The sequence below is a fragment of the Balearica regulorum genome, chromosome 4 (assembly GCF_011004875.1).
Source record: "Balearica regulorum gibbericeps isolate bBalReg1 chromosome 4, bBalReg1.pri, whole genome shotgun sequence".
Lineage (NCBI taxonomy): Eukaryota > Metazoa > Chordata > Aves > Gruiformes > Gruidae > Balearica > Balearica regulorum.
Window position 1 is genome coordinate 10,423,633 of NC_046187.1, and position 288,358 is coordinate 10,711,990.

At 38.0% G+C, this 288,358-nt stretch overlaps 1 long non-coding RNA gene across 2 annotated transcripts; it reads left to right on the top strand.

The window, feature by feature from the left end:
* Positions 1–55,466: 55,466 nt before the first annotated feature.
* LOC142601660 (uncharacterized) lies at positions 55,467–231,165 on the top strand. Of its 2 annotated transcripts, none has more exons than XR_012835200.1 (7): positions 55,467–55,796; positions 66,263–66,329; positions 205,027–205,269; positions 205,857–205,980; positions 219,472–219,592; positions 227,115–227,194; positions 230,270–231,165. It is a non-coding gene; the product is annotated as an uncharacterized LOC142601660 (long non-coding RNA). The 2 variants fall into 2 exon arrangements; XR_012835201.1 differs by having other exon boundaries at positions 205,027–205,148.
* The last annotated feature ends 57,193 nt before the right edge of the window (positions 231,166–288,358 follow it).

A 288,358-nucleotide genomic window follows, 5' to 3' on the forward strand; every position in this document is an offset into this window, starting at 1 on the left:
AACCGTACATTGCCCAGAGAAAGCTGCATTTTTAAAATCTTGGCTAAAGTGAGTAATTGTATCCGTACACTTCATTCAGAAGTTGGTGCCACCGTTAGAGCCCTTACATGGGAAGTGGCGTGCCCACGGTCTGCCCCCATCCACAGCCCTGGCTGGTTTCCTTCGCACCGCTGTGATGATGCGCAGGGCACGTGAGGTGCGGGTCACTGCATGCTGGCCCTTTTGGAGATCAGCAAAGGTCCTTCAATCACCCTTTTTCTCTTGGGACACACCATCTAATGCAGGTCTCTCAGATACTAACTAGGCAGCCAGGAGCACTTGAAACTATATTCTGTTGTGGGACTATTAGCAATGAAGATGGAGCTTTTTACTGGTATTAAATTTTAATTTTTTTTTTTTACATTTTAATTGCTGCTAACCATTATTTTAAAATAGAAGATAGCAGCTAAAGTTTTAAATCAACAACAGAAACTCAAATAGTTACTGCAGTTCATTATTAGCTTGGAAGAAAACAGAGCAGCGATTATTTCCCTAATTGTCCTTAAAGTCATTATTACATATGCAAGTACAATTTGGTACTCTCCAGAGTCTTTCCCTCATTACACTGTGTGATTCACTAAATTACACGATTGTGATTAGTGCGGCAATCGGTGTCCAAGTGGTATCAGGCAACTACTGGGCTCCTTTTGCGGAGGTCAATTTAATTACATTGTGCATGACAGAAACCAGGCCAACTGAGTATTGCCTTTGCCACCAGCAATTGACACCTGAGTGTTAATGAGCTGGTAATTAAGAGTTGGCACAGACAGGCACATTTTAGTGTTTGGGACCGGGATTACCATATGCTTCAATGCCTCTATGCTAAAAGCCTGAAGTTAGCCATTTTCTAAAATATACAGGATTTTAAAATAAAGGCAAATTATGGCATTCGCAAATAACAAGCAAGAAAACACTTTTAATCAGAACCGAATGCTGCCCCTCATGAACTTCTGAGAAATCCTCTCTTTCTACTTGTGATCTTTTTGCCAGCATTTCATTTTTTGTCATACATGTTTACCAATACATGCTCACACTGGAATTGCCTATAATCAAAGAGATGTTTTAAAGTTTGTTTAAAAGTAAACAATTGTCATTATTAATTTCACTACTGTAGTTTGGCCTAGAACATTTAATCAGAGCTGAACCTGTATTGAAAGATCTTTCTTACAATTTAGAAATCAATGCAATGTCTTTCTCAAGGAAAAGAAAAAACAAAGTTGGTAAACATTAGCAGACATGCATTTTATTAATAAGAGGCTATAAATACAGAAATGTTAGTTATAGAATTCCTGGGTTTTTTTACTATTTCCCTAATTTATTTCAGTATCTTTGAGGGTCCAGACTATCGTCATATTGTCAGTGTCTTTATGCTCCTTTGAAAACAGCCTCTACCTAGTGTCTAAACTGATGAAGAAGAAAGAAGCCAATGAAGGAGACTGAGCTTAAGGAGAACTGAAAAGTGACTGGCACGAAGGGGAGCGTGATGATGTGTCGAGGGGAGGCAGTGAAGGAGACTGGAAAATTAGAGAGAAGAAAAAGCTATATGGTAGGGAAACCACCTCTGAAACATAACCCCAGAAACGTAATTCCCAGAAAACATAATCCCAGGAAATTTAGAAAGAGGGAGAAGGAGAGTCTGTGTGGTTGAAAACCACCTTTGAAACGTAATCCCAGAAAATCAGTATTACCAACACTCATTATTACATTGCAAATATTCCAATTTTAATTTATCATAATGTTCCTCAAGTCCTGTGACTGCATGCCTCTCAATTTTAAATTTAAAAAAATATGTATTTCCACTGTTGGAGACATCATAAGCCAAGTGCGTAAAGCAAGCAAGGTAGATTAAAAACACTCCAGTGATTTTTTAGCATTTTTATGAGCTTCATGAGGTTCACTCTGCATATTCAATGTAAGGAATATTACTAATGAACTGATTTCTGTGATTGCAGCGTGTATAGCTTTTGTGGCTATAATTCCTGCCTCTCAGTTTGGTTGTATAATAGGGTGATACGATACCGTCAAACCCAAACAATGCTATGCAGTTCATTACCCAGGTGAAATTTTGGGGTTTTGTGCAGACCGCTTGATGGATGTACCTATTTAAAAGTCATCTTCCACATCTCCTTCACGAGGTCCAAAGCAAGCAGTGCTGCTGCAGACCCCTCTTTCCTCAACAGCCCGCAACAGCTGCCAGCAGGAAAGGTGCTAGAGCTCCGGGAGGCTCCTTGGGAGCTCACTTCAACAAACCCATCATGCAGGGTGCCTTCAGGTCAACACAGCACCCGCCGCGCACCCAGATTTGAAGCTGTGGGTGCCCCATAGCAGCTACTTTATTTTTTTTTTTTATATATATGCAGGCTGACTCGGTGCAGTGGCTTTGACAATTTTCTGGTGGCTTTACAAATCCACAGACTGTTCCCATCAGATGAAAAATGTATTAACTTTACTGAATCTTAGTTATGGGATTTACTCCTAATTTCCTTCTTTTGAGGAGTTTGCTTTTTTCCACTGAACCCTCCATAGGACATACAGCCTTTTATATGCAGATTGCTATAATTATGCTTTGAAATAGCTTTGAATTCCCAGCGGCTTAAAGGAGAACATGAAAGGGCAAATGTTACGCTGAGCTGAAGGATATGAAAGTGGCACGTACATCCGTCTAAAATGAGATATAGGGACGAACAGCTCTTTACACAGCGACGTCAGTTCTTGACAGGTTATTGAAGGATCTTTGCAGCCACAGAGGCTGTCCTGGGCAGCACAGAAATGCTGCCTAGGGATAGCTTATCAGCTTACATTTTTCTTTTTTAATAGCAAAAGGTGAGTAGGTGCTAAGCGAGGTGGAAGAAGCAGACCCACAGGAAAGCTGCAACCCTCCTCACCGCAGGCTGGCCCCAGGCCCCAGGCAGGCCCCGGGTGGTCCTCTGTGGTCATGGTATTATATTATTTTATATAACACAAAAATATTGTATTTTTAATACCCCTATGGCCCAGCAGGGAGGCTGGGGCTGGGGAAGCCCCTTACCACCCTCACTGTGGCTGGAGACGCCTGGGGCTGAGGGGCTGAGGGCCCAGGGCCTCTCCTGTGGGAAGGAGAGGTGGGAAGCTATGCCGCTGCCCACCTTCTGGCTTTATTTACTTATTTATTACTTAGGTTTTTTATTTACTACTAGTAACAGACAAGAGGTGCTTAAAGCCAGCCCACAGCATGCCAGGGCCAAGCAGGCATCAGTGGGGCTCTGCCTTTCCCTCACAGAGGAGCCCACCACTCCCCAACATGGCAGGCACTGGGGCGGCACTGCAGACGGAATGGGGAAGGTTTATGCCCTGTTCCTCCCACTCAATGCGAGTTTGGCAGCATAAAAACATCATGTTGGGAAAGTAGTTACCTGCACCATTATTGAAAAGCCATGCAAAATCTTCCTGTGAATGGAAATATGCCAGGTCCCTTTATATGTGAAGTGTTTCACCCTGTGTACATTTTAATGCAGCCTGCTAGATTATGTGCATTATGTCCATTTCTGTTTAAAATGTATTGTCTACAGAATTGTTAAGGTGGTTTGTTTTGGTTTGGGGTTTTTTTTTCCATTTTTTGCACAGAAAGGATTTGCATTCTGGCCCTCTAAAACTCTGACACACTTTTTAAGATTGTTGAGTCGCACAAAAGTGGGAAGTTTTCGGTTTGAGGCTTTTTAAAAAACTCCTTTTAAGTGACTCTTTTTCGATTAGCACCTAAAAGCTTTAGGCCAGGTCCTGGTTTTGCTCTGGGGGTGTGCAGGGTGATGGGCCCCAGCCGGGCAGAGGAGGGTTAATGGCGGGCGGGGACGGCCCTGGCCGCACAGCTGGGGGCACCGGCGGGGCGGCTCCCGTGTGGGCAGGTATTTTAGGGGGGGGGGGGGGGGGGGGGGGGGGGGGGCAAAGGCCTGACAGGGAGCTGCAGCTGGGACCAGGTGAGTCTAACAGAGCCGGGCATGGGGGAGAACGTGTCCTGGAGCAGTGCCTTGCTGGCTGCCACTGGGCTGAGCTGCCAGGCTCTGTCGCTGGAAACTTGAGCTCTTCTGTGAGGTGGTGATGTTCAAAGACAATAAGAATAGTTTGGACTATAGCAATAGGAAACCTGGGTTAATAGGTATTGTCTGGGCTAGAGCAAGCAGCTGCAGCTGGATGGGCTTTGCCTGCTGAGAAGGCAGTGTCAAGTGTGGGGAGCTCCTGTGACTGTGAGTGCTATGTTCAAAGACCTCTGGTCACACCCTGGCCTTAGATAAGGGTTAAAAAATAAAAGCAAACAGAGCATAAACCCTCCAATGAGCTACTATAATCAAGGGGCTGGTGTAGACTTGACTGGAGCTGCAGAGAAGGGTGTTCTTGAGTGTTACTCCAGATGCATTTCCCTTCAAGGCTGTATCAGGTGTTGGACCTCAGCACTGGGGGTTTGGGGGTTTTTTTGGTTGATAGAAGCCAACTTCTGTGCTCTTCTTGTTGGTATTACACTAAAAATAGAAGTGTAATAAATAATTAAATAGAACTAAGTAGAAAATAACTACTGGAGGTAATACTTTCTGAATCTTGAAATTATTTATGTATATTGATGAAAGCCTTTTTCTTTGAGAGTGAAACAATAGGAGGTTTGCTTTGACTAAGCACAGGTTGAAATCTAAGAACTTAAGAAACTTGCTCTGTCATGGTCAAGTGGTGGTGGTTGTGTACAAGCTTTAGAAATATTCCTCTGTTCTTTTTAATTCCACCTCCATGGAAAGCATCTGCCTTGATCTTGCCAGTTTGAAGACTTTAATGGATAGGCATGTTGAAAACCTTCATTTTTTGTTCAGTACTTGAAAATGGACTATCTGTGTTCAGAGGTTATAAAGGAACAAAGAGAAAACTGAATGTGTGCTAGGATTTGATTGTGTTATAGCTAGATGCATTTAACTGGTGCTATTACTGAATTGTCTGTTTGGTACAGCTTGGAGATGGAACAGGAAATTGTGGTAGTTCTGGATGTTTGAGAAGGGTTTAAATTCTTTATGGATATTAAGAATGTTACTCTTGGATGGATGTGCTATTTAGAGCAGCTCCCCAAATGGTTTTGATTGCACACCCCTAACAGTAAAAAAAGCACACCTGATATGTGAGTATGTATTTATAAATTATATACATGTACTACTGTACTAATATATTATGGGCATTATAAAACATACACAAAAATAGAAATTAAAAATGGATGAGATAAAGATGAAATAAATCCTTTTTAAAAAATACTCTTAGTAAGGGTATAGACCCCTTTTTGTCCTGCATGCTCCCTGGGGTGCATGCACCCCACTTTGGGGACCACTGACTTAGAGCATCCTTATAATTGGTTGAGTAAAGAAACCAGCTCTCAATGTGGTAGAAACAAGTGATGATGTAATTTGAAATAAGTGCTTTTATGACTGTAGAGTTCATTGTCCTATCTCCAACACCCTCTTTTCCTTCCTCCACTTTTCCTGTATTCAAATTCTTCATGAGGTTGTCAGCTTCATGAGGTCAAATATCCTAATTCAAATTTACTGGCAGTGAGAACTGAATTTGGCTCAGCTGTGGAAATACTTAATGAACTTAGTTATAGCCTTTGCTGATACTCTCTGCTATGATCGTTATCTTGTGACTGCTTCCAGAGTTCAAGTTTTGTGAAAGGCAAAGGAAGTTTTAATGAAGTTCTTAGATTGCAGCAATAGTTGAAAACTTGGTTATTTAAAGGTTTTTGAAGGGATCTTGGGATCAAGACCTATTAATTTCTGGGAAACCGGACACAAGTTTGTATATTGAAGTTCAGGCATATGTTCTGCTTTCATTTTTATGTGCTAGTTTTTTTCCTCTGGTGAAAGCTGTTCCTGCAATGAAAAAAGTGACAAGAACACCAGTATGAACAATACATTTTCTTCTCTGTAACCTACAAATTTCTGGCAGTGGGAAGCGAGAGGGAACTTAATGAGAAATCTGATTTATCTAGTAAGATCTCATATCTTAGAATTATTTGGTGTAAGAGTTTGTCTTTTGCTTTTTGTGAGGGAAATTATTTTAAAAAGTTTTCCTTTGCCTACCACTTCAGATAATTGCATGAAAATCCTCATGGAAATGAGAAAGCAGTAGGATGTATGTTTTCATTCTGAAAGTGAATCCTTGCTCCCAACAGGTGTGTAGTAACTTCACTCACCCTATCAAATGAAAGATGATGCATTTGTCAATGTTTGTTTAGTAATAGTAATTAAGGTTTATTTTTTCTCGGTAAGGGGATGTGTTCAGCAGCTCATTGGTCCTATAACCTCTCAGAGAACTGATCCCCTGTTCAGTGTGTACTTTAAAGGGCTAAAGTCAAAAGGGGAGATACCATATGTCCACTCCTTAATGCAGTGCAATCCTTGAGCTAGCTCAGATGTCTCCAGCATGAAATCCTGCCCTCAGTAAGGAGTTTTCCCCTCTGCCACTTTAGATGCAATCCTGTGCTGTAGCCACTGTTGTACTTCTGAGACCTGAGCTGGTGTCTCTACAGGGCAGTACACTATGCTGATTTTTTTTTTACCAACCTATTTGCTGAGGTTTCTGAACTGAAATGTACAAATTGGTCTCTAGATACAATATGGCTCCTGAAAGTTTCTGTTTAGCTGAATAATGATTGCAGAATCTTTAAGTGGTATATAGAGCATGATGTTAAAAAAACTGCATTTGGAGAAACGAGTGCACTGAATGCAAGAGTTAACTGACAGGGAATGCTGGCTGAAAACAGGATGCCCATGTCTATGTGAATCTTATTTTTTACTCTCACGTTATAACTTTTATTCATTACATAGGAAATCTGGAAAGCAAGGCAATTATCATGCAAACTGGCATTGAGTTCAGATATTGTAAATTGTAAGAGGCAAAATATTCAAAGAATAGGTTGAGTGCTCAGTGTTTGGAGTAGCACGTTCAGGGTGTTATGACAAATGTTTTGCTGATCAGGCAAGCTGAACAGTGTATATTGTGGCTGGATGGGGAAGAGAAACTGCATATGCCATCCTGGCTGCTGCTGTGCTCTTGGACATATTTTACTTTCACTGGAAAGGGGAAGAGGGAAAAATTGCTCCTTTCCCAGTGCACTAAGACTGGGGAAGGCTCTGGTGAACAGTGAAATGGTCAGCTAGTGAGATCAGCAGCAAGAGGCGATCCTGCTTTTAGCAGAGAGTTGCTGGCCAAGCCAGACTTCTAAGAGGGTTGTCTGATGTCTGCTCAACTTGAGAAAGTGCTGAAAGCTGTTGGGCTAGCAGTCAGGACTGGGAGGGACACCTCCCCTTGTTTCAGAGATGTGAGCAGAGGGAGGGAGATGTTCTCCCTACCTCAGCAGTTTATTTAACCTGATTACCCCCTGGATTTAAGATTTTTTTTTTCTGCTTATGTGCTGTATTGCAAAAGGATGACTTGGTGCATGCTAGTAAAGCACTGTTTGAGTCTGTAAGCTTGCTCTCTTTGAAGAAGAGATGTAAAAAGATTAGGTAGCCATCCCTCCAAATCTTGAGCTCAAGTCTCGGTATCGTTCTGGATTTTGTTTCAACCTGGACTCTTTCCTTTAAAGTGAAGAAGAAACTTGAATGGAGGAGAAGAGGGGTGGGAGATTGCATCTTTGTTATTCAAAGAAGTAACTTTGAAATTTAAGTTGCAGATGCTTGGCAATTTCTTCTTGTTATATGGGGGGTTATGTCTTCTGGTGCATAATCTTTTTCTTTAGTTAAGAAAAAGACTACTTTGGAAAAGAGAAATCTGTAGGCAATTTAATTCATAGAGGGTAAGGTTTCTGAACTTGTCTGATCAAAATAACCTCACTTAATTTGAAAGAAATTGCATTTTATACTGCTGTTTTTAAAGTACCTGGTTATTGTCATTGCATACAATAAAACTGCTGCTTAAAAATCTTTTTCTGTGAAAACTCCTTTAATCATGCTAGGGAGAAAGTAATTTTCCCTAGTGTTATCTTCTTGCTTAATATATGTCTATCTTCCCCACTAGATTTGTGAGCTCAGATGTATATAAACAAACATGACATTGGAAGGTTCAAGAAGTGATTTAATGATTACAGCTCTTATCCACCCTTCTAATTGTTGAGACTACTTTATATTAGACTTATTTTGGGGATGCTACACTGATGGTTGTGTGGGCTAGTATGTTGCATTTCACTATCCAGTGGTTTGTTTCTTTTTGAAAATCTATGCTTAAGAACTGACTGTGTAGAAAAGAAGGTAGATGTTGAAACTAAAGCTCTTCATTGCTTGCTGTTTTATAAGAAAATACAAACAGGTGGGCTGGTAAGTACCACTTGCAGGCTGATGTCTGTAAGTGTGAACACCAGCGGGCTCAGTCGCGTGGTTTGCAGGTGATTCATTTTATAATATGTCACCAAGCAATCATCAGGCTGTGATTAGCCTTGAATGTTCCTGAGGCTTAAGATGCTGACCTGTAGCTTATGCTATGCTGTTCATCCCTTGAGCCTCTTTCTGTTTCTTGCAGATGCTGTAAGATAAATAAGAACAGATTGGATTTTAAGGACTGAAGTGACACCCTGGTAATTTTGCTATCAGGCTAATGTTTGTAGGCAGAAGAAATAGATAGGCAAACTTGCAAACTATGCCCTATCCATTCTGACCCTTTCTTATTCTTTAACAACAATTAGATTAGGTGGAAGAGTGGCTGGAAAGCTGCCTGGCAGAAAAGGACCTGGGAGTGTTGGTCAATAGGTGGCTAAGTGTGAGCCAGCAGTGTGCCCAGGTGGCCAAGGCAGCCAACCGCATCCTGGCTAGTATCAGAAATAGTGTGGCCAGCATGACTAGGGAAGTGATTGTCCCCCTGTACTTGACACTGATGAGGCTGCACCTTGAGTACTGTGTTCAGTTTTGGGCCCCTCACTACAGGAAGGACATTGAGGTGCTGGACTGTGTCCAGAGAAGGGCAATGAAGCTGGTGAAAGGTCTAGAGCACAAGTCTGAGGCGTAGCTGAGGGAACTGGGGTTGTTTAGCCTGGAGAAAAGGAGGCTGAGGGGAGACCTTATTGCTGTCTACAACTACCTCAAAGGAGGTTGTAGTGAGGTGGGTGTTGGTCTCTCTTCCCAGGTAACAAGTGACAGGACAAGAGCAAACAGCCTCAAGTTGCACCAGGGGAGGCTTAGATTGGATATTAGGAAAAATTCCTTCGCTGAAAGGGTTATCAATCATTGGATCAGGCTGCCCAGGGAAGTGGTTGAGTCACTATCCCTGGAGGTACTTAAAAGATGTGTAGGTGTGGTGCTTACAGACATGGTTTAGTGGTGGTCTTGGCACTGTTAGGCTAACAGTTGGTTGGACTTGATAATCTTAAAGGTATTTTCCAACCAAAATGATTCTATGATTCTATAATAAGCTTATATCTAAATCTGAGGTCTTGACCCTCTCCTCTTAAATCATTCTCTTATCCTCTTTTGCTTTTGGCAAAACATCCTCCCTTTCACTTTGACTCATAAGACTAGATTATCTTTGACATGAGCTGTGTTTCTGTAGTGAGAGGCAATAGTCAGAAGGCAGCTCCATGCATCCACTGATCCACAAACCAACATTCCTCTTGAAATGCAACTGTGTAGGTTAAGAAGGTATCCTCTGCAGGTGCTCAGAAGCATATGAAGTTGTGAAATGCCCACAACTTGCTTAATTTCACCCTATTGTAGATTGGGAAGCATCAGTTTTGTTGATTTCAGTGTCTCAGGAGATAAACTATGGTATTTAGTGATTCAGATCCTGAGCTAAAACCATGTGAAAGAATGTACGTCCATTTGTGTGCAGGAGTTACATACTTTATGATGTCTCACTCATAACTGTTCCCTGAAGAAACCAGAATAAAATGCTTCCTAATAAGTTAGGAGACATGCTAAGATTTGTACAGCTCTCAGAACAGTAGAGAGGACAGGCATGCAGGTGCTGTTAGGACTGGTCTTCATCACATTGAACCTTGATTCTCTTGGGAAGCAGAGCCATTACGTGCTTCACATCCAGGAAAGATGGCCTTACATGAGTCTGTTTTGTCAGTCTCCAAGATAAGCAGCCCTGTCTGCTACTCTGGTTGCTGGGGATTAAATTATCCCCTGCCCTTTTCTTGAGTCTCTCGCATGTCTGTCTGTGGTAGTATTACCCTCAAGAGATGTCACTCCTTTGAAAGCCTGTCTTCTCTCAGGGTTTCAAACTAGTGCATGGTTGGATGATGATTGCTATTTGGCTCTTCCTCTGAAGAGCTAGGTTTGAATTGATGAGCAAATTGACTTGTCATGCCCAAATTTGGGCATGACAGTGAAGAATTACTTCTGAGCTTTGCAATAAATATGATAATTATAACAATTCTACAGGTAAGAGAGCTGGAAGAAATTTGTTAGTATAGACAGGGAAGTACACTCCATTTCCTCCTGTATTGCTATAGGTGAAGCAGACAAGTAGTACCTGCCTGTGGATCGCTTGTGTTCCTTGTTTAATCCCAGGAGGAAGGAGCACTGGAGAGGCCCATCTAGCACCAGCACATTTTCTGAGTGACCTGATACATAGTTTCTGTTCAGGTTAATGGTGGTAGTTTGAAGAGTTTGAAAGAGCTTTCTTTTCTGTGCTAGATAATCTTTCAAAACTCTCAGTTTTCAAAGATAAAATTTATAAAATAACTTGAAAAGTGAAGTTCTTCACAGTGAATATTCCACACTGACTTTGAGATCTGCAGAAAACATGAAAGCTAACCAGATGAGTGCTAGATAAAGTCTTTTTCATGGGTTTTGTTAGGTACCTGATGAAAAATGAGAAGATAACACTTGTCTGTTTGATCAGCTGGATTTTGATTAATGAAGAGTGGAAGGAATTAAACCTTCAGAATACTGTTGTCCTTGAGGAAAAAAGTGATAAATTTCCTTCCCTGCAATGTTGAACCTAAACGGTAACTAGCAGTGCTTGCAAAATAGTAAAAAGGGGAAAGAGAATTGAGAGACAAGAATAACCTGTATAATTCAATAAGATAATGTGAACTTTCAGAATGTGTTTGCACATATAGCAATACAGGTTTTGTTAAAAAAGAAAACAACCTTATAGTTGTGTGTATATATATAATGTCTTATAGTCATTCACAGTTTGTTCTTAACTCTCTAGACATCTGAAGAACCTGATCCTGCATACTATTACTTTGTATATTAAATTTGGAGTTTAGTGTTTCATTTCTGATATAGGTTTGGATTATATTATTGTTTTACAATAAGCTTTAGCAGAATATGATTTGAGCTGCATCACTTCTGAGGAGCAAAAGAGATGATTAGTGTATCTTAAAAGTATGAAAGACTCATACGGGGCAAAGAAGGCACTAATGTGCTCAGAACTTGTGTGTGTGTGTATATGTATGTGACATTACAGAGGGAGAACAGTTAAGAATTTATTTACATAACTCTAAAACACCTCCTATCCCAGAAAATGTGCTGGATTGAAAGTAGTTGTGAGTTATTTAATGTGACAGAACAAAAAAATCTAGCTGCTGCTGAAAACAGAAGGTGAAAACACAGAATGGACGGGTGATATTTAATGAACAGTAGCTGTGTATTATTGAACATCAGAGAAGGATCTATATAGCCAGATTAAAGACAGATGACCTTTTTAGAGTTTAGTTAACCTTTCGGTCACTTTTGAGAGTTATCACTTATGAAGATAAAGGTCAAGCTGAAGCTTGGTCTTCATATATTATCTTTTTCCTGCGATGAAAGGTGTGTCTCTCTGTTCTGCTTTCTTAAGGAGCTATAGGAGTTGTTCAGTTTAACAAGACTAGTGTGTAGAACACTTATGTTTTTCTTATCCTCGTCAAAGTGATTTTGAAGGGGGAATCATTTAGTATGAAATGGATGGTTCTTGATCTTTAATCTTTTTCAGTATCTTCCTGTTAGTGTAAATATAATTGTGAAAGATGTCAGTGCTTTATATAAACTAATGCATTACTTTTGAAATCAATATAATTACACAAACTTGCTCTGAGTAGCCTTTGTTTTTAAAAATAGCTGTCAGTGGGAAGACAGACAGACTATTGTACCCAAGAACTCCATAATAAAAAACAGCAATTGTATCAGTTATGGATTAATAGGTGTACAAACTCCTGATGAGCTAACTGTGAACATGACACACTGTTTTATAGCCATGCCAAAGGTGGCCATGGCTAGTCCTTTACTAGGAAACCTGTCCAGCAGCTGCTAATTCTGACAAGTTATTACTTTTTTGTGTAGTGTTGCGTTTTTTGAGTTTGGGTTTAATTACATCCTTTAGTTCAGTATTTAGGTAAAATTAGAAGCCTACTTCAGACAGCTGTTTGAGTAGTTTCAGCATTGAGGTTGCTGTTACAGATCGGCAGAATATTTTCTAAATTTTGCAAGGCTTCTTTCTTCTACCTGTCTTTAGCGGATGTAGTCAGGATCAAAATAAAATGAAATTTTGCACCACACAGGAAACACATGCATATATAACTAGGTACAAAGTATTTGTCTTGGTGGTTTTAGTGGCAATTTAATAGTTCCCTGCCAGAGCGAATTTCATATGCAGGGAAGAGGGGCTGCAGGCGAGAGATATAAAAGCTGCTATGCTTTCCCTTCTACCTCTCATGAGAGCAGCAGGTAGGGAAACAGGACTGATTGTTAGAAGACTGTCAATGGTTTTGAGCATACAGACTTCGTAGAAAATAAATAACTGTTCTGTAAGCGTAAATAATGAAGTATTTGCTAATGACTAGTTTTCATTTTTTTTTTGAAGTTTAACTTAACATTTGCAGTGATCAAATAAGTCTTATGCTACAATTAATTTTATTGAATGCTTTAGGAAAGATTTGAGTTGAATAGGAAAATAACTCCTCCACCATTCTTCTTGGAACATTACACAGACTGGTGTTCTTTGTTACACAAGAACTAGCCAAGTGTTTCCAGGCCAGTTTGAAATTTAAAAAAAACCCCTAAAACCAGACAAAATAAACCAAACATCAAACCACAAGTAACATGAATAAAACTGATGGTTTCACAGGCTGTGTGCATGTTGACTCCTTACGGAACTGGAGGCACAATGCATATTGCTGATACTGAGTTGTAGATCAAGAATGTGGAAAGGGCTGAGGGCTACTTGCTCCTTCCTTCAATCAGCCTTTAACAAGGCTGACTAAGAGAAGGACCTGATTGTCTTTCTGTTGTATCTAATCAGTGGCTATACCAGGTCTAACCAAGGATCTTTCTGCCCTGCTGCCTCAGAACTTGTGGCACTCACCAGGGAGAGTGCGAGGAGGTGCAAAGTGTGCGTTGCATGGGCTTTACCCTGCTACGCCTGACCGGCATCTAGAGGTTATGTCTGGGCAGTCACATTGTAATGGTCACACTAATTCTCTGCAGATTTGTCAAATCTCAGATTTTCTGTTCTTTGGCAGAGACTTCCAAAATTCTGATGAAAATTTGCATGAAAAGCAGAATTACTTTTAACTTCATTTTAAACCTCCTCACTGATGACTCTACTGGAGGCTACCTAGTTCTTCCCCCCCCGGCCTGCTGTAGGAGAGTGTCATTGCCTCTTCACTACTTTATACAATGCATAATTTTGTAGAGTACTGCTTGCTCTCTCCTAGTTTTCTTTTCAGATGGCAAACTAATCTACTTAATCCCTTTCTAAAGAAGATTTTCCTATACCTTTGATTATCCTCAGAACATTCTGCATATTTTCTAGTTTTTTGACCTGTTTTTTGAAATGGGATTAATAGAACTGGATGCAATGTGAAATCATAAATGTGTGTGTGGTCTTTTGGAGGGATATCGTGATGCTCTCTGGTTTACTGTTCCTCTCCTAATAATCTCAAACCTTTTATTTGTCTGCTTCTAAGTAGTGAGTTAGTTCTAGTATCTTTCCTGAGTGTTAACTCTCCCACCTTAAGTGTTTGTGTGGGGCAGAGATCAATTTTTTTTCTCCTTGTGCATCTTTGCATTCATCTTTGTCTTCACTCATTTGCTGAAGTTGCTCTCCAACCTGTCATAGTAATCCTCAGCTCTTAAACTGTAAACTCTAGACCCTACTTTCCTTTCTCTTCATGTATCATCTTTTTCTCTGCCCAGTCTTGATCACTTGAGTGCGGTGAACAGTAAAGAACCATGTATCTGTATATATTTCAAGGACTGTCTTAGTAACTGCTTTGAAAGGACAGTTTACTTTTTTCATTAATTAATAAGTGATCAAAGGATAGGAAACAAATGGTAGGATCTTCTCTTAGCTAGTTACAGTTCAGTATCTTTAGGAGCCTTTAATGAGGATTTGTGACAAAAGCTTCTAGGAAACACAAGTATACTTTGACAAGATTATCCATGTGTTCCCTGACCTCTTTGAAGGGCTTCAGCTCAAACTGAGAAGCGATTTCTTACCCTAAACAAATCACTCCTGTTTCTCTGGCTTGTGCTCACATCTGCTAATTTTCCCTTTTTTATGGGTTTTGCTTTTTGCTTTGCACACAAGTGATGGATTAAAATTTACTGTTCTCTTGAAACCATTTTTAAAGATTGTTACGTGACACAGACACAACTCCTGTCCCATATCTGCTCATGCAGATGACAAGTTATGGGATGTGGTTATTCAGCATCTCTGTATTCAGATTCCCTTAGGACCATTTGGATGAACAGTTGAGTGACTGTCCCAGTCATTTGTGTTTTATGTCCATTTCATGAATTTGTTCCAAGATGTTTTCTACTGATGACTGGGTCAGATATTCTGGATTCAGCCATTAAATAATAGCATTGACAATTTAGTGAAAATGTGAGTGAATGGCTCTGAGGACTGCTGCAATAGCCTGGCTGCTGTCTGTTGTGGGTTAACATAATCTCTTCCTGTGTGCAGCTTGAAGCACAGAGCAATTTTAGTAAAGCTTTGGCTAGACTTAAATGAGGACCTGCACTTCCAGCAAATGAATGAGGTCTCATACACAGGACAGGGTTTCTCCTTCTGGCTGAAATGTCTTGTCTGGCTGGACTGTCTCTGGCTGCATTGACCCTGTGGTGTGAACCACCAGGGGTGGATGTATAGTGTGAGTTGGGAGGAGCTGAGGACTTCATGTGCACACTTGAAGCATATCAATGTACCTTTTTGTCATCTTTTTTACTTTGGATTTATTTTAATCTGATTCTGTGGTTTGAGTATCTGTTTGACTGGAGTACAAGGGGTGCTGTGATTTAGGTTCATTGAAAAGGAACCCAGTGTCCACCCCACTGTGCAAAATGAAGCATAGTATATGTCTATGTTTGAAAGCTGCTTAAAGTGCACTTTCAATCTGCTAATCCCTAAATGTTGAAGCACCTGGTGTTCTCAAGGATACTGTTGTAAAATCTGCATCAGTTCTTGGCAAGGTAGAATAGATTATGAAGGAGCTTTGAGGAAGAGTTCTATAGCTGTATTTCCTCTTGAATCTGTTGCTCTGGTGTGTGAAAGGATGGCTCCACACTCTCTGCTTTCCCATGTCATGGACAGGTTTGCTGTGTAAGGTCACCTGGGCACCCAAAGCGGGGTGAGGATTTGTCTCAAAGCTGTAACTGAAGTTGTGCTACAGACCTTACCTAAAGGCCATTAAAAACTGTGGCCCACAGTAAGAGAACTTGTCTGTTACAAGGTTGCTATTAACATGGGATGATCACAGTCTTAATCTTGCAACTGTGTAGGCTGAAACTAAAGCTAGTTTTTCTCAAGTAAGAGGTGCCATACTGGACCTTTATATGTTTTTCTTTACGAATTGTGTTAAGTGATGTATCCTTTTGATTCTACATACTTGGTGCTACTATTTTGGAATATAGTCTGTGTGAAGCCTTTGTTAAGAAGCTTTGGTAATGGAAGTCTTGGAGACTCCTTTTACTTGAAGATTAAAAAAAAAAAAGGAACAATTCAACTGACTTTATCAGTTCTTTGTTATTAGGCTTTTTTGCTTGGTTAGAAAAGCAATAAGGTTATGAGCTTCTCATCTAATAATGAAAAGGTCTGGAATGATTTACATCAACTGTTCTTCAAAATTAGGAAAGGGGAGATGCATCTAAATTGAGGACTGTAATGCCAGGCTTCACATTGATGGAAATAAACTTTCATAAGTCTTTAATTGCTACAAAGCAGGATTTATAATGGAAACATGAATAGACGTTTGAATATATAGCATGGTTTTGAGGTGTCACTCATACATATTGTATTATTTTTAAGTGTTACTTGTTTAAATATGGCTCCTCTTACAGTTTTAGCCCAATTCTTACTTTTAGAGGTCTCTATGCTTTCTTAATTCTTTCTGTGTTATCTGTATTTGATGGCATAGTAAAAATAAAACATCGCTAAATACCTATGTCTAGTCCACAAAATTGGCTTGACCTCTTTGTAACTGTCAAGTCTAGCACAAAAAAGGTATTTAGTGTTTTTAAGTTGATGGTGACTTTTTCTGGAATGGCAAGCAAAATGAATGGGGTGCATTCTAAAATGTTGAAGTAAAGATTACATAAAATAAAAGGAACAAAAAAAAACAAACCCCAAAGGAATGCATGCTGATCTTTGCATATTAAAACCCTGCATAAGTCAATATGTGAAAAGTTTCTATAGAATAAAATATTCCATACTTCTTGGCTTTTAGAGCTCTGTACAGCACTTTAAATAGCAGAACTGCAAACACAGAAACCTTTTTTATTTTAAGATTTTTTTTTTTAAAAGCCTTCTAATATCTGATGGTCAAAAAGGCCTCTTGGCACAACTGGGATGCTGCTGTAAGGAGTGGTTGAGTTTGTTGTGTTCTGAAAGCACTTCAACCTCAGGACAGGTTGTGGAGGTGCAATGTACTCACAGATCCTCAACAAGATACTTGAATGTGAATACCTACTAATAGGGTCATATGTTATGTCAGGTAAGGAAGTTATTTGGGAAAACAGGAATTTCAATGGTAAAGGATTGACATGGTACTTGTAATTGTATGCAATGTTTTCCACCACGACCCCTCCCAGAGTACCTCAAAATGAGATTTAAGTGCCTCATCAAAAAGGAGCTTTCTCTAGTTACATTTTTGTACCACTAGCTTAACTCATAGTCAAAGATTCAAAAAGAGCTTGCTTTAGTAGAAATCTGACAGTGCTGGTCTTACAGATTTCTTTTACTAACATTGGCTTGAATTAGGAGTGTATTTAAATAAAACATCTGCATCTTAATGAACGTTGAACAGATTTATGCCCTTTATCTATCCTTTGACCTTAATCCTTATAACTCATCTGTGTGTTCAATTCAGATTAAATCACTTATTCTGTCTTTCCCTTTTCTTTGGAGTTTGAGTGAGATAGGGTAAATAATATATGATACAATTTTTCCTGTGTAGACAGTTCCTCCCCTCCTCCCCTAACTTCCCCAATCATCATTATCAGTTTAACACTTCATTAATAAAAGACACTCTAGTCTTTCTAAAAGAAAAGATATGATGGAGAATAATTGAAAAGTAGGGTAATTGAAATGGTTCCTATTACATCTGGCGGAAATTACATTAATTATGTTGGCCTTTGCAGGAGCAAGAAATGGTTGTTTTCATGAAACTTAGTTTGAGTAAAATTATTTTTGAATAAAGGCCATCAAATCTATTACTAAGTTTAACTCTTGAATTGTCACTAATTGTAAAATAGCAGGTGGAATTTAAGTTGAAGCGACTTGTAACAAAGAAGCATCGTTGTTTATTATACTGCTCGGAAAATAAGATTCCCTAAATGTTTTGATAGTTGCAAGGATAAGCTTGACTCAAACATTGTTGTGCACACTGAGAGATACATGAAATACTGCAGAAGAAATCATCAGCTGCCTTGTGACAGCCGTTGTTTTATTAAGGTGTTAGCTGGCTCCTGAATCAAGTCCCCCATGAAGTACTTCACTCAATGCTATTATATCTTACAGTGTTTGCTTATTGTCAGATACTATCTGTGAAAGATGTAAGCAATTTGCATGAGCAAAACTTAATTTACAATTCTCCCTTGCGTAGGGGCTCAGTAAGAGACACTTTGTGCTTCAAATTCTGACTGCTGTTGCTACCTGAAGATGCTGTAGGCCTAAAACCTGCCAAGTCCTGATGTGCACAGCTGTGATGACTAGAAAAAGCTCCATAGAAGAGCAAGTGCATAAATAACTTTGTCAGCCCCTGTTGCTGGATCTGTATGTCTGTGAGGATCTGTCTACAGGAATCTGATTCTGACACTTGAAGCTTGCTTTGCACTTCAAGTGAGGGTGTCAAATGGGAAAGGCAGCCAATGTACTTAACAGTATGATACTACATCTCAGTGGGTGGGTACCTCTTCGTGAGCTAGCAGAAGTGATTTAGAAATGGTAAGAGTGATTTGATGGTTAATTCTAAAAGCATTAATCAAAACCAGTTTTAGTTCTAAAGTTGAAGCCAGCCATTCAGACTCTTTAAAACTTTTAAAATTTTACCAAAAAAAGACCAAACCTAACAACAAACCTGAAGAGGGGGATGTTGACATGGGGGACTGTAATTTCTACATCTTGAGTTTTGTCAATGGCTGCATGGTTTTTATCCTTGAACAAGAGCAATTACCAGTAACTTAATATCATACTTCTAATGCCTTCAAATACTCCCTTAGTTCATAGAAAAAAAGAATGCAGATGCAGCGTAATCTGAACAAGACAGACATGTAGCATGCTTTTGCAGAAATTCAATGAAAGTCTGAGTTGGAAGGAGTAAACCCAAGGTCAGATACATTCCCTCATAAGTTCTACTTTACATATCGCTTATCCACAACCAGTAGCAATGTTTCTGAAAGGTTAACTCTAGTTTTGGAATGGGCAGTCTGTGAAGAAGCTGGAAATGTTGTTTGCTAAGATCTTGTTAGCTTTTTCTGCATCTAACACCTTATAACAGGAATAGCCTGTATGGTATTTTTCTATCTGGCATAGCTGGTTCTTGCCCATGATTTCATGAGCTGGCAGAAACAATTTGTAGTAGAAATTCAAAGGGTCTCCCTCCAGTTCATTGAAACTGGTAACTCAGTGGTAGGGCAGTCAAATTTCCGGAGAAGAATTTGAATTGAGGGTAGTAGGCTTTTCCCCTTCTTACTCCCCCTTGCTCATCTCACTTGTCACTTATAAAAGCTATTTCCACATTGGTTAACCAGCACTAGTAAGTTCTTTTATTAGTTTTCTAAATCTAATTGTTCCTTTGTTCATCTGAATGAAGTGCCTGAGGAGACTCAAGGCATTTAATGTCTATGGTAAGGGTAAAGTGTAATGCAACACGAATGTGATCAGAGCAGAGATAGTATATCACCACAGCATGATACTGCACCCAAATTCATCGGGCCCGTGTGCTAGTATGGCTGGGTTGTATCCATGCCTAGTGGTTAAGTCTACCAGATCATGCAGACTTGGCTCTGTTGTAGATAAAACCTAGGAGGGCTTGGATGGCCTGTTTCCCAGGCAGATTCCTGTGGCAAATGTAAGACCCAGGTATTTTGAATCCTTGGGGAAAAGAAGCTGTATGCAGCTGAATTAGTTTGGCTGCATAATACAGTTGGCTGAAACAAGAGACTGTTTGCACTTCAGGTTCCTCCAGGGATGAGCAGGATAGCATATTGATATCATAAATTTCCATACATTTTTTAGTCACTCAAGTCCTGTTGCGGTTTGCCACGATGTGGGAAGGGTAGAGAAAATATCCCTTATTTAAGCTGAGAAGGGAAATGCTTTTACCAGATTGAGCAGTGTCCTTACCAAAGCCTTTTCTGTGTCTCCTTTACAGTTGGCTTTTGGAGTCCAGCTGCACTCGGGTCTCTGGACATGTGGCTTGTTTTTTTCCATGCACAACCCTATTCTTGGTTTTGTTTATTTTAAATTAAAACAAAATCAAACTTAACTATTAAAATCCCCCAGTAATCACAATACTCTTTCTCCTTGTGGCTGCAATAATTACTTCTGACTATGGTTGCTGACTGGTAAGCCTTGGAGAATCCTGCTGGAGTGGTTACCATTTGCCTACCCGCTTGATTCCTTTTGTTGATCTGCTCTCCAGGGTATAATGAAGAGGTGCAAAGTATGGAGCCTTGTCTGAAATTATCAATTAAGCTGGTTTCATGAGAGGAAGCTGGAGTCTGGAGTATTTCGGTTGTTCCCTTCTCCGATAGGCAACAGAGGAGTGTGTGGCAATTCAGGTTTGGCAACTGTAAACTGCTAGAGTAAGAGTTACCAGAGCTTGTTGGTAAGCACTCCGTTATGTTACGGGATGGCTGCTGAACGCTTCATCACATGAAGTGTTTATTTGCCTGAATAAACTAATTACTTGGGTGATAATCAGCAAACTCGTAAGTGGCTGTGTGAACTTCTGTAAGAGGGAGTATTTGAATGAGGTTTGGAACTGGGCACAAAGCACTCCTGCGTGGCAAGAACTCAAAATCTTGGGGGTTTTAAGTGATTGTACACTGCTGCATGTAAAAGTGTGCTTATTTGACCTAATATTGACTTCTGTACGTTGAGATGGCCATAAGTGTGGTGAAGGTGTTAAAATTGTCCTCTGTTTAAAAGTTGTCTTAGGATTTTTTGAAACTTTGAGTTAATTTTCCACATCAAACACTTTTGCAGAATCCAAAACAAAAACCATATTAAGCAAGTGAAAAGCTCAATTAGTGTGTGGGTTTTTTCATGCTCACCGTAGCATGATTAGAGATGTGATCAGAAGCATGCAGCAGTCGGAGCAGGACAAGTGTGTGGGCAAAGCTTTTATCTCACCTGTCTTCTCAGTGTATTACCTATGAAGATGATTTGTTCTCCCCTTCTGTTTATGTAGTCAGAGAGGAAAAAGGAGATGGTTGTGGGTGGGGTTTTGTTTATGAATAAATACAGGAGTTACATTTCTACCAAGATGTCTAAAATGACTTAATTTCTGGATTATTTGGAGCGAGCCTGTTCAGGCTTCCATAGTGCTCTTCAGCTTCCAGTCAATGCTGCACCAACCACTTTTATAAATGGCCTCAATAAAAAGAGGAGACTAAAAAAGGAAACTTATATTGATTATAGAGAAAAGAAATAAACCTTACATTTTCAAATATTTGCATGTATATATGACACTACTCATGAAATTAGTCCTCTAAAGTTCAGGGGAATTGCTAGACAAATAGTTGCATAAAAGATCTTGTCTTGCGAATTCATGAGTGGCCTGATACTGGAATTGAGTGTAGTGCTAAGCGCACCTAAGGAACTGTGCGCATAGAAGATAGAAAACATTTATAGCCTTAGAAATAAGCTAGCAATTAATAACAATTAATAAATATGAGTACTTGATAAAATAAAGGTTTGAGGTAATAGCGCTCTTTTCTTCTTGCTTTCCCCAAAAGTTTGTCTCCCATGGGACTTGTTTTGTCGTCGTGGGAATATTTGTTGTGGATATCCAGAAGGTGGGCAGGTAGAGGTGAAGGGCCTTGAGGTTCTGAATTTAAACTCTCATTTTTTTGGTACAGCAGCAGCTCATGCGCTGTATTTTGCTCTTGAAAAGCTCAGTTAGTGGGATATAGCAGTGCCCTCCTGACTGCATCAGTAGTTACAAGGCTCTGTGTTTGTTTTTGTAGCAGTTGTTACAATCTTGGAACATATTATCCATTAGCAAAGGAATTTGTCTGAAAAAATAAATAGCTGAGGCAGGGTTCTTAGGGGTCATGAAAGGCTTAAATACCTCTAAACTCTTGTCTCATCCTAACCTGTATCTGAGTGTGAAGGAGCACTGGATACAATCAGATTTTGGGGACCTGATAACACAATTTCTCTCCCCTCTGCCCTCCTTACATGCAGGTGGAAAGGACAAACTCTGATTGCTAACAACTTATTTTGAAACTAGCTTTATTTTGTGACTCTCCAAATATTGATGGGAGTAAAACATGTAAGAAACAAATGCAAAGGATTCACTCTGCACTGTGGAGGTGGTCCATGTTTGATCTCTAATATACTATATTATAGTGCTATACAGAGTGCTAAAAGATGGAGCAGTGACTCTGGGCTCTCGGGTCTTACAGAAAGTTTGGGTGGTATAAAAGAGCACTCCTTCATAGATGGGATTTTCTAAATATTTATTTTAAAGTACTTTTGTAGTTCAACAGCATAACTCAAGCTCTTTCAAGTCAAGGAATTTCTTGTGCATTAACAATACTCTGGCTATTTTTTATATTCTCTAAGACTATAGATGGAAAGGAACAGGCCATCGGATCATTTATGAAATAAGTATTTTTAAATTTAGGTTACCTTGTTGTATGACACTTTCTTGTCTAACTCTTAGACTGAAGTTATATCTCCTGATGATGGAAGGGATGGTTAGGTAGAATAAATACTTGCTGAAAGGTAGACTGTTTCTGGCAGTATTTTCTTCAGCCTTGCTAAGCATGTTCCAGAGTCCTAATCTTGCCTGTCTGAGACTGCTTTACCATCTGAAAGACAAAAACATAATGTTGATTAAACCTAAACCTGTATGCAATTTGGTATTAGGTGTTTGGTTATGCTGGAAATACTTTTGTACATAGATCTGCATGGCAAATCTTACGTGCTTTATTCTTCGATTACTGCTATACCAAGGTAAGCGCTTGCACTGATTATATTTGCAGTTGGGATTTTAATAATATTTAATGGTATCAATTAAGATTTCAGTGACAACTGTTTTGGGAGCATAACAATGGAAAATATCTCTGTACAGAACAGGACTGCAGTGTTTAGTGCTATATGGCAGTGAAAGTCATGTCATGCTTTGGGTTATTTTTGGTGTGTGTTTGTTTTCCTTTGTAGTAAGAGACCTAGGCTAAGGCATGTTGCAGCCAAAGAGCTAGCTTGTGATATGCCTTTCACCTCGCTGAGAGGCATGCCATGTACCATGAATTGCTGCAGCCTGAACTGCAAAATGCTGCCATTGTGTCAGGGGCAGCGTATAGAACAATACTGTGTATAATTTGTGAGTCTGGAAGAGACTGTGAAAGAGGGGAGATGGGAACAGGTTGTGGTCAGATGTCCAGTGTATTTATGAGCTAGACTTCAGAGGGTTTTTAGTTACTCTGAGTTATTCACACAAGAGCAGCAAAGCAGCTGTGCGTGTTGGATCACAGAAAGGGCTCCGAGAACAGGAGAAACGATTAATCCTTGTGGCTACTAAATGCTTTCACAAAGAAGATGGGACTCAGTGTAAATGTCAAGAGTCAGATCTAGAGAGGGGACATAGGTGTTGTGACAAGGTATATTGCAAAGCTTGTGTTTAAATAACTGAGATCCTGAATATCTCATAGTGCTGGTGGAGGGGCCCGGTGACGGGTTTTTAACCCAGCCAGTGGGTCACGATGCCACTTAGTCCTCTAGATTGCAAGGCAGTAAGTGAAGCTATAGGGAAGTAATTCTTCCATGCAAATAAAATCTTTAAGGGGAAGAATTGCATTTTTAAATAACTTTTTGTATATTATAAAATACAGCTGTAGCAGCCTGTAGTCATGGCTGCAGCAGTTCCTTCTTGGTTACTGATTTGTTAAGGCACATAGAGGAGCTGTGGGGAAAACTGGGCTCAGCTCTCTTCACCTGAGGCTAGTCAAATGGCCATCTCTCTGGAGAATTTTGTCTGTGACTACTGAGGCTTGTGCTCTGGAGCTGTTGTGCTCCAAATGAAATCTCGATTCATCTGGGACAGGGGAGGCAAGAAGGGTTTGGGGGCTCTCCTGGAGTGTTATTGGACACATCTTATAGCACTTTTCAGTGTGAGACCATTCTGACTGTAGATGGGAGATTTGACTGTTAAACTAGACAGTCTTTCTTTATTCTGCAGAACAATATTTAGAAAGGGAAGAAGTTTTAAGAGGGATGTTTGAGACAAATTTGGTATTTTCTCCTCTATATATGGTTTGGCTAATAGTTAGGTATGTGTGCACGTAGAAGTCTTTTACTATCAGTAGCAGTCACTGTTCTGTTAATTATATTAACAAATCTTTTTAATTAAAACTGCTTTCCACTTGGTGTGACAAAAAAAAACCTCTTATGATGTTGCAGGGTTTCTATGGACTTGTCTGTGTGCTTTTTTTTGTGGACACATCACAGGCAGCACACAATACCACTGGAAAGACATGATCTTGGACAGATGTGCCATTAAGAGAATTACCTCAAGAGGTGCTTGGCAAAGGCTTTGTGATACGGCCCATTGTCCAAAAGGGTGCACAAATGTGCCTCAATGGGCAAACATATATTTACTACAACTTTGTCTCTCTTGACATAGCTGTCCCAGCTATAATGGGTAACAGAGTGCCTCTGAGACTCTTAGTGATGTTCCTTCGGTTTTTAGTCACATGAGGATTTTTCTCCTGTTTTGAGGGACTTTAAAGGGCTTGTGATGTGTGGGAGTTACCTTGTTTTTCTATTTCTTTTCAGAAAATGTAATTTTAAATTGGACAGCTGAAGTCAAAGGAACTTGAAGTTGCTCCCTTAATTTAACAATAACTTTATTCAGTAATTCTTCTAACTAGCATGCTTGGTTTAGAGCCTAGCAAAGCTTGGCCATATTTGCTGTTTTGAGGTATAGAGCAATGTAGAAATAACCAAACTAGCTTTTAAACATGCTGTACTTAAAATGGTTTAGTAGTAGAAAAAGCTCTGTGCAGGCTGTGATCATGTTTTAGAGGTTTAAAAGAAAAACTGGTCTACTTCTACTGCCTTCTTGTAGAAATATGATGATTGTTAATTTGGAAAGTCTTAACAACATAAAAATATGCTTTTATTATTTTTATCTTGGATTCAAGGCAGAATTACACTCTACATGTATGCTTTTAGTACAAATCCAATTGAGTGTTTACCAAGGTTAAAGCCTAACTCTGTAAAGAAGGATATTGACACCCAAGTGCAGATTTGCCTTTGGTGCAGGATGAGAGGGAGGGAGGAATGAATAATCACCAAAGAGAAGCTGACAGAGGTTCAGCTGTTGCTGTCAGGTATGGGCAGTGACTGGTATTTTTGGTCCTGTTGGTTTTAAAAGGGCAGCATATGAGGAGGGAGGCAAAGAAGCTTTCTGTTAATCTAGAAGATACATCATGTGAAAAAAAATCATAAATGATAACTTAAGGTGAAATGCAAATTTGCAATGTAGATTTTTAGAAATATTTTTCATGACCTAGTACAGAAAAATCATTGCTTTAACATATTTTAATATAATTGTTTATCTGGAAAAGGTTTTTAATGCTCTTAAAGGATAATTTACCTGTCAATTTTGCTATACTTTGGTGTGCTAATTAGTGGCTGTAAGGAAAATATTGAAGTGCAGAAGCAGCAGGGGCATTAGAAAGAGGTATGTAAGCTCCAGAAGTGTAGGAATATGTTGTTTCTGAAAAAATGGTAATACTTCAGAAGTAGCATATTTTACTCTTTTTGCTTCAGCTTCTTAGAGAACTGAATGCAATCAATCCCAAGGATCTCTCTATAAATCTCTAGCTAATATAACTGTGTCAAAGTGCAATTCCTCAGTGTTGGTAGTTGATCAAGGTGGTTCTACTTGAGAAAGTTGCCTTAGTTCAGTGAAAGTTGGGAATTTTACAGTGCTGTTTGTTTTTTTTAAATAAATGAGTGCTATAAATTCCTGTGTTTGCATGCTTCATGTAAGATTGTCTTGAATGCTTTAATAGTGTTTTAGTGTTGAAGTTGAATAAGACCTTTATCTGTCAGTCAAAAAGGTCCGGAGTGAGGCATCTGATGTGTTGGTTTGTTCTTCTAAGAGACTGAAGAGTAACAAAGCTCAGATGAGCTTGTATTACAGTGATGGTTCAGGTACTTGGAAGACTGTCACCTTGAAGTGATGTCACAGTCTGTCCCCCTGCCTTTGGCAGAGATTATTTTGTAGGAAGAGCTAGGAAATGTGGGATTTTTTTAAATTTCTCTTCCTTCTTTGGTGTCAGTCAACTGGATGCCTGAACTTAATAGAGAAGACTGCTAAAAACATCTTTTTTTGAGGCTTGGAAGCTCCTTCTTCTTTCAAGCATCCTGATTTTTGTTGTTGTTCAGAGCATGTCAACACCTGCAAGAGATCTGAGAGGACTTCAGAAGAGAACTTGGATTTGGTTTTGCTTGTCCTGGTTGCCCACCAATGTTGGATGCTTGTGTTCTCTTCTTGCTTATAAGCTTGGCTATATAGATAGCATACTGCTGACCTGATCTGAAAGCCCCTGCTCTTTTCATTCTTTGAAATAGAGGGAAGAGTAATTATTTTCCTTAATATCGGATTATCTTTCATATGCAAACTTATACTTTGGCTTGCTTTGCTGTTTAAAAACTCACTTTTATTTCACATGCATGTTCTTGTTAAAGGACTGTTGGGGGGAAAAACCAAAACTAGCCCTTGGAAGAGACTTGAGCCTCCAGTGACTTGGAGAATCCTGCTTCCTCTTGGTTAGCTTTTCTGCTTATGTGTGAATCTCTTGTAATACGTTTTCTTTCTGCAGTATGGTTTAGCTTCAACAAAAGGAGTATAAAATGTTTAAGCTAGCATATAGCTTAATGTTAGGGATCTACCCTCAAAGAGGGAACTCTCGCAGGAACGGGGTCTCAGTGTGGGCCTACAACCCAAGGGCTGTGCCAAACAAAGCTCGCAAGGCCTAGCTGTACTGGTGGAACATGCTGCTGGTTTGGTGTTCCTTGCCATGTTCCTGAGTGTATGCAAGTACACATGGAGGGGTGAAGTACTTGGGGATCTCTGGCTGTGTCTGCTGGACAGCAATGTCTCCAGCCTAGCACTTGCTAATAGTAGAAATGTTGCTGACTACTACTTTCTGAGACTTAGTCTTAGTTTTATTACCTATCTTTAACAGACATGATGTGAGCCAAGTGATGCCAAAATGTGCTTTTTGAACCTATCCTTCTATTGCATCTTTATAGTATAGCTGCAAATTTTCCTTGTAACGATGAAGTTTATCTTACATGTTATGATAGCTTCCTTGGAATCTTTTAATCATCTCTTCTACTTGGCATTTGGTGATCATTCCTGAAAATCTCCTACTAGACTTCAAGTATCTTGGCCTGAGTGTATTTTTCTTCATCTCCTTTTTCTGGGCAATCAGTGATCCAAAGTCAAGCTCTACTTTCTTTAAACTTGGACTTCATAAAGCAGCTGTCCCACTCCTTCATTTCCTTTTGTCCCCCCAATTCTTCTCCAACTAGCTATTATCCAGGAGTTCAACACTGTTGTCATATGACTTACCCCACCAACAGTGCCAATTATGTATTGTTTCAAACTGACAAATACAATGCCTCTTCGCTTGTCACTCATCATCTGGACAGAGTGTGGAATGCTTTTAGGAAAAATGTATTTTCTTACTGAATTTAAACTTAATCAAAACTTAACAATTATACTCATCCTTTACTTTTATACCCAGTGCTCAACTGTTTGCTTTTATCTTTTTTCCTGATCTATTTCTTTCGTGGGGGGAAGAGTATTCTCAAAGAAACTCTTTTCCCGTTTGAAATAAAAGTGAAATCAAAGCAAGGATTTCCAAATTCTTGTGTCATCTGTGAAGGTTTGTGTGATGTCAGCATATATCAACACCAGATACTTGCCAGCTTACTCCAGCAACTACACTTTCATTTTTCTTATTCCAGCAGACTGAATGCTGTTCTGCTGCCTTTCATCTTTTGCTGAATATCTTTTAGTCTTCTAATTGAATTGCAGGTAACAGCTGTTTCTCTGAAGAAGCTCCGGGATAATATCTGGGTTTGTCTCACAAGGATGCCCCCAGGTATGCCTTCTGCATCTCTTCATTTTCTTCTATAGATACACCATTTCCTAAATATTTAAATGGTTGATACAATGATTAAAATATAATTCTGGATGTCTTTATATGCCTCTTCATTTATATATTTGTATTTCACTTAATTATAAATAGTTTATCAGTTTCCATTTCCTACATCTTACCTCTTTACAACATCTGTAGACAAGAAAAGGAACAATGTTAAATTCACTGATTTTTCCAAAGCTTTTTATTTTCTTGGATGCTACTTGATGTTGAAATGTTCCTTGGCAGTATTCATATTTTCCTTTTCAAGTCTGTATTTCATGCGCCAAAAACCCCCACCCAAACCCCCACTATTTCACAAGAAAACAAAATCTACTGCTTCCACAGCAGAAATGGATGATGAGTAAATCATCTCCAAAGATAAAGCTGAAGGATCCATGGTACGTACTCAGCCTTACATCTGCTCTCTGTGTTTGTCTGCTCAGCAACCTTGCTTTGCAAATGGCTTTGAGGAAGTGAAGTACTTTGTATGCTCTGAGAGGAAAAGATTAGCAAGTGAAAATCAAAATCCTGGCTCTGAACAGAGACCTAACATCGCATGCTTAATGCTTTGGAGATGAACACATCCAACTTCTTCACCTGGGCTTTCAAGAGACTAAAATCCCTGCCATGCGTTTGAGATGGAAACTAACTGACCCTGCTAAGACACTCTTACCTCTAAACACAGCATCCTTACTTCTGCCTTCTGCTGTTATCAGAAGATGATTCTCTTTTCTGTTCTGTTGTAATTTTTGCAAGCCTGGTGTATTTTTTTTGTTCTTCATCACCAAATGTTGTATGAATAAAAAATTTGAGTAGTTTTCTTAGCAGTACTCAAAGTTGGAAAGAACTTCTACTGTTGCTGCTGAAATTCAGCTAATGCATGGTAGTGAAAATAATGTACATTGTGTATGGTCTGCATGCAGGATGTTCCTTCATTACCTATTGCCTGGTGCTGGCAAGTATCTAATAATTTATCTTCCTTATGTTCTGACCCTTGGGACCTCTCTTTTCTCTCTGCAGAACAACCAATGTTTAGACAGTGTAGCTGAAATGCATCCTGTCGTCGGCATTAAGACATCACTGGTACTTGTCGGTGGAACAATTATACAGCACCACAGAGAAATGTGACAGATAATCAGACTATCAAGGTTATAATCTGTTCCTTGTATTCATGGTTACGAGTCAGAGTGGCAGAGGTGAACATCAGGGCTAATGCATAGGGCACCTGCAGTTACAAACACACAAAGATATTGAAAACACTTCAACATCATTTAGTAAATAGAAAGTGCTGCTATTCCATCATGTTCGTATCTAATTGTTTTAGCCTTTGGCATGAATAGCCATGTTGCTGAATCCGTGGTAGCAGGGCTGGATTCAAGCTGACGGAGACTGTTCTAGGGGAAACCTTACACAAAAATATGTGTGCTTTTAAAATTTAAGATAAGTGAGTATATGCAAAGAGAACTTCTACCAAAATATGTAAAATATTTAGCAGAGCAGCTCTGAGAAGCAATACAATTCTGGTTTACTACAGATGTTTAAAGACATAGGCATATCCTTCCTTTAAAATATTTACCTATTGGAAGTATTTTGAGAAATATGTGTGTGTGAGGACAAGAAACTGTTTTCTGTTCGTAGGTTGGCTTTTTAATTTAATTTAGTGCTGAGTTGAGTTTTCAAAACCATGATTCTTTAGAGCTCCTCCTAAGACTTGTATGGCTGATACTCAGTTTTCATTTAAAAAGTCATTTCTTTAAACATGTTCTAGTTCTTACAAACAATTCAATTTCACTTCTAACAAAATTTCATGGTAGTTCTCATTGCTTGCTATGAATCAAATATAAAGTTTACCTTTCATGTACAGTAAAGAATTTTTTCAATGGGTAGGCATATCCTGTAGCTGTCCTAAGTGACAATGTATATTTGAAGTAAATTAAGAAAGCATAGTTAGGTTCCCTGGGAATGGTATTCCTAAAGCCCTAATACATTATTTCTATTAAAAAGCAGGGGGGGAAAAAACCTCTTGCTCTTTTCCTGCAATTACTATCAGCTTTGGGGTCTTCTGAGTTTATGCAGAACACTAAATGTGGTTGCACTGAAATTTGCTTTCTCATATTTCATAAGGAGCATGATCAGAAACACTATTCCTCAGTAGGACAGAAAAGGTATCCCGTTGCTTCATTGTACAAATTGGAGGACAGGCCAATGTGCAGCCCATAAGGGGAAGTTAGAAGTGTGCTAACTTTCAGAAGTGTGTAAAGTTTGATTTTTTTATTTTTTTTTTGGTTGAGGTCCAATGGTAAGTGCACTAAGAGACACAGTTCTTGATTGTTTGGGGTTTTTATGCCCATGCAGTCAAATCGTAGAGAAAACCTTAGTGTAAGAAAACAGTGATTCTTTTAATATCAAATTTACTTGGAAAAAAGCAAATATTCTACTGCCACCATGCTCTTTTGGTTTTAATACATTCAGCTAATTGCATGGATTTAATGATAAAAATGCAAGGTCGATTCTGTGCCTGCCATTTGTGGGTGCTGTTTTCAACTTTTTGCTCTAAATCTAATAGTTGTAAGCTAAGTGCAGGCATCCTCATTAGCAACACCACCAGCAGTTCCGTACAAAATGTGATTATCGTGTACCCGTGAAGAAAACGAGGAGTGTCGGGTGTCACCACGCTGAGTGAGAGGTATTACAGGATCTGAACGATTTGTTTGTTCTTGCATTAGGGTGACTGCACACCCACCTAAAGCGGTGATAGTATGAATCTCCATCTGTGCCATTAGATGAAGTGGCATTATTTTAACATTCTGGCATTAGTTAACTTCATACGTTGCCCAATCAATGCATCGATGTCCAAGTATCTCTGATACTTGAGTGTGCTTGTTCTTTGTGAAGACCATCTGCATGAATATTTCAGTCTGTGTAGACAAATGCCAAAAGTGCTAGAGCGTTCTAGTTAGTCATACAAGACTCTTGAAGAGACTTAAAATTGCTGTATATAAACGGATGTCACTTTATGCTGCGTCAGCAGGCTTGACAAGGCTTGCTGACTGGTAATGCTTTCTGGAAGTTGTAAAGAGTGAAGATCTTTGTGTGCCAAACATTTGCAAAAGGATCATATAGACCCAGTCTGACTGCTTGTTTTTTAAATTGGGTACAGCTTGAATTCCTGACAGGCTGGGGTGGAAGAGAAGAGCTGGTGCATATTGCTAACGTGTTTTGCCATGTTCTAGATGCTGTGTTCAGATAGTGGTTTTCAGAGAATGGGGGAAAAAAAACTTGAGCAATGTCAGTCTTTTTCTGTACTGTACTAATAGTATCAGCAACATTTGAATGATACTTTATTGGGCTGTTTTACTTGCAGGAGTGTCAGTTTCTCCAGACTTTTCATTTCCATTGCAGTGATCTCCCATATTTCTTAAGGAAAGGACAGTGTAATTGCAGGGTCTGAAATGGGCTAGTTTAAATATAGTAGGCACGTATCAATGTTGTCACTCAGCTGGGCTCAGCATGTACCACAATACCCTTTCAAGTAAGGGCTGGTATTGCTCAGTGTTTACAACACTGAACTGTTCTTTGATGGATTATAATTCTTGTCTTTGACTCACTTCATCTAACTGTTGCTAATGACGTCTTGAAACAGGGGCAGGACAGACTGGCTGGTGTCTGTCCTTTCTAGTCTTTTCTATGCTTGTAGAATTGGAGGGAACACACAATGGTTCCAGGATGAAGAAGGAATCCAGCAGTGTGTCGTGTAAGCTCTTTTTTAGAGACTGGGCTCAGATTTCTCTGAAGCTTCAGTAATGTTTGCTTGCATTGAAGTACCCAGTTCTGCCCCTCTCAGCTTTGGAGGTCCTCCCGCTGCTATTTAAGTGCTTGATCTAGCTTGGCTGGAGACTGACCAATCTGAAGGAGCAGGTCTTTACATGTGCACAAGGAATCTTCATAAGCTGTTGCTGCTTTTTTCTTGCTGTCCTTTTGGCCATGGGTTGAATGTTCATTTCTAATCTGTCCCCATGGAGAAGGCTGACAGTTGCTATTTGTATTTAATAAAGCTCATCCAAATTTATCCTGCTGTAGGAATCTGAGAAGATTTGAAAAGTAACTGTGGTCCCCTCATCCTAAATAATAGAATTCACTTTATTTGATTAAGTGGAAGGACAATGAGAGTAAACATATGGTTATGTAAAACTGAGTTTTTATACACTATAAATGGGGGGGGGGAATCACTTCTAAAGTACTTAAGCTACCATAGTAAGATAAGTAGAAGGAGAAAAAGAAATCAATCTGCTAGATTAGATAATGATGGAGTCTAGCTGTTGGACTTCTGTCAGTCTTAATGTCATAGCAGGTGTTTTGGAAACGTAATATTGTTCAACATCTTTTTGTTCAACAGGACACATACTGTGAAGTGAGAACAAACGTGTTGCTGATAATTATCAGTCCCCGCTGGGGAAGGGGAACAGAGGAGGGGAACGGATCAAATCTATGTTGAAAGGACCTGGGGCATTCCCTGCACGGTGATGTTTTATTTAGGTTAGTAGATAATAGAAGAAGAGTTTTTTCAGTATTGACAAGTACAAAATAATACAGTGCTAGATCCTCAGGGAAAATATTTGGTCTCACAATAAGTAATTCTGTAGGAGAATTGCTGAATTTCCTGAAGCAAAGATTAGCAAGAGGTGCAGCATTTGGTTAGCCTGAAGGGTAGTGCTGTGGAGAGAGGCTGTTTTGTACCCATCCTGGTGGCTGTTCCTGATCCTTATCTCCTGGCAGTTAGTTCTGCTCCTTCTTAAAATTAAAACCTAATTTAGCCTGACATGAGTCACTGAACAGTCCATTAAAAAAAAAAATCTGTTTTGCTAAGCATTTCTTTGTATGGAGTGCCAAATAGAGGGTCAGTTTCAGTAATGTGCTGTCTGTGTGAGACTTGGATAACTCTGACTTTTATGGGGATTTTGGAGTGCTCTGCACCACAGCTGAGCAGATCCAATGATACTGACCTTTTCAGTCCATATTTAGACTTATGTATGTATGTCCAGCATAGAAATAGTTTTGGATAATTAGAATATTAGGAACCTCATTAAAGTCTGGAAGGGACTCTTTCCCATGAAGTCCTGCCCATAAACCTGCTTTCCCACATGTTGACACAAGCATGGTAAATGCTAGTGGGTCTGTACCCTGGGTCAACAGATGTGACAATGTGCAATTTAGAATCCAGAGTTTGTAATACCATCTTGCAATTCTTGCTAACACATCAAATGCCTATAGAATGAGCCCAAAACTGACCCAAAATAACAGATTTTGTTGCTGCTCTTGGCTTTCATTTCAAATTTCTTTCCTATCCACCATCTAAATCTAGAGCGCTAGTGAGAAGTTAAGGATAAAACAATGCTTAAAAGTAACTTAGAATAGCTTTTAGAAGATCACTTGTTACGGGCGATTGGGCTGAGAGGCTGGGAGAGCAGAACTGCACCACTTGGTGATTGTATAATGTGACAAATATTTACTGAGTGAGAGAGGTCCTGTGAATGGACAGTGGCTTCTCTCCAGTCCATTCAGGCTGATAGTGGCCTTGATGACTGTATAGCTCCCAGGCTAATTTTTCTGACTATGGAAGGCCAATTATTGGTTATTCTGGGGTTTCTATTCTCTTCTGGATACCCATCCCAAGTGTGTTACAGAAATGTAAAGTTTGCAGTAGTTACTAACAAAGTTGTCTGTTCCTCCTTTGTTTTTCCAGCTCATAATGGGTTAAGCTAGTCACTTGGAGCCACGCAGATATGGTCAAGATCTCATTTATTTGAGTAGTGCTTTTGGCTGGCCCTTAGCCTGTGACAAACCTGTACCACTACAAGGTGTACATTTAAATAATGATAGCATTATGTTATTAGCAGCATACATAGAAAATAGAATTAAATATTTAGACAAATATTTAACCTTAATCTTGGCCTGTTATTAATGGCACTATTAATTTGGTTGAGACATGAATGTCTGTCAAACTTCATTTGCTAGTTTTAAATTATACCCGCTTTGTCCCTGTTTCTCAAAGGAAAAAGAAAAAGAGGAGTCGTGTTGGTGTGCAGATAACTGGTGAATAGTTATCTTGATATAAACAGAGTTTGTTTTGGGATATTTTCTTGCTGTCATCAGGATCTCAATCAGTCTGTGCTACAAGCTAGCACTTTTGCTTGAGAAATATGTTCTGAAAAGCAAACAAAATACTCTTCTGTATTAAAGTGTTAGTCAGCATATAGCTCTGAAAAAGGTTGCCATAAAGAGTCATATTGGTTGAGTTTAATAGTTCATGCATTGTAAACGCTGAAATTGGATATGTCACTGAAAGCTGCTCGTGGGCAGTTTTAGCTTGCATGACCGGCATTTACTCAGCAGATCACTATAGGTCCTGCTGATCTTCCCCTGGCAGCTCTTAAGTGACATTTTTATAATGGATACATCTTTTTATTTTTGTTACTATTCCTCCCCCCCACTGTGTATTAGGCATTAACACGCTTTCCTTGGAAACTGGAGCATGCATTTCATCTCCTACTGCCTATTTCCTTCTTCAGCAAATTTATTTTAGTGCCACTGCAAGGGAATGCTATCTTGTGCTGCTCAGCGGTGTAATATTCCAATGGGTAATACGCTTCAAGTTGCCATATTGTGCATTGGCAAAAACAGTAAAGGATATAATGGATCTTATGTTTTTGAGAGAGAATTCTGCCTCGGAGGCACTCAATATTGTGTAGCTGCCCTGGTCTGTCAAGGGAAGCTTAGCAGCAAAATGTAATCTTAAAACTCAGATGCCACCAGAGGAGGCAGCAGCTTTCTGATTTTTCAAACTGGCATAATCTGGGGTGCAGCTCGGGCAGACTGTGCCCAGCAGCTCTTCCTTTGCTTGCTGCTAACACACACTGTTCAGTTCAGCCTCATCCGTGCAGCTGGGAGGAGGTCTCTAGTGATGAAGGCATGAAAAGTGTGTCTGGTGTGATGTAACCCCAGCCAGCAACTAAGCATCACGCAGGTGCTTGCTCACTCCCCCCTTGGTGGAGTGGGGGGAGAATTGGAAGGGTAAAAGTGAGAAAACTTGTGGGTTGAGGTAAGGACAGTTTAACAGGTAAAGCAAAAGCTGCACATGGAAACAAAGCAAAACAGAGAATTCATTCCCCACTTCCCATGGGCAGGCAGGTGTTCAGCCATCCCCAGGAAAGCAGGGTTCCTAATGGTCACTTGGGAAGACAAAGACCATCACTTTCAACATTGCCGCCTTCCTCCTTCTTCCCCCAGCTTCACATGCTGAGCATGACACCATATGGTGTGGAATATCCCTTTGGTCAGTCTGGGGTCAGCTGTCCCGGCTATGTGTCCCCTCCCAACTCCTTGTGCACCCCCAGCCTACTCGCTGGTGGGTGGTATGAGAAGCAGAAGAGGCCTTGGCTCTGTGTAAGCACTGCTCAGCAGTAACGAAAACATCCCTGTGTCATCAACACTGTTTTCAGCACAAATCCAAACCACAGCCCCATACTAGCTACTATGAAGAAAATAAACTCTGTCCCAGCCAAAATGGTACAGTGTGGGATGTCTGTGTCATCATATGGACTTTTCAAGTGTACCCTTACATTTCACATTTGCTTTCAAATCATCCATTACCTCAGTCATACTTAAAAGATAATTTGTGAAACAGTTTGGCTTGAAAGAGGTTTTTTAATCTACCATGAGGTAAGAATGGACTGATATTAGAAAAGTGGCACCACAACTAATTTCTAGGGCGAAGAAGAGAAAACAGTGTGAGGAAGCTTTTTGCTATGGGATTACTCAACGGTGCTAGCACTTAACTGTTCTGAGCAGTGAAAGCCATTATAGGCTTTAGATATTATCAGCTCACTCTTGGCCTTTAATGCTGGTAGCCCTGCTATGATATCCAGTATAGTAGTCAAAAAGCTGGAGTAGAGCCTTAGTTTTCCTCCTGTATGAGTAACTATGGACATCATAAGTTTGCTTTACTATTATTTCTCAGTATGTACTGTAGTCTATCCAATTCAGTTATTAGTGTCAGCAAAATGTTATTTGAGAGAGCTTTCTGAGAGCAGCCAGCAATTTGAGGTCAAAACCCAAGAAGAATGCCCACTGATGAGCTGGTGTCGGATTTGGACCAGAGTTCTGAAGCTGGTCATCGTAGACGGATCACAGCTTGGATTTTTGGGCCTTAGCTTCTTAGGAAACTGTCTAGAGTGTTGGGGGCTGGAGGGGACTGCTGCTGTGGTTAAGATATTGTTCTGTTGCTTCAGGCTCATATGGAAGAAGGAACAGTTTGAGAGGTTTGTTTCCTGTGCAGCATTGTAAACAAGACACCAATACATACATGCCTATGTAAGCTAAAATGTAAGTATTTTTGCTGTGGCTGGAATTGGTGGTGGTGAAGATGTGACAAAGGAATCATTCTTTCCCTTTGACATCCTGAAAAAAGCCAAAACATTGCATATGCAAAAAGCCAGGCTTCTTGGTTTTCTTCCATAAACTTTAAATGGTTCTACCAGGTAACATGAGTAAAAGTCAGAATTTAGTTCATAATTGCATTTGTACAAGCATTACTCTTTAATTTTGTGTTCAGAAAGCCTTTATAACTTAATACATAGCAGACTTGATCTTTATGCTGTCAGATGTGTTTATGCTTGTGCTTAACCAATGTCCACTATACTGTGAAGTATTCATCACTAACAGAGATCTTCTCTTAACTTTTCTTTTTTAGGATAAGTAATTGTACTGCCTGAAACACTGCTCTTCCCAGTCAGATCAGTATCCTGTCTCTAAAATGGGGCTAAATTTTGACATTGGTTATGTAATTGCAGATTATGGTGCCTGTATGGACTTCTGGTTTGACAATTGACATAGCTCTCAAGTGTCAGAATTTTAGTTCAACCATGTCACTTATGATATGAAAGATGACACAGGATGCTGAGCTCTGAGCTAGCAACACAGCAGGGCTTTCAATAAGCTATTGGCATGGATCTTCAGTGGTGTTGTACTCGTCGTTTCTCTGCCAGCAGTAGGAGATTGATCTCAGTTTTAATAGTGAAATGCATATTACATATGGAATATCTTACTCAGAAATATTGCTTTTGATCATTGGATCCTTCTATTTAGATTCTTTCTAGGCACTGTTTGGACACATTGAACTTGGAAGGATGACATGATTAATGTATTACTGCTACTTTTATGGTGGAGATGTCACGTAGCTCTGTTTTCAAAAGCCAGATCTTTGCTACTGGCTAAATATTCAAAGATGTTGCAGCAGTCCATAAAGCCACAAAACAAATTATGTTAAAGAATGTTTCTAACTAACATGCAGAAAAAGATCCAGTAACTTGGACTGTTTAAATAAATCATTAGAAGAAGGAAAATGTGATGCTGGAAACTTCTTTAACCTTCTCACATTTTAAGTGGAAGTATGGTCCTACAAAGCTTCTTGATTTGGAAACAAATTTACAAAAGTAATTGGCATATATGTGCATATAAATAGCAATAAATACATTTAAACAGCTATCTTCCAGCCTATATTTAGCAGTGGAGCAAGTGCAGCATACTCTTCCTCTATCCTTTATTTCCTTTGAAATAGTGCTTTGCATGAAAAGTTCCTCTCCGTAGCTTGTTCTGTTAACTTCCTCCCATCTGTATCTCCCTTTAGCCCTAGGCTGTTGAAAATGAGACAGTTTTTGAATGACTAATGCTTATGTGATGACTTTTTTATATGATTAAAGAAAGTGTGGGATGATATTTTGGTACCCTTCTTTTTTTTTCCCCTCCATTAATGATGATATATAGACTGTAAGAGTTTCAAAGGAAGAAAGAAGGAATAATACAATTCCTGTTTGACGCTGTTCAGTGGTAGGAATCAATTCCTGTTTTGTCTCTCTGTGTTTGGGCCCAAGCTTTCTCTTAAGATAACTGATACCTGCCTTAATATGGATTCAGTCTGAGGAATAATGTTACCTGTCCTGCTAAATTAAAAGTATCCTGTAACTTGAGCATGGAGCAAATGCAGTTAACATAAAAAAAATCTTAAATTTTTAAGAGCTTAATATCCCTTAATTTAGTATCAGATTATGATTAATAGCAGTGGTATTTTGCTGCTGAACTCAAATCTACTATTAATACTGTATGCACACTTTACAGAAGCTACCTTTCAGTAATATAGGCTGTAAAGATCTCTGACAGGATTTGTGGGTGTCATGTAACATAAAGAAATGAACAGTTTTTTCAAAACTACCTATAGCTCATATTATGTTTGTCCTTTCAGCTAGTGAAGCAACTAATGATATGAAAGTTAGTTGTTTAATGGAACAGTCTTTCAAGGGTTTTTAATTATTCAAAGGATAATAAAGGAAAGCGTCAGAAAACGTAATGTTAAACAATGGATCAACTTCATACCACTGAAACCCTATGGAGCTATTTTGAAGTTAATGAACTTACTCCATTGGTTCACCCTTATCTGCCTAAAAGAAAAGTAAACACAAAAAACCCATGAACTTCCCTCAAAGAAATTCTTCTATTGGCTCTAATGGAGCTATTGGCATGAATAAAGCTAATTGTGTGAATTAAAGAATTAGCAGTTTGTCCTCTCAATTTGTGTGCTGTCCAATTAAATGCTGGGGAAGGGGTAGGCACACAGACAGCCAAAGCTTTAGACTAGTGAATTAAAGTATTTTGAAGTAGTTGGAAGCATTAGGGGTTTTTAACTTAAAAAAAAAAAAAGACCAAAAAAACCCCAAAACAAAGTCAGAAGCTTGCTCTGTTCCAGTTAGAGAACATCTAAGATGTTCTGTGACCAGGAAAGGAATCCTACTTTTTTTTTTTGTTTAATGAAAGTCCTTATTTGTATTTGCTAGATGCAAGGGAGTACGGAATGTAATTTAAGGTATTGATCAAGGCTTAATAAACTAAATCCTAAATGGGGGAAGCAAGCAAAGACTTCAAAATCCTTTAGCTATTGTGATGAAATTCTAGTATTTGTTTCCCCCTTGTCTGAACTTCTGTGTTTGAGTTAAAGAAATAAGAGAGCCCTGCGTTTTGATACTGTGCTGGTTGACAAAGCCATCAGGCAAAGTAGAATAGATGGAGTGCAGTGCGATCTTCACCTTCACTTCAGCAAACCAAAGCAAAACAGGTAAATTTATTATTATGCTGGTGACATATCTTGGTGATTGGTCTGAAATAGCTTGTGGTAACAGCTGAAGAGTGTGTATGTGTAGGTACATATAGCTGTTCATCAAGAAAGATCCGGAAGTGCCCGCAGGCAGCCTGCGCAGTAGTGCGATCTGTTGCCAGCCGCTGACTCCAGCCCTGCGTGGTCGCGGGAGGACGGCGGTTGCTCTGTATCATGGGCGCTTTGCCCAGTGGTCTTTTACAGGAGAGCTGTGACTAAAGCAGCAGTGGCACAAAGTTTGTAACCTGAATTAGAATTTATTGGTGCGCTGAGAGAGACTTGAACTTAATTTAGGGACTGAGAGGCAATGGTAGACAGTCATTAAATTTTTAATGAGCAAAAATGATCAGGCACATCACTCTGTTTGTCAGATTTGTGTCTAGACTTTTTTAATATCTGCTTCTTTCCCATTCTTTGTTTAAGATTTGTAGGCATACAAAGACCTTTAGAATTATGGCTCTGCTGTGAACTTACTGTCTTACAGCTGTGCCAGGTAACTGGTAAGATCAGGGAACACATAGTGAGATACAACAACTTCAGCCTTTTAAGGAAACTAATTTACAGTGATCTTTAAAAACAAACAGTTTTGTGTGAAATGAGTAGGTCTTGGTTCAGTTGCTGGTAAAGAAATGTAAGCATTACATATCACATAATATAATTGGGGTTCTTCCACATAACACAGAAACCATGAACTAGGATATTTAACAGAATAATAAGTGGGATTAGTTTTATTCATTCTCTAAAGACATTTTGTTCACAGTAGGTAGAGTACACTGTCAGGGTATCATGAAAAAGCTTCAGTGATATGTCAGCAAAGTTCAGATGTGATCTGCTATATGTATTGGACTTCTTCCACTAGAAAAGTCTTAGAGCAATGTCTCCTTCAGCTATATATTTCTCTTGAGAGCTATGGAATACATTTGATGATTGCTGAGAGTAACTGAAGTTTTTAACTTTCTCTAACATCTTGTGGTGGAATAATTCAGTGCAAATCCCGAGGGGGAGAGAAATTCTTGCAAAACAAAGTAACAAATGGTGTTAGTTACAGAGGGACTGAAGGATAGTAATAGAAAATAACTTCAATACATGGATAAGACAGTGAGTTTCTCTTGCCATGCTTATCACCTTCAGATACAATCTCACAGAAGAAAGTTTTTTGATACACTGCGATTAAAAAAAAAAACCAAACACCAAACCCAAAATAGCCTAGGTTTTGATTTTATGCTGTTTTGAAAGAATGTGGGGGTATGGTCCTGTGCACTCGTACATGAACTGTTTGCTTAGAAATAGCACAATAGTATAATAAATGTCCTTTATTTGTGATAGCTTTGTATTGTACAAATACAGGCTTATTCCTCAGTTGGTTTTAAGTCATTTATTTGTCTTGTGTTATCTGACAATTGATGCAGTTGAAATGTATACTGTTGGACCTTTTTGCAGCATGTCAAGCAAGCTATTAAAATGCACTTCAGTTTATAAATATCTTTAATTATGTTTCTGATTTCTTATTTTTGTGAAATACAATAGGCCAGGACTTTCTTTTTTAAAATATAAGACCATGTAGTATTATTTGGAAATGAAAGTTGTGACTGAAACAGTATTCTCAATGTCTTTCAATCTATACTGCATAGCCTTTTTTTATAACTCCCAACTTTCATCTGGTGTGTAAGTACTGAGCCCATTCTGGGCTTCTCAACACATTTCCCACTGGTCCTCCACTGCACCTGCTGTGCTGCCATCAGCCATTAATGTTCAGATGAAGCCAACAGCCTGTTAGGATATGCCTGAGACATTCAGTAGCGCAGATGGTGTGTTCTGTCTGCCTCTACCTGTAACATCTGGCAGCAGTCAGATGTGAGAAAGCCCAAATGAGGAGGAGGGAGAGATTTTTTGAGTTGAACAAATAATTTTCTTGGACAAATTACTGCAGATTACTTGATATCATAAAGAAAAATACATGTGAACTGGAGGCAGAATGAGTTTGCTTGATTGAATTAATTGAATGAATGCATATATTGTGTGGACTTATGGAACTTTTCAAAAATTGAATTGGAAGTTGGTTTAGAGCTTAACAGATCGATGCTGTAGTATCTAGGGAGTTTTCTCCTTAACTCATCCTCAAGAATCTATCAAACTAAATTTCAGGCAGATGGCTGTGAACTTGCTTTTGTACATTGTTATGAATCTTGCCACTGGTCTTGATGCAATTTTAAATACAGTTTCTAATTGTATTTGGAATTGTGCAAATAAGATTAGAATGGCATTTTTTCCTTCTAAATGACCTTGCTTTTGTTATGAAGAGCCTAACAAAAGGATGATTGACTTTGTCATGTGATTGCAAAGCCAAGAATAGTCGAACTTTTTTCCTTCTGAATCAAATGCTGTCCTGGCTATGTTCTCTCCCAATTTCTTTCTTGTTCCCAGCATGCTTGCTGGAGGGGGGAAGAACAGGCAAAAAAGAGAAAGCCTCAGTACTGTGCAAGCACTGTTCAACAATAGCCATAAGACTTGTGTTATCACCACTGTTTTAGCCACAAACCCTAAACACAGCACCGTATGGACTGCTGTGAAGAATACTACCTGTTTCAGCTAGATCCAGTATAGATAGGAAAATCTATCCACAGTAATTATAAATAAACAAATCTTGTATAGATTTAACAAGGAGTTTTTTCCTCTTATATGGATAAAATCTGCTAGAAAGTGCTGAATTGTGGAGGAGAGATGAATAAGATTACAGTGCAGTCGAGACGATAAAGCTGTAAAAAAAAAAAAAAAAAGGTATTTTATAAAGCACAAGAGAATTTAATAGCTTTGAAGATGAATCATGTCAGTCAATCTTAAGACTTGCTGGCATCCCAAAGGAGGAGCAGCAGAATAATATGGCTTCTCACCTACAAGTATTTCTGACAGTGCTAATGAGTGTGGAACAAAAAGTGAGAAGGACGCTGATTTCTGCTATGAAAACCAGCTCCTGGGCAAAGACCTCATCTTGTCACTCGCAAAGGCCCTTTTCTTTCAGAATAAATAATACACACTTTTAAAATCTCAGTTTTGTCAGGATCTGTGCAGAAGGATCTTGACAACACTAACATGGAATGTAGCAAGCATTAATCACCTGTAAGCTTTGAAGATCTGTTAGTAGAAAGGCATATTTTGCGTTAGCATTTGTATTATCGAGTTAGGACAAAAACTGCTTCAAATGCCAATGTCCCTCTTTTCATGTTTGCAGTTAAGCTGCTAAAAAGACTGTTTCTGAGGATGAAAAGTCAACAGGTAATTCTTCACCCCTGTGGTATGAGAGGTATAGTTTTAATTCAAGCTTCAGTAATAAAAACGCATCAGCATTCTGTGCCTTTTGCATCCTCAAAATAGCTGTCTTCATTATCTTTTGAGTTGTGATTTACTGCCTTTTACATGTCCTGTTTGCTTTAGAGTAAGAACCAGACTACTTTAGAAACAATGTCAGGCTATAACCTATAGCAAAACATGCAGATAACTTGAGTTTTGAACTGCTGACCTGTTTACAGGCCTCATTTCTCCTCCTTTCTCTCATTGACAAGCTCTAAAAATGCCTGTTATAACCTTACAGCTGCTAAAAAGGGAAAATGAAAGTATGTAAAGTAGGATACCAGAACCTCTTTCCATCTGTATAGCTGAGTAGGTTCAACGATTGACAGTTAAGTAGATGCTAGTGCTATTAAAATTAAACCTGATGTTCCTCAGCAGAGTCAAGTGTTTGCTATTCCTCTGAGTGGAAAAGTTTGACAGACATTGATGGGGGGTGGAAAACAACAACTGGTGGAAAGAGTAAGACACTGAGCATGTTCTAGGAAAGGAGAAACCAAGAAAAACAAAGAAATGCTCATGGTGGCAACTTTCATTTTTTTGTTTTGCTTCTATTTCAAACTTGCTAAGCTTTGAGCAGTGCAGTAACCACGAAGTGATCCCTTCTGTGTCACAAATCCTTCCCCTGTGTCTTCAGCATTCTCATAGTAAAGGGGATGGGAGTTAGGAAGAAAGAGCACTCACCCAGATGTGCTGATTGAGTTCAAGTGCCTGCTCATGCTATTTATTGCTTACTGTCATAAAGGCAAGTCATAGCAAAAGGAATGAAGTTTTGTGATGTATGCTTAGCAGAAGACAGCCTGTAAATAGTTTGTAGCAGAGTAGCTGGGTTAGGTGTATTTTGTGCTGCTGGGGTGTGACTTTCCAGACATAATTTCAGTAGTCACAGCCAACTAACTAGCCACGTTGGACTGTAGTCTGATAATGCTTTACCAGTTTGTAAGTTTGAGGCGCGCTGCTTCAGAATGGCAGCTATAGGCCCTTCAAAGATTAGTCTTGTAGAAATGCCTATCATGTAAAATGTGCATACCTGCCACATGCAGCCACAATGATTAAGTAAAAATCTCCAGGCTGGTTACAGTTGTCTTCTATATTAGATTTAAAAACAAAGATTTCCTCATTTAGTTCACTTTTTCTCCCCATGAACTGCAGTGACTTTTTTAAATGAGAAACAGCAATATAATTTGGTTGTGTGGGAAAATACAATATCTGCCAAATGATTGATCACTTTTGGCCTCTGAATCCTCTGGCAAGTATTTTGCAGTACATCTAGGAGTATTTTTGAAGATATAAATAGATCATCACAATCTGTGGCAATTAGTAGATAAGAAGAAATAACAACCAGCTCGATACACTGGATATGTAGTAAAGCTGGCTTTTAAACCCAAAGGGAACACAAGATTTCCCTTTGCAGCACATGATCCAGCCCCACCATGATTGAACGCAGGCAGCAGTGAAGCTGATTTGGGGGCTACAGTTTAATAATGCAGCATAAGATATCATCTTTGCCATGGTTGTTATGTAAAGTAATGCCTTGCCTCTGAAGGGAAAGCATAGCTTCTTGTTTGTGGTGTTATGAAATTGATGTCAATATGGTGCTTTTAAAAAAAGCATACTGTTTCTCATAGAGTACTGATTATTGTTTTATGTTTGATCTTGTTTGGTTTACAATGCCACCTGCCAAAGTAAAGGGCTAGGGACGCTTATTTACATACTCTCCTTTAAGGTCTGTTCTCCCAGAAAACTGGTCCTAATGAGAGAGGTTTGGGGGTTATGTGTACCAGACCCATGCCAGCCTTTCTTCAGGTCTAGAGTAGAAACAGTGACTTCAACCTCCTGTTTCTGTAGATGAACTTGATTGCCTTTCCTTAGCAGGCTCTTTCAGTCTTAGACCCAAAGAAGGGCTTCTGTGCTTGAAGGCCTTTTTATTGAGCTGCATTAGCTGCTTCTGCTCTGCTCAGTTTTCTCTAAACCTTGGCTTGCTTAGACAATCATGACTCAGTAATAACAGCATATGCCTGTCTCTTGATTAAAAGGCTTGATTGTACAATAGCTTTTTTCTGTACTGTTTAAGCTTGGAAAGGTATATTTCTATGTATATCATGTTCATATAGTAAAAGAGAAGTCAGTTTTATATATATGGCTCATATGCATACATAGGAGAAAAGTATTTTTTGTAAGGAAGCTTTCATATAGATGCCTGTATGGCTGAAGGAGGTTTTTGTATGACGTGGTAATGTTGCCAATTTCATCTGTTATAATAACGTGCCCTTTGACAAGTTTGCAAAAAGCAACCTCATAAGCTATGAACTGATGACTTAATCACGTGGTACCCAGTTGCAGCATCTTATGGGCAAGTATCCGGGTGAAAAATAGCCCCCATTTAAGGAGTTTCTGGTAGAATATAGTGAAATGCAAGATTGTATGAGGCAGAGGATTTATCTGTGGCCATAGAGTCATAGCACACTGCAAATTCAAGGATGGTGTCTGTGCTTCTGCCTAGAGGCTTTGTGAGTGGAAGGGATGGGGCGTGCATGTGTCCTGTGTCCTTTCTAACCATTCCTGTTTCCTTGAGGCATCGTGAGTTTCAGTGCATAGCTGACGAAGGATTCGCATCACCTCTGGCACTGGGGAATCGTTGTGCTGTTTGCTAGGTGACTATCACTGACTTGTTCTTTTATTTAGAGTAGCTTTGTGCAATTTTTAGAAGAGTCTTATTTCCTAAATGTGGTAGTGCTCTGAAGTGGTGTAAGCCAGTACCTCACTTTACCCCAAATTCATCATTCTAATGTGATCATGCAGTGAGAAGAAGATGCAGCAGAATTCCATCTTTGAGCTTACTGCTTTTTCCCCCCCAGTAATGAAATTTGTAATTAGCATGTTCAAGATGCTAAAGAGAATGCAAGCATGTTAACAACTCTCCAAATGTCAAAATGATTTTGCAGTTGTCACTGGTTGTTCACATTAGGGAAGTAAAGATGCTTTTTACTACTCAGTAAGTTTCTTACTGTCACAAAGTAGAGCAGAGAAATATTGATGAAGGACATCATTCAAATCTGCACACCAGCAGGGGTTTATGCTAAAGGCCATAGCTGTCTACAGCTGTTAAAAGCATAGACTCATGACAATTGGTGCAAATACTGCTTGCTCCCAACAAGATGCTCTACAAAAAGTATCTTAAGTTACGCATTAGAAGATAATAAAATAAGCTTTGACTGAAACCTCTTAATAGTGTTACTCGTCCTCTGAAAGAGGACCTAGAAAATAGCATAAATTATTTTACACAAGAGTATAAATCCTGATTATATTACTGGACTTTTCTTAAAGAAAATCAAGTATTCAGGATGGACTTAAGGTAGTTCATAGGCTTGATTAAAGTCTTATTAACCTCTAAAAAAATCTCTTGATCCAGAGAAATATAATTAGGAAAAACCCAAGTCTAAAGAGTTTGCTTCATAGAGGTGAACTGCATTGCAAATATGTTGTTACGCAATAGTTAAAATATTTTAAAATGTTAGAGATCTGTCATTTAGAAATGAAAGAGACCTGGTATTTCCTTAGGATACAACTTTCTGATTATTAGATTATTCTTAGGCATTAGCCAGGAGCAAACTTATGTGTTTAATATAATTGTAGCAACATAAATGCTGATAAAAGACTGAGGTAATCAGTGTACACAGAGTTACGGATTCATGTATTAAGATTGTGATTTCTTTGCAAATCTGGAAAATGAATATATACAGTAGATAAAAACAAAAAGTAGATAAATACAGCAGATATGTTTTTTGCATACTGGCAATCAAAATAATTTCTTTTAGCAGTCATTAACCTTTTCTTGAATTCTGAGGTAACTCTCTATCCTGCTGTAATTTTTAGTGTGATATCTGAATTTTTATTCATAGGAGCCTAACAAAGTATTTTAGTGTTAATTCAGCCTGTCTAATCTCTCTGCAAAAGGCAGTTAACATGTAACTTACCTTTAAATACCAAAAAATGTTTAATTAAGGAGTTACTACCCAAATGGTACCAAAAATCTTACTAGCTCAGGAGAAAATGCTGAAGGGAAAGGTGGACTAGTCAACCGTCTTCTATCAGCTGGTATCTAATTTAGTGCCATTAATTTTGGTGCACACTGTGCACTTCTGAGGACCATCAACATGGAGCAAAAAATGAATAGAGCATCTGCTGTTGATCTGTTTGTGTGTCTGATGTTGACACATAATACACAGTCATTTCTCGACCATGGTTGGATCTTCGAAAAACATCCTTTAAATGAAGGAAGTGAAGCTTTCTGCTATCCTAGGACAAAGGTTATCCCCCCTTCTTTTTGGCTAAAGTATTTTCTAGTGAATACAAGGTTGTATTTCTAGTAATGTAAGCTGGATAATTATAAAGTCTGCTATAGCAATAGCTTCACTGACTGTAAAAACATTGGCTAATGGTGACGGGAACAGCCTGAATGGAGAGAGAAATAGGTGGATCCATTCCTGCTGTTCTAGCTACAACTGTTGAGTCTTGTCCCTAGGCTGGCAGGGCGGTGACCTTCTGCACTGCTGAGACAACCAGCTGGACATACTTTGTCTTCTGTATAAACAGTGAAGCCACCTAAATCATCTCTAGCAAAATATTACCTGAAGTCCAGTAATGCATAAATTCATCAATTAACTCCATAGTGGATAATCTCTAATACTCTGAATTTCTGTACAGCTGCTGAATGTGTGGGGGTTGATCAGAGTAATGTGTTTGACTAAATCATGGTATATGCCTTGGTTACAGAATCTGAGGATGGATAACTCTTTAGTAGCTTTCTGTCTGTTGTAATAATTAATCATCTTGCTACTCAAAAACTGGTACCTTTTAAAAACCAAAGGCTTTAATTTCTTCAAGTTACATCTTGTTTACTGAAGTGTTGTTATGACAAAGTGCATCTATTAAACTTGCAAGTTCTCCTACTATTTTAAGTGGTCCTCGTTCTGAAGGACAAGACTAATTTTCTATTATTGACCTTTTAATCAATTCCATACAATATTCTTAAACATAAATAATTATGACAGTGCTTATAAGTAGATCAAGGAAGGATTTTGTGTAAGAGATTTTATCCATTTCAGTGGAGGCTAGAAAATAACCCTCAATTTTTCTACATTGATTTTTAACTGGCTTCTTGAGCCTTATTCGGGGGATGAATCAATGGGACAACAGTGGCCTGACTTGCAGCTGGAAGTTCATAGCTGCTGCTTGATATACCCCAATACTTGGGCAGCATGAGATTGATCTGAGGACTAGCCCTCTATTATCCATTTGCTTGAAGCCAATTTTAATTTGCTTGTCAAAGGTTTGACTGGGCATGTCACAGCTAGCGGTATGAAGGTAGAAACTGCTGTAAGCAGAACTAGATGAGTACTATATTCTTTTCATTAAAAGAAGCTGAAATAAACTCCTTTAGAAATAAAGGTAAACCAACAACCCTTAAACCAACCAAACCAACCATCAAAACAGTCAAGGTCTGCTACCCTGACAATAGGCAAAGAGAGCTCCTGGATGCCATTTGTTGGAAGGTGCTTCAAAGCCTTGTTATGCTAATTCTCAAATTGTTGTATACTGCTTTTGTGTAATCACATCTTATTACTCATTTATCTCCTGAAATGCTGCATGTGGGATGTGCACGCTTGTCATTTAATCCCTGATAGCTGGACACCTTATCCTTTGGTGAGCAACGAGATTTTCCCTTGGAAATGACCTTTAATTCAAAGCAGATTAGATTAAAATACAAATGAAATTGTCTGCAGCATCCAAAATAGGTAATGTGGGTACTAATGTTTTTAGACTTTAGCGAAGAAATAAGGGAAGCATTTGTACATAGAAGTAAAATTAGAAAGATTGCTCTCCCTGTACCTGTGTTCCTCTGAGCTGCTTCCCTGACCCTCTCCTCCGAGGCCTGAAGTGCATCTCCCGGAGACAGCTCCTGTCTGTAAAACCTCCTGGGCTGCTCCAGGAACTCACCTGAAGTCCTCCCTGGGTTCAGTTTAAACTCTATCTTCCTCAGAGGCTTACTGATCTTATGAGAGATACTTGAAACCCCTGATAAACAAAGAACTAGCATACTTCTTTGGAGATGCATGTACTGTTACACCAGAGCAGAGGCTATGAACAGGAGTGATCAGTGAAGCATGCCTCTTGGCCTCTCCAACCCCGCTTACTACTTCAATGAATGTCTGTATCCATATTTACATTGATAAATGCACAGGAATGAGGCACACAGTTACATGACACTAACAAAATGGGATTGTTATGAGCTCTTGGCTGAGACCAGATGTAGTTATGGTCAGTAATCTTGAGGATACAAGGCTTGGAAGGAGGAGTGTTGATCTCCAAGGGACAACATACCTTTCCCCAATAACGTTCAATAGGAAGGCAGTTTTGCCTAAGTCCTCATTCAAAAATAAGTGAAAGATGTTTGACACTGAGTAGCAATGCTGCAGTGTTATAACTTTAAAAGGTCATAGAATCAAGTCATGCACTGTACTATAACCTTGCTTGTAATTTAATCAGTGAGGCTTTGATAAGGCTTTTTTTCCAGTAGGTTAAGAAAATCTCCTAACAAGACTACATAGAAAAATTGCTAATATCAACAAAGCTGTTCTTTTCTATATGTCAAAGATAAATTTCCAGTACTTTCTGGCAAGGACATGAAAGCAAACAATTATCTATATGAACCATGTGTTTTGGAATACAGGTGCTATACTAGAAACACTTGAAAAAATACAGTTTTTTCTCATAACTGTTTCTGTTCTAGCAATTTTTAGTAAGCTTGTGAGAAATATCCTTGATCCTCCAGTCCTTAAACAATGCACTTTTCTATCTTAGGTAGAAGTATATGTTGGAAATAGAGATGAGAGAGAATTTGGAGGAACAAGGCAAGCTGGGGATTAGCAAAGTAGCAACACTTGCTTTGCATTCTATTTTTACTATACATTTCCTTTAACATAAAGATGTCTGCAAATATGTTAACTGTTCAAAAATTATTTTAAGATGGAGATGTACATCATATGAACTACTTGCAAATAAACTTGAGCTCAATTTATTCTTTAGTATGTTAATTCAGTCCTAATCACTGAAATCCACATGGCTGAGCTCAAAAGGAGATCATGCACCCCTGCTCCTTCCCTAAATTTTAATTTCTTCTTAGTTTGGTTCAAAAATCGAACTGCTTAGAAATACCCTACTTGACCTTTAAAACTACAGTGTCAGGGGAATCATGATAATTAGATGAAGCCATACAATTATTTGTCTAAAATGTCTGTATAAACATTGGAAGCCACATATGAGCAGTTTGAGAATGCTGTATCTTCACAGGCATGGGCTGCTGTTGTAAGCTGCATCTTCATTCATGAATTAATAGTGCTGCTACTGAAGATGTTTGACCATCATGCCTGTTTAGTGGAAGCTGATTCTACTTTTACTGATGAAGTCTGAAAATAATTAGCTTTTCTTGGTTGGCTGTGTCCCATATTCCTTCTGCATAGTTCAAGCTTGGGAATAAGCTTCTGCCCAGTAACATATTTGTTCCCAGTACATGTGGTTGGTTCCTCTTTCCCTCCTCCTAAGGTCCACCACTTTGATGCCATAGTTTTCCTTAATGATACACCATTTCTCAAATAGGGACAACGTTCATCATTTGCTGAACAATGTCTTCTATAAAGATAAATACATTGCATGTTTTATACGGGAGAGCTACACCTACAGAACAATTTCAAGTAGCAGCTGGGCTGCATTGTGTTTGGCACGTAATAGCTACAGTACAGCCCTCTGAAATGCCAGTGTAAAATAGCAGCTAACCAACAGTCTACGTTAATGCTTTGGAGCTGGCAGAAGAGTATCAGTGTAGGTTGGCGTGCCTGCTGGGAAAACATATAGTAACTTCTGTAAAGAGCAAAGAACAGTTTAGTTTTTTCTTTCTGTCAGTATAGAAGTAAACCAATAGAGAAAAATTAGTGTGCCTAATCCATTATTGCCATGGAAGCCATTTGCTAAGAGGTTTAGAATTTTCTACACACTTGCTAAATTTTAAATGTGTAACTAGAGGGACCTAGGAGCATGACAGGAACTAAAGAAAATACAGACGATTAAAACAAACGAAAAAGGCCCAACAAAAACACAAAACTTAAAAAACTAAAAGCAGAATAATTAATGATTTGGATAAAATATGCATCTCAGTGCTCAGCACAGTAGCTCAGTTTAAATACATCAACAGTTTTGTGCATCTCTTCAGAGTCAATGTAACATGTGTTCCAGGAAGGACTGTTGTCTCCTCCAATCTTAACCTAATGACTTTTGCTTCTTTGAAGGGCTTACCACAGAAGATATAATATATTGCTGGGTAGCAGTGATAATATTGATTTTGCTTTAAATTTTAACTTTGGTAAATTTTACTATGTGGAATAATTTAAATGAGTAACAAACCAACAAAATATATTGTCTTAAATGGTCAGAGTTGACCAGTAAATTTATGCTTTAGTGTTTGGAGAGCTGCTTCAAATCACTTCCAAGGAAAGAATTCTTCCTTGGCTTGATTCATTTTAAATTGTCTCAAATTATTTTAAAAAATAGGATCTCTCCAAATCACTAGTCAGCATCAAAAATTTATATCTTCTGGCTACAAAGCTTCCTAATGAGGGACTAGGGAGCAGTCAGTACTTAGGGGGTTATTGACAAAGCCTTAAAGTACAGAAAATCCTAACAGGGATGTGTATGGTTCTTCTGGCCTATCAATAGGCAGCTGGATATCTTCTTTTACTCTAAATTTTTCTTTGCATGGACGGAAGAACCCTGGACCCTCGTAATATAAATTTGTGTAGGGAAGGTTGTGGAACAGTGATAAATACTTGTCCTAGAGAGACCTTGGCCTTCAAACACAAATGTGGGTGTGAAGGGTAGAAATGAGCCAAGAACAGTTTCTGTAACCTTTTGATAATTCACTAGCTACCCTTCCTCATTAAACCATTTCCTAAATGTGTGTAGATGGACTTAGTTTTATTTCTGAGTTGAAACAAGAATGAAAGACAGAAGAAAAAAGTCAAATGCAACTAAATTACACATCCAGGAGATCACATTTAAAAACTGGGGTGTAGTGAGCTATGTTCACCCAAATTATACTGCCCAATGAAAGACTTGCTAATTAACTGGTTTCATTATTGAAGACCTAGATCCTTTGGAGCAGGCTCAAAAGTCTGTTCTCTGGTAGTAATGAAGAATGGGTAGGGATACGGAAGAATGGTTTATACTTGACCATGTATGCTATGAGAGATGTTGTCACTTTTGTGTTCTCTTGATAACAGAAAAAAACCCCAACAATTCAAGTCTAGGAATGTCATGCACTAGATTAGATCTAGGAAAGAGTGGAAATCTTTTCTTCTGTGTTAATAAAGTTGAATTAAGGAAATTGGTATACAGTTTCATCATTTCCTGTGAATTTCTGAGCATACCTTCATGCTAGTTAAGCTCTTAAAAACACTATATTTAAGTCTTCCTGAGTTTGAATATTTTATAAAGGAGGGAAGTTGAAATAGGGAAAGCCAAGCTGTGAGTTCAACTAGACATGATGTAAAGATTGTTGCAAAAATAGAGTAAAATGAGAAGGAAATTGTGTGGTTCAAAAATAATTTCTCTATCCTCAGTCTACTCAGTTTTAGTTTCATTGCTACACTATCTGTTGCAGAACACAACTATTGGTGTGTTACTTCTGTTAGAAAGGATTTTCCTATCAGTAGAAACAGACCACTGTGGTGAAGGAGAGTCAAGGGACAGCTATTTTCCTGCTGTTCCTCTGGAGATCTTTCCTCCTGCCCCCAGAGGGAGTGGCAGCTGTTTGGAAACTAAACCTCCACAGAAGGTAAAAAAAAAAAAAGTCCAGTTACAGCAGTAATTTTGAGATAGTAGAAGTCATTAGCTTTTTTAAATCAAGATACTTAGAAAGAAAATGTTGTCTGCCTGCCTTAGGTAGGTTGCCTTTCACACTTATGGCCTCTTTTTATTACAAGCAATAGTTGGCTTATCAAACAGATCCCCCTGAAATACGAACTGTTTGGGGTAGGATTTTGATTGCCTGAGGAAGAAGCTTGCTAAATTGATTTTTGGGCTAATGTGAAGTTTGCTTGAGCCTGCTTGCCCTTTCTGGTTGAATAGGTGGGGGGGAGCATGCACCACCTCTCCTACAGTGGGGTTAATCTGTCACTTTTGTGTAAATTAATTATCAATTATGTACAGAAAGCAAATTAAGCAAAGCAAAAAAAAAAACCCAACCAAACCCCAAAAATGTTACAGCTTAAGAATGATTTAGACTGCAGCATAAGTAATCTTTGACTCATTGCATGACAAATATGATACCGAGACTGCTAAACTGTACAAAGAGTTTTGCCAAGACCGTTTTTAACATTAGCAAGACAGATTGGGGGGGCAGTATGAAATCAGTTAGGGATGCACGGCTAAGATTTGGTTTTGTAGGCTATGTGAGCAGCGTACTGAAGAAAGTCAGAAGTTCAAGACTTGCATGTGGCAATTAACTAAATCTTCCTTATTTGAATTGCATAAACTGAGGCTTTAGGGTTTTCTCCAAACAAAACTTGGACAGAGTAGTTTTTCATAGCTCTTTCATTATGCTACTCAAAGGCTGTATTTTGAAGTCCTTAACAGGAAGTGTTTTACCTGAGTACACAGTTCTGTGTTCAGTAGAATGTGAAAACTGGTCCTTACAAAACCAAAGCTCTCTTCCCATGCTCATTTATTTAGACTTACTAAAATTTGACTAAAAGGTTCTGTATTTGGCAATTAGCTGAAAATGTTCCAATTACAAAAGACATATTTTTATGGATATGAGCATTTTTCTTATGTATGAGTCAAGGGAAAAATGTGTTAGATGCTGTAAGTGTTGAACAAATTGGGTTTTAAATATTTAGAAATAAAACATAAATAGATAAAATTGAGAGCAAAATATGCTTATGATTGGGTTCACGTTAATGCATTGTCAAATAGCAAAATGTACTGGATCAGGTGTAGCCATACATGTGTATATGTATACATACACATACCTACTTTAGTGTATATTTCTAAAACTCATGCTATATATATGAAACCCAGAAAGTCCTCTTGTATTGGGTTTGCATGGCAAGGTTTTGGTAGCAGGGGGGCTACACAAGTGGCTTCTGTGAGAAACTGCTAGAAGCTTCCCCCATGTCTGACAGAGCCAATGCCAGCCGGCTCCAAGATGGACCTGCCACAGGGCGATGCTGAGCCCATCAGCAATGGTGGAGCACCTCTGGGATAATGTATTTAGGAAGGGGAAGGGGAAAAAAACCAAGCACAACTGCAGCCGGAGAGAGGAGTGAGAAGATGAGAGGAACAACTCTGCTGACATCAAGATCAGTGAAGAGGGAGCGGTGCTCTAGACACTGGAGCAGAGATTCCCCTGCAGCCCATGGTGAGGAACTTGGTGAGGCCCTGCAGCCCATGGAGGATGATGGTGGAGCAGGTATCTACCTGCAGCCTGTGGATATCTGAAAAGCAGGTAGATGTCTGAAGGAGGCTGTGACCCTGTGGGAAGTGTGTGCTAGAGCAGGCTTCTGGCAGGACCTGTGGAGAGAGGAGCCCATGCTGGAGCAGGTTTGCTGGCAGGACTTGCGACCCCATGGGAGACCCACGCTGGAGCAGTCTGGTCCTGAAAGGCTGCAGCCTGTGGAAGGGACCAATGCTGGAGCAGTTCATGAAGAAAGACTCACACTGGAGATGTTTGTGCAGGGCTGTCTCCCATGGGAGGGACCCTATGCTGGAGCAGGGGAAGAGTGTGAGGAGTCTGTCCCCTGAGGAGGAAGGAGCAGCAGAGACAATGTGTGATGAACTGACTGCAACCCCCATTCCCCATCCTCCTGTGCTGGAGTAGGTAGAAATCAGGAGTGAAGTTAAGCCCAGGAAGAAGGGAGGAGTGGGGGGAAGGTCTTTAAGATTTGGGTTTATTTCTCATTATCCTTCTCTGATTTGATTGGTAATAAATTAATTTCCCCAAGTCAAGTCTGTTTTGCCTATGACAGTAATTGGTGAGTGCTCTCTCCCTGTCCTTATCTTGACCCAGGAGCCTTTTGTTACATCTTCTCTCCCCTGTCCAGCTGAGGAGGGGAGTGATAGAGCAGCTTTGGTGGGCACCTGGCCTCCAGCCAGGGCCAACCCACCACACCTCTGAAGTTTTAAAATATTCTGTAAGTGGCAGACTTTCCCCTTATGGAAAAGCCCATTTGTTTCTAAGTGTAACTTCACAGTAATAGAGAGGTCAGCACAGTCTGTCAACTCTGTATTGTAATTTATGAAGATGGTGAGTTGTTAAGCTGCACTCAGAAAAAGTTACTGTCTGTTGCTCTTACGTAAGGCTAGAAGGGTGCCACCACCAGCAGAACCAGGGTTGTGAAGATGCAGCACTACATCTGCTGCTCCTCTGGCCTGAGCATGCTGCCTGAAGGACACAGAAGCTGTAAAAAAACTACTTGCCACCTCCTCCACAGGGTGCTGACTAGGACTTGAGAAGCCAGCTCATCAAGTGCAGGATGCACGGAAGGAGCACAGAAGTAGGATATGAAATCAGTTTGTAACTGCTTCATTGGGAGCCTTCAATGATACCAGTATCAAGTTCAGCTGAGGTAGTCTGAAGCAGCTCCAGCAAAACCATGTCCTTTGCTATATTACCTCTTTAAAGGAATGCTAGATTCTGGTTCCAACTTCCTTTTTTCTCAGAAAGAATATGCTGGTTTGCAGATCAGATTCTTCATTAGATCATTAGGGTAATGTTCAATTCTTTTAGATTAAAGGCACTAAGTTAAATATTTGAATTAGAGAATTTAGGTGACAAATTAGAAATACTTGTCCCTAAGAGTTATATTGTGATGTTAACTCTGAATACAGCAGGCTTAATACTATCTTCTCCTAAGCATAGTTCCAGGGAAAAATGATTCATACTTACTGTTGAATCATAATTCCTCTTCCTCCCTCCTCCCTCTAGTCTTAAAGGGCAAGATAAAGCTGTAGCACTTGCAAAATGGGTCTTCACAGGAAAACTTCTTGCTTTTTTCTCTTCTAAAATATCATAAATGTTCCACTGAAAACACTTTTCATATTCATACTTGGTTACACAAACATTTTTCTATGTAACTCATTAAAGTGTTTTCAGGTGTGGACACATCTTGTTCTCATTCTGCCTGTTTAGATGGGCTGCTGACCTGTACCACCACGGTTCTCCTGTTGCTCTCCTGCATTGATCGGCTGCCAAGAAAGGCCAAAGCACTGCACAGTTCTTGCCCTGTCAGGCTGTGTGCAAACACTGAGACTTTCTGCTCTTTTTATTCACCTAGGTGAGTCTTTACATGCACTGTATGTCCTGCTTGAGCACTCTCTTTGATTCCCACACCTGTTTCTTATCAACTATCCATGGTTTTCTATTTTCTCTATGATTTGTATCTAGAATGAATCACTGAATATGCAAGGTGTGTTTAGCACCAGCTAAATCAGTCATATTCTGTATAATACTTCTAGATTGCTGATGTTTCTCTTGTATGTGTAAAAATAACACAAAGACTTTAGAAATGTGACTCTTCTCTCTTCCCTCTCAATTTGTTGGTGCCTGTTAGAAAACATGGTGTTTCGGGGTTGGATTTTTTATTCTACTTATAAAAAAAAAAAAGAGGAAGGAAGAAAGAAATGAAAAATATTTTCACCAGAATATGTTGACCTTAAGCTGTTCTGAATGAAGGTTTTTATGCAGTGATTTGTTCTCACTCCTGGGGTGTGCAGGCCTCTACATTTAGTAAATTTAAGCAGATAGTGTTCAAAATCAGGACAAATCTGACTTGTTAACCCTGTAGTTCCTCTCCGAAGAGCTCTGTGCTCTTCAGGGAAATCGGCACTACTGCTGTGTCCTGTGTTGGGGCCTTCCAACCACTGCTTTTAAACGGTCCTCTTCTTTCCAGGGGTGTTGAAAGACTTTGTGCTACAAGTTCATCTCTGTGCCTGTTCAAAGGGTAAGGCTGATGCATTTTAGAAATTCATGGACTTGAAGAGCTTGGTCCCTGAGCATCTTCTGAATGAACATGGCACTGCATATGCTACCTTAAGCATGTATATTTACTCAACTTTTGTCATTCTGAGAATTTATAAAATGCTTAGGATTTCCTATGCTTTATAAATAAAATGCGTGATTCTACATACGTAAGCTGTGCTGGGTATGTCAGTAGCGTGCTTTCGGGAGTACAGTGTGGTTTCTGCTTCTGAAATTCAAATTTCTCCAGGCAAAGGGATGGAGCATGGAGACGGGAAAGAATACCGGCATTAGAAACCCTTCAAAAAAGACTAGATTTGCCTCCTGTGCTTGGAACTGTGTGTAAAGCAAACGTATATCAATTTTCTAAGTGCTTCTTTATTTCCAGCTCTGATTCGACTCTGTAGAAACTTGGATATGTATAAGGATTGGGACAATCAACATCTTACTACAGCTAACATACAGTTTTTATCAGTAGTAATCTCAGCTCAAAGACTGACCTCTGCTTTGTGGGTTTCATTCATTTACTCTTGAGATTAATGCTCCTATTGTGATTTATTACTCAGAAAAGCAGTTGCTTTTTACACATTTTGTTACTAAGTGTATGCTTCCTGCCTTTTATGCCCAGGGTTCACGTTTCAGAAGGATACAGTATGGTAGAAAGGTTTCAAACCAAGTGTTTAATATATTTGTGATGTTTGTAATAGAAGACTGAAACTTGGTGGTTGGAAGTTGTGCAGAAGGCATCTACGTTCCCGTAGAGGATTACATAATCCATCGAATCGGCTGCTGAGCACGGGCCTGACGTAGCCTGCTCTGCACCCCTCGCACATGCAGAACAACAGCTTTTCCTTCAGGCTTCGTGCAAGGTGACAGAACGGCAGTCCATCAACTTTTAATATTAGTTATCTATATGACAATGCTCAAGTCATTTAATTTTTTTCCCTGGCCGTGCTATTTCAATGTGAATCTCTTCAGGCTAGCTGAAGTAGCTGCAAAGTGTCTGGAGCGGAAAAGCAGTGTCCCACCTCTTCCTCAGGCAGACGTGCGCATCTGTGCACACCTCCCTGCAAGCTGCGGGCGCTCCGTTAAGGACAGCTAGGTGCTTGCCTTCTGGGACAGACTTGTGTCCAGATTTTGAGATAAAATGGGGGTAGAGGGGAAAACGCTTCTGCCTGCTTGTCTGCAAAAATGAGAAGTGCTACAACTGTTTTATTGGGGTGGGTAAATTGGTTTTGTTGTGGTCCTCTGATTAGCATAATTGTGTAACCACCCAAAAGCATTCCTGTTAACCTTAAAAAGTTTGCTTAAATGCTTGGACGAGAACATCTCTAAGTGCACTGCCAAGTGGCTCCTCTTGGACAGAAATCCTTTGCAATCTTAGGCTAACTTTCAGGTTGTGGCAACTGATTCTGTGGACTTACTCACATGAATTACTTATCCTTAATCTCAGAAATGTGTATTCTGATGTATTATTTCTAACAGAAGGCAAAAGATAGGAAACAGGAGTGATATACTTGTCATGCGAAGTGTTTAAAAAAAGCAAGGAGACAAGAGCTTTTTATTTTTTTTGCATTTATTTCACTCCACAGGTTCGCATTAGCGGTGACTTGGGAAAGTAGTTCAAGAAACATGTTTGCGCAATGAAGACTGTTACCATAGCTGTTCTGGGGGGGGGACACTGAGCTATTGCTGACTTGTTAAGCAGCTTTTACTCTTCAAAAGACAAAGCTGTGTGGAGCCTTTGAGAGCAGAATCCTAATGAGGTTGCTACGCTTGCGCTTTTTTCCCCCCTCCTGTCAATCCCAAACCTTTGGAACATGTTGTGATCTACTGAGAGAGCGATTTAAAATGTGAAAGATGGATGAGGCAAAGGCAGGATTCTGGGTGCTCTCCCCAGCTTCCTCTGGCTCTGTTGCACTAATGGGTCAAGCAGAGGCATTGCCCGACCTTCAGCTCCTGTCCGTTTCCACCCACTCCATCTCGGAAAAGGTGTCTAGCTGGTGCCGTATGTGTGAGGGATGCTGCCGATTTGTGGATATAAAGAAATTATGGTACTGGTATGACACTGGCAATAGGAATTAATCTGCCCAATGCATCAAATTAGTCTAGAAAACATCGAATATGTACATTTATTGGAGAAATGAGAAATCTCATATTTTTGGCAATATTTCTTAACCATTCTGGTCATAGAGTTGCTATGATTTTCAGTTGCAAACTGTAATTGCAGGTTTTTATATACACCTCAAGGTAGTTGAGGTTCTGTAAAGGCCCTAATTTTTTGTACATCTACTAGTGTCATTGGGATCTATAGTGGCTGCACAACTGGGAAGCGTTGGTAGTACAGGAAAGGATAGGAAGTAAGACACTTAAAGATGATCTTTTGTAGGGATGCAGAGAAAGAAATTCTTTTTCCTGTGTGTAGTTTCTTCACTCTGAAAGACATGAGAAAAATACTAGGCTGCCCTGGAATATGTATGGACTGTGGCATGACTTGCCGGATGGAAGCTGTGGTAGAACTGGAAATCTAGCTGCCCATCAGCAAGTGTCACCATAACTCACACTGCTTAGCCGCATTGGCCTGCGTGTGGACTAGGGTAGATAACATTAATTTTTGTTGAAGGAAGAATCAGGTAGCTAGTGCCACAAGTGGCACTTTCCCTCCTGCTGTGTGAAGGAAATAGATTAAATCTTCCTGTAGGTTCAAAAATGATAGTTTTTCAAAATAGATTAAGAGATCATGCAGTCTTCAAATATAAGCAGGTGAAGTTTGGGATGGAGTAAACCATACAAGAGCTAATATCTGGAAAGACTCGAGGAAACGGTAACACTAGCTTTGAATATGAGTAATTGATCATGTTAGTGATGGAATTTCAGCAATAGGTGTCAATAGCTCACAAGCAAATGGAAGTGTCAGTTCTCAATGAAGCCTTAGGTGAGTAACCTTAACAATTATTTCATTGCTCTTTGGTTACAATAACTAAGAAAGCTTTAGTTTTATTTTGAAGATCATCTAGTAAAGTATCACAGCTACATGCCAGCCAATATACAGAAACTGTACAGAGGAAACCAGACTGAACTGCTACCTTAAGAGCATTACGTAGACATTTCTTAGGTTTCTAGCTAGAGCCTCACATAACCCTACCTTTTATTTAAAAAAAAAAAATCAATTTAAGAGGATTCCACTATATATCTGAAAAGTAGCCTGTATTGCAGAATTTAATAGGATTATACTATTGATTCCATCTTTACAATGCTAGCTAGTATTTGGTACTTGTGAACTGTGGACTATTATGTGACTGAACACAAGGGAAGAGGGATTAGTTTGTAAAAGAATAAGCAGCTTTCCCTTAAACTGCCCTGAACCAAACACATATACCTGTTTCGGTCTCTGTTAGTAAATGCCAACTAACAAAACACCAGTGGCAGCACCTTCTAAAACTGGGTATCTTCTTATAATCACTTGCTCAGTCTCCAAGTAGAAGGTAATCAAACCTCATGTAAGCTGGTATCTGTTGCTGTAATGCAGCTGGTTTACAGATTCTCCAGAAATTTCCACCTGTATGTCTAACCAAACAAAAGTTACTAAAAAGTTGTCTGGAAACCCATGTCGTGTACTGAGACTAATGGTTCTCCTCACAATAGAAGGTACTTTCTGCTATTTTTTAACTTAATGGAGTAAATGCCTAATTGAAATATCCCTCCATAAAGATGTATTTTTTGGGAAGGTAACTCTTCCAGAGAAGAGTTTTATGTACTAAGTCACATCCTTACATATCAGCCCTACTTGTTTATTATCACTGTACCAGTGACTGTAGTAACTCTTTCACGTTTGCAAGATGAGTTAGCCTCTGAACTCTGGTACCCTTCACGATGACAAGTATTTTTATAGAATGGAATTCATAAGATTTTGAGAAAATAAACTTTTTTGAAATTAGTTTTATATGGGCAAGCCATCTTCTTTTTCTCTAGTTCTTCTTCCTCCCTTTCCCTACTGAAATTTCTTTATCTCTGTCTTTTAGTAGTCGGAGTCTACCAAGCTGTTGCTTCCCCTTAGTTTTAGATGGCTCTGCTTCCAGAAAGCAGATGGCCAGCTGTGAAAACATTAGTACAGCAGAGCTATATAGAACTTGTTAAGGTTGAACATCAGCAAAATGCTGAGATCCCATAAAAAGAGATTATATGTCTCTAGGATAAACTTTAAATTTGCAGTCTGCCTTGACTCAACAGGTGATGCTAAAATGTATTATAAGGGTAATGGGTGATTAATTGCTATAATGTCTTTACCTCCCCTTATTGGAGTAGGTGGCAACAAGTTACTTTTTCTGTGGAACAGTTCTCTATTTGCTGCTTCTGGTTTTGTTAGTAAGTAGGTGAGGATGTGGAGAGAGCAAGAGAGACCACCTTTACATTTCTGGACTGTAGATGCTGGTGGGTTTCAAACCTCCAAGAAATGAAGAAGCACACAAAGAAAAAGTTGTGTAAGAACATCAAGAGTACAATGAAATATGTGAAGAGCAAACACCTGTCCCACTAGCTTTGTTGGAATGGTTTTCCCCTCCCAGCTGGTGTATGCTGTTGTCAGTAGTTAACTACTGTATCACATGGAGCACTGTTTGCTAGTAACTTGGATCAGTTTGAATCTAAACCAACTTAACACCGCTAGAGGTTTTTAGACTTGAGGCATAAGGGTTGTGATCTTTTGTTTAGTCTGGCTTTTCGGTTGATGTCAATATCAGTTTCTCTCTTTATCTCTTTGGATCTATCAAGTCCTCATTCAGAACAGAATGTGGTAATATGAGGTGTAAGAAAAAACAATCCAGTGACCTTTGCTGTAGTTGGTAGGGATTAAAGCATTTGGGATGTGAACGCTTCTGTAAATTGCACTAGAAGAATCATTTCTTTGAGATGAAACGAACGTAGATGAGAAACTCTAATCTTTTATGCCACTACTTTGAAAATTTGGCTCTTCCCTGCGTAACCTTAGCTGTGGATGGCTTGTTGGTCCCATTTATTGAATACGTGCCTTAGAAGAATACTAGAAAACGCCATCATGTTTGCACAGTAACAGGGACAGCGCTTCTACTATTGTTATATTTTTTTGAAGTCTATTTGCCCAATGATACACGTGCAATTAATGTTGATGATTGCTCCTAAAGCTAATATGAATTGTAAGCATAAAGCCTCCCATTTCTTTTGAGCGAGAAGGACGTAGTGACAGGCAATGGCATTCAGTCGATGTTCTCTATCTCATCAGTCATGGGAGAGGGTGGGGGGGGACATTGCATCACTGCTAACTATAAAATATTTCTGGAAACAATATGCCTGAGTGCATGGGCTCAGGGAGGACACTGAAAAACCATCATGAAGTGTATCCTGTCCTTTATATGTTTCTGGTAATGCAAGTTGAATTTATTAGCAGTTTGTTGCTACAGTAAAAAGCATTTCCAAGATTTATGGCTGAAACAATAGCTGTAGTTGTTCAATCCTGTCGTATTTATTGAAGGTTTTGTTGAGCTCATGGCATCTGTTGATTAATTGCCATCTAAGGCATATTTTGTAACAAGGACTGTGTCAGAGTTTTGTGTCACTGTATTTCATAAAGTTCTACTGGGTCTTTGGGGAGAGGGAGTCCAAAAACATTAACTTAATGGGTGTGTGGGCAAGTGGTAAAAGTAATAACTAATTGACTGCCAATCAGGATTTATACATTTAGAGAGCACCTCCTCAAATAATGATGGGTTTTACATTTTACTTTAACACAGAGTAGCCATGATCTTATTGCTGGGATGAGTTTCTAGAGTGTGCATCGTAACAGCCCAGAACTTTCTCAACCATTTAAAAAGAAGATGGAGGAGTGTACTGTAGTCTGTAGTATTTTTCTCTCCTTAACAGTAGAGTGAAAACGTAAAAATATGTGCAAATCATGGCAATAGAATAACATTGCTTTAGCTCACGAGAATTATTTTAGTAATTGAAGACACGCACATGCAAAATTGAGGATCTTAATGTTTAGATGAACTCCATAGAAGTGTATCAGAGGATTAAGGCTAACTTTGTTCAAGTGTATCAAGTGTGATCTATTGATAAGACTATTTTTTTAAGAGGCTGCCAACTCCTCTTTTATGGCTTTGGAAAAATAATTTAACCGAGAATCTAAAGATTAAGCTGGGTCCTTTCTTTGTGCAAGTTTTCTCCATAAATACCTTTTGTGAGGCCACAACAGTCTGACAGTACATCAGTTTTATTGTTATTGCTTTTGCACAAGTGTCATTGATTTGGTATTAGCAGGGAATAAAAAAAAGTAGACAGTTGATGCAATTTTGCCACTAAATATTTGTATAACATATTATAGGAATATATTTGCTGTATGGCTAATTCCACAACTCTTACTATTTCAGACACTGGAATTCTATCTTTTTGTCAAAAAATATCAAATTCAAGTTGGTTTTTTGGAGTGCATACATTTCAAAGTGCTAACCTTCTGACTTTTATGATTTTCTGTGGAGCGAACATGACCCATAGTGATTTGTATCTTATTAGTCCATTTGAATTGTGTGCTTAGCTTCAAGCGCCTTTCCTTCAGTATTTCTGATGGTATTTGCCTTTATATTCTCTTGATCTGAAAATGTGAATACTAATCAGTTATCACTTCAGTATAATATTTCAAAGCTTAAAATACATTGTTGACTAATTCCCTGGTATTTCAGACAGTGAATTTCCTCTGTCATTGTGATAAAAGAAATGTGATAGAAGAAATTAAGCCCAAAACTTTAGAAAGGAGGCTAGAATACTTGGGTCTAGTACTGTGTATTTCACAGTACTTGTTCCATGAGTTAAAGCATGTACAATACTGAACGCTTCAAATGGCAAAGCGGGACCTATCTTTCCTTACACATTTGTGGCATTGAGGCTTTGGTCATGCATGAAATATTTGTACTTATCTATACATATTTGTACTAAACTGACACCAGAAGAATGAAACCTAAGGTGGTACTAATTTGAATATATATTTAAAGATGGTATTCCCTTTCCAGAATCTAAAAGTTAGTATTGGAGGTTAAGTGTTTTCTTCATCCTTGTCTGTTCCTGGAGGATTAGATAGACTTTTCAGTAGGTATTTCTATTAATAGTAATAACTCACCCAACTGAACCCTGGGGAAAAAAGCCCAACACTTCTGGAGGGTGTCTGTTCCTTCAGTGCTGTACCTCTCCTCTCCTATCTGTGGTTTTGGTTGTTTGGGGTTTTTTTTATCTGATCTAATGGTCGAAGAGAAGTTGCACAAAATGAGAATACAAAATTGATATTTAGAGGGGATAGAGAATGAAAAGGCCCAAAACTGGGAAATTGCAGCTGCTCTTGAGCCCGGTATTGGGTGCAGGGAGGCTGCAGGGCAGCTCTGTGAGGAGCAGCTGGGGCTGCCCTGGGCTGGGCACAGCCGGTTCCAGCCGGTTCTGACAGGCCTGCCCAGGGCACAGCCCCTCAGGGGGAAGAGGCGGGAAACTTGGGGGTGACCTTGAGCCTGGGAAGAAGGCGGGTGAGATGGAAAGTTTTGGCTTCGTTTCTCACTGTCCTACTCTGTTCTTAATTGGGAATAGATTAATCTTCCCTAAGTCGAGCCTGTTTTGCCTGTGATGGCAACTGGTGAGTAATGTCCTTGTCCTTATCTATACCGTCGAGTTTTTTTCATCTTATTTTCTCCCCTCGTCCTGCTGAGAAGGAGAGTGAGAGAGCAGCTGGGTGGGCGGCTGGTGGACAGCCAAGACCAACCTGCCACAGGCCCATCTAGAACCTGATTTTTTTTTTTAAAAAAGCAAAAACCCTCCACAATTTAAAAAAAAAAAAAAAAAAAAAAAAAAAAAACAAAAAAAAAAAAAAAAACAAAAAACCAACCAAACAAAAAAAACCCCACAAAAAACCTACTGCTGAAAAAGCAAAGAAATGCTACAAGAATGATGGCAATCATTTGGCATTTCCTTTTCAGAGGGAAATGAAAATGGTGGCGTTTAGAAATGTCACATAAATGCCTCCAGCGTTTTAAATAAGGCTTTAAAATATTACCTTTTTAAAAATCAGAATTTTTCACTAGTTTCTTCTTTAAAAAAAACCAACACAACAATTATTACAAATAAAATATTTGAGTACTAATTTTTATTGCACTGCCTGCATTAGCAGTGTAATAATTTCTTTTGAAGAATGCCATTATATCAGGTAAATATTTAGTCCCTATGCTTATACAAATCCAAAGTGGCTTTATCTGAAATCAGTTGGACAGGTGAAGTCAGTAAATTGTTGATGCAACTGATAAACGTTGTGTAATTATTTAGGCATCTTATTACAAATCTATCTCTAAATAAAGCAAAGCAAAGGACACTCAGTTATGTAGATGTTACAAATTGTCCATATCCTTTTGGGGCTTAGCATGAGAGTCACTAACTTCCATTTTGGGCGTTGATACCCAAATGCAGGAGGTTTTGTATCCTTCCAGCTGCTGTAAGGACAGAGAGAGGACATGAGTAATGCTGTAACCATAGTTTCCTGGTCCTCTTTCTTTCCCCTGTCTGCACTTGAGCCATTTGCAGTCCTCCTCCCCAGGTTGCATTTCCAATCTTGGGTCCTAGGAAAGCCGTAAGCACATGGCTGCTCCCAAATAACAAGTGGTGGGTGGTTGGGAGGCAGTGTCCATGCAGGAGCAGGATCTCTGCTGTGGCATGCCTGTTGATGGAGGCCTGTCTCGTGCTGGTACCTGCATAGACTTTGCCAGTTAGGCATCCCTGTATTTGAACTGTGTGAAGGCTTCTGTTTGTGAGTGCTTGTCCATTCTGCAGATGAGTAAAATCATGGAAGAACAATTTAGGAAAGCAGCCAAGTAACCAGAGCCCTGCTGATGCTGGTATACCCTGCTCTTTGCTTAAAATAAATGGAAGTCCTAGGAACTGTTTTTTCAGGATAAAGATGTATTTAAGTTTTCAACTTAAAAGGAAGAGATAGAACAGAAAAGAGATTTCTAGTGCAGAGTAATGGAAAGCAAGAGAGGGCTCTTTCTCCCTGTGGAAAGGTGCAGACTGCCAGTGGTGGTACAGACAGCATAAGGAGGAACGTGTAGGAGATGTGAATGTTGTCCCATGTCTGTGGGACCAGTTGTTTTAATCTAGTGGTTCAGTTTTTTAACTTGTGCCTCTCTCTATCTTCTCTGCTTTTCTATGTTTAAAGGGTCAGCTGAGTAGTTCCATTTTTGTGTTGCTTTTGAAAATGGAGGGGACAAAAATGGTCTATTATTTTTGTGACAGTCTAAAATTGCTTATCTCCATAATTTCTTCCAGTCCTTTATTCATAACTGAAGCATTTTCAGGAGGCAGTTACAAGTTGTAGCCACATGAGTTAGATCTGGTTATGCTTTGCTGGTTTGGAGGATTGTGTTCAGTGTACCTTTTGTGTGCTTGTTCTTTATCGCTCTGCCATTCATGAGTGAATATTCATGGATCATTTCCTTTCAAATATTTAGTAGGTTGTCTGTTTTCATATGTTAAGTCTTCATATGAAATAAGCAAGATAATTTTGAGAAAACATTTTAATTAGAGCCTTAGAAGCTATAAATATTTCACTATTTAATAGAGTACTGCTGCAAGATGTAAATGATTAAATGGAACATATTTTAGATATTTTGAATTGTATAACTTAAAATTATGCATGCTTTCACACTTCCTTGATATATCGCAACCCATACTTTTGTTTCTCAGTGACTTAAAGTATTCTTCTGTTCTTTGTTTTTTTCTCTCCAGTATGATATCGTAGAAAATGATCCTTCTTTGAATGCTGAGTAAAAGCATTAGCCTTTTGGCAACAGAGGTAGGTAACCTGTTTTACTTTTTTTCATCTTCAGCTTATGAACTACTGATTTACAGGATGATGCAATCTCTTTAATTGTAGTAGAAGATCATAAAGAAATAATAAGTAATAAAGAAGCTGATAATGTGAAGCATCAGGGTCAGGTAATATGGTTTAGGAGTATTGTGAATACAAGTCAAGTCTCATTGTACTTTCCCTTACTGAAAAGTTCAAGAGTGATTTTTGCTTAAAATTCTGAATGCTTTCTATTTGAATATATAATGGAAATTGGAAATGAAAGGTAAAAAAAAAATCTCGTTAATGCAGAACAGTTAAAAATCTATGTTTTCCGTCAGTGACGTAAAAAGACTTGTGTTGCAAGAACAATACTATTTTCAGAGTTTATTTACATCTGCATTCAATTTCTGGTGCTTTCCTTTCTGAACCACAAAGCTCAAGATGCATTACTGCGCTGTGAGAATTTCGTCAAAATTGAACGCAGCTTATATCTTTGCATTTTGGCAGTCTGGGAAGGAGGGGGTCACACATTTACAATAAGTACAAAGCTCTTTGTTCTTTTTAGTCGCTGAGAACGGGACAGACTGCATGAATGTTTTTGATAGGTTGGGTTTTTTATGAAAATCTTATGTGAAACCCAACTGTAGTCCCTGCCTTGAAGCAATCAGCAATGAGGGAACACAGATTTCCACTTAAAAATGAGAAGATGAAATAAGTGACAATAGAAATAAAGGTAGAAGAGAAAAAAGTTGATTATGCAAAGCAGATGAATACAAAAGTAAGAGAAATTTGTGACTTGAGATCCTGAGCATTGCTTATGATCTCCTTATGTTCTTGGGAATTTGATTTTTACTTTCTATACTACTGAAACAGGAGATCCATTGATATTAATTGATCAGTGCTTTTCTGTGGCACTCTTTCTGTTTTGCAGTGGTTTTATTTTTTTCTTTTTAAACATGATGGACCACTTGCTTGCAAAAACTCAAACCAAACCCTGTTGTTATGCTCCCTGCTGGAGGTTCTAAAATAACCTGAGACTATTTCCTCTTGGAATACAAATGTATATGTTGCAGTTATGTTTTGATAATACAGCTCTACAGCTGATGTTCAGATGTTGTTTGCTGCTCTTGCTGTCATCTTACATGCAAGATGACAAAGGGGAAAAATTAAATGATACGGATCTTTAATATCACATGTGTTTTCTCAAGTGGTATTTTGACATTAACTTCTATAATTACTAGTGGATATTAATTAAGAAATGGCTTTACCACTAGGAATTGTGAAATAGGTAATTCTGTCCACTGTTTATAACACTAGCTGATGAGAACCAACTAAAAATAAGAGTTTTCTTTTGAAAAGCAAAACAGCCTTTTGCTTAACTCATGTAGTTAATATCCATTAAATAGTGTAGTAGTGTGAGGTTTTAAAATATTGTGAATGTACAAGAAAATGGCATATATTCCTTGCTTAAATTGTACCTCAATAGATGTTGGCAGTTGAACAGCAAAGAATAGACTTTTCTGTCCTAATCCAATACATTTGAGTCTGGGGGAAAAAAATGGTAGATTGAGTATTATAAAGAACAGCTGCTAAATATCTGCACTTCATCTCTGGGCAGCTCAGTGTTTTGAGGGAGAGGCAGACTGAATTACACACAGAAGTATAAGGTAATCGTAGGGATATTACAAAGAGATATTATAAGACAGATGGCAGCACTTACCTGCACCTGCCTTGGACAGATGAGCAGCCTTTCTTTTGAATGTTTCTCTTTCTTTAGAGAAAGATGCATGGAAGTTCAATTATGATTGACTTTAATGCTAGGTGTTATGAGACAGAAATTTTAGTAATTCCAGTGAGGTCATCAGAACTGTGTGCTTGCATCAGTTGAATATGATTTAATTATTTAAACTTCAGAAACCCTTGCTAATCTCTTTCATAGGTTTTTAATTGCCCAACATATCGTAGTACTTGCACAAATTATTACAGTGCTATTGTCCTATGCTATTTGGATATGAATACTGGCATAGGTTTATACTGAGTTGGAAGAATTATCAATTCATATTTCATAACCTTAACTCTGTAAGATGAATGGTCTCCAGCAGGAGGAGGAAGAGCATAGAACAGATGAGAACATCTTTGCCGTAACAGTAGGATAGGTAAAAATAAATAGGATAAGCAGGCAAATGTAGGGCTGAAATCATAATGAGTCATAATTATACAAGTGAAAAAATGCCCTGCAATAGATATAAGATGATGGATATTAAAAAAAAACAGTTTCGGCTAAAAATAACATCTGTAAAAATTTTGTGATGTCATAGCAAGAGTTATGTGGTAGTAACTTTGTTTTGTGACGGCACTACTTCAGCTGACAAGTGTCCCTGCTCCAAATAGTGGTCCCATTAGCTTCACTTGAATTCATGGTGTTTCCTGTGAATTCAAGGGGAATACTTGTTGCAATATGAACTTCAGAAATCTAGTTGAGTATTAGATGTGTCAGCTAGAGCTGACAAGACTGAGAGCTTGCAGGTCCTCAGGTATTTTTACTTTAAACATGCTTATTACTGTCCCACAGAGTGGGACTTGAACCTCAAATGAAACCCATCTAACCTATTTTCAATTTAAGAAAAATAAAACCAGTCAGATTTTCTTCTTAATGATAGTTCCTGTCATTTCATATTATTCATGTGAACATTTTAAAATGTAGCCTTTTGTCCCTTGATTAGAAACTTCGGTCCTTTGCTTGTGGGAATAAAATATATCCAAATGACAACAAGGGGCTTGATCTGCCACGCTAGTGATGTTGAACATACTTCTCTGAAGTCAGTATCTGGATCACTGGAAGCTGTAGAAACTCAATTGCAGTCAACCTTACTGGTGTAGTTTTTGTCTTGAAACCAGATGGTGAAGAATTCTGTGCTGAATTTGAAAGAAAGAGAATACGAGTTTAGTGAAGCCATTTCCTTTCTTAACCAGGTACATGTGATTTCCTTTTAAGCTGTCTAACATCATTAGAAGAGACCATGCTGGATTTGGATTTCAGCTGATGTGAGGTCAGTCATAAGCCTCTATTAAATGATGAGATGGCAAAGCATCCTAGTAAACTAGTGGGACTGACTACCAGATTGAGGAATAGTGAAGTGAGGTGATAAAAGGAGCTTTGAGAGAATGTGTGGCTGTGGCAAACAGGCAAAGCTAGTGTTTTGCCTCACTGTTTGCTCCGGAGGAGTTTAGGAACGTGCTAAAGCAGGGTTTTGCCTCCTCCAGGGAGAAGCCCTTGGAACAGTCTCAAAATACAGTACCAATAGTAGGAGTTGGAGACTAAAACAAGAAAATGAACTGTAGCAAATCTAAGGTTAGCATAGTATTACCTAAGAGTCCTTGGGAAATTAAGAAATGAAGTGGCTGACCGAATGGTTGTGTAGCATGACCTTGCACTAAATCAGCCTTGATATCAAGGGAATAAAAGGTGGTAACTGCAAATGCTACTTTTTGTTCTGATCCTACCACAGGGTAAGGTTCCTGTTGAAATCTCACAGAACATATGCTGGAAACTGGGCTGGCAACCTTGGTAAATAATCTGGGGGAAAAAGGGACAAATAATAACCTGACAGTTAAGTACACAGCTGTTCAGTCAGCTTTCTGACTTTCTGAAGAATGCTCATATGATGTGACTGAAAGGCGTGCAGAACTACAGTGTTCATAAATGCAAAGTAATGCACTTAAGGACAAGATAAAACAGCTGCATCGACATATATGCAATGTTGGGCTCTAATTTAGTTCTCAGCACTTAGGAAAGACAGCTTGGATTTATATTAAAGAGCCCAAGTAGACCCAGAGTGGGAAAGACCAGAGGTGTGGAAGAGGAGAGAATTTTAAAAGAAAGAAGAAAGTGACTTCACATGAGAAAAAAAAATTATAGGAGAGGTGAAATGTGATGGAGATTTACAAAATCATGGGAGTATAGAAAAGGTGAATAGGGAGTGATTGCTCACTGTTTCTGACAATGCCAGTTCCAAGAGGTACCCAATGCCATTATTCAAGCAGCAGCTCTAAAGTAGAAACTAATATCCCTTTTCTCCCTTTGAGGGAAGTTAGTCATTTAAACTTATGGCTTCTAGGGGTAGGGAGGCTAAGAGACTAAGAAAAATTTAGAGAATCCAGTGTCCATTAGTGGCTATAAGACATCTTCCCTAAAAAAGTGATTGTCAGATGCTTGTGTGGTATTGCAGGGAAGGATCTTTCTCCTGATGTGTACTGTGTGTCACACTACTTATGCTCTTTCCTTGAACACCTGTGAATAGTTGCTTGCTGGAGGTCAGGTAACACGGTAAGCAGACCTTTGCTCTGATGTATAAGGGTTTCTCCATTCATATATTTTAACTCTATTTTAAAATTTTGACATCCTGAAAAACAAATGCAACAGAGCAATTTCTTAATCAGGGAGCTTTCAGAGTTACAACTGACAGGAAACTGTTGCTCGAGTCCACTATTTGAAAGAAAGTAAGGCCTGGTCTTCCGCAGTAGGCTTGGATCTGATCTTTTTGGCACTCTGCTGCTATCTTGCTCTGCAAGTGCCTGAATTTCCTTGATAACTGCATATGCAGTGGAACCTCTGGGACAAAATGGAGCAGAAGCTGAAATTAAAGCGCTGTGAATTGCCTGGCAAAGGTAGGGACCTTGTTTACTGAGTTTGAATGCTTGGACCTGGTAGCACTGAGCATCTCCAGTCCAGATGAAATTGATTTACAGTGAGCCTGAACCGTGCTGGTTATGACAGAGAAGCTCACTGGGATCAGCGTGTAAGCACATCAGCTTTCAAAAGGTACTGCAGTGTTAGGTGTAGGTATCAGCTGAACAAAAGCTTCTGGAACCATGAGTGTGCTCTGACATCTAAATGGTGGTTCAGTGCCCAATGTCATTTGTGGCTTTATCCCTGTCTGCTAAATAAAAATCTTTCCCTAATTCTTTAGCTTTAACCCTGTCTCAGGATATATTGAAAGAATAGTCTCTCAAGGCTATTACTACCTTTTTTTTTACTCAATGACAATTCAGAATACATGAACAATAATCAATTTGAATGTATCCAAGCCTTACATTTATTTTCATTTACACTTACATTGTTTATCTTGTCTGTAGGTGGCTTTCTTGGCTGGTTATAATATTTTCTCCACCTTCTACCCCCCAAACCTCTTCTGATACATTCCGTAAATGCTTAACATTGAAGCAATCCCATAGCTCTCAGAATTGTAGTATGCAGATACTAGGCAGGCATAAGGCATACATAGGGCTAGGCTATATAGAGATCTATTTTCTGCATTGATGCATTTTCAAGACATTGAAAAGCTAAGTTAAGCTTAGCTCAAGCTAAGTTTTAACCTTTTTGTCCCACAAATCAAATTCTCTGTGCCAGTGAGCTACTTTGCAAATAAAACTGGAGATTTCTAAGTGTGAGCCTGCCTCCATGAACAGGGGTTTGAAAGGAGACTTGTGATATTTGTTTTGACTTGGATCATGGAAGAAGTTTAAGAGCTGGCAAAGCTGATAGCTGGAAAAGTTTTTAAAAATTACCTCTGCTACCTCTGTCTTCAGTAGAATTGCTTGTCAGTGAACTTCAGAATAAGAAACTCTTAAACATGCAGTGTTCTCTGCTTGTCAGAGACCTGTTTGCATCTGTTAATATATGTCTGCTGCCATTCTGTATGAGAAATGGCTTTTCTGTAGTCTTCCACGGAGCTCTTCCTGAACATCTGTAACAATCCTATGAATACATCTGACTGTATTGGGGTAGTCAAAGATAACTTTTAGAATAAAACTAGAATAGTTAGAATAACTTTAAAATGAAATGATGTTTCTCAATAGAAAACTGTAGTGGCACCAGAGATAACAAGACTACTAATATAACCTGGATTTACATTGGAATAAAAGAAAATCCACTTTTTGCTTCTAAAATTTGTTAACTCTGACTGTAAACACAGGAGTTCTTAACCGTTTTATTACTTTTTGTAGACTATTCTCTCTCTGTATACAATTCTCGTGTGTTTAGATATTGCTTATTGATTTTTTTAAAAAAACAAGTTTATATTAATAGCCTTGATTCAAGTAAATTAAACTTTTTTACCCAATTTATGTAATATTCTCCTGAACCTTGTGGTTTACTGTTGTAACATTTACAAAGTCTATTTTTCTGACCTTATATGCTAACTCAGCCTTTTGTCTAGAGGCCTATAGAATAAATGTTAAGCACAGGTTTATGCTAATATGCACATTAGTTTGCAAGCTAAATGTTAAGACAATACTTCAAAAGGAAAAAGTAGAATCAAAGGAAATATCATGATGGAAAAACTGAACAAACATATACAGTGTAATACATCAGGGTTTTTTGTTTTGCCTAATTGTACTAAAGACATGTAACCTTTAATATATTAGACTCTACTATTCTCTGGCTTCAGTGAGAATGTTACTTTGTAGCATTCTTTTGTTTATCAGTCTGATAATCATAATAAGATGACTACATTTCTTTATATTTCAGAACTAGATAACTAAAGAATATTTTTTAATGGATGGAATGTATATAGGGAAAAAAATCCTGAAGTAATTAAGCATATTATCCACTGATGAAAAGAAAGCAAAATAGTTAAAATACATGTTTTTTTCTAAATAAGACTTATTTTTGTATGATGATGTTTTTGAAACATGTATTTCAAATGTACTCTGTAAAGTGCAAACGAAATTTTGTCCTTGATACCCATTTTATTTTTTTCAGATGCAAATGATTTTTTAAAATGGTTATTGAGTAGAACTTTTGGACAAACACATTTTATTCATACTAGAAATCTTTACATGAAAATAATGTAAAGACCATCCTCAAGATAAGCAGTCTCATTAATTCTATAATATGTAATATTACCTCTCATATATCAGAAAAAATGGATTTAGATATTTTATTTCACTGTATTCACTAATTATGTTGTTTACTATTCTTTTTTTATTCAGTTGAAGAAGTAACTTAGACCATTTTGAAGTAAACTATACACTAACTACTATTTAAGATTTCTTTTTTAATATTTTATGCTTCCTTCTATCTATAAAAGCAGCAAAGCTGCTGTGTAGGTGTGCAGCGCAACCCAACAGATCAACAAGTACAAAGATGATATAAAATTATTTTCCTTTGTCCTCCAATAGCTCCTTCCTTAAGAAAGCACTATGGAGACCTACAAATCAAGCTGTAGAAGGTTTTGATTCCTTATATAGAAGGTTTTGAGTTGTTAGTACTGCAGTAGTATATAAACCTTAAACTCTCTTATGAAGAATTTTGGGGGTTTTTTTCTTGTCTGAAGAATTTTTAGAAGGCAGGAGTCAATCAGAGAAATAGCTGGTGGCCCTTGAAGTTCCGTGTCACTGGGTTTTTTCTTGGAGCTTCCTGCTGTGTGCCATATGGAAGTCATGCTCACCCGTTGCCTCTGAAGTTAGGTACTTGTTAACACCTGGCCCTGCTTAATATACCCTCACGTAGCAAAAGGACGAAGTTTGTGCACCCCTTTGCTATGGCCAGTGAAAAACCAGTTTCTCACTTGTCACACAATGGTCTACAGCTATGCTACATAGCTGAAAGCATCAACACAGTAACAAAAACGGGATGTTTGTGTTCCCCGATGTCATTCTGGTCATTAAGAGCAGATGCCAGTGTGTGCATTTGTCCCCATGTCAATCTCTTCATCCTTATCTTGTGCTTTACCGTGGCTGGTGAAAGGTTCCCAGGGTTCATCAGAGTCTGGAATACACCTAGCATCCCTGACTCCAGAGAGATCTACCCAGAAGTATTTCATATGCATTATATGAAGCGTCTGCCAAATGGTACATCCCAATGTATACTGCTTTCAAATTTTGCCATTATGTATTGGCCTGTCTCATGAGGTATGCAGTAGCTCTCAGGGAAGTGAAGAAATACATCCTACTGTGTCCTTGGTAGAAGCAATGTCGTGTCCTTGGTAGAAGCAATGTCGTGTCCTTCTGTGGTCCATATCCTGATGTGCCTAATTAGTGGAGCGATACTAGAAAATACTATGAAATCCTGTTGCCTTTCCTCATGTTGCTTCTCATTTTCACACACAGGTGTGTTATAGAAATATTTATGCCCATGAAAAAGGCAAGAAAAAGGAAGACTATTATATCTGACCAAATTCAATCCATGATGAGGATTGTTCTGCTTTAAAATACTTCTCTCATTTGAGGTTGACCTTTGGTTATAATCTAGAGTAGTTTGTCCATATGTTATGATAATCCTGTTTTCTTTCAAGAGCTTCTTACTAGTATATTGCTTTCATGGAAGGTATTCAGGCCTTTAATTCAGAGTATACATTTGTTTTCTTTAAAGACATAAGAAAAAAATAGTTATGTTTATTAGTATGTGCTAAATCCTTGACTTATTTTAGGCCTCAACCTACAAAATGAATCATAGCAGATGTTGCTTTTTTATGTGCAGTGGGAGTCAGACTGAATGACTAGAAGAGGTAGGATTAAATACAGATTGTATGCACCTTTCCTCCTACCCCTCAAGCTATTGTTTGTATGGTCATAGGCCTATAAATTTGTAATGGGATACTGTCTAAAGCTATAGTATTTAATAGAATATGATAGCATTACAAGCTAAGAAGAAATAAAAAAAAATAGAAGATTTAATCACATGTTGCTGAAAGATATAACTGAAAACGCAATGGATATGTTTCTATTCTGCATTTTAAAACAGCCTGTTTATACTATGAGGAATCTTCAAATTAACTGAAATGAGAATATTCATTGGAAACATGTTGAGAAATGTCAGTATGTTCAGTAATTTATGAACTTCATCTACTTCTAGAATTCTAATTTTTTCTGCAGAAAGCATTTATTATACAAAAACTGCTAAGTATACTTTATATAATAAATATATACACTTACTCTGACTTTTTCCTCTTCAGTCTCCTATGTGTGTTGAATGATGATCATAATGCAGCTAATGTAAACTATGTATTTTTAAACAAACACAAAAAAATTTCAGGTTTCATAATTAGAACTGCTTAGGCAGTGAATTTAAGCAAAAATCTGTAAGCATGTACTTACTTTTTAAGATTTTATTTAGCTGAGGATTATTATTAGCTGAAACTTTGCTCTGCATTGCATTCTCAAAGCCTGTCATTCCCTGCATATGAAGTTAGTTGTTAAAATAAAATTCTAAGGTGTTCAGACAGACCAAAGTGTCCATGAGAAAAGTATTTGATCTGTGAGGCTAAATTATTTTCCTTCTTTAATTTTCTACCAAGTAGCTTTGAGGTAGTGAGATGATGACCTCTATCACTTGTATATGCTCTGTATATAGGGATTGTACCCTGTATAAGAGCAGAGGTAAATACAAGGAAAAGTTGTCTTTTATCAGTGCAGAAGTGAGCATCTACTGTTTCATACAAGCAACTGACATGTTTCATGCAGTATATGAAGCAAGTAATACGCTACAAACCCAAGCCTTTCTACTCCATAGTATGCACTGATTGAAAGTAAAATAGTTAATGAGAGGTTTAATTGCAATAACTAGTTCTCAATCTCAAACACTTTAAATAGAAGCAGTATTTTGCTACTTAATGTTTATCTATCTTTAAAGCTTCTTCACTGCTATGTGACTGGACACCTTGCTGATTCACACAAGGTTCTTGTTTTACTTTTTTCATTTTAATCCTCTGATTCTTGGGTACAGTCAGCTATTATCCCAGATTGTTTTGACTCACATCCAATCTGTGGAAGTCCTTTTTACTCAAAAGAATAAAGCAGGTTTAAGAAAGGAGTTGCACATCTAGGAATACGTAAAACAAGTGGAGATTCACTTCTGTACTGAGAGAACTTCCTGAAAGTAAGAAGGGGAACTGAACCCCCTGTGTGTCAATGCTATGTATCATTTAGCTGATATTAATAAGCTGGGAGCAGAACTAATTCCGGGATAAAAAGGAAAGGTAAAAACATGAAATGAATACTTGCCTGGGACTTCATATTCTTCTGCATGGTAAACTAAATTGCATGTGAATGATAATTCTAAAATAAGAAGGAAATGCTTTTTTTATAATGCTAAAATGAGATTTAGGTTTTGGTATATTTCTATTTTTCAATTACACTTATAACTTTCATATAATTCAATTGTACTAAATTTATTAAATTTTAGCAATAATTTTTTTATTGGCTAAACTCTTCAATTATTAATGATAAGGTGGCTTAGGATTATTCAGTGTTGCATGTTATTTTTAGAAGCCATTTTCATTCCGCTGATTAATATGTTTTGTCATCACGAGACTAGATCATGTCTTATCTTGAAACCACGTCATTAGGAAGCATTTTAATGAGATCATGCTTGGTTTCTTTAAAGGCTATTTATACAACAGTTTGCTTCAAGCTTCTGTTTTCTTCCTACTAGAACACACAACCTCTGTTCTGCGTTACGTATGTATTGATAGACTTTTCCCATCTGCTCCTCTTACACAGCTTCCTTATTCCTTTCCTGCTAGGCATATTTAGAAACTGCAAGCATTATAGTCTTATCCCAGGCTGTGCTGGCTGGTGATGTTTTCCTTTGCTTAACCTTGAGCTGCCCAGGTTTGGTTTTGTTTATTTTTCTCTTCTGTCTTTGATTCCACCAAGAGCTTCAGAAGTTGCAGTCCTTGTTCCCTCATGCTAGCAGAAGGGCAGGCATTCCTGTTTCATAAAATGAGGATGTACGTATGAGGATTTTCTTTTTTTTTTTTTTTTGGGGGGGTGGTGTTTCTCCTGTGCTAATCTCTGTATTGAAACCTGGGGAGAGGAAGGGTAGTTACAGATCCCCCTAATGATTTTTTCTCTTGGGGAAAAAAAAACCACATGAAGATATTGGTTGCCAATGTACCTTGATGTTCCTAAGCAAAAATTAGTGGAGGGTAAATCACATCTCCCGCACTAGCCTATATTAGGAATGTTTCTCAGTCAATGATATAGCTAACTATTTTCTTAAGTAATTTTGAAGTTTATAAAACAGAGGTGACTGGAAAGATAGCCTATCATATTTCATAGGGTAATTAGAAAGTCTATTTGCAAAGGGCATTGTGGAGGGAGATAGCTGTAAAGGTGTCCAACATTAGGCTTTTCCCACTGTTTCTGGGTCCTAAATGTGTGTCTCATGACTGAAGTTGGCAATAATAAAAATATTTAGGTGGAATCCCAGTGAAATTAGAAAGAGGAAGGTCTTAGACTTGACCAAATCAGTGAAATGTTTATAGTTGTCTGTTGGCAATATTACTGAATAAATCTCTGTAGGAAAAAATAAATTTTCTTCATCCTTTTCTATATGTTTGGGGTTTGTTGTTTTGGTTTTTTAAATCACTGACTTTATGGCTTAATCCTGAAGGAACTCTATACATTGTCACGCAATAACTGGTGAAATAAATACACATTAAAAACACTTGGTATAATGCTATGAACTGCAGTATTTCTGGGTTTCCATAGGAGTTTTTTTTCCCAGGGTGTATAATCCATAGTTGTTGTAGCCTACCTCCACATTCTCTATAGTTCTTATAACATAAAATTGCAGTAGCTTTATATTCTGTAGTGTATTTAATTCCATCTGGAACAACTAAAAAAATGACTTAAAGAATTTTCTTTCAGAGAGTGAGTTGGCAATTTGAAATTTTATGTCTGTGTAGAGCTTCTAAAGGTTTCTTTGAGCTTGGTTTTGAGTGTTAACATCAAATAAGAAGTCCTGTGGTTTAGCAGTTGTAATAGAGATCTACAATAAAATTAAGCTGAATTTAGGAAAAGTATTGAGTTTTCAGTTGTGCACCTGTAGAACATACTTTTTCTACTTTATATAGTATGTTTATATATACAGTAATCCTGTAATAATCCTGTGTAAGAGTCACTCATTTTCTTGATTTGCGTGGGAATGCTGAGGATTTTGTGCTATGAGGCTTCCTAAACCTGGTTGTTAAAAGACGGCTTAATAAACAAAATGTTATTTCAGAACTGTCTTGACATGCATAGTATTGTAACTTCTGGGGTTTTTTTAGAAATCTCTAAATATTGCAATTTTTTCTGCTAGAAAATGTCTATTGTTTCCCCAGCTGTTTATGATTTCTTTATCTGAAAGATGCAACTTTTCCAAAGCAGTTTCAATTAGCAAATATTATTTTAAAAATCTTATTGATTCTGAAATGACATTTTTCCTAAATGCATTAGTAAACTAGAGAAGACTTATAGTTACATTTTTACACTTGTGGCAAATACTGGGATGTTGCAATCTGAAAAAGGGTTACAAAACTATTCTCCTTGAGCCAAATGCAATTATATTTATTTGTAAAAATTAAATCTATTGAATATTTAAAAGCAGAGAGAAAATGGAGACTAAAGAACAGCAAGGCACGTTTTTAAAGGATTTTGGTGGTTGATTCCAATTACAACTTACCAATAAAATCATACTTTGTATTGTAAATATATGTAAATGAAACAGGATTATTTGCATAATTACAAATGATATATCCTCTTTTTTGTGAACTGTTTTGGCTCCCTGAAAATAACCTTTAAGTGTATTTCTGCAAAAACAGACATGTTAAAGCAAAACTGTCTTTTTGGATCCATAAATTGTTTTCCTAAGTTCTGCCAGGCATATTAGAAAAAGAACAAATTTTATTCACAAACAGATCATTAGGAAGGGTTGGCTTGTCTTCTAGATTTAAGGAACGCCCTTTCTTACATGCTGCATGAGAATGACTTCTGTTATAAGAAACTCTTCTGTGGTGGATCTGGTGAGTGAAAAGAACAAGTAACTTTTTGTTGAAATACTCTGAGAAGGACAGAAATAAACTGCATTACTGCAACACTGGGTTGTTGCTTCTCAGGTAAAAATTGCTGTGTTAGTGTTTATCCTCTAAAATAACATAGTTTTCTTCTATCTAAAAGACTAGGGAAAATACCTCTGATAGAAGTGCCTGTATTTTACATCTTATTGAAGGAAGTTATTGTTCCAGTAATAGGCAACTGAAGAGTATCTCTGAATCAAAGGAGTTCCACAAGGAGCTTTGAGAGAAAATGTAGAAAATCATGATGTCTGTGATTGAGCACAATTTTTGTGAAATGTAGTAAGAAGATAAGCTTTCTTCCTTGAGAATGTTTCAGTACAAAAAAGAAATGACAGATTTCCTAGAAACCACTAAGAAAAACTCCCAATGCTTATGTGCAGATTACTTGTGTCCCCTGTTACTGCATTTTGTAAGTATAGAGAAACAAGTGAAGTCTTGGGGGTAGGGAGATGAAAGAAGCAAAATATATCCAGATTCTGTCACCTTTGTTGGTTTTGAGTACCATGGGAGTCATGGCAGTAGACCTAAGTGTTCTGGTTAATGAAATGCATACAATGGGGTGTTAAAAGGATAATGCTTTTTTTAAAAAAAGTGATTCTCTAGTGCCTTTCACTTTAAGAACAGTAACTCCAAGGAAGGAAAATAAACTTGTCAAAATGTTCAAGCTAGGGGTGACAGGGGAAGAAGGTTTTGGGTGTGCTCTTCAGGTGAATGTGCTGGCAGCAGGTAAGTTAGTAGCAAGAGTGAGCTACCTGGTATGGCACCTGAATCCTCTACCACCCTTTGAATCTCCTCTTTCATATTTGAGAGAAATCCTTTGGTTTGAATGGAAAAATAATGGAGTATGGAATTTTGTTAAAATGTTCATAGTGTGTTTATTTGGTCTATAGGAGTGTAATAGTATTTGCTAATATTTTCATGTTAAATATCCTACTGCTCATCTTTTTCTTGGGGGTTGTGCATATTGAAGTTAGTTTTCTTTTGTTGCTGCTTTTGTCACATGCAATGGATCAATTGGTAAATATTTTTTCCATTTGATCTGAAATTGTTTGTCCAGTCAAATTTGAGGATACTGAGGATATTGCTGGCTTAGCAGTGGTTTTGGTTGGTTCATTACAGTAATGATAGTTCAGGCTATATTTTGCTTGGAAAAAAAATTTGCAAATAATTAGTAGTAAGCATATCTTCAATTCCAGAAAAAGCATAATATTTTCCAGTAATAGCACTGGCAGATAAAGGAATTCTTATGTGTATAGGATATTAGCTTAGGTGGAAGCTTGTTACTTTCACAGATGGTTACAATATTGCTGAAATTTTTCTGATAATTATTCATGCATAAATTTGTTAAGCATATGTCAGGTAGGATAGTGGGGTTTTTAGTATTTGTGTATTTGTCCTCCATTGTTAAGGACAACAGAGGATATATGGTTATGACAGGGAGGCATTTTGCAGTGGAAAAATTCAATTTGCTTGGTATATCTTTGCTTGGTATATATATTATGTGATTTATAACAAATTACATGACACATATAGCTACTGGCTTGACTGCTGTTTAAAAAAATTACAGCTCATTAATCAATATTCATTTTTCATATAAAAGCATTATTATTTTTAGGCATCTAAAGGCCATGAATACCCAAGAGTCAACACATATTATTAAAACTGAGTATCACACTCATTCATTTGTTTCAGTTTAAAGGCTGACAAAAAATTTCCGCTGGAATAACTGGATCAGAATTCAGTGTGCCTGTTTGCAACAACAGAGCACCCTAATAATAAAGTGCAAGGCTATGTAATAGAAACGAATGAAGTGTAAAATAAAATAATAGAAGAACATGACAAGCTAAATGCTTTCTGCAATGCAGTATTCTTGGAAGTGAGTACATCATAAAAAAAGTTACCTTCATGTTTGCTAATTTCACGTAGATGTTTCTGATTTATCTACCTGTTTGAATTGTTGGTTCTTTTTCTGGTTTAGCAGATCTCTGGATCTAAAATTCAGGGTTTAGCAGCCATAGTAGCTGCCATGGAATAGATCTTACCTCAAATACGCAGTAGTTCAGGACTAAATATTTTGTGCTCTATCTTTTAATGTATTTGCTGTATAATCTGCAGTGTATTTACAAAGTTTCAACAGAGGCATAAAATCATGCTGACATTGCAACTTGCCTGCTTATTTGAGGTACTCCAGAAGTGCAGCACATCTGCGCTGTGCCATATTCAGGGAGGAGCTTAAGTCTGCAGAGGTGAGATGGCAAAAACACAATAGGCTCAGAAATAATGAAGGAAATGCTATTTAAGTTGGAAAATATTGAGAACCCCAGCTTTACTAGTTTTGAGGCCACTCTTCTCTCTTTATACCCAGTTAAATTCTGGTTAGCCTCCACAATTAGTCTACAGTTAAGGAAATGAGATAATCTTAATAAGCAAAGAGAACACACGCCTTGAAGCTCTTCCCACCTCGTTTGTGCTGCTCCTTCCAGGGAAGGCAGTCAGCAGCGGCCCTGGGACTGCCACTTCCAGTTGAAAACGTTGTGCTTCCAAACGTTTGCAGTCTCAGAACAGCGCAGAGCAGAGCACACCTGACATTCACAGGGTCACGTTTACCTTTCTTGGCAGCACTGCACATCTGCCTATTATAGACAAATTAGAGAACTGCCAAAGCAGTAGACTTGCAATCTGGAAGGTGTAGGGGGCCACAGGGAGATTTCAGTTTTCCCATGCTTCATGTTAAGATCCTCTGTGAATGAACAATGGTTCAGATCAATTCTGATGAAAACTAAATTTGTTTGCCATCCACAGCAATTTTCTCATCCCTCTCCCCTGTCTCTGCCCTCTCTGAAATGATGGGCTGTTGGTTATGCAGCACTGTGTCTGGGCTTGAGATGGTGGGGATTCCTTTCCTAATAGCCACAGGTGGTCATCTTATAAGCCTGAGATTTGATTACCCATATCATTGGCTTAGCTTGCATAGCTGCAAATGCTATTAAAGGTAATAAAATTATCCAACCCTTACATCACTGCTGTGGGCAAAGGATATTGTTCTCAGCAATCACCATTTATGTCTAACCATTTAACACTGGTGAAGCTATGCTAATGGCTTTCTATGACATTTTCAAAAGGACAGCCATTAGATCAAATGAGCAGATATCTACCTAGCAAAATGTAACATTCAAATATTTATGAAGAAATAGAATTACCAAGTTTGTCATCAGTGACATTGGTAAACAAGGCTGTTCAGGGCTTAGGTGCAGAAACAAATCTCTTGCTTGCTTTTTTGCCAACCTAACAATTCACTGCTGTGGACTGAAACTTGAGCTGATGTCATGATTGGGTGTGAAGGGTGATATAGTTTATAAGGCTTCAAATCGGAAGAAAACAGAAATGAAATTACAAATAGGTAGATAAGATAGGCAAGAAAGTTAGGTGTTTCACTGCTTGATTATGAGCAGGATGAGGGAAGAATGGGGCTTTACAATCTGTTTTATGGACCGGTCATATCAGCCCTGGGATATGTGATAATTCTGCTAGTGGTGCACATCACCTCAGGGAAAAGGTACAGCAATGATCCTATCATCTTACTGCCTGGAGTCATGTATTACCTGTTCTTGGCTTTCGCTTGCTCCCTTTAAATAAAAAATTTCTACAATTTTTTTCAATTTCAAAAGGCAATGGCTTGGACATTATGTCCTTTGAAGTGATACTTCTCTTCTTCCTCCCTAACTAAACAAGGTAAACACAATCTGTTAATTCATAATACTTATGTGATGCAGAGTGTTCATTCTGTGTAGTCCATCCTCTCTGCAAAACCTAACATCTAGTGTATACTTGTCAAATACTAAATAATTCTTGTATATTATAGAATAATGTTTTAGATTACAAACAAAGGTTTGTGACTGTATATTAGTACAGATAATTGAAATATTTAAGAGTAAATAAGTGGCATAAATAGCAATCTTTGTCTTTACATGATAATCTAATTTTACCTGTATTAGGCAGTCATGGTTTGATTTGGAGTTTCATCCTGCAAACTTTTATTCATTTGACTTCAAAACCAACGAAAACCTTTCAGTCGTTATTTAATCCTTAACACTAAATGTCTTCCTAGGGTCAGCCTGTAGAAAACAGAGTTAAAGCTAGGAGTGAAAGTTTTCAGAGACTTTTTAAGTGTTGGCGAAGTGAGTGAGGAAAATAATTATTGCCATATCCATTTGTAACTCTTAAAATACTTAGAACATGTAAATATAAAGACAGATGTTAACACCATGACTTCTAAGTATATATGATAATGTAATTGGAAGGTCAAAGGGAAGACCTTGTCTTGTAAATACTGACAGGAATAATCTTTGCTCATCATTTATTCTTTTCAGGTGAGCAGGACTGCGCATTGCATTAAGTGTTGCTCATGGGAATAAGCAGTGTAGGATCAGACCTTCGGTGCTGTGGAATGAGTGGTAACTCTATAATGTCACTCTGATAATTTTTTTTTTAATCTGTTTTTCCTGAAGATCTGGTTAGTTCCCAAAACAACTGGCGTGGAAATCAGTCCAATTCCAAAAGACAAGGCAAATCTGCTTCAATTACAAGGTACTGTAGCATTAGTCTTGGTTGTAGTATCAAGTTGAACAGTGCACACTGAAAACCAACTGATTTGTGATCCATGGGAAATTATTCTACCCCACCAGCTGTTTTAATGTGGAACATTACTGGCAATAAAATATAAATCTACTGTCTACAAGGCTGCTCAATTTTATATCTATTTTTCTAACAACTTGAGTCTTCCTGTTGAGGATTTCATTCATTTCTAATGTTCAAATCTTGGCATTTTAATTTGAGCCTTCTATATACCCAAATGGCTAAAAGCATGCTATCTCCTACTGTTTTCAGTCTACAAATCTGACTTGTTCAGTAACTTTGGTCATGTTTGAAGGCAACAAGAGTAGGGATAGTGCGAAGGGGGATTTTTTTTTCTTCTCCTGAAATCCTGGGATTAAGGAAAAAGCAGAATTACTTGTTCAGTGTCCAAACGATAGTTTCATTTGTTAAAACCTAATGAAAGGTATCAAAATTCATATGTTGCTCCAGTTGTATAATGCAAAAATAATTTGAAGATTTTGCAGGCTTTATCCTGAGGTAAGCTATGAATCTGGATTTTACTTTCGCTTGTATGGATACAATATCACAGAAACTCAGTCTAAATCTGCAGTTGTAAAATGTCTGCAAATGGTCAGATTTATATTTTAGGTTTGCAACAATTAACTCTGAGGTTCTTAGGAAAAGCAATAATCAAACCCTCTCTCTGCAGCCTGGTCCCACAATATTTGTCTTGGCTGAGTTAAAATATTTGAGGGATAATTATGCACATCACCTTCAAATGTGTAAAGGTCTGGCTTCACAGTTGTGCATGTGTTATTTCATAATTTGGTTAACATTTTGTGGATAAATCTTTTAGGTTTTAATTACTGTGCTGAAGTTATATCTACATTCACAGGGTAACACCAGATTTCACAACTTTTATCAAGATATATTTAGACAGTGGAGACACAACATCTGAAACGATGCTATCTGACTACTCATATATACAAACAAATCTTCAGAGACAACTGGAGTTTTTCATATACATGCACACATACTAAATTTGTCCAATAATGTTTTATAGTTTGTTTTTGCTTCTTTCTGGATGACTGCAGCCACAGTAGAGCAACTCCATTCATTGGTCTGTGATACAGCACTGATGACTAATACTGTGGTCTTTGTCTGCTGCGTACTGCATACAGCAATGTGAGATACAGCAATGTGAGATACAGCCATGGGCATTTGAGTTCTGTGTGCGAAGATTACTGAATGTACATAGCTGATAATTCAGATACAAAAATACTTTTTCTACTTTTTCAGCCAATTTGGGCCTGTTCCCCACAATACCAGTTATTTCTTCATCTTAATTTAATTTAAAACACAATAGGAAAAGATTAGAGGAAATATATCACTGGCTAAGTGAAGTTACTGTAATATGCATATATATAAAAACCCCATATATTTAAGGATGGGGAGAAGCTTATTCCAGTGCTGGCTTGTGCTGATTTCCTCTGAGTTCTCATGATGATGGATTTCAACCCCTTGAGTTCATTTGCCATAACGTTGGGAAGGTGCAATGACATCATCACTCTTTAGATGGGAGAACAGAAGAACTTACAATATACTTCAAAACTGTGGGAAATGAAAATGTCTGTTTGGGATGGCTTGTTTGGCATCACTTACTCATAACTTTGTCCATGACCAGTATTATGGCTATCAAAACTTCTAATGATGAAATATCTCTCTCTTCCTGCAAACAAAATATGATGAGTGTTTTAGTTTCAAATGGTGCAAACAGCCATCTGACTGAATTAAACATTTTCATTATAGTGATAGTCAACATTTCAGCATGTTTAATAATGCTTTTTATTTCACTGATGAAATAAAAATAAAAAAAATTCATCATAGCTGATGAATTAAAGCTATGGCATTCTTTCAGCATCAGTCTTGTGCATGGAATTAGAGAGAACATAATAATTAGATGCAGCTCCTTGTGCTAAATCTGTGTCTATATCACATGCTGGCATCATCTGAGATTTAAAAGGTCACTAACTTTGGTATGTGTTTCTATTACGTATGAACAGCACCATGTTTTGTTGCATCAGTACAAGAGATAGGGTTGGGGTGTATAACTATACTAAGCTTGAAAAGTATGATCAGTGCCAATTCCTTCATCAACAGCATTTAGCTCCTTGTTTATGTGTCTTGTCTTAATTCTGCTGAAAGAATAGCTTGCCTTGGTGCCCTTCTCACTGATGAAGTGCACTGCAAGTGTAACAAGTAGTTTTCTATGGGAGGTAACAGCAGCAAAAACCTGTGTGGGGACAAAGGGAACTTGCCTATTTTTTTTGGAAGTTCTTGTGTTCATTTCCCAAATCTCTGAAAGTTATCTGTGGTTAACTATTTTTTTCCCCTAAAGTTTTTTTTGAACGTATTGATTTGAGGCATCAAAAAAACCTCCTTTTTACTACTGGTGAGATTTCATTTCCAGGCTGGTACTCACTGGGCCACCAGAGGACCTACTCGGAACAGGGAGGCTTTGAGTGCTGGAGCTGCTGGGAGTCTTAGATCAAGTGGTAACATTGGAGGGAAAAATTATTAAAAATATTGGACAGAAGTGGTGTTCAAGAGGTTCAGGAATCACTGTACATGTTCCAGCAGATCTAGGAAAAACATGGTCAGGGATCAGCCTGGCTATAGTTGAAACACCAGAAAAGCAAGAAAGGATGACTTTTTTCTTTTATTCTAGTGTAACTCATATTAGGATCTGTCTGAAATAACCTGGACAACATTCCAATATCATGTGATACTTGAAAAGTGTTTAATGAAATTAAAGATAGCGTAGATTTCTTAAAATGTTGCTCTTGGTTTCTTCTGAAGTCCTCCAAGTATGACTACTCTGCCAGAAATGAGAATTCAGTATACAGCATTCTCTATTCAACTGATGTGTTCAATAAGCATCTTTTTTTAAAAAGGCTCCATACTTCTAAGCTTTTAATGATTATTGAATCATTAGTTTAATGTATCCCAAGGGCCTTGTTGTAGAAAATTACAGATAAAATACCCACTTCCTACAACTTTAATGGTTTAGTAAGTAGTACCTTCCTTGCAAAAACTTCTGTAGATTTGTCCTAACTGCACTTTTTATGAATTGTTTCATTGTCAGTATTAATGATATCCTCATCTAAAAGATGTCATGTAGGGGAAAGTAAAGACTATTTAGTCAATTTGTGGCATTTCACTTGAATTCAGTATTTTTCTAGAGGGATGCTTAATTTCTTCTTTGCTCTATGTTTAAATATTACCTTTTCAAACACAACTTTCCTTAACTCTTAAAGTAAATCTTGGCTATCTACAGTCTTGCTACTTGTTTTAAAGAGTGGTTATTTGCAGCTTTCCTAGATCTAAGTAATGTGAAGTATCAGACAGGTCTGATGATCAGTTAACTACATTGGCACTTGAGGGGATAATAATTTACTACAAGTTATCAGTCTTGAATGAGGTCCTTCATATTTAAAAGTTATTTCAGGTTCTTTGTGAATGTAGGCAAGCACTTCTGCATCAAACCACATATGCTTTCAAAGTTTGCATTTGCATAGAAAAGGGAACAGCATTGAGGGAGTTTGAGCTTTGCACCAAAGAAATAACCATAGCTACATTGACAAAATGTTAAAAAGTGTCTGGTAACCTGGAAAATGCTTAAATCTTAAATACTTAAATGTGATGTGCAAATTATCTGAGTTTTTTCTATCTGGTACAGTGGTTTGCACTTTAACAGTACCCTATATACAGTCTCATAGATTCATACACTTTTATCATTACATTAAAAAGGGTTGTGAAGTTGAGTACTTGGTGTTTAAAAAGTGCTGCAATTAAGGTGTGCCACTAGAAGATACCAATTTTACATAGGTAAAGGCCTGCCACTGTATATAATTAGAAAGCAATGTTTATGGGATCTTCCAATGACCAACAAAGAAACCAGAATATCAAATATCACTCAGCAGGGTAGGGTAGGTATCAATCTGTTTGGAAAAGTAAAAAAGCATTGGTAAAATAAAAGCATTATAGTCTGGCATACTGTTCTCAATGGTCACCCTAAAGGACAACTCTGTACTAAAAAGTAGGTGTGATTTGTGCCTGTCTGCCTCTTCCAGTAATACTAGAAGGTTCTGTCTCGTGGGCAATTCTTTAATTTGAAATCAGGATATAAGGAAAGAAAAAAAAAGATGCAAGTGAAAAAATGGACTGCACTAAGTCCTGATAACCTCCAGTCATTCTTTTCCAGCCATTCCTGGCTTTCCTTTGGGAGCAAAAACTTGCACATAAAAGGTCAGGCTCTTTATCTGTTGAGATCAATGGCAGGCTGTCCACGTATTTCAGTAAACAGTGAATCATATCTCAGATTTCCACAGCTGAGAATGGCATAAAAATATAGCAACTCCTGTGGCTATCTCTACCAGACTGAGAAACAGGCAACACCTTGGTAAAAGCATCACTCTGTGGCAAAGAAAAAAAAAAAAAAACAGGAAGAAAGCAGACCAGAAAAGAGGATGAGGTTTCTTGGGGAATAGTTACTATTTATCTTAGAACAGAAATTAAGAAATCTGGAGTTAATTCTGGTTGGTCGATAACAGGAAATAACAGCTTTGACATGAACAGTGCAGTCTGTGCTCTACATATGAACATGTTTCTTACAAGTCAGCTTGCTCATTAGGCTGTTGCTGCTAATGAAACACAGGAGTGCTTTGTTACAGGAATATGCCACAATTTCTATTTTTTCCAGTTGCAGAAGAGAGGATAGTATTTCACACTGGGTCTTAATCCTGGATCTGGTATGATGTGAAAGACTGCAGGGAGGCACAGAACAGTTCTGAGGTTGCAAAACATCTACCCTGATTTCAGGTGAAAGGGTATGTGTACATGCACAGGCTTCCACCAGACACTGACATTTATATTCCTCAATATCGAGATTTATTTTTCACTCACATAAATATTGGCCTACAGCTTAGCCACAGTCAACATTTGTCTCTCAAATCAAGAATTTTTTAACGGCCAAAAAAGAAACTGATATTGCATCTTAAAACATTAGTCAGGACGGCAATCAAAATAGTATGGCACTGGTACTTGCCAAACTGTAAGTTCCAATTAAAGTGCCTCCGATACAGGACTACATATATGCCAAGTAACCAAGTTGTAATTTTGTTCTTATGTTGGCATATTTAATTTTTTGTCTCTAATGAATCTGTGGATATTGTGGGAAGGATCCTTTGTTTACAGGGGAGGTATGCAATGTGGTCTCAAAGATTTTTGTTTTGGTTTTGTTGTTCCCTTAGCCTAAAAAAGAATTCAGAATGAAAATCACAGTTCCTTTTCATAAATGCAAAAACATAACAATTACATACCCAATTATTTAGTAAAGATTAGGCTTTAAAAAAAATCTTTTGTCTTATAGTTTGTCAAAGAAGCTGTAAGATGAAATATGATCAAGAGCATTCATAATTTGAAACCTACTGAATGTTGAATGCTTTGATTTATAATTGATGCTTCAGATACATTATAAGTGTGAAAACTTCAGATAACTATGGTAGTTTACACACAGACATAAAGGACTGTGCACTAAAAGCTCTATTTTAATGGACCTGATCCTGTCAAAATATCAGCATGCAAGAAATATTACTTCTAAATCTTGTTCTATTTCACCCTACTGATGAAATACACTGAGGATAACACAGCTTCTTGAAAAAGTCATTTTTTTTCTAAAGAAGGCTTGTTGTGTTTCATAATTAAACAATCAATGCCATGCCTTAGGGATCTGTGATAAAGTAGATCCCATTTTGTCATTCAATATACCCCTGCAAACTTACTGAGGGTAATTGTTCCATGGGTGTATGACAGAAAAATTTGGGGGTGAGTATAGTAAGAGTTCCGGTGTTTGTGCTGGCATTTCACTTTCTTCACTTATATTTAGGGAGTTAAAGCTGAACTATGCCCATTGTTAAATGGAAGCTGAACAATTCTTTCGAGAGGTAGCTTAATAAATGAGAACAAAGGTTACAAAGAGAGAATTGAATCCTTGACAAAGTGGGAGATGGGACCACTGGTGCACCTATCGAGGGTCAGCTGGGAAGTGAAGCCTCCCAGTAGCAAGGTATCGAAAAGATCTAAGGAGCTGCACATAAAAAATGCTGCAGATTTATCAGCACAAAGTATGTTTTGGAGAGGGAACTGCAGGCATAACTAAGGCAGTTCAAGAGGGCAGGCTGGTACTCGTTGCTGAAAACTCCAAATTCAGTGCTGAGTACTAATTAGTATAGGCATGGCTTGGCATTCTGCAGTCTGTGTTTTTGAAGATTTCCTCAAAACTTATATTCAAAGGATGGAAAAGCTTCAATAAAAAAAAAAGCTTTTGATTTCTAGTTTAGTTAAAAACTCAGCCTTTTACAATGTTACTGAAAATGAAGAGCAGATTTCTAATAAAGGAGCTAATTATTATTAAAATTCTGGTGTCAGCAGAACACTTCATCCTCACAGACAGAAATGAAATAGTAGTTCACAGATATTTATTCTAAGTTTCCAATAAGTACTTGGCAAAAATTCAATAATGTTCATTAAATACATAAATGGAAATATTAAAAATAAAGATTTTTCCCTTGTGATTTATTATATAGTGTTTTTGAAAAGCAAAGTTGAAGGAAGAAGTCGTTATCTGGCAAAAAAGGTACTACAGAAATGTTAATTAAATTGTATAGTCGTAAGGAAGCCAGCGAACAAGAAAAAAGCTTCCCTGCTTAGAATTGGAAGCCATATTTATTCTGGCTGGATGCTTAAAGACATGAAAAGATTATCTTTAAATAAAGCATACAGAGCAATGTAGTTAGATACTTTTCTTTTTGGATTATACCAAATGAGCAAAAAGAATCTTTAGAAAACCCAATTAGGAGGTCTGTCCTAATTAAGAAGTTGGAAGCAAGCACAGATTACATTAAGGAGCAATTACACAAAAGGCGAGGTTGGGCACAAGGAGCGGTTGTCGCTCCGGACTGATAGGAGGGAATGTCGACAAGAAACTCCCTGTGCTCTGCTTGAGTTGCTTTCCCCCAGTGCAGAAGCTTATTCTGTAAGGAATCAAGGTGGGGCTGTGGCTGTGGGCGTTGCGGCCAGCCCTCCCGTCTGCCTGCCAGCCTCGTGTTGGAGGGGTGTAGTTCCTGAGTTACCAGATGGTCATTGGGGAACATGTTCCTCAGTGCTTTGAACATGTGAGGTTTCTGCACTCTGCCCATCTATGGCTGGGCTTGAGGCCAGCATTCTTTGTTATTCATGCTTGAAAAATTGTTTACCTGGTTTATTTTGTTCTACATAACCCTAGATTTTGAGGGTTGTGTTTCTTCTGTGAGTCTGACACCTTGAGTATTAATATGCATTTGTTTGAACATTTTCTGTCTGCTAGAAAAAGACCAAAAAGAACCTCAACAAAAAAAGCCAAAATTTTTATTGTTTTTAGCTAATTATTAAATTATGTACCTCTCAAAAGTGTATTCTCATCAGTGTAATGAATCTACTCTATTTCTCAATACAATTGCAACAGCCTCCAGCTCCAAATTCCTTAATTCAGTGCAGCTTCTAAGTTGCACTGAGCTCTGCTTTAGAGGAAAAAAACAAAACAAAACCCCTCTTTATTTTGTACTTCAAAATGATTATTTACTTTTAAACTGTTATATTAAAAGGGCTCCTCAGAAGGGTTTTCATCTGCTTCTGGACACCTGGTTAACATTAAGAACAGTTTACCAAAGTGTTTTGCGTAGGAATACAGAACTTACTGTGAGAATTTAGTCAAATATTTTACCACCCTTGTGTGGATAGTTCAGCTGCACAGATTAATGTTCCTCAGCAGGATTATGGTCGTTCTCTCTAAGAAGGTGTGCAGCTTTCTTTTTTACATCACAAGATTTTGTAGCCTTTTTAATAATAAAAATTTCTCTTCTCTGGAGGTGCTGCTTCAGATAGAGCTTTCAGATCAGCACCATTTATGGGCAGTGATTCCTAGTGCTGTGGTTTTAATAAAAACAGTATCAGAGGATTGTGTTCTGAAGTATATTTTGTAAAGTAAAATTGTATTGGTGTATTCTGCACAGACTCTTGTTTTCTAAAACTTGACATTTGTAAAAGTTATTTGAATAGTTTCAATGAGCTTACTGATCCATTCACAAGGACTTCTTGTCTCCTCTAATGTGAGGGATATGTGTGGCAAATCTAATATGAAATAACTTTCAACCTTAGGAAAGTAGTGCAGGGTTGTTTTTTTTTCCTGGGATGAACTGAGGGACTGTGTAATGTTGTTCTTGCTCATTTTTGAACACCTGTTAGAAAAAAAATAAAGGGGTTAAATTGTGCTTTTTTTTGTTTTTGCAAAATAAGGTAGACAACTTTAGCTTTTAATACACAGAATTGATCCTGATTTTGGCCATTATATTCCCAAAACTGGGGAAAGCTGGAAACTGGCACCAGAGTATGCAACAGCATACTTCTCTCTATGGTAGTGATACCTTGTAAAAGGAAGTTTTGGGCGATATTTTGTTTAGCATAACAAATTTGATTATTTTTTTTAAATCAGAAAAATCTCAGCTCTTTGAACAACTTAAGAGTTGTTTTAATTTGGGTGGTGGGGAATATCCAGTTAACTAGCATGTGCATTTCATGTAATTGCTAGAGATTTTCTCCTTTCTTCCCATCACACAGAGGAATGTTTTGTACAAATAACAATAAATAATATTTTCTAATGAACGATGGGGAGGAGGGGAGAGAGAGAGAGAAGTGTCTGTTTTGTAGGCATTCTGAATGTATTCTAAAGTTGGCTGGTTGGGATTGAACTGTACTTCTGCTGTGAAAACTGACAGAAGGTTGTAGGTACTGAACTCAATTGCCTGCAAGTTAACAGACCTAGATGCATCCAATGCGGTGACCCAAAGTTGGCGCTTAGCATTTTTTTTATAAATACAAACCAAAATAGAGTTGGTGTGTCTCTAACCAACCAATATTGTGTAAATATTCATAAAATGAAATAAGAGTATAAAGATATTTTTAAAAGCTATAAAAGCCTTCAGAAATTTTCTATGATATTTCAAACTCTACTTTGGTTTTTGTTTCTGTAGATAAAGAGACTAAAATTGTATGTACTATTAACTATCACTATATAATTAAAAACATAAAAACCAGACTTTCTGTGTGGATGGCCAAAATCAAAATATATACAGTCAAGGTAAATTTTAAATAAGGTGAGCTCACCTTTTGTTATTTTAATTTTCTAGTCTAGTTTGATCATATCGCTGTACTACTAAAACTATTCTTGCTACCTTAAAAGGGCATCATTCTGCAAAACTTGCTCAAGGCTTGATTGTTTCTGATTATTTATGATTTCCTCAAATATTCACCATTTTTAAGAGACACTGCTAATGTTTGTTCCTTTACTTCCCAGGGAGTTGAAGGTATTTTCAAAAATTGTCTAGATAAAACCTAAATGTCAGCTTCTCCAAAGCAGTTAAGTACAAAGTTCAGTTGGAGTTAAGTGACATATAGAAGACAGAAACACCTTTGGAGATATGGGCTTAAGTGCCTTTTAATATCTCAAGGAAAGAGACAAAGGCCTTACATTATTTGTGTTTCATAAACACAGATGTTCTTTCAGCATGGTGATTACAAGTCTATTTAGCCTGTCAGAATTTTGCAGTTGTAGCACAAAATTACAATATATCTCTTCTGCAAATAATCATGGTCAAAAACCCCCTGAATCATGTGCGCCATACTTCAGGTGATCTCCATTGTGAAACAGTGTTCTTTGTTCGAATGGAGGTGTGCTTAGGGGTGGAAGGAACTTTTTTCCCCTTCCTACCCTGCTGTGTTAGCTAGCTGCAATGTAGCAGATCTTCTGCAGAAGCGTGCTGTAACCACAGTGGGGAAGGCTTGGTTCACTGGCAAGTTATTTGCCTTGTCCCTTCCCCTGGCTACTTTTTGGGGACCTTGTACAATCTGGCTCTGCCCATGACCCACAGATCCTTTATTTGCAATGAAATAATGGAACTCTTCTGGCCTGAGTCACCCCTCGGTTGTCACAGTGTCTAACAGAGCAGGGTCTCGATCCGGAGTAGGACATTAAACGTTCTCTCCTGAAGAAAGATGCCAAGGTCTAAGATGACATGGCACAATCCTGAACTATTTCTGCTTAGAGGGGCCTTACAGTTGCAGCACAACAAAGAAGAAATAGCGCTTAGCACAGTTGTAGGCTGTCCTGCAGATTCCGGTGTTAAAGTATTTGGCTTTGACGCCATTTTTCTAAATGGGTGAAGTGACAGCAAACATCTTCAAAGTGGTTTGCTTTAACTTCACTCTTTTCTGCCAAGTTTTAGGTGGGTGCCAGGAGGGGATATAGCAATCTACCTCTTGGGATTAATATATTATATCACATCTGTCTGCCTAATGCAGAGGAATCTCTGGTAATGTCAAGTGCCTGACACTTCAAAGGAAGCTAGAAATCACCAGCAGAGATATTTATAGAGCCCTTCTATAGGGAACTGTCTTAATGTCTCCAGATCAGTAGCTGCCTTGGATCTGAAGCAGGACAAATTATTCTGTGTTTATTTTCCGTTCCAGTGCCTCATTCTTCTTCTTTTGATTGTTGGTCACATAAAACACACAGGAAGGCACTACTTGTAGCTAAGTTGACTCAAACAGTGTCACATGTCAGTCACTGTAGAAAAAAATCCAAGTGTAGGAGAACAAGACAGACAAGCAGGGAAGAGCAAAGCAGGTACCCTGCAGGGCAGGAGTGAGATGCCTCTGCCTAGCCTCAGTACAGCGGGCCTTGAACTTCAGTTGTGTAACTGAACCCTGCCTGGGTGTCCAGGTCCAACGCAGGCAGCAGGGAGCTCTCGGTGTGCTGCTTTTCCAGCTGTCTCCAGGCAGGCACAGAGTCCTGCGCGGCCTGGAGCTCTGCCAGCCGAGGTTAAGGGAAGAGGGGTGGGAAGAAACACATTTAAAGGTTACAATTCTCTGCTCCGTGCTGGGGAAATGTTTTGGGAGCAGGAGGTGTTCGTAGGGGCCTTGTGGGTGCTGTGTTGTCAGACTACCTCAGAGGACAGGGAGAGTGTGTAGAGTTCATGATGGAGAAAAGACAAGGGATTATTTACAGGATTTCAGTTACTTGTGCTGCTCACGGCATGGCTGTGCTGTGTAGGGTGAAGAAGTGCAGGTTAGCTCCAAGGTCCAAAGGGCTAGAGCACTGTAGATAAAGTGCTGTGATACTGGTGTCTTATATAGATTTTCTACAGGAGTTTAGTGAAATACTTAGGTCAAATAGTGTTTCAGGGAGTTCTCAGCATGGCTGTGAAACCGGTACAGCTGGCTCTGTACCAGCTTCTCTGTTGTGTAGGAGTTCCCTCAGCAAGACCAGGCTGGAGGTCTCCTTTCCAGGACTGGTTTCTCTCCTTAGTTTTATGGCTTGCTCTGGACTTCATGTAAGACAACAGGTAAGCAAGCTGGGAGTCTGGTTAGTTTGGGATCAAGCCCAACGTCAAGCACCAAACTAACATAACAGGGCAAAAGTGCCCTTAAAACTGTGGGTGAGTTTTACACAGATGGAGGGTGCCTAGTGTTTCCCTCTCACAGTGGTGCAGCACAATCTCTACACAGCTGCAAGTCTGTAATTTGGAACAGTGCCAGTCCTGCCACATCACAGTCTAAGGGAATTAAAGTCCATGTGCATCCCTCTATCCAGATGTTCTTTCGCTTTACTTACACTGAAAATGTAGAAGGTGCAATATAAAATATGTATCTCTGCTGATGTAGATTTAGCACAATATCAAAATTTCTTCTACGATTTGAATGCTTGGTGGACGCTTTGAAATTATTTTTGGAAAAAGAATATGATGGTGAGACTGCCATATCTTGAAAAACTGAGGATAATTCTGGATTTGCATTTGTATCAATTCAGAATAACGTCAGGTTCTACCACAGTTTTGCAATGTAGTGCAGTTGTATTCAGTCTTTGAGGATCTGCATGTGCCTATGTTATTGCTACAGATCTTCCTGTGTATTTTGTTCTGGACTGGCTGCAGAAGCTGGTACTGTGATAGCAGTAGTTGATACTACCTGGTAACTAAAATACCTTGCGCTGCATGACTTTTTTCACTGGATCATGTTACTTTCACAGTCTACAATTTGCCCTTAGCCTAAAGGTTGTTTCTCATCCACCTTTGACTTCCAGAGGAGTTGTTTTTATCTTGGATTTTGTCTTACCCAAGTAAAATAAAAGGCCATCTTAAGGTGTTTTTTTCTCTTCCATATGTAGATATAGTCTTTTTTTTCCTAACAAAAAGAAAACTTTTAATTTTGTATTAAGTTTCCCAAAATTGCGCTATCCAATATTAGTCTGTTTATCTGGCTTAGCTAATGCAGAAATGTTTATTTTTTTCTTACATAAGACAAAATACAAAGAGTTACAACTTAAGTGAGTTTAGAACAAAACCAGTCTCTTCCTACTGATGAATTCACAACTTGGTTCTTGGGCTATAGTTCATGCGAAGAAGCAGCTTTGGTTTTTTGTACACATATGCCAGTGCACAGTAACATGTGGACGGAATCTCTGCCTGTAAGAGAGGTGAGGACTACTGAATCCTTAGTAGTTAAGCATCTTGCATCATACTGCCTTCTCTAAGAAGAAAGGCCTGTAAACTTTATTCTTTGCCTGCTGAAGTTGTAGCTTTCAGGTTTCAATTATTTCAATTCTGTAAGCTTACATTATCATAATGATGGAATTCATTAATTTGTCTTCAAATGGATTTGTGTAGCCTCCCAGTTGTCTCATCTCAGGCTCTGTACCATTTTTTATGGCTGAAATGAAAACATAAGTTTGGCTTGAGGATAACCCTTATTTTAGGAGTATCATCATTAATCTGTTTGTACTTTTTAGCTTTGGTTGCCTAAATGCTGCAATTAGGCATCCTTGCTAGAGAAGTAGTATTTCTGTTTAAAAACAAAACTCCAAAATGAAATTGATCTTCTTGTGACCCACTTTGTCACTTCAAAATAAATTTCTTGGGCTTCATCAATACAGATTTTTCCAGATGAATTAGTTGCTGTCGTCTTTGTGTTCTGGAAAGAACCTGGGTTTCCAATTTGGTGGCTGAAGGCAGAGCACAGATGACTGATTGTGTGGTGGTGGTGTGCAGATCTTACAGGCCATCATTTCTAGCAGACTCGGACACTACTGTCTTGCCATACTAAATTGTGGGTTATCTACAGTTAATGTGGCGAATTGGGAAAAGTAGGGTTGAAATCTGCTTCCCTTGAAGAAAAATTCTATAGAGTGTTCAGGTGCCAAAAATACAATTAGGTACATTGTTTAATGTTTCTACACTGGAAACTTTCTTCAAACTAAACCATAATGTTGCATTTTAATTTTCTTTAATGCCTTTCCTATCTCTGGTTAATGTATAAGTAGTTTATTGAGACAAAGGTTGTCCTCTGAGATGACTAGACAAAACACTGATATTTCTAAAGACACCTTTCAAGCCAAAATGTTGATTTTTCTCTTCTCTTGTGTGACTGTCTTCTCCATTTGAAGATTAATGATCTCACTTCAGATGAAGATCAAGGATATGTTTTGGTTAAATCACTTTAACACTCATGAAGAAATTACCACTTTAGGGTAATCCTGAATACATGAATACAAATAAGGCAGGTCTAAGCAACAATTTTAAATCCAGCATGGTTTTTTTTTTCAGCTGAACAAAGCAAGAACATACATAGTTGCTTGCGGTGGTGGTACACTGCAATGGTTTAGTAATCAGGCTTTCCTAAAGGAAGTACTAATGTTCATATTTTCCTGAACCAGAGTCAACAACTATGTAAGCATTAGTGTCTATATGCAGGTCTGTTACAAAATAGACTGATTTTTCCTGTCTGATCTGTCTTCTGCTAAATTACTGTTTGTAAGGTCAGCATACAAAAATCCTCATGCATGATACATTCATTTAATATGTCTTTATTGGTAATATTGCCCTACATTTCTTAATTCTTTTGGGTATCAGAAAATATCCTGAAAAAAATTCTTCTCTCCTTGTGTCTAAAAGAAACAAATTCCAAGGTTCTCTTGTTTAACAACTGTGCAACCTCTTGCATCAAGATTAAACACTTTGTTTTGTCCCCAGGCAGTTGTGTATTTATTACTCTTGAGGCAGTGGTATTTGAAATAAATAGAATTGAAAGATCCTGAGAAATGGTTTCTGAAACACATATATTGAGTTATTCTCTCCTATGTGAGCAGAAAATGCTTCTCCCTGCACCCTTGCAAAGGAAAATAGCTGATATAAAAATATCGCATGATGGGGTGGCGAATAGAAAAGAATCTTTATCCTTAGTCACTGCGGCTTTTTGCTGCTTATTCTCCTGAAAATAATTAAGTTATCTTTATGGAATGTATTACTAGTCACTAAAGATAACATAAGTAAGGGCATAATAAAGGACAAAAGGAAAAGGTTCTTTCCTTTTCTGCCTCTAAAGGTATGCTGTGAAAACAAAATAATCCATGGCTTGCAAATAGTCTTAAAAACTTCGCAAAATTCAGATATATTTTTGGCTGGTGACAGGCCTTATTCTTCCTCCCTGTTCAAAAAAAAAAAAAGACGTTCACCAAGAGAAAAAGTTCTTTTGTGTTATAAGGGAAACACTTTCCATGTAGCTTTTGTGTGTCTGTGTACACGCATATTCATAAAATATGGATTAGCAGCACTAGGTATTCAGCTAAGTAAATATTCATAAAATAAAGGTGGAATTGATATGCATTTCCCAATAGAGAGTAATAAGCATATTTTGATTTCTTAGTAAGAAATCAAACTAAGGGGAGAGAAGGCACTTTCTTTTGTCTGGGCATTTTTTATTCCTTATTCTCGTTGTGTTGATCCTGCTGGCAAAGATTTTCTTTACTGACATTTTGAATATACAGTATTGCTAATGTTAAATGGGCAAGAATCAGGAGTTTTGCTTAAAACATGAAATAAAAAAGAATTTCAAATGCAGGTTTTTTCTTTGCATTCTCACTTGTGTCTTTGGGGTGCATTAAACTTGCATGCTTAAGCTTGTCTTTATGACTGTGTGAGGTAGATATGCTTTTTTTTTTTTGTAAAAATAAAATCTGAAATTCTCAGAAGTGTAGGAGCTGGGGCCTTGTTAGCAATACTTGCTAACAAGTATAGAAGACTCAATAAATAAATGAAGGGTGACCCAAAATGTTTATTTATTGTTGCCTTTGCAACAGTGAAACTTCTAATTAATTTTGCATAGTTATTGTCACTCACTGTATAATGACTTTTTTGCCACCTCTTACAGATGGTTTGCTATTAACCTCTAATTTATGCTGGATTTTAGGAAATAAGATATATATTGCAGAGTCCTGAACTGTATATTTGTAGGTATGCCTGACAGCTTCCTTTGCAGTACACTTGATCATTTAGAGTAATAAAATGGAATTGTTTTTGAATAAAGTGAAAATTAAGTGGATGTTCTAAAGCTTTAGCTGAGAGATCTCAAGAATGGCTCTATTTCAGGCAGCTGGTTGAATCAGGGAAAAATTACATGTTGGTATCCAAACAGGCAAAGATTTAATAAAAATCAAGTCCTTGAAGTAAAACAGAACAGAAATAGTTTTTTTGCTGTTGGTTTTTTTAATGTCTAATTAAAGAGTTGGCTTAGGCTTCTGGGTTTGTGTTTAAATCCCAAAATTGAAGGATAGGTATTCCTCATTAATATTTGATATAATCATTTGGAATGTATCTTTGTCTTTACCTGCATTACTCTTGATATTTCTTCTTTCTGTCGGAGCTGTATTTGTTAAACACTCTTTCACCCCCTCCTTGTGTTTTACCCCTTCGCTTGGGTCAGTTGTATCTGGCAGCCCTCTTTCTGAGCTGAGGGGAAGATGGGCTTAATTATGCATGTATGGAGCAGACAGCTCACATCCTCGTCCCTCTTCTGTTTTGATGTTTCAGTCTTTGAACATAAACAGTTCCTTCCAAGAGCAGCCATATTTTGGATAGTCAGGAAATACAAGGTCTTTGTTCTACTTGTTTTATAGATTTTACCTGGTTTATTAATGCATGGAATACGTGCATTCAGTAATGTAATTTCATTGTGTTCATTGCCAATAAGGAAAATAAGATAAAACTAACTTTGGCAACCAGCACGGAGCTGGGGTGAGCTAGTAAGTAAATGTTATGTGGTTTAAAAGAGATTTCATTATTTCAGAGCTGTTAGAGGAGAGAAAGAAATGACCATTGTCATGTAGTTTGAGAAACTGTGTCCAAGTTACATCATCCTACAACTATCAGTTGGATGCCAGTGATCATTTCCACTGAATAAATTAAAACTATCATAAAGTACGGCAGCAGTCTCCATTAACACAGCTTGTTGATACCTGCTTGTTGAAGTCTATTATTTAAAATCATTTCTTTGGCTTTGTTGATGTTTACACAGGCCAGCATCATTAATGTTGACTTAGGGTTATCTCTATGTTCCATAACTAGAATACAGAACATTTCTATTGATTTCTTAGCCACACTCTTCTACTTTACTATTGCTAAATGAATTTTGATTCATAAAAGAAAAACCCTGGGAGTCAAATGTCAGCTATTATCCAATATATTGCTCTCCCCTGCAATGAAAATAGTCTGCATCTCAGCTGGAAAATATAATGTATATAAGACTTCTCTGAAAGAATTTCAATAAAATATTGATGTGAAGTACTCTTTTTGTTTTGCACGATAAGATGCTTTCGAGATATGGATGAGGGCACAAAACAAAGCCTGGAGTCATCCTGTATCATGATTTATATTTTGAGAGCTTTTTCACTGAGCATTAATAGACACAAAATTTGGGATTTTTTTCTTTGCGTTTAATAAGAAAATAGTCTGTGGTATTGTCTCAAGTGACCTGTCTTAGTTGATTTTGTGCTGGGAGTTGTACACACTGCTTTGAGTATCACATTGGTTATTTCCATCACATTCAGGTGCCCTGCTTTTTAAATAATATGTTTCTACAGAATGCATTTCATTTTTTTTCTCCTAAGTGTGTGGATAGTAATATGTGTAATGAGAATGTTTTGTTTAAAGGCAAGTTGTAAGCGGGATGAAATTCAGCTTAGAGCTACAGTAGTGGCTGTGGTGTGGCTGGGTATCAGGGCTGTGCCACGTGCTCACCCGGGACGGTGAAGTCATCGTTTCCCTGGGTGATACAGGAACTTCTTCCCATCCAGTCTCTGCAGAGCTGAGACAATGGATTGAGAGGAGACAGTGGACCAACTTGAAACAAGGTGATCGATTGTACTCCCAGTCCCCAGGTGAAGGAGGGCTCCGGGTGGGAGTTCCCGATTGTCCTGCTGATTCTCCTGGCAGCTCCTGCTGTGCCTGGACCAGTGGACAGACTCTCCCTGTGTGCTGAGTGGGGAACTGGGCTGCTCCAGCAAGTTCTCCAGGCGGTTCCTCCTGCAGAATCAACCAAATTATACATAAATGAAACACCTGTAAATAGTCAGTAGAAACAATTCCTGCAGATGCAGAAATGGCTATGTAGAACAGTCTCTGCATAGTTAAGGTAGGATATGTTTTGTATGTTGTTTAAGACAACCAGTGGTGATGGATGATGCCTGTTGAGGAGTGGTTGCACAGGATCAGCAGCCAGCTGGATTATAAGAGATGCAGAGAACAGCAGTTTGGGGAATCTAACCCGATTCAGCTGTAAGTGCTGCTGCGAGGACGCTTGAAATGGAGATTCCTCCTGCCCTCTGCATTCTGTTCAAGAGATCTGATTCCCCAAGTGAGCATTTGCCCTGTGCAGTGTTGCGTATTGTCTGGGTTTTTTAAACAAATGCCATGTCTGTGAGTGTGCAACTTTTTGAAATATGAGAATGAAAGAGAAATCAGGTGACCATACTTCATTCTTTTAATTCTTTTGCAGAAAGCAAAGGCAAAATGTGTGCTTTTATGGAGCAAATGAAAAAGTGGAGATCACTAGCATTACAGTGACTATCAAATGAATATATAATAACAGAACATTGGGAAACAATTAGAAAAAGTGCCTAGACATTATTAATTCATGTGCTGTTCATTGTACCAACATTGATCATGTAAAATAAGTGTGGTGTTAGCTACATTTTAATCATTCAGTGTTGGAGAAGGACTAATTATTTTCAAATAGAGATGGGAAGGATCCAGTTTTATAAAAAAAATCATGCAATATCCAATTTAATCCACAGTATTTTCATAGGAAAATGTGTGACTGCCGATATTGGTAGGACAGTGGAGAAAATCACAGCAATTGTCCATGTTTAAACTCTTACAGAGAAACTAGACATTGTTGCCCTCACAAGAGCTTGTGTCAGCAATGGGGTGGGTGTGCTGCATGGCACGGCCTTGTTCCTCACCCATCCACGTTAGGTCCCTTCCAGCCAAACTACTTGGGTCTGTTCTTTACATCAGCAAGAGTATGGGGGAATGAGAGCAACAGGCGGTCTTCCCAAAGGACTTAAAGTCAGTGAGGGATGTGGCTGCCGTGGATATAAAGGGAGGAGGACTGGCTGTGTCCATCTCCCTGCTGCCCTTATCCTCCACTGCAGAAAGTTTGTAGGGGCTTCTAGCCACCTTTGAAGAAAGAAGTTACATATTTCTCCTTGGAAAGTCATATCTGATCTTGTATAGCCATATGTCTGAGAGGAAACCTCAAAGTTTGGTGACTCCTTCATAGGAAAGGTTCCCTTGCTCGGGCTGAGTCTGTACGCAGAGGTTCAGATAAGGAGCTCACGGGGTGTAGAGCCTGGTGGAGCAGTCGTGAATTAGAGACGCAGATACTGACATACTTCACAGTCAAACTGCCCAACCCCAAGCTCATTTGGATCTTTTGTAAGCAATAGCTGCTTTCTGTTGTTCTCCCTTCTTCCCTTCTCTGGGCAAAGAACCTCCTCAATCCCTCCAAATGGAGAGGTGGATCTCTAGGGGCTTCTCTGCTACCCAGGTTGCAGTTCTATGGGCTTTTGTTCTTGAACTGGGACCCTCACAGGTGGTGACTTGGCAGATGTGCTTTGAAAATAGCGTGCGTGTGTCTCCTAGTTGTGTATTTTGCCATAACTTGTGGTTTAGGAGACCATAGATCAGTCGTAATGATACAGTCAAAACACAGAAAGGCAGCTGAAAGATGAGAATTGGTAAAGTAAATGTGGGATGATTTCAGTGGTAATTTCACTTTAAATGAATAGTGTTTGGGAAAAGCTAAGACCATGGCTCCAGATGAGTGTAAACAAGGGCCACTGTAGCTTTTTTGGCTTTGTACTTCACTGGTTACTTTGTTGCATGTTAGAGGAAGGTAAAGCTGGAATTGTAAACTATAGTAACATACACTTACTCAGAACTGTATCAGGTTTACTTTGGTGTATTTCCTTTTCTGTAACCTCTGAGTTTGGTTTATTTATGTTATTTCAGGACAAGTGTAACCCGTATTTTCTGTGGGTGGGTTGGTTGGTTTCAATTCACAGAAGCAGCAACATGTTCTTGCTTCAGTAGTAGACTCCAAATGGATGCTTTTATTCTATTATGTTCCTTAGTTTTATATAGTATTGATGAAATTGAAAATCAGTGACCTGACAAAAACAAAATAATACAGCATGAAAATTGCTACCATGATTTCATACTGTGTTAATGCAAGGATGTCATTCCTGCTTCAGAATAATAACAGTGTTTTGCTTCTGAACTTATGACATCTTTCTCTCCTGCTCTCCTTCCCCCCCTCCCCTGTCCCCCCCCCCCATTTCATTTTTAAAGGAGGGCTGATGCTACAGTGAATTTCTCTTTAATCATACCTCTTGACAGTTTGTTAGAGAATAGCCACAATTAACAGTTAATTTTTTGAAGTAGCCAGTGGAATCTCTGTATTCCATAAGCATGTGAAGAAATGCAGGGTGCATAGCATACATAGTGAACTGCGGTAGTTTATCCAGAAAGAATCAGGTGTAACAGTCACCATAATGTGGTTAAATGCAGAATATGGGAATTTTTAAAATTATTTTTCCTCAGAGGAGAACCACGGCCCAGGTTGCCCAGCAGCACCGTCTGAATTCCCACAGAGCACTGGTGGTCCTGGAATATGCAGAAGTGATATTTGCTCTCCATTCTCAAATAAACAGTTGTTCCTAGTGAAGAGCCCAGTAGCTTAAACCAATTCCTGTTATCTTGCAGAAAAGATTCGAGGAAGGAAGCTAAATTCTGTTTAAGGTTCTCCTTGAACTTGCAATGGTGTAATCAAATTTTACATTCAGGCAGCTTAACTGATTTGAGATCTCCGTATCAAACTTTCCTAGCTTGCTAATGATGGTAGAACCTACCAAATTTTCTGTAAAAATTTTAATTTTTCTATCAAAAGAAGGAAGGTAACTGGCAGATCTCGCTACGTAGGAAGAATGTCCTCCAGATAACACATACTTGTTCAGGCTCTGCCATCGTAAAGACTTAACTGTTCAGATAGGGAGGGAGAAAAATGCAAAGTCCGTTTGTCACTAAAGACCAGCATTAGCGACAACTCCACTTGATTTTGGCTGTCTCTCTACTCCTTCATGGCTTGCAGGAGAGGATGAGCCTGGCTATTGTGTGTGTACAGAATGAAATAGCCATCTCTACCACCCCTCATGGACAAGATGGAAAGGGATAGGGAAGAAACCAAACACTACACCCTCTCCTTACGCTCCACCTAACTGGCTTGTCTCAAGAATACTCTGTACAGGTCAAATTTTAAAAAAGTAATAGATAGTTTCTTGCATTTAAGGCAGTGAGCTGAAAGGCTGCTGATACAAAAGTCTCTCTGTGTATATATTTGCTTTATCGTTAAAACATTCACCCACACTACCTGAGACCTGAACTGATTCAGAATCTCTTCTCACGTACAAGGAGTTTCCTTAACCTCATATGTCTTGGTTATTTTAGAAAGAAAATAATTTATGATTCAGTGGGCCAGAGAGAAAATACATGTGAGCTTGAGGTTTAATGGTTTGTATTCACCCGAGGGCTCCAGTTTCCATGCTAAGGACAACTTCAGCTCTAATATCAGCTTTTGGCACAGGGATTTGAAATTCCCTTTCCAGCTAGGAATACACTGCGGAATTCTCCAGTTTAGCGTTGTCCTCTATAATTTCATAGCCTCCATGGGGAGAATGGGGAATGCCCTGATGGTTATGGTAACCTACCTGTTAATAGACAGGAATATGGGGTTGAATTCTCCTAGCATAGGAAATAATTCAAGCAGCGTGGAAGAGTTGTTTGTTAATTGTTTCGTGGGGGTGAATAAGAGGTACCTCATGCTGTGACTGTAATTCAAAAAAAAAATGGATAACCTCTTTTTTTATTTTGAAAGAGGTAACATTGGTCATCTCTTGGTTAAGACAGAGTTTTTTGTGAATTCACACTTATGTGCTGGATGTTTCTTACTAGTAAATTCTAACAATTTTTTTTCTGAACAAGCCAGGTCTGCTCCCCAGCTTGGTTGTCATGCTGACATATCATCATCTTAGAATGATTTTGAAAATTTTCAATCTCTATCTGATAATACAAGGACAAATATAAAACAGATGATTAAAGGGAAAAAGTCTTCCAAAAGAAAATTTCTATTTACTGAATTAATTTTGTTTTGTAACCAGGTGTTAGAAATCCATCCTAACTCCTGCTGCCTTTTAGGGTGTGGGAAGCCATCTGTGTTTTGTGTTGCTGATAATGTGCTGTCTACTTCAGTTTAGGGTTTGTTTCTTAAACTGTTCTTGCCTGTTGCTACTTTTTTCCTGGTTGTTTGTGGTTTTAGCATCTTTTATTTGTTTTCATCCCCTGCTGTTTTTGCTTCATTGCAGCTATCTATGGGTTTTTGCTATGAACTTCCCATCTGATGGGTTTCCTGCTGATTTTTACTCAATTGCTAGAGCTCTAGCATCAGCCACACTGAGCACTGGAGCACTGTCCATGGGCTCCGCACTGTCAGTGGGAGGCCAGGTGCTCCGGCCATTCCACTCCTATGCCTGACCCGGTCCATTGGCTGCAGTGTTGAAGGGATCCTCCAACACTGGCTGGTATTGCAGACAAAAGGAGTTTCTTGTAGGACTTTATTTGAGTTTTATCATCTCTTTATTTTTTTGTCTGTTCTTTCATTTTTACATAGGTATGCCATAGACTATTCTCTGTGGTTTAGTTATTTGGATTTTGCTGTTAGGGCAACATAAGAGATTACTGTAATGAAGATGTCCTAACCTAAGTATAGGAATGTCATGCAAGGACCTTGGTTGCTTTGGTTTTTTCCCTAAATGTGATTGAGGTGGGGTTTTTTTGTAAACAACAGTATTTTTTCACTGTAGATAGAATAAGTTTTCTATGAATATGCTCTATTCGTAATTACTTTTATGAAAAATAGATTTTTATTACCGATAGAAGCATGAGGCGAAAAAAGAAGCACGAGTTTAACATTCTTTATTATAGAATTTAAATTTACCATAAAATTAAATGCTGCAATTGAATTATATAAATTGATTTATATCCTTTGTGGAGGCATCTATTCAGCCTTGCATCTTCTTGAAATTTTTCAAAATATTTTTTAGTATAAGGATATGTGCAGGATGAGGGTTTACAAAGGGATGGAGATAAAAGTCAAAAGATGGAGTTTATGTAATAGACTTGCCAATATAGTTAATCAATATAGTTGTGGTTTAGGGATACGTAGGGAACAAGAACTGCCCACATACTGTATGAAGATAAAGTAATAGTATCCAACTGAACAGTGTAAACAGAGTATGAAGAAGGGGATGCAACAAAAAAGAATACAGTGATTGCAGGTATAGTACCAATACACTGGGACTTTGTTTTCTGTACTTTCTTTTTTCTTCTTTTTATCAAGGGTTTATGGTGTTTTGAGTTCTTAAAATATTTTCATGGGATTTCTACGGGAGGATTTTTTAGTTGTCAAGAGGCAAGGAGGCCATAAAGGGAGAGGGCACAGTGAGCAGAGGAAGAGGGAGAACTGGAAGATGGTGCAGGAAGAACACGATGGGTGGGAGTGAGAGTGGGGTGCAGGGGTCAGGTGGTTTGTTAAACAGAAAAATGGTCTGAGGGAAAACCTTAGAAAGCAGGATGGGCACAGAACCAGTGCTGGGTTTCAGTCTGTGTTTCCTCTTCCTGGGGAGAGTTTCTTTGTTTGCAGAGACTAGAGTATCTCAAATATTTTTATTATCTAAATGCACAGGACAAATGGTTTTGGGGTAGCGGGAGGGGAATATCCTGCAGGTCCTATTCTTTGCAAGAAAGTGTTGAGTCAGGGAGGTAAAGAATGGTCTAGATGGTTCCTGCCTTCTTCCTTTTCTGCCAGGGAACTTGTGAGGAGAAATGAGCCAAGACTATTAGCTTTTAAAACTCCTTCTATATCTATGCAGTGAATCTAAAATAGAAAGTCGTGTGCATACCTCCCCAGTTTCTGAGAAATCAAACCTATGCCTAGGTGCAGATTTCAGACTCTGTGGTTGTATCATGTTTGGCTTTCTTGCTGGGGATTCCTGATAATTTATAATTCTTCTATTCTAGGGATGCAAAAAGATTAACTTCTCTAATGCCAGATTACCTGCTAACAAAATTCACATTTAAAAATAGGTGAGGAACAGTGAAGTTTTGAGCTGGTTCCAAAGAGAAGAACTGGTAATGTTTTAATTTATTCTGTTTATTTTTGCATAATTTGTCTTGCCATTTAAATGGAAGAATAGGTTGTATTCAAATGCATTGTGAATGGAATGGGTAAATTTCACATTTGGGAGAACAAATTCAGAAAAAAAATAAGTTATATATTTTTAAAAGAGCTTAATGCATTATTGAAACAATATGTCTTGAAATGTGGTGGTTATTTGTCATTGGAACCCTAAATTGTGCCTGGATATCCTCCTAAAAGAAACAGCAATTGAACCAGAATATTTTGGTTTGATGCAGAAATTCTCAGAATTTAGGGGAATTTTACAGACTTGAGGTCAGGCTAGATGAACGTATTTGTACTTTCTGTCTTTTTAATTGTTGAAGGCACACTGTGCAACAGCTTTCCAAGTCAGTTGTAACAGCTAAATTAGGCCACTGAGTCCCTAGGTGAAGTGTTCCAGGCCAGAGTGGAGGCAGAGGAGCACTTCCCATCTGGCGCAGGCATTGCTGTCTGTGGCTGGAGGTAAGCTGTCCCCACAGCCAAGGGCAGATTTTTATCTTGTGGGCACTGCGTTGTTCTCGGGGCAATATCAAGTGGCGCTTTCCAAGTATGCACGTCAATGGTTTTCCAAAACCTTCCAGAGATCTGGACCAATCTGCCACAGTATATGCCATCTCCTTGTGATATCCCTATGGATAGGGGCTTCTTTGCATTACTGGTGCTATTGCTTTTGCTTCCTTTTATTAAACATGATGTGTTCAGAGAAGCTTAATCCAGAAACCACCCATGTGCTCTCTAGAAACAGGAATTCCAATTTTGGCCAGTTACTGATATGGAATTTAAATAGCAAGCAGAAAATTCTTCTTATGATCTGGAAGTACCTAGCGGTAATTCTTTGTAGGTGCAGACTGGTCAGTAAATGGCAAAGTAGTATATCTGCTCCAGGTATTTCTGTTTTGCTTTAGGTTGCAGAAAATTGCCACAACTCTACTTCTTTATTACATAGCTTGTTCTTGTTAATTGTTGTACAGTTACTGAATTGTGAAGCTAGGTGAAATTATAAAAAGCAATATATAATAGATATCAACGTGAATTAGTGTAGTGCAAAGTGCTTATCTCAGCAGGTGTTTGTTAATGGATACATCTGCTTTGTTGCTGTTGGAATACATGTGTAGCGATACAATGCTTTGTGAAACACATATTAATACTTACTTTTACGAAAATAAAAACCAAGATATTTTACTCTGATTTATTCCATTTTAGGAATTAGAGAAATTAAGCTTCCTTCTCTTTTAATTATATCTTGCAGAGAAACTGTAATCTCTTAATCTCTATAAAGCTTCTCTCTTTTTAGTTTACCCATTGGCATTTGTTGATATGGAACCTGCAGCGCCTGCAGTAGGAACCGTACTCCACAGCTCAGAGGGGTGTGCTCAAAAAAGCAAAGGCCAAATTTTGCCTACATATGCGCAGCTTGCTCTGACTTCAGGGCAGGCGATCTGCACTTGGGCTACACAATAAATTGATTTGTCAGTTCAGTGACTGACTTAAAAATAAATAAATTAAAATGGTTCCAGTTGACAAGAAACAGATCTTTCTTCCCTCCTCCCCCCATTTTTTCCAGCTAATCAAAGCAACATGCTTTATTTGACCAAAAATGCATTTGCGGGCATTTTAGATAAAAGCTAAAGCTAGATTTACAGGAGGATGTAGCTCCTATCACAAAACAGCTGCTGTAGTTTTCTTATGTTGGATCAGAAACAGTTCAAATCTCACTGATTTTAAGGAGGTGTACTCCTCCCCTCCCCCCCAACTTGGAAGAAAATGTCCTAACTATGTAGTAATATGCTATAACAATGTCATGCTTTTCTGTTGGAATAGCTCCTCTATGTATAAAACACTTAAGCATCTACTTTGGTCAGCAATACAAAAAGTAACTCTATAGTCTGCTGCTTAAACACTCTCTGGGGATGCCCAGGTTCTTGTATTAATGAATATGTAAGTGCTTAATAGAAAGAGAGACTGAGGGGGTCCCAGCCCGTAATACTTTATTGCTTTGTTTTCCTAAATGCTCATTTTGTTTCAGAGATTAGATTTGAATCTGAGCCTCTGACAGCCCATTCTAATTGCTGGGCTGCAAGGTGACAAAGTTCCTTTTCATGCAAAGTATTGTGAAACTTAAAATTGTAAAAATATTGTGGAAAATTAAGTAGTAAGCACTTTGAAATTAGTAAATCGCTCTCTACAGCTACCTGAAAGGAGGTTGTAGCCAGGTGGGTGTTGATCTCTTTTTCCAGGTAACAAGTGATAGGACAGAGGAAATGGCCTCAAGTTCTCCCAGGGGAGGTTTTGATTGAATACTAGGAAAAAAATTCTTCACCAAAAGGGTTGTCAGTCATTGGAACAGGCTGCCAAGGGAAGTGGTCAAGTCAGCATCCCTGAGATATTTAAGACTCGTACGTGTGGCGCTTATGGGCATGGACTTGGCAGTGCTAGGTTAACAGTTGGACTCGATGATCTTAAAGGTCTTTTCCAGCCGAAATGATTCTATGAACTAATCATTGGCATGACTTGAGGCTTTTGTTTCTTTTTTATTATTTGGTGGAAGTTACTCAGTGTGATTGCTCCACAACTATTTTCAGAGGATGAAGCATTTAATTTTAAAATAATTTATCCAAACCTAGAATATAGCTTTACCTTTTATTCCAAAATCTAGTGTGCAGAGACATAACTGTGCAGTCAAGCAGGAGAGTTCTTTGCAGGCTGAAGTGAGAGCATCACTTCACATGGGTGAAGATGTAGGCATCTTTCCTGTCATATTTCACCTCATTTCTGTGTGCCCTACAGTGGGGAGTATGATGTAGTTAGGATCCTTGCAGAAGGGACATCAAAACCTGGCAAAAAAGAAAAGGGTCATAGCCGGGACCAGTGGATGCTTGGCATTTCTTTCTGTAATTCTGATAGAAATCCGCTCAAGCATTAAGGCAACCCAGAGGAAATTATAGGAACTCGGGAAAATATCACATCATATGATTCAGCCACCCCTGTTATAAATGAAACATGTTTACTTTTGCTGTCATATGAATCTCATCGTACGTTATCAATTATTCTGCATCTGACAATCTCAGATGCTTACTGCTATTTGCAGCATGTGATGTGGTACTGTACACGTAGCGCATTTTAAAAGAGAAAGCCTGTAGGTCGCCATTAATTAGATGATGTATGTGAATGGCATTGTTGTTTCACCAAAAATGTAAAACGTTTTGTACACTTGCATTAGTTTTCCTTTTCCTAGTGTTAAGAAAGGAAAAGAAATGTACTTTCCAGTCTAAGAGTTTAATATGCATGGTGAAATGTTGTTTTTGTCATGAAAATGACATTATTCTGCATTATCATAAGTTTAGCATGCTGAAATTTTAACTTTTGCAGAATTTTGTACTGCACTTATGTATCCAGAAGTTATTTTCCCTTTCAAATGCAGAAAGTGGAGACACTACATCTCTTAAAGTAATACTTTTGTAAAAATGTGTGAGAATTACCTCCTGAAAATATCCTGAAACAAAACTTGATAACTAAAGACAATGATATAATTGATCATACAGAGGTATTAATTTTTTATCCATCCCTTTTCCAGAGATGCCACTGCAAAATGATACGTAGCAAGAGGTCTGATGCATTGCATTGAAGTCAATGGACAAACTATTGTGATTTTAGGTATTTACCATAGGAGTGCCTGAAAAATTGAGGGGGATTTTCAAAAGGAGAGGCTGTCAGTTTATCAGTAACAGAAAGAACTTGAAGGAAAAACATTCCATTTGGCCCCTGGAAAACTTTAGTCGCTTTGCTATATTATTTTCAGTTCGAATGCAGTATTCAATATAGGATGTGTTTAAAAACGCGAGTGCAGAGAAGTGCTTAAACTCAGTACTAGAAAAATAGTAATTTTAAAACCAAATTCTTAAATTCCTGAAAATAAAATCAATTTTACTTTTTTAAATAGCTTCTGAACTGTTCTATTTAACATTGACATTTCACTCCGGTTGGACAGTTTTTTCCTTTGTGTGACAGTTAATTTAAATCTTGCGCTTCTGTTCTGGTGGCATTTTCCCAGCCTTTTCAAGTGGGTGGCCTGTCACTTGAAGCCACAAGCCACTTGCTTTCACTTGCTGAAGACATCTAATGATAACAACCTGAGTAATTTATCTGGTTGTATTTTTTTTGAATTTGCATGACCAATATTTGGTCTTGAAAGGCAGTGGTGTAGAGAAAAGTATCATTGTGAAGGTTCAGCTCTTCACGACAGAGGTAACAGTTGTGTGAGCCTGTAGTGCCAGGCTTTAGTTTTTTGCATGGTGCCCTGGAATGGTTCTGTCCGCTTGCACCAGGTGAAAAATGGCTCAAAACAGTTTCAAGATTTTAAGGGCTTCCTCTTTGAGTTGGTTTGGCCCTGTTGGTCCCTTACAGAAGGATCAGAGGGAGGAGGACCTTAGGAATTCATTTGAGAACAGCACTTCAGGCAGCTCTTGACTGTACCCCCCCAATCATGTGTGTTTTAAGAACACATGGTTTAAATTTTTGTCTTTCTCTGAGCAGGAAAGTAGAAGAAAGCTGGCTGACTTTTTGTAAATATAATTTTTAAAGCATACTGTCTGTCCTCAGAGTCCTGCAAAATCTTAGTGATTCCCCACTATGAACAGAGTTATCTAAAAATTACCTTAAATGTTCAAATATATGTCGTTACTTCCAATTTTGTCTCCACTTTGAGAAATGTACTTTATTCCACTAACTGTATTCTCCCATACTTGGTAGGCCACCTTTTATTGGTCTTTGTCTATATACCTATTTGCAAATGCTCCGTAGACTAATTAAGATTTCTGAAGGTTTAACCTCATCTTATAAAGTAGATCCTGAGACTTGCCATGGTGTTAGCTCAGTGGGGTACAGAAAAGATTGTGTAATATTGCCAAGCAGGGCTTTGCTGTTGAGATGACTTATCCTATAGAGCTTAGGTCAGTGTTAATGGGACAGGGAAGATTTTATCCCCTGGAAAAGTGTTTTCGTCAAAAAGCATTAAAAGGAATCTTATCACCTGAGTTTAAAAAGAATTGTGCTGATCATATTTTATTTAATTATTCTTTAAATTGTGAAAGACAACTATATTTTCAATTAATTGCCAAACAAATCAAATTATTTACTTAAAACTGGGCACATTGTAATGGCTCTGCATCAGCAGAGAATGTTTCCCTGGTTTTATGTGAAGGAGACATGTTTCTGAAATAATATGCTAACCTGAATTACAGAAGTATTAGGGGAACCCTCCTGCCCTGGTACTTTCAAATGAGATAGTAGGACAGTCAGAGCAGCTGAGTTCAGCCAGATCTTACTCCCCTTGATGTCATGGTGTGATGCCACCAAACAGTGCTAGCTTCTGATGCTGTATCTTTTATTTTATAAAAATGAAAAAAAATAATGCCACTGATCTTACCTCAAGGAACTGCTGCTGCTACTTCAGATTTTGCACCCCAGCTCTTGAACACATATTATTTTCTTAGAAGAGTTTCTAATTTCCTTGTATTCATGTTATTTATTACTTTATAACTTTTGGGACTGTCTCTTCACTGCATTAAATCATTAGGGATTTCTAGCTGGTTTTAAATATTCCTGCATTCGTGAACACAAGTATGGTGCCTTACTGTGTGAGGGTTCCTTTCCCTCATGCACCCTCGGTGAAGGACAAGAAATTTGGCTTCCCTCAGACCAGGGGTGCAGCAGAGGAGGAGGGCTGAGAGCTGGATGACACTGGTACCAGCTCTGGCTGGGCTTTTGCCAAAGTCACCGTGTGGAGAGACAGAAATATTTACCAGATTGCAGTACCAAAAAACAAGAGAGGGGAGCATAGTGTAGATTTTGGGATTCATTAGTTGTCCAGATATCAGATGATGTCATCAGCCTGCATTTGGGCCAAACACAGTGTAGACGTATTCCAGAGCAAAGATTTGTGCCAAAATGACAACCTTGCCTATAGCACTGACCAGACTTAAAAAAATAAATATATAAATCAAAATAAACTAAAAGAAAGAAGGGAAGAAAGACATCCTCTTTTATTGTATAATAATGAAGAGCTGTATCAAAATCCATAAATTAGGCACAACTTTAAAATCACATATAATTTCAATTACAGCCATCTGTTTCTCCTTAGGAGGAATGAAGTGAGGTCAACAACTAAACATTTTACAACCATAAAGATTCTGGGATGCTTTTTAAGCTATATACATATGTGGTTTGTAAGAAACCTATTTATATGTAAAATTTCTCATTTGAACATTCATTCCTTTTATCATGCAAACACCAAGTTTTTTGGAAGCTACAGGCTTCGAAGTAAAGTGAATACACATATTCCAGCCTAATGTTATTGCACTTTTCGTTTTAACCCTCTGGTATTTCTATCATCATGAGGAAAAACATCTGCATACCTTTACATTTCAAATGTGTAGATAGTAGGGAATAGAGTGGCATAGATTTTCCTCAAGACAAGTATGTAAAAGGTTTCTGAGCCCTTTGACAAAAATAAAAATTAAAACCTTAACAGAGGTTTTTGGGAGAAGACAGGCAAAAGAGGAATGTTATATGCTGGGGCTCAAGGTAGAAAATTATTTGAATCTTTGAATTTATATATAATCATTTATGTGAGTGGCACATACCTTTCCTTCTCTTGCACAGTACTGGTCACAGCATTGAACAGTGCATTCAGCTGTGAATGTCGTCTTGTGACCCTGATGAGGGTTATGTCCAAGATGTGGCATATGTCATTTTGCAAGTGATTTTAATAAAGTTGATGACTTTACTGATAAGGTGAAGTCATACAAAATAATGTGGAGATGCATTTTACATTCATCCTTAATATATGATATAATGTATTCACCCTCTGTGAGCCTGCAGTCTTTTTGAATTCCTCAAATATGAAAAGGTGAGCAAAGATTTCAGTAAGCTGGTCCAAAAATAAATCAAACAAAAAAAAGAAAGCAGAATAGCTTCAAATACTTAAACATAAAGCCTTCATGCACAAAATATAAAGCGAAATGCTGACCTAAATGGTTAATAACAGGAAAAGTCTGTTAATACCTGTTGTATAAACCCCTAATCTTTACAGTTGTTAACAGGAACTGGAGTGCATGCATAAAAGACCGCTCTTCACAGCAATGCTGTTATCCACATCAATCAAGATAATCCCACAGTAAAACCTTCCTAAAGAGGAAATGTGGCATGTTTGGATAATGTCAATGATTAGAAAACATGTCCCAGAAAATGCCATGCAAAGCAAGTTTAAATATTAATGCACACTTTCCTAGCCCTTTTCAGCTGAGAGTCTCAAATTATTTACGTGAACCTCAAGGGCTGAACTCTGATTTCAGTTCCAGATGTGAAACAAACAGAAGTTCGTGTGTATTTGAAAGCAAAGTGTAATTCTGAGCTGTAAAACTTCACAGCTGCTTTTTCAGAAAATATGAATACTCAGTCTGCAGAAGGGTAAATTGAGTCATAGAGCAGGGAAATGATTTGTTGAATGTGAACATAGTGAACCAGAGCACCTAATAAACCTCGCTATCTCTTATTACCACTTCCTCCTTCATGGCTCAAGGAAACACACTGCTGGTTCAAATTCACTCTGTCTGAGGCTGACAATGTATTTGATCCATAACTCAACAGAGAGGACAATTTTGTGCTTTAGACCATGCTATAAATTAAGTCGCAGGAAGATTTTCGTTGGGTGTATAGTATGTTCTGGAGAAATCATTGAAAAAGACCGAATTACACACTAAACCTCTGAGAACAATTGTGCCCTTATTTTCTACTCTAGATTAATGGTAATTGAATATGATTCTCACTTGCAGGTTGGCAGTCTTTGCTAATTGCTTGGGAAAATACAGCACAAGTGCTGTTCCTCTGTTGTTTCTCAGGACAATCAAATAATTAGCTCTCCTCGTGTACTTATGAGGAAGGTGGCATTAATCCTGTTTCACTTACATATTTTTTTATCTCAGCTAATTTTAGATGGTTACAGTTTAAAAGTCTGAATCTAAGCTGGTTCTTGTGACTTCACTAGACTGAAGTATATTGTCCCATGAAATGGCTTTTTCTCTCTGCTGCCTGTAGCAGGGATCTAGCAATGCAGACTCAGATGACTGTGTTGTAGCTATCTGAAGTTAGTGAGATGAATCTCACCTGAAGTTAAATGGAACAAGTCGTCTTTCTGCAGAAAGCTTACCAGAATCAGTGCTTTTTGAACTTGCTGCAGCAGTGCAGCAGTCAAACCCTACAAAAACCAATAGGCATGGAAGAAACACAAAGAAGGGTGTGAACGTGTAGTAGGAGTAAAGTTCACACTAATACATAAAAATTGTATAAAAGCCTGTGTTTCAATAAGAAGGTGATTAGGTTTCCTAAATGGAACCTGGCAAAGTTATAATTATGTTTGATCAGGAGAATCACAATGTCAGATGAGAGTTTGTTGTTCAATAAGCTCTCAGTTCAATTCAACTGCATGAGAGGATGTGTGACTAGTGAAAACCTGGATAATCAGTTAGGTAGTCTTAACAACTAAGCATGGGGGTGTGTGTTAGGCCTCACTGTTTAAAGTAGAAGAAATAGCTTGTTTCTGACCTCTTTCCTGGAACAAAAGAGACAAATTAAGAAATTATTATATAATAATGTAGAATAAAAAAATAAGACACAGCTTGTTTCAGGAATAAGCATCCTACCAGTAGAGCTTCTAAACTATGATTAAATAGTTTATTTGTTTTAATTTAAAACAAACAAAACAAACTGTGACTTAAAATTTGTATGGTGCCTCAAGCACAAAACAGAGGAAAAAATAATTCTGCCAGTGGACTGAGATGTAGAAATACTGCTCTCACTTTGTGGTTTGCTCTCTTTATGTTAAACATTTATGAATAGCATGTGCTTGGCCTAGATGGCTACAGAAAGATGTAAGAGCCCTCATACCTTCAAGAATATCCAAAATCTGGGGGTTTATTTGTGTATTATCCGCTGATCATATAGCAGATATGAAAGGTAAATCATGCCTTGTGCTCTACTTTGGATAACCCATTGATTTGAGCTCTTTCTATGTAAGCGCCCTGGGCAGTGCCAGGGCATGTTCACCAGCCCCGGGGCCACCAGCCGGCATCTGGCTGTGCCATGAACCACTCTCAGCATTCAAAGCTGGTGGGCTGCATCCCGACTCCCCATGGGGAACAGTCTTCACCTAACGCAATGCATCGCAGGTGGTGCTATCCAGAGAGTGCCAGCTCGCCTGTGCCAAAGATGTGTCAAGGGCCATTTTAATGGTTTAAAAAACTGCAGAGGGAGAAATTCTTGCAAGTGGGAATGTTCTTTGGCACCTTGGTTTACTGGAATAGCTATAGTGCTGATGAGCCAGGGTTTATGATGGTGTCCCTCATTGAAAGATCCTTTAGGAAACTAGGCTATGATAAAATGAGAGGAAAATTTTTTTCTCAAGTGTCACTGGTTCTTAATCTAGTAATTATCGGTTGTTGTGGTTAATGACTGGATTAAAGGTGAGGTAGAAGTTTATGAATAGTGGGAGTTTTTACTATAGATGGATGTTACCAAATAGATGAGGATGTGCCTGTTCTGAGAAACAGAGGACACAAAGGATACAGGAAATAGAGGGATCACAGAGACATTAATAAAAACATGTCGTTACAAAGGTGTCTGAACAACAGTTTACTTAGGAAAGAAGAGAGCCCGTGTGTCTGTTTTCAAGGAGCAGATCTAAAACAAGTAAAAGGAAATATATTTTTTTAAAAATTTGCAATTAAATTATGGAACTTGGTGCCAGATGAATGGATCCTTCATGGTGGACAGGCAGTTCAGGAAATTCTTCACCTTCTGACTGCCAGAAGCAGTGGTGTTTACTGAGAAGGATCCGTCTGTCCTTACCTTGTTTCTCCCATTTACCCTGGGCATCGGCTACTGGCTGCAGTTGGAGGCAGGATTTAGCCATTTCAGCCTAACCCAGTATGGCACTTTCTATTTTTCTGTACCCTGGATCATGTGTACGGAGAGCCTAAAGGGAAAGGGCAACATTTGTGACAGCATCTTATTCTTTTCCTTTATCACCTGCTTGTCAGCAGCCCTGAGATGGTTTTAGTACTCAACAGAGCAAAGGAAACATTGCAAGAGACATTGGAGGGGAAGTTATGACTCTGAAGCATTTGTTTGCCTCATTATGCAAATTCCTCCATTGTCGCTGGGGTAGTGCATCCTCTTGCTCCAGGTGAATTTAGATAAGTCCTACGTTCAGCCCTTAATTCCATTGTTCTTGAGTCCTCAGCCTGTAAAACTGGGATGCTGTCATGAGAGGTAATGATGGCAAATACACCATCTGTGAGATTCTCAGCTTGTATTACAATAAAGGCCATCAAATGAGGTAGAAGAATTCTCCATAACATGGGTTTCTAGATACTGGGCCATAATATGTAATCAGGTAATAAATCATGCAGTCCAACATTTATACACTCAGGCACTAAAAGCAAAGAACTTCAGGTTTATACCTTGGAACCTAAGTGCAGCTGGACTGATGGTGCTGACAGAGGGAGGCTTTTTCACACACACATCACTGCAAACTATGGCTGTTTGTCACGTCTACATTTTTGGCCACTGTAATTTTTGTTCAGAAACATGAAATGTGTGAAGGTGGGAACCTTGTGCTTCAATTTCCCCAGTTATAAAGTAAAAATAATTTTCATTTTGCAGAACGTTGTGATTGTTCAAGTTACTTTGAGATTCAGAGATCAAAGGCATCATAAAAGCACAAAATATTTCTGTGTTCAGTAGATACAGCATGAAGGATCTGTGAAATGGTGCACAGATAGTTAAAAGAAAAAATGGAGTTTTGAGCAAGTGCGTGTATCTATAGACAACTGCCATTATCCTGCGAGGCAAAAGTCTTGCCAAATTATTAAACTAATTACAGATATTAAACCAAATATCAGTCTTCAAACCCTCTGATGCTTTTTTCTTCCTTTGAAGGCTTTTTATTTTTTATTACTGTGGACACCTATAAAAACTTTTAATTTGAATAATTTAGAACTTTGCATTTAATTTTATTATATTTCTTTTCATGTTACTGCAGTGTTGTCTCTGGGCTTTTAATTGATTTTTTTGTTGTTGTTGTCAAACACTTTGAAACTTCTGAAACGAACTGCATGAAAAGAATAAATAATAGCACAGTCATAAGAAAAAACCAACAATATTTTATTAAAGAGAATCTTTCACAGAATTAAATTCTGTGATTTTAGTATTTTCTGAGCAATTACAATAGCATTAGTACCAGGTTCTTATGAAAGTAACGTATCTGTATCTATAGAGCAGGCGTGGAAAATGCTGCAAATACATGCCTTTGATCTAAATGACAGAAATAAATTTGCTAAGGACACGGTAACATTAAGCATGTTTAAACTGACCCATATTGCTTGAAGTGCAGGTAGAGTATTTCTCCTTTTGATCAGGCCATTTGATTTAAAGTATAAATGAAATTAAGTTACGTGCATAATATGTGTAATATAATTTGGCACATTAACTCTTACAGATGTAGGTTAATATTTTATTTTCATATATCCCCTAGTTTTTTCCTGTTCTGCGGTTAAATTTATCACAAGTCTGCAGGCATGACTTGCTGCTAGACATGGACACGAACAATTAAGTTTTCAGTCAGAACTACAGTGAGAGACACCACTCCGGCTGCGTTTGCTAAGCCTTTTGGTAGCTGCATTGATAAGGCAGAAAGAAGTCCACGTGGGAGAAATCTGAAGTGAAGATGCAAATCTCATGCTTGACTGGTATTTTGTTATCTAAGAATATGTTGATCCTGAATGGCATTAGAGTAGCTTTACTTTCAGGGTAGAAGAGTGTCTCTGTTTCGTCTCTCTTAAAAGTATCCTAAATGCTTTGGCAGAATTAGTACTTTCTTATTACGGGGAACTCAAATTTGTTAATGTTGTGATTAGAGTTACCTTTTCATAAGGTTTTAAGCAATTCTTTTAGAAAGTGTTCATTAATAGTCAAAGATTTTTTAAAAAGTCAGATTTGTGTCTGACATTGAATCTGACACATTTTAGTTGCTTTTCATAGATTTAGAAGTTTGAGATGTGCTTTCTAGTTTGAAGCAATCATGAATGGCTTCAATCATTATGATAAAATAAGAATATAAAAATAACCTCAAACTTGCATTCATTTTCTGTCCACATATCCAAAGTCTCTGGGATTCTAAAATAAATCACATATAAAAATAATGGAAATACGCATTCAGGTTTTTTAGTTAATCATCAAGCTACTGTAATTTATTTTGAGCAGGGACTGCTATGTTTACTCCTTGTTTGAGTAGTACAAGAGTTGTGCATCTAGATTTCTAGGCAGCTATAATATTTTGAACTCAGGAGAAAGGAGGCAGACTAACTAAACAATACAGACTGTTGTGTGAAATTTGACATGTTTGAAGAAGATGCCTCCATCGTCTGACCTTTCAGCTGATCTCTTCTGAACTGCTTCTTACCTGTTGAGATGCCCAGCAGGGTATGCTCCCACTTGTAACACCGTAAGATTCTGGAGCTTTCCTTTTTCCTGTTTTGTCAGAGCACTCGGTACCTTATTCTAGATTTGAGCTGAAACACCTTTGTTAGGAAGTTTGTCTTTTTCAGGCTTTTTATGTGGTCTACAGAGACTGGGATGCTCCTCCAGGGGATAATTCAGAACAGGAATCTCTTGTGACCATCTGACTAAAGAGCATAGTGATAGCCAACTTCATTCTTGATGAAGTGGCTAATTTGGGGTACGTTCAGAAAATTATTCTTCCAGCAATTCCAGTGCTGAGTAGGCTGTAGGACTGCAGGACTGTTACTTTTCTTCACCTTTTAATCACCCTTTGCTTGTGTGTATGGGGTGCAGTGTCTAGGTGCAATATTAAATTTTGTAACCCGCCATGTTAGAAATTTGTGCAAACACTCGAGGTTAAGAGGATATAGCATTTATTGTAACAATTATAAGGACACTCATTAGCCTAATGAAGCCATGGCAATGTATCTATGGGAATGGTGCCGCAGCAGTGTCAATGTGAGATTGTTGTGAGAATATTTTGAATTATTTTGTGTTAACAATACGCAGTCCCCAAGGAAATAAAACCCTAATATTAGAGATACAAAACTTGCACCAGAATGATGTAGGAAGAGACTCTTCTCTAAGACTTGATTTGTAATTATGGATCATAAGATACTGTCTGTCCTCGGTTCTTAAATACATAATTCATAAGTAGAGCTTGAGTAAGTTTTTCAGCCAATAAAAACTACACTGAAATTGGAATTTAGGGGATTATCAGCACAATGAATTTGATGAACAGTTATGGCTTTTCAGTCTTTTCCTCTTTTAATAGGAGAGGCAGGAAGAAGTTCTTATAACCTAGAAAATAATGTTGTTGTATTTCCACCTGAGAGCTTTTATGGGAAGGTGCAGGTAGGTACAAAGCTTAGAGTAAGCAAAACTTAAGTGGGATTTAATTTAATAGCCATGATAATCTGAAATCTCATCAACTTTAAACTGAAATAACTTAAAGTTGCCATTCTGTTTAAGCCAAACACACTTTGTGTTCTCTGCTTATGTATATGTACACAAGAAAAGCAAGACAACAGAAACCAAGGAAGTAAAGCTCCCAAATATGCAAGGTCTTTGAAAATTGGAGGCAAAATTTACAGCGCTTTTTCACAATGAAGTATTTGCTCAATACTTTTCCACAGGCTGAAAGAACTTTCATACTGGTTTTATCAATTTTCAGTACACAGTGATATTCAGAAGACCTCAGTCCTTGCTCAAAGGTTGTTGTACGTCTCATGCATGCAACAGAGATAAAATTCTAACAATAAATGTGCTCCATCCTTGTTTACTTTTTTAAGCAAAACTGATATAAAGTGTACTGCTTGTTCAGAAAAGCCTCTGTTATGAGATTAATGAAAGACATATCAGCTGCAGGGTTAACGATTTCCTTGATCCACAAACTGTTTACAGTGATCTGGGAAGGAAGATGTGGATAGTGAAACAGATGAATTAAAAACTTGGAAAAGGCTTTCAAAAAGTTTGTTGAAAATCATGAACTCTTTTTTTTCTTGGTATTTTCTGAGAAGCATTGAATGCAAAAAATGTTTCATTTCATAAGCTAAAATACTGCAAATATTAACTGATTAGATTGGTCAAACATTAACTGATTAAAATCGTGCTTTACAGTCTCAAATCAATAAGTTGTTGAAAAGAATTTGAAAATGCAAATCTCATTCTAAATTTCTCTGTAAGAATCAAAAGAAAAAAGATGAGAATTGCAGGCAATAGGTGGGCCCCTCTTCATATTTAAAATTGAAAGGTTTGAATATTTTCTGAAAGTCTTCAGAAGTCTTCTGAAAAGCTTCAGATGTCAAAATGGAAACACCTGAAGGCCTATTATCAAAATAATAGCCTCTGTAGTCTGTGAACTTGGCAAAAGAGAAATGACTTGTCTCCAATGACGGTTGGCTGATAGATTCCACTGGCAGCCAGTGACTTGTGTGATGTGACTAGATAACGAGGGCTTTTATGAACTCCTTTGCCTATTTAAGGGCCTAAAAATGAATTTTGGATCACAGGCCAAGATTTGGGGCCAAGCATCCAGAGATGGATTCTCTACTATTTTTAAGAACTCTTGGGACTGCAGCTACAAATGGTGTTTATGCACGCTCTTTGCTTAAGTGGTAAAATCTTCTGTTCTCTTTAGTGAACAAGGGGATAGTTATTCCTGTAATTTTTAATATAAGCTTCGAAAATGTAACTGACAATGATAACCTCAGTGAACCATCCTAGAGACGACGGGTATTCATTAAATAATAACCATTCTTTGTAGTGCATTAGCACGAGGAACCTTAGCAATGGACAATGAAGCTGTTCTGCCAGACAGAAAAAACCCCTCCCCTGGCACAAAGACCTTCCAATTTAAATTCTCAACATGACGCAACAGTTGGATACAGAACATGAGAGAGCAGGTAAAATGCTATAAGGGTTCTTTTTGGTAGTATTTCATATTCTTTAACTAGTAACATACAGATCTTCAAGAGTATTCTGCAGATTTTAACGTATGAGAGTGTGATTAAAGAAAAATCTGGTAACAGATTTCAAAGAGCAACTCAGCCTGTTGGATTCATTGTATTGATGTGAGATCAAGTGAAAAAAATCAAGCTCTTAAGTATTAACTGAGCAAATATTTCGTTCTGACTAACCAGAGTATTGTTTTACAAACATTCAAAAAGCTTGCTAAAGCCATGTCATTCATTACTATCATTAAAAATATTGGTATTATTTCTTTGGAATAATTACAAACATAGCAATTATTCATAAGATAATTGGGTAGGATTAAAAATAAGCACATACAAAGCTATTCATCAATTAAATAAATCAGTCCATGCTATGAAAACTCCATGAAAAAGATACCTTAGAGATTTAGTTAATATCAAGGCACTAATTATTACAGGAACATTTATTGTTTGGACACAGTGAGAAGGAAATCTTAGAAGTATTTTTTAGATAAGACTAGAGGCTTGTTTTCTTTTTATAATACAGGGAAAATAGTATGCATACCAATACATTCAGTGATGTATTTTTTTTAGAGCGATTCTAATATATCTGTGCGAAAAGACAGATTATCCTCTAATAGCATACAGGCATAGGATGAAATTGGGTCTGGGTCATCTGTGTCGTGTCATCCTGACCCACCTGCCCTCCCTCCCCCCAAAAAAAACCAAACCCACCACCCTTTAGTCTTTAAAAGTTGCATTTTGTGACTCTGTTTAGGCTATTTCTTAACTAAAAATCAGGTGGGTTTGGAAAAGAGAGAGATGCAGGTCTTTTCCACTGAGAGCATCAAAGTTAAATAGTTACAACTGTAGACACTGAAGTGATGTTCAGATGTCCCCAAGCTGCCAGAGACCAAGTCAGCTTTGAGTAAAAGATGCAGTAAGGCTGAATTAGTATGTTGCGGAGCATGAGAAAGCAACTATTATTACTAGGCTGGGTGACCAGGCAATGCCAGACTGACCAGACAGCGTTTAGCTCCTTAAGCAGTACTGTGCCTTGCCAGCATATCAGCACTCTCAAAGGTGCTGGAGGAGTTGGTGCTGTGAGTGACACCACGCAGCAGAGATGAGCAAAAAGGTACCTGAGGAGGAGCCAAGAGCCCCCTGCAGCCTGCCTGCGCAGCGTGACCCCCACATCCATTGGTGCTACCAGTGGCCTGGAGGGGCCTCTCTGTCCCCCAACGCTTTGCAGGTGCTTTCCATTCTCTGTGTGTGCCCCAAACCCCAAGTACCTCTGGGCCGTGTGGGTGAGTCTCCCCAAGACCCCCCTTGACACACTGGCTGCTGAGAAACTCCCAGAGCCCAAACTTGTGCTGAGCAGCCTATGGAGAGAATTACACATTCACTTCAAACGAAAGCCAGCTCACTTACCTGAGCAAACAGAAGACTAAGCTGGGAAGTCAAAGAGCTTACTTTGCTTTGTCAGGTTATCCTCATTATCATTGCAGGGTTAGTAAATTATAAATATCTACCCATTAGAAGAGGAAAAGTCGTACTTTAAACATGAGCTCTGTTCTTTCTGCTGGGCTTGCTATTATTTTATTATTCCTAACCCTGTAAACTGTAGCATTTCAAAGGTAAGATGTGTTCATAGTTCATGTAACTTTGCAAAGCAGGATCTCTGCTGCTATGTCTAAACAGCAGTACACAAGCAATTCCTGCTTTATCTGTCTGAGCAAGTATTCCACTGCACGCAGCCTCTAGACTGAAAGATACCAAAATTTAAGACGGAAATGTGTCACTTCCCCTTATCCATTCTCCAGTTCAGTTTTCATGGGAATGAAAGACAGCTGCTTAACCTGGAAGGCCCATGGGGTGTGTGTTTGAGGGAGCAGGGCTGTGGGGAGTGCTGACGAGCTTTGCTTCCCTGCAGCCTGTGCATTGGCAAAGTGTCTGCCATGAAGTATGTGTTCTCTGAAAGGTCTGCAAAGTTACCGACATATGTCTAAACAGGGATATAAATAGAAAAGCAGGTCTGGTAGTGTGTGCAAGCTTCATTTGGGGGGGAAAAAACCCCACAAAAAGGACCAAGAACAAAAAAACCTTTTCACTGCCTGAAGCCTGATGCTGGCCAGGGTCCAGACAGATCCCTACTGCTGGCTGAAATTAGAGCTGCGTGAAGTCTACTTTACGTTGTGTCTGGTTGCCTGTAGCCCTGGATCTCTCTTCTGAGAGTTACAGGTCATCCAGATTTGGGAGTGTCCATCTTATTTTGCTTGGCCTCATTGTTTACATTGGTGGCTAACAGATGACATGATATAAGAGTAATTTTGAGGTCCAAGACAATCTGGAACAGTGCCGTAAGTTTAGTTTTTTCAGTGAGAAAATCCTTCCGTTTGCAATGGTAAACTTGGACTTTCTTTTGCATCTTAAGTTTAACAATATTTACTTAAAATATGTAGTGGGGAAGAGTTAGCTGTTGTTTTCCGTAAATACATAACCCATTTTTAAATAACACATTTACATAAAGGTAGTAAAAAAACCCCAAACTTTTTTTTTTTAATTTAAAGCACCTTTGTTGATGCCTGATAATCTAAATAACAAGAAAAACAGCAGGTGAAAAATTAACTTATATAATGAAAAGATATTAAAAAAGTATTCTGGGAAACAGTTTGATTCTTTGTGAACCTGGAGCTACGAAATCTATCCTAAGAATATACAACTTTCAGAATGGATTGCAGCAGCCTTAAGTCTGAGGGGCAAGTAACGACCCTACCTGCTGCGAAGATTGACTTTAGGCCCTATTTGTCTTGATGTGTTCTGTAATATACTTAAATTCATTGCTGTATAATCAGAGTGATTTGAGTTTTGAGTGTTGCAAAAAAAAAAAAAGTAAACCCTCTGTATTTTATATTTGCTTACTTTAGATTTTCAGGGTTTTTTGTGACAAGAAGACATAACTACATAAAATGTCACAGTAGCAGAACACAAGCATGCTGCTGTGTGATGGGATCACAGTCAGCAGTCTTGGCTATACATTTTTGAATCTGAATGTGTACAACTCAAAACACAGGTTTATTAGGATTCATCAATCCCAGTTTATGCAAAGAACAGACAGTTCCTTTATGGTAGAGTCTGCTTGCTAGTCTGTTACACAGCTGGGTATAGCTGAAGAACAAGTAGGAGACAAATTAGGAAGTTTGATTCTTGAAGTAACTGGAAATATCCAAGCAGAAATATGCTTCAAATCACAGGCTATTAACAAGAGAATAGGAGGTAAAAAGTACAGAGAAGCACAGTTGTTTAAGACAGCTCCTGCATCTTTCAAAGGGAGCACGCTGGTCTCTGAATTTCTCTGGAGATCTATGGCACTGCTAATGATGGCGTGCATTTGTGTGAAGGCAGACATATCCTGCCAGGTTCTCAGTTCAGGAGAGTTGGCCACTACGTTCTGCTTTGTCCATTCACCCTATTCCAGAAAAACACAACATCCTGCCCCCGCGGCCTGGGAGCTAAGTGTTTGATGTCCATTTAACTTCATTACACACTGAGCTGTTCTATTGACCTCTTAGGAGCTAGCTCCTAAATAAGCTATTGGCAATAGAAAATGATATGTGCTCTAGGAGTGCCTATCTCTGTGTATAAAGGGACATTGTATAGATAGCTCTTATGTAAATGTTCAACTGAATGGTGACAGTTCTCACCTTTTTTTAGATCTGTTAGCTCATTGCAAGATGATACCACAGAGTGATATCACTTAAAACGTGGAATTATCTTTTTACTACTATAGAAATGGTGACAAAAATATTAGAAATACTTAATGCTGTCAATGGCAGGAGTAAAGAGTTATGAAAAGAAGAGAAATCCTAACAGGTCTTCCTGCTCCTGTTCTGCCAATCTATAAGTATTTCCTATATTGCACTTGATAGTGTTTTGTCTAAATTCCAAGAGTTGTGACTTCCACCAAAGGTTTTTCCATAACCTAGAACTCATTATCAGAGAAAACTTCTTCTCTGTTTTCACCTTCTTCTCACTCTAGTACTCTTAGCTGTACTTTTAGGGTATCATTCCCACTTAAATAATAATTCTCTTTCCAGTTATGCATTCTGCCCTCTACAAAAATCCAGCATTGTGTTGTGTTCTTATGATTTCCTTAGATGTCCACTTCTCTGTGGTTCAGATATGAAGACAAATTTTTCAACTGCATTATGGTATTCTGTGATCTTTTGTCACCGAAAGAATCCATGAAGTTTTCCATAAGGATGTTCCCATTCCTTACGGAAAGTCTAAATTACTGATTATGTTGTATATGGTTGAAATGCGTCTTCATTTCTTGCTAGAGCAGCACCTTGTATCCATTGCTTACTGAATATAACTTTGATCAGCTGTAAAGCTATTGAGAGATGTTGAGTTCCCAGGCAACCAGATTGCTATTTTGCCCATATATTTTCACTAATTCTTTGGATTACGTCTCTTTCCTGACTGGCCTTCACAGATCATACAAAGGTAATGTCTGCTAGGTATTTCATATACACACAGTTAATTTTCTGTATATTTTTTTGTGCAACAAGTTGTGGATACTGAAGCTGGTGCTGTGAGAGCTTTTATTATATGAAAAGCCCCTTCATTAAAGATAATAGTTAATTTTTTATAATAAACCTTTATTTTGCAAAGCAATTTTTTCTGTTTCTTTTCAAAGTCCTTTGTGCAATATAAGTGGTAAATGGAATGACTCCTGGGAACCTGTTTTTCATTTCTGCAAAATTATTAATATTGATGACTCTGAAAATCCATCAATAGTCTGATGATAATACTACATTTTCTGTCAAAACAATAGCCACATCACAAGGCCAGAGAGAAGGCAAGTCTTAGAACAATATAGATTTTCTCTTTAAATAGATTATATCTTCAGTTCCTCATTTTATTGTCATGTTTTAAAATGTGGAGGAGGTAGCACAATAGCACATACTGTTGTGTTTTCCCAATAGCATAAATTCCTAAACTTCTTGCTTCAGAAAAGTCAAATATGAGGTCTAGGGTAGAAGTTAAAACTAACTGTGTGAGAAAACCAAGGCACTTGACGAAAAGGGTCTCCCTAACTAATCTCCTGAATAATCCCTTAATAAACAGTAGTTCTGTAAATTATGCTGTATAAAAAGTACAAACAGGTAAATTACAATATAGCTAGTTTCTGTGTGTTGTGCTCAATGTTTTATTGACATTTTATTGTTGCAGTGTGTCTGGAAACCTTGAAAGAAAGAAAGAAAAATACAATTTAGTTCTGATCATAGTGATCCAAACGACTTAATAGGGTCGTGAGATCATTTGCAATCAAACAACAAATCCTTTGAATTTTTTTGTTGTTGTTGTTATACTCAATGAATAACTTTTCCAGAAAAGGCTGTCAATTGAACTGAGACAAAGGGTTAAGCGTGTGAAAATCAGAGAGATACTTACACTGAGGTTTTCTGGGATAATGATCATTCTTCAGATCTGATTGAACATTTATGGAATTGCTATGAGGTCTCCATAATATTACTTATGTAGTTAAGGAAGAAACAAACTAATAGGGGAACCAACCATTTTCTTAGAGAAACTATGGTTTACTGTCTGAATTCTAGATACTTGTAAATGATTTATGAAGCTATTCCTAATTATTCTGCAGAGTTATCTATAGATTTAATCAGGAAATTAATCAGTGCTATAGCTGTATATTTATGTAATGTAAGATGTCCTTTCCCCTTTTTACATATAGAAGGGAGTGATTACAATTATATACTTGTCTACATCTTTTCAAATAATATTATAATATTGGAATTATTTACAGTTTATAACAGCTTCCAAGGTATGCTTCTATGCCTTCATCTGCCTCCCCAAATGAAAGGCAATCAATGCCCATGGAGGATGACTGGAAGGAGATACCACTTCCTCCTTCGGAGACCGTGCCGAAGGTCCTTACAGAAGAATTACACACAGACTTTAATTTGTGAAAGAAGCATAAAGCTCAAATGACCTGCTGGAAATCTCTGTTAAATTCCAGTAATTTTATTAAAGAAATGCTCTTCCTTGGTCAGCTGCTCTTGTTGAGAGAGATTTGTCATTGAAGAAATTTTATCTCATTTTGTCAAGTCTGCATTTTTCCATTTCCAGTCTTTTTGTTAATATATTCCTTACCACTCCCACAGCAGTTGCCTATGCACTCATATCAGTGATGGTGATTTTCTCTATGTAACAGATACATCATGCTGTATATTTTCACGTAAAATCCCACACACACTCCTGACAAAAATGTCACCAAAACCAACGAACAAAACCCCAGTTATACAAGACCCCTCCAAACATCTGAAAAAAGAATATCGAATAACAGAACATAAAGAACAGAACATTGATTTTCTGTAATCCACTGGTTAAGGATATCAGCAGAAAGCAGAAACTTACTTTCTGAATTAATTATCTAATTTTCTTTTCCTTGTCCCTGCCCCATTTCATTATGGCTGATTCAATACTGTTCATTTGCATATGCTTAAGCATGAAGTATGCTATTGCCTGGAGAACATGTACATTAAGACTGAGCAGAACCACTCTTCCAGTAAATGCTGTTCTTGGCAGTTTAGAATACTGACAATGAGTAAGTGGAAAGAGCGTTGAATCAAAATTCAACTTAGGTATTTTCTCATAAAGTGCATAATCTTTAGTGATCGAGGTTATACTGAATCAACAAGATGCCTTTATTCCTGCCCAAAGCTTTTTTGGGACTACTGCCTAACAGCCAGTTGTCAACCAGTCACTTGCTTTTTGATTTTATAACGTGTTAGAAAGTAGCCAATTAAGATCTGATTCCTGGAGAGAAAAAGAGGGAAGATAACACCTGCTTAGTAAATGGCATGAAATAACACTAAAGTAGGGATGTATTTAAAGTATGAACATATGAACACAGATGTGCTTTTCTTGACGAGAATTGGTAATGCTTTTGAGACTTTTGGGAAACTTGCCTTTGTTGATCAGTTCATCAAAGAGTTAAAAGAACAAAATTGTGAGAGAGTTTTGCTTCACATCAATCATTCGCTTCACAATTTGAAGATCACTGTTCCCTTTTAATCAGCGCATGGAATATATTCTGTTTTCTTGGAGAGGGCAATTTGTGGTTTCATTACTAATTGAAGTAGACTAATTATAAATGATTAGCATTTGAAGAAGGCTTTTAACTGCTGTATAAGACCAGTTCAGTGTGCCTTTCTCTGCACTTCTTATGAGTGTAGCTTAAAATACATAATTCAATAAAGACTTTAGTATAAAATGGGATTAAGTATACTTATAAGTCTTTATCAGTCATTTCTGCTGGTCTCTAATCCTAAACAAAATGATGCTAAATACGCAGAATCAGAAAAGACAGAAATCAGGTAATTCAGTATAAACATGCTTGCTTTCTACATGACATATTTCTACTGTTTTTCCATGTACCATTTTACTGCAAATACTTTCATGAAGAATATTAAAAAATACCTTAAGCTTTTAGTTCAAAATGGACAGTAACCCAAGAAGTAATATTGATCTTGTAAATCCAGCTGAAAAAAAATCATAGAAATCTACACTGAAGAGAATTGGATAGATTGTGTAATTCCTTCCAGTATCAATAACAGTATTGATATGAACATTAGTTTAGAAAAAAAAACATTAAAATAAACTAATTTACATGCCTATATATGTGTAGAATAAAAATAGGTTTGTTAGTTCTGCGTCTCTCTCCTTGCTATCTGGTTAAAACAGAGAATTCATTCGGTAGTATAGAAGGTTCTTCATGTTCATAATTTTCAACCTGTGAGCATGAATGTGACCTCAGCTTTCAGAAGGACTCACATTTGCAAGGCTGGGACAGAGAGAAGTGCAAAGGGAAGAAAAGAAGTGACTTCTTGCTAGAAGCCCTTCTGTGAGACTAGTTTTTCTCTTGGCAAAGGAAAGATTTTTTTCACTTGACTTTTCTACTTTTGTGCTGTACAGCTTGTGTCAGTTCTCTAGACTGTATATCCTTTGTGAAGGTCTCTATCTCTTTTGCAACTATTTCCCCTCTCCTTTCCGTGAAACATCTTGAGACCAGCCTTGGCTCTTGGACACACTCTCAAGGCCTTGTAGTTATGAACAAGGAGCTACAAGCAGGTGACCCATATGAGAACGTCCCTAGACAGCATTATAAACATGGCAGTACTACTGGTTATGCAGTTGGATGTGCACTGTATAAATGCACCAAAGATGACCCCTGCCCAACTGATCTAAGAGTAGAATGAGATACCAGATGCAAAAAAAGCACGGAGCACAAGAAAAGCAGCGTCACGGTATGCTGCAGTCAGAGTTTTACATGCACCGCTATCTTAAAGTTTTCTGAGGCTTCATATTAAGGGAAGTTTTTTAGGAAAGGAGGGGAGAAAGATGCGGAGATATTTTTCACTGTATCATGTGAGAGGTAGAGCAGTTAAAATGTGGAGACTGGACTGAGTCGTCATTTGGAGTTCCTGCTGTTGAATTACTAGAAAATACTAGGATGGGGATATGATGTATTGAACACTAGAAATAAAGACAAATGTGTTGCATTTCTTACAAAAAGTGGCCTAGTAGTGGAAGAATGAAAAGAGAGGGTTAACATGGACAAAACTTTGTAGAAGAGCAGTCTTTGCAGCAGCATTTTGAATGAGGGGAGACTGAATATGTCTTGTATTTCTAAATATACGTGATAGTGAAATGCTGGTTGATCAGAGCTAGAAAAAAGAGGTTTTATTGTGATGATGAAGAGGAAGAGTATGCCTAGGAGGTACCAAGCAGAAGAATTTGCAAAACTGGCTCCCAGATTGAGAGAGGCTAGTGATAGATACAAGTAAAAAACTTGTATCTTTGGATTGTTGCTTGAGTGATAGAATGAGAAACTTATCCTGCGTGATTAAGGAAATAGTGGGAAAATTTTGGAAGCGAATATCAAGATGCCTGTTTTAATTGTGTTGAACTTGAAAAGTTGCTAGCTAGTCACTCATAAGATGTCAAAGGGATGAGGAGACGATGGGTCTGGGATGGTGAGGTAGGACTGTGAGTTGCTTTAATTAGTAGTTAAATTTAAATTTACATGTAAGAGTACCTTGAGCTAATTTAAAGGTGGGAGAGAAATATAAACTATTTTGGAGTTCCCACCAAGAACTGCAATAAAATCTGGACCATTCTGTGGAGGAAACACAGTGGAAAAAATGATCATAGTGCACAGTCAGAGAAGCCAAAAGGAGACTGATTTCAAGAGGAACTTAGTTGTATTGAATGGAGCTGACAGTTCAAGGCAGGATACGGAGTGCTGTTTCTGACTATAAAGAGATTAAAGAGAGAGGAGAAATGGTAGTTAAAGAGGCAAGGGGGTGGGGCAAGCGTGTTTGTGGTGTGACGTGCGAGGATGTGAAAGTAAGGCAAAGATTAAAAGAGGGAAGAAGAACAGACACTAGCAAAATCTGAAGGTATTGTTCCAGTTTTGTGATAGGAAAAATGAAAGTAAGTAGCAGGGAGGAAAGACAAAAGTTTGTGATGAAAGCAAATGGAGAAAACTGAAATAAGTTCTAAAAATATGTCACAGATCTTTCTTGAATCACCAGACGGTGATCTTCTGAGGATGCTGAAAGTAGTCAGGTCCAGATATTGCAGGCCAGGCTGAATCATGGCTTTCTCATGCTCATCTACACCGCTCCGATCCAGACTGTCTTGTTTTCTGGCTAAGGCATTGTAGAAGGAAGCTAGGGGTTGAAGTCCTTATAATTAGGCTCAGGTGGATCTGAACATATGTGTTTCTGCATGAGGCTACAATACAAGATGAGTATCAACTAAACCACTAAGACTGCACTGAGAATTATCAGTGGGTTAAGCATGCTGTGAATAGGTGTATGAACATGGCTTGAGCACACACTGGAATGAGAACTCAAAGACCTAAACGCTGTCCTGTCCATTTGCTTTATTCTGCTGGGGTTTAAACAGGGCAAAATTGGGACAAGTAAGCGTAGAAATAAAGTATCAGATCAAAATCAGTGTTTGCAAAGCCTTTGTGTTCAGGGAGACAATGAACAGAAGCTATTTGGATCACATAGCTGAAGTCAGATATCCCAAGTCACGCTCATTTTAGAAGTTTGAGTCCTTTTACAGACTGTCTTTTGGCTTTTTTTCTTCGTCCCTTATTTCAGAATCGATCTGCCATTATTGTCTTCTCTTCTTAATGTTTAGTAACTGTAGGGAAGTTGATATCCCAAACAAGGAGATGGCTGGGGATGCCCTTCCTTTTCTGTCTCTGTTGTAGAAAAGTACCTGGTATAACATATCATGAGGAACAACATTTTTTGTATTGTTATAGGAGTACTTTTTACCTATATGTTATTATCTTCCAATATTGCCATATTTGGCATATATACACTCTACGTAAAGGAAAAACAAGCGTAGGGAAGCAAGTTGTTAAATATAACACGGAAAACAACTGATGTGTACTATAGCAAAGTGAACTGCGAGCAGTTTGCACAGCTTATACTGCATGTGCTCTAACAAACACAAAACAGAATATAACCACTAAGTATTTGAATATCCTTGCTATCATACAAAACTAGTCTGTACAAATTCTTTATATGTGAGGTGATTCTTTCAGATGTATTTACTATATTTATTAATTTTTTCCCCAGTATCTCCTAGCTTTTCTCAAGTTTGAGCTCAGAAATACTTACCTGCATAAAAACTCTTTACATTCCTCTCCCTCTCTTAATTTCTCAGTTCCTATTTCCTATCTCATATCAGAAGCAAAGTATAACTGTATTTGCAGATTTCTCTTTTTTCTCTCCAGCTTTTCTCCACCAGTAGGCCTTTGATTTGAAATTGTAAGGCACTTAATCTTTTGCCAGCATTCTTATAAACAGATTCAGCTTGTCCTTTGGCGATGCTTCAGCATGTAGCCAATTTCCTCTCTTTTCTTGCAGTTTAGAAGACCTCAGATAATTCTTCCTCTGTTCTCTCACAAATATATGAAATTCTAAGTAGTCATCTAACTTCCATCACATTCATGAGGCAATTCCATCGCCACCAAATTGCAGACTTGGCAAAACATTGTCCATCTGCCTTTGAAATGATATAAGAAAGGATTGAATTTCAGAGATGCTGGTACAGACAATCTAATCTACTACATGACTGCTTGTACTTTTACAGAATAGCCTGCTCTTTTGCATATCCCAGCATGGAATGCTTAAACTATTATTCAGCTTGGTTAAAGTCTCCATTCAATTCACCACTGCTTCACATTTTATTTGATGAAAGACAAGGTCACTGGGATTCATAGAATTTGGCCTAAAACTGCTGATTTGCAGGAAACAATGCAGTTCTGTATAGATCTTTAGAAAGGACTGATCTGGTGTCAGTATGCACTCTAATGGTGCTTGGCTGCAATTTTAAAGGCTGCTGAAGAAGTGGTGAATGCTTTTACTTGTGTTACAAACTCCTAGTTAATGCCTTTGGTGATAGGTTATCTAGGAATAGAGTCATGCATTAATCCCTCAGGTTTAGTTAGATAACCCCTACAGAAGCTTTAAGCAGTTGCTGCCTCAGATTCTTCAGGCTGAATCCAGTCAGATCATCTGTAATCCATTTTTTTTCCTTTTCCTCTTCATTTTAGGACTTTCAGTCTGCAAGCCGTAAGCATACACAAAAGAATGTGAGCAGCTGCGGTTACAGAGACATGTCTAGTAAGCAGCAATGTGTGATTCACAGTGGCACTGTTCTTTAAAAAAATATTTACCCTATCTCTTTAATGATGTGTTTAAAAGTAGTACAAGCAAAAATTCTGACTCTGTCCTGTCTCACCGGTCACTGTCCCTCACACAGTGGTAGTCCAAATATTCCAGTGTTAACTTGCAAGAGTACTAAATCCACCACAGTCAGGAAAGATATTAAATACTCAAAAGTTTCTGGCTCGCTGTCTGAACAGGCTCATACATCTTTTACCCTCTCTGGCTTGTAGACTCTGACGTAAGAGAGGAAGAGAGGCCATGTACTCGGAGGGAAGAAGGCATTTTCATTATGTCAAAAATAAATGGCTGAAAGCTGAAGTGTGGCTAGCGCTGAGTGTGCTGCTTGGCAGGAGCTGATATCATGCTGAACAGCAAAGCCTTTGAGATGTTTCAGTGGTCCTATATTATTTATTTTGATCACATAAATGTTTATTATCTGTCTCTAAAAATACATTAAGCGAATTTGAGAACGTTGTGATATGAATCAGTGGCAATTCGATGAAAACTCTTTTGGCAATGTACCTAAGCCACAACACACAATTTTCAATTATATAAAGACTCTTTTTTTGGGGGGGAGGGGGAGTGGGGGTGGTTAACGTCTGAATGTCTGTAGGCTTATTGGCTTTATGTACATTTGTTGTGACCATTAGTGAAATAACCTAGAAAAGAGATAGGAATCAATACAGCACCCTACGCAGTGTAAACGAACTTGTGTATGTTTGGAATATAGTAGTTAAGATTTTATCTGGCCACACTTACCCAAATGATAACAGACCCCAAATACATAACTGACCGTGGAGCTGCTCTAAACTGCACTATGGACCAGGATAATTGGGCAATAATCCAAGAATTTGTAGCAGCAAACATTGTTTTCTTATTCCCAACTATACCTAACTCTGTTTGCTGCTGCAAGCTGAACTCAAAGGTGCTGATGTAACTGTAGTGATGGGTTTATGGTAAGTATTTGAAACTGGATTTTTGCAAGACTTATGACCTATATTTCAGTTAGTTGTAGAAAAGCCTTGGAGCAGCTATGAGCGATCCTCGTGGTTTTTCAGCTATTCTGAAATCTTATTCCTCAATTTGGGTTCTGTGCATTAGAATAGCGCTTATATATTTTATTGGAGTTTAAAATTGTGTAGTCTTTTAAACACTACTGAATATTCGAATTGAGACCCCTTATTGAATTGTGCCCTTTATTTGATATGTTGTCAAATACCATTTCAATGTTCTTTCTGTTCATCAGTCTGACACTTCTTCCGTGTCTCTCTCTCTCATCTTTGGGAAAGTGCTTACATAAGAACATGACAACATAACAGTTAGAATAATAAAGTCCCATTTTAAAAATCTGTTTAACATGTTTCATAGGGCAAATAAGGTCTTTTTCCAAGACAGAACCACTTTTCTGAGATTTTATTAGACACTTAGCACCCTTAAAATAAATATTTAAAAAAAAAAAATCTATAACAGTTTGGTCTTTTCAACCAAGTAAAAAAAAAATAAAAAAAATCTGTGTGATTGGAGAATAGTAGCCCTAAGGTTATTCTCTCCTATCTGTTAAAATCCATTCATACCAGACATAACAAGAGCTCGACTTCATGCCAAAATTGATTTGAAGTATATCTTCACTCTTGACTTTCTCTGCGGTGGCTCATTTCCCTTTTCCGTGCTTCTTTGTAATGGCCTTCTTCCAAGCTGTGAGACTGAGAAGTCAGTACAAGCCCAACACTGATTTCAGCAGGGAACTGCAGAGACATTTGCCCTTTATTGTAGATGCAGAACATAAATTGAATCCAGGGAGAGCAGCATCCTAAAATTACCCCAGGAGTAATTTTTTGAGACCAGACATTTAGGTGATGAGCATCGTTCCCTTTCGCTAAGCTTTTTTAATATCTTAGACAGTCAAGCATCTTCCTACTGCAAATATTGTATATCCCTTTTTTAAACATGATTTTTACAAGAATCCTTTTGGGTGGCAATACAAATGCAAAATACTTAGGATCCAAATTAATTCAGAAGTAGAAGATCCAACCTGGAACTTAGCACAATAAATAACTGCTGACTGTGGATTTTGATGGAGCATAATTTATCAGATAAAACTATGGGTCATGATGCATTTAAGGCCTCTACTTCCAATACTGGGTTTTATGGTAAAAACAATTAATTGATTAATTAATTATAGTCAGTCATTTATCATCCTAATGCAGACTTTTTTCCTCTCTTAAAGTCGGAGTATGTCTCTCTCTTAGGAGTCGTGCTTTCCAGAGCACTTTTTATTTTATTTTATTAGTTTGGAAGGGGAGCAGGCAGACCTCACAGCCACACAGTACGACATAACCTGTCACTTCCCTTACTCTACAAAGGCAAAAATCACAGATAACAGTTTCATCTGCAGGGAAGGAGATATTACAAGCCTAAACTAGAATCCTGAGTATGTGTGTTGTCTTTGCCAAATTGAATATAGGGATTGTATTCAGAAATAGTTTACAAGATTTTTCATGGGAGTTAAGAGCCCAGCCAGTGTTGCCAGAATATGTTTTTAGTAACAATCAGAAGTTCCTCTTAGCTTCCATCCATTAAGACAGACCTACCTGCCAACACTACATACCAATTACCACACTTACAGAACACAGCAGTTATTTGAATATTCTTGTTTTCCTGGAAATAATTTAGATCTAGTTTCAGCATCGTAATGATTACTGCTGAAGTGCAACTCCTGTTTGATAGCATGCGTATTGCCAAGGGGGGCACACGGGCCCATATCCAAAAGGCATTTAAGCAAGCATGACATTAAACATGGTAGTAACTATGCTCAAAACCAATCATTAAGTCAAAAATCTACAACTCTGTTCCTTATACTAGGAAGAGTTAGGTGCATCAGAATGGGATCCGGAGAACACAGAGCAATTACATCCAGTTAATAGGAAATGCTGAAGATATGTAAACACCTTCAGAAGCTGTTTCATATTCTTTTAGGCTCTTTCCTGCTCTGCGATTACCTACTTAACCTATGCTTGTCACACAAAGCACGGCAGAGAGGTGGGATCAGGGGAGATTTAAATCTGTATCCTCTATGTATCTGCTGTATTTGTCCTATGGGTTTTCTACAATTACATTGCCTCTGTCTCTCCTTTTGAATTTGTTCTGTTTTGCCCAGAGTAATTAAATATTCAGGGGGCCAGAAAGAAAAAAGAGGAGAAATATCTGGTATGGGAATTCACCTGGAATGGGTGCAACCTTAATTCATTCACGTGCTGATCTTAGAATCTTGCATCAAACAGTTCTTAGCCAGGGTTTATTTAGGGACCTTCAAGTATCTTTTTATAATGTACCCTTCTATCACGCTTCAGGATTCATCATTTAAGCGTCTATGATCAAAACTTCCTCTGGTACGTGGAGATGCTTTATCCAACAGATGATACATATAAGCTTTGTGTATAAGATTTTTAATTCCTGACCCCTCTGATAACTGCCACGTTTTGATGGGACATAGGATTTAATATATTTCAATTATGAATCCTTGTTTTCCTGCTGACAATACTGTATGTTTCACTGATCAGTTCTTTGACCTGTGAAACATATATTTCAGTTTTCTTTCATGTGAATTTAACTTTTCCATATGAATCTCAAAAAACAAGCAAGTATGAAGTATTTATTAAATGTTAATGCTTCTTTGGAAATCATTGTTAGTAACAGTCTAGTCTGCATTGAAGTAATGTATTATTCCATGCAATTTTCTGCAAAAACAATAGAAAAGAATAGAAATTCACATGTTGAGGTTTACCATCCTCAGACATGGCCATCATCATGAAAGTGCTTTAGTTCCTAGTGCGTATGGCAGATTACATGATTAGAATCACAACAGAGAAGATGCTTAATACAAATTCAAATAGTAATTATCTGTGGAACAAGTTCTGGTCTCCTCTTATTGTTCCATATTCACAGTAACTACGATGTAGGGAAAGCGTTTGCTACTCAGGGAATAAAAACAACTCCACACCTCTTTAACTTTTAATTTCAATGTGTGGTTTATATATGACTCTTTTTTGCCATGTTCTTCATGTCTTACAAGAAACAATAAGAAACTCAGTACACTGTGAAAGCGTTCAACTAGACAATATCTCTTTTCTGATGCTTCCCCTTCTCCTTGCTCCCAGCAGAGCAGAATGATGGGGTGTGTTTAGACCAGGAGACTTTATGAATTTCAAGAGACACTGCCTCCTTGGATTTTCCCTACTCAGGTTGTTATTTTAGTACTTTCTCAAGCAAAGGACTTTTTTTTTTCTTCCTTGAATAAAGTAATTTTTATGTGTGCTAAGATTTCGAAAATACTGAACCACATCTAGCTATTCTCCTGAAAGTTTAACAGTGCTAGTTGAGACAGATTCATAGCATCAGTGGATCACTAATACATTTTTGTCAATGGTCTCTATTTCTCCCTCAATAGATGTTGCTGTAAGATTTTTTTTTTTTTTGATTTGGAAATCCAGCATGAGTTCATTGAGACTCAACTTTAATATGGAAAAATATGATGGTTATGTCATGAAGTTTATTCTCTCATGTTGGGGAAAAATAGGTAAAATATCTGTAAAAACCTTGATCTCTTTCCATGTTCCATGTTGTAAAGAAGTCAGCATAATATATTGGACCAAAAAGCTCCTAAATTGAAGTTTAAGTGAAACCCTTTCTTCACCTTTTCTAAATTATATTTACAGTCCAAATATTTTAAAAGCCCCATTATTATGTTGGCGTACATTGTTGCTAATAACAGCTTCCAAAGGAGAGCTGGGCGTTTAATGCAACTCTCAATTTTTTAAAATAGAAAATGGAGTCACATGGAAATGCTAAATATATCCTAAATAAATAAATGAAATTTGCATATCATAGGGAACTGTCTGCCATAGAGAGGTTGATTATAATGAGATTTATTACACAGGGAAAACATTTTTATATGCTGATTCAATTAGCTTTGAAAACTTGCAGTAGTGTGCCAGTGTTGCTTATTGCCATTATTTGCTTCCAAGGCAGCAAATTCGTTGACTGTATTCAGGATAAGTCATAGGACAGGAATGAAAGCATTGTCTGTGCAGAGGCAGTGTAGGTACATCCTGGTGTTTTGTTTTCTTGCACTAAGGGGTTTGCCATCAAGTCTTCTAGTTTCAGCCCTTTTAGGGCTTGTTTCATCACTGTTACAAAGTTTTGCCATTGAATTTAGTTGAACTGGACTAAAAATTGCTTTGGTATCCCATGGAGTTTTCAGAGCTCAATTAAATATTTTCAAATAGCATATTATTGCAGCTACAGTATTTAATTAATGCCAGATCCAGTGCCCTTTGAAATCAATGTAATATTTTTAAGGCTCTGAACTTCAGACCACATACTCAAAGACAAGGAGGTATGTAAATGTAATGTGATTCCCTGTCCAAGATGAATACATGCTTCTGATCATATCTGTATGAAATATTTAGATCCTGGTTTAAAGCACTTCAGTGCTATTTTAACATTAAGGGCATGAGTTGTCAGTCAGAATGTTGGGCTTAGAGTTAGCCCTGAAGCTGAGAATTTAGTAATCAAGAAAGTTCTAAAAGTAGTATTTAAGACTTTTGGTTAAGAAATATTTTCAAATAAATTTTCCTTTCTAAATTTCAAATTCTGAACTTATGGTTTACTAGGTCATTGGAAATGTTCTCCTTCAAAATTACTCTCTTTATATAAAGTGGCCTATTATCATAAATGAATAAAGTGCAACCTCTTAAGCAAGTGGAGAAGATTGTATGAAGAGTAGATCTCAGTCACATACAATATCTCCTTCAAACATGGGGAATTTTCATGAAAATTATAGTACTTCAAAAATTCTCTTTCCTTAATCTTTGCTAAAATTACTTGACTTATGTCATAAATTGCTTCTAACTACCTAAGGTTATCTACTTTAAATGGTGATGAGCTTTATGTTTGAAACTTTACGGGATTGCTGGCAGGTAATTCTGGAAGAACATCTTAAAACAGAATTTGGGGATCTAAGCATATCTAAGCATTACAAAACAGAATGAGATATTTAAATTAACAAGCAAGCTGTTAGATTAACAATTATTGTAGTGGGAAAAAAAAATCATAGTTAGGCAAACTTCATTAATGTGTTGCAGTAGAAAGAGCTATTTCAACATTTTCTCAGTCATTAAAACTCTTTGAATTCTACCCTGTCTCTTTGTTTATAAAATTAAGTAAAGTTATACAGGATCAGGGAAGAGGAAAAGAGGAGGGGAAGAGTCTAAAACTGAACTATTTGTAGCTTGAACTGGATGAAAAAGGAAAAAAAAATAGATAAAATTATTTTTTCCATTTTCCAATAGCAAAACACATACAGCTAGTCTTGATTAACTATGTCACAGGATAACAAACAGATGAGAAGAAGCAAGTTTGAATTAAAAATATAAACACAGTAGTTATCTACTTTTCAGGGCAGAGGAGGGAGTGACTACTACAGAAGCCTCCTAAAACTTTCTAAACACTAAAAACTTTCTTTCTGCCTTTACAAAAGTTTGATAATACTTAGCTAGATCTTGAAAAACTCCGTCAGTTATCCTTTACATGGGTGACAGTGCCAAGTACATGGTTTTAAAAAGCTCATCCATCAACCTAAGGTTATAGACTTTAGTAAATGTGCAAATGGAAAGAAAAAGTGATGAAAGTATGAAGCAAACTTTCTTGTCTTGAACAAAATGGGACGTAGATTTAATCTAATGACAGCATGTGTTCTGACAAACAAAAAAGGCCGTCTAGACCTGTATGGTGATACTTATTGTTTTATAATAATTTAAGCTTTCTGCTTTTCCATTGCTCATTATGGAATGATGTTCTGAGTCTCTGCAGGGAGAGGAAAAAAAAGTGTGTGTGTTCAACTCTATGCTTTTTTCCTTTGAGAACTTTCCATGGATATAGCACTTGTGAAAAGAATTCAGCTTTTCTCTGTATCTAGTAGAGTTTTATTCTCCTTATTTGTTCTCTTCTTTAAAATCAACTGTTCATACATTTTCCTATTCTGAAGCATCCAGAAAGTTGGCTTGAATTCTTTTTTTCCAGTCATTCTAGGACTTGCACCTTTTGCCTTTCCTCATATAATATTTAGCCCAGTGTTATCTTGTTTGCCAATGTGTGTAAGAAAATAAGATAGTTGTGGAATATGTTTCTCGTACACTGCTAACAACTCCAGGGAGAATGAATCCGGTACAACTAGTTTCATTGACTCTAATCCATCAACCATTAACTCAGTTTTGCCAACATAAAAAGAGATAGTATTTCATAGAAAAAGTTTCCACTCTGTGAAATTTGCTACCACAACAGCCCAGCCTGCCCCTTCAAACAAGCAAGCACTATCTAACAAAATGGCATTTAATGTAAAACTGGTAGTTTGGCAGGGCGTGTTAAACCAGATCATCTTTTCCAGGTCATATGCTTGTTATCGCAGAATTTGGTGCGAAAAATTTTCCTGTGTGGAACATAGGAAATTTGTATTAGTGCACTGATTCTGTTTAGTTGAAAGAAGTGGTTTGTTTTCATAGTCTGAGAACGCTCGTGCAGATTTCTTTCCTACAAAGTCAAACCTGTTGGCTTTTGCTGGAGGGGAAAACACAGGCTTTATGGCCCGTTATGGAAAATGTTGCAGTTCATTAAGATGTGGTGAGACAAGAGAAGGTTGTATAACTGAGTATATCATCTTGCAGTGAATCTCTAATTCTTCATCAGTAGATTATGTTGGGTTAGTTACGTCCCTCTTCTCAGTGAAATCCCAAGGCTCTGCTTAGTCTTTTGTGGCATTGAAAATCCTTGTGATCTATTATCAGATTATCCTTGAAAGAGTACTATATGTTTCACTCCTAGAAATAAGCAATCTGCTCTCTAGCACTCACCATTACAAGGAGTCATTTATTACAGCAGAACTTTGTCATTCAATTATGCTTTTGTATAGAGCGCATGGCCAAAAATCTCAATCACAAGTGTCTAAAGTTGGTTGAAGAAGTTATCGGTGTTCCAAACTTGAGATGCTGATCCTGTGCTGAGGTGCCTGAGTGCCAGTGCTCGTGGCGGAGGAGCCCACCACAATCATTTCCAGACTTCTGATTGGTTTGCTTTCTCATTTTTCAGGCTATGAGCATTCTCCTATGGCATGTGAAATACTTTTCCTTCTTTTCTGAGTTATTTTTCTCATCATGCAGTGAACTGATAAAAGTGAAAAATATTTAGCTAAAGCTTTAATTACTTTAGCCTACTTATTACGTTCAACACCTTGCTGTATGCCTCATTTCAACTTCTTTTGATCCACGTTTTCATGAGAAAAACTGATTATAGGTATTACAGGTAGAGACCTGACTAACGGTAAGAGACTTGTGGCATAGCAGAAAACCTGTCAAATTCATAACCTAGTTGTTTTTATGAGATATGTTTTGTTATGCTATGTAGAGAAGGATTCAAATAACTGATCATTCCTTTCCCCAAATAGGTCACCTTTCTGTTAGAGTTAACTGCTGCTAGCAGTTATAGTTTAACTGCTTTATGCCTGAAACACCAATTCCTTATGTTTTTATATGCAGTAAATGGAGTTTGTTAGGGATAAATCAACATAATGACACAGCACGATATCAGCAAAGCTAACTGAACTTGTGTAGCCCAGATGGGTCTGGCTTTTGTTGAACCTTGTGAAATCCACTAGCCAGGAACTATTTGTTCTTGCAGTTAGCCCATTCCTTTCTTAACCCACAGGTAAAGTAATAGAATATCATAAAGCGATGGGAAGATGCTGTAGAAAAAGTAATTGCATCTGTTCTGTTCATTCCCAGAGGCTCAGAAGGCAGGAACAGGAGCTTCTGTGGCAGAAAGTTAGTCTTTGAGAGTGTACGGACCCTGGAAAGAGGGGGCAAAACCTCAAAAAGGCATTGCTTAGGAAGGAAGCTTTGGACTTAGTCTCCTTTTGAACCATCTGCTACTGGGTATTCTCTCAGCTTTTACTACTTCCCTCTTCAAGGCACTCCAGAATTTAATGTACACCTTGCCCTTGCCTGCTGACTCCGCTGTGGGGTCAGTGGTTGGCTAACATATGCAAGGGGCTGTTAAACACAGTACAATGGAGAGAAATCTCCTCAGACCAGCAGTAAAAATGGTGCACAATCAGGATTTGTATTATAAAAAGATTTTCATCTTTCCTTCTATTTCAGCAACTTGGACCGTGATTTGTTTGTATCTATACTAGAAATAATATATATCCAGATTAAGTGTTGGTCTTTCAGTGTAACTACTGGGTCAACAGTATTAAGTCTTTTCTATGCAACATAGTACTATAAACATGGCCCAATTTTATATAATTGTTCCTATTTTACAAAATGCAAGTTACTTCTATGTGTCATTGTTTCGTGTAAAACCCCCCTCATTCTAATTGTGTGCCATCTCTTTCCTTTTGTGCTGAGAAAACATACTCCATTAATTGACTCACTCAACAGTTACTGGTTCTCAGTGTTTCTATGGTGCTGGTGCAATAGCTGTTCCTTCAGTGACGACTTCTCTTGAGTCCTAGAATATTATAGCAGGATAGTATTTCAACAGGTTAAGTCTGGTAAAGAATTGTTGATTATTCTTTTCAGAGAAGTGAGAAGTCACATAAAGTAGTGAAGTGTTCAAATTTTCGTCACTGTACCTGGAACAGGGCCATGCAATTCCTTACCAAATATCCTGTCTGAATCTGGCATTGAAAGACATGACTCATCATTAGAGAGGAGCAATGAAGGTGTGACAGCACCTTGGGCGAGCTACCAAGTGCATACAAAGGTCACCTAGTGGATGAAGAGGGAGTGCAAGAATTAAATGAAAGGAGGAAAATGCCAGTGTTATGCTGAAGTTTTCATTATGAAAATCACTGAATATATGGAACAAGTCTGACACTTACATAGTGGTAGAGATCACTCCACTGTATACTGCATGTTTTCCTGTTCAGTCAGCGTATTGTACAGCTGTGATAAAGGGGACTGTAATCATTTCACAATAATGGTGATACACAATTGTTCATTGACTCAGCTTTTTCTCCATTATATGAAATATAACTGACCATGTAAGTTAATTTATTATGCCTCTTTCCACCTCTACACAGATCATGGCTGTAATCATCCTTTTAAAAGGATTTCTCAGACGTTGCTCCTTTCTGTACAAATTGCCCACCTTTCCTCTGTCTTTCTCTTACACAAGTATGTTCACTAAATTACTGTAACTGAGCATCATACATTGTAAAGTCTGGTTTTAGTTATATAGCTAGAAAATTTTGCAGCTTAATGAGAGGAGTCATTCATCAGGCCTGAGTGACTGGCAAGTCAGTGACAGACCGTGGTGTAGTGCGTTTCGCATTCAACAGTCTAATATGCACATGGAAGAGTTCAGTCTGCATTGGACTCATCCAAATTATATCACTTTGGCAATATAAAGAGGTCATAAAAGGGTAAAACAGCCTTTGGAAACACTCCCCACTTTGAAGGTGTTCTGGGGTTACAGGCAGGCCCAGAATGGTCAATTATCTGGCTCTTTTGGACAGGTGGATGGCTCGTGAGGGCTGCTCGCAGCCAGAATATGAATTAGAGTAGCTTTAAACTTTCTCTAATTGATGCCAGGAGTTCAACAGGTTCCCAGGCAACCTGAAAATACAAGGAATACAAAGGTGATTCAGGAAGTTTGGTAGTAAATTTCCCCCCTCTGGAACTCAGTAACAAAATTCATACCGAGTTTGAGGATGGAAGAGTGGGAGGCCAGATTTAATGTTTGGCGTTTAATCTTCTTGGAAGATGCTTGTAGCACTGAGCCAACAACCCTTGGGGTATGACACATGGCCTGTTTATTTCAATTTCATATCCTGTAAATTTCATTCCTTCTGCTGTTTCTTTGTCTGCATTGGAAGGTCCGTTTGCACAAAGAATGGTATTAAAATTAATGTCCATCCAAAGACATAAAAAGGTGCTTCAAACATTGATCAGTTATATTTTACCACGTGCTCATAGAATGTCCTGTAATGCTGCCTTTTCACAGACCACCAAAAACGGATATAAGAGGAACGTTGGTGCTGCAGCACTAATCTTTGGCTATTGTTGTGAAATTATCACTGCAAAGGGGGAGACAAATCAAACAGAGATGTTCAGCAAAAGGATAGCTGTGACCACTTAGCATGATCTGTGCTCCTCTTTGCTATTACTACTCTGCAAACAGTCCACCGCTGCCTCAGCATGCTCCTCACTCGGCCAATGGTGCTCTCACAAATCCTGTTTGGCTTTTGGGGCAAGGGAGTGATAACAAACTGTAGGAGCAAAGTGCTGCCTTAAATTTTTCCAGCTGTTTCTACAATCATGTGTGTAAGCATGTAAGAAGGTCACGCAAGGAGACACTAGTAGTTGAAAATGCTCTGGAAGGGAGGAAAGGGGAATCCTTGTGGATTGGAGGCTCTTTACGCAGATCTTGAAGGAGGGATGCATTTCCATCCAGGATCCTGACTCTTCCCAGAGACTCAGTAGTTTGACCACTTGCAATGTACAGCCAAGAACCGTATAAAGCCAAGAGTATTGCCTATGCTCTTAGTCAAATCAGCTCTCTCAGTGGCCCTTGGGACCCTGTTTGCTGATCATCCACAGTGTATACCTGGTAGTTTATTTGCAGGCTTACTTGTGGAGTACACCAGCCAGTTCCTTTTGAAATAAAACCTGGATGTGGTTTTGGGGGTAGCTCACTCCAGGAGCAACTAGTTTTCAAATGTATGTTAGACCTTGGGATCTTTGTTTACATGGCCTTCCCACACTGTCCTGGCAAACCTTGCACCCTAAAATATCTTTATATGTCACGTACTATTCCCACGGCACACGATATAGACTCTTGGCATCGTGTTAAAAAAAACACCTTTCTGACAGGTTATGTTAAGGTCATTATTTTCTGTGTTTTGAACAGCAAAAACAAACACCTTTTTTCAGGGTGGATATTGAAGCAGCAAATGGGGCCAGAGGGATTAAGGCCAAGCGCAGCACAGCGTGGGCTGCAGTACACTTTGGACATAGTTAATCCTTTACTGATGGAGTTGAACCCCAAGGAAATGTAAATGCAAGCTCCACTGTACCAGGTGTTCAGAAGCCAGAGAATGTTTTTCGTAGTGAAAATGTAGCCTTTATCATCTTAGAAGTGTTACCAAGCAAGGCAAAGGTCATCAAAAAGGTCTCTTTTGGGGCTGACAATAGATAGAGGAATTTGAGTTCTAGCCACAAAAACTGTTCTTTTTCAGAGTTAGAGCTGGTTCTTTTCATGTGATGTTTCCTTTCATGGCATCAGTTTTGTTTACCTCCAAGAGAAAGTAAGGGGATATACCAAAGGATATGGCCTTATTATTTTATAAATGATAAAATGACTGAGGAATAAGGGAGAAAAGTTTCATATTTTGGACTTTATCCTTCAGATAAAATTCAAGTCCATACTGATAATTTACTGAGTCTGATATTTCTGATAAAAAGATCACAGAATGAAGAAATGAATCATTCTATTCCTCTCAGTGCAGGATGGGCTTAACAGGTGCCACTGATGGGGCATTAACTGATACTCAATTCCATGAGCTACAGTCTCACCCAAGCAAGGATTTCGAACTTACTCCACTGGAGTCCTATGGGCAGAGCCCCTCCCATAGCTATTGGACTGTAGGCCATTTGGGCAGAAAGGAACTAGTGTTGGCAATCAGACCCACTGTCAGTATGCTAAAAAGGGGATCTGTCAGGAAAAAATAGTCAGCTGACCACTGGCATTTTCTTCCATTTTCCTGGGCAATACAACAGTAATAAGATTGATAATAACCAAATGATCTGCTTTCTAAGGACCTCTATTTGTAAACAAATACATTTCCTGTATTTGCAGATGTGATAAACCAAACCCAGATGGCGTACTGAGGTAAAAGGCATATTATAGGATGTATTTCTACCAGTCCTATTGCTTCAGAAATTCTGTTCTGTCCGTGTTTTGTTTCTGTTCCTCCATAGCTGAAATGTCTTGTATTTCATTTGCTTTCCTATTTTCAGCAGTTTCTGTGGCAATGTCACATAGTCATTTCTTCTAACTGATCATAATTGTTAGCTTGAGCTTGTTAGGTGTTTAACAAATGTATAACGTACCAAAATTAACAATAGATTGTGAAAAACTGAACAATGCATTTATTCTTATTTCTGTATGCTTTGAAAAAATGTGCTGTAACTTTCCATTTTCAGTTAAAACATGAACACTTTAAAAAAAAAAAAAGCTGAATTTAATATCCATAGTATAACCAAGTGGGAATGAATGGAATACATATATTTCTAAAAAGCTAGATGCCTGTTACAACATGAGAATTTTCCACTCATGGTATTGTTGTTACAAAAGTATTTTTTTGTAACAATTGAAGTGCATGAGATGCACCTAGTATGTCTGTATATATTTTTATAGTTTATATTTTTACAATAAACCTGTCATCAGAAAGTCAAAATGCCTAAAGTATTGACATAATCATTCTAACTGATTCAGGAAAGTCCTGGTGAGGGTGACTAGGTACCATGGTTACTCATATTATAAATACATAAGAGCAAGATAGGTAATTTAAGGAAGCAGACAACTTCTCAATGTGACAAAGTGCCTACTGCTGGTAGCAAGTGGCCTTTGAAGAAATTCCAGTTGCTGCTGGAAGAGGCTAAGTTGCATCTTGAAATGGTAATAATAAATAATATCCAGTAAGTTTTAATTATGGGCAATTTAAAATATATTTTTTTTTAGCCAAGGTCATATTTATAATATGTGATGAGAAATGTTAAATGTAGAAGCTTTATACCAACGAGCTTGTTTTGTTTCAGAAATGGATTTCTTTTCTGAGGCTGTCAAACCTTTCCAAATGGGGAATAATCACCCAGTACTAATTACTACAAAAAATGAAATAACCCAGCATTAAAATGCTGTTTTATCTGGTAGATCTTGTCCCTAAGCAGATAAAACAGTTAGGGTGGTGCTTGAAACCGAGTTACTGTCCAGATTGTGCAGCACGCTGTCTGATTTCCCTGAGCTTTTTAAAGAGATGTATCTCTCTGGTATAGATCCCCGTGGTCTACTTACAGAGAAATTTCATTACCATGCTGTGCGGTCCTCACGGTGCTGAAAGTAAAATATTGGATTGACAGGCACTCGTTGTGGAGGAGGGCTTATTGATGATGGAAAGACTGATTCAATCTCTAATCCTGAAGAACGACCTGCCACCTGGAGTGATAGTATACAGATGGGTGCAATCTAAACTCTCTTTCCGCCTCAAGTTGCATTTGGCTGTAGATTAACAATGTGATTCCATATAATGAAGATGGTTGTTTGGTGCAGTGGCAATTTTCCATTACTGACATGCAATGTCAACAGTTCTGACAAAGCTGTAAGGACAATGTTTAAATGTGCTACATCTGGCTGGGACAGTTGCCAGGTTATTAACAGCCCCATTAAAATTACCTGCAGAGATCTGCTTTGGTAGAAGAGAACACAGAGCACTGTTTCCCCTGCAACTATCTATGCAGGCATAATAACAGTCTGGGAGCGCACACTTGGAATAATACAGTGTTATAGTAGTGGTAGCAGCTTTTTTTACAGTTTTATTTTGTTGAGGGAATATTTTACAGCTTTAATTGTATTGGATCTAATTCCTGTGGCTTTACTCAGGCAAATATCCCGTTGAAGTCAATGACAATTTCACCTTAGGGTGAAGTTACATCAGTAGGTCTCGATTTTATTAATGATATTTCCAATAAAAATACTCTGAAGATGCATGCATACATCTAAACATTTTTTAAAGCAATATATGAGTGTCCTTTTAATTATCCCTTTTTTTCCTTTCCTCTTGAATGACTATGTAACACTCCTAGTGAAGCGTGTATAATATGAAAGGGTTTTACGGCATTTTTCTGAGTAAGAGTAAAGGCCCATGCTGTCCCAGAGGACGCTGCAGAAGGCACAGCACATTTTCTGGTGAGACTCCCCCATTCCTTTTGAATGCAGAGGGAGCGCTTGTCGGTATAATGATAAATGGGTTTGTGATCCTAGCTCTCTATAAACAGTTTTTAGTCCAAGTTGAAGCATTCCCTCTAAGTTCAGTATTTGAATGCTGGAGAAGACTCTCACGCCCTCTCTCTTACCAATCCGTATAGTGTCTGCCATAATTTACTTCCAAGTTGTGTCTCTTAATGTATGTCCAAAGGATCTCTGCACACTGAAAAATGCAGCAGCTGCCTCCTTCCCATCCGTATAGCTTGTGAACAGAAGTCATAGAATCACAGAATGGTTTTGGTTGGAAGGGACCTAAAAGATGATCTAGTTGCAAGCCCTAAGTCCATGGCTTGTGGTGAGGTTACCTGGCTGTGCCTGGAGGTGTGCTTGGGAGGACTGTGCTGGCGACAACGTAGAAATGCCAACTCCACCTCAGCCTGCTTTTGAACGCTTCCTGTTTCTGATGGCAACGAGTGTGATCTTCAGGATGACTTCAGGGTTAGTTCATAATGTGCAATGAGTAAAGGAGCCCATATGTGGTCATCTTAGCTTATTATGGGTATGTGATCAATGATGTCAATAAAAAACTGGGGGCATTTCATGTCTGATTATAGTTCTCTTCTCTGGGATACTGTAGTGAGTAAATTCATTTCTTTGCAGCCCGAAGAAAAATACAAGTCTTTGAGTGCTTTTGCGTCAGAGTGCACAGGCTTTAGTCTGTGTCCCTCCTGCTTCAGCTGCCTGAACAAGTGGAAGAATTTTCAAAAATTTGGGGCAATGCAAGGGCTCTTGACATTTGTTACACGTGGAACTTTCCACATGTGGCAGAAATACAAGACTAAGTTTAGAATAAGCAATATGACTTAATGTCTGTTATGCCATATGTTTTTCCTGCTGCTGCTGTACCAGAGAAAAGGGATGTGGAATAACCTGACCTCATTCTGACCGTGGCTGTGTTTGTAACTCCTTGGGGCTGTTACAGCCACATGAAGAATTCTCATTCTGCTGCACCACAGAATAGGCAGATAAAATACACATCTATGACAAGACCTGGAGCAAAGGGAGTACAGTTTTGCTCCTGAATTCTTCATGCAAGTCTGCCTTAGATACTCTGAAACACATATTGCCTCTTCTTTAAAATTAATTATTTTTTTAAATCACTCTTGGACTACAATCATGTGAGTCATAGCAACATACATGTTACGCATATATTATGCAGGTCATAAGAATGAGTCGTAAGTGCACAAAGTGACATGAAGAGTTCTGTGCAAAGAAAAAGGGTAAAATATATATGAATTTTAATTTTCTTGGAGCTTGGTCTATTTCAGGTAATGGATGTTCTTTGCTTTAGAAGAAATGAAAACCTGTAAAGGCTAGCCATTTCGTAGTGTTCAGTGACACTCAGATTCATGCTTTCACCCATCTTATTGTCTGGCAGTCACGCAGAAGTGGAAACACAAGTGTGCGGTGTGAACTATCAGGCTTGGGAGAGGGAGGGTCGATCTCACAACTGAGCTTTCTTAATTTGTTGTGAGTTTTATTCACATACGGCGATACATGTAGGTCTTTCAATCCAGCTTAGGAGGAGAAAGGGCTAAGAAGAATAATGAAAGTAAGTAGTAAGAAATCTAGCTTTCCCACCTGTGGCGAGAGTTCCAGTAACTGTGCTCTGTGCACAGAGTATTGATTTAAAGAGGCGCCATCCAGTTGAAATGATGGACTAGTTCCAAGTGAGTATCCAAAGATCTATTTTTACATGACTTTGTGGGACTTGTATCTATCTATACAAGTAATTTAGCCTCATACTTTTAATGTAAATATCTTTTACTTAGACTGTGTTGGAACTAAAAAATTACATTATCTAAATTGAAAAAGTAAAGAAAAATGTTATGCTGCTGGTTTTGCTATAACTACTACTTCTAAAACTAGAAGTAAGTACCTTCTGATGAAGAAGGAGGAATCATCCATATCCATCTCGAGTATATTTCAATTAACTGTATTTTTATGAAACTCATTTGTATAGAAATTAATATTTGAGACAAATCTCATTAAATGGCATCTTTAGGGACAGATATATAAACCAGATTATTGCAAACTCAGTTTGATTTTTCTTCTAGAGAATCTGAGATTGCCTTAGAATAGTCACCCTAAATAAACAGTTAAATTAATTGCCTGGTAATATTGTACTAGATAGATATAATAGTACCTATGTTTAGATACTACTCATAGTAATGGGTATATAAGATGAATGGTACCAATCCTATTAGTACACTGGCTATCTACAGCCAGACAATTCCTTTCTTTTAAAATTAATACTGTCTCTATTTTTCATAGTAGGTCAGACATAATTTTCATTTCTCTTTCTATCCTCGGACACTGATAACTAATGATGACTCTCTTACATTTCAGGGTCCTATTGTAGTTTCAGCTGTTTTTTTCTTTCTTTCTTCAATGAGTTTGAGTCTTTGAGCTCTCTTTTCTTTGCCATTTCCCTTCACATTTTGTTACTTAGCTTTTATTTAGCTTTGCGCCTTTGCCTCATCTTATTCCTTTTCATTGACGTGACCATTTTTATTTGTAGTTCTGGATCAGTTCCCTCACAGTCTTGGTCATTGTCTCTTCTTGATGTGGGATTTACCTGACCCTTCTTTTCTTCATGGTCTACTAGCTGCAAATTTCTCTTCTTTAATAATCAGCTTATTTAGTCTTATATCACCCTGTCTACTGAGCTCTATCTTTTGTCATACTTCTACAATCTCTAATTTGTGTACATAAGATGTTATTTCATTTTCTTTTCTTGCCTTCCACTCTAAGATTATGTTTATACTCTGGTGGCTAAGGCAGGTAGTGGGCTAAAGCCTAAGCTCATCACAGTCTAGATCCACATATCCATATGGCTAGTAAGAAGTTGATGTCCCTGTATTTAGTAGTCACACACTGCTTAAAAATCCTTCCTCTCCTCGTAGCAAGTGGTGCCTAAACCCTCTAGAAAAGATTATCTTAAGGCTTCTCAAGAGCAGATGGGATATCTACTAGCAACTATGCAGCCAGAGCTGTGTTCTTCCAACGTACTGGACAGTCAACTTCTTGGGCAACGCTACAGAGTTGAGAAAGTCTGATTTTTAGGGTTGGCTGAAGACAATGCCTTAGTATGTGTTTGTAAAATGGGCTAAGACTTTGTCTAAGTATTGTACCATCTGAGGTATCATTTCTTCCCCTGTATATGGATTCTGACAGCCTTTGAACTACAGAGAATTACAGGAGAAACTCCCTCCTTTCCAGCCCTGAAACAGAGACCACATAGAAATCTTGCTCAGCATGTTTTTTTATCACCAGTTTGTTTGCTTTCTTTCTCTCTGATTCCTCTGCCTGTTTTTCTCAGAAGCTGTTCTGACATCTTTCTTGCTTTGCTCTTGCCTTCTCTTTTCCTCCTCTCTTCCTTTTTTTCCCTTCAGATATTTCGTGGTCTCTTGTCATCCTTATAAAAAAAATCTCATTTCACCTCTCCAGCCACCATACGGCAAGTATCAGACTAGGATAGGAAAAGTCTCTATGGTGTTATTACAATAATAAATGTTCCCAGGAATTATGTTATGTAATTTCCAGATGTTCATGGGAAGAAAAATACTACAAGTAATGGTGAGACCCAGACATACTTTTGCATAGGTTTCCTTACCAGTAAAGTTTGTGAAAGTAATGAGCAATGTTGAAGATCAATCATTAAAAATGCAAAACACAAAGAACTGTCAAACAACGTGGATGGCCTGAGTAAGAATTCAATTAAATGGGAGGTTAAGACATGAGTCTATTGTTTCACTTTAGAGACATGCAAAAAAAAAAAAAAAAAAAAAAGATATTTAGGAAACCAGTTGGTGAAGTAAACTGAAAATACTGATTGCTTGCATATCTAGAAATTATTTTTATGTAAGCAGAAAAGCTATTAGGACAACCCTCAGGCTTCATAGATAAATAATAACTTAAAAGAGACTGTTAGGGTAATATCTGAAATGGAAAGATAGGCTAACAGGCAAAGACAGACACATCATGGAGGTTAGTAACTGTAGGAATTAAGTAGAATTGTGAATATTTAATCTGTGTTAGACTTTATAAAGGAAATTTAGATCTTAAAGGCCTTGAGAAACTCTAGGGTGGAGATTCAAAGGAGGTTTCTAGCAGTCCAAGATTCTGGAGTAGTCATTCAGTGATATTAAGGAGAAAATTCCTACCGAATTTTAAGATAGCTTTTGATGAGCCTTCCTTTATTCCTGTATACAATATCCACTTATCTTACTCCTTTAACACTTTTCCAGGTAACCTGTATCTGTTTTCTATGTATCTAGGCTTTGATATTAAGGCCTCAAACTTGCATACCACAGTTTATGTTCACTGGACTTCAGGTACTCTTATTTTTCCTTTTAATGCTTGAGAAAGAGCAAAGCAAAAAATAAAACTGAACACATGGCAGGCAAGCAATAAATACAAGTTAAGAAGGAATATATTTTCAACTGAAAGGTACCTATATTGGACAACAGTTTTCATGAACTGCTTCCTCCTCCAGCGTGATCTCAACCCTGCTGTGATTTGTGTTTCCTGGGATTCCTCCTCCTTTTCTGTTGTTTGTCTCGAGTTAAGTCCACAGCTCAGCAATCCTCTATCCCCAAGGCTTGTATTTGCAATGAGAGATGTGGGCACTGAACCCCATGCTGCTAGAATTCCATTATTACCCTCTGTATTTCAGTCACTTTTCAAAATATAATGTATATTCAATACCTGTCTTTTTTGTTCCAGATGTCCACCATAGTAGGGTTACCTCCGAAGGTCAAACTCAGATTCACCTACCCATGCCTCTGGAGCATCAGCTAAGACATCCATGGTCAATGTCCCTAGATCACCATCTAGACAGCTTCTCAGCATTGATACATTATGATGTGCCAAGCACATTTCTGTATAGGACTTCAGAGCTGGTTACATGGTATCTGGCTGTCCCAAGAGTAATTTTGGCAAGAATTCAGTACATGAGTAAGCCACATTCTTTACCAAATACAATTATCTATAGTGGATTTAACAATTCTGGACAGAAAAATGTAACTTCTGCTTTTAGCACTTTACTTCTCTGAACAGATATTAAAATCTTGCTCCTACTTCTATTTCTGTTCCTTTCCCATGATTCCTTGGTCCCTGGTGAAGGCCTTCTTGCCTTAGGTCTTAACATAGTCTTACCTTTCCCATGCCCTTGTTCCGTTTAACTGCATTCGCTATGCTGGCTTAGATCTACCTCTTCTTCACAGGTGCACCTCTTTTTATCCTGACATCTCCTCTTACGTGTCCATCAGCAGTTTCAGCATCTTCCCTGTCACTCAGGCTTACGACTCCTGTGTCAATTTTGACACTCTCCTCCCTCTTTCTGGAGCAAGTTGTCACTCCATCATGTCACTTTTCTCTGCCGAACTCCATCTTTCCTCTTCTACTTCCATGATTGGAACTGTTTTTCAGGATTTAGTCTTCTTTTACCTCAAACACTGCAGGTCTAATGGCAGCTTGGATCCCATGCATTTGTCACAAGAGTATCCAGGAGATCCCTCTCACCCCTGGAACTTGTTTTTTGTCTCCTACAGTTTTCAAATTTCTTGTGTTTCAATGGAAGCTGTTGTACTACGGGACTGAAAACTGCAGCAGAGGGGAGAGGCACTGTGACTCGTTACTAAATCTGTTATGCAGGCACTGTAAGCCCAGAGAGCTTTTTTTGTCCAAGAAACCCATGCAGGTTGAGTGGTCTCCCTGATCATCTGAGTCAGCATGCATCACTGGCCAGGTGTTTTCATCCATTCTATGGGCAACAGGATCCTTTATGGGATCATCTGATCAGGCTCCTCTGACTAGGAAGAGATTTGTGCTGTTCTCTGGTCTTGACTTAGGCAGTGGATTACTTGGACTTTTTAAAGTGTTTTGAGGTTTTCATGTCTTCAAAAACCTATCAGGCATAAGCAGTATGTTTCCTTGTGGGGGATTAAACATTAGTTACTGGCATAAACATTATTCCTGATACTCATGATGGAGAGGTTCAGTGTTTGTGGTATACTTGTGTAATGCTGCAATTAGCAATATGGGACAGTGTGATGCTGTGCTGCCGTTGTGGCCTGAAAAAGTAAAGGTACGTGTTCCCCTTTGTTATTTCTATTACTGTTACAATATTTGACTAGCTGTTGCTGTTCACTCTAGCTAGTAATTCTCCACGTAATGCATGCAGTGTCACATGAGCCTATTTACAATCAAACTGTCTCTTTATAGTGAGATTTTATACTAGCTCCATGACTATACTTCCCCAGCGTCACTTAATGTAACGTTAGCTACTATGACACAGTCCAAAACTCAGAAACACTGAGCTTTTGTTTATGGTTTATTAAATTGTTTCAGAAACTTGCCATGGACTATAAAAGCTTTCATAAAAAGTGACTGTTCCAGTTCTGTAAGGTGTGGCCTTCCAGGATTCACTTCTTGTTGATCTTAGAATATATTCTAAATTACTCTTCATCCTTATTTGACTGATTTAAAAGGTTGAGAACTACAAGATTATGTCTCTTCTTTATTGCCTTTTTTTTTTTTGTCATCTCTCCTCTTCTTAAAGTCTTAGTGTAATCCTCACCCCCTTCTACAGGGAACTAAATACAAACAATTCCCTTGACAATAGTTAGTACAGGGCACCACAAAGAGCTAGCATAAAATTAAAGACGCAGGGAAATTTCCAGTAAAAATATTGCGTAAGCTATGCATATACATAGAATATGTTTGCAGCATAATTATGAATGTGGCTCTCCCTTGATACAACTTCAGTAAAGTAGCTTGAGATATTTAGTATCAATAACTAAAAGTTAACTTCAGGTAAGACCCCTTTATCCTTTTATGTCCCCTCTTTATTCTTCCTTTTCTCTGTGTGTATGTGTTTTATTCTTTCCTGTCATTCGTTTCTAGGGAGGGTCACCTCTCTGCTGCTGGTTGAGAGATGGTGATGCACTAATAGCAATGTTCACAACAGTGGGTCACTTGAAAATCCAGGGACCATTTTCAAGATAAGGAGATTCTGGGAATCCAGTTAGGTATGTGTTAGTTGTTATGAGGGTCAGTGGTGGGGATGTTCCTGGCAGCTGTGATACTGAGACTCAGCAGTGAAAGAATGAACGCGTGTATGTTTGGGCACCACTGTGCACATCTAAGTGTGGGTTGATAGGAATAGCATACCATTTCCTAGATTAGGAATGAGAACACACATAACGTGTAATATGGCTGTATGACACATGAATACACAATGCACTTAAAACTCTTGTACCTATTTTTTGCATACTTGGCCTCTTTCCTGGGTTTACTCTGGCATTTCAAATGTAATTTATCAACTATCCTCTTAAATATGAAGTTTTTGTCAGCTAGGGCTGTCTGGCAAACAGGAAATCTGCTTCCTGGACATTTTAGTTGGGCATTCAGTTTATTTCTCTTCTTTAAATGTTCATAGTTAAAACCAAACCAAAACAAACCCCAAACAAGCAAACAAAAAAAACCCCCAAAAACATATTGAGGAGAGATTCATGTTAAAACTACTACAGTCCCATTTGCTATGGCACTTCCTAGGTGTGTAGGAGACGGTAGTGCCAATTCTTTCTCTCCTTGATTCCAGCCATGCTCTTGTGGCTTATCAGCTGCTGTTATTGTATAACAACCCCAGCTGAGTACATGTAGAGGGCCACTGTACCAGCTTCACAACAGGTTTGTAAATCTGAATTTCTCCATTTTTTTTCATGAGTTCCTAAGTCATCAACATTTCAGTCTCAATTTTGGATCTCTGAACAAGGGGAATACATTCATTAACATTATACTGCATGCACTCCTTCCTTTACAAAGACGCAATAAACTAACAATAAAAGTTAAGTACATTTGAAATACCTTTAAAATTTTTCTTATCAATTCCAAAAGCAACAAATTTTCAGGTACATAAATGGAAAATAAAAATTACATCTCTTAAACTCTCTAGAATAATTTTAATACTGGTGTAACATATATGATATATAATATATAAACTCATATTGTTATGATGGCAAGATCAGGTTAAAACCAGTGTTTTGACAGAATTCATAGCATCAGAAGAAACTTACTTGTTTTGGATGTTATATATCCCACCGTTTTGCATTCAGTATATCACGCTATTATGTGTATCAATGTATAGGCGGATAAGAAAACAAAGGGAAGCAGAAGCTATTCCCATTTCTCAATTAGATTCATATTACGTGAGAGAAGATGTGTGGCTATATTGAACTATTTTTCAACAGAAGCATGGCAAACGATAAATGTACTTCTAGCCTGAGCCTGCTTGTGTACTGGAACTAGTAGAAAACAGGATGGAACAGCAAGGACATGCTATGGCTTAATTCTGTATTCCTGCAGAGCCCTGAAATTGTCTGGCCATGATTTCTGTGTTTTGTTTTTTGCTGCTCCAAATGAGACTGAAGAATTCCTTCCTGTAGTTAAAATGTGTTTTGGATGAGCAGGTGTTGATTCAGTCAAATTTGCAAGCTGATTTAACTTCCTGGGATTTCAACTGTTGAGGCACAAGGGGAAATGTTTAAAAAGTGCTGGCAACAGTAAGCGCCTATAGATCATTATTTCAGGTTGTTGTTGGAGGAAATGTGATGCAGTGTTTGGTTCATCAGCTAAAGTTCCATTTTACAGTATCAGTCAGGCTCGAGGAGGTCAGTCTATTCCCAGAAAGATCTCTTTTGAAATTCTTTTGTTCTCTAACTCCATGAAAGAATAGTTGGAAGCAAAAAATAGACCATGTCAGATGAAATTTGGTATCTTGGCATAGTTCCATTAACTTAAATGGAGTGATGCTGATTTACACAAGCTAAGTGTCTGCCCTTAAGTCTATTGTTTACAAGTCATCCAGGAGTATTTTCATACCTTTCAAGGGGAAGTTCAGATGGTCTTTAAAACCTGTGACGCTTTACTAACTGAAGTGTAAAGCTGCAATGCAGTAACCAAGGCACTTTCTTTTTAAAAATTGCACTCTTAAGAAAAAACAAATGCTACAAAATAGCTTTATAGCCAAGAATAGTTCTGTCTTGGTGATTTTACAAGTTCAGATGCTGTCAACTTAACTGTTTGTATTCAGGCTGTGGTAGGGGTTCTGCTAGTAACCATGAGAATTTCTTTCCACGCTGATGATTTGAAATGTATTCTTGACACCACTTGTGATCAGGCAGCTCTAGATAATCCACACTATTTATCACAGCAGCAATAGAAACCTTTTATTTTATTTCTAGATCAGTGAAAGTCTGATTTCTTTTATTTTTTTTTTTATCTAACACCACTGAGGATCTTCACTCTTTCTAAGAGAGATAAGAAAGGCAGGAGTAAATAATAGAACATCATACTTATTTCTTTTCACTTATATTAAATAACCTATTTTGGCATTTTTGATGCATGAAGTCTTTTTGATACATGAAGTGAAAACGTGGAAATTGTCTGCAAGTCTAGAAAACATTCTACATTGGGAGACTTGTACAGACAGATCTTCTATCTGTGTCTCTATGCAGCCTCGTAAATCCATTTCGGAAAAGAACTTCAGAAGCATTTGTATATGTTAACAAGTGAATAGTTTCTGTGATGCTAGTAACCTTACTTCTGTTCCTAAACTAAATGTTACTCAGTTTAGTTGCATCTGTAATTGGGACTGCCTAGGCTTTTCCTATCAAGCTATTTTTGTCAGAGAAAAGCATAATTTTCAACTGTCCATCAGAAGAAAAAAATACCTAAGAAAGAAACATTTTGATTTTAGTCTAGATGTTTAACTAAGTGCAGATTCAGCCTTTCAGTTCAGGCTGATATTAACCTATATATTACCTGCTTACCCAGTACTGTTGATATATGTCATGGCATCCCATTTTCAATCCCCTTCTGCTCTGTGGAGAGGGCTCTTTGACTAGACTAGAAGACCATGCTCTTCCCTTGACTGAAGTCCAGTTGGAGACTTGGTGAGTTGGAGTTGGTGCCGTTCCAGCATCTCAGGATCCCCTGAGAGGGTTAGACCACAAGAAGAAACAAAACTTGTAGATATCTTGATATGTTTCCCATGTGATCCCTCCCTTCAGAGGGAAAGTAACTTTGTTCAGATAGAATTAAAAAGCAGAGTAGTTATTCTAGAATAAAATATTTTTTATCCGTGGAATAGAGTATCCACATGGGGGAGTTATATCAGCGTAGCTATGGCACTGTAATTATTCTGTTAAAGCGAGGCCACTCAAATCCTTCTTCTAGCTAAACCCCAATATGACCTGTTGCCACAAGTGGGAAGAAAGGGAATAAAGAAGGTTCATTGGGCTCTTCATCACCTCCCACATAACACCTTCAAATAAAAACTGTAATTCTAGTGTGGATAAGAACAGCATTGAATGAAATAAAGTGAAACATAGAAGCTTTTTTTGGTACATTATTGAAACGTTCTTCTAACAAAATGAGCCAGACAAAAGATAGAATATGATGATATGGCACAGTGCCGTGCTCCACAGAGATATCTAAGCAGTTCTGAACACCTGGACTAGTGTAATCAGTAGCTTATCTTATTAATACATTGAAATGAGTTTTTAAAGACAGTATTTTGCAACTTAATATCCAGAATATTTAATTTTAAAATTAAAAAGACATATGAGAGTTGAGAATAATAGATGAGATTTTTAAAAATATGTAGTTTATTTACTTTGTTAACAGAATTTGGGTGACAGAGAATAAATCAAGACTTCAAATTTGCTCATAAGGAAATTAAGTACAGTGTTCTCTCAAAGGTCTGAGTCATAATTCTTGGTCAGATTCTGTCTTAAAATTCACTTCTAGTAATAAGAAATCTAAAATGCCCCTCTAATTGCATCTTATTACAGTAACACACACATCACACCACCCCCCCCGGTCGTTTGTTTCTCTAAGGCTTTAACTCTGCACATTATCAGTGTGTATCATATTGCCTCCCTGCACTTCAATTTTGGTGAAATCTGGTATCTGTACAAAAGGCTGTTGTTTGTAAAGTCAGTGCCTCGTAGCAGTTGTTGCTCTTGTTAGTTTACCAAAGTCGCTCTAAGCATCTCATGATAGGTGCAATGTAAGGGTTAACAATTTAATATATGTCACTTACAACTTCCTAAAGTATAGTCTGTAAAGTCTGTTTTAAGAGTAACTGCTTTCTGGAACTATTTCAATGAGAATGACTTCAAGCTCTTCAGGGAAGGAGCTGTTCCTTTATTCTTCTCTCTTAAGTATCTATCAGGATATGGATGCTCTGAGATATGAAAGTGATTAAAACAACACTAATTGGTTTGACAAAGAGATTTAAATGTGGGAAACCTCTAAGAGATCCATTAATGTTGTAAAAGTTAAAAAGGAAGTGAATAAGCCCATGCCCATGGAGTAAAGAACATACCTCTAACAAAGTACTGATGGCAGCATGCTCATTGAAGGGGGACACCAAGAAGTTACTATAGCTTTGGGGGTAGGAAGTATGCAAGAGGAAAAGCAAGGAATGAGCTGGCTTTTGTTTCCGAATCTCACCTGTCTGAAAACTGCTTTGATGGCCTGTAGCAGCATCCCACCTGCAGAATATATGTCCAGCTCTGAAACCTGTAGCCTCAGCTCAGGAACGACTCTGACGGAGAAACAGGGGAGCAGAAGCTTCTTCCCCCAACCCTTTTGAGGTGTTGCCTGCAGCAGTGTGTTTCCCGAGTGCTGCTAGCCAGGTATGTCCAGTAACAGCAGCTGGTTTTACAGTAACTGAAGGAAAAAGGTTAAACACTTCAGCTGGCTCATTATGGGATGTATATAGGTAACAAATTCTATTCCTACCTTTCTCTCTACCAAGAATCTCATGCTTAAGAGTAGATTAGAAGTAGATTGTGTAGCCTATAAAATTAGGAAGCATCACCTTTATGATTGTCTATGCAAGCATCACTCTTACCATTTTATAGAACACATAGCCCTTCATTAGATATTTAGATCACCACTTTCCTCAGAGAGACTCTTCACAAGGTGCACAAAGTCTGAAGACACAAAGCGACAGACTTAGTTCTCACCTTCATTACAAGTCTGCTTCCCTAAGATTTTCCTTTGTCATAAATCTCTTTCAAGAGATTGGTTTTGTCCACTAGGTATGATCTTAATATAACATGGGTTTTCAACATTGTTTGTTTCTTTTTTGGGGTAGCATATCTGAAACAATGATTTTTTTTTTTTTTTTTTATGTAAGAATTCTTTATTTAAATGAAGATAACCTCGAAACAGATGGAATTTAGCAGGACTACATACTGCTAGACTACCTACTTGTATTTTCTGAGGTATAAAAACCCAAACCACATTTCATGTCTCATTATGGATGTGAGTTTAATTGATTATGCTACATAAATGCATTATTTTAAGTAAGTCTTATGAAATTATTCCTAAAATAAGGGCTTAGATTCTGTTTGGAGTTTTTTAGCTGTTACCTGCTCTGTTAGAACAAAGCTTAGTCCACTGCATTCACAATGCCTGTTATGACCTCTCAGATCAGCCACTGCATGTAATCACCTGAATACACAACAATAATAAAAACATATTTTCCAAATAGTTATTCAGCAGCAACTATACTTGACTGCATTCCCAGTGGAAAAAGGAAATGGCTTGGATTCAGCATTTTCAAATGGATGTAAATTAGTTTAATACAAACATAAACTTCACTGTGAAGTGAACACTAGTTATTAAAAAATAAATAAATCTGGAACAAACATGCTCCAGTAAAAAAGATTGACATGAGAGTAGCAGTTATATTAAGAGATATTAGATTAACTTTCTCTAATTTTATAAATCATGCAATTTGACAGCTCATTCTATGTATATAAGGAGTAATTGATCAGAAGATTTCCTTTTTTAGCATCACAGAGAGATGTTTTGCAAACCTTTACATAAGAGTCGAGATGCAAAATAAATGTGTGGGAAAAACAGAATTAGATTTACCTAGCCTTAAAGAGCCATCATCAAAAAATGATCATAAGAAATTTTAATTCCTACACATGCTACCAATAATCTTTTTTTGGAGAGACAGGATGCGGGACCAGTTCTAGGTAACAATCCACTCATTTTCTTCACTGTGGATGGGCATGGTTACTTCTGAGATGCAACCACTGGCATGTGTTTGTATTTTGCATCTAATCAGCAGATTTGAATGTAATTATGTATTTTGCAGGTGAGGTGTTAATGTGGGTTATATGGCACATCAGCTGCATGCTGCCACTTGAAATGGTCCACTGGAAAATCTTGAGACAAACAACATTCAATTAGGCGCACAGCCATGAGCAGCTGTGCTAAGTACCACTGGCATCGCCTCAGACGTACAATTCTCAGTGTGAGCCTACTGCTGGCCGCTTTTAAAATGTGTTTATGTTGGTGACAAAAACTTTCCATCATCAATTCTTCTTAAACCTCTATGCCTCTTAGCTGAAAAATTACAGCTGCCTGCAAGGGGAGGGATGCTCAGTCCTATTAATTTTCATTGGATGAAAAGGATCTTTTTTTCCTTCAGGCTAAAGGTTTAACCTTTATGAGTTTCATGAGTAACAAAGGGCAGCCAGATTTTTATTACATGGGGTAGAGCTGTGCATTTGTTCAAAATAATCAGCACTGGGCAATCTACTGTGTATCGATCCAAAACAAACATTATTACCCATGTAAGCTGTTTCCTTCTCAAGTCTACATTTGGCATAGGAAAACAAACTTGTTTAATCATCAGTTTTCAAATGCTTACCATATATGTCACTACAGTCTGTTATAATGTTTGGGATTCGTGACAGCAATACTATTTGGGGAAATGCATCAATAGATTTTACAGGGTGGGTTTTTTTCCCCACAAAAATCCCACATGTGTATTTAGAAGCTACCTTTCTGAGTAAGCCCTCCCCCAGGTAATGGTGACTTGCTCAGCAGTCACAAGAGGAAAGAGCCAGCAACACCTTTACATCTGTTTGGGGGTTTTTTTGGTTTGTTTTTTTGTTGTTGTTTTTTGTTTGTTTGTGGTTTTTTGCAGCTGTTATAAAAGTAAAAGCCATACAGGTTTCTTCATTTGTAGAACAGTACTGGTTGATTCCTTCTGACTCGCTGCGGAGGGTGTGGCTGGCCAACTCTCCCAGTGTTGAAGAGTGGAAGATGTGCTATAAGGGCTTTTTGGAAAGAAGCACTCAAGCATGCTGATCATTGAAGGGAGAAGAGGGCAAAAGGAGGAGGACAGAAGACAAGGAAGAGCCTTTAGGTTTAGTTTTGGAATCCTCTTTTAGTTACAAAAGCCCAAACAGCATAGAAGCTGTCTTCTGACTTGTTTACTCTATTGAAGGTGAGAAAACCTTCAGCTCAGGTATAGTTAACACAGACATCATGAAAGTATGATGGATGAGAGAACAGTAGTTGGAAGATGAAAAAACTCATGAGGTCATTAGTATCATTTGGCAATGAGAATATTGCTGTGTCACAGGGACACAGCAATAAAAATGCTCACAAGCTGAAGGGAAGTTGGATCGTAAACAGGAGTTAGGATATGAGAATTGCGTCTCTTTTTCAGTGTGCGTGTCTGATTCTGTCACCCTCTCAAGACTTGAGAAGGACTTCATCTGGACTTGGTTTGGAACCATAGTTGCATACAAGGAGTCATATCATACTTGGGAGGTGATGGAGGTGGAGATACCGAGGCATACGAGGACCACTGCCTTTGCAGTGTAAGGATAACCTACGTATGCCAACAATCTGTTTCTATGTGCTTTTAACCTCTGGTTGTTAAGGAAACCTTCGTCGTCTTTTTTTTTTTGGGGGGGGTGTGGGGTGTGCGCAACCTAGCATTTAGCTAAAGGATGAGAATACTTCTTACTATCTGCCAGACTTGAACTGTGGGGAATGCAGTATTACCAGTTAAGACACTAGCAGTATACAAAAGAAGCCAAGTTCTATTAATTCTTTAGTGGTGCAACAGATGTTGTAAAAGATGAGAAATCTGCTGACTAACTGCTAGTTATTTAAAAGTTACAACAGGAAAAATTAAGTTATGATACACAAAGTTATGGTCTTTCCCAATTATCTGTAATTTTAAAAATGAGAATTAAAAATAATTTTTAAAAAAAATCATAATTTGTGCTTCTGGGAGACCAAATAGGCATCTGGAAGCAAACCAATCCTACTGATGAGTTAGTGAACCCAGCTAGTAAGTAGGTTGTAACGATGGAGGGATTGCTAACCTCTGGGCATTTCAGATACATCTCGTGCTGACTTAATGCAGTAATATGTGTTTGTATTGATAGAAATAGTGTGACTGGCTGAATGAGAGCTTTTAGTTGTGTCTTGAAGTGAGAGCAGCCGTCATGCATAAGCATACAATTTATGTATTGTTTTCATTGTTTGGTGCATAACACCCTGCTAGGTGAAGTAGACAACTCAGAACCAAAAATAGTCTAGTAGTCATGTTCTCCTTGAGTGCAATTTTAAAATGGAATTAAACTATTTTCTACACAGCAGTTTTTAAAAAAAATAAGACGGTATGGAATGCATGATTTAGTTTTGGTAAACAAAATTAAATAGAAGACTCATTCTTCATCACTCATATTTTAACCCTGACTTACTTACACTTGAGTAGTAGACTAAATAACAAAGTCAGTTGTATGGCAAGGATGCTGTATTTACCTGCATGATATAAGCCAGTTCCATACAAAATCTTAGTACTTTGTCTATCATTGCTGGTTTGAGATGTGCAGCAACATTCCTCAGGCATTTCCTCTTGGAAGAATACAGTATTTCATAGCCTCATATATCTCCTTCTAAGGAAGATGGGAATAAAGTAGACAAGAGCTAATCAAGTCTAGTTCTGTATATTTTCTCAGAGTGCCTTTGCAAACACGGTTCTAAGTGAAAGCGGTCTTTTGTATACTTTTAGCTAATATGATTTTAGTGTGGTTTAGAAAGGGAAACAGTCTAATTTTCCTGTAGGTATATTAGTTTGTATTTCCCAATGCAAAAGTCCTTTTGTTATAATTTGAATTTTCTATTTTGCTTTGCATTAGTCTTTTTTTACTGTGTCTCTGCAATATTTCAAATGTAGATTCATCTATACACTTCATAAGTGATCTCTTCAGGTCAATGTGGTCCAAACTAACCCAAAACATGAAAGTAGCTTTTAATAGTTGTTCTTGGGAATTTTGTTTTCTAAATTTCTATCTGTTAAGAATTCCTTTTCAAGCAAAAAGTTATTTTGAACCTTTTCAAATGTGTTTAAATCCCTGCTCCTCCTCTGCTACCTCCTTCTTTTATTTTTAGCAATATAAATCTATGGTATGTAACTTAATTCATATGACATTTTAGGAAATATACAGAAGAATAACAAAGCATACAATGCAAAGTCAGTTGTGATGATATGGGAGAAGTTCAGAACGCGTGCTGTAATGTTTCTTCTGCCGCTTTCAGAATGACCCTTAAGAGAGTTAATAAGAGTATATCCTGCATGGAGAGCTGCTCTTATGGTTTTTTAAGATCTGTGGGTTGTGTTGTTGGATTTTGTTTGGAGGGGTTTTTTTGTTACTTTGGTATCTTTTCAGTTGCTTCTACCTTTTCAAAGGATGTCATCAAGGAGAAAGGTACGCCTCAAAGAGAAGTAGTAGCCAGTGTATTGCTGATTGAAGGTTTTGAATACTTGGCTGTACAATAATGAAAGATGTCTTACATAACTCTGTACCCCTACAAGTTCTTTTAAAACTTAGCCTTCCTTTCACAAAAGCAGCATGAAGGTTTCTGTCCAATCTTGTGGCTAAAGGAGCTTATGCAGGACTGTGATGCATAAAAGGGGAGTTTTTCTTGGGAATGGGGTGGGGCTTTACCTTGCATGCGTCAGTGAGAGACTGGTATTACTATTTGTCCCTGTTTTAAAGGTTGTAAAAAGACTGGAAAGATTGTAGAAAATAGTTACTTAAAAAAGGAAAGACTGGATCAAGTGCCTTTCAATAAAAGATTTAAACGAGTCGATCTGTTTAACTTATCAAAAAGATTGAGAGATTACTTAGTTGCAGTATATAAATGAATATTTTGATGCTAAGACAATATTGAGTACTAAAGACTCTCTAACGGTAGTGGGAAAAGGGGTAATAAGAGAAGGGCTAAAAGATTAAACCAGACAAACTGCAATTAGAATTTGACAAATGTTTTTAATAGAAAGGGTATTCTTTATGACTGGAGGTGGCGGATTCTCTTATATCTCAGGATGTTTCCAAATCCATCTGAGATGACGTTTGCTTTAGACAAACCCACCTTTCAAGAAGGGTTGAGGTGGATTTGGCACAGGGGTTACTGAATGTAGTTAATGATCTACGGAGTGTAGCCAGTCACTGTTTCTTTTGGGGCTGTTTGCCTTTAAACTTCATGAACTTTAAACTCACTCATGAATTATTATTCCTGTTTTTGTCTTACTATTTGAAATATTTATTTTTTTGCCAGGCTATATTAGGAATGAAGATATGATAGCCTTCTTATTTCTGTACACTCACATGCTTTTATGTTCTCTGATTTGGCTGGTTTGAAAGCAACATGCTGGGGAATACTTTTCTCTCCTTTTTTTATATTCACTGGTAGAAAGTAGGTGTTTAAAAAACCTCACTCTACCCAAGGCAGTGCTAATGCAAACCTAGATTTGTTAACCAAAGAGATTTGAATAAGGCTATTAGAAGAAATAAGTTAGATTTTTTTCTGAAGTGAGCCCATCATGTTATGAGACTCCCTAATCTCTACAGGACGGGCGGGGCGGGAACCAACCCAAAAAACCCCAACAACCCAAAAAAATCCACACTGTATTTGGTTTGGCTTTCAGGAACTCTGAAAAAAGCAGATACCTGCAGGACCACCTACACTTACAGTTTTATAGCTGTCCCAGATTAAAAAGACATAGAAAAGACAGTTCTAATTCTCCTTCTTCCTTCAATTGTGAAGTAAAAAAAAAATTATCTTCCACTATCCATAAATTTACTATAAGGCCTATTAAAAGATAGCTGTAGTTCAAGCTAATGAGTTGCAATGCCAAGAACCTACTACAATCTGGGTTGAACAGCCACCATCAGGTTTTGAGGACACTGAAGGACCTGGGTGCAGGAGGAACAGGAAGATTTGCAGATGGAGGAGCATCGGTGGGCTCTTCACAGCTTGCCTGCTCAAAAGAGCAAAAGAGTTCTGAAACTTTTGAAAAGAAACGGGGTTCTTTGGGGAGGAGAAAAATGGCATAATAGAAAATCATCTTCTGAAAACAGTATAATTACTGCTGTGTATCAGGTACACTTTTGTATACTTGAATTGGTTGGGAAAAGGTTGCTTCCTCATGAGACAAGACTATTTTATCCCAGTAGAGATGAGAAGCAGTAAGACAATGTAGTTTGCAGTAGACAATGTAGTTTGCAGTAGACAATGTAGTTTGCAGTAGATAAGGGTAAAGTTTCCTTTTATCTCCCCACTCTCTACGTGGCTCTTTGTTGCTCTCACATAGTCTGATTAGCAGACACATAGCCTATGTTTCAGCAAGAAAAAAGTATGACTCTGAGCTGTGTGATCTTGGTGGGAATGAGTTTGCAATGGAGATACTTTTGGCAAGAATATTTACTTCCTTAAAGCTCTATGGGAGTTATCCTTCCCTCATAGAGAAAAATGCTTTACAACATTACCATTGGAAATTATCCCCAGGAAGACATGCTATGTAACAGAAGTAGCACAATGAAATGGCCTCTCTGCTACAGTCATTTACAAATTTATAAACTTTAAGCTATAGTAAGAAGTCTTGTTTTTGCTGCTTTTCTTAATATGATGCAGAATATCTTTAAAACATATTCATGGAAAATGCGCTATGTCCTTTCTTTTGCTTTAATCCTCTGTATTACCTGTACAAAGAACAAGGATTTGCACACACCCCCCTCCCTTTTTTTTTTGCTTATCTATGCTGCAGTCCTACCGTCATTGTTTGATTCTGCTTAAATCCCTCTGTACCTAAAGGTACAGCCTTATCAATTGAAAAGCTAATGCTATAGAAGAAGTGAAAAGAACACAGAAAGGTTTCCTAGCAACTACTGTGAATCCTTCTAAAGTAAGTCAGTTAAAACCATGTAGTACGTGCGATGGGTGTAAATTAGGGAGCTAAGCTGATCCACAGATTTACAGATGCCCACTATAAAGTACAATAAAACCTGTAATAGAAGGTGAATTGCTCAAGAAGAAAATCACATCAGAGTCTTGACAGCTTTATCATTATTTAAATGATCCAGCTTAAATTCTACTACGTAGTTAGTAAGACTGAGTGTCAGAGCTAGAGCAACGGTGTACAAAAGCACAGTTAATAGCATTGCTTAGTGTCGCTGCTGTGATTATGTCTTTTACTGCTCTTTCTAAAAAACAACCAGCAAACGTAAACAAACAAAACAAACTCCAAGGGGCAGTTGCGGGGGAGCCATTACAAGGTGCAAATATACAAAATCACGCCTGTGAAACAGGGTCTTTCTTGTTTTGTTGTGCTTTTGCACACCATGAATTAAATTGGACATTTTTAGGTTAGTAAAATCTGTTCAGTAAAGTGTAGGGAGGCCAACAATTATCTGTCTCCATGCACACTGCTCTCCTGCACTCTCCCATACACTGGTATTTCGGTGTAGGTTTCTTCACTCAACATGTTTTTATTATAGATTTTTTTTAAAGAACTCCTCGGACTGGGATTATTTAGGGAATCAAGCTAAAACCCCCACTTTTATAAAGGCAATACCTTTATTTCTGGAGCACGGTCACTTGACACACAGCTTAGTTACATGAAATTTGAAAAGTTTTTACCAGAAAAAAATGTTTGTGATTTCTTTATTGTGTATTTAAGTTAATTGATGGGTTGATTTTCAGATGAAGTAGTGCAATATGTTTTCATTCAACTAAAATATTCTTCATTTTATGCTTATTCAGAAATGACTAATAATATGCATAAGAGAAAAAGTAGACCTGCAAAAGCTGACTTAAAGTCTAAAATATTTAAAATTTTACATTTCAGGTGAAATTCCCTCTTTACTCCTGAGTGATTTATAGCACTGAATTAGTTCTTCAGAATCTTTAGAAACAATAAATAATACAAGGATACAGTCAAGTACATTTGCAAGCAAGAGTACAATTAAACCAAGTTTCCCCATTGTTCTCTAGTAAAGTGAAAAGACAGGATGGGCTTCAAGTGCCTCTTATAACCCCATCCTAACGAGACAAAGTCATGTCTGAAGAATGCTGCATGTTGGAAACTGCCATCTGGGACCAAGATTTTGTGCTGGTGGTTTTTTGGTTTGTTGCTTAAGTCATCACCCCTGAAATAAGACTCATATGTGAAAACAAGACCCAAATCACAGTCCCTCTACAGGAGTAACACATGCAGGCATGTGAATGGTCATGTTTTTATCATGATAGTTTTACTCTTTGGTTTCTTCCATTTTGCAGATTCTCATAAGCAAACCTGAAAAGGTCTGAAACATCCACACGCTCCGGACCTTACCCAATGCTTACCCATCCCTGGCTTCCCTGATCTGAAAATCAGGTTGGAACTGTCAACAGACTGACCTTTCTCACATGATTGTGTTATTTCTGCTTCTCCTCTTGACATCTCACAGAAAGTGCAAAGACACAAACATGTTGAATAGCAAAAAAACTTCTCCAAAACCAAAAAACAAACGAAAAACCCCAAATGTGAACAGCAGCACTCCAAACACCAAGCAAGTTCAGAGTTGTTTAGAAGTTTGGCAATAGTCTGAGCTGGATCTTATTTTTGAGGTGCCCATTCATCCATTCGTTTCTGTGGCGAGGGGACTGACTTCTTGCCTGTAGTATACTCAGTGAAAGGTCAAGGGTTAACTCTTCTGGAGGGCAGGCATGAAAATTGAGAAGCAGCAGGTTTTGCCATGTACTTCTGCCTTACCCTCTCCAACCTCACTCAGCAACCCTTGCATTTCAGAAGTACTACGGTAGAAATATTGATTCACTCGGTAGATTTTTAACCTTCATTTACACAAACAGGACATGGATATATTAGGAGCACTGGGATACTGATGTCTAGCCAGCATCTCCAAGTATTTGCAGAGATCCTTATTCCAAGCATAAAGGGAGCTGCTTGCCCCAAGGTCTGTGTTTCGCTGCTCTCTGTTCACATTCACAGGTATAGCTGTACCTGCAGCTTTCTCTCAAGGAAGTATGGGAAGTTCCTGTAGTAAATGTAAAATTTGAAGCAGATATTCCCTAATGCTAAGTGTGTGGGATATTATTTGTTTTGTTCCATTCTTTTTTCCCTTCCTATGAAGACGATTTGTTGCCACGCAGTCTGCCTTCTCTCTGACCCCTAAAGGAAGGCTGGAGACTTGCAGTAGTATCAGGTGTGTATCACACACTCAGCTATTATCTCTGGCAACTGCATGTACGCTTGCCTCATGTATTGAGGGGTATTTGTTTTAGAAGTTGAAAGAATAAACTCCAGAAACTCCTTTATACAACTCTGAAGGAAAGGCCTACAATCTGGCTAATGTCAGGCTCCTGTGTAAACTTACAGTCAGTGCACGTGTGCAGAAATGCATTCTTGCTAATGGCCTGGCTGCACAGTCATAATTTGTGGCTTTGGAAAGACTTGTTAAGTCATCATCTTTAGCTGTGGCAGCTGAAGGTGTGTACGATTACACCTGGCACAGGCTGATTGCTAACAGGGTGCGAAACTAGATACACGCTGATTGCGAAACATATCAGAGGCTTTTCCTTTTACAGGAAAGTATAGTAGATGCTGCTTAGGGGCAATCGCTTCCTTTTGTCTTCATGGCATAAGAAATGGTCTCATCAAATACCATCTTCCTGCTAAGATTCTTCAATACAGTACTGGAGGGGAGGCCTTCCAATCATTTGTGGAATTTAAATTTTACCCTCTGTGTAATTAAATTGCCACTCTTTGAAGATTTGTGCGAAGTGTAGGGGAATAATTTAGACGCACAATGTAATAATGCTTCCAGATGGTAAATTCACGAGCCTGTTTTCTGGTGGTATAATTAATTATTCTAGTCTTTCACAACATTTGAACCATCATTATCTACCACAGTGTCCTAAACCCGAGCCAAAGTCTGGATACTTGCTCCTTATGGTACTTGCTTGTATTCTAGTCTTATACTTGCCCAAATCAAGGAATTATTCTCAAGCAAAAACAATAACTAACTGTGAAAGTCATGGAGTGTAAAAATCTGTTTACTACTACCTAGTATGGAAATTATGAGTATGCCATGGGTTTTTTGGGTATGTTATCAGGATCTGACTTTCTGATAGTCTTTCTGATAGTCTGATACCAGCAGCAACATTGTAGTCATGAGAATAAATGAACTTACTTTATCTATACCTACTGGCTTTTATGAAATGTAGGCTGAAATATATTATGCTGTAGTTATTTTCTGCTACTAGTTTCTCTATATGCATGATTTTTTGTTCTCATACTGCATGATTTGCAAAAATTCATCTCAAAAAATAAAGTGCAGTATCTGTAATTGACATGGAACGTTTATTTCAGTTTATCTAAAATTTATATATGAGTGTGAATAAATATTGCTTATCTACTCTGCATGTGTGTACCTGCACATACATAGCATTTAGATTTCACTGTTTACCAGGTCATTTACTTAGCTTTCGCAGTTGATAATTCTTAGGATAGTATGCATCTAGACTTTCATGAAATTACTTCCTGCAGTAAATCTCTTAAGTATTGAGATGTCCTGAACAGTTTCTCAGAAACATCCCTCACTGTCAACTTCTGAAACCTATTTTCATCAAGATCCTGTGCCCATAATTATTAACCTGTCGAAGAATCTTGGAACTAGTACAAGACATAGTGATATCTAAATATTCACAGGGAAAAAAAACTATAGAACTTAACAGATCATTAAACAGAAAGCTATATATGTAATGAAACTGCTCATCTGGACTGGAAACTGTTTGCCTTATGTTTATGGGAATAAATTCTGACAGGTTACTTAAAATTCACTTCACCCAGTTTCCTCTTACGTCAGCCCGGAGCATGGTGTTCAGTTATCATTCAGGGCCAAAAAATTGGAGAAAACCTTGCTTGCTTTGTCTTGAGAGTTGTCCCCAGCCAGCACTGTGGAACAGAAGCCCCTGCACAACATAGCAATTGGTTATGAGTAACTCATGGTCGTGCGTGAAGCAATTCCCTAGACATTAGATTTATAATCTGTTCAACCCTTTCTTCTCAATGCCCCTGTTCTTCAATTAATGCCTTTTCACGTGCATTTCTCTAGTCTTATTTCATCTTCTTGTAGCCTGTGCATTGCAGGCTTAATGCAGTTTTCTTTGAAGCTGATGGAAGGACTTCCACCGACTCCACTGTACCACAGAGAAGAGCTGGTTTGTTTTTCTGAGGAAAAGGAAAAGAAACCTAGCCTAGTTTCAAACTCTATGCCCAGCTACGGTGATAATAAATTTGTGTGCACCATCTTTCAGAATGTTCATGTACTTGTTCATTTCCTGAAAAATGACACAATTTTACTACTATCAAGGATGCACAATAGCATGATTAAGGAAGAGTGAAGTTGATTCTCCTCTTTATACATCAGATTGCACCTCACTTCTTGTCATGAGATTTGTATTTTCAACGCTAGTGATAAAAGAAGGAAAAAAAGACTATGCTATAAAATCCGCCCCCCCCCGCTTTTTTTTCTTTTTTCAAGTAGGAAAAAAGTCCACTCAGAATAAGAATATATATAACTGAGAGGGAGGGAAACATCAAATTTTACAGTATTATTTTACAAAACACTTATACTGCACTGTTAAAACTATCAAAAGAAAGTGGGATGATCCTTACTGGTAAAATTCTCTCTGTACAAGGCTATGCATCACTGAAGTGCTACTTAAACCCTGAAATAAGTGGGCCTCAAGTAGTTTGTAGGCCATTGCACAACGGTGGATTTCACCCTAAGAAATATCAAGTGGTATTTTTCAATCTAAATCAGTGATCTGGGAAGCACAGTAGAGTCAAAATACTGCTGATTTATAAAGGTGTGTGTACAGGGCGTATATAAATATGTGTATATAGACAAACACAAAATATCAACGCTAAGATGTACTTGCATTTAGTTAAGTTTTACTGAAATAAAAGTCTCATGTCAAGAGGGAGGCTTACAGTTGCTTTTCCTTCTTTCTGTGGAAAATTTTGCAAATCACACACTAAAGAGAACTGAGCATTTTGGAACCATGGACAGCATTTTGTTTTACCAACTGTAAAGCAGTAATAATGTTGCTTTTATTTAGTACTGTACTAAAGATTACAATACAGTAATGCCATGCAACTGTCCTGAGAGGACAGAGTGATTTGGGCATGAAAAGACTAAAATTACAGGAAAACAGAGCTCAAAATTACATGTCCTCTGAGAATTAAGTCCTTGGTGTGCAAAAAGCCAGAATATCAGATATAAGCCTATTATACTTGTTACCTGCCTTTCAGTTAGAAATTGCTGCAAGCCATAAAAAATAGTGTTGTTCACACTTCTGAAGTTTAATTCAATCAGATTCATTGAAGCTTGAGTCTTTAATAAAGGACATTTTTTCAAGAAAGTAAACTTATCGTTCTCCCCTTCAGGGTTTTCTCCCTCTTATCCGTTCCTAGTGAAATTCTGCTAAAATGAAAAACAGGACCACAACTGTCTGCTATCACGTGGCAGTTCAAAGTTCCAACATGACATTGTTTTTCAGAGATGACGGATACAGATATTAAACAGGATGTCAGCTTTGAAGGATACTCAGATGTAAGAGGGGCTCTTTAATATTGACTGAATTAATGCATTAACACTTTGACCTTACCTTCCATAAATTCAAAAGGGCAACACAAAACAAAACAAGCAAAACAAAAATCAACCAGCCAACCAAAAATGTCTACGTCTGACCTCAAAGATCAATAAATCAGAATTTCTAGTTCACTAGTTCTGGTGGAAAATTACCGTGTCTCCTCAGGCTGAGAGAAGATATCTTATGTGCTTTATACTCTACGTTATATTTCTTCATCTTTTGGCTGTGTAATTTTTATGTAAATCACCATAGACATAAACAATGGATGTGGAAATCTTCATTTCTAAGGTTTGAGAAAGAGAAAATTAATAACTTTCAGGGTATGTTGTGGATTATCGAAGTCAGCGGTGATTAAAACCATGCAAAATTACTTGAGACTATAAAAAAATGGCCATTGATTTTAAAGCCTATACACTGATTTTGTTCTCCATCCTTGAGATTTGGCTTTAAGAGTATATGTGGAAAAATATATGCATCTTTGTTCGTGTGCACAAGGGACAGTAGCAAAATGCCTCATATTTGTGGCTAAATTACGTTAGTAATTTACATAGACTCCCGACGCACTCAGAATTTTCTGCATTTAGGTTACTTGTCTGTACAGCTAAGAAATGTGTGGCACTCTTAGCAACTTTCCCAGATGGTATCAGTCTTCCCCCAAAGAGTGTATTTTTCTCTGTTCCTTGTTTGATTTTTTTGTTTTTATTAAGCTGGTTAAGAGCTCCTTAAAATCCCTAGAGTTTGGGTTCTCTTTCTGCTGCCAGGGATTTTTCTTTGGTTACCAAAAGGTGGTACTTCCACATTGTCTTATGTTTTTCTGATTCTTTCTCTGATATTAATACATCTAAGAGCAAAAATCTTCAAGTTCTTTGTTCTGGGTTTGTTGTTGTTGTTGTCGTCATCATTTTAACTTGCATTAAGGATTTCAGTTGGTGGTTCTCAGGTGGGGGAAAGATGCACTGCTATTTGCTCAGAGAAGTTATGGTATGAGATAAATGTTTTTCAGCTGTTTTCACAAAAATCAATCAGATGGTTGAAGTTCCAACCATTGTACATTCAGGTAACAATCAACACATTTTTAAAAAAGAATTTCTTTCAAAGAGGTGAATGGTTTTACACTAGTCCTTTGTGCTATCAGCCTGACACTGAAAAATTATTTGTTAGAGCCAGAAAATCTGGATTGCAGTGAAGTTGAAATTTATTTTTAGATGAGCACATTGCTGAGATGGCGCTATTAAGAAAAGGTTGATCAGTGCAGAGTCAAAATTAAACAGGAAGTTGAGGTGTCTCCTTTTCGTCTTTAGGCAGGGTTGTTAGCTCATAACAAGTTCTTCATTGGCACTCTGTTGGCATAGATTTTCTTTCTTAATTCGAAAAGGAGTTCTACAGCACACTTTATAAAATTAATGCCAAGGAATAATCTTTAATTAATGACACATTTTTTTCCTTTAAAATTAGAAACACTTATCAAACAGTAACTCACTGTCATGATTGTAAAAATGAATACATTATATAGATATTGTCATCGCAACAGAAATAATGGCCTGATCCAAAGCCCATTAAAATCAATGAGCCCAGAATTGTATTATTCAGATTTTAGACTAAAGATTTTCTCTGTAGCTTTTATGAATGTATGACCTTCTTGTTTCTTAATGTGGTCCTGTGTTCACATAACTTGGCATTTTATTTTCCCTTTGCAAGGGCTAAAGTATTAGTCTCTAAGAAAGCGTAGGAGGACACAAAAAGGCTGACTGGAAAGTTTCCAATGTCTGTTATAATCTATGTAATATTTTTTGGGTGGCAACAAAAGGCATAATCTATTTCCACCTCAAATCTTCTGAATAGGCTGTAGTCCATATTTAGTTCATTAATCAATCATTGGGAAAATTTGGTACTTGGTTGGCAATCAGATACAGTGATTGCCTTTATCACAGGGCATCATTAGCCAGAGCCAAACCTCTCTTTTGAGTATGATGGATAGTTTGTTATCTTTGGTTGAGGGAATATTGAAAAATCACTTTCAGTGAATACTTCTTCAAAAACTAATGCATTTTGGTTCCCATTTTTAGGCTCTCTTTTTGTCAACTATCTTTGTTATAGGAATGTTGTTTTCATAAGTGGCTGCACAAAGGACTTACTGAGTTGGCATGGTCATGCGCAGAACTAGACTTTTGATGTTTCCACATACTTTTTGCTTTGTTTTTTCATCTACCAGTCAGAAAACAGACGAGATGCCATGTGATTTGACTGACCAGTGGCAACTAAACCGCACAGCTTGAATAGTGAATTTTAAATACTCTAAGAAATGATCCAGAGAGATGATAATGAATACACTCAGGAAATCATTATCATCTTGCCAGTATTCTAGAAGCAGAAAATTAAGTTGAGTAAATTAGGGTAAAATTTGTAGGCTAAATTATCCATTTTGTATTCTTTGTTCAGCTGCATTATTTTCCTTTTCCTAATCAGGAAAACAGAAAAGAAAAAGCTCTCTCATTGATATCATGCAAGTGACAACTATACTGCAAATCTATGTTATTTGCAATGGAGTCAATTTTAAAGGACGCAATACGAGCACAGATACATTGAAAACATTAACTAAGACTTCCATAGGTGTGTAGGCTTAGGAAATACTCTGTGTTGCTACATCCACTCAAAAGTGTTTAAGTTTTTCAGCAGTGATTGGGAAGGGACTGAACTGGGTATTGTGCTTTATTTCCTAACACCAAGGAGTTTCAATATGTAGGCTGTTAACTTGACAAAATATGAAATTTCCCATTTAATATTAGAAGTAGAGGTATATGCACGTGAGTCTTAAAAGTATATAAAGTATCGTATTTTTAAAATCCTTACAAAAAAAAGCTTAGGCGTCCGAACCTGCACTTATCCTCCAACATATCACTTAGGCTGTAGGGCTGGTGGCTGTGCCTCCAGTGCTTCGCCACCTGCCTAGCCCCCGTGTTCACCACCGTGTGCTTGAGGCACTGTAGCCTGTTAGGGCATGCCTGGAAATATTTGGCATGTTAAGGAATATATGTTTACCAGGGTTGAAGCCACGATACTGGTCAACAGATGGAAAAAGCTCAGGCTTTCTCTGTTGCTGCACTCTGGGTACATAGGTAGGCTCTTTGGAGGTGAGATGCGTTTGGGCTCACGCGTGAAATACAGTATAGTTACAGCCTCACAGACTGTCTCCAGAATGGGTGATCTCATCGAAGAAGCAAAGTGAAAACTCTATCAAATGACGTTAGACCCTGGAACCTGATAAAGTCAGGGCAGGTTAATTAAATGAGCAACTGCCCACAGTGTCTCTGCTCATTTGGGATTTTGTACTCACTATGACAGACATGAAGAAATATCTCTTGTTTTATACTACAGCTGCATCTTAGGATCACATGAAATCCCTTCTGCCTAAACTGATCAGATTCAGAGTCAGTCTCCTGCCACTGATGCTCTAATCTCCTCTCCTTTTGCATCATCTATCACGAGGTACCAATGAACCGTACTGACCTGTGAGAATAACGGAGAGAGAGGGGGGCATTTGTAGGTTAATATGTCAGTTGTGCTGGATAACAGATGGTTGTAATGATCTGGTCCGTGATGTGATGTTACAGTCAGTAAAGTAACAACACTGTAGAGGCAAGCTACAGAGAAGCATCATAGATAAAGCATTGGTGGGAGAGTTGGGGATAGGGGGGAGAGAAAATAAATGAAAAATACTTGTTAAATGTGCAGGAAAAAGTCTTCAAACAGATCAAGGGAAAGATGAGAGAACAACAAAAAGAATTTAAGATTCTAAAGATGAGGAGCTACATAAAAATAATTGTTTTGTTCTGCAGCTTAGGGCAGTACTGTAGCTCTTTATTAGGCAATTATTTTCTGTCATTTTGAAGACTTTATCTCTTCCAACAACATAAAGATTCTACCTTAATTCTTTACAGCCATGTTCCCTCCACCCCTGTAATAGTAGTATGCACCTACTCTGTAATTCTTTTCTCTTGTCAAGCACTGGGCTTTTTGTGTTATCACAGCAACCTGTCAATACCTGCATAGCAAAACTGATACTAAAACCAACATTTTTGTATAGTAACATGTTTTACCTCAATACTATGTGGGCTAGATTCTGATAACCTTATTTATAATGAACAGTGTCCTCCTCTGAGTGGTAGATTCCCTTATGGGATAAAGTGCTATCAATATCTGTCCCTTAAGTTTTAAATTAAAGGATCACACTTGATCAGTCAGTGAAATACCAGCACCTTTGGGATGAGATGTGACACCACTTTAACGGTACATACCACTGCTACCTAACAATTTAAGTTGGAAAATGAAGAACACCATAGACATTTGAAGAGGCAGAGGAAATTGAACTGGGTCGGTGGTATTAACAGGATTGGTCATTGCCAAGACAGCAACGTTACAACTTGCATGCCTGCAAAAAGTGGCTTGTGAGAGTGAATAATAAAAGGTTGCCAGAAGACATGCAGTTTCAGCTTTTGTGGGAAAGGGCAGCACTGCTTCAAGTACTGCACCAGCTAGCACGGCACTGGGGATACCTCAGGAGTGACGGTGCTGCTCTACCGCTGTTCCCTGCAGCACCGTCTGCATCCTGTCCAAATGGTAGCTGAGTATTGCGAAATTGGTCAAAATTGGAGCTCTGACGTTGGTTTCTTTGGCCAAGAGACGCAATATTTTTCTGTTTAGCTGCATCAGGACTTTCAGTCAGTGTTTCTGCTCTGCAAATACTGTCTTGATAGCCACATGTACTAAGGCTATGCAGAATTGTAGTCATGCTCTCAGTAAGCAGGTAAAACTGAACATCAGTGTCAGTCCCCACTGCCAGCTGGCTTGGCTGGCTCTGGCGTCTCTGAACACATCAGCAGTTACAGCTGATGTTATAGCCCCCGTCTGGTGGTTGGATGTGCTAATTTAGCCCTGAGTCTTGGCCTAGTTCAGCTAGGGGTAATTGGTTAAGCAAACCTTCATTACTGGAAGGGTGCTGTTCCCTTTCTGCAGGAGCAACACCTTTCTTTTGTCTTTCCTCAGGTTTTTCCTTTTACTCCCCTTTGAAGTTCCACAGTAATTCACTTTTCCTTTCCCTCTGTTCCTACCTGGAGAATCCTTTTGCAAACAAGTGACAGGTATCTGTAAATTATTTTGTTTATTTTACTGATTTTATATTTATACCCTCCTCTTTGATTTTTTTTTTCCTCTCTTTTCTCTACTCAGAAGCTTTTCAGTGGAATATAGTTTCATATCGGTTCATTGTTAGACTAGAAAAGGCTATGGATAAGTAAAGTGGGGTCACAGCTGTACCCATCTCTGGTTTTTACATGCAGGTAAAGTCTTCGATTGCCATAAAGTACTTGCATTTTTTTATCTTTCTATGATTTATCAGAACTATCAAATGAGATTGTTTTGCTAAGGAAAACCAAACAGACCGATACATTCTTCCACTGTCTCTAAAAGAGCCTCTGTTGTGAATTTTGCAGTGGAAAACATTACAGTCACTAGGATTTTGATTGTGACTAGGAAATATATTCTCTTTGGCATAATTAGCCACTGAAGATGCTGTCTGCTAAGCTATAGACCAAGTGGTACATACTGGCTGAAGGATGAAGGTTGGCAGAGTGAGGGCAAGGAAATATTGAAAGTTAAGTGGGTAGATAGAGTCAAAGAGACTGTGAAAACAAGATGAGAAAAAGGTTAGTGATGGAGTAGGGCTTGAACAGTGAGGGGTAGAATTGGACTGTAGAGCTGCAAGATGGTTTAGGAGAGATGAAAGGCATCAGAGCAGAGGGAGGAAAGAAAAAGGAAAGAGAAAGTAGTCAAGAAGCTGAGAGACAGAATGACAAGACTAAAAAGGAACAGGAAAAGGTTGGGGGGAACATGACAGAAAAGGAAGTGAGAGATTAAGGAAAAGTTGAAATAGATAATCCTGAAGTACAACTGGCCCTGTCTGCACAAACCCCAAACTGGAACCATAATTATTTGTCTTTTGTTTTTTATAAAGTTCTCTTGATTTACATCAACTTTCATGAGATATTACTGCAGGGTCAGGATACTGACCTGGGAAGGAAGTAGATAAGGGAACAGATGGCGTAGAATACAAATGAATACAGCAGAAGGAAAGGAAATGTAAAGTTGAAATAATTTTAAAAAAAAAAAAAAAAGGGGGGGTATGTGTTTAGAATCAAGATAAACATCCTGAAGACTACACTGACTCCAGTGAGACGGTGGAAATGCAGAATCCTGCTAGGCTAGAAGTTTTCTGATCCATTTCAGGACATTTGTGTGGCTAGGCTGCTTGCGGTAATTAATTCCTGCATACGCCACTGTTGGTAGTAAACCATCTTAAGTCTGAGTTCCCTTAGCATGAGCTGGCAGGGCTTGGCTGGTAGCAAAAAAGTGTGATTAGAAGTCCTTAATTAGACTCCCTAAAATATTGCTCCTGGATTATCATTGATTGTACTATAGTTTGAAATTTTTGGTTTTAGATAGTTTCCTTATCCAGGAGGCAAAAATGTATTGGCTATTGGAGAAATGTTATTTGCATAAATTATATCAAATGTGTAAATCCAGTGAAACTTTTGAATGGAGAAAAAGAAAACCACCAATATCTGGGTTTGTTATCTGGAAAATGGTGTTAATGTCAATATGAAAAAGATGGGAAAAGAGGTAAAAGCATTGTTCTTCCTTGGAGAAATGGTTAGTTTACATTTTCCCTATTGTTTTTTGTTACAATCTGTGATTTAGATTTGTTGTCGGTTAGTATATGGAATACTACATTGGCAATAGAATATTTTTCCCTCTCCCTTTTTCTTATTCTTCTTTACAATTTGACAAACGTGATTTCCAGCTGTATGTTTATCCTATCTAATACAGAGCATGCTTTTCAAGAATATGAATAAAACCCAAAAGCAACAGTGTGTATGTTACAGAAATGTGAGACCTCGTTCACAAGTTGTCCCACAGACTGTTTTTTCTAGCAAGTTATTCTTTCAAATATGTATTGCTTAGTATATTCATTATGTTCATAAAGGTAAGTGCCATTTACCTAGTGCCTTAATTTAATTGAAGTGACTGTGATTAGTTCAAATACCTGACATGGCGTAGGACTGTACTGATCAAGGCATTTGCTTAAATACATGACTCGCGGCTATTGAAGACAGTAGGGCTAAACAGTAAAACATGTGCTTAAGATTAAAGACTGAAATATCCTTTAGGGCTAATCACATTCTTTAGTAAATGTACTAAGACCCTAATATTATTGCTTATATCCCTCTACCCTTTGAGACTTGTAATGCGTGGGGTTTTTGCCAAGGTAAATCTGACAAGCTCACTGTCAGAAGATCATGTCCTGATTCCCTTACCAATAAAATCCAGTAAATTCCACTGATCGCAGCCAGAGTTATGATCATATATAGATACAGTCACATGCTGTGGTAGATGAAGAGGTAATATCAATAATATAACGCTTCGGGACAGAAAACAACTGGTGAGTAACAGTGACAATGTCCATTCAGTTTGCAGGTTTGTTCCTTTGGTACTTAGCCTCCTTTGTACCATGTGCAGAGTTACATGGCAGCAGTATAAACCCTCCCCATAAAGGCTTCACTGGGTTTATTTATTTATGTACTTATTTTACATTTGCACCACTATTATAATGATGAAAATCTAAATGTCTAGTGACAAGCATACAAAGACACACAGCACTTTAAATTGGCAGAATCGGAAAGGGGAAGTTCACAAGACTTGGCTGAGAGAGGATGAATGCTTCTGGCGTCGCTGAAAATCTCTCAGTACCTGTGCTCGTAAGCAGTGTGTGTGAAGTCTGTGTACCCTCAGTGAGTACTTTGAAAGACCGTTGTGTCACTTCAATCACAGCTCCGTCAGAAGTGATGTGCCAGAAAACCTCAGTGTCAAATTCTGCCTGTTTGAACTACCCAGAGCATCAGCATGGGTAACTAAAATAAGCTATCAAAGTGAGAAGCGCAATTCGGTATTACAACAATTTGTTTTCTAAAGAAGGCAGAATACCGAAACAAACCAGCTTGATTTATGTGTCAGTTTTTAAGTTGAGCATGCATCTAATACTTAGTCCTGAAAAGTGCTGAGAACCCACAATTCCCATTGAATAGGTATTTGCTTCCAGCGTAAAGAAAATTAGAGAAGGCTATTTCTGAGAGCTGAGGGAGCTGGCACTCAGAGTAAGTGATAGGGATTGGCTTGGCAAGTAAATATCATCATCTTCCAAAATTGTTTCTGATCCAATTCTCATAATGACAGCCAAGCTTCCAAATCAAGTCAGAGTCAGCAATACGAACAAGTTGGAGCTCTTCCTTTTTACACTCTAAGTGCTTTTTTGCTCTCCTCTATAGTCCTCCGATGGTCCTTATTTCCACTTCCCTCTTCTGTGAGGCCTTCCTCACCCCTCCTCTTGCTCCCCATAACAGGCTGCCAGACCCCTGACAGGCTGCAAGGTCTCTCTGCTCCGCTCCCTCGGTTGCAGGCAAAGGAGCAATGCTTTCCAGCCCCCTCAGGCAGACCAGCATTGGCCCTCAGTGCTCTTTGCAGACATGGACATAGTGCGCTTCAGCATCTCATGTACTTTGGAACTAGGTTTTAATCTCAAAGCAGCTGGGGAAGCAGCCTGTGAACATGTGGAGCCCTTAGCACTATCATATCCAGTGGCAGCAGAAGGTACCCAGGGATTAATTCTGTACCAAACCTGCTGCTCCTGCCTTCAGCCTGAGGAACGGCACTTCCCTGGCCTGTGCTTGCAGGGTCTTCCCTGCCAGCCTCTCCTCCCCGGACACTTTTACTCTTCTTTTTGTGCCTGCCTCTCTCTCTCTTTTAGACTTGCACTAAAAGAAGGGCAAAGAGGAATTATGATCCACAGAGTTGCAAAGAAAAGAAAAAAACCTACCAGATACTGGCATGTTTTCTCTGTTTTAAGTATTTTAATGTTTTTGGAAGCTTGGTTTTGAGTACTTGAAGTTGACAGGTGCCAAACCAAAGCACCGAGCAGTTCTATCAAGTCTTAAGAAATCCATGGAGCATTTTAGCAAACAGCCAGGCTCCTAGTTTGACTGCTAAGTATCTATCAAATACTGTCACTTGGAAAGCCCACAATAATAATATTAGGGAAAAATCTCTGTCCTGGACGCAGCCGTGTTTAGTGATGGTGGAGATGGGCTGGGGGTGGTAGTGAACCTGATGTGAAAGAGACGCTGTCTCTAATGAGGTTAATAGGTGGCTGTGGCCTTTCAAATCCTATGGAATTGTGTGTATGGAAACGGCATTTCTTTGTTTAGATGGAAGATTTTGTTGGAAACTCTTACCCATTTAAAAACAGAGAGATGCTTAGTAAAACATGCCTTAAATCATGCTTTCTGTAGGGATTGCTCTCCTTGTTTCTTTTGTGAAAAACAGAGTATCACATGTCTCAGTAAGGCCACCATGTGTAGGGGCTTTTTCTCTCCTCATGTAACACAGTTTTAACTCAAATATTCGGTTGCATGGTTTTCAAATTCTGTCTAAAATAGTCTGCTTGCAAGCTCTATTTCCTAATTGGGGGAAAAAAATCCTTTCCTTAAATAGCTCCCTGTGCAACTCAGAGTAGGATATGGCCTAGTGTCTTGCTAAGAAAAACAAAAGCAATAAAAGTTTTAAATGGATAGATGACAGAATCCACTGCTACATTTTTTATTAAATATGTTCCTCTGGACTGAAGGGCAGAAGGAGTACATGGTATTCATGAAGTCACCTTAGCTTAGCAAGCAATAGTAGTGCAAATACTTTTAGCTGTAATTATGAATTTTGCTGGCACATCACTAAATTAGCCAAGTGACAAAATTAGCTGGTTGTTTGGCTAACGACCAAAAAGAATTAATCTGAACCACTGATGTTACTATCCCTGGGCAGTGCAAGGCTTTTAATAAACCACAGAATCAGAAAGAGTAAAACAGGAAAATGTAGCTTGCCACAAGCAGTGTTTGGTAGGCGTATATCACTTACAAACCATTTAACAGATGGGTAAAAGAAGTGCAAGCCATGAGGATGAGTAAACAGACCTGATCTTGCTTCCACTGAAGTAAACCAATACAAATTTTATAGACCTCAAAAGCAAAAGACTTGTAAGAAGTAAATATAAGAATATAAGTCTTTATAGGTCAGAGACTTTGGGGAAAAGGAGGAGAGAGCAGTTCTTTCGCAAGATAGTGTTAACTGTTCATCTGAATAGAAATGCTCAGTTGTGTACAGCCTTCTAAACATGCTCAAAACAAAGCAGATCATTCCATGCATCATATAATTATATATTATTTGAAGATACACTTATAAAGACTGATATGAATATCAAAACTTTAATCAGTATAGATATAGATCTAAGTGCTACCTTAGATGATGCCTTTGATGCCTTCCACTGGTACAGCAAGTTTGTCATGCAAATGGCCCTTAGAGCTTTAATTGTCAAAACTAAAAGACTATATAAGCCTCCACAGTTTCCTTGAGCAGTCTTTGAAAGCTTATACATCAAACAGACACACCATTGGCAGCTTTCAACCCAACAATATCAGTAAAATACTGATCTGAGTAGGATAACTGCAGTAAACTATTGAATTGAGAAAATCAAATAATACAAACCTTCAGTTAAATTAAAGTTACTTGCATTTAGTAATTGAGATAGAAATAGAGCTAATGGTAAAATCCTTTGTGTATGGCATCAGTAGGAGAGGGGCTGAAATCACAGAAGATGAAACAGCAGGATGTTTCTGTGACAGGAGATGGAAATACATGATAATTAACGTTAAATGTTAATTTTATTTTTGTCCAGATATAAAACTAGGAAATCCATTTATTTTGCAGTGTTGCTTCTCGTCCTCTTGGTAAATACTACCGTCATGACCTGTCCTTTAGAAAAGTAGCAGTAGAAATAGTGACTTCCATGGGATGCTATTGGTAACAACATTCACATGGCAGCAGCTGGATTAAAGTCAAACTTGGAACTGCTGGATACTCGGCCAGATGCCATGTACATGTGCATTCAGAAATGAAAGAAGGACAGTAGAAATCATAATAAATAAATATGGAATAGTTCAACAAAATAGTTTTTTCCTGAAGAAAAGAATAAAAGGGGCATTTACATCTGCAGAGAGAAAAAGATAGTTATCTTTTCCCCTCTACTGACCTTGAGGGCTTCTGGGGCCAGGCATCTCGTGGTGCAATTTAGAGTTGTCTCAAAACTCCTGTTCTCACAAGTTCAAGAGAGCTCCCTATGCCAGTGGTGGCCAGGAATAGGTACCGAAAGCTGCCAATGTGGCTTTCTGGCGGAGAGATCTCAGCTGGTTCCTCAATCCAGCTTTGTAAATTGGCAGAAGAATAAGGTTGCCACCTGGCTAGTTAAAAAAAAAAAAAAAAAAAAAAAAGAAGCAACAAAACCAAAATTAATCCTGTCTTACTTCTTTCCGCGATGACTTGCACGTGTGCCGATATACTCTGCCCGAGATCGCCATGCTGCCAGCCTTTGCATGGCAGCTTTGCTGCCTCTGCACCCCACGACTTCTTCCCGCCCCCCAAATGCACCCGCTGCCACCACAATGGCACCAAGGCAGATCGGTGAGGAATGGCTGGGCAGGGGCTGTGTAGCAGAACGTGGACGGACTCCAGTGGTTTAGCTCAAAGCACAGCAGGCTGTGCAGTGCACCAGGGTTGCTTTTCAAATCTCTTGCACGTGGGGGAAGGCCCATGGGAAGGCAGAAGAGGTGAAGTGACTAACTTTCTGCAAATGAGACACAGCTCACTGTGATGATGAGCTAACACCATAAACCGCTCGCTCTGATTCTCTTCCTGGACGGCATTTTAGATGTGAACCAGCAGATAGTTGCTTGCAGGTCATAGATGGTGTTCTGCCTGTCGGTGTCATCTTCCTCATGCTGGGCAACTGGAGACGAGTATGTCACAGCACCTCAAAGCATTAACCACCACTAGACTGGGTATATACCCAGTACCCACAGGAAGGGCTTTGTTGCTCACTCCAGTCACTTTGTTAGGTTGTCCAAATTATAAGTGGTCAAACACAAAATATTAACAACTTACAGAACCACAAAACCCAAATCTCTTTATAAATGCTTGATAATTTCTATTACATATAGTACTTGCATCATGAGACTGTTTTAAATGTCATAAAAAATTGGCATTTTTTCCCATCAAAGACCAAGAATGTATGTTACATACAATTTTAAAAAGAAAATATTAGCCTAAGAGCCAGGTTCAAGACTCGTACTGAGCATATTTAAAGCATGATTGACTGCTTTTAGAAAATCCACAGCCTAAGAGCAGACAAGATGTTCTTAACCCTATGTAAAACTAGAGAAAACATGAGTTTGCCTATTAAGTGAAAGAGATTTTGTTTACCACTTATAGACATTTTTTTGGTATGGATTTAAAAAGTTCATTCAAATGTCTGAGAGGATTTCAAGTTCTGGAAATACAATTAACTATAGAGCACGAGATTAAGGAAAAGGATATTGAACAGCAAAATACAAGGGAGACACAACACCCAAAATACTAGAGATGTACCAGATGGAAAAAACTTCCAGAGGAAGTATTGATCTTCTTCCCACTTACTTTCAAAAGCTTATGAACAATTATTGAAATGAGAAGAATAAGCCTAACATAGAGCTGTATTTCTAAAAGCCTTGAAACCTTTCTAGATGCTCTAAAAAGAATATTTAAAGCATTTCTAAAGAGCTGGAAATGTTTTTAGATAATAATCTGTTTTGGTTAGCAACAACTCTTTCTGTTTTATACAAATTTTAGTGCAAGATAGAGCTGCAAGCGATGTCACGGGGTCAGCTAACCATTACCTGAAGAGACAGACTACTGGAAGATGTTTAACTTCCTTTTAAAAATCTTCAATTTCACAGATTACAAAATGTCCCTGAAATAATGTCCCTTGGAACCTACTCTAGCATCTTACTACCTCTTATTAGGGAGATGTTTCTGTAACGTCCAGCTCAGCTATCGCTCTGCAATTCAAACAAATTGTATTTGTTGCTTTCAGACAGCAGATTCTCTTCTGCATAATAGATAAACACAACATTACATTACTACCCTCCCTGAAACCTTCTTTTAAATAGCTGTAGACTGTTATGATGTAGACCAAGCAAATACAATTCTTTTTTTTTGTTGTTGTTTCTTATGGTTTTTCAAAATTTCAGTATTTTTTTTGTTCAGTTCTAGATTCTTTTAGGAGTCCACTCTATAATATCTAAAAAGAAGATGAAAATGTCAAAACATTTTTTCACCTTTAAAATGTGCAATACTAGAATTCTTAATTAAAAATTATATTTTGCTTTGATAGTTGAAAAGATAAACATAATTTTTAAAGCATTTAAAGGGCCAATGTACAATCAAAATAAAATATTTGCTCAAGATAGGGCAAATTTTTTTGCCCCGGGGATGGGTGGGTAATACTTTAGGACAATAGAAATTACAGTCTTTTTAAAATTTCTGGCAGCTTACTACAAGTTTAATTATTTGAACAGCTTCAGTTTAAATATGTCATAGGAAAACCAGCAAGGTTAAGAAAGAACAAAGTGTATTTCAAACAGTACAGTTAGATAACCTTGTATAAAACTCCTCAAGACACAGATGGCAAATATAGATCCTAGAAGACAATAGTAATTACTAGTTCCTTGAATTCTCCCTAGGGTCGAGAAAAAAAAAAGAAATCGATAATAACCACCATTATCCTAACTCCTCGGCATGTGAGCTTTACCTTCCAAAAAGCGCTATTAAACAAATTCAGATAAATAACATAGTACAATCAGTGAAATTCACACAGGATTGGCTTTTGCAACGTGCTTTTCAAAGACAGACGATCTATCTGGAAAGGGATCTTTTTATTCAAGCAGAAGACAAGAAATATTTGGCCTGATCTTCGCCATAAAACAAAACCACTTCATGCTGTCCCGAGCTAATCAGAGTTTAGCGAGAACCAGCACTGCCACGTGGAAATCTGCAGGCTGCCATTCCAACGTTAGAAAAGTGATGCTCCTTTTTGGGATGAGTCATTTGACTTGTGCTGCAGAAGTTACGTGTTTTCTTATCGTTCAGGAGAACATTCCCCTCATGTTTTCCATCTTGATTCATGATTCACTCATGATCATTTGATGATCCTAAAAGAACAACGACCTTCTTGAAAGCTTGCAGCCAGTACTGGAAGCATTCACAGGCCGCATGACAGGAATACCAACTGGGTTAGAAATATAAACAGGAAATTCAATGAGGCTGGATTTTGTAACACAGAAGTCAAGGGGCAGCTTTGTCATGGACTTGCATAATCAAGCCCTAAGTGAACTCAACAACAGAGAGAGAATGAAAAAATGACAAAAAAGGGAAACACTACAGCATTTCAGTGCTGGTTTTCTAAGTAAAGACGACTCGCCTGTCCTTCTAAATTGTTCCTCGTAGTAAATCTGTTTTCAAAACATGATTTTGGCTAAATAAGATTGTCATTAAAATCTTGGCCCGTGGAATAACACGGTGACTTTTTTTACCAAAATTTTGCTTACTAATAATGAACCATATTCATTGGAAATAAGTGCTTCTTGGAAGAAAGAAAATGTCTTTTTAGCAAAGTGTACATCTTCAGAGACAGACTGGTTTGTATTGAGATTATAAGAAGAATAACGGTAAATGTCATTGAATTTCTAGGTCTGAAAATTAGATGGTGAATTCTCAATGTAAGTTATTATGGAAACTTAGTTTTTCAGTTAGCAGGATTTTCCGCTGTATTTGGTAAAATGGAGGCTTCTCTGGAGTGAGCTGTGATAATTAGCACATTCCTATTGTATCATCATGATAATTCATATTTCAAATCGGTTAAGAAAAGAGCATCTGACTGCAAACAAAAATTAGTGGTATTTGAAACGTTTCTTTATATCCCCATCAGAGCCTGGGACACGGCACACACATTTTCAACATACCTCAGTCTGTGCACCCTGAAAAAACCCAAACCCCAAACCAAAAATATGTCTTTGTAAGCTTCACAATGAATGTTTTTATTAAACCAACTTTTAAATAGGCATAAAAATTTTGCAAAAAGGTACCATACCATAACAAACCGAAACTGCCTGTTTCTTACCATTGCCTGGTAAGATGAGCCATGCGTGCAAACTGACTCGCTGGAAATTGTCCCTTGTTTTGGGGGGGTTGAATAGGACAGGCACAATTTCAGGTTCCTGCCCTGGCTGCTGACGGGCAGAGGACCGAAGCGCTCCCGGTGCAGGGTTTATGCTCGGAGGGTTGGCAGTCCCAGAGCACCCAGGGGCCCTGAGGGGCGGCTGCAGCCGCAGCCCTGCCACATCAGTCCTGCATCCGCTGCGCCCGTGGGAGAGACAGAGCTTGGAGTGCAGTGCTGATGGAGTTTAGGAAAAAGAGAGCTTTTGTGTGAAAGAGCATCTTCTTCTGAAAATGACAATTCGCTCCTTACTTGAGTAGATTTTTAACCTCGAATACAGTATTTAGCACACCGGGGAGCCACACAAAGATTTGGGAGGGCTTTAACTGTGTGGTTCAGATACTTAAGTATGCAGTGAGAACCTGCATTGTTTTTCATTTGCATTCAAAAATAATGTGGTACATTTTTCCAGTCTACTGTAGATAAATTCAGTGATTCCATCCATGTTAATAAAAGTCATGGAATATCAGCACAGACCAACGCAGAAATTATCCCGTAGTGATGTTTAAATTAGTAGAGAAAAATGTGCTCACTCCATGTAATGCTGGCTCCTTTTTGCCCCTTTCTTTTTACTTTCTATTAATACAAATTATTTGAGCATTAGTATATTGGCTGTAATTAGCTTTCATCTTTCCCCTTTTGATTTAAATATTGCCAAACTCTATTAAAATGGCTGTATGAAAGCCAGAAAATGGTTTACTAGTGAATTCCAAGTGCGTGTCTTTGTTGCAGTGTAAATTGAAAGGTCACAAGTAGTCATCTAATTGCTTGGTATGTATTCTAGTAATTGCACTTTTAAAGTGTAAAGCACACTAAAATTATCAGATAAACTGTGCTGTGTTCTGGTAAAACATCAGACATGTCTGAATCATGGTCACAAAACATGACAATATAAGAAAAATGGTTCTAACATCTGTTAAAAAACTTTTGATACAGGTCCAGCTCCCTTTTATTTTAATTGGCAGTGACATGCTCGCCTGCATTGCTCCTGCTGTCGGCCCCTTTGCTTCTCAGAGCAGGGAAGCTTGGAAAATCCAAGAGCAGCAAGCTGCCTTCCCCTTTTATTCGTGGGATGCACTCCGTCCAGGCAAGAATGTAGGAATTCTGTGTTACTTCTAAGTATTTGTCTCTCTTAATTCTTTCAAAAGTTGTGTTTATCATTTCTCTAAAGAAACATTGTCAAGATGAAAAATGAAAGGCCTAGCAGTTAGAAAAAAAATTAAGACTGTGAGACTCTGATTTAGCTTTATCTAGTATCTGCAAAAATTGATGAATAACAGCTGCAGAATTGGTATTTGCTTAATCCTGCAAAGTGTTGGCTCTTCTGAGTGATAAAATGCACCCTAAATTCCTAGGCTGTAAGAGAATATATTTTTCCCCTTTTTAATTAATCAGAAAACTTACCGTCTTAAGCCAATGTCTCATCATTCAATCTCCACTCTTTCCAGTATTATTAGTACTTCCTGATGCCTATGTGAAACTTATATTGATGCGTCAGTACTTCCAACATATGTCATCTTTCAATCAGATATCATAAAACAAAGACTGAGGAAACAAAACTTATTTTAAAGCCACCTGCTCAGCATCAGATTGGAACATTGATCACTTTTTAGGACATATTTAGTATTATATCATATGTAATCCTTAAAAGTTGAATGATTTTCTCCTATTTTCAATATATGAAATTATGGTGTTTAACTTTTGAAGACAAGGAAGAAAAAATATAGTGTCTTATGTAAGGATGTTATGAAATGGCACCTTTCAAATTGCTTAGCCTTTGTAGGAATTAATACGGCTGAAAAAGCTGAGCAACCATTTTGGCTGTAGTAATTCTTATATACGGTCAGGAAGCAAGATGACAGGAAAATTCTTGCAAAAGAGTTCCAATTTTTCTCTAGAAATCTTGGCACAGTTTCAAAATGTCAAAGTTGCTTTTATTTGCTACTAGAAATTGTGTTGACTAAATTAAACTACTTTTTCCCTAAAAATTATTTTTTATGTAGAAATTTTCAAAACAGCTATTCAGCTCGCAGCCAAAAAAAAGACAGTAGTTCAACTGCTCTGTTATTACTGACCATGTAGGAGGTACCTGTTAAACCCTAAACCTAATTCACTGTTTTCTTTCATCTTATTTATTGCATACAACTGAATGTGAAAAAAATGTTAATACAGTGGCAGCCTTGACTGTTACATAAGGGCCAGATTTTGTAAACGGACTTCCACATAATATGACTAAAATACAACCCTAGTGGAACTTTAACACTAAATTAAAAGAAAAAAAAAAAAAGAAATTATACAGAAGATCCTTTCCACTGGAATTTTCATTCAGTTCCAGATTCACTTTTGCTGGAAAATATACGCAGGTACTGAAAAGGTCAGAGACATGCAGCAGTTAAGTAACTGCATTCTGCTGTCCAAAACATTCCCAAGAAGTGCATTTCCAATCCCCCTGTGAAGATATTCTTGAAACAGAATTTTATCATCTCATGCATAAATATTTGTGCTGAGAAGACTTTTACATAAATAAAGCTTGGAACACAATCAGGCAATAAAAAAGAGGTATGTTACTTTTATAGATAAGGAATGTTTCCAGAGAGCTGGGAAAGGAAAAAAAACAAAAGTTTTCCAGAGTGTAGATGGATGGACTGATGATTTAACTGCAGGAGGATGTTACTTCCTAAATTAACAACTTTTATATATTTCTGTGGTAGGTCAAAGTTTGGTTCTACAGTATGTATTTAGTGTTAGTGTCCAAAACTTAGGCTGATGTAAATCAACATAGATCATTAAGCACAGTGTTGTCTGCACTGATTTTATAAACTATCAGTCTGCATTGTGAAGTTATTTCTATTCTCTCCTTTTGAGAAGAGACTGCAGCATGAGATGGGTCCCAAAAGGTTTGACAGTATCACTTTTGAAACTATTTACATTCTTGACACCGCATAATAAAATTTTTATTCTGTTCTTTTGTGACTTTTTTATTGCTCACTTTTGAAACATCATGTTTTATTATCTTTCAGTCCTGTTATCAATACTGAGCAATAAGAAGACCGTAATGACCTGCTTTAATAAGCCTATTACAGCTTTCTATGTTGATTTGACATACCTAAGTGTAGTAAAATGGTTTACGAGGAATAAACAGCTGAGTAATATCACATTCATATCCTTGGAGATGAAGTGATCGTAGATGAGAAATAAATAATTGAGGAAGATGCAGCCTGGTGATTTCAGTTTCTGAACTAAGACACAACGGTGAGCCCATTAGATACTACAGGGCTCTGTGCTTGAGATTTAGGAACGGTATGGTTGGGTGCCACATACAAACTTCCTACGTACACGTGCTTTCACATGAATGTATGTATGCATTGATGTGGATATAGATGTGCTATTGGAGAGAGTTATTTTTGAAAGTGTTTGATTCCTAAAGAGCTAAGGGCTTCAAAGCAGGCTTGGGCATCTGCTTTCTGGCTCTGGCATGTGTATGACCGTTCAGGAGTTTATGGGCTTGACTGGTCTGAGAGAGTACCTGTGTATTCGGAAGCGTGTATACCTACAACATCACCTTCTTAGCTATTTCATGTATGAATATATAGGATAGGCAGAGATCTATTTCTGTAGCTATATACACCCCTTCTATATATTCATGTTGAGTGCGTACAGAGTTTTACTGCTAAGGCCTGGAGAGGTGGATGCGTAATGCTGTCTCACGCTTCAGCCACGTACTAGGTGTACTTTGAAGCCGAGCACAAAGGTTGACTCTACTGTGATGACTATGTACATTCATCTGCTTAGTAATACAAGTCCAGACTTCTTTATGGGCAAACGTGCCTCCGATGTGACCGATCAGATGGCGCCGAGCCAGCACTTACAGGGGTGTCTTTACCTTTGGGTTCCGTTAGTCTGTATTAACAGCTGGCAACATGAACAGTTATTGGCTGTTTTTTCTCTCGCTCGCTCACATCCTCACTGCTAGACTCTTTGGACATTGATATTCTTCTGAGGAATACATTTATTTTCCAAACCAAACTACGCGTGACTAAAATAACCCATTCTTCCCCATTCAAACCCTCTACTCGGCATTTGCACTTGGGTTTTTATGGAAAAGATTACACAATCAGAAAGAAGAAATGCTGCAATGTGACCAACCACTTAGCACAGATAGAGAAGACTGTATTGAGAAGCTTGACTATTTTCGGAAAAGCATTAGATAAATATTTATTAGCCCCCCTTAAATTCCCCCAAATTTATATTTTTTTCACAGATTCAAAGACATCAAACTATGTTCCTGCATGTATGGTCATGCAATTTCAGGTGAATGTTTTCTGTGCCTCCAAATTGTTTCAAAATTAATAGGTAAATTTAGAATTTGATTTTTATTTTGCACAATAATTTCCAGGGAAATGAATTAGATGAATTATATTGGCAAAAATATGCTGTCACACAGGACTTAACTGTATATAGTATTCTGAAGAGAGCCCTGCAGTCCAGCCAACCAAAAATCATATTAATAAACTGCATGTAGTATCATACAGTCACAGTAGGATGATAATATAGTCACACAGTTTACACTTTTGTAAAAGCAACATATATTAGCCATGAAATATATTTAATATCGCTGTTTTCACTACTCCTGTGAGGAGACCATATTTGCATATTTGTGCTCTTGTCTTTAAACACTTAAATTCATTAATAAAAAACTTAATTTTCTTTCACTTACGTAGAAGAAAGTGACCATGTTTGGATCATGGAAAAAAATCCTAATTAGGACTAAGATTTTTTTAAAAATGAACACCAAAACCCATAAAGCTACAAATAATAAAGCCCTGTAAATCTACCAGGAAATAGACCTTTCAGCTCTTCTACAATGTATTTACTCGGTTTCAGTAAACAAGAGGCTTGGGATGTGGAGAAGTCACTTCCCAAATCGTAAGGGTAGTTGCTGTACCTTACTAAGGGAAATGGAAACCTGACAAAATGATTATTTTAGCAATTTGATGTACAGTAGCTGGTGCATTATCAACCCATGATGCTAGCTTAATGAGCAATAATTTAAGAGTATAGTTAGTAAGTTGTTTTGGGGTAAAATGATGACTGCAAGAGACTTTGAAATGTGAGCAGACACTCACCTCTGTTGCTCATTTCTCCTCTATTCAGCTAGAGAAGATTTGTGCAGGCTCTGAAAACCCTTCTGCTGCAGAAACAACCTGAAATTTAGCTCAGACCAAAGGGATGGTAAAATATTTGAAATGTAAATAATAGTTCCTTTTCTAAAAACTCTCATCTATTTTCAGTATGAATTTTTCCATTTTATTTTTTACCTTTCTGTATGTATTTAAGATATCTTTTTGCATCCCATACTATTCTTCAGGAACACTGAAACAAAAATTATCATGAACCTTTCAAAGATAGAAAAATAGTTTGTAATAATCGTACACTGTCCATGTCCTTTTTATAAGCTACCCTCAGAAATGTTTATGTATTATGCACTTATGCTAAGAAATTACAGTACTGTATGTATTCTAGAGATAACGTGTAGAGGAATCTCTGCAGTATGTTTTAGTTTATTTTGTATGTTGGCATATATTCTAAATAATAGACAGAACTCAGGGATTATTTTTTTAATATTAATGTTATCCTATATATGGAAATACACAAAAAGATATCTTAACTGGAATAAGCCAAACACTTTGACTACTGTATTGACATTTATGCTTGAGAAAGTTCAGGCCTGGAAGCTCTCGCACAGCAAGTTAAAAGGCCAATACCAGCCTCTGACCCAAAAGAGAACATTTCAGTTCAGGCTCAATCAATTGAAAATGCAGGGCGAAATATGCCTTTAGATGACACAGTTTGATTTACAAGATACACAAATATTTTCCATCAAGCTGAGCAAATTCAGGTTTGTATTTTGACTGTGTATGTAGAATAACTATAATTTATTTATGACCTATTAAGCAGATTGTTTCCAGTGTGTAAGAAATCCTAATTAGGACCACTGTTTTTAAAAAGGAAACTCACAATTTCTTTTATATCCTGTCATCAAAGGCACAAAAGAGAAGGCTTTCATTTTTGCTTTGGTTTGGTTTGTTTTTCTCCATGCTGTCTATTGAATGTCAAGAGGCCATACACATACTATTGTACAGTCATGTCTTTGAAGTCTCCAAAGAATTTCAGAATTCTCATAAAGAGTTTATTTCTTGAAATACATATTTCCCTCATGAAATCGTGATTCCTGAGGGACCTGTGATGCCAAACCATCTGTGAGGGCTGTTGTCTTACAAAGAAATTTATTGGGGGGATCTGAGCATAGGGGAAACAGTATTAAATAATGTTTGGGACTTTAAAGTATGCCCCAGGGCCTCATGAAAGGACAATGCCACAAAGAGAAAGTCTTCCAACCTCATTGCCATTCACCCTTCAGCCCTACCAAGTCCTAGCTGCTGCCCCTAAATGGGGCTTGAAGTGGAAGAACCGAAGGCCACGGACATTTGGGGGCACAATAACCTACAGATGAGGATCAGTATTAATAGCTACTGCTGAAAAGTAGATAATAGACAACTAGGTAAAAGACAGAGAAGGTAATATTCTGAACCACCAGCATATGAAATTATGTTAATATAGTGAAGACAGTGGTCCAGACACCATACAGAGTGGCCCAAAGCCAGCATAGCTCACTGATGCAACGTTACTTGGACTTGTTTAATCAACATAATTATTCCCACGACTCCCGCCCTTGGACAGGAAGGGGTAGCAGGATTACAGTAAATATGCTGTGAATTACATAAGCCTTTGCCGTTTTTGTAGCGAGATCATCAATTACACTTCTTTGATTTCATCCTGAGACCAGAATGGGCAGCCAGGATGGAGTGATACCAAGGCAGGATTTGCAGCTTTCCCTGGACCGTTTTGTGCATCGAATGCACGTGCCTCAGCCACCACTGGTGGTCTGGGGAGCAGACCCCAGTCCTGGGATGTGTACGCCGTCCAAAACTTCCACTCAACTTCCCTGTGGTTCGGTCTCAAAGCATCAGTTGGTGTGAAAACCTAATATGATGTGAGTGAGGCCAGTCAGTTTGTATGTTGTCTGACAGAAGGCGGCATGTGGTACCCTGATTATGCTTGCCTGATGCCTATTTTCTTCTTTTACCTCACTTGAACATTTGTATCTCAGACTCCTAACAGAAATACATACACCAACTGTGTTTGCTTGTAACCCATGACCTTGTTTTTATTACTTCCTGATCATAAAGTTCCCTTTCTCGGGGACAGGGGCATTAATGAAGGTAAATATACAGTCATACTCTCCCTATATAGCTGTATAATTTATCCTTTTACATTAGAAAGAATCAGCAGGTTTTTGAATGCTATAGATACCAGGGCAGTGCCTGAGCAACCATTGTGGAAGCCTCTGTTCTTTCAGATAAATTAGTAGAAGTAATGGGGTGGATCCATCTTATTATAGGAAAATGTATGAAGGCAGATTAATGCAGTTAGGCTGAATAACACCATAAAGTTGGGAGACGTGTTTCCCAGGTTCAGGCTGCTGGACTGCAAGCCCCAGCAAGGAGCGCGGGGTGCACCTTTCAGCGGTGAGTATGAAGGGAAATGAAGGCTACTGCTGAGACTGAAAGGCTTCCTTATATGAGGACTGAAGTCTCTCTCCTGCGCCTGAAAGGATAAGTTTATTTTTCTAAGGGAAGCTTTCTTGGCTATCCTCTATTTCAAAAACAAGAAAATAAAATTGACTGTATTTACTGGTACAGCTTTTTGGGAAATAAAGGCCTGAAAAGCTACTTTTTAGTTACTGAGAGTGCAAACAAAAGAATCCTGGGTCAAAGCTCAGTCCTTTCATAGTCTTTTATTTCTTCAGTATAGATTTGATTTCTGCATAGATTTGATATTACCTAAACTATTTTGCTTGAATGCTGTCATGTCATTCTCTATATGGGTCCTGCCAAAAGAATATTGACTGTTGACTGTTTTCCTCTAAGGCTTTAAGGTGTGTTTTCAGAAGTGCCTCTAGGGCTTTTTGTTTCTTCTTACAACTCAAAAGAAATCTTGCATGTGCATCCTTTCTTTCTTCCTCTTTACGTTCATCAAAAATGAACAAAGGATGATGTGGACAGTGAGCTACCATCATACATAAACCATACGTCTATCTCAAGTTATTGCTGTGAAAACTCTACTTTGTTGAAGACAGTATTTATTGAAAGCCTCTTTTGTATATCAATACTGTGGAAGTCACCAGGGGTACAACAAAGTAGTAGCAATTCTTTGTTGTTTTGGCTGTTCAGTTATCGCAGTTGCGCATGCATACCGTAGGCTGGTAGCAGAGCTCTCCAGAAGGTCGGTCACGTAAGCGTGTCCCTAATGGATCACAGTGCTGTGGGTCCCTTTCTAAGGATTCGGAAGGTCTTTCTGCAATGGCAAACAAGTTCCACTAACTTCCCGGGTTTCCAGAAATGCTAATCAGCAGTTCTAGTCTGCAGCACATTTATTACACCCTGACGTGCTGGAGACAGCCTGTTACAAATAGAACTGCCTTGTGAAAAATGCTGTTCCAGTGTTTTATAATAAAGTGCACCAATTAGATGCATTCATTAGGACAAACTGCTTGTCTTTTCTTATATTAGATCTTTTAAAAGGCACAATGCATTTCATAGCTCATTCCGCTCTGTATTATTATTAATTGAACAGAGCACATTACAAAGTTTTAATCCAATAACTGTAAATATATAATGAATAATATTTCCTTGGAGGCTGCCAGGGTTGCAGCAGCTTCCTCTACAGCTTTGCGTACTCAGAGTAAGATATATTTTTGTAAAGTCCCTTCTTCCTTTGCTGTAGGTTCCCCACAGGTATTGCAGGGACAGCGCCAGAGCAAGGAATATTGCGTGTGCAGTAAAAGACAAATGTGTCATTTGTTAAAAGGCAAATTAGGAACCAAGCCTAAAATGCAGCCTTTCAACTTTTTCTTGTTGAAAAGGGTCACATGCACCAGTTCTTCATGTTGTCTTGCAGATCCCTGGATGCCAAAAGGAAAACAATGTTTTAATTTTAGCAGCATGAGGATTCCTAACTGCAGCATATTATTTATAAAGGGTAAATGGCAAACGCTAAATGAAGACAAAAGGAAACATTCTGTTCCTCTCTGGGGGAGCACAACATTATTATACAAGGTTGTGATTGGGCATAGTAAGATGAATTGAGCTGCTGTTCCTACTGACAAGAACATTACTTCTTAGATTCCTACTAATACATGAAGTAGCTGGCACTCCCTGGTTATACTTACGTAATGGATGTGATCTACAGCAAAAGGACCCTGAACTCAATGATAAAGATACAGGTTTCTATATAAAAGATGACTCTAGGGCACATTGAACTGATTCCTGTTTTTATTGTACATACTAATATTTTCATATGGAATAAGTATTTGCAGTAACTTATGCTTGGACAGTACTCAAGGTGCTTAGCAGGGCTAATTAGCTTGAAGAGTAGTAGTGCATTAATACAGTCCTATGACCACTAATGAAGCCCTGTAACTTCCAATTCCAAGCTATTTTATGGTCAATCAGCATGAAAAATGGTCAGAGAGGGAGATAAGGTCTCTTTGTACATATCCTTGTAGCTGTATCTGTTAATCTACTGAAAGTTACAGCAACATGAGTTATTTCAGAAATTCAGATTTACACCCTTAATCAATGAGAGGTGTTTTGGCAGGATCTATGGCTTCTATAAATATGTGGTCCCATAGTATGCGTTTCCCAAGACCTGATCCTGTGACAACTGAATTTAAAGAGGAGTTTTGCACCGATCATCCTTTTGGCCTGAAAATATCTCACAGCTGTGAAAATTCAAACACCTTCCATCGAGCAGGATCAGATCACAGTGAAGCAGTAAAATGTACACCAAATGGTTAAAAATAAGAAAAAGGAAAAATATTTAAGTATAATAGCTACTGAAAAGCTGCAAACCTTGGAACTGTTTTTCACAGCAGATAATAAATCTTAAATTTGCTATTCAGTGGTTTTGGTGATATCACCAAATGCATGATGTTGCTAAGCACTGTTAGGACTCTGTCAATATCTACGATTATTAAAGGTTTCATTCTTTAATTCCTATCGTTTCATCATCTTTCTGTTAACTGCATGATGATGAGTGTGCAGAAAGGCAGAGACAGTGAAGCCACAGCATTACACTTTTTCTAAGTAAAGTCCTTCTTGAAAGTTCTGAAAGCACAAATTACAGTGACGTCCACTTTTACCTGCCAGAGTAAGATCAAATATTTATCCCACTTGATTGAAATGGTTCTAGCCTATACCTAAGCCAATCAGGAAAATTCATAAATTTCATGACTTTGAAGGTTTGGTTGCTGAGGAAATAGTCCATAAAATTCTTTCTGTTAGTATAGCTAGGGCTGGTTAGTCCACATAGTAATTTTTGAAAAGAAACAACTTTATGCCTGAAGATGAAATGTAGACACCTAAATCCTAACTTTAATCCTAAAATCCAGCTCAACTTCTGCCTAACTCTGGAGGCACCTGACCTCCATACATGCCTCCTTTTTAATCAGAAGATTTCTCAGGTATCAATAAATTGAGTTTGAAGCATATCTAATTAAAACTTTGTCTGCAGAAGACTGAGCAGATTTATAGCATGTGGCTACAGGATGTTAAGTTTTTAAAGATGTCTTATCCAAGACTGAGCTTCACCACAAATGCAGTAGTAGTAACTATTTTCATTTAAGGGCATAAGGAAGAACTAGAAATCGACTCTGCTGTATGTGCTTCCACGCATTTGTGCAGGCATGCTCTTAAAAAAGGTAGTGACTAAAAAAATACCCTCAGGATGCGTGAGCACCGGCTTCAACTCAGTCCTGAGCTTAACCTAGAAAAATAGAGCACACCTTTTCCTTCAGCTATCTTTTATACCAAAACTATACCCTGTATCTTAAGGAGTGAAACCAAATCCCTCCCTACCTTCAGTAGAGTTTTCCAGGAGTGTCCTCTCTCAGCAACCCAGAATGGACGTCTGAGTATTAAGGAGAGAGTAAGAAATTATATGACCTTTTCTAGGAGCATTTTATATTGGAAAGCTAACAGTAAAAATACCAGTCAGAGCACCAGCAGGCAGTTTTAAACCATCTCCAGACATTGCATTAATAACCTTGATGCATAGAGAGGTTTTGGTATTATGTCATATCAGCAGATATCAAAAAAAAATGAAGTGTCTGACATTATGGACCTTAGGCCTGCTCTTCAGGTCAAACCCACAGGTTTTCTCCTAATGGGAAAAAGAAGTGAGTGCTTATGCTTGGATGCTTAATAATTCAAGCTGGAATGTAGGAAACTCAACTTTCAGCATCTGCTCCAATTTTAAATGAACAAAATGAAATGCTTGAATGAAAAACTCTCAAACAGGGAAAGCAAGGACTAAAGTCTGACTTCCATATTTCAAGTAACAATTTATTCCTAAGCTAGAAGTAACTCTTGATCCTCCCATCTCCAAAGTCATCTCTCAATATAATTACATGTCTGTGAAACTATTCCAAATGCTTGGTTTTTTTCACTGATACACAGTAAAAATACATTTTCAGATGTTTAAAAACCTTTTAAATGGAAAAAATTATCTTACATTGGACCTCAAGTCTGTTTTAAAACACAGTATGGTTCAAGTGTCGTATAACATTAAAAAAGTATGCCATACCTCAGTTGTTTTAATATTTAAGTATTTTAAAACCAATCTAAAATAATGTTGTAATACTGAGTCTTCACAGAAAGATTCAGATATAAGAACTAACAAAAGAATCTGAACATCTTAGATGGCAATTTTTTTTTAACCTAAAAAATCTAAATATTCTTTTTTTAATTAGAAACATTTCATAAATGCTTTAAAGTCCTTCAATGAAGAGGGTTTGTTAAAGTCCAGGTGGCATTTATTTCACAGTATGAGGGTGGACGTGTGTGAGGTTCAAACTCAGTGTAACATTCTTCTCCCTCTGGCTTTCACAGTGAATTGAACACTTAGCTCCCTTCAGCAATTTTGGAAATCTCAATTTGTAGCAATTATGATGAGAAGCCATTACTTGATAGAAAGAAAGAAGAGTTAGTTAAGTTGAAGAAATGTATCTAGATTCCTTTTAAAATAATGAGCACACACAAATAAAAGGGGAATTCTTGCCAAAATTCTACAACCCCCTTTTTCAATTTGCATATTAAATTGTACATCTACCAGTTTCTGTTAATTCAGCAAAGTAAGAACTTCTTCTAAAAGTAATTGCATTATTAGTCTACCTTGGCAGTAATGATCTTAAGGTGAAGGTAGCAAGCAATCGTATTTCTAACTGTGTCTTCTTTTTAATAATTAGTTGTAAAATTACGTTGTGCCTTTTCTGCTCTTGAGAACTTTTCTCTCCTTGTCTGCACTGAGCCATATTTAAACTAAAAGGCAGATTTCTGTTAAAAAGGCAGATTTCTCAAGATTCTTTTGGTTAATTCTTGTTCAACATGTCTGAAGCCAATATTCTCACACCTTTTTCAGTTGTAAATTGCTTTACCAGGCATTACTTTCATTTTCATTAAACTTTTCCATATTACTTTATCTGCTTTATGCAATGCGAAAACAGAAATAATACCCTTGTTTATAAAAGCTTCAACCAATTATGAGAACAGGGATACTGGAAAAGCAATAACAAAACCTTGGCCAAACAAACAAGGAACAAGCGATCACCTCTCCCTCTCCACCTATAGCTCTCTCAAAAAGAGTAGTTTTAAAAATCTAACATCGGTAGAATACTAGTTGTCATATATCTTGATAGAAGTTTTATCTTGCTTTTACTTTCAGATTTCTTTTGGCAGTTATCTAGGTCAAATTGTATTTATATATATTAAATTTTATTAATATTAAAATATTCCCTGTTATCTTCTTATTGCCTAGAAAAGGGAAAAAAAGGTCTATTGGCCATCTCTATTGATTAAAAAATAGGTTATGACAGGTGTAAATTTAAGTGAAATGTTTTCTAACAAATCCTAGAAATGTGGAGCCTACTATAATCTCTCAAAAGACTGTCAGCTGCTGTTTATTGCATATATTGACCAAAGGCTAGAAAAAGCAGTCCTGATTCACAGATCTTTTATGTTTAAACAGAAATAAAATGTTCCCTTTACACATTCTTTTTTTTCATTAGCTAGAAAGATGCTGAACTCATGTGTAAATGTAGAACCCAGAAAAGGAAAAACCCCACAGAATAAATTGCTTGGCTGCTTCAGTGAATACAGCGAGACAGTGAAAATTAATTCCTTTTCATCCTGATGGCTTGCTTTCTTACTGTACATTGTTACATTTTGTGAGTCACTCCACACTATGCAAAGAAAAGGTTTGCCGCTATAATTTAGAATGTAAACTCATTTTTTTTATTTCAAAAAAACCCAAAACAGAACAAAAACAAAGGTAGAGAGATCAGTGTCAACACTGTATTGTTATTATTTGTGTCTCCCACCTGTCATTAACATCATTTATTTATTCCAGGTCATGCAGGCATTAAGCAGTAATTACTTGCTGTGTTTAGACAAGTCATTCCATTTAGAACTATAGCAATTAGAGATTTTTAAAGAGGAAATTTAATTGTATCATTTATAACTTTTCTACTTTTAGTTCTAGTAATGTCACACTCCTAGCTGCATTTTTTACCTAACATATTTTATTTACTACATATCATGATGACATTTCTTTTTACACCAAATGCTGATTAAAATCCTCTTCTGCGCTACAGAGTCTTCTTTCACATTTTGAATGTTTACAAATCCTGAGTTCAGGGAATAATTCCAATTTAATATCTTTGAAATGGTACTGAGTTTGGAAATATTTTCTGTGTACATGCACAAGCTATCCAATGTAAACCAGAAAGCAATATATTTTTTATATGTTTGTAGTCTTAATTTTTCTTTTCCTAAAGAAAATGAAGCAATATACTTGGCTTTAACTATCCAAGGGAATATTAACCTTAAGGACTACATTGAAATTTGAGGGGAACAGGGAAGTAGACAGCTCAAGAGAGTTGTCAAAAAGGAAATGGAAGATAACTTGTAAAACCCAAACCCAATATTCGAGAGGTAACTCAAGTTGATTACCTGTTCTTCAATAAGCAGTATGGTGGAGGGGACATTTGTCATCTAAGTAGTCCAAAATGAGCAGCAATGATAAGGAGTACTGTGTATTGCTACGAGTACGTACATGACCTTGACTAGCTATGAGAATTATTTAATACGATCAGTTATTTTTTTCTCCACAACACCCATAAGTTAAGAGTTTGCAAATGTTATCCTGGCATTGCCAGAAACACATTCACATTGACCTCAATATGTCACCAGAAAGGTTTTCTGGAAATTCTTTTGTTTTCCATATGGCATCTTAGTATGTTGGAAGGACAAGTGTTCCATTATTTCTGTAGTCAAGCAAGACACTCTTTTTTGTTGTTACAAAATATTTATTCATGTCACATTACTTTACAAAGTAGTATTTATTCTGCACCAAACAGTCCAATGAAACAAACTTTCAGTTTGATGAATGGTGGCTAGATTGAAAAGCTGAATTAGACAAGATCAAATTTATTCTGTCAATTAAAGTAGATGTTAATTGCATTTATTCATAGAATCATAGAATGGTTTGGGCTGGAAGGGACCTTAAAGATCATCTAGTTCCAGCCCCCCTGCTGTGGGCAGGGACACCCTCAACTAGACCACATTGCCCAAAGCCTCATCCAACCTGGTCTTAAACACTTCCAGGGATGGGGCCTCCACAACCGCTCTGGGCAACCTGTTCCAGTGCCTCACCACTCTCACAGGGAAGAATTTTCTCCTAATATCTAATCATCTAAATCGACACTCCTTCAGCTTAACCCCATTACCCCTTGTCCTGTCTCTACACTCCCTGACAAACAGTCCCTCACCATCTTTCCTGTAGGCCCCTTTAGGTACTGGAAGGCCACAATTAGATCTCCCCAGAGCTGCCTTTTCTCCAGGCTGAACAATCTGATTCAGTCCAATCATTAAAACATTGGAGAATCCTGCAGCTGGAATTATGAATTAGCATGGCTGACTCCAAAGGATATAGTGATGTATATATAGGTGTGTATTTATGTGTGTCTTGGAGTGTACTTTTGGTTTTTGTAATCTGTGGTGTGATTCTAGGAAAAGGTCACAAAAATGGAGATTACCCCACTCTAGATTATGTACAGTTTACATATTTCCCAGTTTTTTAAAGTCAAACACAAAACAGATTGGTTACACTTTCTCTAGTGAAATTGCTGGAACCTCTAGCAAGTGGATCAGGATGACCATCACAGATCTCTCTCTCTCAAAAAAAAAAAAAAAAAAAAAAAAGAGTTCCCAAGAAGTTCACTCCTCCTCTAACCTCTATTCTACTTCTCTTTGCATTTTATGCATTTTATTTATTTTATGATGACAACTTGAGGTTTCACTTGTGAGGAGAAAACGCATCTCATCCACTCAGCTGGAGGGGCAGCAGAGAATTACAGCATCAGGGTAGTGAGCATGCAACCACCCTGCGGTGCAAGAGCCAGGTGAACATCTGCAGTGGGTATTCCTGGGCTTCAGATAAAGTCCCCTCTGACACCTGCTTACTCCTGCTTGGAACAAGTTTGCTGGATAAATGGGACTGGAGGAGTAGTAGCAAATGTTCAGTTAAGGGAGAACTGTCAGTGTCAACATTAGAAAAATTTTATGTTCTTAAACCATTCATTACAGTACTTTAACTTTTATTTGCACTATTGAAATATCAAAATCTCAATCTGCTATCCTAAAAACAGAACTTTTTTTTCTAATTTTGTGGGTTTGTTTACAAAACAATGCTTAAAAAATGGGTAAAGTGATTCTAGCTCAAGACTTAATCTTACCTATTCATATTTCACCTAAATACTTCTTTTGTTCACAAAAGAAAATACTCTCTAGTTCAATCCTAATCATTTTCACATACTAAATATTCTCGGACTAACCATTATAGTTTTCCCTGTACTGCTCCTATACAGGTACTAGACAATAGTCAAGAAATTCCTCCTGATCTTCTGCTTACTGAGGTAAATGAAAAAATATCTTTCATGTAATAAAAGGCATTACTGTAGTTTATATGACATCTGAGATTTTCAGAGAGCAAATTGTACTGTGATGGTTTGAGACATAATTAGCAACACGTCTGTGGGAGAAGCCAGTCTTGATACTATATTTGAACTGAATTTTAAACTCTTAAATGTATGTTATTTTTGTAATTTTTGTTTTGTTTTGCAGTCTTGTTGGTTGACAAAGTCTAAAAATTTGTTAAAAATAGGAAAGAATCCTCCAATATTTGAGAATGACACGATAATACTGAAGATGATTCAGAACAAAGATGTGGTGTGTCAGTAATCAACAGGTAAATTGCAAAATTATCAGAAGTTTGTGAATATTTTTATTTCAGTGAAACTAGCAAACACCCAACAGTTTGTAGGTAATACAAACTGTATTTTTACAAGTATTGTTCTCATCTGTCAGCTTTGAAACCCCTCTTACTGTTGACTCCATATTTCTTTGTTGCAATATTTATAAACCTGCTCTCATGTGTCTTTTAAGGAAATGTGAATTAGCCAAATAATGAAGCTAAAATTATAAGCTGTTTGATAGCTGTTTGAATAGAAAATCAAAAACTTGCTGTTATCCAGCGGCATGCCGGAGACTGCCTTCTTTTACCAAAAGGTACTCGTTTTATTACTTGTAAAGATAAAGACTAATTAAATGTTACACAGCCTTTCAGTAATTCAAAAGCTCCACTAATGAGGAGTACCACCCTGTTAAAAAAGTTATAAGGCAAACAGGTCTGAAGAATGAAGAGAGCCTGTGGGAGCACAGCAAGTGCACTGAGTGCCACCAAAGCAGCTTGCAGCTCCATTTGCTGTCGTGCTTACAAGGAGCAACGGCTGCGCAGCAGATCAGTGTGACCACTCTTTAGGGATGAAGGAATTGAGAGCAGCCCTGTGGAGAAAGACTTGGGGGTACTGGTGGATCACAAGCTGGACATGACCCAGCAATGTGCACTTGCAGCCCAGAAAGCCCAACCGTATGCTGGGCTGCATCAAAAGCACCGGGACCAGCAGGTCAAGGGAAGTGATTCTAGGGGGCCTACAGGAAAGATGGTGAGGGACTGTTTATGAGGGAGTGTAGTGACAGGACAAGGGGTAATGGGTTCAAGCTGAAGGAGGGTCGATTTAGCTCAGATATTAGGAGAAAATTCTTCCCTGTAAGGGTGGTGAGGTACTGGAACAGGTTGCCCAAAGAGGTTGTGGATGCCCCATCCCTGGAAGTGTTTAAGGCCAGGTTGGATGAGGCTTTGGGCAACCTGGTCTAGTGGAGGGTGTCCCTGCCCACAGCAGGGGGGCTGGAACTAGATGATCTTTAAGGTTCCTTCCAACCAAAACCATTCTATGATTCTGCCCCTCTACTGTGTTCTCATGGAGTACTGTGTCCAGTTCTGGGGTCCCCAACATAAGAAGGACATGGAGTTGTTGGAGCGAGTGCAGAGGGGGGGGTCACAAAAATGATCAGAGGGCTGGAGCACCTCTCCTATGAGAACAGGCTGAGAGAGCTGGGGTTGTTCAACCTGGACAAGACTAGACTCCAGAGACACCTTACTGAGGCCTTTCAGTACTTAAAGGGGGCTTATAAGAAAGACAAGGACAAACTTTTTAGCAGGGCCTGTTGCGATAGGACAAGGGCTAATGGTTTTAAACTAAAAGAGGGTAGATTTAGACTAGATATAAGGAAGAAATTTTTCACTATGGGGATGGTGAAACACTGGAACAGGTTGCCCAGAGAGGTGGTAGATGCCCCATCCCTCAGGTCAGGTTGGATGGGGCTCTGACCAACTTGATCTAGTTGAAGATGTCCCTGATCATTGCAGGGGGATTGGACTAGATGGCCTTTAAAGGTCCCTTCCAACCCAAACCATTCTACGATTCTAAGAGTATTTGTTGGAGCTTTTAGAAATGTGGCAATTCAAACTGTATATCTCATATAAGAAATCTGACCATTCAGGAAACTGTGAGAACCCTTCAACTCCAGTGTGGGAAATCACTTAGGACTGGCATGGATAGAGCTCACAGAAAACCCACATACCACTAACTCTGACACGTATTTGCTTGGATAAATCTTTGTGTGTTTTGATACGTGTTTTGGCTGCGAGCAGGTGGCATATATCAGACACTCTTCCTGATGGATTTTGAGTTCAAGGCTCATGATAGACCAAAGTTGCTGTGGGGCATGGTGGAAAGTAAAGTTACAAATCATGCTGGGATTCTTATCTTCCTGCCCAGCTGAACGTGCTGTATAGCCATTTTTACCAAAAGCTGCTTTCCATTTCCTTCTATGGTTTTTACAGGAAGACAGGATTCCAGGCAGATCAGGTTGTGTGTAAAGTCACATAGGCACGAATGTGTGTGAGTTTATATATATATGTGTATGCATATGTGTGTGTATATATGTCTCTTTGTATGTAGTATGTACTCATGACACATTTTATATGCCTATATATGTTCACATGCTTTCCAGTGGTCTGACTATAGGAAGCAGTGGGTGAACATGTGAATTCCCCGTGCACTCCCCTTGAGCTCAGTTTCCCTTGGACTACCCGAGTCCCTCGGGATGACAAGGAGTTAGAAATGCTGTGTATTTTGAATAGTTTTGTCAGCATTGTCTGGAGCGGAGCCCTAAATAAGTGGAAGAGAGCTTAACCCTCTCCTCCATTCAGGTGGGTAAGGGGGCAACTAGGAGTGAAGCTGCTCTGAGAGCCCCTGCGTGAGCTGTCCGGCTCCCCAGGTGCGGGGGAACAAACGCTGCTTGAAAGGGGTTAAGCGGCTCGTTTCCAAAGACGTAATTGATGAAGGCAGGGATGCAGCTGTCCCACACATGGTGAAGTCAAAGGGCACAAGTTTAGCTGCAAACCGTAGGTTTATCCACCTGTTTGTGGTTGGTATTTCTAAGACCTCTAAGTGATTGCAATACAGGGAAGGAAGGGTTGTTTTTTCTTTAATTTTATATTTCAATAAGTAAGTGCAGTCAAGGTTATTCAAGCTCAGTGCTGAGTTTCTTTACATAGAAGTGAATGAAGGGTTAATATCTCATCCTAGGAGTTTGGAATGACATTTGAGCATGAAAAGCAAGATTCATTTAAATGTGAACCTTTTCAAATTATATTTTCTGTGAACTGGTGCCAACTCGATTACAGAAACGGCTTTTGTACTGATCTGGTTAGTAAACTGCCTGTTTGTTTTAAGTCTAATACAAATGCTTAAATTTAGTGACATGCACATATTGTATATATTAATTTGCTTTGAGCGTTGGTGATTCTGTTGTTCTTAAGCAGTCTGTTCTGGGAAATAACGTTAAGGAAGAAAAAAAAGACCTTAAGAACTCTTTAGAAGGGTTACACACAGAAGGAATATGCAAAAACCAGAATTAATTTATATATATATTACAACTGCTGAAGGATCTTACTGTTGGACCCTACAAGGGACTAAACTTTATTTAGTCTCTCCCCTTTATATCTCTAGAGTAATGAGAAATAGCCTAACTGTTAATAAGAATCAAAGTAATCATAAAAATTGTGATATTTATTCCCTTACATGACAGATCAGTGATTCTGTGACTTGCTGATTTCCAATTTGTTGTGTAATCCTCATGATGTTCGAGGCCGTGTTGGATGAGGCTTTGAGCAACCTGGTCTAGTGAAGGGTGTCCCTGCCCATGGCAGGGGGGTTGGAACTAGATGGTCTTTAAGGTCCCTTCCAACCAAAACCACTCTATGATTCTATGATTCTATGTTCATCACTGCTGCTATTACATTCAGAGGGAAACTGGTAGTGGAGCAGCTTGCTGGTATCTGGATGTGATAAGAGGTCATCTAGCTATGCAATGCCAGGTGACACATCTGTATTTTCACCACAGAAGAAAATTACTTTGCTGTACAGTCTTGTCAGGAAACAAAGAGGCTCAGGGTATCATTCACAGGGAGCAAAAGAAAGGCTTTATTAAAAAAAAAGAAATCATAGGAACTTCAGTCTTCCTTTTAAAGTCTTTCTAAAGGAGGCAAAGAAATATTTATAAAATACAGCCAGACCAGGAATTTGAAAAAAGTTTGTTGTTTCTCAGTAACAAATACATCAATAACCTATAACTAAGTCAGGCTTAGGTGTCTTATGCCCTTCCAGAGTATAAAGAATATTAACAAGATTTGAGCTTCTTAAAGCCATGGGTCCTGAAAATCTTCTGTTTCACTTTTTGGAGCTGGCAGGAATCAGTGGGAATTTTCATCAAGATAATTGTATAGGGTTATATCTCACATATGAGTTCCCTGAATAGTGAATTGTTTTTCCTGAAAATACTACTGAAAAACTGATATGAGATGAGGATGGTCTTTGAGTAATCATTGCATAGATATGATGGAAAGAGGTGTGTACATCCTACAGACATCCTATATTCCTTATTTCAGCATACCATTGCATAGATTGTACCAGTAAATGGGTATAGAAATAGCTTTCCTTGAACTTTGTCAGCTAAATGCAAATATGGCACAAAATCTTTTCTCCAAAGAGTTAGGTTCATATTTATGTGAACTGCTTAACTCCAATTTCGTTGTTCAGTATTTCTTTGCCAGAAATAAAGTGGATTCCATCAACAAGCTGAGATATAAATCTTGAATGACTGAGACCTTTGGGAACTGGTTGGAATAATGGATGGGATGTCATCTGTGTATGCAAAGTTGACAGAATCTGTCAATCTTTCGGAAAGCTTTGATGTGTGTGTGTTTATATACCTATGTGTCTAAGGTGACTGTACTGTGAAAGACCTCAGTTTAAGTGACAGCCTATTTGAATCATTAATCTGGCCCCTCATTCTTACGGTGCCTACCAGATTTCAAGGCAACTGAAGGAACAGTCAGATGTTCCTTTTGGAAAGAGCTGGAGTAGTTTAAACATCTTAAGAGCCACTACTCCCATGCAGAAAGTGTTTGTTTCCAGAAAATAGTCATCTGGGTGTGTCTTCATGTACTGCAACTCCCAAATCTGCATTTTGGCTTAGACCTGTTTGGCTTAATTTGACTGCACTGGTGCAGATAAGACACTTCTTAAGACTTTCCATTTTGCCCACTGAGTTTTGTGGTTTATAACTTCCAGCTCAGGAGTGGTGATGACCAGCTGTAAAGTGATAGCACTCTTAGTCACTCTGGTATGCCTGGGAAAAAAAGTGTCTATCTCTGTGTCCTGAGTAAACGTGGGAATCAGAGATACCTGGAGAAGCTGAGAACTTCAAGGGGTTTTAAGAGAAAAGGATTTTCAGAAAAGTGTTCTTTCTGTTGAGAAGATCTCAGCTGAGGATCTCCCCTGCTTCCCAGATGAATGCATCCCGGAACAGAAAAGCGTGAATCATGCTGCTCATCTTAAGTATCCTCATCTGCTCTGCCTAGGGCCAGCGCTTGAGAGACTGTGATATGCACCGAGAATCAGCATTCTCAGCACATGGTTTCACCGAGGTGTATAGGTACCGCTACACGAGGATGCCTGTTGCAAGTTGAGCACACTGAACAGCATGTGGCGAAAACCACTGTAGAGCTTCTCCAGGTACTGCAAAACCACTGTTTTCACCTCTGAGACTGCCAGCAGCCCTCTCGTTCTTCTCTGGGCTTCTGCTCTTCTGACCTGGAGGAAGACCTGTGCTTTGCCAAAGGTCGCCCTTGACTTTTTGTTTTGTTAGGGGAGCACAGGAGACAATTTGGTCCTACCCAGCACCACATGATTATCCCACCTCCCAGCACATAGCACAAGAGACAGAGCAGGGATCTGGTAGCATTCGAGATGTGAGTGTAAAAGGAGCACAGAAGGAGGAGGGCGAGTGACTCCTCCACTCTTTATTGTGGCAGGGAGCACTTATCTGATAAAAACACTTTGTTGCCTCCTCGCACACTCTAACTCCTTTCCCTTTCTCTTTAATCCCCACCTGTACTATCTGACCTGAGCCAGCCAGCTTTCCTTATCTCTGATTTTCTGATGACTATTCGCTATGTGAACTCATCTAATAATTGATTATATTATGTGAAAGTGATGGATAGTTCTAGGCAGACGAAAAGCAGGTAGATATTTGTTACTGCTTTCATAGTTAGTATTCAAGGACAGCCTACTGCAAGGTTCACTGGAGCCACTGCAAGGGCTTTTCTGAGAACTGGTGAGGGAGCTCCCTCCTTCCAAAGGAGGACATTTGTAGGGGAACTTTCTCATTCCCCAAATAAAAATAAAAGTCTTAAAGAATGCAAAGAAATAAATTTTATATTATTAACCTTATCTTTTTCTCCAGGTTTATTTTGCTGTAAAATTTCTCTCTAATTGGACCCCCTCAATATCTTCTGGTCTATCACTCTCAAGTGAATTATTTAATTCATTGCAGCTTTTAACATTGAATTTCGTGCACAAAGGAGATGTCTAATGTATTGTCTTTTCTGTGTTTTGTTATTTAGCTTTATGAATAAGTTGAAAGGTATAACAATCATCTTTGGTACCTTAGAACAGAAGAAGAGTTCTGGGAGAAAGAAATAGAAAAGTTAAATTAATTTTTTTGCATTGTTAACAATTCATAATATATTAATAAAAATCCTCACATGCACCAGTGTTCTTAAACTTCAGGCTTGCAGGTATTTTTTATGTATTTATAATTCCAGAACACGTTAAATGATTATTAAACTGCAGTTTAATATCTGAACATTAGCATAAGCACAGGAAGCTTCCTTTTTAGAGGAAAATCCTGATGCATTTACTATGTCTCAGTTCAACAACTTATACTATCCTTCAGCTACCATATAGTTTCCCACAGCTGGTAGACAGCAAACCTAGACAAACTCCATAAACATCGATCATTTATTTCATAGCAAAGTTAGGGGTTTTTAGTTTAAATTGCAGATGAGATGGATTTGAACCAACCTGACAAAATTTGCAATGAAGTAAATTCTGGACTTCCATCCCTTCATCGTCAAAGCTCGTCTGTGAAAAGTGGGCAGGTGGAAAAGAATAACTCTTCTGGAATTAGTCCATTTCAATAAAATGTTTGGGTCTAAACTGTCCTGTAGGAGTGTGCCAAGATCTTGGTCTCAGAGGATGAGTTAGCTCATGGGACATTATGCTCAGGTGTCTTCTCCACAGATATGAAGTCAGACCATGCTACATGTCCCTCATTTTAGACCTGCCTCTAAAAATTTAAGAAATCTACTGGAAGAGAAAGCAAACCCAAATGTTGTGGTATATAGTTTCTAAAAAGGATTATTTTTATGTTTAAGTTTTCATTCTGAATGTACATTTATTTAAATGAATTAAGAATATTAAAGTTTTCCAAGCATGTCAGTTGGTCTTTAGTTGGTCTAAATTTCCTGTACTTGGGAGTAAATATTGTACCTAACTGCTTGGGTTTTGCTTTTTATTTAGCCTGGAAAATACATTACTGGTTGCTTCCTAATCACGTATTTCTAGTGCTCAGTATCTGATTTGCTAAAGACAATGGCAAAGGTCTTCATGAATTTGCTGAACCTCACAACTTTTTTAGGCTGTATGGAAACAATGGAAGAAAAGAATCAGTTTCTAAATCACAGCAAATATTTGAAACAAGCTTCATAACTTGAATTTCACTAGTGCTCAGTTACACAAAACATAAAAATGTAAAGCTAAGGGTTAAAACTGTAAGTTCAAGGAATAAGTTAACAATACAAAACGTCTTACCTGAAGGATATCAAACATCTAAAAAATCGCTATTAGATAAATCAGAGACCTGACTGTTCTCTAACCTAGTCTGTTGGTATTCTCAAAGGAGGTAATCATTATGTAATTATTTTCTTGAGACAGACAGCATCATCAAGCACTTTTTTATGAATTTTATGACATGCTAATTTCCCATCTGTCCCAAGTAATATAGACTTTACACTTTAGTTCATTCACCATAACTTAATAGCAAAATTGCAAGAACTAAATGTCTGTTCAGTCTTTCTGAAGGTTAGGTATGGATGAAAATGTTCACGTTGTTCGTAGTGGAGGGAGCATTCCCTTTCAAACAGGTCTCTAGCTTCAGTTAGCAGTGCCTTCATGTTGGCAGTCATCAACAAAAATCACTTTCTTGGTATGGAATCCAGGCCCAGACACTTACAGGATTTGTAATACTTATCCGTAGCAACTTCAGCAGGTGCAAACAGATGGCTGACATTTCTGTTAGGCCATAAAATGCAGAATACTACTGTCCTGCTACGCCTAACTGGAATCAATTAAGTATAAAGCAGGATATCAGGCTATGAATCACAAGTCATTTGTTTCCTGTAAATTGCATAGTTTGCTGGGTTTTTTTTAACGCTTCATTTCATGGAAGCCCCAGGGGTGGCAGGAAAAGCAGCACAAGAGGGAGGTAAGTTCATACTCGAAACAGTTTGAACTTAAGTTGGAAAGTGAGCTTTCCCTGTTAAAATCTCTGAGAATAAAGCTAGTTTTGGAGGTTACTTCCATACCCCCTCTGGAGTCATGTTCCTTCTCGTATAACCTCCTGAACTCCTTTCTCAAATATGCTGGATCAATTACTTATGCTGTGCTTATATGGCCAAAACAGAACCAAAACAAATAACCTTTCTTGAAATTATTTTTCTGGGCTTGATCCTTTCACTAATGCTCTAAGAATAGTCATATCAGGACAACTAATGGATGCAGAAATCTGCAGCAGAGGTAGCTTCAAGGGACATTTAAGAGCTTTTTTAGCTAGCTTTGGGAACTTGGAGTCTAATATTTAGATAGAACAAAATTGCTGTAAACAGGCAACTGAGTGGAAAAAGGACAGAGGGCAGAAAAAACTTTGTGAAATGCAAAATTAAAACAAAGAGGAAAAGATTATTAAGAATCTAAAAAACTCCACTATTTTTCTTCCTAGTTCTGATTTGTATAGTGAAATGTAAGAGGAAGATGTAAATATGATAATAGAAATTTCATTTCACATCATGCTCCTGTTTTATGTCTTCAGTTTTCTCTGAGTCAATCATAGCCCTTTGCTAATTACTGCCACAAAGCTGAATAAATGGCAAAGGGAAATAAGCAACATTTGTGTATAGGGTGAGTGTAGTGACATTATCTCAGAAGAATAAGTTGATGTGACAATGTTTTAAATATGAGCTTGCAACTGCTAGTGAGCTTGCATTGCCTGTTTTTAACCTTTAATTTGTGAGAATGCTGTGAATAAAGATTAGCTTTCTTTACTTAATATTTATTTTTTCAGTGCCTTCAAACTGGAGCTGTCATCATTACTGTTGATTAAAGTTGTCCAGTTTCCCAGTGCTTTCTGTAGGTTCCTGTTTGTCACCTGATTCACTCTTCCAGTGCGGAAGAGTAGAGGACCAGTGGAGGTCCTTTCATGTGTTACATGAACAAAGAGGATTTCATAGTCTGTAAGATTCAGAGTAAAACAAAACTTCACAGATGTTCATATTCCAAGACTTCTACCCTATTCACTTGCCTTTCAGATAGCCCTGAGCTCCCTCAGGCTCTGGCCTCTATTAGTTAACCTCCAAAATGTAAGTGAGGAAAGAACACATTGAATCCAGAGGAAGCAGTCAAATCCATACAAGTTGTTGCCGAGCATAAATGTTCAGATCTATATTTGCAAAACTTTCTGAAAAGCAAAGAACTTCTAGTAAGTATTCTCCCTTGCTTTCTCCACTCCCGCCCTCCCCGTGCCTCAAACCACGGGTTTTATGGAGCTTGCAGCGTGGATCTGTGATCTGAAAAACACGGGTTTAGTGGCTGAATGAATCTTTGCATCCTAAAAGAGCAGCTCAGCCCCATGAGATGTAACAGTTCAGAGCTCTCTAGTTGTCTCAGTATCCCTTTAATAATCTTGCATTAACTTCGATGCATACTTGCCATTCAGTGGCATAGGGTATAGAAGCCTGATCTGCCACCCACCCACTTATTCATTCACCTAAGTATTACAATTTTCAGATTAATTATTAAATCTTACTGTTTCTCCCTAACTGCCATGACTATCCAAGTAAGGAATGTTTTAAAATTTTATATTCAAGAGAGAAAATGTTAAAAATGAGCAAAACCCAGATTCATTCAAATTATCTTTTTGGTTTGAGCCAAACTGAAAGATCGGTTATTTGCACAACCAAGAAATGTTTGTTTTCCCATTGTTTCCTTACAAAACAAATAAATTATGACAAATACAAGTGAGTCTGTATAAGCAACTAGTTCAAATCAATATTCACAGAGAAAAATTGTGGTGTATGGTGTATGTGAATTGATATCAGTTAAAACCAAGGAATCTTTACATACTGCCAAGTAAAAACACCACATATGGTTTCAGTATATAGCTTCTATGCTGTTAAAAAAAAAATCCAGATTTTTCCTATAATCTTTTTTTAGGAGAAGTAAGCTGTTGAAGTTACATTTGTCAAAGCTAAATCCTATGTTGGAAGCACACAATGAAAACATAAAATGAATTGCAAGAAATGCATATAGAGACTGATAGTCTGCCTCTCATGAATACTTTTAAATATGTATTTCCATTTACTTTCTTCAAAGTTAGAAAGAGCAATAAAAGTAAAACAATGAATTTCTTTTTACTAGGTGGGCAGCTTTTGCAATGGAATTTGGAAGTAATTTATGTGATGGAACTTGCAAGATACACACCTGAGATGAGACGGAGACATTGGGGATCTTTGAAGGAAAGTTATATAAACGTGAAGTAAGGATGAAAGAGGGGAAAAGGAAATGAAGATTAAAAGATTTTAAATACCTGAGGGCTTAGTAAAAGGAAAGTAAAGGCCTCAAATTCATTGCTGCATACTCTATTAGCAACAAAGGACCCAAGTAATATGATCAGAGTGAGTTTTCTTTTCTAAAATGAAAAGAAAATATCAATGTAAATTTGTTTCTGGCAGAGACAACATGCTTGTAGGATAGAGGTTCTTTTCCATCACTCATTTTTGAATGCCAGCATTCAAATAGTTAGGAAATTTAATAGCACAGGATGTCTTATTTGTGAGTTCCTCTAGGGAAGAGCCATATTCTGCAGAGAAAATGCTACTTTACTTTCACCTGGTGGAGCTAACTTTGAACTCTTCAAAAACAGACCATGGAATACTCATGGAAAGTATCCATACAGTGTCCCCAAGCATGTGCCTTTTTTTTGTATCTGTGTTCCTACCTTCATTTTTTTTCATTGCTATTTTTGATGTGCAATGTCAACTTGCTTCTTTGCTATATTAAGATTGCTGGCACCACCTTCCTTGGATATTTGTTGCACCTTTTACTGGCAATGGAGTAAATAGAAATTATAATTCTGACATTAATTAGCTGAGAATCTGTACAATGTTGGAGAGGGGAGAGAGTATAATTTCAGAAAAATCCTTCAATAAGAGTCATTTAGAAAGATCTGTCATGGCTGTTGGATTTAAACACTGAAAAAGAAAAAGGTAGCTGGGACATCTGAACATTTCAGAAGGTGGGGAAGCCATTATTAACAAAAGACTAGCTAGAGTGGCTAAGAAGCAGCCTGGTGGCTACAGCAGAATGGAGCAAGATGGTTGAGGGTCATTTAATCACTTTGGCAGAGCACTCACTGTGCTCTGGAGATCCTAACAGAATCAGAAATCTCCCAGAACAACTCTTTGCCACAAATGAGTACATAATAAGCTGAGATGTGATAAAATTCTCGAAAAGCGCAATGGTGTGGTTATTTATACCCGAATTTTACAAGAGGAAGTGGAGATATTTATGAATCACTACTAAGTCAAATACTCTGATTCTCACAAAAGGCTTCTAATTTGTCGTGACTTGCCACAAAGTAGGGATGAATAAAATCAGGAAATTAAAGAATGCCACATCCTTTCAGAGTGAGAGAAAGGAAGTAAACTGAAAGTAGAATTGGATTGACCGCAGGTAGCATGCTATCTTTCATGAGAGTAGGAATGGACCTCATGGGCATCTTGGTTCTTTGGGAAAGAGTCAGCTTGACTATGTGCTGGACACTTATCCAAGTGCTTCTTTGATTTAGATTACTAAATGCTTGAGACCTGAAGTCTCAAAAATGAAGTTGCAGAAACCCTGACAAATCTACTTGAAAGAACAATACATTTCTAACGTGAATAATTCTGACAATACTGAAGGAAAAGTGAGATCTAAATGCTATTTCTGAGATAAATAAGAAAACTCTGAGTTGTCAGCAAATGCATTATGGAGAAAGAAGAGAGCTAAAAAGAATGAAAAAGCTCAGTCTGGATATTGGAGATAATTGAATATGGAAGGAAAGCAGGACTGAAGGCTAAATCAAAGGGAGTTTAACAATCCAAAATTTAACTAGCCACAAATGAGTACAGCAGATCGGTTGAGTAGAGGAGAAATTAGAAGACAACAACAGAGACTGAAAGATGTTTGATGTCACCGACAGCAAAAAAAGGCTGAGATCCTGACATGCAGAAAAGCGAGTGCCAGACAGATGAAAGAATTCGGTGAAGCACATATGAAAATAAAGAACTGTTAAAAGGTATTTGTTCAAAATGTAAAAGACAACTATCCCCACTAAAACTCAATCATCTCCCTCAAAATTAAAAGGGAAAAGCATAGAAAAGCAGCAAGTCAAAGTAGCATACTAGTAACATTTCCTAAGTGGGTGAAGAGGTTGTTTCTGGGTCTATTGAAACTTGGCAATGGGCACTTGATTTTTGTGTACAGTCCACAAAAAAAATATTTTACTTGACATGTTCAGCTGAGTAGCATAGACCTATGATTTTTCCCCTTCTAGGAAATCTTATTGTACTTCATGGTATAAAATTATGAAAGAAATATCATAGCATTACCTGAAGAATTAAGATAAGAATATATGTAACAAAATATCAAAACATTAGTAAGATTTCAAAGTAGTGTGTATTTGGTTTGGGTTTAGTCACACTAGTGAAAAAAAAAAGCAGAATAACGTTAGATGTGGGAAAGGAGACGTGAACCAAGATCATCGCAGGTAGAGATCAGACAGCTAGACCAACCATGAGCAATTCATAGTTGTGTTTGTTACCTTAGATAGGATAAACCAACTTTGATTACAAGTACTACATTCGCTTCAGGTTTATAGATAGTAAATTAGTAATATATACTAATATGTTAATATGTATGCTGATATATACTAATATGCTATCATTCAAAGAGCAGCTCATTCACCTTGCTGTCTTCAGCTAAATGTCATCCCTTGCTTTAATTTGTTATTTGCCCCATATTACTGTATCAGACACTGTAATAATACTCAAATATTTGGTAGATTCTGTATACTGTTAATGCAGAATTTCTGGGTTCTTATACGTTTCTTTTTTTTTTTCCCCCTTTTCATGTATGCTTGCAATGATTAATTCCTCCTAAATCTACTCTAATGCTTTACATTTTTTACATGGACATTAGACTTACAGGCTGTAATTACCATGATCTTTAGTCCTCTTTCTGAACATAGGCAGTACTGCTGAGATTCTTCAGTGACTTGGTAGATTTCCTTGAAATCCTCAGAATTGTTGGTTTGAGGTTTTCCCGTTCCTTTATCTCAGTGCATTCAACTACTTACATTATTATTCTTTTTATCATGGTAATTTCCATAACTTGGTTCCCACCGTCCCTCGTGCTCTCAATCCCTAACTCAGTTGTCCACAATGAAAACCGATGCAACTTATTAATTTAAAGAGTACACAAACCTGTCTGCAAAGATACTGACATCAGAAGGTCCAGTTGTATATGTTATCCCTTTTTGCCTCTTACAGTCTTTCATACCATTAGCCTACAATAAATTCTGCACCTTCACTTTGTTGTTTAATTTTTCTGTGCAGGGCACATAGTTCAATGCCTCCACTTCCTCGGGACTCGTCCTCCAACATGTCTCTGGTAACTCTGTTACGTTCAGCCTGACGCATTTCAACATTAATTCTATTTCTGCATTTTGCTCCCAAGGTACCTGGAATTTCTATACAAACATTACTAACTTGTTTATATTATGATGGCTTTTCTCTCCCTGTTTCATTAAGAATATGTTTTCTAGCTTTCAGTGATGATATACACACTATTTTCGGTGGCAAAGGGAAATAACAGGAATCTGGGGAGACACATAGCTTTGCTACTCAGTTTTGGTTAATGGTTTCTCAATGTCAGCAACAGCCTCCAGTTCCTCTGGCCCACAGTTATGCTGCAAGTTGAACCCGCATGATTTCTGCTGACAGTGTCTTCAGAGCAGGTGATTCCACTTTCTGTATGACTTCTGCCAAGATATTTTAAAAGAATTTTCTTCTCTTCAAATATAAGAAGAATTATCTAATGGTTTCTGTTAGTGCTCATTTTCAAATTATGGACTACATTTTGATTCAATCTGTGTCAAAGAATATTTATTTGATATGAAATAGTACTTTGCACTTTGGTAGTATCTTCTGCTTGAGCAAGTCAACTTGCTTTACAAATATTAATTAAGCTTCCCAACGCTCTTTCTGATAGCAAAATGTAATTATTTCAGTTAGCACACAGGTTAAAGCAGACACATAGAAGCCACAGAAGAGCTGTGTCTAAAACTCAGTCCTCTGATTTAGCTATGAGAAATTATTTGCTCTCTGGTTTAACTTGGCATAGCTGGGCTAATGTTCCTCCAGTCGACATCGGTGTCAGTGCTTGGGTTACCTGCTGCGGTGTAATTCCTATTAAAGGATTTATGAGTAAATTATTCCTCTAGGGTTAGTTAAGCTTTCTCTTAAGATCAGATTTATTCACTATCCATATTCGAGCACTACTGTCTTTAGTAGATGGTTTTGTCCTCACTCCTGGGAAACAGTACGAGAACCTGGAGGTTTCCAAGGACTCTGGATGTACAGATTTGAGCTATAAATATATAAAGAAAAAAATGAGGGCCAGCAATAGTTCTTTCTCTTAAGCTCAGTCTTCACCTCTCAGTTAGAAATATAATCTGGAAACCAATCCAAACCCCAAATGAAATGTTAGAGGAAATTGTAAAATTTGGATAACCAACACATGGAATACTGTATATAATATCAAATGAGCAAACTGTCTGCTGCATGTAATAGTTTCCTCCTCGCTATCCCCATACAAGGCTCTGCCTCTATGAACTGGCAGATAAACAAACAAGGAAACCTTCCTATACCCATCACCCTGTTCACAGGCATCTTCTAATGATGAAAAGCTTTTACTTCTAAACTGCTTAATTATCCGATTGAAAGGCTGTATAAGCCAAAATAATAGATTGCAGACATTCATTTGTGGTGTGGTGTGGTTTTTTTCTTCTTTTAATTGAGTTTTTGGCAGGTGAAAGTGGTAAAGTTAATATATGCAAAATATACCTGTGATGACATATCTTGGAATGAAAAAAAAGTTAAGAGAAAAATACAAATCCTACCCTGCTGATGGTAGTGTACCCCAGGTGAAACACAGTAATGTACTTTGATTATGCTGAGATGAATAAGAGGGGAAAAATGTCAGTCAAGTCATTTTTAAAAAAGATAGATGTAGAGGATTTTGGTCTGTGGAAAACTTAGATGAGAGCACCTAGTGAGCTTCATTACCTTTAGATTTATGCAGATGGTGAGTGGGTTTATTTCAGAGTGAAGTTTTGGACTTATATGCCAAAAGTTCTTATACATCCTGATTTTGGCACTTAGGAGCTTTTTTTAGGATATGGCCCTTATGGCAGGAATATAAAATTCTTACTCATGTTGCATCGCAAACTATGGCACCAGACTTTCACCTTTTTCTACTCTCTACATAATGTGAGCAATTTCACTAATTTAATGGTATATTGCAGTGCTTTCCTGTTGTTGGGTGGTTACCTTCCACTATTTGTGGTCTTAATGAACTTAGATCAAATATTTTGGAGTGAGGTACTGCTCAGGGTGAGTAGGAACATCGCAAGATGTTATGTTCCTATGGTGCGTAAGTCATTGGAATATTTTGAAAAATCGTGTAAGCAGCTGCACAGCTATGTAAAAAACCCTATAGAAATCTTTTGCATCTATAAATTATTTTTCTTACTAAGGAGTCATCCTTTGCCTATTTATGAATCTTTTTTTTTACTCTCAGAAATTTGTTTTTCTAGTGTTCTAGTCCAGTTGTTTGGGAAATAACTTCATACAGATTTACTGCATAAAAATAATAATTAGGAAGACATGCAGTAAGAGATTACATGTGGAAATATACACACATACTTTCTACCCATGTTTACGTTTCCTACGTCTCTGCGTAAAGTGTCACCTACATCTGATTAAGGAGGCTTATTTGTCTTACATATTGTCTTGCATATTATACTGACTTCGAGTTTGTAATCAGTGCCTAGTTAGTGGGCAATCTACTCTGTTGATAATCAGCGGAGGAAGAAGGCTGCATACTGAGAATTAGTTTCCCCTTCAGAATTGTCTTTTAGCTGAAGATAAATGCATCTTCAACAGCCTTTTGGTAAGACTAAAATAGTGAAATAGATGTCTATGCTTCGTTACTGTGCCTTTACTATCTCTTCAGAATCTCTAATTTAATCCAATATTAATCTAGCTTGGTGGTATATTTCTTTAAACACCTATTTACATGTTTCACTTGGCATTATTGACCCCAGTACTTCCATTTTATGGGTGTTGATAACTAGATACAGAGGAAATTTGTCTTTTCAGTTTGTATACCCTGAGTGGATCATCAAGAAGTCCATAGCATCAATAATACAATCACATCCCCATAAAGCACCGTATTGCTTTCTTCAGTGTTCCCTAATTTGGATGCATTTGGGTATTGATGTATTTGCTCATCTTGAATTATAAAAATAATAAATACTGTGAAATCTTAAGCTGATAGTCTGTGAACCTGAAAATAAAAAGAGAGGCTTTGTTTTACATATGGTATATTTCTGTTGTTTGGATGGTTTTGCAGATAACCATCTGTAACAGAGAAAGGATGGCAAGAAAACTGATTTTTCATACTTGCTTGCCAAGATTCATGAATATCTGCTTAGTATGGCATGTTGCCTAAGCAGAGGCTGGTTGGATTCTCTGTCACAGGTTTCAAACAATAAAGTGTTTAGAGCCTGCCTTTGGGCAAGCCCTTTGGCATCACTCTAACAAATTTCTGCACATATGATTAAACTTTGTGTAGAACTGTATCTGCTAGAAAGAAAGAAAGAAAAAAAAAAAACCAAACCCAAGGAAGCAGGTGAGGAAAAGAGGAAGGAGTAATAAGACAGTGTAGGAGAACACAGAGCCAATTCTGACTGCCAGCAAAAGCGTACTGCCTTTGTTCAGTTGAAATCTGGGGAGTGTGAGTAACAGGTGATAATAAACAATAGCACCAAGAGGGACAAAAATGAATCACCAGACCTTAAGGCATGTTACCCAGTAAACTTAGTAAGTCAATAAAGTACTCCAGAGGCTGGATCCAAACTGCCAAAATCAGTGTGAAGGTTCCCTCATATCTTCAGTAGACTTCAAGTTCCATAGTACCTTCTACACAAAAAGAATCCATCTACATATAGTTGTACCTGATCCAGAAGAACATGTACCACAACAGCAGGAGTAAAATCCAAGGGATCTAGCAAAGATCTAATATGGCCAAAAAAAAAAGTTTTATTAACTGAAATACAATGGAAATAGGCAAATGGGGTCTTTATCTCAAAACAGAAGTTTGTTTTAAGCCGAAATAAGTATACTGTTCTGTACATATTTGCATGTAATTTTACTTGTATAATGCTTTCTTCATTTTTTTACTTAGATTGTGGCCCATTTTAACGAATTTCCTCTCAGGTTGTCCATAGGTAGAGGTCTCCTTGATCTTCTTAAGAAAATTGATCTAGTGAAATTAGTATGGTGCTTGTGAGAGAGATATTTGATAATAATTACTATTTCTGTAGTTATTATTTTTGCTGTGTCGAATAGTATGTAATTCCTGTTACGTAATAGCAAATAAAAATAGTGCTATATTAGCACTATTTTGATACTATGATGGGAAAATCATGCTGTGCATCCTTTCAATTAAGGTGATTATTTTGGTTTGCTAAATGGAGAACATTTCCCTAGAAAATACAAAATGAAGGCTGAATGGGAAAAAAGATTAAAAAATTATCATACCGAAAATCTCAGCTCTGCATTCTGAAGATGTAAAATCCAAACGTGGACCATGCTGGAGTCTGACAGACTTTCTATAATGTTTGCTATGTCTTATTTTCTCTGAATTTATCCCAAACAGCTTTTGGAACTCATACTAGAACCTCACCTATTTTCATTTAAGAGGGCTCATTCTTGTGACTGTGCTGCAACAACTCCTATATTGCTTTTCCAGCAATTTCACCCCGACTCGTGCAAGAATCAGAATTAATCTTGTACGGTGGATTATCAAAGAGGTAAAGAGGCAGTAAGCCATCGCAACTTTCAGGGATGACTGTGTATTTCTGAGACCCAAGCTTTCTATCATACTCGGGATCTCACAACAACAACAAACCCCAACGAAAACCCAAGCCGACCAACAGCATAAGGTCAGTTTTTCCTCCTTAGTGACATCAAAGCACCACCTTTGACACCTTTTGTCACCTTTTGACATCACTGGAGCAATTAAAAATTGCTATCTGTCAATATTTGATCATTTACTCCTTTTGATCAGTCCGCAGGTGTGGATGATTGTCTCTGACCTTCAACGTCCATTCCTTTCATCTCCATTCCAGTACTTAAGAACACTCCTGTACTTAGCCTGTCCTAACACTTTAAACTATACTTCACTTGTAGTAAACAATGATGAAAAATCACTAAAGAAATCCTTTTGTTCACTGTGGTGACATTTCCTCTAATTAAATTTTCATCTCTGAAGGTATTTGGGCCTCTCTGGTCCATCTGGGATATGTTTGCCCTCAGCATTGCCTCAGGCCAAATGTATTTTTGTTGATACGCTGAACAGCACGCTGTCCTCAGTGACTGTGGGTATTCCCCACTGGTGGTTTATTTAGAAGATTATTTCACCAGTTTCAAAGTACTTTTTCTGGAGTCTTTTTTTTTTTTTCAAAGCACGAGCGCTGAGTGCCCCCCCCCCCCCCCCCCGATGCCCTCTCTTCTATGAATCAATGTGATTTTATGTTCTTTTCTAGGAGGTTTTTGACCAGGCTATATGTAGACATATGATGTGGTAGAAGGGACTGCGCTTCCACAGAGGTCAAGAGCCACTTGAGGGACTTTTTCTTTGTAATACTTTTCTGTGGTTTAAGCATCAACCTCAATTAAACTGATTAGTGGAAACTGATTTGGGAAGGGAATTCTGAGTTGCGACACAAAGAACAATAAAATATTACGTGTAGCAAGAGGCTTTGCAGGCCTCATTTTATTACTCCGTGGTAGGACATGCCTGGCAGCAAAGAATGGTTTGCATCTAGTTTTACAATTCCTATACCATCTCTCTCAGCACGTGTCTCAGCAGCCAAATTGCACAAGGTCGTTTTTGCACACATGCACAAACTACTACAGTGAAAGATGTAGTTTATTGTCTTAAAAAAGAGAGAGGCATGGATCACTGCAAAATGTAATGGAAGTGTTTTCTCATTTCCATTCGGATAATAGAGGCCAATGGGATGAATGTCTCCATATTGGCTATGCATCATAGATGCTTTTCTAATTCTTTTGAGATAATAGAGTCTCATCCCAAAGAAAAGAGTGCATGAGTTCTTTTCGTATAATTGTTGATTTGACTGTACTACAGCTCTGATATAATTTAGGAATGTGATATTTCAGTAAAAGCTGAGGTTACATTTTCAAGGGAATCTGATTATTCAGTAATTAACATTCTGAAACAATTTTATCATACTGAGAGACCTGGGCAAAGGTAGCAGCCTTCATTACCAGAAACTATCACTTTGCAAATTACTTCTCAAACTTCTTAAAAAACTATACGGTCTCTCCCCCGCAACTTTTGTACTGAAATAAATGCAAGGGCAGCTTGCCGAAAGAAAGGAAAGGACATGGAGAAAAACAGGAACAAGCCACCTGTGGATTAATGGCATTTTTGTGGTTAAAATTCACTAATTCTAAGTGAAATCATGCTGTTTGGAAAGTAATATTATGGCTTTCAGAGTTGTATAGTTTGAAATTTCCTTGCTTTATAAGTCAAAGCTGGTAACTCGTAAGGAGTTGCTCTCTTTACTAGGTTAAAAGTATTGGAATATCACAATGGCAATAATAGGTCATTTAAGAGACTGTGAATGGTTTGGCTGTCCCTATTACTTGGATTGCACGTATCTTACTGTTGCACACCCCAGCGAGGTGTACTGTCATTTCCACTTTTGCAAACGGAGTGAAAAATCAGGATGTAGTAGTGACAAATTGGAAAAATGTCAGTGTTTTATGCTGACTTTGCACAGATGCAAATGAAACAAAGGAAAAAGAAAGAAAGATCGTAGAGAGCAGGACCCGTATTGTTCTGTTTTAAGGTTTCAGTCTTTGCTTTTGGGCTACAAAGCTCACTTCTCTATGACACCTGTACAAATGCAGAATTCCTCTTAGGATATCATCTGTATTACTCTGCATCGGCCCCAATATGAAATCAAAGCCTCAGTGGCAGGCAACCCCCCCCGACTCACCACACCTACGCCAGAATGCTTGAAGAGCCAGGGGTATTTCATCTGGAAGAAAAGTAGCTTACTTGTAAGAGAAAGCTGTGAAGTTATTGCCATGTCTGCCTTGGTAGTTTTGGATAAATTCTGTTAAGGGTTGAAATGTCATCTCGATAAGTTCTGAGAAGTTGTATGCTATCCTTTAGGCTTTTCTAAAACTTTACATGAATCTCTGATTATACTTTCTATCTCTGAAATGCTGTTACACAAGAGGCAGTGAAATTACCTTATAGAATATGTACAGATATATATTTGGTCCTGGAACTTTTTCCTTTTTAGAGTTTTGCAAGGAGAGAAGTTTTTCTTCAGCAAACATGGAAATGTACAGAGCACAAATGTAGCATTAGAGAGAAAAAGAAGAGTTGCAAGAGCAATATAAACCCGGACTGCATTATGAACTTATTTGAACTTTAAAGACTAGTAGTAGCTGTACCTCACAAGTAAAAAACTATCTGTCGGCACTGTTAGGCTTGATATTTTATCTGGGGAGTTCAACCTGCCTTTTAGGTATCATGGGGGCAGTCTGTACTGATGACATAACCCCTCCAGTTCCCTAATCGGAGTCCAAGCTCATGTCTCTTTGCTTATAAAATGAGCAAATTTACATGTATTTAAAAAAAAAATTATATAATAACCTGAATGCCTTTCTAGCAGTAATTTCTTATGCCATGCAATCTCATCTTGAGGCAAAATATTTGTTCAGATAAAAAATATTAGCAAACCAGAAGAGACTTGCATAAAAAGCAAAGAAGAAGTATTTTATGACTGTTCAAAATGCAATGTTCCGTTCAGGCAGTTTCTCCACCTCTTACAAAGGACTCTTCTAATAAGGATGCCCATTTGATTTTTTAGGGAAGCCCTGAGGAAATCCAGGCACCTGAAGAATCTACATGAGAAGATACCTCATCCTTCTGGAAACTTGTCAAAAACAAGTAAGACAAAGGCATTTTTTACTGGCTCGATGCAGTCCAGGTAGGAATGCACCTGGCACTGGATGCAGACAACAGCTGTCTCACCAGCATCCATAATCTGTACTGGTGGCTTCCTGGCTGTACCTGTGTGCCCTGAATGCAAAAAGCATCTGTTTCACATTTATTCATTTACTCAGATGGCATTATCTACATTACTTGCTACCTTTGGACACAAGACTCTCATTTATAATTCATAGTACACAGATGCTTACAGAGAGTAGAAGCTTTGGCTACATTACCTGTCACTCTGAGTATATTTTGTATTCATGGTGGGTAAATATACAAGTATAAAGCTGCCATATTGTGTATGACTATCTATAATGCATTAGCAAACAGTTGTTTGATCATTTATACTGTCATTCTTTGTGGTTGAAATGATGTTAGAATGAAAAATGAAAAAACTATGGGTTCACTCTCCCTGTTTCGCTTTTCTTCTCTCTATATCTCTTTTAGCGTGGGGTTGGTCCTTTCTAAGTTTTTTTTGGAAAATGAAGGTGATTCTGTCTCGTTTTGTTTCTCTTGCTCTTCTCTTTGTACGATTATCATTCAGTACTCGGTCAGCTATTCAATAAGTTCACCAGTGCAGCTGGCTTCAGAAGAAGATGCTTCCTATTCTTTGCTTTCATAGGCTCATAAATCCAGCCTGCTGAGAATATTAAAAGGAGAAAAATACTCAGGCAGGAATAAAGCATATCAAAAAGAGAAAGTGAATGTAACTGGGGAAACATTTACTCAAGATTACATATTAAGCAATTTACTCTTTAGTACTGAAGGAATATATAGAGAGAATATATTAACTGTACTTACCAAGAGCCCACTGTATCCATCAAACACTGTTAAAACCGGTCATTTTTGAACAAGGAGAACATTCTGTGTACCTTGTATTGTTTTTAAAAGCTATTTTTCGTGCAGTAAATATTAAAGAATGTCATTGTCCCTTGCATGAGCTCTCACTCATTTTTTAGGAGGGCAACTTTGCCAGAGATGCTTGACTTAAGAACCCATTAAAATGAAAATGTACTCAGAAGCCTTGCAGGAATAGTGCTTGAAGACATGGGCGCCAAGCATGCTTGGCAGCCTGGAAAGCTTACAGAGCTCTCCTAACAGGAATGCCATCACATTAAAGAATTAGCATAGCCCCAGGCAACAGTCTTTTTCTTTTTTTTTTTTTTTTTTTTTTTCCAGTAGACATGAATGACATTTTGTATCTGAGGCACATTTTTAAATATTCCTTACCCGCACGTAAGTTTTTTATGACTACATTAAAAACCAAAAGGTTGGTCTGTTCCTGTTGACATTTGTTCCTATTCCTCTCTTTCATTGGGCGCTACATCTCAAATAAAGCTCTGATGTTCATCTCTCCTTCCATAACTTTTTCACTCTCTCCAAGTATTACTACTGTCTCCTCCTCAGACTCCTCTTCTGCTAGGCAGAACCTGTTCTGTCATTCTTTCTAATCTCTACCAGATGCCACAAATTCAGCAAAACTCCCACAAAAATCCCTGTAAATTCTTCCACCTTCTCAGCAGTGCCTCCAGATTCACTCTTTGAAAATGCAGATAAAATATATTAATTAATACAAAACGAATCTGAACATTGGTATCTGAAAACCTAAAATGAACTCTTTTCCCTGACCCTAGTCTACGAGAATTGAAGTCAGGGAAAATTGGAGAAATAATCACTCAGCAGCCTCATCAATCAAACCAGCAGCTTAGGCTGCTAATTATTCCCTGGTGAGGATACCTGAGAATTGAGAATTACAAATATTTGGCTCTTCTGACCACTCACCAAGGAAACTCAGGTTATTGGTTCCACTACATGAAAATAATCCATCCAACTCTCAGTTTCTTTCTCTTGGGAAATCTTCTTGCATAAAGTCCTCTGACAAAAAACATATAAGCAAAAAATATAGTTGCTGACAGCTAAGCTTCATAATATCCTAATGGACTCCATTTTGTCCAATGGCTTTGGGCATTTGCAACACAGGAAAAAAATGGTCTTTTCTCCACATTAGTCAAAAACTCCATGTAGAAGCAGCTTTTATCTTTGTTCAGTAGGCTGCACAGAGCCTGCAAATGAGCAGTGGGGAGGCCGAGTCAGGGAGCTGCCATCGTTTCTGGTTTCCTACATACGTGTGGTAGAGTTTGAAATTGCTCCATCCATCAGGCCGCTGCAAATTGTCCTTTCAGTCTTTATTCGTCACAGTCAGCGGACTAATCTCACTGCACCGATGCTGTTTACGTGGGGCAGGAACACTGTCATGACCCGAGTTTGGTGGCTTGTTTCTCAGTGCAAACCAGGAACGAGTTGTGCCTCAACTCTCCTGTGCCTGGGAATAATTACTGTAAGCGTTTTGCAGAGAGATGCCAGGAGAAGAACACGGTATCCTCTTTCCATGCGAGAGCTTCCTACAATTTGTCCCTGACAAACTCCAGATATAGATTCCCGTTGTAGAGGCTGTGAACGGCTAAGAACAGAGAGTGAGCGAATTAGGTCAGAGAGCTGCTAAGCCTTTTTGAGCGAGATCTCAAAAAGTTTGATTTTTAGGCTAGCTGGTAATTTCATGTAGGGGTCAAATAGTCTCTCTCTGACTTTCAATCCACAATTCAAAGTTTTATTTGATTGCTGTGTTATACTTCAGGATATACTCAGTTTTTTACCAAACTATGATCTAGTTTTCAGCAACTGCATCCTAGATATCTGAAGCTTATTGCTGAGTGACTTTGGAAAGTTTGTATCAATGTTATTAGCGTTAATTTCTCTTTTAAAGCATGTGGGAAAACTTCACCGCTAGCACCTAAAAATATCTGTGCAGGAGGTATTTTTTTTCTCCCGATTGCACTGGATGCCTGCTGAACACTCAGAATCTGGTAACATAACTTTCATGGCACAGAGCCTGAGAATCCTCATACATCACTGCAGTCTTCAGTTTAAATCCATAAACACTCAGTAAAGACAGTTACAACAGATTTTCACACTTCCATAAAAAAATGCACTGCACAATTTTTTATATTTTTTTTAATTTTTTTTTTTGAGGAAAGCCCTCATTGCCTCACTGTTCTAAGGCCACTTTGGTACAAGGATTTGTTATCTTGGCTGACAACTGCACTGAAGCCTATCATAAGAATCTCCTTCTTTTGCTCTAACAAGCAAATTCCCTGTTTTCCGAGAATCCTCTCTAGGAAGGCAGTGCTGAATGTGTATCAGACTTGAAAAGAAAGCCTATCTCCACTGCCATTTTCGCTTTTTATTTTTCTAATTTGCAACTCCGCTCACGTCCGGCTCGAAGAAGCAATTCTGCGTTGAAAATGCTGCAGCTGGTTTCCTCCAGTGCTCCCTCTATTCATAGCAAGGGAGGCAGTGGTGGGCTTACGCAAGATTGGTTTAAATGGGAAATCAATACTGGTTCCTCAGTTCCTACAAAAGAGCTGAACTGGGCTGGATTGGCTCCAAGGAGAAAAAAAAGGAGTTGAGTGGAAAAAACTGGCTGCCAGTGGGATAGGTACTCTGCTGCATACGAGGCTGTTTGGGTCTCTGCCACTAAACCCATCACGAGAAGTCTGAGATAACCTGGCTTACCTCCTGCCATCTGTTTTTGAATGGACGATAAATATTGGAAAAATAAAAGTTGGAGGCTTTTTTTCCCTAGGCATATATTAGCTTGTAAATACGTAAATGTTTCTGTTCAGCATCAGTAGGAATTTGTACCTTGTACTGTACTAACCAGTTACAAAAGGGATTGAAAACTTGTTCTGCAGATGAAAAGTGGAATCATTGGTGTGATTCCTTGTTCTACAGCTAAGGAGAAATATGTGATCTAATTAGCAATTCCATCAGACATTGCTCAGTGATTGGAACTTAGTTTCACAGGGTCTCACTTGACACAACTTTCTATTTAATCTCTTGTATTTAAATTTTCTGTGGAATAAATCTCAATAAAATTCACATTTCTGAAATCTGTGCCTGCCTGCCATTTTATTTAAATAAACTTAAAAGAAAAAACGACGACGATAGTGAAAACACTGTAATAACTTAATTGTTGTGTTTTGCTAGATGGTCAGTCCATTAGTTTGGTTATTGTTTAACCTCTACTAGTACTGTGCAGAGCGCAGAGACGTATACTATCATTTGCCTTTAGACTTTCTGTCATTGTTTAGCAATACAGCAAAGATGGAAGACAGATATTTTTACTGAAGGTCCTTCCTGCACTGAAATCAGATTCTTGGGGAACCTGCTGTTCCCCACATAGTCCCAGAGCCAGAGAGGCAAAGGGTGAATCTTACGGGGGGGGAAACAGACGAGGTACAAAAATGACTTTTTATTTTGAATACCTTTGTGATTTGAGATTCACAAAGCTTTATAATACCATTATAACCAGTAAAAATGACTGATGATTACAGGCAGGCAACTTTGGGAAGGCAGCAAAAGAAATCTTTCAACATCAGGCACAACTGGATGTGTGACTGGAAGGCACCCCTGGTAAGTACAAGGAGGGAGGACAGGTTCGAAGGAAGACAGGTTCATATTAAGATCACTGACATTTAAAATACTTGATTAAAACACCAGCATCTCTATTGTTTTCTCTGAAGGTCTGAACAGTCAAATACTGCCTGAATGAAATACTGCAAACTCTCTTGTTGCATTTTCAAGATCCCACTGCTGTTCCAACAGAGTAAGGACAGTTGTTCGTGCTATCCGTTCCTACTCCTACACAGTTTATACAACGTTAATAGTTCTCCCAGCTTAGAGATCTTAAGGTTTTGTCTGTATGATAAAGATCTGCTTACAATACTAACAAAGCTATCAGCAATGAAATCTTGAGCCAAACCCGTATGCTCCGTTTAGGCAATCTGGTTTATGGATTACTTGCGTGATCACAGAGAATAACAATTACCTTTTTCTGTATTGACAGCAGTGTGATTATTAATGTCTTTACAGTACTTCCTGCGTGGAAGCACGAGAATGCATACACTGTGAACTATGGAAGGAATGGAGAAATGTGCTGATACACAGAAAAAGGTAAGGATTGAACAAAGGGGAAGGAGGAGGGGAAAAGAAGGAGAGGAAGGGCGTTATATCTTAGAAAGCCATGTTTTGCCATCTTTAAATGCACAGGGAAAAGGGAAGGAAACAGCAATATATCAGATCTGAATTTCTTTAATTATTTGGTAATTCTACTGCAGTTTTATCCTTAAATTCACGCTAACCCTTTTGTTTGGGGTTAGGCAGGAAAACGTGCCGTAAGTTAGCATTTAATACTTGAAATTATACTGAAGTGTGTTGTGGCCTGTGTCCACACCATAAATTGAAAAAATGTGTCTCCAGTTTCTAGATGGCAGTTCTCCAATGATCTTTCTCTGCATAATTCTTCCCAGATTAAAGTAATGATTTGCTACAGTGATGGGGGGGGAGCAAAAAAAGCGTTCCAGAGTTTTCCAAGCTGGGGTTCTGTGTTTCTTCTTATCTCTAAATGTAAAGCCTGTGCTGTTTCATTCTGTATGACTGACCTGTGGGTTCACAGGTCCCTCATGTATTTTAAAGGCTAAGCCAAAATCTTTTAAAGCCCAACAATGTCTTCATATTAGCAAAAATACGTTAGTTCCCCTCAACTCCATCTATTCTACTCGCACATAGCTTCTTTTTCCTGACATCTGTTACAGAATTTTCACATTGATAATATGAGCTTGGATGTGCTCCCTATGAAAACCACTTTGTCCAACAGCATAAGTATCATTCATAAGTATAAATATCACTATATACGAAATTATGTACATACATACGTACCCACGCAGGCCTTGTTCCACTGTCTGGTTCAGTATTCACTAGCTGTGTGCTGGAGCTGGGTTGGTACCCACAAAGTCTCAAATACAAGACAGTTTGTTAAATCGTTGGATGGCTTATCTAGCTTAGCATATCAAAACCCATCACCAACAGCGAATCTTTTTGCTGGAGAAACAAGACAGGGTATCTCCAGTCACATGTAATGAATACTGCCTTTCTCAAGTAACTAGTAAGTGAGTTTATATCTGTACTAAGCCTTATTTTTCTTAATGGTCACCACTATTAGACAGCTAAGCCATTCTGTGATAGTTGCAACAAGTGCAGTGATGAATATTCTGTGCAGACTTTGTTTCTTCTTTGCCGACTGCTAATAAAACTCGGTGGTCTATAGTCTTAAGCACTGTAATCACAGAGCTTTTTTCAAACCGTAGTGTGCCATCTATATGATCTGTCCTCTGAAATACGGTTTTTATTCCGTTAGAATGCTAATCAGAGATCATGGGAAATTTTCTCTCTCCTCTTCAATGCAGAGAGATCCTAGTGTCTTACCACATGGAAAAACATGTTTTGTGCCACCCGGGTGTAGGTGTGCCTTCAGGATACTGTCCACTATTCAGAAGCCAGGCATTTTTCTCTTTACTTTCATGTTACTTTCTATTGCGTAAGCACTGAACAGTGATTCCAAGTATTTTTTTGTCCTGTTTCCTGGTTTCGCTTATTGTTCTGAATCAGTAGCTATCATTACTTTGATCCCGAACTGGATGTTCAGCTGTTCTTGCATTTCTTCATGTAGTTCTTAATGGTTCAAAGAGATGCTTGAAAGAGTACTATAAAGTGAAACCTCAAGTCTCCATGTGGTCCTGTTTCTAATAAGTGAATCTTTTACATCTCCACTATTCTGGCAAACTATATGTGTTTGCCAGAATTCCTAGTATAATTACGTGTTTATCCATTTTGCATATTCTCCACATTTTTGCATTTAATGTTACTAAGTATTTCTAGAGATGCACTAAATTTGGCTAGTTTTGCATGTGTACACAAGCATGTTTCCTGTTGCCTTCTGCAGATAATTTCTCCTGCGTTCCTCCACCTGGTTCCATGTAGGTTGCTAGGATCTCAGACCCCATCAAAATTCACTATGTTTTAGAAATACTTGGGTTGTTAAAAGTAAGGTTTTAATTGAGGTATTTAGGTTCTGGATTGCTCTGGTATTTTAATAATGTTAACCTTTTGCTAGCATATCTTAAGATTTCATTTTTATTTACAAATTATTATCAGAAAACTGTGGCTATCAATGAAATCTCTAAAAATAAAAAGTCTCAGGGAATATTCATTCAAACCTACTGGGTACTGGTTGGTATGCACATGGAATTATGTTACACAGGCCTCTATCTGAAACACGTTTGCTTTGCACTGGTTTACCATGGCTGCCTACTTAGAGGACTGAGGTACAAGTTTCTGATTTCCTAATTTTATTGGCCTTCTTTAAAGTTAGTCTGGTTGGCCAGGAAGGAGCCAAATATTTACTTCACCAGAAACTTCCTACACTTGAAAGCTTGCTTGCTTGCTTGCTTCATTTATTTCTTTCTTTCCAGCTTTTTTTGTGAATCCAAAGCTTCTAGTATCTGTAGACAATGGAAATCAGATTGTCCTTAATTCTGAGAATCAAAGGCTTCCACGCCTCATGGCTGCCAACCAGCTGGGCTTCCTCAGACTTTTCCCTCACAAAGAATTCTAAGGAGATTTATTTTCAAGCAAAAGTAAAGCAAAATGAAACATCAATTCTGAAAAAGTGTAATTGCCTGTCAGTTGAACAAATATACTTGGAAGTACAGAAGTATCTTTGTATTTTGGGAAGAGCAGGTAAGTGTTGTCCTCTAAGGTCAAGAATAGAGACATGATCTGAAATGTCATTAGCGCAACATTTACAACGTATCAGGGTACACTCTGCTCAGTTGTATTAATTTCACAAGTACATACATGCGCCTTAAATCTCTAGCATTTCAATGACTGAAAATCAGAGGGGGAGATAAACATAAAAAAATCAGCAAGTTTGAATATAAATCAACATTTTGAAAAGACCACGAGCTATTTTTATATTTTAGACAGCAGAATACTTTCAGTCATCAAAGAGAGTAAGAAAAGCTAAAGAAAAAAGCCCCCACACTAAATAAAAAATATTTCTATGATAAAGAGAGGGAGAGAAACAAAGGCAAGATTAACGACACAGAATGATAAGGACCTCGTGAAATTTCATACCATACTTATTACTTATAGGTTGTATTTGCCACTTTCATATATTATGATGAGAAAAGCCATAGATAGAGATATAGCTTATAATCAGAGCGCAAATGATTGCCATCTACTTTTAGGACAGGGAAAATAACGAAAATGATAGAGGAGAAATTTCATATAATATTAAAAGCTGAACTATTGTTACTGCCTTAATATAGTATGAAATGAAAGACTCTGATCTGACCGATGCGCTAGTGACTGGTAACTTTTGAAGGTGATAATGTGTTAGTAACATGGACATTAAATTACTAATTTTCATTAAAGATAGATGAACCTGAATGGGGAGTTCAGGGAACATGGACCCAAATCGTTCTGTGTGAATGTGGTCCTACAGGTATCCCAGTCAGCAAGCAGCACAGCACAGGGGCTTTCAAATTTTGACGTTAGAGAATTTGCCAATTACAAATCTGACCAATTCACAGGAAAAGACCTAAGCGATGCCTGTGTCAAGGTGTGAAAGACTGCAGTCTTTCTGGGAAGATTTTCCTGTTTCTGTTCAGCAAAGTGCTGTAAACATTTTTTCTACTAACGAACTGTTCCATAAAAAATTTTGTCACCACAACTGGGTTGTGCAGAACATCCTGGAAGGCACACTTTGTTTGTCTGTAAAAAATGCCTTCTGTCGGATTGGAAGATTCAGGCTGTGGGCATAAAAGGAGCTGCTCTTTATCCTCCATTTCTGTCTCAGTGCCATTAGTTGTGATTCTGTTCATAACAGTTGCTGTTTAAGGCTTGCCATGCTTTGTGCTGTCTTTGCCATTAGGTTTTTTGGAAAGTGCGAGTTATGGAAATGCTTGTTCTGAGTTTCCATGGTTTATATCGCAAAGAACTGTGAAACTAAAGACAATGTCTGGTGTGGGGGAGGAGGGTAGGGGCTGAAATATAAAAACGTTTTTCTTCGCTGGCAGTGATGAACTCTACAGATAAACACACACCCACACCCCCACACACATGTGTATCAGTAACTACTAAAATCAATTGGAGCGGTTTTGACTGATTAGATCTGTGCTGTTTTGACTTTTTCTATGTTTGAAATTGTAAGTGGTTGTACTGTTTACAGAAATATTGCAAAATCAGCCCATTGGAGTCAAACTTTCATTCCATTTATGAAGAATTTGATTATTTTTCTTTTTAAATGTATCAATCTATCTCTTAACACTTTCAAACTAAGGACTGAGCAACAGATACGCAAGCCCGTTGATGCTCACTTCAGCAAACATCATCTGAACTATAATCCTTAATCAATGCTTTATCTTCTAGCCCTTGCTACTTGCCAGTGTGTGGATCTTGCCCTCAGTGGGCCTGATTACCAATTAGGGAACAAGAAACATATGCTCCAAATCACAGTTCAGTTTACTGAAAATGTTTGAACACTGACAGCAAATACTGGTGTATCTACAAATGTGTGCATAAGCTTTTTCAAATCTCTCAGGACATTAATTACCAGGTCTTCGGTCTACTTTAGAGCTAAACAGACATTGAATTATCAATGGATTTTGAACCATCTGTGAACCATATCACTGAGAGTTTTGAAACTTTCAAATCAAGTGTGAAACTTTACGGAAGATATAAATGCACTACTAAAGGATGAACATTTATTTGCCTGATGTGACATGTATGATATGGGTGGGTAAGACAAAAAGCAGAAATTCTTTTCAATCCCTTAAAGAGCATTCTCTGCAGGAGCAATAGGTCTGACGTCACTGAATGTGTTATACCCCTTCACTGTATTTTTCATTTCCAAGTAAGCAAAGAAGAACAAAGCCAGTATTTCCCTACAACACGGACACTAGTTTATGTCCACAGTACCACATTAAATATGGGAGATACACTAATAAGTGTGTAATTAGCAGTGGCTGTAATGTTGAAACACATATGTTTTAGGAGTACTAAGAGCATTTGTCTGTCTATCTTCATAAAGTAAAATGAAAGTATTATTTCCACTAGAACAATGAAATCCATTATGGCTAAATAAAAAGGAAAGTAAAACACTATTATCAGTGGAGGTGGTAGGAAGCTTAGATCTGCCCTTTGCTCTGAACCAGCTGTGGCAATCCCAGCCACCCCTTTTGCGGTACAGAGGCAACAGGACCATCAAGGTAAGTGATGTGTGGGTTACATTTCCTTCAGGAAGACACTGGTTCTTGTACTAAGGTCTTATGACAAGGAATTATCACAGCTCTAGTTATTTTTTCCTAATGGTTAATTACACTCACTGATAAAGCACTTGAATGTATGAAATTATCTGGCTTGAAGTTCCAGTTGTTGAAGATTGTTAAGTCTGTGTCTACAGAAGAAACAGGCCACCTACGGATACCTGCTTTTCTTACAAACATGTTGATGCTCAGGTTCTTTGCCAGCTCTTTTAACACCTAAGCCTACCTTGTGGACTCTGGTAATGTTTCAGACAACATTCCTCAGCTTTTCAAATTTGACTAAGTTTCTATGCCGTATGGCATGTATAATAACTCTCCAAATGCTGATACTATTCCACAGCTAATGAGAAATTCAGAAACCTAATCTAAACCAGAAGCTGTGAGGGTCTCTTAGAAGTATTTCCAAAACGGACATTCCCCTGTCTGTCTCATCAGTATGACCTCACAGAAGACAGCTGGCCTCAGAGAGATAGGAAAAAAAAAAAAAAAAAAAGAATATATTTGTGTTCTACACCATTTCAGATCCAGGGAATCTTATCACAGACTGAGGTATAGAAGATGGTCAGCCAGGGAATCCAAACTATGGTACTTGCATAGCTAGCTGTATGTGATTTCATAAATAGTCCCACTGAAATCACTGCTACAATGAAACATTGATAATTTTTTAGTTCCAATAATAAAAGCTTTAACACAGATTAGGGTCACTGCATTTGGCTTTGACACCAGCATGGTAACTCTCTTTGTGGACAGGGATAACTTTCTAAAGAAGTGTCAAGTGGTCAAAAAGTGTACAGAGAGAAAGTTGACTACTATTCAAATGTGTTTAATGGAAAAAATGCTGTTTGACTATTATTTTTACCTTGCCTCAAGAAATATTATTCATAGCAAATTTTAGACTTATTCAGTAACATTCAAGAATATCTTGCTAAGTATTAACATGTTAACTTATTAAAGATGACTAAGTTTAATCAAAACATTTTTAACCCTTTTATTGCAGGTTTTTACTTAGCAGGGTATGACTCCATCAATATCACGTTTATTCCTTTGCAAATAGAAGAACTGCCAGTGAGTTCTGAGAACTCATTACACGCTTCTCGGTTCAGTGCTGAATTGCCAACACTGAAACGCTAGAAAACAAAACCCCTAAAAGCCCCCTGCATGCCAAGCCCTAAGCCAGCCGACTAACTGATGTTTTTAGCAATGATAACGGACACAGAGTGAAGGGCTTAGATGCAAAACTCTGGTTTTTTTCAAGCTGCTTCAAAATTGTTCGAGGAACATCTAAAAATGAAACCACAGAGTGACAAGTAAGATGTGAAAATACAGGTATGAAGGCAGGCAGATTAGATTACATTTTCAAAGCCATATTGTGTCAAAGTTCCTGCTTTTAAATGCTGGTGGAAATTCATTGTCCAAGTGCTTTAATTTCTGGAAATCCTAGCCATTAGTTGTCAATATAGGATTAAAACACAGCTCAATCTCCTCTCATGGATAGACCTCTTTCCTTATAATAGCAATTTTTCATGTGCTAAGGGCACGGTTGGGAAATAATTTCAAACAGAAGGTGCTTAAAGATTTCTCCCTTTAAGGGAGTTTTACTATGTCTAGGATATTTCCACAAATTCTAACAGATTCAATATTTACATACAATACAAATTAGTTTTACTTCATCAAATGATGTATAACTCACAGATCAAGCCGTTAGATGTGGATCTTGTAGAACCATAGAACGGTTTGGGTTGGAAGGGACCTTTAAAGGTCGTCTGGTCTGACCCCCCTGCAACGAGCAGGGGCATCTTCAACTAGATCAGGATAGTGAGGGTCAAATGCAACACTCCAGTAAGCAAACCATACAGATTTCCTTTTCAGCCCTTCCTCGACCATCAGTTTTACCACGTATTTTCAACTCCTGTGGACGCTTCTCAGTAGGAATAGAACTCGTCTCACAGATATGATACACCTTCTTTCTAAAATAATGCTCTGAATTTTAGATAAAAGCTTTGCATTATAAATGTACAAAGCATTCTGCCAGGGAGTGTAATATATCTGCCTTCAAATATCACTCTGATGTATAATGTATAACAGAAAAGAATAGAACCATTTTAAAAGCAATAGGCACTTTTCCATCTTAATATCTTTAAAATCTTTCCTAACCCTTCAAAACGTGGATGGCCAGTTCCCCATCAGAACTAGAAAAATGAGTAAGCACTGCACTTAACTTCCTAACTTTAACAGGCATCCTTAAATAACAAAGATTAGCCACACTTAAAAGAAAGAGAAAAAATACTTTCTTTTTCTGAGTACAATGACTACACTCATTTCACGGTGAAGTCATCCCTTTATCTGATAGTTCATTCACTGCCATCCCTTTCAAAATGTCACACTTTCAAAATGTAAGAAAACAAAAAACCTGAAGTGATCCCGTGATGGCTTTCAGATACTATACTCTTGAGATATCTTTTATCTTTTTTTCATACCATACATGCAGGGCTTTTGTTTCTGAAGGCATTTGCAAGTATTTTTCCTGTTAGAAAAGCCATAGAATTAAAAAAAATGGACTGTAACCATCTTTTTTAGTGTTAGAAGGCTGCATTTTACATTCAAGTCTGCCCCTCTACAAACAAGAGTTTCGGCAAGTATTGTATTAAAAAGAAGAGGGAAGAGTTTTCTTGCTTAATATGATACAATTTTGTTTCCAGCAGCAAAATAAGATATGATTTCAAAGGGAGTTTGAACAGGAACTAAGGGATTGAGGCAATCAAAGCTATTTAATTCCACAGAAGTTGGAAATCAGCTCTATCAGAATATTTTGTGTTATTATCTACACTGTTCTTATACAGAAATTCTAAAGCCATAAAATGTCACAGCCCATTGTTCCATTTTATGAAACAAAATAATTATTGATAAAAATGCACTTCTATCAAATTGAAAATTGGACACATTTAATGTGGCCATACTCCCACTGCAACAAGAAGCTAGGAAACAATGATCCAGAAGAGTTATAGGCATGGTTTTGTACCCTTTATGTAAGTAATTCTTATGTGCACAAGCAGCCCTATTAATATTGATGGAATTACTCATGTGAATAATGACTACTGTGTAAGTCAGGGCTGCGGAATCACATCATATATGACTTGCCCAGATAGGGAATCTATTACAAAATCAAAAATAGCAGCAAGTTTACTGCTTAGACCTGTGCTTCACTTCCAGGATTAAAATTCTTGCCACAGCAAAAAAATGCAGAAATAAGAAAAGGAAAAAAAAGAATGTTAGGAAATATTCAAACTCAGGTCCTGAGTTCTTATTTGCAGGGGTAGTCTCATTTTCTCTCGTTGAAGCATTTTCATGAATAGAGAAAAACAGATAATAAAATCTGTAGAAGTTACTGAGATCTTAATGAAACAAATCCCTTACTGCATTTTATTTTGTTACTGTTTTGGGATTTTTCCCATTTTCTCTGTTAATATAATTAGTCACATGGATTTCCCCTTTTTAACATTGGTAGAGAGGAAAACTGAAAGAATTTGCTATTCTAATATAATATACAATTCATTGTATGTATTAAAATATGCATGTCCTCTTCTTCAAAAGGCAGTTTTTGAATGATTCATGAAAAAAAGTAATCTACATCAATAAAAAACCAGCTTTGCGAAATTCACAGGAAAACACGTTTTGGAATGTGCAGAATGGCCAAAAGAACTCACATTTTCATTCTCTCCGTTCCCCCCTTTTTTTTTTTTTTTTTTTCATTTTCTTCTCCCCTGCCCCCAACATTTCTGAGAGTGTATACTAAATCTTTTATCTTTAATTTTATATTGTCTGTATCTAATATGCATGCAAGTTCTGTGTGAATCGTAATCCATAAAAATGTTATTTATAAAAATTGCAAGACCAGCAACATACATCAAAGGTGGAACAGAAATGATAAAGTAAATTTTCTATATGAGAATGTGCAGTATTTCTACAAATATTAATTTGACAATAGAGGATAAACCAAGCAAACAAAAGCCTAAAGCCATGGGACTGCTGCAGTCAGCTGACTTATTCAAGTTGTGAAAGAAAAGCATGCGTTGTCCCACGGTGTCCTTTAGCTATTCTGAACGGTCCTACTCTCCTTGGCTATTGACATAATTCATCAACAAATGTAGTTGGTTCTGAGGAATACAAACTTTTTTTTCACTACAGTTATTATTTCACTTTGTGAAAAACAGAAATTAAACAGCTATCATCTACACTGGCTATTATTTAATTTAGCCCTTCATGACCGGATGGTGTCATATTAAAGACCAGTGTTCTTTTCCTACTTTTTGCTTCCTGTTTCATAGGAATTCATGGGTATGAAGCTTTGCTTTTACTGGATTATCCTCTTACCAGAAGAGGAACCATGACTTCCTAAAGAAAATTCAGGCAATTCAGTAGAAACATTTGTATTGAAAGTAGTGGGAACAAAATCACCATCTTTTCTGTGTGTAGAAAGAAAAGTCAGCAGCTAGTAAAACAGATTGCAGATTAATATTATGTATTATCAACCAGGTTATTACTGATCTTCAAAATGTCTCTAATTCATACCATTTGTATTTCCTACACAGAGCACATAAGGTAAACTCCTTAACAGGAGACTTCATCATGTACATGTTTGAGGTGCCTAGTATATAGTACCCACGTGATCGCATTCTATAGTCTAATTGTGGTCAACGGATGCCCTTAATAGCGTTTGCCGACTGCTGATTTTGCCTTATGGAACTTGTAATCTTAGCAAACAAAACCAGTGACTCTTCCTGCTTAATTCTGAATAATGCTCTTTGCATAATAAGTTTGGGGAAATTCATCACATGAATATTTCTTTGACTGAATACATTATCCTAAATAAATTAGGATATATATGTGTATTTACTGTAAAAGTGTAATATACTTCTATAAAATGGGAACATTTTTAACGTGCACACTTGTTGCATATTCTGTGCAAAAGGTTAGTGTATTTATCACATAAATGCTTTGCTCCCTTCCGTGATCAAAATGAGAGGTTGCAGAAATAGGGTTTGAGCATGTAAACTATTGTCTACATGAATTACTCTTAACACTATACAAGCGAGAAGTCCCAAAGAGTGAAGATATAAAAGATTTATTTCTTGGACTTGGAAGGTTTTTTATTTATTTATTTTTTTAATTAAAGTCAGATTTACATCTCTCATACACTAGGACACTTTTCATGCTTTGACAGTATAAAAAGACCAGTATGTTAAATAAGCAATGTGAAATTACATTTGCGCAAATGAAAATGAGAACCCAAATGGCCGATGGGTCTGGTTCTGATCATTTACACCCGTGTTACAGCTCTGTAGCCCAAGTTTAATTAGCAGAGTTAATCACGATTGATCAGTCTCGTGGAAAGGAGGGGGCGTCACATTCTCTCCTGCGACGAGTAAGTCTTGGAGCCAGTGAGATGGTAGAGATATGTGATCAGCTCCCTGATTTTAAGGCCAGGCCTGACTCCAATGAAACTGGAAGCCGCTGCCAAGGAGCTTAGTGTTGTCAGGTCCTGGGCATTGCGCCACTGGAAAATAGCCACGTTGGATTTCTCTTCTGCTGTCCCAGCTCACCCCACGTGTTGGAAGGAGGCATGGAAATGCAGAGCCCAGCTGTAGTGCAGATGCATGAGCTCAGATGCATGCTCTCTGGAATACTTGTTTCTGGGTTATAGCACAAAGGGACCAAAACCCAGCTGCTGAATCTGTTAGTCTAAAACAAGTCAGCTTATTAATGGAAAAGGAGAAGCAAAATTAGACAAAAGTGGAAATAAAGTGGGTGCTCAGAATACAGAACTGTAGACACCTGAGCAAAAAATTCCCTGTGCGATAAATGGAAAGACACGGTCTAATACAAAGGTCGATGCAGAGCTGGAGTCAGACCTAGGTGAACCACTCCCTGTTTGTTCCAGTTTAGAATCACCATCAGGATCTTTTAGAAGTGACGGATGCAAGGCACCCATTCTTCCATCATGCGACACTTTTCTTGGTATCTGTGTTTCTTCATACCTAGTACTAGTAAAAGAAAATGATACCCCATTTTTTATTTAAAATTTCATATTTTTAATCAGATCAACCTAAGTTGGTGTGATTTTAGAAGTCTTTTTTAAATTCTTAACTTTTATTTCTTTAATTATAGGTTTCTTGTGTTTTAATTAAAAATACTAAGAGCACTTGATCTGCAAGCAACCTTTTTACCTTGAAACGTTTGGTATTTTAATAGCTTATAAACCCTTTCCGATCCTTTCCTTAGTAGGCGATTGCTTGAATTGAATGAATAATTTTTGTTTTCTACAAACCAACATTTTTCTAATGAAAGAAAACTGAAATTTTCCCAGCCAGTTCTAAATTTAAACAACTTAGCTTTACTGTGCTTGCACTTCTTTTGTGTCTGTCTTCTTCAAACACTGTACCAAATGAATTTACAGAAAGAAATACTGGAAAAAATAGCAAATAGTGATATAATGGTGGAAAATAATAATCAAATCAAAATTTCAGACTCCAGTGACTAATACACACAGCATAAATATAAGAGAAGTAAACTCATCTAGCTGTTTTCCATATGCTGTGTGACCTACACACCTGATTAAACCAACTTTAAAGACTTCACGTTTCACATGAGAGTGCCTGTCAAGTCAAGCAAGTTACAACTTCAGAATTATTTTTAAAATACAGCCTCTTTTTCCAGAACATACTCACTGTATTATTTATCTGATCATTTTTTGGGGAGAAAATTCAAACAGAAACCAAGTTGTGACTTCATTATGTAAATATCATTGGTGTCAGGAGGTGCACTTCCCACCAACAGGTTATCCACATAAGCAGGATAAAAAAAGGTTAACTTGGATGCCTTTTTTGTCATAAGGTTTTATAAACAGATTTACACACTGTGTACTCTAGTTTGCACACTTATTCATATGTCACATCCCACAGCCAATCCAAATTGGTATCAACGGAGAGGAGAGAAGAACACACAGAATGTAAAATTGCCTATAAAACATTATGATATGGTGAGGAAGGTTACTGGCTGCACATCCTGCTTGCTATTTTGAGTAATTAAAAAAATTAGCTTCGGACATGGGCACAGATGTTCCAGGCTCATGATATTCAGACCCATCTTTTTCACTCGAACAATTTGTGCAGGCTAGCGTTTAGCCTCACAGCCAAACATACAGCTCCCACCCTTACAAAGAGAAAACAAATGATCTGCATTTACAGTAGGCTTTAAATTTGCCAGAGAGATGCAGCCTGATACAAAAGGTCAGGAAAGGAAGGATATTCTGTGTTGTTACAGAAGCTTTTGACATAGTAGTTTCTCTTCACAAAAGAGCGATCCTTTGATGATACTTAGAAACGAAAAATGCTTCCAGTACGCTACCAGAGCATAGCATTCTTAATATTGAATTTCAGCATTGTATTGCCAGCCATATTTATATAGCTATGAGATATTTTTGGGGGAAAAAAAAAAAAAAAAGGAATTTTTATGGAGCCAAAATAAGAGTCAGTATACCCTAAGGAGCTTGGCATCTTATATGAACTTATGCATGTGCCTCCCAAGGCAAGGTGTGTATCAAAAGTTATTGGTAGTGACAATGAACAGCTCCAATGATGACTGGAGGATGAAGCAGTAAGTGTCTACTGAATGAAAGACTCTGGGTGAGCCAGGAAGGAGAGAGAGAGTGAGTTTTAAAATGAAAAGGCAGAATCTGCACTGAGAAGCTGGAGATGGAGAATAAAAAGCAATTAGTTTTGTGTTTTCTGTATACACCAAGCTTATCCTTCCAGTAGTAGAAACTTAGGTTACTACCAGAAGGGAGGACATGCCCACTTCCAGGCAAACCCATCTGCCATAACACTTCTGAGGGCTGCTCAGATCTCTGCTGGTTAAAGTCTAGGATGTCTTTAATGCCAGGATCACAACTTGGACAAGACAAACTAAGACATTTAGCTCTCAAGGAAGTAAGAAGACATCTTGTGGAATTTTCAGGAGGACATAATTGTGTGATACTTGCTGATTGTCACTGGAGTTACTGTATATGCCTAAGTACTCTTGGAAAACCACACAACAATAAATCCCTAGGCATCCAGCTACCTGAAAACATTTGGTTCTCAAACCCTAGAGATGTTTAAGAGAGAGATTGGAGCAGACTCAGTGAGCAGCTTAGAAATCAGGGGGAAAAAGGTCACTAACTTTCTTAGCAGATTAACTTTTTCCTTATCATATTACGGTACATCCTATTGCACAATCATTTCTGAAATAGCGTACTATAACTGATGCACAAAAAAAAAATTATGATTGACTCAGAAGAAACATGCTTTAAAAAATTCAGGACAAGATATTTAGGCTAATAACATTTCTGAACAGCTTGTTTGAGAGAAAAGGTACTTACTTGTACACATTTGGCAAGCACGCTATATTGCATCTACATGAAAAAAAGAGTAAGAACAAGCAAAGCGTTACATGATATTAAATAAGATCAGATGCTGTTCTTGAATAATGCATTCAGCTACACTTGTTCCAATTCAGAACTGAAAAATAATTATTAACATGCTATATTTAAAATACGAAATGTTTAACCAAACCTCAACAAGAAGATGTTAGCAATGAAAGACTGATTTCACAAAGAAATCCATTTAAATCCGTTTAAAAGAAAACCATCAGAGAAAAAAAACCAAACAAGCAAATCCTAAGAATGACAATTAAGAACGTATCACTGAGAATGCAGGCAACAGAGCACAAAATGTTGTACACCAAATCGAATGTGTTTCAGCCTACAGTGTGTACAGACACTTATTTTGGTTTAAGACATGGTTCTTTTAAGTACTATTCCAGTAAGTAATCTCTACATTACAAGAGTCCTGCAGCTCAGCTGGGACAACGGTGGTTTTTCTGGTGGATAAGGACAACCACATTTCAGGCTAACATCAGGAATGAGGACTGCCATTGATCAGCCCATGCTGGAGCATGGTGGCGTATGATTCTAGTTACACTGCCAATTGGGCCAGGAAGTGCCAGAGTCAAAAAAAAATAAATAAAAATTTTAAGTTTTAGTCTTCTGCTAGGGTGGAAATGCCTACTTTCTAGGCCTTTGTGTAATTTCCTACATGATAAATGTTTTAATAGCAAATAACAAATGTGAAGTACCACCAAAATTCCATTAAGTTATTTCAACTTCAGGATTAGAGAAATATGCAAATGAAAGACGTTATTTTTCTTTTTAAAGCTGAATGTTCCTGCATAGCCAGCCATGAGGAAGTATCTCTTAACATTATCAGTCATACAGAAAACCCTGACATGCCAGGCTGTCTTCTATTCATCACAGCTATACAAACTTGAAACTAGTGTAGAGATTTAGGATTTAGCTCTACCCTGTGCAGGATTGCACATTTTTCCATTCCTCACTATCATTTATTTTATGCAATACAATTGAGATAAATTTCTGACACTACCATAGCCACCTGGTTATATTCAAGTTGGCTGACCTGTGCAGGCCCTATAGTCACGCAAGTTGAGGGAACCTTAAAAACAACTACAAGTTTTAAAAGCTTTCTATATACATTTGGCTAAGAAAATTCTCAGTAGCTAGTGTTCACGTTAACCTTGAATGTATATTGCAAGGCAGTACCTGTGTATGGTCCAAATCTCCAAACTATTTTTCCTTTTGATATGGAAAAGAAAAAAGTAAGATAGCTTTCCTTGTTTGGGGTGGATGAAATTAAGAATTAATATTTCAGTGATACAAATCAGATTCTTCATGTATTTTCAGATACAGGGAGATGCGCATAGCCCTTTACTTTTTTTTTTTTCAATAGGACATTTAGGAAATTTATCAGTTTCTTTCTTTAGAAAATGTCCATTTTGATTACCTCTTACAGAGAGTTATTTGTAAATCGATACGCATATCTGACAGGTTACGCGCTGTCCCACTGTGTCCTATTCGGTGGTTTTCCAGACAGAGCGAGGGTCTCCAGATTCAGCCACCGTCCTGATTCAGCCACCAGCACGCAGGAGGTGAAGGGCAGGTATCCCCGCAGGAGTGTAAAATCTGAAATGGAGCCAAGGAGGGTCAGAGTTCGCATTGATTGAGGTACTAATGCTTACCCTGTTTTAAGCAGTGAAAACTTTTCATTGACTAGCAGTACATCAACACAAACTGTACATCGTAAATCAGAAAATACTTGAGATATAGTTGGTACAAGGCCAGTATTCAAACTTCGGCACTCTGAGTTGTCAAGTGGAACACTACATTAATGACATTTTTTCTCTTTTGCATCAGAAAAACAGTTAATTTGACAAACCAAAGCCTTTAACATAAAAGAGGTTTCTTATGGTTTAAGTTTTCACAGTGCTCTTGCTTGTATTTTTGGTTACACTGTGAGATTTATACCATTTTAATACAGTTATCAACATGTTTTTCTTCTGCCATTTACTTTTCTCACTATCTTCACGTTGTTTGATGCCACCCTATTAACACCGAAATATATTTTTTCTAATCTTTTGAATTCAAAACTGTAATCATAGGGTGTTGTTTCCTTTCTCCCTTTTTCTGTAGCTGCTCTTCATGGGTTTCGCTCCCTTACCGCTGCTGCCAGAGAGGGGGACGTAAAGTGACAGATAACACAGCACTCGGATCAATTATTTCTACTGTGTGCGTACTTTCTGCCCATGTTTCAGACATGCTCTTTTGTGTTGTTTTTTTTTTTTTTTTCCCCCCTCCTAAGTGGTTCAAACCCCTTTTAATTCGTAAGAAAAAGCGTTAGGCATAACGTTTTTTTAACCATGATATGTTATGATGTCGTCTTCAAATTGTATTCCTTCCTTGTGTAGAGAGATACTGGAGTGTTGGGAGCAATTAACATAACTCAGAGAACTAATTTCCTGTGGTTCTTTAACTCTGTATTTATGGCGTTCAAAAGAGTGGATCTGTACTCTAAGGATTAGTACAGTCTATAAATTTGAGTTGTCTGACTTTTCTTTTACGGAATTAAGATAAGAAAAATTCAGTGGTGGCTGGAAATCGCAGGGGTAAAAAAAAAAATAAATACAGACTTTGTGCAGGGTTTTCCTTCTTTTTCCCTACTTAAAACAACATCAGGCTTTTAAGTTATGTTGCTGGGCTACTCAGACATCTCCTTTGCAGCTGGGTCTGTCACACACCTCTCTCCCTGAGCTTTCTGAGCCAGACCTGCCTGACCAGAGCCAGTCTCCCGCCTGCAGCCGCGACCTGTTGCGCTGCCATTGCTCGGGGGACGATTCAATTAAAGCGGATAAAAAAAAAAAGAATTCCACTTCTTGCCCCCACAGCCTCTGCCGAGGCGACAGACCCTCTGCTCCTTCCCCAGCAGCGGCGGGTCCCAGCGCTGCCTCACCCAAGGCGCTAACAGACGGCGACCACCACAGGCCTACAGAGGAGCTGGTAAGGGGAGAAACTGCTGCGCACCTCCATTTGGCTGCTGGATCAAATCCGTTTCAGCTGGTACCTTTTTCACTACAATTAGCTCGTTTAGGGGCAGTTGAGCTCCCACCTGTTGTCAGGCTCTGGGCTCATTAGCGGCTCTTAATTGTCCTTAACAGCCCTGAGTGGCCACACCTGGACCCTGCCAGCCGCCATTTCAGCCCAGCTCTGCCTTCAGCCGTCATCTTTGAGCCGCCGCCTGGCTAGATCTCAGATATGCTTTCTTTCCTCGCCTTTGTCACTAGAGCTGTTGCACTGTTCTGCCGGCCGGCTAGGCCTGGGTGCCGTCGTGGGGGTGAAGTCGTCGCCCGGTCGTCAGGTACCTCATGTTCTGGGCGGGAGCGTTGTGGGGGCTTAGCGAGGGACTGCTACGCTCTCCGCTTGCTTTAGTTTGTAGCCTATGTCTGAGAGCACGCTTCTTCAAGCTCATTTAAATTCGCTGTGGGGCGAGGTGTGGATTTTGGCTGTGCCCATTTAGTTAAGAACGGGTAGCTCGCACAGAGCTTTGCTAACGCGCGAAAGGGGCCCCGCCGCAGCCCTCTGCGGGGTACCTGCTCCGGCCCCGCCCGCCATCTCGGGTTGTGCGCCCTGACGGGGTGCGGATCTTGCCCGCTGCCTTCTGCGGGGTGCTGGGGTACCTACCGACAGCTTCTTCAGGCAACAAGCAAGCGTCCTGCCTCCTGAACCCAGGTTTGAGGTGTGTGTTTTGGTTTTTTGGTCTTATTTTAGTTGAATGTTGTGATGTTTTTTCCAAACTCCTTTTGCGCCTCAGGCTAGCACCCGCTGAAGGTGGTGGGAAGGTCCTGTTGAGCTAGAAAGGACCTCAAGAACTTACACTTTTTTTTTTCCTTTGAAACATCTACCTTTCCTTTAACCTTTTGCACAAAATACGTACAAATCCCTAACTAAACCCAAAGCAAAACCCTTGTGAAAGCATATATCCTACTATGAAAATTATTTAACAAACAAAAAAAACCCCAAACCCACCCCCCCAAAAAAATAATCTGAAGGTTAATTTATTTCTTTCAATTCCTTGACTGGATGCATCTTGGGGAGACTTGCCGTTTGGTTTATCATCTCTTGGATCTTATTTCATTTTAATCTGTTTAATTAGCTTCACCTCTGGCATCTCAAGCTGCCATCAATAGGTAGCTGTACTCTGCTACAAGGATAGATGCAAATGCAAGGAATACAATTATGCTGGTCAGGTTTTTTTGAAAATGTTATGCATAGACCGTCTCCTCCAGCTAGTGATATCTTTGCATTCCAAAACAAGGAAAACAAGTACTCATAAAGGTGCGTAAGGTAAGTTTTAATGGATTTTAGCTGTCTTCTAATGTACCTGGCAACGAAAATATTAAAAGATTACTAATACTAGAGGATTTAAACGTGTATTTTACAACCGGTGGTCAGAGTTTATAGTTGGAACACCTCTTTCCTTATTATGATTGTAAAATGGGTTACCGATTCCTTTTTGTGTTTCTCTGCTGGCTTTATGGGCAAAGAGCCTTGATTACCCTTTTAAAGTGAAAGCAGCCTGTACGAATAGGAAGCACTGGGGACGTGGTATGTGTAAACACAGAAGAGGTGAAGTTGGAGTGAAAGTATCAACATTCATGTGCTTGTTTTGGAAACTTCTTGTCGAGTGCCGAAACATTCGATGTAATTGGCAAAGAAAAATGTTTATTGCTTGCAGCAGATACTATATACATTGTATCACTATGTTTTCCGCCTTGTTGCATGGAGGGGGAAACAACAACCCACAGCCACTGAGGGGAGGAAAAAAAAAAGCTACTTCAGTGAACCTGTGAAGATCTCGTCAGGTCATTGGCAAAATAATTTGACATTCTAACCATATTGTTTAGTGTAATAATATGTTTTTATTAATAAAAAGAAAGCTCTACATGTAAAGTTACAGAAGGAATATATTCCATTATTCAGACCATGTGGAAAAAGGAAAAAAGTGGCTTGGAATAAAAGGAGTTTTTACCCTGTAAACTACCCATTCTGTGCTTACTGAACCTAGAAAGCATATGCTAGTATAAATTGCGAGAGTCTCAAACTGGGTAAAATCTGTCGTATCCAGTAGTAAAAGGGAAAGAGTTGAGGCTTTTCACAGGGCTGTATGAAATCTTGTGATTCTATGCTCGATATGTGGGTGTGTGGGTGATGTAGATCACAGCAATGACTAAAAGACTTCAGGGGCATAGAATGATGTAAGGGTGTTTGTTTATTTTCATCTGTTATGCCTAGATCCTGCTAGAGAACTATAACAGAGTAGTGGACTCAATAGATTTGATTCTCTGAAGAATCAGTGGCTAACTGGTCACTTACTGAATGGAGGAAGCTGTTGGGGCCTGTTAGACACAGATGCTATGCTGTGGTGATGTTATTGGTGTTCTCAGCATCACAGAAATATTTGGATTTCTCAAAGGAATGTTTCAGGATGTCATTGGACTCTTTTTTTTTTTTTTTTTTTTTTTCCTGTCCTGTGTCTGAGGCTTATCCCATAATTATGGGAACTAGAAACTTCATGTCTTCTATGTTAAAGACAGATGTCATCAGGGAGCTTAAAATCCTGCTTATTTCTCCCATCCTCTTGGATGTATTTATTACTTTGAATGTAGTCAGAAGACATAGGAGGTATGAATTAAACTTAGCAGACTAGCTTGAGGGTATGTGATGGTGCCTATAAGCCAATAAAAAGTGTGCTGTGGAAGTTGGATGGTTCCTCAGCCCACAATCCATATGCCAGATGCTAGAGCTCAGAGTGTGTCTGATGTGGAGACTTATATAAAAGCACTGGCAGTGAGATGGATTTGGCACGAATCTTCTGGAAAGTCAAACAAAGGAGGTGGAGCGAGGTATGGAAGTACAGAAGGGTCTGTGCCAGCAGTTATGTGGCCCAGCAAGAATCAATTAGATTTTTCTTATACTCAAAGGTTTTGAAGCTAGTTAAGAGAGCAAAATAGGTAAGGCACACAAGATTTCAGCTCTTGTTTGTTGTGGTCATAATTCCCAACTATATGATGCAAACTAAATAATTTAAAATAATGTTAGGGCATGGGGGGGGGGAAGGGTTGTTTTAAGGAATTCAGCTGTTCTAATTGCAACCCAATTTATAGAGGACAGAAAGCAAGGTGTATTAATGTTATCTTTGTCCTTCTTATGGTGTATTCAGGATGTTTTCTGTGTATGAAACTGGCTCAGTCTTGCCCTGCAGACTCTGTATCCAGGCTCAGAATGACAAACCAAACAAATACCTTATGGGATCATGCATTTTGACTAGAGAGCAAAGGAAAACACTTGCTGTGCTTATAGGACTTGCTGTCTGTCTCTCCTGCTGACAGTGTTCCACTTTATATAGATGAATACGCGTTCACTGGAGTGGTGAATTAAATGAATTTGTGAATAGTATCAGTTGACCTGAAATTTTAGTGAGTAAACTATTTTGGAAAAAAGGTTGTCCAACCTCACTAGAAATATGGCTGTGATAGACCCAGGCAACTAGAACTTCCTGTGCCTGTTGGTTTTGTTTGGAATTTTCTCTTGTGATGAATTGCCATAAAATGGGGATTAAACGCAAAGAGTTGTGGGTATTTTTTATTTACCCCAGTGGAAGAATTAACTCAAGCTTAGTCCTGAATCTCACGATTTGCCATGTGGTACAGATTGTTTAGTCTCTGCAGAACTCCATGGGCTTCAGTAAGTAACTCTGCAGGAGAACAGTGATCTGCCTTTGCAGGACCTTAGATCTAGGCATTCTTCTTAGGATGCTGCTGTTGTCTCAGAGGGTGAATAATTTCCTTCTCCAGCACTAACTTTTCTCTTCATGGATCTGAAGAGGGCTCCCATGGAGATTAGGAATGGTCTCCTATGTGATGCCAGAAATATGAAACCTGGAGAGAGACTGAAGAGGTAAGATTCAAACGCAGTTTTTATTGCAGACACTGTAGGAAAACCCTCTGTTACCTTCTTTCTTTGTGTCCCACAGTCTCTCCTTAAGTGCATAGTATTTGCATACTTGTTGTTCAGGACTTATCTACACAGAGGGAACGTATCAGCTTGTGCATAATGTCGTGCCTGTACATCTCTGACTTCCAGGCTGGCCTTGCCTCATCCAGTCAGCTCAAGCAGCAAGGAACTACCTGGGATGATCTGCACCTAGCCTGAGACACCCTTTGAGTATATTTTATTACGCAACTACACATATCATGTCTTACATAGCTTAAGTAATTTTTGGCTTTAAAAACATCTCCAGGGAGAGAAGGCCAGTGCAAGCCCATTATTTATTATCATTGCCTTGCAATCCTGTCCTTGCTAGATTCTTTCTGGACTTGCAAACTCTCTAACCTGTCAGGTAAAACAAACCACAAATGAAGAAAGGTTAGAATGTAAAATCCTCAGGTCTTTGTTAAAGTGCTATTTTATCTACTACCAAAATTGTGTGTTGCAAAGGTGAAGGGAGCCATTAGAGAACAGGTGCCCTGAATGAGAAAAGATTTCAGACCCTGGACCTAGAAGCCTCCTTGTTGATTTATTTGAGAAAACTACAGTAGTTAGTACTTGATTCAGAGCAAAAATGGAGTTTCTCCACTCTTCATCTTCAAGTAAAGACGAATGAGCTTTCATAATGGACCTTGCCCTGCCAATAGGAATAAATGACTGTGATTTCTGAATGCTTTCAAGGAGACCTGGAGACTCAATATGCAAAAATCTCTCATTCTATCATTGAAAGTGCAGCCTTGGATTATTACTGACAGCCAAGATGCAGTTAAAGTAAAGGTCATGCAGACTATTGACAATAATAAATTCTAAGATTTGCTATCTTTTTGCTGAGGCCTGCGTTAGGCCATGCATCAAAAACCTGTATAAAAAAAGTGGTTTGCCCTCACTCAATAAAAAATGCAATGTACATTTTTCAAGCTTCCTTTTTGAAGGAGCTAGAATAGACCTTTCATATTTCATATCCTTATCTTTTAAATTAACACACTGGGAGAACTGCCCACCAACCAGTCTGTTTAATCCTCTGTGCCCACCCATAAAGTATAATTGAAGTTGCATAAAATGATCTCTTGCTAGTAGGTGTAGAAATCAGCATGGCAGTATATTTGAATAAAGGCTAAGTGTAAACAGTAGCAAGTTAATTCAGTTTCAGCAGGTAAGCCTGAGGTAAAAAAAAAAAAAGTCTTTAATATTGCAGGTTAAGTAATTGCCTGTTCCCAGTTGGGAAACAAATATGTATTGCTTCAAAACTCAGGGCACCATGGTAGGTTTTTTTTGCAACCGCTTCATGATTAAACAGGTAAAAAAAGTACATAATGAACAAAACCAGTAGCTAACAAATAGAGCTGCTCAAGGTTTCAGTTACTGATGCTTAAAAATGCCGGTAAGAGCAACTCTCTGAAATTAAGCAAGACTTGATAAATGAGTTATAATTTTAGTGGTGAAATTAAGATATGAAACTTTACTTTTTTATTTTTTAACATTTGACATGGAAGCACCATTTGAGTCTCTTTGAATATAATGAATGAATTTGGCTCTTACATAGAGCAGACTGAGAACCCTGCACGTTCACTGCAGTTCTACGATTTATTCAGAGAGCGGATAGTCTGTAGGAAGCTACAGTATAACTTGCCTTATTTAGAATTACAACCATACCCTGACATGGGGAAAAATAATCTTTAGAATGAGAGAGAGCAGAAGAGTGTAGCTTTTGACCCTTTGTGCTGGGGCTAAAAAAACCTGTGCATATTAAGTGCCAACTGGCGTGGGCAGTTTTGCTACAGGAGCGTTTGCCTAGTGGAGACTGGACAGTTACCACCAAGTAACACAATTTCCAGCAGATGGTAACAACTTAGAGTCACTGATAACTCACAGTCTCAAACTGACAACCTAGCAGTGAAAGATGCCATTTTCTATTACCAGTCCCATGGGTTATCCCCCATAGTTAGTTTGAGAGCAGCAAGATTTACATAACATATGCATATCAGGTTTTAAGATACTGCTCAAGTGTCTGAATTTGCTCATGGACATGTCACAGATTCTTGATGGTTGTATTTAATTGTAGCTGGAGTGGAGAAAGCAGTGGGAAGAGAATGGTAGTTAAAAAATCTATGGCTCCAATATTGCCTATTAGGTAAACAAACACATCATTAAATATTACTTTAAGCACACAGAACAATAAGAATACACAAGGGACTTTCTATCTCACACACTGTTAACTTAAGTATCTTTATTGTGTTTGATTGTTGAGGACCCCCCCCCCAAAATACATAATTACTGGCATTTGTTATTAAATAAGTAAAACCAGAAAAGCACATAGAATTTAAAAATAGTTTGTCACCTTGTATTAAAAACATATAAAGCTTCTATTAGACTATTGTGCCTGTAAAATAATTGCACTCAGAACTTGTTTTATTTTAATAGTCTGTACAAGAGAAATATGTGTTTTAACTGAATTTTAAGAAATTAAGCTTTTAAATTATCCAATTACCAATCAGCTCAATGGGAATCAGTTTGTTCTGAGAAAGGAGTGTAGGCTTTGGCTCGTAGATACAATATATAGAGAGAGCAGGCAGGATATTTTCTAGGTTTTAAACTATTCTAGTGTTATTTCAGCAGTTACCTGATGAGGTAAGGAAGGTGTATCTAGTGGCACTGCTATGGTTTCGGACACCTAAAGTAAATGGAGTGTGCACAGTGAACACTTCACAAACTGGCATGAAATACTGAACAAAATCTGTGTGCTCTTACTATCAGACCTAATAGCTTCATCTGCATGATGTGTTGACCTAGTATATGTTAAAATTAAAGCTAAAACATAATCAACTTAGTTTTCGAGTCTTTCTAACTACTAGACTTGCAACTGGGTTATAGTGTGATATTTCTTAAAAATTCTTAATAGTTCAAAAATTTGTTTTAGAAATAGCTAAAAAGCTAATATACATTACTAAGTAATCCAGAATTCAGATCTAAAATGAAAGGAAAAATGACAGCTGGAATTGCAACAGATTGCAAAAGAAAGGTCCACCTGCCTAGGCAGTATTGGGAGAGTCAGGGCATATCTTTCTCCAGCTAGTTTACAGTTCATTTTTTTTAGAGTGTTGGAATTTAAGGCTCTGTCACATTGTATACTGTGCATCCTCAGTTTTCACTGGTGTTACTGACAGGCTTTTTAAAAAAGCCCCTGATTTTATTTAGATTTCTTAATGATAAAGACAATAAGGACTTTAAAAAACCCTGCAGGAGTGAACATGGAAGGCAGTCTACTCTGCCTATATATAGGCAATCTCAATGCATGTAGTATACTACATATTGCTTTGAATAATTGGATAAAAATGTTTCATACCTAGAGGGGCACAAAAGGAAAGTTTTCTTCAGATAGTAGTTGTTGGTTTGGGTTATATGATTAGGATTTTAGCCTTTTTGTAGCACTCCAGGTACTAAATACTAACTTTCAGAAATCATGCTGAAGAATTTGATTCAACTGAAGATTTTTCTTATAGTCTTATGCTCACCGAGCTCAACTTATGAAGAGAATATTAAGCTACGTCTAGGTAGGCTGTCTCTTAGTAGTATGTGAAGACCTGTAGCTCAGAGAGAAGAAATGTTTTAAACTCAGCCCAGAAAGCTTGGCTATGTATATAGGTGTGAGTGAGTGCAGGAACAAGTGTGAGTATGTGGTCATATGCAATGCTATAAAATATTAATTGCTAAGAATCTGCGGTTTCAAATGCTAGGATACAAGCTAGATCATCATGGCAAAAACACTTTTACTGTGCCTGATTGTGTTTGTTTATGCCACATCTTGTTTAGACTTCCCTTTTTGTCAGTCTCTTGCTAGTATTGCCCCTTCCAAATGAGTGGTTCCTGTGATAATGGCAATGTCGTTCTTTTGGACCAAGCTCAGCAAGTTTCGCTAGTGTGGTTGTAAGACTGTCTCTATGTTGAACCGATACCATGTCATTCGGATCCCCAAGTTAATGCAATTCTTGTATTTTGCTTTTAAACAAGGTGATTCTGAGCAGCTGAACTGAGGGCCTCTGCGAAGTCCATCTTTACCACCACATCGGGTTATAAAAGGAAAAACCTAATTCCCTCTGAAAAGCTCACAGAAATAAATTTCTATTGCCAGACTCCCCAAGGTAACTGTAGTGTGCTCGTATCCCCTCAGAGTTCTCCATTCATGTTACTGCCCTTTAATAAACTATACAACTTGACTTATCATGCTATCATCCAGCTGTTAAAAAATTTGTCTTGCATGTGCCCAGAGGTAGGCCGTTAGTGCAAAAAAAAGTCTTTTAACCTGCCCTGTTACTGCAACAGAAAATCCCGCCAACCTCAAGGATGGATTACTGATTGTGCTGGTCCTTGTCTCCCCTCTGCTGCTGCAGCAGCATTTGGAGGTGGCTCAGGATGCTGAGGTTGCTGCATGGCACTGCAACGGCTATCTCAACACATTATTGCTGGTTTTGGGCAATTAGGCTTAGGGAACAATGTGTACTCAAAATGATGTGTGTTGGAACTGAGTCTTGGAACTGTCTTTCCTCTTATTTTAATGGGTCTCTTTATTCTGAATGTACTAGGGAGGTCTGTCAGCTGACCTGTGCTTTGAACCTTACCAAATGAGTTCAGAAAGTTCTGATATATTGGAGGCTTTGAGTCTAAACATAATAGTTTTATTTTACTTCTGGGATTTGCCTTGGTGGAGGGGGGGCAGGGTAGAAGTGGAGCTTTGTGTGTGTTTTGGTTTTCCTTCAATTTAAATTTTTTACCTTTGTGCCAATTACTCAGTGCTCTAAAATGCCTAGCATGAGTCATGCAGGAATTGATTGAAATGTGATTGTGTACACGGTATTCTATGTAGGATTCTCTGTGAATTCCAAGTGAATCACAATAATGTTTCTGTTTAAGTTTTTCTGTTGAAGTTTAATACAATGAATCCATTTTTAGTCAGGTTGTGGGTTTTTTTGTACTGCTATGGATAAATTGCTGCCTATTTCATCCCATGCCCTTCTAATACAACTAGGTATTTTTTCAATGAATAAGATGCATGATAGAAACTCATTTGTAGTGCTTGCTAAGTCTTTAATATTACATGGCTCTCCTAAGCATGGATAAGTGTCTCACTTGTGTTTTTTACATACAGTCCAAGCACCTTTCTTTTGGAATATTATACCTATTCTTGTTAAGAGGAGCTTTAGATTTGTTTATGTAGGAATCCAGAAGCATTAATGTTAATTTGCAGTCCACGATCAAACATACTGAGTACGACATTTCCAACCATCCAGCTTTCTGTGTGTATTTAGATTTTTCAGAGTAGTTCTGCTGTGGCAAGAAAGCTGCCAATTTCATCCTGCCAATGGTTCCAATATTTCTGTACCTGCAGTCTGCTGTATGAATTCTCTGTTTGTGAATGCTCTCCTGGTATTCAGAAGGGCAGCCTTGGCAAGCAGATCAGCATTGCTCTCAGTAGAGTAAGGCATCTAGTAATGTATCAACATCTCCAGTCTCCACAGGGCTTAACTCCTCATGTCCAAATCTTTCCCACACTGGGCATGCATAAAAAGGTGCAGAATAACAGAGTGCAAGTGCAGGGGCTCATACCTTTGGAACAGCTACTTAAGACCTGTGTAAACTTCTTCAATGTACTGTTCAGGAATCCAGTAGCATGCTTTTGAGGTGCACATAAAAAAAGGCAAACAAATGTCCACTAGGCTAAAGGAGAAGCTTAACAGTGAGTTGTGCCCTACTCCAAATTGCCAGAGTTTCCTGTTACATTTGTGGTTTGATAGTGAGAAACTGTCTTCTCGTTGGGCTTGGTGATGTATAATGATATTTTTTTTACATTTTGAATATCGTACACTAACAAAAGGATTCAATTGCTAAACATTGGCCACTTGTGTGGAAGCAGAGTATTCCAGATAATACATCCACCTGCAGTGTGCTGGTTTTCTACCACTGACTCTTCTGTCAGACAGTGTCCTGGTTTTGGCTGGGATAGTGTTAATTTTGTTCCTAGTAGCAGGTATAGTGCTGTGTTTTGGATTTAGGATGTGAATAATGTTGATAACATGCTGTTAGTTTGGTTGTTGCTAGGCAATGTTTACACCAGGTCAAGGACTTTTCAGCTTCTCGTACTGCCCCGCCAGTGAGGAGGCTGGGGGTGCGCAAGGAGCTGGGAGGGGACACGGCCAGGACAGCTGACCTCAACTGGCCAAAGGGATATTCCATACCATATGACATCATGCTCAGTATATAACTTGAGGGGAAGCTGGCTGGGGGCTTAGGCTGTGGCTCAGGAATTAGCTGAACATCGGTAGTCTGCGGATGGTGAGCAATTGTGCTGTGCATCTCTTGTTTTGTATATTCTTTTATTATTCTTCTTTCTTTTCTGTCCTATTAAACTGTCTTTATCTCAATCCACAAGCGTTACTTTATTTTTCTGATTCTCTTCCCCATCCAGCTGGGAGTGGGGAGTGAGCAAACAGCTGTGTGGTTGTTTTAACTGCCTGACAGGTTAAACCACGGCATGCAGAATCAAGTTGCTAATAGAGATAGTATCAGTAGCACTATGTGGTGATCTTTTGTCACACAAGATATTGAAACAAAAGCTTCCAAGGGATTCTGGGTCAGATGCCACTGAAGATCACTGAACATAGCACTTGTGACATTACCAGCTTTTCAATTCCATTTTCAGTGTGCTGAATATTGAGCAGCATGTGGCTGGTATCTGTCTTCTCCAGGAAGAATACAGCATGTTTTGTGCCAGAGGGCTAGTCAATAACAGAAAACATGCAGTAAAACCAGGCTTGAATCTCTTTTGAGAGATCCTGCCTAGCTTTACAGAATGACATAACTAAAGCAAATTGCTATGGTTTAGTGTCCATATACAGGAAACAACTTAATATGTTGCCAGCTTAATCTGTGATTGGTCTAAAGACTTATCTGTAAGATGGATCACAAACATTAGCACCTTGCAAAAAAAAAAAAAAATTCCCAGATTTGTACAGTTGTTATATATTGTAGTGGAATGGGGTTACTTGTTTTAAAGTTTTATACCCCCTTCTGACATTCATCCTGTTTGACAACATTGTGCTGTTGTTTTCTCTTTGGACCATTAAGTTCTGAATTATCCTTCTCTATTGTAGAGTTGTAAGATTCTGGGTATTTCATATTTCCAGTGTTGCATTCAATACAAATGTAAGAGCTTCTCTGCAAGATGTAGCTTCTTTGAGTTTGTGTCCCTTCGACATGTAAAGGGAACTTGAATGTTAATATTTGAAACAAAATAAGAGTAAAACTAAAATTCACTTCTACAACAATTCTGTAAGACCAGGTACAAAATTAGATATACAGTTGGAGAACTGAAACTATATTTCTGTTTAAATTCAGCCATAATATAGTTTTCAAAGAGAAAAATTCTTCTAAGGGAAGAGGCTGAGAACACCGTACATGGGAAGAACAACAAAAATTCAAAGTCTGGAGAGTTAGGAACTCTTTCTGTTTTCTACAGGACTCTCTTTTTTTGATCATATCTATTTTTTTTTTAGCATATCAAAGTACATAGTAGTACTGTTTTTCCTTATACTCTAAAGAAAACATGGAGGTGATATGTGACTCCCTAAAAGTGGAATAAATGGAGCTAGTTATGTTCTCAGCATAATCACATAACTTCTTTGTACACATACCTGACTTGAAATGACAGTAAGGTCCAGCCAGAAGCCAGTTGTTATTAGTTAGTACTTTAGTAACTTAAGTGTAGTAGAACATCAGGACTTAATTCCACTTGGTGTCTACAGGATATTGCAAAGAAAGTAACTTTAGTCTGCTTTTGTTCTCATCAGCTACTGAAAGCATATGCCTATATTTCATTTCTAAATGCAACACTTCATACACTTCCCCAAGCAGGTGATATGAAGCAAGCCAACAATTTGGGATTTATATAAACCAAATGCAAACAACCTTTGTGAAGGGTGTGTCCAAATGCTATCAAATAAATAGTATGTGGGTGGGAGATAAACTGCTTTTAAGCTTCACAGTAGAGATTAGTTGTGGACTCATTCTACAACGAAAGTAGAGAAGCTGCAAATTAACTGTTGTATATCCTTTCAAGAATTCAACCAGTAACATCTACACTGTGACTGCAGGGTGGTGCTGACTGGCATCTAAACCCCATTTTTTTCTGTTGGATACAGCTGCTGTGTCTGTATATTCCTGGAGTCAGCTTGGCCTAATTCTTCACTTTTCCTGTACAGGGAGGTTTTTACATAGGAATCAGCTAAACTATTTGTGTGAAGAAGAGATGCAGATTCAGGCACAGGAATACTGGAAATGTCTTAAGAATATTATATGCTGATGTTGTACTGAGTTACTCTTTAGACTTTGGGAAAAGGTTATTCTTCAGAAGCTTTGTATCTCTCTGGTGGGGACTGGGCTTGTTCTTGTTCCTCCTGGCAAGGTGTTCATAGGTGAGACTTTCACCTGCTCAGAGAGATGTTGCCAACTAGTGAAGCAATGTGTGCTTGCTACCGTAGAAGCTGCTGGTCTTCAGCCAGCAACATGGTATTTGAGGCCAAGAGAAGCATCAGGCAAAAGATGACTTTCTAGCCTAGCAAAGTGGGGGATCTTGGCTAGAAACTGCAGGTTTTTCTTTGAGGAGTAGGCTTTTTCAGAACTAGTTATGCATGTTATTAAATAGCTGATGGATAAAAATCAGAAATATTGGGCTCTGATTTCAGGAGTGTACAGGACTTCTTTCACAGTCTAGTAACTGTGCTGGGAAGAGAAATTCACACTGCTCTAGGCTCATCCCCTGCACAGCCTGAGCACAGCTACATGCTGTACCCCTCCAGGGTCAGGACTTGGAGCACTCCTCAGCTCTCCATCCAGACACGTGTCCCAGGTGCTTCCCAGATCCATACTGAGGAAAGACCTGGGCACAAAGAAAGGGAATCTAGACAAACAGGCTGCGGTGCGCTCCAGCCATGTCCTGGCTGTGGGCTTGCTGGGGTTAGAGCCTTGTTGTGGGAAATACTGCCCACACATCTTAGCAGTAGCCAAAGGTATATTCAGGCTTCGGAATTAGCTTTCACCAGTCACTGAAGCACTGGCATTTGGGCTGAGGCACTTCTGAAATGTGCAAAAAGGCAGGTCCAAAAAGGAGATATGTTTTTGGGTGTTTAGTTACTTAAGCTGCTGAGTCTGTTCTGCTCTGATGGAAGCAGTTCAACCAGTCGTCTTTAGGTGATGTATTGTTTTGTGGACTGTTAATGTTTGTGCGTTTTCAAAAAATACTATTCCAGGATGAAAATCATCACGTAAACATGCATATAAAAGGAAGAGTCTCGTTAAAAGAGAATAGGCTCCAGAAATCAGAGCCAAAACATCAATCCTTTCTTACCAAAGGACAATTAATTCCCCTTATAGAATTTGGATTCTAGCTGATTATAAATGCATTTTACTCTAAGGACTAATTTAGCAACTGGGTCAGTGGCTGCAATACCATCCTCATCAGTTATATGATGGATAGAGGCATCTGACAGTACCTTCAGTCTTTGAAAGGTTTCCAACAGATTCCTCTGTCATTTTGTGACTGCATTCCATCCTCAGCTTTCAAAAACAATAAAACATGTAATGACTTTGTAGTTGCTAATGCTGCATATTTATCAAGAACAAAAAAGAGTCTACCCTGAAGCATAATACTTTCATTTATTGTTATTTGGAAGAGTAATAGTATTTCCTCGTAATAATTTATTAAAGTTAGTTTAAATGAAGAATGACCTATATGCGGGAAATCTGGGGTGAGTAGAGCATCTTATCTGCATTACAAAATGTGATAAGAATACTATGTTTCTTACTCTTTCTTGAACCATTTTGAAGGCAAAGTATTGTAGTATGTAATTTCAGAAAGAATACTAAACTGAATCTCTTGATAAAGAATAATTTTTATAGGTTTAATTATTTACAAAAACTAACTTTAATGCCTAAGCAATGAGAATGTGACTGTAGTTGAGCCAGGTATAAACAGACATTTTACTAGCTTTCTGCATGCAGTTGTAAGTGCAGGTTAATCCAGGCCTGACATGATCTTCAGATTCAGTCTAGGGTCTCTCAGCACAGACTACCCTTGTTATGAATAGTGTCAGGCAGTATGATGGCTTTGTGTTAGTGATGTAACACCACTACTGCATCTAGTAGAAACTGCCAGTTATTTTATTCTAGCTTATGAACCTGAAACACATTTAAAAAAAAAAAAGCCCCAACAAAAAACCCCAAACAACCAAACCGACAACCAAACAAAAGAAAAATAGAGGTAAAGATGCTTATCATTCTTTTAATGGGTACGTCAGCCGTCATTCATAAATGAAAGCTCGGACTGTCCAGGTTCACAGACTTTTATCTGGTATAAACTAGTGTTTGCAAAATGAGTTACATCATCAGTGAGTTAATTGTATCATGCTAAAGTACAGCCTTTAAATGGTGTAACAATATAATGTTTTGGAATTATCTAAATATATGTCAAAAAACCTTTTAAGATTTCTTCCCCCCCCCCCCCCAAGTACTGATTTGTTCTGTGATTTTATTTTTTGGGAGACTAGTTCTGTGATTTCAACTAATATTTGTGTATGGACAAAAAATAGCACAAGGCTACATAACATATTTGAATGTTGCAACTCATTTCTATTTATTGCAAAGATTATGCAGTAGTAACGTTGCTGAGTTGATATACTTAACTGAACTAATTTTAAAGCATACACTTTTCTGGAAAGTATGGATTTTTTGTTGCATTCTCAGAATGCAGTTTTTACATTTGGCTTAAGGACAGGAACTTAAAATTATTCTCAAATGGAAGTTAAGCTGCTGTTAACAGTGATGCAATGCATAATTTCAACTGTCTAATAATTTTTCACCTATGCTGCTTTTGTGCCACTTTTTATAGTGGAATTTGGCCAAGGAGAGCGTGAAGATTTATATAATGCTTATACTGAACTTGAGGGAGATTTTTTAGTCCATAACCAGGTATCTGGGACTCAAATGAGCAAAATCATGGCCACTGCCATTTCCAGTGTGGCTGGTTTATCTCCTAATTTGAATTTTTAACTGACCAAAGGAACTTGGCTCTGAAATATCTGTATTTGTCTTTTAATTTGACTAGTTTGTCCTCTTGAGTACGCAGAAGGGAGTTTTTACATTAGCTGAGATTTCTAGAATGCAACTGGTTGCCCAAAACTCCCTGTAGGACCAATGGGGAAAAAATAGGCCCACACCATGGCATGAGTCATCTTCCCTGTTTGAGACACTTGTTCTGTGGTTAAATGAACCATGACAAAGTTGTGGGATTTTTTTCTCCCCTCTTTATTGTCAAATAAAGAGAACATAGGGTGATAAACTAAGATGTGTATATCTACAGCCTAGAGTCTGGAGCTAGGGCTAAACCTTACCTTCAATACTGTCCAAGCTCCTGTCAAGTTGGAGTAAGGCTTGTCACTGACTTTCAGAATCTGTGAATTGTGCTCCTAATCAATCATCTGGATGAATCTCAAAGACAATTTAGCAAAAAGTTTTTTCCTGGGTTAGAAAAAGTCTTAAGTATATGATGTAAAAGATTAATGATGTTGAAATATATCTTCTTCCAAAGCAAAATACTATTGCAACTTAGGATGATTAGTAGTAACAATATATGACAACTGATGACACGGAGCTTTGACTTCTTTTCATGTATCCGAACTTGCACATCAGCTATGGAAAATAACATTTTTATGAAAATCCATTGTGTTCTGTAAGATACAAAGCAAGAACATCACATTTGATGAGCTGGGCAAATGGATTTTCTTAGGTATCTTATTAAGATGCTTTATTTTTATATTCTAGAGGTTATTTTATGTATAAATTTATGAATGACCTCAGAGCACTTTTCTATTTCTTCTTACAATAAACAAAAAAAAAAGAGGCTATTGAGGCAGACAACTTTTCACATTGGGTACCTTTCTCCTGGCTGTACCCCTGTGGAAGTCAAAGCCTTTGTCTGTGAGGTCTTCACCAATCCAGTTTTATACTGACGTATCCTTTGCCTCATTTTGTCTCAGAGTAATTATAAATAATCTTAAATGTAGTCAAATGGCTTGTGATTTAAGAACATCTCCCAGTGTGTATATACAGAAATACACATGCCATTATGCATATAAATTCTGTGTAATTCTCTAAAATAACACTTCTGTATAAAATACTGCACGTTGCTTAGCTGCTTGTAAATGCCTGGAAGTACAATGGTTATACTGGAGCATGAGATAATCTATACTTCCACCATGGGTAACATAAATAACATGAATACACACACATTTGCATACGTTAAAAGCACGTTCTTGAGATTGCAAAGCCAACAGTCTCAGATTTATGAGGCGTTAAAATGGAGGCTGTGCAGCTTTAATGTACTCCACATGTGTATGTAGTATGCTTTAATTATGGGAATACCAGCCCCTGCTATTTTTTGTCTCAGCAACCCCTTCCCCTTCTGAGAAAGGACTGTTTATTCTTTCCTTGAAAAAATATTAAATTTCTTTTCTCCTATTATCTTCAGGAGAATGCTTGGCCTGTACCTTGGAACCTACTTACCTATCATGTATTATTCTTAAGGCAACTTGTAATTTACTTAGAGACTTTTTTGCCAACTTCAATATAGTTTGAGTTCTTCACATGCAGTAATTAATTTGTTGTCCCAATTCAGTAAATGTTATATTTTTTCTCAGTGCCTCTGCAATTCAGACAATAGATTATCAATCATGAAATAGAAACAGAGCTGAGAACACACAGTTAATGAACATCTATGGGAAATTAATCTCAAACAGCTCTTCAGGGCACAGCTAAAATATTAGTAGTATCAGACTGCTGTTTCCATTCTTTTAGTCCACTGCAATTTTTCTTCTGTTAGTGAATTTTGATGGTTATTAGTAAGGATGTGGTGCAGTCCTGGTTATGGTAACAATCTCCTTGAGATGTGGGAAGTGACCATGAAAAAGAAATGAAGAATCCTAGAGTTCAATTCTCAACAATTTCAGAAAACAGTTCTCATCTACTTTTTGCTGTCACCTGACAGCATTATGGAAGAATACGGGTCATGTTGTCTTTGCTATCTGTGTGAGACACTTATTCCTGCAGGTGTGAGGATAGTGGGATCTTGTGGATTGTCTTACTAACAGTGTTGAAACTGTGTATATACTTTGATATATATGATATAATTTGAATGATGTAGCTATGAAAGGTTGAAAGAATAATCTATGTATTTGCTTATGGACCAACTGGCTAAGATTATCCTGTGGCTTGTGGTATTGCTATAAAATGCAGCAGTATCTCTTTACTACTACTAGAACCACAAAAAAGGAAAAGCAAGGCCAAAATGTTTCAATTTCCCCATACTTTCTATATTTTATATCTAGTGCCAACTGTTCTCTGCATATTAATTACATACTTTTTCCATTGCCTATAAAGAATTCTACTTTGACATCTTCAAAGATGTCACTTCTCATTAAGTTCATAAAAATTCTGAATATGAAATCTCTTGGCAGATGGCTTGAATGTATGAAGTGAAACCTGTATCTAGGTTCATAGCTGGATAAGGACCAGAGCATTTTTGTGTTCTTATACACACATCTGTATCTATAGATTCATATTTATTATATGTGTGTGTATGTAGTCTCTTTCACAATCAAGATGGGGAAAATTATGTTACTGATTCGATCAGGCTTTTGTTAACTTTGCTGACATCTGCCAATTAGAACCCGTGAAAGGGGCACACTTTTGACGTGGACGTGGACTCAGGTGCCAGTTGAATTTTCAGCTGGAAGCCACCAAACAGCTAAGCTGTGGCCTCAGTTTATGGTGCTTCATATTAATCATCGTGTTGATTTGTATTGTTGGTGTGGAAAGCAAAGTGTTTGCATAGCTAGGGCAAGGAAAAAAGAACTTTAGTCTGGGCATGGCTCAAATATCACAGGTAATCTAAGGAATTTTGTTGCCATGGGGCCTTACTTCTCAGCCATATTAATGGAAGAGGAATTGTTTACTCAGTATAATTAAAATACTTCCACTTGCAGTTACTTTGTCTTTCTTCCACCTTTCTACATTTAACATTCTGTATACTTTTATAAAAATTTTACAACTGGTTGACAAAAATGCATCTCCACTAAGGATATATTTATACCATAATTTCAAGGATAGTGCCATTCAGTTGGTCCAGAAACAGGTAATATATTGCTTCCAGACATAAAATGCCCAGACCACACCATACAGTCTTACCCAGGTCTCCACTGCCACTACTTCAAATACATTCCTGAGTTAGAGTTTGCAATAATTCTGAACGTGCTTTGTATTAAAACGTAGCTGACTTGTAAGTCAGTATTAAATGATGTACCAACAGACTGGAGTTTAAAAGCATGTGAAGAGATTTGCCTTTTCTCCTCTATGCTCACAAAGGAAGGTCTGTTAGCTAGTGTCAGGGTGGTTCTGGTGAAGAAGTAACTGTTTGCGGGTGTAACCATGAAACTAAACTGCATCCTCAACAGTGGGCATGATCTTACTGCAGAGAAGACAGACTTGTAGAGAAAATGGAAGGCTTGTCATTCTTTAGAGTTCTAAAGCCTTTCATGTAATTCTTCAGGTGTACCTCAGTTATATTGAGCAATCTACAAAAGCTGGTCCCAACCAAATAACTTCTGTTTGCAGTTTTGGCAAGTAGGGAAGAAAAGAAACTAACATATGAAACCTATGCAAATTATCCTTTTAGATGGAAGAACACTTCTTTAAATTATGATTCTGAAATCTTTTTTGGTATCATGCTAAGTAACTCAAGTGCTGTGCACAGTAGCTAAGGAAATGAACACTGTCCCATGAAGACTAAACAAGTAAACAAGAGTGGGAAGAAGCACTAGCGAGATCAAAGTCAGTGTGTTAAAATACATTGGGGTTCATTTAAGTTGTTGAGAATTGGAGGGGATTTGGAAAAAGAAGCTGTAAAAATATTTGAAGGGCTGAAAATGGCCTCAAAGATTTATTTTTATGGGAATGTGGATAATATTTGAGCATCTTCCCTCAAAAGACACAGTAAGATAAAATGAGAAGAATTTGAAGTCTGAAAAACTGGTTTTGTTATGCTAGTACACTTCTGATAAATAAAATTATCCTTGGAACAGGATAGAGTATTGCTCCTCGTACTTAGATGAAGCTGGGAAGTGACTTAGTAGGGTCTCCTTAGCTTGTAAAGGCTCTCCACAGCTGGTAGAGTTGAAATTCTGGGGTTTGTTTTATATGGTGAGGTGGAACAGTTCAGTATGGATCTAGGGAATTGTGAGCAGGAGATGAAGATAAAGGCTGTATTGAGAGGCGCTGCTGTACCCCTTAAGTACCCAGTTATGGAATTGAAAGGAAAAGGCTTCTAGTGCATTGACTTGTGCATTCCAGTAGTAATTAACGTGTATCAAACCCATATGCAACTTCTACATAGAAAAGCTTATAGCCAGATGGATCTACTGCTGGCTGTCTCCGGTGAAATGGAATATAAACTTCAATGCTGCTATTAACACTTTGGTTGTAAATTTGTCTTCCTGAACATGGATGTTTGTAGCATCATCAGTCTGTGTGTGGGAAAACTAACCACCTCCCTCCACTCTTTTTGTGTGTGTGTTTCTGTAATGCCAGCATTTAGAAAACATGTTTCTTTGTAGCAGACTAAGTTCAACACCTGCTCCATGTTTAGAATTATGTGTGTATTTGTTTCTTGATTATGGTATATAAAAATACACTACTAACCAGACATTTACTATGCATTTCACCTACTATCACTTTATCACTTACTATACTTTCATTATTGCAGTAATTAATTACAAATGAAGTCTTCTAAACTATTATGCATTAGAAGGATACAGTATATCTTTTGGTTTACCATATTCCTTGCCTCATCTGTTTGTGCTCACCCTAGACATAACAAACTACCATTGATGAGCAATTACAGTACAGGTTTACCGGTTACTTACTGTTGTGGTTGAATGCCAGCCGGCAGCTGAGCACCACACAGCTGCTCGCTCACTCCCCCCATCGGGATGAGGGGAGAACTGGAAAAGTTAAAGTGAGAAAACTCGTGGGTTGAGATAAAGACAAAAGCTGTGCCTACAAGCAAAGCAAGGACTTCATTCACCACTCCCATGGGCAGGCAAGTGTTCAGCCATCTCCAGGAAAGCAGGGCTCTGCCATGCCTAATGGTCGCTTGGGAAGACAAATACCATCACTCCGAACACCACTGCGCTCCTCCCCGCCCAAGCTCCTCATAAACTGAGCATGACATCATATAGTGTGGAATATCCCTTTGGTCAGCTGGGGTCACCTGTCCTGTCTGTGTCTCCTCCCAACTCCTTGTGCACCCCCAGCCATCCCGCTGGCAGGGCAGCATGAGAAGCAGAAAAAGCCTTGGCTCTGTGTAAGCACTGCTCAACAATAGGTCCATAGAACAAAAACATCTCTATCAACGCTGTTTCCAGCACAAATCCAAAACATATCCCCATACTAGCTACTATGAAGAGAATTAACCCTCTCAGCTGAAACCAGGACACTTATAAAAGTATCTTTCAGATGACTAATTATCTATAAACAACATATTTATCGGGGGAAGCTTCAATGGCAACTCAGAAGACAAATATAGTCAGCCCTTTAACTTTCTCTTGATGAAAAATTTTATTTACTTTAAAATGGCAGTTTCTTCACTGAGAAGGAGAGAAGTTTAACAGTTTAGGAATTATCCATCTTCTGTTTCTTTGGATCAGTGGAACTATATGAATGTAAAACTGGTAAATCTGAGAATCTTGAACTAGGGAAGACTCATTCTTGGCAGAAGTGATCAAATAGCTTTGATGAGGATTGAAGGCAAGGGGACAACCAGGATGTTGACTCATATTTAATAATGGCACAGAATCTGCACCTTGTCGTTATGGTGTATCACTCTATGCTGATTATAATCACTGTTCTCACCAGGGCACAAACAGCCTTTTCTTGATTTCTTTCTTAAGCATAGACAAGGTGCAAGAGACCTGTGGCCTTTAAAGAGATGGTGGTGGTTGTTGTTTCACACAACCAATTTCCTGTTGCTTGTTACATGAATTGACTCCAGAGTTTTTAACAAAGGAAACCTGTTAGAGAAGTGCTGTGGAAATAACTGAAGCGAAAGCTGAGAGGGGGAGGTATCAGTGTATCTGAGGGCAAAGGGATGGGAAGGTGCATTGTAAGTTCATTATGCTTTCTTCATGTAAGATGGCTGGATGATGGAACAGTAGTAGTAAGCCATATGAAGCAAAGTGAAAAGGGGTGCAGGGGGAAGTGAGTGTTGATTACAGCGACAACAGGAGGAAAGCAAGCTAGCTGTATGAAATAGTTTGTCATTCAATGTCCAAATAACATTATTTTGACTGGTTTGTTGCTGTTAGTGACAGATCTATTGCATTGGAGTATTTCTTTAATTATGCCTACATACATATGTGACAATTTGCCAATGTCTTAAAAATACAGCCTACTTTCTGAGGAGTGATACTGCATACAAACACAAATAATTGCATATATGTTCTTTGGTAAAACACCTTGAATGGGAAAGGAGTCTTTGTGAGTAAACTTGTGTTTCTCTCTTTACATATATGATTACAGTATCAGTCCTGATGACTTTAAAACAAGGTGGGGGGTAGAAGAACAGAGGAGAACAAATATTTTAAGATGAAGATTTTTTTCTTACCATTAAAGTGTAATAAAGTCCTAGCAGTAAGTTCTCCTTTTCAGCTGTACTTAATATATATTTATTTACTGGAATGTTACTGGTTTTCACAATGCTATTCTTGCTGCCTTTTTTAGACTAGCCATCCTCATTTGCCTTCCTTATCCCAGAGTGAGAAAAGGAATTTAGAAAGCTCTCACCACTACTGAGGTTCATTTAACAAACTTTGCATCCCTATTAAAATTTGCCTGCTGGCTGTCTCCCTGACATATGCAGCACTGTATCATCCAGTTTCTCTGGGAAGAAGTATAATTGACATATTATTGAAAACAGCAACAGAAAACAGCTTAAGGTCTGCATTAAGGCTTCAAGTTTTACTAACAGTTGAACATTCTCTTATAGATTTTTCAAAGACATCTCTAGCAAGTATGAGCACTTGTGTATCCTAAACAAAATCAGTAGGAGATCCATGAGATCTTTATCCTGTCTCATGTAATGTCTGTTTATATGGTATTGCCTTTACAGTTTAAGAATCTTTGTTGCCTGGTTGAACAATACAAGCTACAGATGTCATGACAATTATTCCTGTCTATAACTAGGCAAATGCTGGAGAATATACGTAAGCAGTTAGCAATCTATGGCAGCTGATGGATGGCTTCTAAAGCAGCCAAATATAATTATATCTAATATATGGTTCATGCAGCCACTGAAATGAAAGTAAATTTCTAGAGCAACCACTTGAAGCTGCAAGTCAATATTGGCATATCCTTCATTCTTTCCAGTTTAGTTGAAGCATTTGCAAAAAAAATTAAAAAAAAAAGCTAACTGCTGAGCAAAAATTGTTAACCTGTGTGCCACTGACAACGAAGCTGAGCAACTGAAAACCTTACCAGCAAGGGAACCTTCAAATTGTCTGATAACTTGTGTTAAGTGCAGATAAGGAGCCTGATTTTGATTAGGTACTTTTGATGTTGGCAGTGTTTCTGAACCTAGTAATACAGCTGCTTAATTACTTGAAAGCTGAGACACAGTTTATCATTTTAACACTGTGGCTGATAAACTATACTTGGGTGTTTTGTGGATACTGGACCTCTCTGTTAACCATCTGATATGGTACAGATTCAGAAGAAAAGACTTTCTCTTCAGCTGAACTGTTGAAAATTTTGAAATATCCATATTAATTCTACTTTTTACTGCCATTGTTTCTTTTCCCAATATTTGCTTAGTGTTAACCTCCAGTTCAGTTTCCATCTTCCCTCTTAAAGCAACTATTGATATGGCAAACAATGAAGTTCATGTTGTTAGGAAGGTGCACTTAGTGGGACATCTTGGCCAATCTTCGTTCCAGAACATTTAATTATTTTCAATATAGTCTTAATAGATGAGCGTCAAGTTAAGCCTAAAACGCAGCCTTTCAATGACCCTTTGCTACCCTGCTTGTTGGTTCTTAGGCCTATTGTTTTTTCCCCAAATATTTAACTTAGAATATATTTCCTGCAGCTAAGCCAACTACATCCTCTTCTGTTGTCTTTATCTAATGAGAATAATTGATCCTTTTCTTTTTATTGACCCTTTATTTATCTGTAGACAGTTACATCTACACTCAGTAGTCTTTTTTTGCAGGTGAACATGGTTTATTCTCTTAATCTTTCTTTATATGTACTGGGGGGCCTTTTTGCTTCTCTCTTCTAAACTTTCTTGGATTTATTTATTTGGGAATGTGTCAAAGAATGTGCTGCTTTAAATGAGATCAAATTATTGTAGGAACCCCCCCCCCCAGGTCACTGATTACCAATGTAAGCAATAGAATTACTTTCATATTTTTCTGTTCTGACCAGGAAGATCTTCAGGTTTTATTTTTAATCAACAGAAAGTAAGTCTTTGTTCTAATAATGCTTCTAACAGTCACTTTGCATAGTTTAGTATGCTGGTCAGAGTCCAAATTCACTTACTACATCTTTGTTCACCTCCCTACCCTTATTTTGGATGAGAAATGGGTCAGCTGTCTAGTGGCCCATCACACTTTTTGGACAGTGTGTCCATTGAAGTTGCTCTCAATCCAGGAAAAAAAATCATTTGTCATCCATGTTCATTCATATGTATATGCGTGTATGTATTTCACTAGAAGAGGAATGAAAAAGGTACATACACGAGGTACACAACGTGCAGATGATCTTTATTCTTCACTTGTCATGTCAAGATACTTCAGAATTATTTCATACATATTTTGAGGTTTCCACGGAGGTTAAAAGGACTATTAATGTCAAAATTGTGAAATGAAGGCTGGAAGGGGACAGTATCGTGTGGAACTTCCTGATTCCATAGCAGTGAATTGATGAGTGGGTGCACTCTCTATTCTACACAAGATCAATCTAAAGAGTAAATAATAAGAACCCTAAACTGGTCTGGTAATGCCTGTCATCTTGCAGTGTAGCAGACACAAATGAATAAATTCTGCTTATTTGAGACTTTATTTATATAGCATGAACTCCTAAGGTGGATTCTCTTGCCTTCTGACAATGCTGCATGAAATTGTGTCAATAGAAATACAGGACTTGCGCTACACAGGAGTTCTGTATTCAATTTCTCTTCCTGATCACCATGTTTTCACTGCAGAAAAACACACTAATGTAATTTTACATGTGAAATTTACTTTCCTCCATAAAATTTTGAACAAACAACAGGTTTTGTATAATATGGAAATTAAGAGAGTGATTTACATCTATTGATGCAGGAATGCTAGGGTAGGAAGTATACCAAAGCTTCTAGAAATTAACCTAAACCTTTATAGTTTTAGTGTTTTCCATGGACACAAAGAGATTTTAAAGTTCTCTACTGTTTTTCTTTATTGCTTCCCATCAGGGAATAGTTAGATATAATAATCCATATTTTAATATTTTTTTTTTAAATCTAAAGGTGCACAGAGGTTACCTGCAGGTTTTTTAGAGCTCCTTTTCAGCTCACACATGGAAGTTTTTCTTGTGTGTTAACCCAGGTGATGGAAACAGTAATTCTTGCTGCAATACTGAGCTGGAAAGTAACCAGGGCTTTTACCCAGAACCAAGATATTTTGAAGTGTTCCTTACAGTAGGTGGTAATAAAGATATTTACAAGCATACCTTTTTGATTTGACAGATAAGAATTTCAGTTTTCCCAGGAAAAAAAAGTGAAGCGTTCCCTTTAATTTTTAAATTTGTTTAATATGCAAATGAAAAGCATCTCTTGCAAATAAAAATCAGACCTTTCTTTTTAAATTTTGTAATAAATTCTTCAATATTTAAGATGTGATGTCCATTATTTTCACTACCCACTAAGTCTGGTTTCACATAAAATTAATTATCCTGAAGCTCTGGAGTTGTGCTAGTGAGAAGTATTTTCTTTGACTTTTCAGGGAAATAGTTTCCCAATTTGACACTCTTGCTTTGGGGGAAAATAGCTACTATCTTTTAATTTTGAATAGAGTAGAAATGCAGGCATGTTTTTGTTTGATCCGAATTAATTATTTTTAATATGCAAATGAATTTAAAACAAATTAAAGGCAAGATGTCTCCTGATGTTGTTATTTAAAGACTTTAAGGCAAGCAAGCAGAGAAACATGACAACAAAATTATGATCCACTTCTGATCAACTGCTTTGAAAAGAGACTGTACCAAGGTTACCATCTCTTCTGAAGGCTAAGCTATGTTCATGGGATATAGTAGATTGATCCTCTTCTGGGAGTACAAAATGAATGTTAACTTCCAAACCATGTTTAGGCAGTTGAATGCTTATTGTTCTGTAAGGCTAAATAGGCAGCTAAACTAAATGGAAGCTGAACACCTTTCAACTGAAGCAAATTTCTTGGTAGGTACTAGCAACTTTGGTTTCTTCTTGAGTTCCTTGGTGATTTCTAGACTGGAAAAGAAATTGCTCATGTAACGTATCAAATTAAAGGAGTATGGTGTGGCTATTGAAACGAAAGGCAGTGATCTTTCTGATGCAGGAACACTTGCTTCTCAGTTTTCTATCCATATCTGTGACAGCTCACCACTGTTTCAGAGCCTAATTTAGCCAGAGCATTCATGGCTTGTTGCAGATGATGCTGTTTAGTAATCCATACAATTAGCAACTATTCGATTGGGTTGTTTAGTTTTATCACATCTATGCTTCTAAAACTGAGCTGAGCATTGCTGGATTGTTTGTTTCAAAGCCTCTTCTTCCAATGCTATATTTGCATTGTGTGATTTGTTTTTGTGTCTTTTTAGTGTACTAACAATGGTGGAAGCTTTTTTTTAACTTCCCAGGAAATAATTATATGAGTCATCAAAAACAATAGGAAAATAGGAGTATGAAAGGTAAGGTTTTTTAAATTTAATTGGAGGGGGAAAGCAAAGAGCAGTTAACATTTAAAAACAATTAAATTCAACAAGAGAGGGATACTAGTTTACCACAGTAAAGTACCATAATAGTTCATCAAAACTATTCTTACCAGTTTAAAATTGTAAGTTAACAAGGCCCTTGCACAAGCCTTCAGCTTATGCTTTTAGCATGAAGCCATTTAATTGTTAATGAACTACAATATGTAGTACAAGTCTAAGACAAATGGGGTTTTATTAAGTTGTCCTTAAATTTTAAAGGAGCTACAAAATAAATGTGATGTCTCTACTGTCTCTTGTTAACCCTGCTTAGAGAATTATGCTGAAAACCACTGAAGATGTATAACAAACCAGACCTAATCAGCCCCTTGCTGGTGTGTTGGTCTTTTTAATGTATATCCTACTACATTGTAAGCACTGTTAATGTAATCTGTGATACCTGTGTTATTTCCTCATCATAGAGTACACTTCTAATTATAAATACAATGGTTTTATTACTTGAAGAGAAAAACCTCCCAGATCACAGGAAGCTAAGATGATGAGGCTGTACTTGTTCAATGTGCAAAATGTCTAAAAAAGGTATAACTAATAATAGCTTATATCAGCAAAATCTTGTTCTTATTTCCAATAAACACATTACAATTCTTTTAAAATGAAAGAGGTCAGAAGGAAAGCAAAAAAACCTGAGAACTTTCCAAGATGGTAAAATTAAATATATAAATTTTGTACCTGGCTCTTGAAAGAAAACAAGCAAAACCCTAGTCTGCGCACATCTTCTGGAGCTGGAAAGAGTTATCTATCAGAAACTGCTGTCAGAATCTTGAAAAGTCCTGAACTTTGAGACAGTTCAGCCTTTCAAGTTCTACTCTATCTCTAATGTTTAATACATAAAGTTTTATATCCTTTAGAAGTCAAAATATGCACTTGAAATACCAGCCTCAAAGCCTACTGAAGTGTGTGACAAGTGTCTCTCTTAATATATAACATTGTAGGAATGCTTTTGGCCGGAATGAGTATATGAATGAGGGACTGAGGCAATCCAAAGGGAGAAACACAGGCAACTCTTCATGTGTGATAATCTGTTGATCTCCTTTGAAGATGAAAACTTCATAAAACATTTTAGAACTGGGACACTAAAATTTGGAAGAAGTAATTTAAACATGTGACATGCTGCAGACCAGAAATTGAACTTTTAATGTTGAAGATAAGAAAACATTTCCATACATATTTCCATTACATTCTCATCTTGTCCATATGCAGTAAGGGTGGCTTGATTTAAAATTACTTTATAATTGCTTGAAGGCTTGAGAAATACATTTTAAATATAGAAAATGACAATGTTTATTAAATGTGGTTTTAAAACATTTACATATTAAAATTTAAAACGATCTAACTTTCAAAATAATTACAAAAAAACTCCGAATACTGATTACTTTAACTTGACAACTTGTAATCAAGGTGTTTAAATTATGAAATAAAAGTTCAAAAGAAAAAGCAGGAGATGCTGAGCTTTTAAGTGGAAAAATAGACACCTGACCATGTTTCCACTGTGCTGCAATAAAAGCTAATTATATCACTGGACTAGAAAGCCAGGAGATTTGTGTGTACATCTGTTTCTGCTAACCTTTCTGTACACATGACCTGTGGGTTAGTCTTCCCATATTTGTGAAATGTTTTTTTCCTTCCTACCCTGCTTTAATCACTTACCTCATAGAACCTTCTCAGACAAGGATTGTTTAGTGCATTAGCATCTAACTCAGGTGTGCTGTGATATCTGGGAGTGACCTGGACCTTACCTAGAGCTCTTAGAAACCCAGACTGGCCTCAGCTGTGCCTGCCTGAAGTGTGAAAGAAATGTTTCATGTTGCTCATAACTGAGTGTCTGTTTACTATAAGTTTCAGTCCCACAAATGTAGTTTAAGTACAAGAACAGTCCAATTATACTCCATAGGTTTTTGAAATGAAGGCTAAGACACGGGATTGTTTGTGTGCTTTCTGGGTACTGAGAAGTTAGAGCTGAGACGGAAAATGGTGAGAAATCTGATAGAGAATTATATTGTAGTAGAAAACATAGAAACAAATGTGACTATCCCTGTCTGAAAGTGATGACAAATGTCTGTTTATGGAACTTGAAACTGAGTAAATAGAAGTAAGATTCTGTTCCTTTGTCAGCACGAGGTCAGCTGTGCCTTAGTTTCTTCCTCTTTGTGGAGGTGGTTTTGATGTAATCATACAGTGTATACTGGCTTTTTCTAAATGAGATCACTCCATTTTATCTATTCCAGTGCAATTAAAACAATCCTCATACTTCTATATGCACAATTGTGTATATATAATTCTCATACACAATTCCCATACTTAAAATGCAGCCTTCTTTTCACATAGTCGGTTCCTCTCCATGGTCACTAAGCCTTTTTGTTAGGGTTACTTTGGCTGTTTTACATTCAATCCTGTGACAAAACGTACCTGTTTTAAATCACCTTGAAAAGAACATAGATCTAAGTCACAGGCTCAACCCATCCCATTCTAAAGCAGTCTTCTCTAAAGACAATCACATGTTGTTGCTTCTCCACCTTCAACTTTTGTAGTGTGTGTTTTTTCTTTGCATGTCCTTCCCCAGCTCTGCTCTTTCCATGTTCTGTGGAGAAATTTCTTTTCTTATGGTACTTAGTTCTTACTTGCATGATGCTTCTTGCTCCAGCTGCAAGAACCAGATCTTAGTTGCCATGTCAAGATGATTAAATAAATTTCTTTTTCTGTCCTTCATACTTTCTAGGTTCAGAGTCTTCTGGCTCTGCATCTACATTAGACAGGGATGTACTGTATCATGTGTAGGCTGTATCGGGGTGATCCATTAGGTGTTCTCAGGATGTGCCTGATGAATAAGGGTAGAATGGAAAAGTGGTTGCACCAGTTTTCTCTAAAATAAAGAAAAAGCTTTCTTTACAATGGACGTGACTCCATAGTCAGCCTCCACAACACAGAAAATTTACATTCAAGTTCTGTATTTACTTGAGGAAATTCAAATCTACGTCTTTTTGAAGAGTATAACAACTATTAAAAAATTATTTCTGTGTGAGGAGGGTATTCTAACTACTTCTGGTTGAAAGTTACACTTTGAAGCGCAAAAAAAAAAAAAATCACGAGTCACTGGGTTATAAAAAGAGGAAGGAAAAGGAAGCTCGAGCAGTTACCCTAGAGGTTAGGAACTGTATTTGTGAAATCCAGAAGGCTGTTGCTTTTAAGAACAATGTGTTTCTGTTTTAAGTTTTGCTGATGCCAAGATGGTTAATCATAAAAGTGTCTGTGGAAACAAGACATACGTACAATTCAGAGAAAACAGTCTGCCGTTATTACACTGAAATGTAGAATTAAAGTAGTATGGATGACAACAGCTATAAAACTGTTCTAGAAGTACCTGTGAGCTTATTCTTAAGGCACAGCCAACTTTTATTAAAGTGTATTTGGCACACTGTGTAGGAAGCTGATTAGGTGATAACCCACTGCACAACAGTAGTATCTTTTAATCTTTTAGCATTCAGTTATTTAAATAAAAGGACTTTGCTGTTTAACAAAACATATTGTTGTCTGGTACACAAAAATATGTAACTTAATGCCTCTTATCTAACAGCTCTACGCTTTTATCAACTCAATAGGCTCTTCTGTTTTCCTCCTGGTTGCACTGTGATTACATTCTTTTATCAGATATTCATTTAAAAGAACTACAATTAATTTAAGTAATATTTTGAGTTTAAAGTAAGTATCAATTGCATTTTAATAACTTGTATAACAATGTTTCTTTTAATAAAGTAATATTCTGGAAATAAGAAGGTATCATAACACCTGCATACAAGAGAGTAGCTCATGGTTTTTCTCACATCTGTGTTGATGCAACTCTACTACTTGGGAATCTGACACAGTAAATTAGCAAAATAAAACTACACACATGGCATGTTGTGCTATGACTAGGGCAAACAATATTAGGTGCTAATTTATATGCTAAGGCATGATCCTGCAAACAATTATGTATGTGACTAAGTTTACAATGTGCATGAATTTACTTGGATCCATAAGCGTTTGCATTATCGGGGGAAAATAAAGAGCAACTGGATCCTACTCTACATGTGTCTAAAATAGAGGAATAATGCTTTAGTACTGAGGTACGGGTACAATAGCTGCAAAGTATTTCACATATATAGCACACTTCCTCTTAATCTCATTTGAGAATAAAAATGAAGAAGGGTTATAGAAGCTGTATGAGCATCATATGTAATCCTGTTTTAACGATGCTTCCATTATTATGACTAAGTAATAACAAAACAATGTTATTGTCTCCTTATCTTTTTCTGTGGGAAAGAATCAATAGGACAGTGGTAGTGCTCTGGGAAAAAGCTACTATATGACAATGGAGAAGAAAAGGTGTTCTTCTGGCAAGTGCTGTTTTAAGAAAAACTTGTGTAGGTACAGGTGGATAAACTTGCACTGCAAATTTGTCTCAAGGCTTCCTAGATCTACCAGAACACTCATAGCAAAAGCTGTTCAGAAATGTAATTTTCAAACTGTAGCAATTGTGGAATAGTACTTCCCTACTTTCATTACAAAAACTCCAAAAGGGTCAAATTCTATTAATAAAGTTGTTGAACAAAGTGAGACACCCCAAAATATAAAAAGAAAAATTGTAGGTAGGAGTGTACTTGGACCATCCTCATTGAGTGTCTTCCTTAAGCCATATGCATTGCATGTGACTGAATAATGAAGAGTAGATGTTATCTTTAAATGACCTTAACTGTAAATCACTATACTGCCAATATTACTTGTAGTTGTCATGATTCATGTTTACGGCTGCCAGCTCTCCCCCAATGATCCAGTTTAAATGTTATGCATGGAGGAGGAATTAGAGAAGTGCTTGCTGAAAACCTAATTAACCCCCCAATGCATTTAAGGTGAACTCATTGTTCCTTAAATGTTTAAATATGCATAATAACAACAGCTGTCCAAGGGGAGGATTTGGTGTCCATTTTAAGAAACACTTCCCCTATTATCCACTAGTGGTATCTTGAAAGATTTATTTAGCTGACTGTGAGAGTATTGAAGGACATGAAGAAATTTTTAACTCCACCTTATTACATGTCTTCCCTTGTCCATTAGACAAAGCTGAAAGGGCCTGATCCATAGTTTGCTTCACTCAATGGTAGAGCATTTTAATGAAGAGATGCTATTTTAGGATTTCAGAATGATAACTTACTGAGGATCTGGAATTTATACATTGCTTCTCCAATTTCTGCAATACAGTTGTGTGTATCTCTTGGGTTCCCACTGCCTGAGAGACACTGGTCCATGATATCTTATGGCATGATGGCACTAGGATACCTCTTATGAGTAGAGATTGAGCTCTCTAAGCAAGCAAGCTATGGTAGCTCTATTACCTTTTCCAGCTGCTGAGAAGATCACGAGGCTGGCAGTACAGTGATTTAAGAGAGATGTTGAAGTTGTAGGGTAAAGCAAAATAAATAGGTTATTTCTTAAAATTTAATTAAAATGTAGGCTAATAAACTGAGAAGCCAATCTATTTTATTGCACAACTCTTCTGAATTTTTGACGTACTTGTAGGATGAGATCTGAAACCTGTTTTAGCCAATGGGGATAGACAGCAAATAAACATCAGCTTAAGGAAAAAGACCAAGTTTAATTGTCCAGTTATACAGTCTCTGATAGTAAATGCTGAGGCAAATTCTTTCTTCTTCCCTAGTCCTCAGTGAACTCAGATTCAGGATTTTTCCAAACTAAATGGATGAAATGGTGCTGTTGTCTCCCCCCCCATCTTTGAATCTGCCTTGCATCCATTTATGCCCCAGCAAGGAGGTCTACAGCTTGCCTATGCCTTGTGCAAGGAATTGCCTCCTTTTGACCGTTTTGTGTGCTACTTGCTAGTTTTGTGTGATGGCATGGTGTTTGATTTAAGAAAACAGGAAATGCATCCTTCTTTATTCCATTTCTGTTATGCTCGTAATTTTGTAAACTTCTATCCTGATTATTTTTTATCAGCTAGTGAATTAATTGAACTGGTCTTACTAAAGCATCAGTTATGTGTTTTTATCACTGTTCATTTTTTCATAGACATACTGGATCTATTCTTTTGCACTGAGAAATCAGAACTGCATGCTATTTTTTAAAAATCTGGACTTTAGCTGATGTTCTTGATTTTTTTTTTTAAGTATTAGAATTTAGTCTAAAAGAGTACAGGAAGGAGTGGTACTGTCTCTCCTATTGCTTCAGCTCACTACAGAAAGTGTATGTATAACTCAACAGCTGTAGAAAGCTGTGCTAAAAAACCCACCTATGGTCTTTGACTCTTAGTAACATTTAAAAATGGAGAAAATTCAGGGGGTAACAAAATTGATACAGCACAGCTCTCAAATATGAAAAATAACATAATCAATAAAGCCTAAAGTAAAATATCCCTACATCAACCTGCGGCAATATTTTTCCTACTTGATTTTTCTTAACAAAAATCTTTAATAGGGATTAATACAAACTTATTTCTGTTCACTCACAGATAAACATGGCCCTAGACATGGTGTTGTAAACCAGGTATGTTTTCAGTAGAACTGTTAAAGGCAGTACTTGCTGCAATTACCAGCTGCCCTCTGCTATCCTTCTTCCTTTGTTAATGCTTACAAAATTAAGTGAAGTTGATGCAAACCAGTTTAGTAATTTTGGAATAATGAGCATTGGCATTGCTGTTTTCACATGTGGGCAGCTGAATTTGTATGGTATTTTTGCTGTTGGTTTTTTTCGAAGTATCAGTAAGAGTGAGTCTGATTGCTTAAAGCCATGCAGTATTTCAGTAGGGATCCTCTACGTAAAAGTTAATCTACTTAACTTGTCCCTTTTCAACTGTTATTTGTAGCATTGCTACAGGTCAGGACACTTGACAATTGAGCTCCCCAAGGTGAATACTATTGTATTCTTACTTATTGTATTTCTATGTTTCCATTTCAGTCCTTCTGTTAATAAAATGCGTGAATGACCATGTATTGTGACTTTCATACTGTGAAAGAGATGAGACCTTCAGCAGTGAATCAGAGAAATCAAACACTGAAATCTTGTAAGCATGAAAGATAAGTTTTGTGCCACAGCAACACAGTAGAGAATTTTCATTAGGCTATGTTGCAGGGAAGGACTTTCTTATTCCTGCTTCCTATGCTAACCTTTAAACTCATGGGGAAAACACCAAGAGGCCCTAACTTGAGGATCTTCTGTCCCTCCCATTTAGGAATTCTGGTATTTTAATCTTTCAGGGCATGAGAGAACTGCTGTCCACTGGACAAGGCAATTAAAAGAAATAGTTTAACAAGATGTCCTTCATCTTGCATATATGTATATTCTGCAAGCTTTCTTGGTGTACATGCATTTATGCCCTCAGATTACTGGAACAAGGCAATGGGAACAGATCTTCTATTCAACCACTATGCTACTGGTGGTTTGAGCGTGACACTGAATCTGTTTTAAAGATGTAATGCTAGATTTTTGTCAAAAAAAATGATGTGACCACAAAGTTAAAAACAAACTGGCAATAATAGTAATTGACACTTATTTAGTGAGAAATGGAAAAGGTATTTTCTACTTTTTTCCTACTGCCTTACTTAACCATATCTTTTTCTTGTTTCAGATTAAAAATGAATATTAATACATAAAACAAATTGGATAAGTTGTATCAATAGTATTAACTAGAGAGAGGACACAAAATATGTATGACATGTAATAGTATCAGTATACATCCTCCAAGGGCATTAACAAGCATTGGAAACATAAATGCATCCTAAATATTTTGTTGTTCATTTGCAATCAAAGCATTCTTCACTTTGCTTCTATGTAGTCATTAAGCACTAATCTGTTTTGCTAAAAACCTACACCTTAAAATAATAAATGGGTCAAAATATATCAAATATAGGAAACCATTTTTAAAAGGAAAAAAAGAACATGAAAATTGACAGATTTAGTTGTTATGAGCCAGGCTTTAAAAGTTATTTTAAACTGCATCTGACACCTGAATAATCTTCAAATGCTTTCAAAAAATTGGCAGCTGTTCAGCTTCTTTCGTATGGGTGCAGCATGGAAGATGAGCAACCTCTGAGACCTTGTAATAGTGCTAGGAACTACAATGCAGCGTATAATGTGCAAAAGTTGAAATCATGTTAGTGTTGTCTATAAATTCTGATTTCTCTTTCAGAAGAGAATCTTGTAGCTTATAGAACAGTTCAATACCCAGAGATAATTTTTTCTTCAGGGCTGTTAGCAATGGTATAAAGTACTTAAAACTAAAAGGGAACCCTGAGTTCCAGACCTGGCTCATGTTAGTTATGTGAACCAGGAGACTATAGAGGTGTTCACTCCTGTTCTGTGTGGTGCTGGCTCTGTAACCTGTTGTATGAGTAACTGCATGGTGCTGGCTGTTTCTCTGCACTCTGGCCTAGGTGGCAAAAGCACTCACCTGCAGGCTGGGAGGCTTCATCCTGCTCATAGGAGAAGGATAGGCAGCCTGAGTCCGTGCTTTAACTACTACTTTTCTGGATGAGACTGTAGACTGCTCTTAGTGAGTTTTTGTAAATAACTATTACTTTAGACAGGTAAGAAGGCATCTGCCTGAATGCCTAATTACAGGCTGATGCAAAGTTGTGGTGCTTGGAAACAGCATGCTGATGTGTTTGGAAGGGGACACACCACTGAACTGCAGGAGGGCAATGCCCTGCCATCAATAAGGGTTAGTCATATGCGTTTAGCACCAGCTTGGTGTATCTGCTAGTTTGTATTACACTGCATTGGTAGACTTGTTATTTGTTGTTTTGTTCACAGTATTGCAGAATCATTTAGGTTGGAAGGAGGACCGTCCTCAAGTAGGGGCAGCTTAGAGCAAGTTGTCTAGGACTCTGTTCAGTTGGGTTTTGAGTACCTTCAGTGATAGAAACTCTGTAAGCTCGCTGGGCAACTTCTTTCAGTGTTTGCCATCACAGTAAAAACTTGTTTTGTTGTGGTCAGGTTTAATTTCATAGTTTTAACTTTTTGGCTTTATTTTTTTTTCATGTTTTGTAACTTGTATTCACTGCCTTTTGCCCCATCAGTGGGTGCTACTGAAAAGAGCCTGGCTCCCTCTTCTTCATTTCCTTGTATCAGGTATTTATACATCTTGGTAAGATTCCCCTGAGCCTTGTCTTCTCCAGGCTGCACAGTCCAAGCTTTCTCGACCTTTCCTCGTGAATGATGCTTCAGTCTTTCAATCGATCATCTTTGCTAATCAAGTCCAAAAGACATCACAAATATTCCACAGTGGATGGAGCACCAAACTTAACATTTCAATTTTTTAACAACGATAATCTCCAGCGGCTCTAGTTAAGCCACTGGATACATAACAGATGCACACAGATGAACTAGGGAATACTGAAATGTCTTAGACGTAACTAATGTGACTAACCAGTAGAAGCAGGAAATCTAATAGCTGCTACATCCAGTTCATAATCAGAAGCCTAGCCTTCCTATTTTGAAAGGTAAAATGAACATGCTTGCTATTAGATCTTGGAATAAGTTACCTACAGCTGGGAAAGATCAGCTACTCACAGAGGTAAAGCGACATGGCATTTTGTCCTGCTAATGGTATCAGTGATGAGTGTTCCATAGGGATTGCCTAACACAGGCAAGAGATTTTTCTCCAGTTGGCTGACTTTCCACTCTACTGCTGACCATTAAGGAGAAGAAGAAAATAGCCCACAGTGTTGAAGATAATCTCTTTGATTACATACAAAGCTTAGGGGAAAAAGTCACAAAACAAACCCCTTCCTAGGAAAAAACCCAACAAACAACAGACCCAAACCAAACCCAGTGATTTATCCAAGCAGAAAATGTGTATGTATTTATTTTGAACTAAAACTGCATATCCAGATTGAATTTGAGAATTAGTTTGGGGAAAGAAAAAAAAAAGTTTTGAAATGTCAAAATAATTCTGTTTGATCATTCTGAACTGAAACATTTTCTGGTTTCTTAATCTGGTGGCTAGGGAACTGACCTGTAATCTTTTTCTAATTCATAAGATGGACTTGAACTCAGGCATCTTATGCCTCTCAAAAGTAGCCAGAGGCCTTCTGAGATGGACCTTTCTCTGTGTCATCAGCTGAAACCCTTCTATCTAGATCAATCCTAACTATTCAAAAAAAGAACAAAAGAGACTCAATAGCCTGTCACATTCAGTGTATTTGAAAAGAGAGAATGAGAAGGGGGAAAAAAACCCCAAACGTTTCTATTCTGGGTCAATCGGTCTGAATTTGTTTCTTTGATTTTTCAAGTCAGTAGCTACATTGAAAAATCAATTATTTACACATCTCTAACTACATCTCTTTTGCCAGCCAATTGTTGGATATGGACATTTCAACAACTTCCCTTCTTGCCCAAGATACTCAACCTCCCATCCCTCACCCTTTTTTTATGTCGCAGACTCTGTGATAGCTTAATGGAGATTGTATCAGTCCTTGTTGAAAACCTGCAGTCCTGTTGTGATCTCATTTCATTACTGAAGAGACAGAAAGAATTCAGAAGTCCATCCTTTGATTCCCCCCGGCCCCCCCCCCCCCCGCCCCCAGTTTATTTACAGAGTATGGTGGGTTGACCCTGGCTGGGGGCCAGGTGCCCACCAGAGCCGCTCTATCACTCCCCTCCTTCACTAGGCAGGGGAGAAAAAGCGCAACGAAAAGCTTGTGGGGCGAGATAAAGACAGGGAGAGCTCACTCACTAATTATTGTCACAAGCAAAACAGACCGAACTTAGAGAGGGAATTCATCTTATTTATTACTAAGCAAAACAGAGTAGAGGAATGAGAAATAAAATCAAATCTTAAAGCACCTCCCCCCACCCTTCCCATCTTCCCAGGCTCAACTTCACTCCTGGCTTCAACCTCCGCCCCCCCTCAGAGGCACAGGGGGACGGGGAGTGGGGGTTACGGTCAGTTCATCACACGTTGTTTCTGCTGCTTCTTCATCCTCAGGGGGAGGACTCCTCTCATCATTCCCCTGCTCCAGCGTGGGGTCCCTCACATGGGAGACAGTCCTTCACGACCTTCTCCAACGTGAGTCTCCTCCACGGGGTGCAGACCTTCAGCAACAGACTGCTCCAGTGTGGGTCCCCCATGGGGTCACAAGTCCTGTCAGCAAACCTGCTCTGGTGTGGGCTCCTCTCTCCACGGATCCACAGGTCCTGCCAGGAGCTTGCTCCAGTGTGGGCTTCCCACAGGCCACAGCCTCCTTCAGGTGTCTCCACCTGCTCCGGCGTGGGGTCCTCCACGGGCTGCAGGTGGAATCGCTACACCCCCTCATCCTTCCTCCATGGGCTGCAGGGGGACAGCCTGCTTCATCATGGTCTTCACCACGGGCTGCAGGGGAATCTCTGCTCTGGTGCCTGGAGCACCTCCTGCCCCTCCTTCTTCACTGACCTTGGTGTCTGCAGATGTTCTTACATCTTCTCACTCCTCTCTGGCTGCAAAAGCGCTCTCTAGCTTGCCTTTTTTTTCCTTCTTAAATATGTTATCACAGAGGTGCTGATTGGCTTGGCCTTTGCCAGCGGCAAGTCTGTCTTGGAGCTGGCTGGCATTGGCTCTTCTAGCAGCTTCTCACAGAAGCCACCCCTGTAGCCTCCCTGCTACCAAAACCTTGCCACGCAAACCCAACACATGGAGTTATATGAAAATGTGTGGAGCAATGTCTATGGAAGATTACAGAGGTTTGGCTAGAAGGTAGGATTCAGGTCACTTGCATATTATTCCATTGAAATGACAGTCCTAACTGTAATAAAGTAAAGTGTGTGTTTAAAAAAAAAAAAAAGGATTTTTTTTTTTTTTAGTAGTATTGCTTAAGTTTCCTGGCTTTGAGGACAGATACTCAATTGGTTTGTAAATTGTGGGGGCATCAGTAGTAGAGGTGTTCAAGAGGAAACGGTGCAACACTAATGTTGCAATGTCATGTGCTTGTGAAGGTGTCAGGGCTAGATGACCTGAGAAATCCCTCCCAACCTAAGGTACTGCATTCCTATGGTCTAAATGACCAGTGGAGACTTTTAAAATACAGATTCTGCTCAGGCAAATGCTTTAATTAGCACCATCTCCATTCTAACACCTTAAAAGTGGATACTGATTGAGCACTATCCCATATTCTTACTGTAATAAATTCTTTCCAACACACAAAGATCAAATATACAAGATTATTCAAATATTTCTCTGCTGTTCTCCGCTTAATAAAACAAGCAAAAGAAAGTGAATAGCAATCATGCATCTAAAAGACATAGGCTATTCATAAAGCATATTACTTCTTTAGACTCCCCAAATTCTAATTAGAACTTTACAAAGCAATAACAAAGATAGCAACTGGATTCTAAACTAATAATTCTAAGCTCAGTGCAAACCGGAAAGTCCCAGTGCCAGTAAAATAATACAAGACACCTGTTTTATATGGTACGCACCAAAAGCAAGCCCCAAGGACAATAACTTTTAATATAATCATTATTAAATGTTTATTAGCCAAAGCTCAAAATATCAAGAAATGTATTGTAGTAGAGAAACAACTATCTCCCAGACACACAAAATCTTTCTATTTTGATGATTAAAACTTTGTTTGCCAATAATCTTCTGGCCCAAGGTAGCAAGCCTTATTACTGTACTTAGAAAGTAATGAAAGCATATTTCTTATCATTCAATTTTCCTATTTATAATTTAAAGTGCACTCCTGTTCATCTATCTGTTTGAAATTAAATTCTTAAATTAAATACTTTATAGCTTTTTCATTCCTCTGGAGATAACAAAATTACTAATACAAAAAAGTCTATTCAAAGAATCCAGGGAGGGATTCAAATGCAGAAACTCTGGAAAAGTTCATTAATGTTTTGAAGATACACAACTTTAGCTTGAGTAAGTTCAGTTGTGTTTTTAGCTTGGTTCTTGCACCAAACAAAACAGAACTGGATTTAAAACCAGACCAAAACTTTAAACCTCTCTTCTTGTTTTGGCTAGAAATGACTACCCAACAATAAAAGGAGCTGTGTTCTTGCATGGTTCTCCTTCAGGCCGACTTTATTACGTGCCACTAAGTATACATTGGGACAGGGAATTGAATTTGGATCTCCCCTATCTTAAAAGAAGGGTAAAGCAATAGTAAATAAAGTGAAAGCATGTCTAGCACTTCCCCTAGTAAGGAAGGAAGGTGGGAAAATCCTTTCTTGTCATTAGTGCTGCTCTGATAGACCATGCACATGAAGCCTCTTTTTGATTGCTAC